Genomic DNA, 241,540 nt, shown 5'->3' on the forward strand with positions numbered 1-241,540 from the left:
TGCTTTTAAGAGCTCATGTGATTATATTGTATTCATATAGATAATCCAGGAATATTCTTTATGGTTCTTAACCTCCATCACATCTACAAAGTCCCTTTTGCAACATAAGGTGACATATTCACAGGATCCAGGGATAAGGATGAGGACATCTTTGGGGGATCATTCTGCCAGTGACAGCCAGCTTGTTGACAACTGCTTCCAGGTATCTCAGTCCCTCCCAATTCAACGTGTCCACATTATGGCTCTTCTAGTGTTCTTTCTCCTAGTGAAGAAAATCATCTACCCATCTCAAAAGCCAAAGGCTTCAAAGTCACTCTTCAAGTCTTTCCCCTTCTGACTTTCTACACCCTATGCATTGCCAAGTTCTCTGATTTTTACCTTCCAAATTTCACACATGTTTATCTGTCCACGTTCTCCCCTTCCACCAATCTTATCCACTTTTCACTAGTGTTTTTGACTTTTAATAAGTAACAGATGTGATTATAAGTGTAACATATCTCTAAAACATTGAGAAGTGTGCCTGACACTTAGTTAGCTTTCAGTAAGTGTTAGCTACTATATTGCTGTTGTCGTCAAGTTTCAGATAGCACAAAATTTCTTAACAATGCCCGTGAGACCCTATGTGGTTGGGTCCCTCGTTCTCTTTCAAACTTTATCTGGCAGTGGCCCCCCTTGCTCTCTCTGCTCCAGCCAAGCTCATCTTTCTCTAGATTCCTTTATTCCTCTGTTCTTCCTCCCACTCTGTTTTTTTTTTTTTTTTTTTAATTGAGAGAGAGAGTGTGCATGCACATAAGCAGGAGAGGGGTAGAGAGAGAGGGAGAGAGAGAGAGAATCCCAAGCAGGCACCTCCACACTCATTGTAGAGCCTGATGCAGGGTTTGACTGTGAGATCATGACCTGAGATGAAATCAATAGTCAGACGCTTAACTGACCAAGCCACCCAGGTGCCGCACCCCACCCCCAGCCCCCTGATCTTTGTCTGGATTTTATTTCTCTTTCCTCTCCTTCACCGGCCAGTTCTCATCCTCTTCAAATCTGAATGTAAGTGCCATTTTCTCCGAGACCCACCCCCCGCAACTTCTTCTTAGCTCTCATAGTGTGGTGCACGGCCGCTAGTCAGAGTTGCAATTTTATATTTGTGTAATTATTTGATTTATGACATTCTCCCTCACCAGACTGGAAATTTATCAATTAGCTCTAACATCCAGCACAGTAGCCTGGCATGAACTAGATGCCCAGTAAATATGTGTTGACTAAATGTAAATTTTTGTAGAATCCAAAAACATGGCTGAAGATCGATCATCTGGTCTCACATCCTTTTCTCACGCAGAAATAGGTGAAGACCACTAAAATGTCCTGGTCATTTTGGCCAATTATTAGAGGGATTATATTTTGGCTTCTTAGACTGTTTGCTAGAGTTAGTGGTCTGATTTCCTATAAGTCTGATTTACAGATACTATGTTAGTTTTGTAGGCTGGTCATTGTAGATAATGGGTTGTTTTTCCAGTTGCTACCGACATGGGTCAGAGCTCTATTATTGTGTGTGGTCTGGCCATTGTCTATTTGTGGATTCTGTCTCTTGCTCATACAAGAAAGGGGATGTAGGAATATTAAGAGACTTGCCCAAGCCCACCCAGCTTGTAAAGAACATCTATCTAGTAATTTGTACCTTATCTACCACCTCATTGCACTCATGCAGAAGGCTGTCTCAGCCTGTGCTGGAAATGAAATTTCTGTCCTATAATGTAAGGATCAAGGGCTGAGAGTTATTTTCACTATTGTTAAGGAGACTGAGGAAACACGACAAAACAAGAAGTTTTGAGTGGAGGCTGATAATATGGCATTTAGTCCTACCGTTATAAAAATCTGCACATCTTGGGGTGCCTGGGTGGCTCAGTCGGTTAAGCGTCCGACTTCAGCTCATGTCACGATCCTGCGGTCCGCGAGTTCGAGCCCTGCGTCGGGCTCTGGGCTGATGGCTCAGAGCCTGGAGCCTGCTTCCGATTCTGTGTCTCCCTCTCTCTCTGCCCCTCCCCCGTTCATGCTGTGTCTCTCTCTGTCTCAAAAATAAATAAACGTTAAAAAAAAATTAAAAATAAATAAAAATAAAAAAAAATAAATCTGCACATCTTGCCTTGACAAGTGAGTTAGCTTCCATTTTCCCTCGGTGTGGCAGGAGGGTGAAGACCAATTCATTTAAGCACAATTTTCCTTAGGCATTTAAGACTTGAGCTGGCTGACGCACCGGGCAGCATTGAACATATATGCCTCTGATGAAGGCAACGGTGTCAGGCATGGAAATGGAGAACTGCAATTTGTGGACCTAGAAAAGGATCATTTTTAGCTTCGGGGTATTTCTCAAGGAAGCTCTTGTCTGGAATTAGGCTGACTGAAAGCTGAGTGTATCAAAAATCTCAGTCCCTGTGATTATTATCAGAACACAAGTGGCTTCTCAGGAGCCTTGGGGAGCAGGGCCTCTCTGGGAGCTGCGTTGCTGGATGCTGGATGCATCTGTGGTCAGTGTTGTTGAGCCTGCGGAAGGCAAAGGCATGCTGGGAAGAATCCCACTGGGACCCATGGAGCTCTCTTTAAGAGCTTGCCAGAGACAGGGTCAGGCCACTGACGGTAGCCTGGTCTGGCTTGTACTAAGGCTTAATGAAAATAAAATTCTTCCAAAACTTGAAGGATCTTCATTAAAAAAAATAAATAAAGAAATGACACCTGGGTGGTTCAGTCGATTAAGCATCTGACTTTGGCTCAGGTTACGATCTCACGATCTGTGAGTTCAAGCCCTGCGTCAGGCTCTGTGCTGACAGCTCAGAGCCTGGAGCCTGCTTCAGATTCTGTGTCTCCCTCTCCCTCTGCCCCGTCTCCCATCTGCTCTGCCTCTCTCTTTCTCAAAAATAAATAAACATTGGGGCGCCTGGGTGGCGCAGTCGGTTAAGCGTCCGACTTCAGCCAGGTCACGATCTCGCGGTCCGTGAGTTCGAGCCCCGCGTCAGGCTCTGGGCTGATGGCTCGGAGCCTGGAGACTGTTTCCGATTCTGTGTCTCCCTCCCCCGTTCATGCTCTGTCTCTCTCTGTCCCAAAAATAAATAAAAAACGTTGAAAAAAAAATTAAAAAATAAATAAATAAATAAATAGACATTAAAAATATAAATAAATAAATGTCCTTTTGAATCGTATTTTAAATTATAACCTAACTCATATACAAATAATAATATAAACACATAATATATAAAGTTATAATAAAATTTAAAAATAAATACTTTAAATAACATTATCAAATAAGCTATTCATAGATTTAAAGGAACTGTGTCTTTAAAAGGAGTTTTCCAGTGTAAAGAAAGAATTTGATAATATTGCAGTGGGTTAATCTGCAGCAGTTTTGCAGGGTAACAAAGAGAACAAAGGATAAAAAGAACCAAATGCTACTTTGCATGATAATGTGCTCACAGACTCCTAGACAGGTGGGGGTAAATACTGTTTTTTAAAACCATTTATTATGGAAAATTTTCAAAAGAGTACATTCTTTGGAATATTTTATGGCAAATCTCAGAAATGGTGTCTTCTCACTTGTAAATATTTCATCAGCCTTCTTTACCAGGTGAAAACTTTGAAAACAAAAAATACCGTGAGTACACTAAAAAAAATCAACAATTCCTTAACATCATCTAGACCTCAGTCTACGTTGAAACCTTAGATGGTCTCAAAATTGTCATTGTTTGGGTTGCTTTGTTCAAATCATGGACCAAACAGGATCTACATATCGCCTTTCGTTGACATGTCAGCAGGCCCTTTTGAATGAAAGAACACATTTTCTTAGAGTTGGTTGACATCAGGGATGGAAATCCAAATTCCTGTGAGTCAGGCAGGTAATTATAAATGAGTGAAATGGGTTTTAAAAAAACATATTCTTGGGGTGCCTGGGTGGCTCAGTTGGTTAAGCGTCCGACTTCAGCTCAGGTCATGATCTCACGGTCTGTGAGTTCGAGCCCCACATCGGGCTCTGTACTGACAGCTCGGAGCCTGGAGCCTGCTTTGGATTCTGTGTCTCCCTCTCTCTGCTCTTCCTCCATTCATGCTCTGTCTCTCTCTGTCTCAAAAATAAATAAAACATTAAAAAAAATTTTTTAAAAACATATTCTTTCATTACAGACACACTTTGCATACTGAACGTCTAGGACTGTACTTCACTTCCAAAGAACTACGAACTCCCCAGTCTGCCTCCCCATCTTGTTTGGTGATGGGGTTCAGGAATTCTACCCCCCACATAAGTCACCCTGGTACACGGAATCTTTTAAGCTGAAGGAATTTGAGAAAATAGCAAAAGCAAAGTCATTCTGACCTTCTCCTCGCTCTTCTCCCCCGAAATAGGTCCATTCTCATGTGAAAGGTGCCATCCGTATACCGGAGGAAAGGAGCATCTAATTTCTGAAGACGGAGGGACTCAAAAAGAATACTAATGAAAAGGACTTGCTAAGTTTCCACCTGTTCCCTACACTCTCATACTCTAGAACCTACCCTATTTCTGCACGACTGCCCTCTCTTAATTAAACCTAGTTGAAAAGTACACAAATCTGTTTCTTCAGGTTCTTATTTCCTTGTAAAAGTTCTTGAGTCATGTAAAACTTATATGAAATATACTTGTACGCTTTTTTTCTTGTCAATCTGTCTTTGCCAGTTTGATTTTCAGACCCAGCCAGGGACCCTAAGAGGAGTGAAGAAACTTCTCTTTTTCCTCCCCTACATTGGTCTATTTTTGCTTTTGGTAGAGAGGTGGGTACAAGATTTATCTCATTCTCCTGGTAGCTCTATAAATAATTAAAAATCCACCATCAGCAGAAGATAACTGACAATTGGTCTTTGCCTTGTCTGGGGACAGTATGGGTGTTTGGACCATCTGTGACCAAGGGGAGAGCAACTAAGTGGGCAGCTGTATTCATGGCCAGGGCCATGGCTATCAGTAATCCTGGCTCTGAGTGGCCTGGTCTTTCTGGACTTTCGGAGAAGCTAGAAACCCAGATATTTGGGGGAAGCCTCCTGAGTTAAAATGCTGGTCACTGATTGAAATGGAAAGCAATACAGACATGCCCGGTCATCATCTTTCGGCAGGGCTTCTCATCAGTTTCTCTGTGCCTGCTTCAGGAAAATGAATTTTACCAGAGTAAATCCCCAAATGGATTACCGGGTTGTCTTTGAGTCGTTGCCATCAACCTAATCAGGCCGAATGAAATACATTTCCAGTCTTTCTCAGCCCTTGCTAGAGCAGTCAGTTGCTTCCTGACCAGAGTACAGCCACCTACTTATTTCAGCTTAAAGAATGCAGCTACTTCTACTCTTCATGAACGTATGCAAACAAAAATGTCTTTTTGCATATTTAAATCCATCAAGGTATTAATTAAAATCATATAAACTCGGTGTTTTGGTATCCTTATATTCACATTGTGAACAGACATATATTTGGACTTAGTATCCTTGCTGAAAACGCTCAGGTTGCAGAAAGCTGTCACCGATCTGACATGTATCGAAATGCCGTGAAAACCCTCAATTCATACTTCTCTGATTTGATGTATCTTGTGATCTGGGGGGAATGAGGTAAAGTTTGTATCTGAGCTCCTTGTGGGGGAAAGGGATGATTGTGGAACAAGATGTCTCTGTAGGATAAGTTATGTTCATACATCATGGAAGCACTCTCTTACCCAGGAGTGTGCTAACTATAAATCACTTCATGTATGCACTTAATGCAGCATTTGGCTAGCCAAGCCCAAGTTATTGTTTTTTCTTGAAAATGATAACGCTTCATTTCCTTACAAAGAAAGGAAGAAAGAAAGAAGGGAGGAAGGAAGGAAGGAAGGAAGGAAAGAAAAGAAAAGAAAAAAAGAAAGAAAGAGAGTATAGAGCAAACACAGACTGCACACTACTTCTCCAAAATAAAATTCACTGCAAGAAGCATGGATTCTCTGGTCTGTGTTGTTAAAAGATAAACAGAGGCATACTAAACATTTTTAGAATTTATTTGAACAGAAATGTGCTGGAATGGGGCAGGGCCAAACTGAAAGTGATTATCCGTCCCTGGAAGGAGCCAGGGGAAAGACTTATACAGAGAGAAAGTGCGCAAGCAAAGTAAGGAAATTGTCTAAAAGCTCAAAGCTTGGCTGGCTGTCTGTGATTGGTTGCCTTTAGTGTTTTGATTTTGTAACCTGGCGGCCTTTACAGGCTTAGATTTTGGTTTGCTTACCGTAAGGCTACCATCATGGCATTGCAGCCACCTCAGTCAAACGGCCTCCTAGTTTAATTAATTTAACATTGTCTACTTTGCACTTTGGGATTTGACTTCTGCTGTATCTGATAGAGGATGCAACCCCAGGTTGCACGATAGAGGATGCAACCCCAGCCACCCACACTAAGAGCATCTCAGCCGGCCTCAGGCTCACACCGGTGGCAGTAGCTGCAATCCCTGTTGGAGGTAGCCCCTCCGCTGCTCCCCAAACTTCCGGGAGGAGAAAAGTTGCAAGGAGAAGGGTTGATGCAGAATCAGTCACCCACATTTCTCTAGCTGAGTACTTATTGGCAGGTGGAATCTCTGGCATGCCTGCCAGGTTGAAAATGGTGCTTCTGAGTGGCTCAAAGTGAAATTCCTGCAGCATGGCCCTGCTCCCTTTCTGTGTATGATGTTCCCCCAGACAAGGGCCACATACCTGCTTCTTGAGGGCATCAGATAGTTGTCCCAAAGCCGTGCCTGTGCCAGGTGGCTCCCTTCCCTTGGCCTGACCTCCCAACCCTCCTTCTTTTGCGTTGCAGAGGAGCAAGGCTTCCCAAGCTGGGTGCTTCCTCTCCTCTTACACCTTTCCTTTGCCAGGACTCCCACCCCCTTCCGTGTGTGTGATAGTCTTCCCGCCTCAAGGAAAGCCCAGAAACCTGAACAGGTCCTGCCTGCATCTTGCAAATTCTGCTGCTTTAAGCGCTTGCAGGAATTTACAGGCGTGCTTCTCAGCTCAGGAGACTGGTGAGATCTGTAACCACACCTATGCATGGAATTCGTGTGTTTGGTTTTCTCACCTTGTAATACAGAAGTTTCTTCTCTCTAACCCTTGCTCCTCAAAGTGTGTCCATAAAGGAGCGGTACTGGCTAACCTTGGAGCTTGTTGGAAATGCCCAGTGTCAAACTCTACCCAGATCTACCCAATCAGAGCTGTCATTTCCCCAAGATCCCAGGTGGTTCAAATGCACACTGAAGTTCAAGGAACTTCACTCTAAATAGCCAGAGGAGGCTGTGGTCCTGATGATGGGGCAGACAGGCAGAACTCCCATGCCTGCAGCCTTTAAAGAAGCTGCCCTTCCTCCCCCGTTGCTGAATTGCACTTCAACAAGTGCAATCTCAAGACGGCCATGGACTTCAGAGCTTAAGAATCCAGGCCCAGGTTGGGGTGTGGGCTTGTTAGGCGGACAAGAACAGACTTCAGTGCTCTCATGCTGACACTTTCCTTTGGATTAGTTCACAATCCCCAAATGACTCTAAAACTGACCTTGACCTAGCAAACATTTAATTCTGACAAGCACTCGTGTTTGGCCCTCACTTTGTCTGTAGCACACCCTTCAAGCGATCTGGGTTCCATGAGAGCTATTTTACAATTCTGTGCAGTGTCAGTGACTGATAGAGAAGCAAACTGCATCCTGTAAATTGAAAAGGTTCAATTTACCCCCACCCCCACCGTGGAAAATTAGCTTTGCCTCAATTTGCATATTAGTATCAATACACCTGATCTATAAATTCGTTCTTCAGATTCTCTTTTGAACAGCCTGTAAGATTTGCCTCCCTCATGCGTTAAATAAAATCTTTAACCATGGGTCCTTTTTCTTTTACCTGTAGAAGAGTCATGATTTTCTCCGTTTTGAAAATTGTCTTTTAATGGCAAGTACCGTTCTTCTGTTGTTCTAGTTTATGGTGGGGTTTCTCAACCTCCGCACTATTGACAGTTTGAGCTGGGTCACTCCTTGCCGATAGCAGCACCCTGGCCTCTACCCACCAGATGCTCATAGTATCTCCCTCCCCGCCGAATCATGGAAGCTAAAACTGTCCCCTGACATTGTTAAATGTCCCCTAGGGGGCAAAACCACCCCCTACTCACACCCCAAATTGTGAGCCGCTGGTTTACAGTGAATAAAAAAGACGACATGTCGTTATCACTATTGAACGGACAGATATTCTCTCGATATTTTCCTAAGTGTAGGAGAAACAAGGAAATCTGCTGGGAATATCACGTTTCAGAAATTATGAAAGGTCATGGGAGCTTTGGGAAAAACAAACATCACTGAAATCCAAAACAGAAGCCAAGAGATTTTTTTTTTTTTTTTTTTTTTGGCAGAAGGCCTTTGGTTTAAGGGAGGTTTCAGCACCCTGAGGTCCTGAGGAACCAGCCGGGGGAGATCACCAGCTGCCAACAGAAGGTGAGTGTTTGCTTTGGGCTTCTGTGGAGTTAGAGACCCATTGTCTGAGGTTGGTGCCCGGTTACTGAGCTGTTCTTAGCCTAGGAGGCCCCCCTGAACAATAGGTCACTTTAACAGTCATGTTCACGCACTTGTTCATTCACTCGCTCCTTGACCCCTGTCATGGGCCAGGAGCAGTTCCTGGCTGAAGGGAGGGAGGTAGAGATGCCAAGATACTTCCTCACCCTCTCGGGAGCATTCGGTCTACAGGCAGAATAGCAATGTGGCCTCACAGCCACGAAAGTAGCTTCTATTTAGAGAAGGCTCTGTGCTCATTGTAGACACCCTCTTTCATAATGTTCATAATGACCCTTGGAAGCACGAATGTGGTAGTACAACGCTGTTGTCAAAATCACTCGGCCATTAACGGAAGGGTTTATTTCTGGGCTCTCTGTTCTAGTCTACTGGTCTATATGGCTGTCCTTATGCCAGTGGCACAGTTTTGATTACTGTGGCTTTGTGGTAAGTTTTCAAATCAGGAGGCACGAGTCCTCCAACTTTGTGCTTCTTTTTCAGTACTGGTTTTCTAGGTCCCTTGCAATTCCATAGGAATTTTATTTTATTTTAAAGTTTTCAAGTGTATTTATTTATTTTGAGAGCGAGACAGAGAGCATGCATGTACGTGGGGGAGAGGCAGAGAGAGAACCACCGAATAAACAAGGCGACAATCCCAAGCAGTGGGGTTTAAACTCACGAACTGTGAGATCATGACCTGAGCCAAAATCAAGAGTCAGACTCTTCACCCACTGAGCCACCCAGGCGCCCCGTCCATATGAAGTTGAGAATGAATGTCACTGCTGGATTCAATGGCACACTTCCTACAGCACTTTCTAGTGTTCAAAAGGACAGCTTGTTTTCCACGCGTTGCTTTCTCTCTACTAAATCATCTGACCAACAGTCTATGTCATTGCTTTTGATTTTCCACCCTTGTGATTAACAGAGAACTTTCACATTCCCTGAAGATTATATCATACCACTTCGATTGAGAATTACTGTCTTCTGTGTATTTCCAGAACCTAGAAGGTTGTTGTTGACTTATTTCTTTTATTCCTATCTTAACAACATTTTTTTCTGATTTTAACTAAAACATCATATGATAATAATGAATATGCTTTTAAAGTGACATCCCCTTGGCCCTGACTCAGTGATACAGTAATTCTCTGGCCCTCCCCTGTTCAGAATGGCTGATCTATAGGGACAAGACAGACCCCATTGTGGACGGCGGTTCCTGTCGGAAGGTTCTTCCTGGTGCTCAGCCATCTAAGGGCTGTGCACTAGAATCAGAGTGTTTGGCTTCCTCAGATAAGAGCTACCTGTGAGGTACTTTCTAAGCCACATGTTGGCTGTCCAGAGACCACTCCAAGTGGAAGGCTGTCCAGAGCCCCAACAAAGATTCCCTCTTGACAAATTCTAATCAGACTCCTCTGAGCTCTTTCTCAGCTAGGCCTCTGAGCTGACTTTTGGGCTTCTGTGTTTGTCTCCACATTATCTAGTTTTAGCAAGAATCCTGGTAAGTCTGATAAATCCAGATAAGTCCTGATAAGTTTAGGAAAATTCCCCCACCCTTGATATCTGATCACGTTTGACGTCTGACCCGATTCTTTATCCCTCGCCATCCCCCGGGTGACGTCTGATCATGCTGGCCTGTTTAGCCAGAATCACCCCTTTTCTCTGACGTTTCTTCTTCGTAATTTCCACCCACTGACCCTGCCCACCCCCTCACCCTACCCTGCTCCTTGGCTATACCCACCTTTTCCTTGTACTTAGAGTTGAGCTCAACCTCCCCCCGACTACAAACCCCCACTGCAGTGGTCCTTACATCAGCATAGATCCCTGAACAAAGTCTGCCTGGCCATTCTTTTTTTTTTTTCTTTTTTTTTTTTTTTTTTAATTTTTTTTAATGTTTATTTATTTTTGACAGAGAGAGAGAGAGGCAGACACAGAATCTGAAGCAGGCTCCAGGCTCTGAGCTGTCAGCACAGAGCCCGACTCGGGGCTCGAACTCACAAACCGTGAGATCATGACCTGAGCCACAATCAGATGCTTAACAGACTGAGCCACCCAGGCATGCCTGCCTGGCCATTCTTTAACAAGTGCCACGAATAATTTCTTAACAGAGTCTCTTCATGAGGAAGTGAGGGAGGCATTTCCCTCCGGTCTCAGCATCAGGAGAAGTTGTGCTTTTTGTGACTATCTGGTTTGCTTATCTTCTGGAAGAAACCGCTATCTTGCAATACAGAGATTTTTTTTCCTGCACCCGGTGTACAAAGCTAGATGGCACACATTTCTCTGTGCTATTCCCATCCTGGTTTTATTATTTATATGCTCAGTGCTTTTGTGACCTCACTTCCCTTAAATATTTACCTACCTTGAAATGCTATATTTCAAGATATTCAAGTATTTTTTTTGTAAGCTGCCTCAAACTTTTATGGAACATAGTTCATGTAAATACATCTTTTTAAAAATAGATTGTAGTGTCATCCTTGATGAAACTTGCCCTCACTGTTGCCCCTCGAGCCACACCAAACCCACCCAAACCTGCATTGGTTTGAAGGGTGGCCCCATGTCAATTCTAAATTTTCTGGGATGAATCTTAGTAATAAAACTTTTAATATATAAATAAGGAAAGCTGAACTTTGAAAAATAATCTTATATTGGTCTGCTTGTCAGAAGTTGATAGACTTTTTTATTAAAAAAAATTTGTTTTAATGTTTATTTATTTTTGAAAGTGAGAGAATGAGCAGGGAGGGGCAGAGAGAGGGAGAGAGGGAGATACAGAATCAGAAGCAGGCTCCAGGCTCTGAGCTGTCAGCACAGAGCCCCATGTGGGGCTCGAACTTACAAACTGTGAGATCATGACCTAAACCGAAGTCGGTCGCTCAACCAACTGAGCCACCCAGACACCCCTTCATAGAGAGACTTATTAAGTATATTAAGTATTTCTAACCGTTTAAGTGCATAAGTGGCCTCCCCTCCCCAACCCAAACAAGTTTAAACACTGAATTAGTTAATACTACTGGGCCTGCCTTTCATTTCCACAGAATGCTGTTTGTTTGGAGAGAATCTTGGAGCATCTGAGCTCCTACAACACAAAGTGAAAACAAAGCATTCTTGAGCCCATCAGTGTTTTAAAAAAGAATAAAACAACCAAACACAATTGTGGTCTTTGGCTAACTTTCTAGAGAGAAGAAAACAAGCCATCTGCTGGTAACAGGCTGCTTTGGGGACGGCTGATCATAGGGCCGAATGAAACATTCATAGTAATTAGTGGCAGCCCGAGAATAGAAACTTCAGCAGTGCTTTTCCTGTTGCTGTGGTGACGTCGCCCCCCACCCCCCCGCCAGGCAGCCCACCCCTCCCCTTCCAAGGCGCTCAGCACTTTCCGTGGCCTTCCATCTGGTGTGCGTCCTTGTTGAGTGCAGTGAAATTAAATTGACTGCTCATTTGTCACCCCACAGTAGTGTGTGTGTGTGTGTGTGTGTGTGTGTGTGTGTGTTGGGGTGTGGGAAGGAGGAGGACGTGGATTGGCAGGAATGGGGGCAGGGAAGCCTGTCCCCTGTGCTTAGCAAGAGGGACAAGAGAGCAGCTGGCACATCAGCCCAGATCACTAGACAGGTGCTGTCATGGGGCCCAGACCTTACCGGCAGCCGACAGCCCCCCAGGGTGATGATGAACGAGAGCTGGCCTGGGGACAAGGAGGAGCGGGACTCAGACCCTCGAGTTACCAAGACGTCCTTCAGATTGGCCCTCTGCTTCTAAGTTGTTGTGTTATTTCCAGAGGTTCTTTAAGAAGTTGTGAAGTGTCAGACATTCTTGTTGCCCTGCTAAAAATCTAAGCATTCGGCCAGGAAGTCTGGTTTGCCCCAGAGTATAAAGTAGATGGTGAAGTGGAAATTGGGCTGCTTATTATTTTCCTTAAGGTCTTGTTCATTTTGGAGCTAGGTGTTAAAGACATTGACATGAGTGTCAATATTGTGCATTGATGCTGAGGGCGTCATCCCTCCCCAGGTCTCCAGGGGCTACAAATCCAGGAAACTGCTTAGGATATAGCTTCCCATCATGGCACCAGAATCACAGTGACAGTGCCTGGTCGTGCTCGCGAGAAATGTGAGCTGAATTTGGGAGAGAGTATGGTTTCCTGTGTCCTAAGATCTACAGGTTCTGGATGTCTTATTCCCTTAAAAAAATCTCCCCTATATTATGTTGCCCCTTGGACTACAGTGTTCACGGAATGGATGGAGTTGATGCCACTTGCCTGGGCTGCTCAGTGAGGAGATTTCCCAGGGTCACTGGGGGGCGGCTGAGCCATCAGAGGGAGAGACTGCTAGCAGAGAACACGCTTTCAAGGTGCCCCTGGCCTTCTCCATTGGAATCACAGCCTCAGGGTCTGTCCGTTAGGCTACTGGTATCTTCCTTGCTGAGTTTTTGTGATGTTCACAGCCAGGTTTGGGGGTTACTGCACATGATGCGTTCATGTTTATTTTAATACTTCCGTGTTTGGGAGCCAGACGCTGCCATTCATCGTGCATACTTAGCTCTCAGGACACATTTCTACTGCGACATTTTATTTTTATTTTTTTTAACGTTTATTTCTTTTTGAGACAGAGAGAGACAGAGCATGAGCGGGGAAGGGGCAGAGAGAGAGCGAGACACAGAATCTGAAACAGGCTCCAGGCTCTGAGTTGTCAGCACAGAGCCTGATGCGGGGCTCGAACTCACGGACCGTGAGATCATGACCTGAGCCGAAGTCGGACGCTCAACCGACTGAGCCACCCAGGGGCCCCTCTACTGTGACATTTTAGAACAGAACCTTGCTGGGGTTGATAATCTCTGCATAGGTTGGGTACAGTCCTGTCAAGGGAATCATTTGGGGCAGCAATTCTGGATCATAGACTGTTAGAGCTGGAGTCTCTTAAAGGTCAACTAATTGTACTTGGCAGAAAGGTACACTCGGGTCAGGGAGCTGCTCTTAGTGGCAGAGCTGGGATTGGGGTCTGGGTGGTACACCCCCTCCCTCTGTAGTCTAATTTTTTTTAAAGTTTATTTATTTATTTTGAGAGAGAGAGAGAGAGAGAGAGAGAGAGAGAGAGAGAATCCCAATCGACTTGGGGCCCTAACCCACAAACTGGGAGATCATGATCTGGGCCAAAGTCAGATGCTTAACCAACTGAGCCACCCAGGTGCCCCTGTAGTCTAATTTCATCAGAGATGAACAGAGATGAACTTTGCACAAGTACAAAGTTATAAAGAGAGGAAATGTAGCAATTTCTGGCCTAGTTAGAAAGATGAGACACAGGATTATGTCCCAACTGGGGATGTTCTAGGGCTGTGGGAGGCATGTGCGAGATTGTGTGGTGCCCCCTGGACCTGTCTGGACCCTATTCTCTGCCCACCTTTGCTAGCTGTGTTTCTAGAAAAATTATTGGAACTCTCGGACTTTCATTTTCCCAGCTGTAAATTGGGATTAAGAACACCTTCTTTGGAGGGTTGTTGTCGACATTTGAAGAGATAATGCAGAGAAGGTCTGGGCACACTGCCCAGCGCAGAGTAAAGGCACATTTTTATTAGTTATTCTCATGAGTCAAGCTAATCTCCGTAGCTCCTTCCTGCCTGGCTCTTCACTCACTCATTTCTCAGACCTTAAGCTTCTCCTTCAGGCTTTTGGTAAATAGACGGTACATCTCTCCCTGCCAGGCAGCTGTTCAGGTTCCAATGGCAGATGGCCAGCGTCTCATGCCATTAACATCTGACAATCTTTGTGAATAGAAGTGGCTTAGGTCTGTCTGGACCGGCATGACCCAGAGCACCAGACTCATGGTTTCTGTTGGCAGTTCCTGGCTCCACAGGGGCGGGTCCAGCCTCACTCCCCAGGGACGGAGGCAGGCTCAAGAAGGCAGGGAGCCAATACGAGTCCCTGGAGCCTGGTTCTCTAAACTGCCTGCCAGTCTTTCTGGAGACCTTAAGCCTGCTTGTCTTTATCTTTCAGGATAAATTCATCCAACAAATGTTCTTAGGACTATGCTCAGTGCCAAAGACACAAAAGTGAGTAAGACAGAGTTCTTATCTTTCAGTTGCCCGTGGACTAATGAGCTGGATGCCCAGACCGCATGACGGGGGGCGAACAATCAGCCTTGGAAATTTAGTGGTGTTATCGTAGAGAGAAAGGTAGCACCTGACACCTTTTCAGGGCTAACTCCTGTTCTAGCAACTGTTCCTAGAAGGTCTAGGTTCTTGAGTCTTCACTAACATCGCTATAACGTAGGTACATTATTCTTACTTTGCAGATGAAGAAGCTAAGCCTGGAGAGGTTAGCAACCTGGTCAATGTCATCCAGCCCGGCCGTGTGCAGTGGGGACTGGAGTTTATACACTACAACAGACGTACGAAACCAATGCTGCTCTGTCATCTGTGCCTGAGTTTGTCTAGTACTGGATGAGCTTCCCACTGATTGCAGCACCGACTCAAATGTGTTCCTCCACCTCTTCCAGCACTTAGCCATTTGAAACAGTAATTTGAAGTTCAACTCCTTATCTGGGCTCTTTTCTTCACCCTTCTCCTCCTTCCACAGATGCCTCTGTATCCAAGGAACAGCTCACCTTTCCTCCTGGCGTGCTGTTCTCCACTGGCTCCCGCTGGCCAAGAAGTGAGTTGGCCTGATATTTTGGCAATGGTCTTGGGTCTCTGCTCCGGTGCAGGTGGTCCTGATTCTTTGGTAGCTGCGCAGACCCTGACGTTGATGTGTCTGTAGCTGATCTGATTTAAGATCTGGTTTCTTAGCACGATCAAAGCCTAAGGTCTATACAACTCTCTCTACCCTCCATCTTGAATCCTTCATCTCGTCTCCTCCCCTCCTCCCCAGCCAACTTTTGCCCACCTCAGCTTTGGCTGGTGCTGTGGGTCTTCTTCGTCTCAGCGGTGACCCGATCCAACTCTACAAGCAGTGATTGTCCTGCTCTCCTGCTCCCTGGTCAGCCCATCTTCACCTGGATGCCAATGGCTCTCAACCAGCATCTCCCTGTAAGGCCCCCCAGAGGCCACCTGGGACCATCTGGACCCCAAACTGTCTTGTTTGAGTCAGCCAAGGCTGGCTATTGATCTGTATGCAGACTGTTTGGAATTTAGAAAACCCTTTCTCTCTCCACAAGTCTGAATTGTTCGACTATCTCCCTACAGACTCCGGAAAGTCAGCGTTGAGGCTCGATGTAGATCAAGAACTTCTTTGTTCCAGGCAGCCCCCACTCTTCACCTTAGTTGAGTGAAAACCCTCATGGCTGAACTTGAAGGGTGGAAAGTCTACAGGGGGAACAAAGCAGCATGGTGAGGAGGGAGACAAACATTAGAAGACATGTCAGAGAGATAATTACCCCCTAACACACAGCAGAGGCAGGATTTTGATCCTGTCTTCATGTGTCCTGATGCCAATCTTTATGCATGAGTGTCATGGGCACATAGAGGAGGGGCCCTAATTGCCTGGCTGGGGCTGGGGCTGGGGTAGCTGGGGGCAGGCTTTAGAAAAGGTGACTTCTAGCTTAGTCTTGAAGATCAAGGGTTACGCTTCTCAGTTACGCGTGCCATGGTGTTAGGGACAAAAGAGACAGCATGGGGAGTGGAACGTGGGGACACACAATAGTCTGTGAGACTGCCTATATTCATTCATTCATTCAGTAAGTGGTTTTTGAGCAGAGGATGGCATTGGTATGACAGCTGAAAATCTAATGAGTTTTCTTCTCCCCATTCTTGGGGCTGCTGGGCAACCCTGTAGATGGTGGTACCATGCTGGCTATGAAAAGCACAGGAGATTGGAGGTGGCAGGGGAGATGGTTACTTCTGAGTAGATAAGCTGAGTTTGCCCAACTAGGGCAAATGCCCACACGTGCCATTTCTGGTGGAATTGGTCTGAATCGGTGTTTCGGTTATCCCTTGCTGGCTGACAACCCACCCCCACAACTCAGTGGTTTAAAACAACCGCTATTTTATTCCTTTCTTGATAAGGTATTGATACCACCTTTCTTGACTGACTTAGCTGGGTGGTCCTTCTGCTCCTTGTGATGTCAGCTGGGGCTGCAGTCAACCAAGGTCAGGATCGAGCTGTTTAGTCCACAGGCAACTCAAGGGAATTGCTGCTGTTACAACCGCAGCTGGATCTTTAAACTGCTAACCAAAGCTAAGGAATGAATATTCTCCAATGCAAATGAGCATGCCACGTGGTGACTGTGGGCGGGGACCCTCCTCAAGATCTTGGAGAGAGACTGCACCTGACTACTTGTAACGCTTTACAGTGCTCATCACTGAATATTTAATTCTTGGAGGAGAAAGAAAAACTTTTCATGTTTAGTTACTACTCTGTCATTAAAGTTCTATCATCCACCTAGGTTTTGTGCTTTCTAGGGTTTTAGAGTCATCCGTCACGATGTATTGGAACATTTAGTAGCATAGGTCGAAAGGAAGACGGGCTTCAGATTATTAAAGACATTTCATTATTAATATAATTGTTTCTTTGAGGGTTTGTGATAAGAGCAGTTCCACATATTTCCCATGGTAAGAATAAAAATGAAACGAGCTATGTGAAAATACTTTGCCTGCTGTCATTATCACTAACAATCACTCAATAAATAAGCGACCACGTCCTGGGTAGATTTCGTCTTCACTTGTATGTTTCTTACATCGTGTTTTGGTCCCTGAATCACATTTTCTTGGTCGTTGGGGAGATCCATTGGCCCGTTTGAAGTTGTATTGGTTTCTGGAAATTGGCGATGTTTCTAAATACAAATACCAAACAGACGGCCTTTGAATTGCTCAAAGATTCAGGATTGATGCCGGCCGTTTCCTTGCTATACTGCCTCACATTATTCATCTGTAAGATGTGAATCAAAATCTGTGCTTCGAAGAGTAGTTGCAAGGCATAAGTGAACTGTGTACAAAAGCACTTAACAAATGTATATAGCCTTGAACGATTGCACCATCTCACTAGTTACTATTATTATCCCTCAAAATATCCCAGGGTGTAGTATTATCAGTCTTATTGTCTATACTCTAGACCTCTTCAAATTTTCAAGAGATACCAGGAAATGTATTCTTAACCCTGAGATTTATTAAGCACAGCTTTATTTCCCCATTTTATGACAATACAGATATATTATTTCAGTTATTGCTAACTTACAAAGATGTTGTTCAATTACACGTATCTTGGCCTAAGTCGAGCACACATCAGTATGTCACATATGTGCTGTTTGTAAAATAGTTGTCAGCTACAAACACAGCTACAAACTTCGTCCTGTACGTCGAAGTTAGCAATGAGAGGATGCTGTTGTCACAGGTAACTGGACTCTGAAAATAAATACGTGTTCAGATGCTTACTTTTAAATAGGAAGCACTCCTCTTGTGATGACATTGGCTCACAGTAGTTTATTTCTGTTACGTAAATGCCAGGCAGATTATTGTCCTTGAAGAATGTAAGGGCTAGTGACTTCATCAGCACAGAAACTAGTCTTCCCATTAAATGCCAGATATGGTCTCAAGTCCTGGTTGCCAATTCAACTTTTTGATTTAAATTTTTAAAAATTTCCATGTTCTTTTGATACACAGTATAAGTAATGATACAAAATTCAGAAGGTTCTAAAGGGTATAAAAGGAAACATCCCCCTGCTTCCCTGTCTTCCAGCCATCCTGGCCCCTTCCTTGGAGGCAAATAATATGAATTTCCTTTCTTTTGTGCACTCCATAGACACTATTGAGCATGTATCTATAGCTATCTCTCTTTTTGCCCCTGAATTGTGTCTCCACCTCCCACCCCCTATTTCAAATGTTGAACTGCTAATCCCCAGTATCTCAGAATGTGACTATATTTGGAGATAAGGCCTTTAAAGAGGTGATTAGGGGGAAATGAGGTCACGTGGGTGGGCCCTAATCCTAACTGACTAATAAGAGATTAGGACCCAGATGCACACAGAGAGAAGACCAGGTGAAGACCGAGGGAGAGCTACAAACAATGGGGAGAGGTTCAGAAGAAACCAACCCTTCCAAGACTCTAATCTCGGATTCCTAGCTTGCAGAACTGTGAGAAAAGTTTCTCTTGTTTAAACCACCCAGTGTGGTATTCCTTACAGCGATCCTGGCAAATGAACACGCCCCTTCCTTTTACAAACTGCTAGCACGCAATGCCCAGTTTACTGCACCTTTTCACTTACTGTATTGTAAAGAAGTACATAAAGGCTCCCTACTTCACTTTACCGTATCAATATATGGATTCTTTTTATTGCATGGGTTTGCCATAACTTATCTGACCACTCTCCTGCTGACAAGCGTTGAGATTATTTCCCATATTTGCTATTAAAAACTACACTGTAAATAAATCGATAATCTTGTACAGAAATAAGTGCACACATGGACAAGTATATCCAGACAATCAATTTCTAGAGGGGCCTGGGTGGCTCAGTCGGTTAAGTGTCTGGCTCTTGATTTCAGCTCAGGTCAGGATCTCACGATTCTTGAGATCGAGCCCCGCATCGGGCTCCACTCTGACAGTGTGCAGCCTGCTTGGGATTCTGTCTCTCCCTCTTTCTCTTCCGCTGGTTTGTGCTCAGGCCTGCGCATGCTCTCTTTCTCTCTCAAAAGAAATAATAAGTAAACATTTTATAAAATTTCTAGAAGTGATATTGAGACAGGAAAACTGAAAAGATCATATGAAAGACTTTTTTTTGCTTATGGTCTTGTTAGGACCTATACTCCAGCCCCCCCCCCCCCCCGGCCCCGCCCACATATGCCTTAGAGAACAGATAATGTATGTCCTCCTTGTAAAGGTCAAGGAGTCAGTGATTTCTTTGGAGTCTTCCAGCACAATAGATAACATCTGAGGAGTGACTGAGCAGGTAGGTCATCATGAGCATTTTCCAAGACCACAGACTCACCAAGAGCCCTAGCTCCAGGGCATGAATGACTCATGGAAGACACTTAAACCCGTCTTTGTTCCTGGATGCCTGGGAAGACAGTGCATCAGGCTACTGTCCTCAATAGAAACCCCAGGCCCCAAGCAAAGACAGAACTCTCTCTTCTTTCCTTTCTGAGCCTCCCAGACTCTCTCTCTCTCTGTATCTGCACTCTCTGTTTTCAATAAACTCTTCTCTCACTTCCTCTCAGGTTGCATTTGATTTCTATTTTGCACGAAGTCTAGGACCCTCCCCGCTGGTCTTGCGGGACCCCTCTGGGTCCTCAGGCCCTGCCAGCCTGCATCAGTATCACTGGGCTTAAGGGCATGTGCAGCAAAAGTTTTACAGTCACAGACAGATTGCCCTTCCTGGAAATTATACAGATTTATGCGTCTACTAGAAGGACCAAGAGTATTTTGCTCTCCACTCTTTCCACACGGTCTGTTTCCAACCTTTTGATCTTTACCAATCTGGTAGCAAAAAATCCTGTTTGGGGGAGTATCATCTTGCATTTCTGTCATTATAAGTGATGTTGAACATCTTCTCATAAATTTAAAGAACATTTGTATTTCATTTTTTGGTTAAGCTTCTTTTCTTACAAGGTTTTTTTGTGTGGTGGATATTCTTGATTTATTAGAAAAATTAGTCATTTTCAGTGACATAAGTGGCAAACATTTCCCTGGTTTGCATTGGCCTTCTTCTATTGCTTCTGAGGAGGCCATGTAGGAAAATTGTTTTCATGTAATTAGATTTAATATTTCCTTTTTTAAAGGTACAATGACTTCTGACTCCCACTACACAGGCCAAACTTTGTAGGTAAGGGCACCACCGGCCACAAGACTGCCCTCACTTCAGACACCAGCCTCAAGTTCAGGCTCCCCAGGACCACTGGGCTGCAGTTCTGGCCAAGGGGCTGCAAGTTTGGGAGTTCTCGCTACCCCTGTAGTTCCAATAATTCACCAGAACGCCTCACAGAAGGCAGGAAAGTGCTATCCAGTTTTATAATTTCAATTTTATTATAGCAACAAGGATACAAATCAGAACCAGCCCCCTGCCCCTCAAAAGACACCTAGGGTGAAGTCTGGGAGGGTCCCAAATGCAAAGCTTCTGGTGCCCTCTTTCTGTGGAGTCAGGATGTATCACCCTCCTGGCATATTAATGTGTGATAATACACAGAATATTGGCAAGTATGGATGCTCAATTGAGTGTTGATGTCCAGAATTCTTTTTCTTCTTTTTTTTTCTTTTTTTTAGACTTTATTTATTTATTTTGAGAAAGAGAGAAGGTGTGAGCAGGCGAGGGGCAGAGAGAGAGAGAGAGGGAGAGAGGGAGAGAGAGAATCCAAGGAAGATGGATGTGGGCTCCATCTTATGAACCTCAAGATCATGACCTGAACTGAAACCAAGAGTTGGGTGCTTAGCTGACTGAGCCAACCAGGGCATCCTGAGGTCCGCAATTTTTAATTGGAATTTCACTATTAATTGAATCATTGGCCACTTGATTGAATCATTGGCCACTTGAAATTCAATCTCCAGCACACCTGTCCCTTTCAGGGAGGTTGGGTTGATATCACGTGGCTCAAGGCCCCAGCCCTCTAATCACTGACTGATCTTCCTATGTGACCAGCCCCCTTCTGAGTCATGTCCTTACCATAAATCCTCAGGTCCACCGTGAATAAGGGATATTATCACCCAGAAAACTCTGAGGATGTAGAGCTTACTTCCCAGAACCAGAGACAAAGACCAACTAAATTCCTCATTACCCAGAATCCAGATTCCGGATTTGGTATCATAGGTAGAAAGTTCTTCCCTTTGTAAAGAATATTACAAAGACAAATTGCCCCAAGATTTTCACTACAACCTGAGTGATTCTATTTTTTTTCCAAAATGTATTTTTGATTCATCTTATCCTAGTTGATAGGATAAAGATTTAACTTATTTTTTTCCTAGACAGTTGTCTCAAATTCATTGACTAAACTATTTTTCCTCCACAGATTAAAATATCAACCTTATAATATACCAAAGTCCTATATGTATCTAAACCTATTTCTTAATTTCTTAGTGTGTTCCATTGATCTGTTTTTTTATGTGTTCATATGACACAGTTTTTAATTATTATAGTTTTGTAATTTATTATTTCAAATTAATATTAATAGTAAATTTTGTAAACTTCTAAAGAAAATTCTTTCAGAAGTAGATTTAAAATGAAATACCAATTAGAGGTAAGACACGGATATAGCTATCAGATAAGTAGCCGGCGTCCTACTGATTGGGTTATGAGCCATTTAGCAACTTAGTGGAGGAATTGCTTCCAATGAATTCAGTTACTTTTTATGCCAGATTTGAAGTTTACTCACAAAAATGTGTGCCATACATTTTTCTTTTATGAGAAGTTATTCAGAATAATATGCACAATTTTCACTGCATTGCAAAGAGGCCAGTTAACCAAAGCTCCTGCTCTCCTCCAGTGCATCAGGAACATTCTAGGTATCTGGCTTTCTCAATGGCCAGTTGATGAATGAGTTGAGTACACACTTTCCTCAATGCTTGTTGCCTCCTGTCCATCTTGACCCCTGGGTGAAGTCTCCCTCTTGCTCATCTTCTGACCAAGGTGAGTGTAAGTCAGCCAGTCCAGCTCAGGTCCAGTGTTGGCAGAATCTAGTTCTTTGGTCATCGACCCTGGTATTTTCATCTTCAAACTGGACTTAACCTTCAGACTAGGCAAAGAAAAGCTGGGGAATAGACCACATATTTGTCTTTCATAGATAAAAATGCAGCTTTGTGAGCTTGTCTGTGAACGGTGCATGAATTTCAGAACCTGCTTCCGTACCGTCATCTAAAAGGATGAGCTTTAAGAGGTCCCAGTAATGGTGTCAAAATGCCTGCCTTATCCTATTTTTCATCTTATTTAGTTTTTATATCCATCAAGATTTAAAGGCATGAAATGTGTTCTTCAAGAGAAAACTATGGGAGTCTTATTCATGTGTATAAATGTATTTATCTCAGATGAGGATCAGATTCATCCACTGGTGATCACCGCGTGCTGGAGATGGAAGGGACAACAGATAACAGAGGACCTCAGGCTTCAAAAAGCCTGCGACTGACTAGGGGAGACAAATGGGGGTTAGCTCTTTAGCTTATAGTTTTTATGGGAAACACTGAGTTAGCAGAACTCAGGCTGTAAAGTGAACCCATAAACATTTGATGGTTTTATTTCTCACTCTGTCCAGGAAGGATTTGAAGTGGTTTAAGAGTTGTATTGACATAAAAAAAACAAAACAAAACAAAACAAAAAATTCGAGTAAAGTAGTATATTCACAAATAAACAATAAAATGTTATACATTAAATTAGCAATAACAAATATTGTACATTTGAACACAGGATCCTTCTCCCCTGCAATCTGAAGATAGAGTTTTCCTAGGAAACCTTTCCTAAGCCAAAATGGTGTAAAGCAAAGAAGCAATTACCATTAATTTATAGGGAAAAAGTTGTGAGTGTTTCTAGGCCTCTCTTAGGCTTTTCTGATTCCTTAGCACGCATCTTGCTAAGGAGTGCACAAAGGGAAAATCCAGGTAAAGCGCAGAAGCTCACAGACTTCAAAGCTATGAGGGCTGGATGCTGAGATGCTCCGTGTCTTTTCCCGGGGAAGGAGCCTGGTGGCACCAGCCTTGCTGCTGGGGGTTTGCTCTGCCTCTGTCATGGCTCCTTGTGAAACAAATGCTGAATGCTATTTTTGCTTTCTGCCTGTTTTATTTTTATTTTTCTTGTAAAAGCAGAAAATCTTTTGCGATTTCTTTCAGTTAGTGAAAACAGGTGCCAAAGTAGATCTTTTGCAAAAGCCAAGTGGCATAACATGAATTTTTGAAAGGCAGGGGACACCTGTATCTGTTTCACGGTGGCAGAATGATTCATTAAAAATGAAGCCTTTTTGTGAGCTCAGGCAGAGCAAAGATAGATAACAGATGTGCCTTAGAAACTTGAAAGGTATAATGCAGAACAAATGCAAAAGAGAAAAGTTGGGTGGGGGTGGATATTATTGTAGCGTCGCCAGTGGTCCCTCTTCTGGGCTCAGGACTAGTCTTCGAGGACCTGGAAACAGCAGTTACCTCACCGATGGGTCCCTTTCTGGACATTGCCCTCCACCAGAGAGGACTACTTCCCCTGAGATTATGCCTCCCCCTACCCCCGGGAAGTGGCTTGTGGTCAGTGACTGGCTGATGCGGAGATACACGCGTCCCACCTCCTTGTCTCCGGTTTGGGTGGACTCCGGAGGGCTGTCCTGACTCCCCTGGGGACAGGCTGAAGGCTGCAGCTTCCAAGGCGCTGATGGTCAGCTTTTCTTCCAGCCCCAAGTCCCGCCTTCCTAGCTTCTGGAAATTAGCTAGGACAGGGAGAAAGATCCTGCCCCAAGGAATTGCCCAGGGCTCAAGGCAGGACCAGGAGACCCATTATCAGAGGATGCAACGGGGACAGTTGATGAGCCAGCTGTGGATCCTGGAGTCCTGCCATGGAGAGTGTGGTAGGCAGAGTTCCAGGATTGCCACCTCTCAACCGCAGCCCCTGGGGGACTTGCCTCTTCTCCCACTTATTTAAACACCTATCTAGGAACTGCTGTGTTGGCATTCGGCAGATGTAATTAAGTTTCCAGATCGGTTGGTGTCAAGATAGAGAGATTATCTGAAGGCCAGGATGCTATCTTATCACATGAACCCTTTAAAAGCAGAGAGTTTTTTTTCCATTGGGTTACAGAAGAGCAAGGCAGAAATTTGAAGCATAGGAAGGATTTAATGTGCCCTTGCTGGCTCAAAGATGGAGAGACATCTGTGGCAAGGACTTGGGTGACATCTAGATGCTGGGACCCCCTCCCAGCTAACAGCCACCAAAGAAGCCAGGACCTTGGTCCCACAACCATAAGGACTTGAATTCGGCCAATAACAAGAATGAGCTTGGAAGTGAATTTGCCCTAGAGCCTCCAGACAGGAGCTTTGCCTGGCCAGGACTTTGATTCCAGCCTTACCTTGAGCAGGGGACCAGCCATGCCATTCAGGACTTTTGACATGTAGATCTGTGAGCTAATGAGTGTTGCTTTAAGCAACCGAGTGTGGCAGCTTGTTATGTATGGAGCAACAGAAAACTAATACAGAGAGACAATGCAACGGGAGGGTCTCAGGATAGGCTCCTCCCCACTGACACTAAACTGCATTTAAGTGGGTGCATTTGGTGGCATTGGCTCCTGGGAGAAAGGGGGGCAGGGGCGGTTCGCTGAATATGACTAGCCCTGCACTCAGGAAAAAAGGGAACAGGAGGCCTTAATGGACTTTGGGGGGGAAAAAACCAACCTCACTGGGTTTGATTAAATTTATCTGAGACTAGATTGAGCTTGCAAAAAGAGACAGAATAAAGACTCAAGTTAAAAATTGTGTGAGATCTAAAACCATAAAAGTCTCCAAGAAAACATAAGCACTAGTCTCTTGGACATCAGCCTTAGCAACATATTTATGGATCTGTCTTCTCAGGCAAGGGGAACGAAAGCAAAATTAGACTAGTGAGACTACACCAAAATAAAAAGATGTAGCACAGCAAAGGAAATTGTCAACAAAACAAAAAGGCAACCTATGAAGTGGGAGAAGATATTTGCAAGTGATATACCTGACACGGGGTTGATATCCAAAATATATAAAGAACTTGTACAACTCAAGACCGAAAGAACAAACACGCTGATTTAAAAATGGGCAGAGGATACGAATAGACATTTTTCCAAAGAAAACATCCAGATGGCCAGCAGACACATGAAAAGATGCTCAATGCCGGTAATCATCAGGGAAGTGCAAATCAAAACCACAGTATCACCTTACTGCTGTCAGAATGGCTAGTATCAGAAAGACAAGAAGTAATAAGTGTCGGCGAGGACGTGGAGAAGGGGAATCCTGGTGCCACATTGGTGGGAATGCAAGTTGGTGCAGCCACTGTGGGAATCAGGATAGAGGTTACTCAACAAATCAGAAATACAATATGATCTAATAATTCCACGACTGGGTATTTATCCAAAGAAAAAGAAAATACTGATATGAAAAGATATACACAGCCCTCTGTTTATTGCAGCATCGTTTAAATAACTAAGACGAGGAAGCAACACAAGCGTCCATTGATAGATAAATGGATAAAGAAGATGTGGTATCTACACGATGGAATATTATGCATCCATAAAAAGAATAAGATCTTGCCATTTGCAACCACATGGATGGACCTAGGGGGGTATTAAGCTAAATGAAAGAAGCCAGAGAGAGAAAGACAAATACCGTATGATTTCCCTTATATGTGGAATCTAAAAAACAAAACAAATGAAGAAACAAACAAAAAACCCAAACCGACACTTAAATGCAGAGAACGAACTGGTGGTTGTCGCGGTGGGGGAGTAGGGAACGGGTGAAATAGATCAAGGGGAGAGGCACAAACTTCCAGTTACAAAATAAGTAAGTCATGGAGATGAAAAGTACAGCCTAGGGAATATAGTCAATACAATTGTAATAACATTGTATGGTGACAGATGGTGACTGCACTTATCATGGTGAATACTAACGTATAGAATTATCAAATCACTACGTTGTACACCTCAAACTAATATAACACTGTATGTCAACCATACTTCAATAATAAATAAATAATAGAATAATAATAATTAGTAAAATGAAGTTACATTTTTATACTTCTGAGTCTATGATATGTGAAAATTTATACTCACTGCTATTTGCATTTGGTTGTTCAAAGTGTTTAAGACTTTCCTTACCCTGCAGTTTCCACGGGGCAATGATACACTTATCTTGTGTTGTTGTAATCTATTCACATGCTAAGAAGCATTTTCCCTGCTCCTGGATCTTCACTGAAATAGGGATTAGAAGACTTTAAAAGAAACATCTACCAATTGCAACATATAGACTTTATATGGATCCTGATTCAAACAGACTTTAAGGAAAAACTTATAGGATAATGGGGGAATTGGAACCCTGGTTGAATAGTTTATAATGTCAAGAAAAATTATTGTTAATTTTCAAAGATGTAATAATGGATATATACATACATGGATACATCCACACATAATGAAAGATTTATGGGTGAAACGATATAATGTCTGGGATTTGCTTCTAAATAATCTGGTGTGGGGCTGGGGGATTGCTAGGTTCATAGAACACACAAGTTTTGTCATGGATTGAATTTGGGGTGATGGGTTTGTTACATTTGTTCATTATGGCAAAATACTTACTCTTTTTTATTTTGTGTATTTGAAACTTTTCATTAAAAAGAGGGGTGCCTAGGTGGCTCAGTCGGTTAAGCGTCTGACTTCAGCTCAGGTCATGATCTCACAGTCCATGAGGTCGATCCCCGCGTCGGGCTCTGTGCTGCCGGCTCAGAGCCTGGCGCCTGCTTCGGATTCTGTGTCCCCCTCTCTCTCTGCCCCTCCCCCCACTCATGCTCTGTCTCAAAAATAAATAAAAACATTAAAAAAAAATTTTTTAGAGAAAAGAAGCCTGGCATGCCTGTGTGGCTCAGTCACTTAAGTGCCTGACTTCCGCTCAGTTCATAACTTTTTGGTTCATGAGTTCCAGCACTGTCTACTGTCTCTACTGTCAGCACGGAGTCCACTTTGGATCCTCTGTCTCCCTCGCTTGCTGCCGTTCCCCTGCTTGTGCGCTCTCTCTCTCTCTCTCTCTGTCTCAAAAATAAATATGAAAACATAAAAAAGAAAAAAAGGAAAAGAAAAGAAGCCAGTTTGGTTCCATTCTGGTTTTGATGACTTATGTGGCAGGGAGGCCACGCCCTGCTGGGTTACAGGGCTCCTGAGAGGGCTACCTCTTTGCCACGCAGGAGCTGTTCCAGGTACAAGAAGCCTTTCCCTCGCTCCCTTCATTCCTCTCAAGGCTTCTTGGCAGAAGTCCTACTGCTCTTCCATTTCATGCTTCTCCTAATTATTCCCAACAAAGAGAAACTTGAAATTCACATATGCTGCCACCGAACATCTTGTTGCTGAAAGGGCATACAGAAATAGCCCAAAGAGCAGAGTCTGTGGCAGAGAAAGCATCTGGGGAAAGATTTCTGCCTTGTTTTTCCTTAAAATAAGGTTATTTAGCATAGGTCTCAGAAAAACATAGTGAGCCACATTTCATTTTTCTGTTAATTGCATTTGAGCTGAGAACAGAAGTAAAAAAACATTTTCTTCGTTGCCTTTTTTTTAACAAGAAATTTATTCAAACAACAAGTTGCATACCTTGAAGGGAAATTATCTAGGAATTCTTTTAGAGTAATTTATCTCTACTTAACGTCAGGTGTCCCCACACATAACAGCTATATACAAAAAAAGTTGTAAAATTATCCTTGGTTGTATAATGATAAATGAAAAACATTAAAATTCTCCAGTTGAACAGTGAAATGAAAAGATGCTCAATACCAGTAATCATCAGGGAAATGCAAATCAAAACCACAATACAACCCTACTGTTATCACCTAAAAGAAGAATTTTTATTTTATTTTATTTGTTGTTGTTGTTGTTGTTGTTGCTAAAGAGTGAAAGCAAAATAACTTACTGGAATACAAATATAAGAGCCGAATGGGCATTCCACGAAGGGAGAAAGGGTGTATTTTCAGAGAGGCAGTATTTTTCTCCATTCCACGTCCACTTGATGTCAATCAAAACATATCATTGTCCATTTATTTGAAAATAACGACAGCAACAAAAGCCAGTATGCTTGTGCACGTACACTAATTACTTTATGAACAATAAAAGAATGGGGAGAGGGGAAATGAAAGAACAGAGAAAACGATACCGTATGCTACAAGTCAGGATGTGGTGGAACCAGATTGCAATTTTCTAACTGAGAATGTCTTCCTTCTTAGTCTGGAGGAACAGAGTTCTGGAGTGAAGTAGCAGATTCCCTTTTTGTTAGACACCTCCTATCTGCTGCCGGAACACATCAATTGTATCTTCCTCATCCATGTCCAACTGTGCAGGTGTGTCTGTTTTAATGGATCGGCTGCCCATCAAATTAGAATCTCATCCACCTCATTGACAAACCCTGTCATTCACAATAGGCTTTCAACAGTTCACTAAGTAGTGTATGCCTCTTAATCTTACACTGTGTCACAGAAAGATCCTTGCCTGCCACCTTCAAATGAATGATCATGGTTCTTGGTCTTGACTCATTCCTTGGGTTCTTCATTGGTCACGGTGAGCCCCAGGGTCTCCTCAGCTGCTCCTTCACAAAGAAGGTACCAGGCTGGCACTGAACAAGCACATAGCAGCCCCAGGAGCAGCAGGAGGAAGAGGGAGCAGCGGTCAAAAAACATATTCTGAAATAAAAAAATTAGTCTCTTGGAAGTGTAAATTTAATTTGTTAGAATCTACTAGACCAGGGTAGGGGAAGATCTTTATTATGGGAATTACTTCCAGTTGATTAATTGTGAAATAGCTGAGACTGAGCTGGAGAAGTCTGAAACTCACAGGTAACTGACATACTTGTGTAAGATAAAGGTCTTAGCAGGGAAGGGCTTCTCAACACAGCCAAAAGAGCAAGGAATGTTCCTTTACAGCAGCATTAAAAGAATAAAAGACTTGGGAATGAATTTAACAAAACAAAATGTCTACTTGGAAAACTACAAAACATTGTTGAAAGAAATTAAGGAAGATCTAAATAAATGAGAAGATATCTCAGGTTCAAGGATCAGAGGACTTAATATTCTGTCAAGATGTCAGCACTCCCCGAAATGATCCACAGAGTCATTCACTGCTATCCCCATCAAAATTTCAGTTGGGTTCTTTGCAGATATTCACAAAATGATCCTGAAAATCACATGGAAACACAAGGGACTCAGAAGAGCCAAAATATTCTTGAAAAAGAAGAACAAAATTAGAGGACTCACTTCTCGAAACAAAAACTGATTTTAAAGCTACAGTGATCAAGACAATGTGTTCCCAGCATAAAGACAGACATATAGTTCAAAGGAATAGGATTCAGGGTCCAGAAATAAACCTTCACATTGCAGTTAATTGATTTTCTTTTTTTTCTTTCTTTTTTTTTTTTTTTTTTTTTTTTTGCAGTTAATTGATTTTCAATAGGGTCCAAGGCCATTCAGTGGAGAAAAGAATAGTCTTTTCAATAAATGGTTCTTGTATAACCAGGTAAAAGAATGAAATTAGATGATCTACCATACCCTGTATACAAAAATTAACTCCAAATGGGTCAAGAACCTAATTTAAAACTGTAACAGTCTTTAGAAAACACACAGATGTAAATCCTTGTGATTTTGGATTAGGTAATGATTTTTTAAGACATGACACCTGAAGCATAAGCAACTGAAGAAAACATCGACAAATTGAGCTTTATCAAAATTAAAAAAATTTGTGATTCAAAGAACACCATCAAGAGAAGTAAAAAAAAAAAAAAAGGACAACCTATAGAATGGGAGAAAATATTTGTAAATCATATATCTGACAAAGGATTGATACCTAGAATATATAAAACACTGTTACCACTCAACAATAAGAAGATATATAACCCAATCGAAACACAGGTGTAGGATCAGAGAAGACATTCTCCAAAGAAGATATGCAAGTGACCAACATGCACATGAAAAGATGTTTCAACACAATTAGCCATCAGGGAAATGCAACTCAAAACCACAATGTGATACACTTCACACTACGATAGCTATCATCACAAAGACAGATAATAAAAAGTGGTGGCAAAGATACGGAGAATTAGGACCCACCAATATTGCTGATGGGAATGTAAAATAATGCAGTTCCTATAGAAAATAGGTTGGCAGTTCCTCAAATGCTCAAACGTAGAGTCATCACATGGCCTTGCAGTTCTACTCCTACGTATATACCCAAGAGAAATGAAAACATATGTCTACACAAAAACTTATACGTGAACGTTCGTAGTAGCCTGGAGGCTAGGTGACCGCTGATGAGATGGCTGTGTCAAGGGGCAGGCTACTGGTTGACAGCTCAGCTGGGTCCGGGGTCCTGAGAACTTGAGTCCGTGTTCATGAACTCCTCCATGGGCTGTTCTCCTTCCCCAAGCCATGATGACTGGACTTGAAGAAGGAGAGGGAACATCCCAAGACACAAGCAGTAAAAGCTGCCAGCTTCTTAGGGCCTGAGTCTAGAAACTGGTACCATTACCTCTGTTGCATTTTATTGGTTGAGCAGTCACAGAACCTAGATTCAAGAGGAGGGGACATTGACCTCAACTCTTGATGAAAAGTGTGTTAAAATTTTGATGACATGTTTTATAACTGCCTCACCCCATAGTAATTTCCAGAGCTGGGATGTGACTCCAGGAATGTCTGAATCAGAGAGTTCAAAGTCTTAAAAATTCTGATTTACATTTCAAATAGGAAGGTGAGAGACTCTGGCATGGAAGAGCGGGAAAGCTATTTAAAATATTTTTAGTTGGGGGTGGCTGGCTGGCTCAGTTGGAGGAGCATGTGAATCTCGATCTTTAGGTCATGAGTTCCAGCCCCATGTTGGGTGTAGAGATTACTTAGATGAAATAAAACTTAAAAGCAATAAAATATTTTTAGTTGGTTTTAGGAGGGATGTTGTTGCTGCTGTATTACCCTGTTCATAATCATGACCATTTTGAATAAAATTATTGGCAATATTTATGGCAAATTTCAGGATGTCATTTTAACGCTGAATTTCTGAAAGGGGGAAGGTCACTTATATTAGAGACGAGGCGATGAAAAGAACAAACAGAAGAAGGGCTTGTTTCCCTTTTAGCAACAGATCTGAAGACAGGACTTGCCATGAACAGAAAGAGCTCTGTCTATACTTTGGTTTTGAAGGAGAAGAAAAGTCCCTTTATAGTGGGCATGTCTTAACTCAACACCACGTTTCTCAGCTGGGCTTTAATCCTAGGGCTACAATCAAACCATTCAAAACCCTATCATTATACCTGACAGATGGGGCATGTGCCAGCATGATTCAGACCTGGTAGGACATCAAAATGGGAAGTCAGGGCTTTGTTCAATTGTTGGTTTTAAGATGCAAATAGAATCCAGCCCCTTTCCTATTTTATTCTGCCATTGTTCCTCAAAGTTTTTCCCCAGAGGATAGAGAAATTCCAGCCATTGCCCTCATTTGCTTTGGGGATGTTGGGTTTTAATACCACTACAGATGAAGATTTGCATAAATCACAGCTGCTAAAGGCTGACTTAAGTGAATAGACATTGTAAATAGGATCTTGATGCCTGGATAATATGAGGTGCTTGGGAGGGAAGCTAACATAACAATATGTGGTATTGGAGCATCATTACTAAAACAATGCACTTGAGTAGGTCCAGGGATAGTTATTTTCTTGTGGTACTCATCAGCAAGGAGAAAATAGTCATTTTTGCTAACCACTGAGTTTATTTCTCAGAGTAAGACATCCTTACTGGGATTCCCAACGGCTGCTATCCTGGGCCACACTGGGATGAGCTTACATGCAGCTAGGCATAGATGATATCTGCCAGGACGCTGCCTCTGGGGTCCTGGTTCTCGGACCAGTCCACTGAAAGGGCTTTGTGACGATAATTCACAGGAGCAGACTACAGTCTTGGAAGAAGGACAACAGCTTAAATAGACAGTTCTACTAAAGGAACAGGCAAGAAAGCTGCTTCCTGGGCTGACTTTCTGAGAGCTGCCTCCTTAGGACTAGGAAGGAAGAGGACTCTGGCATTGGATGGCATGGTCAGAGGGCCCAGAGAAAAGTTGTTTCTTTCTGCTGTGTCCTGCCCTGAGTGCTCAGGGACCTACCAACAACATTCCCAGAATCTTTGCCTGGCGGGGCTGATAAGCCATTTGCTGCTGCTTTGCAGAGGCTGGAACCCTTCCGTCCCTAATGGACCAGAAGCCATTAGCAAGATCGATCGGTGGCCAGGATGCTGCTCTAGACCCTCCCTGGGTGATTTATGATCTCGGTGCTGAGATAGGAGCATTGATGGACTGTCTTCCCAAGATGTGGTCCACTCTGCCCTAGAATTCTTTCAACACAAGCCTTTAATCAGGAGCATAGACCCCCACGGTTTGAAGAATTATTAAAAGTTGGGCAGAATTTGAGGTTGACAATTCGACATCAGTGATGGTCTGAGGCTGCATACTTGGAAAGGCAACTGAAAGGGTTAAGAGAAAAAGGCTGGTGGGATGGGAGCCATTGGAAGAACAAAGTTTTGGTTGAGTGGCTCAGCTCTGGGTAAAGACAGCATCACGAGTAAAGGTTTAAAGCCCCTGTGAATCTCATCTCCTCTCTGTGGCCTTTGCCTTCTCCACTTCTTCCAGCTGAGTCACCTCCAGTCAACCCTGTGGACTTTCTGAACCAAACTGGACAGAGAGCACTGTATCAGCAACTTTACCCCACCTGCAGGGGATTTAGGGGATCAGAGATTTCCTTGGGGTGCTGGTGGCAGGGGGCTATTGACTACAAAGTACCAATTCTTTTTCAAAAAATCCTTGTGGTGGGGCGCCTGGTTGGCTCAGTCGGTTGAGTGTCCGACTTCGGCTCAGGACATGATCTCTCAGTTTGAGCCTCATATCGGGTTCCCTACTGTCAGCCTGTCAGCTCAGAGCCCACTTTGGATCCTCTGTCCCCCTCCCTTTCCCCCTCTGCCACTTACCCATGTGCTCTCTCTCTCTCAAAAAATAAATAAAACATTTAAAAAAATCCTTGTGGTGACAATACCTAACATAAAGTTTACTGTTTTTATTAACCATTTTTAAGTGTGCAGTTCAGTGATATTTCAAAAAATTTTATTTATTTATTTATTTATTTATTTAGAGGGGCAGAAAGAGAGAGGGAGAGAGACGATTTCCAGCCCAGGCCCAAGCCCAACGTGGGGCTCGATCTCACAAACTGTGAGATCATGACCTGAGTCGAAATCAAGAGTCAGAGGCTTAACTCATTGAGCCACTCAGGTGCCCCTCAGTGGAATTAAGGTCACACACATTATTGTACATCCCTCTCTACAAATTTTCCATCTTCCCAAACTTTGAACCCATGGAACAGTAACTCCCCACTTACCTTCTCCCTCCAGGCCTTTGCAAGGACCAGTCTACTTTCTGTATCTATGAATATGACTACTCTGCGTGCCTCATGTAGATGGAGTCATATAATATTTGACCTTTTTATGACTTGCTTGCTTCACTTAGCATCAAGGTTCATCGTGTTGTAGCATTGTCAGAATTTCCCACCTCGTGAAGGCTGAATAATATTCTATTGTGTGTCTACACCACATTTTGTTTATCCGTTCATCTACTGATGGACATTCAGGTTGTTTCCACCTTACGGATTGGGAATAATGCTGCTATGAACATGTATGCACAAATATCTTGCGTCCCTGTTTTCAACTCTCTTGGGTATACACCCAAAAGTGGAATTCATGAATCGTATGAGAATCCTATGTTTAATATTTTGAGGGTTTGTGGGGCACCTGGGTGGCTCAGTCGGTTAAGCTTCCGACTACAGCTCCGGTCATGATCTCGTGACCCGTGAGTTCGAGCCCCGTGTCCGGCTCTGTGCTGTCAGTTCAGAGTCTGGAGCCTGCTTTGGATTCTGTCTCCCTCTCTCTCTGCCCCTTCCCCACTCACTCTCTGTCTCTATCAAAAAATTAATAAATGGTAAAAAAAAATATTTTGAGGGTTTGTTATACTGTTTTCTACAGCAGCAATGCAACAAGTTTCTAATTTCTCCACATCCTTGTTAACACTTGTTATTTTCTGTTTTTTCCCCCCTTAATGGTAGCCTTTCTAATGGGTGTGAAGTGGTATCTCATTGTGGTTTTGATTTGCATTTCCCTAATGACTCGTCATGTTGAGCATCATTTCATGTGTGTATCTTCTTTGGAGACCTATGTCTATGTAAGTCTTTTGCCCATTTTTTAAATTGGGTTTTTGTCGTTCTTGTTTTTGTTGTTGTTGTTGTTGTTTTGTCTTTGAGCTGCAGGAGTTCTTTATAGATGCTGGATATTAGTCCTTTAAGAGACAGATGATTCACAAATATTTTCTCCCATTCTGCAAGCCGCCTTCCACTTTGTTGAAAATGTCCTTTGTTGCACACAGTTTTAAAATTTTGGTGAGGTCTAACTTGTCTATTATTTCTTTTGTTGCCTGTACTTCTGGTATCATACCCAAGAAATCATTGCCAAGTCCAATGTAATGAAAGTTTCCTCTATATTTTCCTCTAAAAGTTTAATATTTTTAGCTCTTTTGTTTAGGTCTTTGATCCATTTTCAATTATCTTTTTTTATATAGTATAAGGAAAAGGGTCCGATTTCATTCCTTTGCATGTAAATATCCAGTTTTCCCAACCCTATTTGTTGAAAAGACTATCTTTTCCCCATTGAATGGCAGTGCCCATTCTTTTCTGACTTTGGGAGATTCTGCTCGCCCAAACCTTTCAGATTCCATGTAGGTCTAGGTAGAGTTAAGTGTCCCTGTCACAAGTCTGACTGTGCATTTAACCTTTGGGATCTGCCGTCCACTCCTTGCATTCATAGGAATCAAACGTAGACTGGAATTAAACAAGATTTAGGTTATCTGGTTAGTACATATGGTAACATTAGCGTGCAGTCCAATTTAGCCTTGAAAATCTTTGTATCGCCCTAAAATTACATTGAATGACACACCTCAGTAAGTCAATCACAGCTGGTTTCCCCTTCTGTGTTAGAACAGACTGCTTTTTGACAGTGGGTGGGATTTGAGCATCAGATGCAGTTGATTGGCCTGCATTTAGGGACATTTTTAATGAAAATTATGAATCTATACCAATAAAATCGCATCCACAATATCTAGATGCTCACAAGGGGCACCCAAGCATAGAGATTATCCACAGGAACAGGAACACAGAGATTTGTCCACACAAAGCCCTCACTTCCCACTCACTGCTCCTTCCAAGGAACATGTCAACTGGGTGAGGTGTGCTGCTGGGACTAATGCATTGTGCTTTCTCTTACTCTCTGCATATTGCAAAAGGTTTAACTTGCATAAGTTAAAAGGCATATTGTATGGCTCCTCTATGGGCCACAGACAGCTGGGCATCTAGCTTGTTTGTGGGTTCCAAAATCACTCCTCGTCTACCTTCATCTTGCTCCTCTTTGCACTTCATTGACTGGGAGTACCTTGGCCTTCTGACTTCAGTGTGGCTTTGGCCTTGGCTCCACTCCTGGATTAAAACGTCTCCTTGTGATTTGGCTTCTGGATGGCTGAAACTCCTTGGTTCTTGGGTTGTTGTTTGTTGAAGGTTGGTTGGCTTTCGAATCAACTTCTCAAATTGGACTGCTAGACTGCGGGGTTCAGGTTCACAACTGAAGGGCCTGCCCTTCTTCTATCCCTATGTGTCCTAGGCCACTGCCCAATGACGGCTTTTTTACTCATCCCCTTCTCTCCAGTGGAGAGAGAGAGAGAGAGATCAGACATTGAGGGGTCCCAGTCTTCCGGAATCTCTTTCCCAGACTGGCCCTGGCTGCAGCTTGGAATCTCTGGGCTGGGGCTGGGCTCTTCTTTCCCTGGGACATCCTAGACCTTGCTGAGGGAGGAAGGAAACTTTTCGTACCACTTCTGAAATATCATCTGGGAGCTAGGTGGTCGCTGTGGACCTTGGAGCCACAACAGGGTCACTCTTCTCTGGACACTCTATCACTCTGAGTTTCTGAAAAATGTCTTGTCAATTCCAATCTCCTTTTACTCTTGACTTATCTCAACGTGCTCACTAGTTAACGGTCACTGTTAGCTTACTAGGGTAGACTCTCTGGTCTTGCACCTAGGATGTGATTGGCCTTCCCAGTGCTGGCCACTGTCTTGAGGTTCTTTGGGTTGACTGCCTCGTTCTTCTGCTCACACCGAGGGGGACATCTTCCATGGTGCTCTCACCACTGGTTTATAGTAGGAAACCAAACAGAACAAACCAAATCCTAACAATATTTTCCACACTGAGGGGCCATGGCTACTCCTACCAATGCCAAGAAACTGGACCTTCCATCCCAGATATGTCCACTTCCAGAGCTGGTGGGGAAGCCAAAGATATAGCAGACTGAACCAGAAGCTCCCACTCACCATGGTGTGAATAGAATTGGGACACCTATGGTCCTTGCCCATCTCCAGCATCCATAGACTTTCTGATAGAGTTTTTGAGCAGCCCAATAAGTGCCATTCCTTGAACACCTCCATGCACCTTCTCTGTGCTTTAACTATACAATGGACAGACAATGGCTCATTTTCACAACCCTTGGAGGGAAGGCATTAAAATCTCTGATTTGTGGTCAATCGAAACGGAGATCTGGATGGCTCAAGCAGCTTGCCCAGAGGCACATGACCGGTGACTGGTAAACTCTGTACTGCCTGATTCCAAACCTCTAATTTTTAACACTTCACCACACAGGTGACCATCAAAATGCTGAAGTAGCTAAATCTCATCTTTGCTCCTTTCAGCTTTCCCTCCTCCTCCTATGCTCCATCGTGAAGCCACAATTCACTACAGTCCCTCATTTGGTCCTGGGGTCTCAGGTGGAATCCTGAACTACAGTTCATTCCCTGATTTTTCTCCTCATTCTGAAATAATTGGCCCTGGGGTCATCCCGGTAGGTATGGTGTTGGATAATTCATCATGCAAAAAGGTTGCAATATTAATAGGGGAGAGTGGCTCCATCTGTCTTCCTGTTCATCGTATGTTTGCACTTTAACAGAACTCTAGCTCAGAGGACCATTGGTAGGAATTCGAGGCATTGCAACAATCCTGGAATGGAAAACATTTTTGGATAAGCCTTGTTGGTATCCTGCAAATCTCAACACAACAGAAGCCCAAGAACACAGGGGACCACAACATTGACTGTCCCTTGGTGGGGAGGGGAAAGACTTCACCTCCTTCCTGACTCCCTCTTCGTAAGTGCTGTGATGAGACGGAAGGGCTTTGTGGCCAGCACTCTAAGCACTTTGATGGGATGTATGAGGTCAGAGACTTTGAAATCACCGTCAAGGAACCAGACAGCAAGGCAGGCGATAAAGCAGTAGGGGATCAGCCTGGAGCAGACAGAGAGGGTTTAAATCCAAGATCTGCCATTTGCCCCATTACCCACTCTGGGCCTTAGTTTCCTAAGACAGGGATAACAACACTTAACTCAGAGGTCTGCAAGGACTAAAGGAGTGCTCCATATGATTAGTTATGTACGTCCTGGGAGAACAGCCGGCAAATGACATCTCAAGAAATGCAAAACATGGGGCGCCTGGCAGTCTCCGTCGGTTGAGCGACTCTTGATTTCGACTCAGGTCCTGATGCCAAGGTTGTGGGATCAAGCCCTGTGTCGGGCTCAGCACTGAGCGTCGAGCCTGCTTGAGATTCTTTCTGTCTCTCCCCCTCTCCCCTTCCTCCCCTCAGGCTCTCTCTTTCTCTTAAAAACAAAAAAATAAAATTAAAAAAATTAAGAAGTGCAAAACACCACTGAATTGTACACTTAAAAGGGGTTAAGATGATATATTTTATGTTATGTATATGCTATGGACTGAACAGTTGAGACCCCCAAATTCTTATGTTTAAAGAATTCACTGATCCCCAGCGTGAAGGTATTTGGAGGTGGGGCCTTTGGGAGGCAATTAGGTCATGAGGGTGTTGACCTCATGGTGGGATTAGCACCCTTAGAAGAAGAGACAGGAGACAGCTTGCACCCTCCCTGCTCTTTACCACACAAACACACAGCAAGAAGACAGCCATCTGCAAACCAGCCAGAGAGCCTCACTAGACAATGGCACTTCCAGACCTTGGCCTTAGACTTCCCAGCCTCCAGAATGTGAGAAATAAACGTGGATCGCGTAAGCCACCCAGTCTGTGGCGTATTTGTATAGCAGCCCAAGCTGACTAAGACAGTATATTCGAACCATAATTTTTAAAGAGCGCAAAATGACACGGCACTGATCCACTCGCGCCCTTTCTGCATTCTTCCCAGATTAAGATAATTCCCTGGGGGTGACACCTGACTCCTTCCCTCCTTCCCTCACATTTTAGCCAAATGTCACAGTGTTGGGGGTACAGGCCTGGACCTCCTCGTTTGGAGAAGTGATTTGGGACTCGCTCAGTCTGGACCTCGTTCTTTACCCTATCACATGAAGGCCCAAAGTGGGAGTTCTGATGTAGACCATAGCAGAGTTGATGCAAAGAATGAGAAGAATCCCTCTGTGGTCACTTTGACGGGGGAGCAGCCTGGGCCTGCCCAAAGACCCAGACTGAGAGAATCCGTCAGCCAGTTTCCATCACTGGGCCACGTGGATTGGCATATGGCAGCCGGCAGAGAGCCCTTCAGGGCCAGCAGGCTCTCCCTCACCAGTGGCTCTGGTCTCACTTGCTTCCTGGCAAAGAATGGATATAAGCTGTAGCAGGATATGGGCCCAGAGGCTACCGGACAGGTGATCCTGACGGAGTCTCAACAGATGAGTCACCTCCCAAGTCTCAAAGAAGGAAAACGGATTTGCAAAGAAAGAATGTAGACGACATCTTCTCCTGATGGAGGGAGACCCTCCCTGAGAGCACAGAACCTCGGAGCTGGACTCCTCGTTGAAGTCAGGAGCTCTCTCCTTGTTGAAGTAGCTGGAAGGCACAGAGGGGATGGGAGGAGGCAGAGAGCTAGCAAGAAAGAGCGACAGGCCTTCAAGGGCGCTCAGTGATTTTGTGAACAACCTGGCAGGGGGCAGGAAACAAGCACAGAAAGTCCAAAACAGCCCTGGCGTGGGGAGGTCCCCAGGCGGGTGTGACTGCAGTCAAGGGGGACTTCCATTCCCACCCGCAGGGGACTCTTTGAGATGCTATTTGCAACATGCAGCGACACGCATGAATCTCAAAAACATAATGTTGAATGGAAGAAGCTGGACAAAAGGTATGACTCCATTTGCCTGAAGTCCAAAGAGACAACCAAATCTCGGGTGGTGGAAAAATGAGCAGTTATATTCTGGCAAAGGACAGGGGCTGCTGATGGTGGGTGGCTGGAAGGGGAAGCAGGGAACATTCTGGGGTGATGGTTTTCTCTCTGGATTGGGTGGTGGTTACCGGGTTAAAAAAAAAAAAACTCAGTGAACAGTACACTTAAAATCTATGCATTTTACTGACTTAAATTACCCCCCAATAAAATGAACTAATAAACACATACAATTATGTCCAAGTGTACAAAGCCTTATGCTAGGTGGTCTGTAGGCCACAGACGTAAGTCCAATGAGAACCTGCCCTAAGGAAGCAGAGCAGATAGTAGTATAGATCAGACAAAAGACATAGTCAAAAGTCAGAGAACAAGAAACCCAGTGATGATGTCCTTAGAGGGGCAGGTACAAAGGGACACCAGAGGCTAGAGGGAACAGGATGCCTTCTGGCTGGAAGAACTGCTTCGGGCTTCATAGAGGAGGCAGCATTTGAGCTGGACTTTGAAGGGGTTGGACAAGAACCTTCCAGGTAGAATTTGGTTGAGGCGCAGATCATGAGAAGGGAGCAGTGGAAGGAAAGGCTAGAAACAGGTGGGATCCCTCTCCACAGGGTCTTGAATGTCAGGAGGAAGAGTCTGGGTTTACTAGCAGGCAGTTGAGGGGCTTCAAGCGGGAACGTGGTACTGGTGTAATATACAGGTTAGACCCAGGGAGGGGAAAGGGGAGTCTTCAGAGTGAGACCTGGTCCATAACCATCTGGTGTCTGCTCCCCGACGAGCGACCCACGACCTGCAGCACCAGCAGGTGCTGTCCATCCTGAGTGTGTCAGAAGGGCAGACGGCTGGGTGGATTCCACGTAGGGAATCAGAATCTGCATTTTAACAAGTTTCCTGGGTCCTGGGGGGGGGGGGGGGTTCCGCATGCACATCAACATTTAAAAAACACTGGTCTATAGATTAGATAATGGAATAGTGGTCTTGTGTGGGGGCAGGGGGTTCTGAATCGGTCCTTTGTTGCCTGAAATCCTGAGCACAAAGGGGGAATGTACATAGAGGATGTATCTTACTCTGTTGCCTGAGGGGACTGGAAGGGCGTTGATTTCTGGAGCCTGAGGGAGAGCAAAGCAAACTCAGGGTAAGGCAGGGGGAAAAAATCCAGACCATAAGTGCCCTTGCTTCTCCAGTTCACACTGGCATCTTACAGCAAAAGCCTCTGTGGGTTAGAAATGGTGGAATCAATATTCTCGACTGCAGAGAGTGGAAGCCGGGATTACTCCATTTGAATAATTTATTACCCCCTAGCATTAGGAGTTGAAGACTTGCCAACTACCAAGTTCTTTAAAAGGTCACGGTCCCTTTCTATCCTTTTCTTCCTGCCCTTTCAGGCTAGCCCTCCGTATGCTTTGCCAGACCTTGTCAGGATGATTCTAGTTTTTTTGTTTTTTGGGTTTTTTTTTAATAGCTACTTTGTCCATGGTGAATTTTTTCTGTTTAAAAGAGCTGACTTTTGAGAAGGGCTCTGTTTGGGTCTGAGCACAGTGAGTATCTGGTAAATGAAGGCTACTGTTGCTGTCATCTCCTGTGTTTATCTAAACTCATCCTGTCCTATGGCTCATGTGCTTTAGTCCCTGTCCTTGTCCCCTGGCCTACCCAAGACTTGTATCTTGCCTGGCTCATTTAACAATTTCCCCATCGGTTTATATCATGAAATATTTGGAAACAAATACAAGTTGAAGGGATTTTAAAGTAACCACTCGTCCACCAGACCACCTAGACTTTGCTATGAATATTTGCTACCTTTGTTTTATTCCGTATTTATCTGCTTACCCATCCCCCTTTCCATCCATGAACACATTTACCTTTTTGGATGCATTTCTGTTTGTTGTTGTTGTTGTTTTTTCTTTTGAGCTAAAGTTAAACCGTGTTCAAATCTTGAAGGTTTTCACTTCTTGAGTTTTGGTGATTGCCTAAATCTGTGTAAGCTAAGCTCCTACCTACCAAGGGACCAGAACTTTTGCCCTTTCCCGGTTGGTTTCCAGCTCCTCCCTCACCAGAGGCACCATTGATCTGATCTTTTTCTATCATAAGGTACTTTTATTTCTGACAGATACTTTTCTTTTTTATGTTTATGGTTTTTTGTTGGTTTTTTTTTTGTCTATTGTGGAATATCCAATAAATAGAATCATACAATATGTGCACGAGTGCATGCTCTTTTTTGGTCTGGCTTCTCTCACTTAGAACGATGTTTTTGAGCTTCATCTGCTTTGTTTTGTCTATCGGTCATTTGTTCATTTTTGTCACTGAGGAGTATCACACTATGTGACCATATTGCAATTTGCGTATATATCTCCATATTGACGGACACCTGGGAGTCCCCGGTGTTAGTTATTACAAATACGAGCATTCTTTTGGAAGTCTTTTTGTGGACGTATGTTTCATTTCACTTGGATAAATGCCTAGAATAGAATTGCCGAGCCATAGGGTAGGTGTATGTTTTCGTGTCACATGAATCTGCCAGATATCACAATTACACCCCCCCCCCTCCCAACAATATACGAGCTCTAGTTGCTATACTGTTGGGGCTGGCATTTTTTAATTTTAGCCAGTGACTGAGTAGTGATATCTTGTGGTTTTCATTATTCGTGTCTCCCCGATGATTAATGGTCTTGAGAGACTGTTTTCATGTGTTTACTGGCCATTTGTGAAACTTTTTTGTAAAATATCTAATCGCATCCTTTGACCTTTTAAAAATTGGGTTGTCTCTTTATTATTGAGTGGTAAGAGTTCTTTACATATCCCAGATACTAGTCTTTAGGTTTATGACAATTTTATCTGAGCCTGTGACTTCCCTACTCATTTTCTGAACGGTTACTTAATAAACAAAAGTTTTTAATTTTGGTGAAGTCAAATTTCTTGATTTTTTTTCTCTTATTTTGTTTTAAAGTGTTTTCTGTTTCCTGCCTAAGGAATGTTTCCCTACTCTCAAAGTCATAAAGATGTATGCTTTCCCTTAAAAGATTTATTACATTTGCATTAACTTTTACATTTAAGATTATGGCCCCTTCTGAGTAACATTTTCTGTATAATGGGGGGCAGGTATTGAGGTTTATTTTTTCCATTTACTTCTGCATCGTTTATTGAAATGGGTCTCCCTTCTCTATTGTATTGTTTTGGAAGCTTTGTGGAAAATCAAATAAACTTTTGCTTCTGGCCAAGATGGTGTAATGGGGATGATGTTTATCATTGGGCCATAAAACACTAGAAGCCTGGACAAAATCTATGAAATAATGGCTTTGACACTGGACCACAGGCAGCCCAGGAAGGTCATCCCTGGGAGAGGGGAGACCAGTGAAGTGCATTCTGCCATGGCTGCGGCTGACTGACCAGAGAGTTTCCAAGCTGGAGAGGGGGGGAACCCCCCCCCCCCCCCCACTGGGCCTCGTGGTCTCTCTCAGTTCAGGGTTCAGGGAGATGAAGACAGCTAAAATTGCCAAGGCAGAATGCCAGAGAGGGGAAGGAGGAGATCCACTTCTGTCCAGCTGTGAGTGAGGGGTGGGAGCCGGTGGGCACAGTCAGTAGGTTGTTTCTCTGATTACCTTTGGGACACCATCGTGCATTCTCACTCTCTGCCTCAGTGGGTTGCTGTTACCTTGTGTCTCATGCGGGCCCTGTGGGGTCAGAGGGTTTCCTCCACCTACTTCATTGGTTCCCACATGTCCGCCACAGAGGGGACCTCTCTCCACGCTTGTGCCCCCTTCCAGAAGACGGCTGTGGCTTGTTCCTCTGTGTTAGACTAGATGGGGGTTCTCAGTCCTTCGGGTCCTTCCTCGGTGTTAGGCAGGGTCTCTTCCCTGGCCCCAACCCTCCTCATGATGCCTTGGCTTTCTTGTGCTGCCTGTTGTCCAACGTCAAAACCATTATTTCACAGATTTTTGTCCAGGTTTCTAGTGGTTTATGGCCCAATGGTAAATCTGGTCCCTGTTACACCATCTTGGCCAGAAGCAAAAGTTCATTTGATTTTCTACAAAGATTCCAAAGCAATACAATAGAAAGAGCTTGCATGAGAATACAGACCACTCTCCCTTGGGTCTGGGGCTTCTGGTTACTCTAAACTGTGATGTTTGGACCGCATTTAAGAATTTGTTAACATTTGGGGCACCTGGGTGGCTCAGTTGAGTGGCTCGGTAACTCTTGATTTTACCTCAGGTCTTGATCTCAGGGTCGTGAGTTCAAGTCCTGTGCTGGGCTCCACGCTGGGCAGGAAGCCTACTTAAGAAAATTTTTTGTTGTTGGTAACATGTGAGTCATTTTCTTCCTACTCGCTTCTCATGGCAGCCATGTGCCCCTTAATCTCTACCAAAGGCGAATCAGCTGTGTGTCCCATCTTTTCTCAGCTTGTCACCCTTCAAAATGATGTTCACTTCCTTGTCTGGTGGCTCCAGCTCTTCAACGGGTTTTAGAGTATTCGGCTTTTTCTTGTCGTTAGGGTGGAAGTCACCCTCTCTCGCTAAGCGAAGAGGTGCTCTGCCTCATTCATTTTAACAAACATTTGTTGGGTGCCTTGCTTGCCGGGCTCTGCACATGCAGAGGAGGTAAAACACGGTCTTGGCCATCAGCTAGCTTCACGTCTAGAGCATCAGTCTAGTGCCTCAGCCGCAGCCATGGCAGGACGCGCAACAGGACGTGTTCATTGCCGGTATGCACAGAAGTCGCGGAAACGGAGAGGAGCCAGCACCCTGGCCTGTCGGGGCAGCCCTGGAAAGTTAAGCTGGTGCCAATGTCTCGTCGCACAGAAGAGCAGTGATTTTCTGGTGGACAGAGAAGATGGGGACATCTTGGGCAGAGAATCACCACACCTATAGTCATGGTGGGAGGTCCGACCATGGCTGTCCTCATGGGTCCTGACCCCGATTTCCAAATTTGCTGCTGATAACCCAGTGATCTCGATTTTCTACCAGACAACCACCTGGTGCAATCATAAGCCTAGGCAAGTGGGCTCCCACTGTCCTGTCCCAGCACCGTTATAAACACACTCATGGGCTATGCGGTCCCTGTGCCTTCCTCATAAACCCCACCAGACCAGGAGTCCTTCAAGGGCAGTGACGGTTTTCACATCTCTGTGTTCCTGGCATCCAGTCGTGCCTGGCTTGGGTTGAGCTCAAAAAGTGCTAGATGAGCTAAAATCAAGTAGTGTTCCTGTTTGCCCCGGCAGCGGTCAGACCACCCTCTGGCTCCCGGGTCTGAACTGTACTCTTGCCAAAACATGTCTGGGAGATGAACATACAGATTCTGGAGTCTGTTTATTTATTTCCAATTGAAGAGAGGGGACCATCTTGTTTCAGGCTGTCACTCCCTCCTGGAATTTGCAAGTCTGGTCTTTTCTAAATGTTAACTTTTAGGGAGCTAAATTATTCATCCATGCCTCTAAGCCACTGACATTTTGATTGCTGCATTCCCTGTTTAAATTTTGAATGATCTCAGATTCTATTTGCGCCCGTCTCGGCATAGTGAGAACGGCAAGAGGAAGGGAAGGAATCGCTTGCCCTGCAACACCGGCTCCAACCGTAATTCGACAGAGCAAGTTAAGTTCCGCTTAAACCCAGGAAACAAGGAAGGCATCTGTTTTCAAATGTGACATTCTTTCCCATGGGACATGTTTGCCAGCGTGTTTCATTCCTGCCTTTTGCTTTCGACTGTCTCCTTCCCTCTTCCCAGCAGGACCATGTCGTATTTCCCCAGAACACAGCTCAGTCTTGGGCACGTGGGATGAAAGGATGCTTTGAAACATACAACACGAAAGATTTTCTAGCTCGTAGTGAATTTTGGAAGAGTTAGGGTACTCGGGGGGAAAAGTAAAGAATAGTTTCCATACATGAGCCATTCAGTAATTGCTCAGAAGTTTAAGATAAGTAAAACCGCCCCGAACTGTAGTCGGACTTACATTCATAGCTTTGGTGATGCAGCTGAGGCAGAAATGAAATCTGGGCAGTAGGAAGGGAAAGCTGAGAAGTGGCTTCTGGGAAGTCAGGGTGAAGCTGGTTCTTGAAGGCTGAGTCAATGCTGCTCGGGGAAGGCCTCCCAGCGGAAAACCAGCACATGCCAGGGCACTGTGTTACCTACAGTCTCAGGTTCCATCCCAGCAATAGTCACTAAATACCTATTTTCTTCATATCTCCCATTTTAGGTACGCTGTATTTTTCCTTGTGTTTTAAAATGAAACTACCCTACCACCTATAAGCTGAGTTCTTTCCGGATGATAAGTTCATGTTCTTGTCCCTTCTCTATTTAGTCTCTCCATCTTATTTCTATTTCATTCTTATTCCTTTTGTGATTTGGCTTCACATCCCTTCCCATAGTCCACCTGAAGTCCTCTTTCCCCTCTTGGGTCCTACGGCCACCCCTCCTGTCCCCTCCTGTCTGCAGGTGTGCAGCGAGCCAATGATTGGCAGTCTCCTTCTGAAGATGGACGTGGCTAAGTCTGGAGTAATCAGCAAATAATTGCACAAAGCTCTGCTTATATTTTCATTGCTACTATCCATTTAACAAATGTTTGTTGAATACCTACTATTGAGGCAGACGTATGAACAGAAATCCTCATATGTCTTGTCAAATCATAGGTGATATGAACTATTAGATAAGACAGAAAGCACTATATGGCCCCAAAGGGCTTCCCCCATTTAGGGAGCTCATGGAACGCTTAACAAGAATGGTGATCTGGGGCAGATAAGGAGGGGGTCTCAGGCTTGGAGGGGTCTGAAGGTCATCCAATTTGGATAGCCCTTTAACCAAAAATAATTTTTTTAAGTTAATTTATTTATTTTGACAGAGAGAGAGCGAGCGAGTGAGAGAGCAAGCAAGCGAGCAGGAAAGGGGCAGAGACAGAAGGAGAGAGAAGGAGAGAGAGAGAGAGAGAGAGAGAGAGAGAGAGAGAGAGAGAGAGAATCCCAAGCAAGCTCCATGTTGTCAGCGCTGAGCCCGATGTGGGGCTTAAATTCACAAACCATGAGATCATGACCTGAGCCAAAACCAAGAGTTGGATGCTAAACTAACTGAGCCACCGAGGTGCCCCTAACCAAAAATATTTCAATTCTATACTTTTACAGAAACAAGAAATGCCCATGTGAACACACTGCTAGAACCCCTCCCATGGTCTTAGTAGAGGACCATGTGAATGCCAGTCCTGAAGCTTAAATCTCATCGGCTTCACAATAAATCTGCTAATGGAGTTGATGTTTGAGTTGGGTTTTGAAGGTTGTCTAGGAGTTTGCCAGATAAAGAAAGAAGGCAGTAACCCACCTGGCAAAGCGATTAGTATTTGCAAGGGCCAAAGATGTGAAAATGATGTTTATCACAGCATTAATTACATAGGGTGGAGTGAATGGGGAATGACATCCAAGAAATCGCACTGGGGTCAGATGGAAGACGACCCTGATGTACTGAGGAGTTTTGATTATACCCTGTATCATACACTTAACAGAATTTTACCTGAAAGAATAATATGACCATATCTGTTTTTTCAGACAACAATAGCTTATCACTGGAAGTGCTTAAAACCTTTGATGCTTTTGGGATCATGTAGTTACTGAGTCTGGAATTATGATACTAAGGTTTCAATGAACAAATTAGAGCTACCTGTTTTCATATGAATAGATCCTGAAATCATACAATGAAGTGGATAAAGCAAGGTGCAGAACATTGGAACCGTATGTTATCATTTATGTAAAAAATACATAAATCCTACAGAACCACACGGCATTCTGTTTATGGATGCACACACGAGAGGCTCTCAGGACTCTAACCATATTTCCCCAAGGAGCAGTGACTCTATATTGGCTAATTAAGGGTTCATGGCAACTTTGTAGAGCATAACTACTACCAATAATGAGAATCAATGTAATTTGTGTAATAGGTAAATGTTAACAAATGTTAACCATCCATTTTGGATACTGTATACATGAGTATTGTTCTGTTATTCTTGGTTATTGCCTATACTTTGCTCAAAAAGAGAAGAAACAATTTGTAGTGTAAACCCAGGGAAATTTAAGAATCTTTCTTCCCTGTTACGATGTTAGCTTGATAATACGCACGTCTAATTCTAGCATTAAAAAAATAAAAAGGAAGGGGCGGGGACTTCCTAACCAAGGTTTTCAAGGGAGAAGACCGCTAAGGTAACCTTTAGCACCACATAAACATCGCAAGGCTTGGGGCGCCTGGGTGGCTCAGTCGGTTAAGCGTCCGACTTCGGCTCAGGTCACGACCTCGCGGTATGCGAGTTCGAGCCCCGCGTCGGGCTCTGTGCTGACCGCTCAGAGCCTGGAGCCTGTTTCAGATTCTGTGTCTCCCTCTCTCTCTGCCCCTCCCCCGTTCATGCTCTGTCTCTGTCTCAAAAATAAATAAACGTTAAAAAAAAAAAATTAAAACAAAAACATCGCAAGGCTTTTTCTCGACCTCTGCATTAGTCTCAGTTGCACCTGGGCTTCACTCACTTTCGAATCTGTTTCGATTTGCATGAGGCCATTTGAGCATTCTGATCCATCTCAGTTGGCCAAACCTCACCTGTTGGTCTTTTTAACCCCAACACTGAACCGACAAGAGCCGCGTGGTGAGAGGGGGGCGAAGGCCCAGCTGGAGGAAGAGAGAAGCCAGTCAGAGTGAGGCTCCTGCCTAGAGCAGCATCCAAGGCCTGGCCTTTGGAGTCCACAGGGCAGCCGGACACAGAAGCAGTCCCTGCACACCTCCGATGGTTGCATTTTAAGTATCTGTTTTATACGGAAGCCAGGAGGCTTGCTTTTCATCTTCATAGGAAAGAGAAAGTGGTTCTGTCTTTCTCTTTCCACATCAGCGATTCTTTCTATTTGGTAAAGAATATAGGGTGTGAGTCCTGGTCCATTTGGCTATTTTGGCAACGGATATGCACTGTTAACTCTTGAGCCTGTTTTCAGTCTATTAAAGCAACACAGCAGACATAAAACTTCCTTATTTTTTTTTCTTGTTTTCTATATTTTTCCCTAGACTCTTTTCAATCTTCAAAATAAGTGAGCTGCCTGTTAAGCTGGGCAGTTTACCAAAATGTTGCTCCAAGACAGAACGAGTGTTTGTCGTTTTCCTAATGCTGCGTCAGGGAGGGCTTTGTGGGAAAGAGGACGTATTTGGTTATCTGCTGGGATCCAGTGAGTGTTTGGGATTTGCTCACTCCACTTCTATTTGTCGTTTTCCATGTCTCCAGTACTACAGGGGATCAAGAGGGAGCTAGCAGAAAAGGTTCCTGATTCCTTAATGTGCATGCACATCTGGTGAGATAGTTAGATGAAATAATTATAGAATAAACCGAAGCCAATCGTGCATGTGTCTGCAAGGTCTGCCATGCAGCTAAGACTTCGCCAGTGGACTCAGAATCTTCCTCTCCACCTAACTCCTTCATCCAGCCGGCGTGTCCTTATCTTCTACATTGTTAATGGTCCATCCAATAGATAAGCTTTATGCTCCCTTCCTTCAGTAGGTCAATGGCCTTCGCTTTGACTGCTTTTCCACGACTTATTCCTGGGCTCATGTTCTTCATTGCGTTATTGCCCGAAAGCGTTCCATCTCTGAGATCTTAAGCTTCAGTGTTTTGCTTAGGCCATTTGCAGAGACTGCTACAAAGCCTTCATTGCCACTAAAGGGGGCAAGCTGTTCAGAATAGAGTCTATATTAATATTCTTCTTAAAGAATGTTTGTTTATTTTTGAGAGAGAGAGAGACAGAGCATGAGCAGGGGAGGGGCAGAAAGAGGGACACAGAATCCGAAGCGGGCTCCAGGCTCCGAGCTGTCAGCACAGAGCCCGATGCGGGGCTCAAACTCACCAACCGTGAGATTATGACCTGAGCCAAAGTCAGATCCTTAACCGACTGAGCCACCCAGTCTCCCCTAAAGCCTCGATTTTCTAGTCTCCCTTCCAACTAGGTATGGTAATATAAGTAGTACTAGTCTGATGGGATGTAAGCAGAAGCTGTATTTGCAATTCTTGCAAACTGTCCACATAGGAAGGGGGCAGTTCATTCTTTATTCCTTCTTCCTTCTGGCTGGGTGGAACAAGACTGTGATAACTAGGGCCTGAGCAGCCATTTTGGACCATGAGTTAGAAGCTATCATTGAGGTTGAGGGTGACAGAGCTATGTTATCGCGGCAACTTGGTTTCCTTATGACTGTGGACACCAGCCCTGCATTGCCTATGTTTCCAAGGGAGAGAAATAAGTCTCAGTCTTTTTAAGGCGCTGCCCTTTTTGGTCTTCTGTCCCTCACAGGCAAATCTCAGTCCTAATATTTATAGCTCTCTTTTCCCCATTATGTTTGCATCTCAATCTCATCGAGACCTCAGTCCTGTTTATTCTAGATTCTCTCCTGATCTTAGCGCCCTCGCTTTCCATGCTCTGTCTCCAGCCCATGCAAGATACTCCATGAAATGGCTCAGAGTGGTGTGGTGACCTATCAATCCTCCGGATATAAAGAAATTGATCCCCTCTTCTTGTGGCTGTGCAATGAAGGATCTGTTCGTAGATCAGATTCCAGAGGAAAGCACTGCTCCTTTCACAGCGGCAGCTACAGCCCAGAGGACGACCATGTTACCAAGACCACTGATCCTGCAGGGGGAGCAAAGGCACAAGCAGAACACCAGGCTGTGTGCTGCTTTGTAGACGGCATTGAACAGAGCCTGCAGAAGGACGCATGCCCGTTCCAGGAGACCAGTGGAGGCAGATGATTTATGTAGCTGTGAACTCAGAAGACTCCGGAGTCTGAGAGCGGCAGTCCAGACAGGGAGGCGCTGCAGAGAATGAGGTGGGACCAGACCCTGCCCCGGTCACACTGGTTAGAAGATGCCACCACCACCTTAACGAGAGGGAGGCTGTGATCCGCAGCCACAATTTATGACTCCAATATGGATGCTATGTTGGAATACTTCCTCATTTAGATGCGAGTTCAGTCAGTCTCAAGAAATCCTTTTGCTATCTTCCTGGAGCTCTGAATTCAAGCACCTAGCTAGATATTTTTTATATGGAAAAAAATGAATTCGAAGGGCCTTATCTGAGTCGAGAGTCTCTTCCCCAAAGCAGACTACACCGAGACCACGATGTCTTGATGGGGTTCACCTTTGTTTGCATTTGCTACTCCCAGGGTAGAGACCCAGCCTCCTGTGCGCTCAGCACCGTAGAACCCTCCACGGCACTGACGTGGAATTATGCCTTTGTCTTCCACTGGACTCAGGGGCTCCTTGAACACACAATCACATAATAGTAACTCAGTCGACTGGATTTATTGGAAGGCAAGACTGTACACGGGGCCTGTAAGGTGAATGCACAATACAATTCCAGGGGTAGTTTAGTAGCAGCATGTGATCAGAGGTCGGAGGGGAGGTTGGACTATGGGTGGCCTTGTGGTCCACGTAGAATTGTGTTATGCCAAATAGAATAGCGCACTGGGCCCACGTGCCACGTATTCACAGCTCTCTCTCCTGCACTTCATGCATATGAGAAAGAACAAGTAGTATGAAATAGCGGGGCTCCTCCCCCAGGAGATCCTGCTGTACAGCCCATGACAGGAGATGCCCTGGAAGGAGGAGAAAGGTTTGCCCTAGCTGCTTCGTGTAGGGTAGCCATTTGGCCCAGAGCTGTGCCCCGCCGAGAGATGGGCTGGCCCACTCAGGAGGAAATTGTGGCTTTAGGGTGATAAGATCTTTGGGGGACTTCATAGGTCAGGGATAACTGCTAATGCCTAGGTGGGGGTTACCAAATGGCTCTTCCTTGTTGGAGTGTGGATCTATTATCAGACAGGCCTTTCCAGAAAACATCTTCCCATGAGCTCTACCAGTGGTCTTTTGTTACCCATACAGCTTCCCCACTACCATTTTCCCCTTCTTTTTCCTGCAAAATCATCTCTTATTCTGAGCCGGGAGGATGTACTGGGGACCTCTGAATAACCACTGCCTGAGCATGAACAAGAGCATAGAGTGATTAGAGGAGGGACAGATGGGCAGGGGGACAGGGAGACGACTGAACAAACAGGAAGGAATTGATGGTGATAATAACGGAGTTAAACCAGGATTTGAGGCAGAGGCGTAGAACATCCCTGTATCATCTGGTCTGGCTGGTGGATAGGCACCTAATTATCAAAATCCAACCGTAGCTTAAAACACAGTCGGGATGTAAAGCACACCCTGGTCTGAGTCCTGCTCATTTGTTACCCAGAGCCTGTAAACGCTTCGTGAGGGCATAACTGGTACAATTAAGACAACAATAGACATTGGAGAGTAAGGATCAGTGTGTATATTTCCTGGAAGATATTGAGAAATGGCTTATTCGCGTGGGTCACCTATTTTTGACAAAATGCCATCTTAAGAAGCACACTTCTCGACAAATGTCAGCCCTTGGCCTCAGGCCACCTCCGACACTGGTGTGCCTCTGTCCTCAATCACCCTCGGTGTCTGGTGCAAGGGCTGGGGTTGAAACCAGCCTTGTTTGCAACTGTGCGTTTGCCAGCATTTTCAAATGGCACAGCAATGAATCTCAATATGTGTTGAAACTGTAGCAAATGCTTGGCTGGGCAGTTTCTCTATGTGATAGGTCTGGTGACAAAGCTGTCGGCTCCGTGAGGGCAGGAACCCAGTCTGGTCCGTCTCCTACCATGTGTCCAGCCCCTGCAGAGTGCCCAACACTTGGTAGAGATCAGATGTTTGCTGAGTGACTGAACGAAAGGCACCACTGTGCGGCGTCTGGGGTGAGACTCGTCTTTTCAGGACTAAAGGGATCTGTTCATAAGGTCTCTGGGTGCGGATTCCTCATATATCACCCGTGGGGCTTAATCAGTCTCATTTGAAGGTGACCACAGAGGGTCGATGTTCTCATGTCCTCTGTGATGTCATTGCTGAGCCACCAGCAGGGCGTCCCTTGTGCCTCAGGACACTCGAGCCTGTTCCTGTCCTAATATGCTATCCTGAATGTATGTGCTTGTCTATGGGCTCCTTCCCTTGAGGCAGGAATCAGGTTTTTTTCGACTCCTGTACAGAGTCTAGCAGAGTAGCCTTTAGGGGTGGGTACTCACTATGTGTTTGCTGAGTGAATGGGCAAATGGACCCAAACCTCACTGCTGCACTTCACAGATGGCCCCCAAATGGTGCCTGGTAGGACACGGATTACTAATGATGTGCTTCTGCAGATATTTGGAAATGCTACCAGAAGGCTTCTGCACTGAGCAGGGGGCAGAGGGTGAATCGTGCAGAAGGAGCACGCGTGGGCTGCTGGCTGCGAGCAGGGGCTCTGGGTCAGATGATCCAGGATCTGGCCGCTGGTTCCACAACTATCGGCTGTAAGTGAGACTCAGTTTCCTCATCTATCTGAGGATTGTTGTATTAAATGAGACAATCCCTGATTGAGTGCTCAGTAAAAGATTGCTACCGTGTTTGTATTAATTATAATTCATGGACATATCAGGCCCAGCCAATAATTGTAGGGGCTTAGGTGGAGAGGAACACAAACTGGCCAGTTTATTGGAGGCAAGGGGGAGACGTGAGGGGTCTGCGACCTCCCCATTCCACTCACCCCTGCCTGCTTCCCCTGCCATGGCTCAGGATCTGCTCGGCCCATGGTGCGCAGGGACCTCTAAGAGGCGCCCAGGGACCAGATAACAGCCAAGTGATCACAAGACTTGCATGAGGGAGTGTTGTAGAAAGGTCTGAGAAAGAATGACCAGTGGGAAACAGGCACTATACTCAAGGCGCCGAAATCATAAATGTATTACCGGAACGACATGTCGCAAAGCACTTTGTGACACCATGAATCTGTCTGCAAACCACAGCTATTAGCATTACAACGTGCTTATTATTGGGCCGCGTGTGCGTTTCCGCTAGGCAGCAGGTCTTTCCGGTTACATGGGTTTGGCCATATACCTTAAATGTCAATGCATTTATTTGTATTTATTAATATTTATTTATTATTCTTTACATGTCTCCCCCCTCCACCCCCAACCCCCCCAAAAAAAAATTGGAAATGAGAGTGTTGGATCCAACAAGCATTGGAAGGTCTGCCGATTTGTTCAGGGCACTGTGACGCCCTGTGACAAGGAAGAGCTCCCCTGACTTCTTGGGCTCACAAACCAGCGGGCTCGTGAAGCCACGTTGCCTTAATGCAGGATTCCCAGAAACAGATCCCTCTGGCTTTCATCTCACTGCAAGCAGTAGAGCAAAATTAGGCTGCAGGAAGCTGGAAGTATAAACCAGCTTTCCTTGGCCAGCGCACGGCCACCTGTTGGCCTGCGCCACCTGCCCGGGAAACACGTGGGGTGCGCTCCTGCCCCGGGGGGAAGCACAGCAGCTCATTCTAAATGCAGAAGAGGTAGGGTTCCAGCCTCCAAGGCACATGCCCCATCCGCTCTATCTCTCACCTGGAGCAGTGACTTAGAACCCATTTTACATTTAGTTGAAATGCCAGAGTCATGTGCTCACCAGATGCCGCTACTGATGCTCCCCAGTGACGTCTATGAGGTGTTGCTAGGCAACTAGGCGGCGCCCTGTGCATCCCCCAGCCGCTCACCAGCGTCACCCTCCTTCCTGCAGCCCCTGCTGGCGCCACAGCCCACAGGTGTCGCCTTGACCGCAGAGGAGGAAGCACTTTGCTGCCCATCTGTCTCTGAGGCGGCGAGTTAATGTTGGATCCAGCCTCCAAAGTGGCCACTGGCTGCTTTATAGGACATCAGCACCTTGAGTATAGTGTCCCAAATTTCATTAAAAAAAAAAAAAAAGGGTCACTCGGTTCTGGCTCCTCCCCTAAGTGGGTCAGGGTAAATTTAGATAAGATCTTTAGTGGCTCTGAGAATTCAATTCAATTTGAACTTGACCTTTGAGGACACAGTGTTCTCAGCGGGAAGATGTTCCTGCCTTGTTATTTTGGGGTTTTGCTTTTAACCAGCGCGGCCTGGGAATGACTTCCTTCAGAATGGAGGTGTAGCCAACAAGGCAAGAGGTGACTGGAGAGATCCCCTTTTGTGGCGGAGGCAAAGGTGGCTTTTCATACCCAGAAATCCTTTCCGCTTTCTCAGGGCAACAAAATTGCCAGGACAAATGGCCCTACAGCCCTGCAGCCCCATAGCCCATAAGGGTGAATTCTGCTTTCGCAAAACTGTAGAGGAGCGACTTTGGGGCTTCGTTCGAGCTGAATGGGACTAGGTAGATTCTTGAAACTGTTTTCCTGCCGCACAGCAATGAAAAGTCAAGTGTTCGTATCTAAATAAAGGGGCATGGGGATAATAGAGATGAGAGGAGGTGGGCTAAACACCCCTATCTCCCCCTCCCAGGCACACCCCCCGACAACCCTGGTGCTGCCCTGACCCAAGTCATGGTTTTGGCTCTTGCTCGCACGGCAGGTGGGAGGTGGGAGGGCACCTGGGGCAGTGCACTGGTCCCTCCCTAGGGATGAACACATTTTAAGTAAACAAAGTAAATCCGTGGTCATATCTGAGGGTCCTGTGTGCCCCGTCTGGTTCGCGGTTCTATACTTTCCCTTCAAAGTATTACATTCCAAGATGTGGAATTGCCCTGGGCAATTTCCCTGCCTTCTCCATAATCCATGAAGCGAATATAATAAATAATGTGTCCCCAGTGCCCGAGTTCATCCTCCTGTGTAAGGAGTTATGTGAAGGTTTAACAGGCCATGATCCCTGTAGAAAGGGTACCATATTAATAAAAGAAACAGTCGTGAGTAACTAACCATTATTTTTTGTGATCACACTGAGAAAAGGACTCTGGCCAAATGGGTCAACTGAGGCTCTGTTGCAATCTTTTTAAATTTTATTTTACTTGTTCACTTTTAAAGTTTTATTTATTTGAGAGAGACAGAGATAGTGTAAGTGGAGGAGGGGCAGAGAGAGGGAGGGAGAGACGCCCAAGCAGGCTCTGAGCTGCCAGTACAGAGCCGGATGTGGGGCTCGAATTCACAAAACCATGAGATCATGACCTGAGCCGAAACCAAGAGTTGGACGCTCAACTGACTGAGCCCCCAGGCGCCCCTGTGTTACAATCTTGAAAAGACATGAAGTCAGTGAAATTCAAGATATGATTTAGTCTCTTACGCTCCAGGGCAGAAGCCGGTGAGTTGGGCCCAGGTCCGCTGGACAACCTAAATGTGTCGCATAGCAGGGCCGCTTCAACATGGCGGCCGGCCCCATGTGCTCGGCCAGGGCCGGGTGGTGAATGGAGTGGCCTGAGGCAGCTGCAAGCAGCTGGACACTAAAGCCTTGGGGTGGGCCAAGCTTTGCCAATTATTACTGTGTGATCTTGAGGCAACCAGTGACTTTCTGATCCTTGGTGTCCTTCAACTATCAGATTAGGACGATAACCTGATTTACAGGATTATCGAGAGAATTAAATGAGACGATACTCACTTGCATTTCTCAAGCAGTTACTGTAGGACAGACACAGTGCCAACTCACTGTCTCCATCCTCACAGTCACTTTATGAGGTAACTGCGGTTATTCCCGCTTTTCCGAATGGGAACTCGGAACTCCAGAGAGGGTAAGGATCATGCCCGTAGCTGCACGGTGTGGTAGAGACAGGACTTATGCCACATCTGGCTGACTACACCTCAGGCTCTTAAATTTGGTTAATACCGTGGCTCCCAAACTGTGCAGTAAAATAGAATTAATTCTGATGGGGATTAATTCTTTAAAATCCTAGACTACGTCAGAAAGTAATCAGAAAGTCTCGGGTGAGAAGGCGGCGTTGTTTTGCTTTTTGATTGTTTTTAAGCCCCAGAGGATTCTAGTGTGCAATAACTTTTGGGAGCCACTAGGTTAAGAAATTCTCTACTGGTCGTTCTCAATCCTGGCTGCACAGAACCACGAGGGAAATATCTAAAATACTGACGGGAGTCACGGGACAGACACCCACGGGAGTCTGATTTATTTGGTCTGGAGAAGGGCTGTAAGTTACTCTGGGTGATTCTCAAATGCAGCTGGGTAGAGACTGTATGCTAAGTTATAGGGAAAGCACCCTCAGAAAATGGTTGCGTTCTTCAATTCTTTATCACATGAAGGTTTCCTAAGGATGCTCTTAAGTTCTCTTCCAACCTGTACTTGTAATTCCCTAGGAAAATCACTATTCACCTCTGTCTCAGCCTGCTGGCTCAAGGGACGAACTCCAACTCTATTTCCCCAACAGCAAGTCCACCTAGGAAGGAGCCAAGGAGCAGGAAAAGGCATCGCTGGACTATTTAACCCTTTATACATGTACTCAATTCATTCAGTAATAAGCACAGTTCTGCCTTTATCTACCCTCTCAGCTAAAGGCACGGGACATAGCTTTCATCCTCAAGTCCAAGAATTCAAGAAGAAAAATAATAACTGTTGGGGCGCCTGGGTGGCTCAGTCGGTCAAGCGTCTGACGTCGGCTCAGGTCATGATCTTACAGTTCGTGCGTTCGAGCCCCGCGTCGGGCTCTGTGCTCGCAGCTCAGAGCCTGGAGCCTGCTTTGGATTCTGTGTCTCCCTCTCTCTCTGTCCCTCCCCTGTGTGCACTCTCTCTCAAAAATAAATAAACATTAAAGAAGAAAAAAAGAAAAAGAAAAAGAAAAAGAACCGTTTCCATGACTTTAAATTCTCTTATGTCTTTTTTAACATGGAAGTAGCCCTTCTATGTGCTGTGAAAATTTCATCTTCTGTTTGGATCTCTTCGTATTATTTGTACACGCATTAACGTTTTCTCGGACAGTTATTCCATCCAGGAAGGGCTAAGGGATGCTGCATTAACAAACAACTCCCAAATCTCAATGGCTTAACACCACGAGGACTTAGTTGTCCCTCATGCTACATATTAAAGGTGGGCTTGTGTGTGACTCAGGGGCCCAGATGGATGATCACGTGCTTTCGCAACTGCCAAGGACCAAGGTGAGTGGTGTACTGGCTCTTCAAACTCCTAGCAGGAAGTGACCCCTATTGCTTTTTATTCACAATTCACTGGCAGAGACCACACCCAACTTTGACGGGGGTGGGAAGAGTGATTTTTATTATGTGCTCAGGAGGACACGGAATATTCATGAAGAGCTCTCATGACTAACACAACCACACTCACATCTACCTCAGTTTTTAGTAGCAATACCTTGCGGGCACTGCCCGGGCGTCTAGCTCACAAGTCAACAGGCACGGACCCAAGACAAGACAGGGTAGATGAGGCTGCTGCCATCGCTCGAATGCCCTGAGAGTCTTCTAGTGAACCGGAGTTAAAGTGACTCCTTCTACAAGACGCCATAGAAGACGGAAGGCTGGGGGAGCCCTTATTCTGAGAGCACCACATGGGGTGGACGGCCGCGTCCTGAGGGTCGGGATGGATGAACTCCTTTTCTCCCTTTGGTTTTCTTTCCAGTGAAGTTTAGCATGGTATCGCATTAGATAAAAACACCAGTTCAATACGCAAGAGTCATTGAAAATAATTTTGAATCTATCTTGGAAAACCCCAAAGGAACATGCACGCGTAACCTTGACAGTACTTAAAGTTCTTCTCACTCTCTTCCCTTTCCTCACCTTTTCTACCTGGAGAAACCTTATGGATATTTGAAGACTCTTAGCGAAGGGATGGGGAGGTGGTCCTCCTAGGCCATCCCCCCCCCATCCCCCCCAGGCAGAATTAATTCCTTTTAGGTGCTCATTCTACACGTACACATGCTATTACAACCCTTATATTGTGTTAGAATGTGACGTTTATACAGTCATCTTATTTCACAAAACCTAGTGCCAGGCACTATTCCAAGTGCTGAACAATCATTATCTTGTTTACTCCTCATAACTTACCTAGTAGGTGATTACTGCTATTCTTTTTTTTTCTCATAGGAAGAAACAGGCTCAGAGGGCACAGGTAACTTTCCCGAGGGTGTCTGGTTAGAAGGTAATGGAGGAGGATTTGAGCCAAGGAAACTGGATGCCCTTGACCTGGTCATGAACCTCTTGGGAGCATGTATGTCACATTTATGCTTGTATTCCAGCAGGCCTAGCCCAGTCCTGGGTCATTAAGACTGTTTTTGTATTTTTTAATGTTTACTTTATTTTTGAGAGAGTGTGCGAGCAGGCGGCAGAGAGATGGGGGGCAGAGGATCTGAAGCAGGCTCCGTGCTGACAGCAGCGAGCCTGATGCAGGGCTTGAACTCACCAACTGCGAGATCATGACCTGTGCCAAAATTGGATGCTAAACCGACTGAGCCCCCCAGGTGCCCCCTTAAGACTGTTTTTTATTATTATTTTTTAACTTTAAAAGATGTTTTTATTTTCGAGACAGAGAGACACAGAGCATGAGTGGGAGAGGGGCAGAGAGAGAGGGAGACATTGAATCTGAAGCAGGCTCCAGACTCTGAGCTGTCAGCACAGAGCCCAACACGGGGCTCAAACTCACGGACCGTGAGATCATGACCTGAGCTGAAGTCGGATGCTTAACCGTCTGAGCCTCCCAAGCGCCCCAAGACTGTTTTTTAAATGAACGAGCATAATATTCAAACTTGTTGATGGACCATAACTTATTAGCCTGTTTCCAAATTTCACTGTATAATTTGTGCTGCCATGAAATGTATTTTACAAATTACATTGATTTCATTGAGGTTATCGGGGGGGTCAATGCACCGAGGTGAAATGACTCAGGAAGTATAAACAGTTTTATAGGTAATTGTTTATTGCTTAATCATTCTCCAGAAATTTGGAAACTAGAATTTATAATTCCACCAGCTGTTTTTAGATGCGCCTATTTCATCAGCATATCGGATGAAATCAGACCTTTGTTTTTCTTTTAATCGTTTCAAAGTGTATTTATAGGGGACCAATGTGGGCCGTGGTTGATGAGTGATGAATTGTTCCAGGATTACCATAGGGATTATGAAGCTTGGACTCCTGGAGCCATGCTGAAGTGTATTAGCTCTCTGGGAAGTTACAGAAGCTTCTGTCATTGGAATGGAGTGGCTTCTTTCAATCTAATGGATGGAATTTGGCCTAGGAAAAACGAAGTTGGCTCGCTTTGTGTTCCTATCCCTTCCTTGTATTTTAGAAAGAGAGCATGTAAGTAGGGGAGAGGGGTGGAGGGAGGGAGAGAGAGAATCTTAAGCAGGATCCATGCTCAGTGTAGAGCCCAAAGCAGGGCTCAATCCCACTGCCCTGGGATCATGACCTGAGCCAAAATCCAAAGTCGGAGGCTCCACAGACTGAGCCACCCAGCCACCCTCTAGCCCATTCTCTTAGATTAGGTTGTTCAGCACCTGTAACTGCCTCCCCAGCCCTCCCCTCCCATCCCCATGTCTGGGGTCCTCAGTTGTCTCTCTACAGAGCCGAGCCACTTTTATTCATTGACAAATGATCGATAATAGCTCAGAAGTGCCAACTTCCTTCTGAAGGATCAGAACTTAAAAACAAAACCAATGCAACCAAATGGGAATATGAAACTTGCTGTGTGATTCTGCGCCCTGAAGGGATGGGAACCGAGAGGGAAGACCGGTTCTTCTGGTTCTCCCTGGCCCAAGGCCATTGGCAGGCCTGCTGGCCCAGCCCGAGAGGCAGCAGAATACACATGGGCCTCCTTCGGTTTTTATCTGAACAACTGGGGTATATCCTGGAGTCTGGCAGTGGGGCCCTGCAGAATCCTCAGCAGCAGATTCTAAAGCCCAGTTCTTGACGAGCAGCATACGGTGATCGCCATGGTGGAATCGCTAATAATAACAGAAGCAGAATAACCGGCCAAACCACTATCTAGGCCTCTCTGGGTCAACACAACTGCCTTTTACCAGGAAGCCTTCCAGCCTTGCCCTGTTTTTATCCTTACGTCACAGTAACCTTCTAAAAAGTAACTCTTCTGCTTTAATATCTTCCAATGGATTTTTTCCCCCCACCTAGTGGAAAATCTTAACCCTTTCCGGTGGACCACAGGGCCTCTCCCAGGCTCCCTGGTCTCTCCCTCTTGTTTTGGCCACAAGGGCCGCCTTTCGCTTCCTGCAACACACCGGGTCCATGCCCACTCCTTATCCCAACTTTGCACCGGCCCCTCTGCCCGGCTGACAGCCCGACAGCTGCTTCTTGCTCGGGCCTCTGCTCAAATGGTATCACCCCTTTACGGATGTAAAGGAATGGAACTTTCCATTACGTTCCATCACACTCACACCTGCGGGTTCACATCACTGGAACAGCAGCTCTGCACAAGGAGACACCTGTCTTCTTCTGCTCACATCTGGCGTTCGCAACTCCGAGCAGAATATCTTGCACACGGAGCACCTTGATCCTTACAGGCCTGGGAAGTAGGTGTTATTGTTGCTCTTCTTCAAATGAGTCTTCGAGAGACGGCCCAAGGTTGCGCTGCTTTAAGTGTTCAAACCAAAATTCAAATCCAGGCTTTTTTCACTCCCAGGGCCATCCTGATTCTAGTGACCCAGGATGTAGCAAAGACTCAGCGCCCTCAGATTCACTCAAACAGCCAACCAGCTCGCTTATGACACTCAGCCTGACTTCTTGCTAAACTGGTTTCCAGTGCCCATGGCATTCAAGGAAAGACATGGAAAGGACCAAATGCAGATCGAAGGAAAGCAAGATGAGCAGAATGTGTACGGGTGGCCTCGTGCAACAATTACGCTTGAAAGTTAAAGGCGCCCACGTGCCTCCATTACGTAAGTTGACTGATTCGAGTCTTAATTATTCACGGACTCTGTCCTTTTGGCAACCGGGGAATGCTTCAGGTTGCTTCGAATGACCAAACCGTTTCCTTTTAGAAATAGGCATGTTAGCATCAGCTGATAGGAGTGAATAAACAACATGTGGTCCATCCATACAATGTGCAATACAATGGAACAGTGTCCGAGTGTGAAACGAATGAAGGCCTGATAACACCCTACAGTGTGTATGCAGCTCAGGAACACTATGCTGAGTGAAAGGAGCAGGACAGAAAGGGCCACATGTTGCGTGATTCCATTTACATGAAAGATCCTCGACAGGCAAGTCCAGAGAGACTGAGAACAGATTCGTGGGTGCCAAGGGCTGGGGGCCCTGACTGCCAAATGCCTATTGCCTTTCTGGGGGGCTCCAAATGTTCTGGGATTAGACCATGCGGGTGGCTGCACAACACTGTGTACTGAGTGTCACCGAATCGTATACTCCAGAACGGTTAAAATGGTAGATTTTGTGTTAGGTGTATTTTACAATTTAAAAATAATCCATGAGTTAGAAAGTGATAAGCTGTACTTCCCAACTACTTTTTGAGCAAAAGAAATATGCTGAACTCTGGCAAGTTTAATTCAAAAGAGGCCGAAACACAAATGTACTAAATAAAAATTAGCATTGTGGAAAGCACAGGTCTTCTTGTTAAAAGCCCAGGTCGAGGGCAACTTGATGAGAAGTAGCTAGGCTGGTCGTGACCCCGTGGGCAGGGCATGCTCAGTGTGTGAGGGCTGCTCGCTGGGCTCCAGGAATCTGCTTCTGGCTCTTTCCTCAGGACATAAAAGCAAATGGCACATTGAGGATGGCTCCTGGAGACATAAACGGACACTTCCTGCGGGCCGGCCCCTGATGCTACCTGCTCTCCTTTCAGAGCCCAGCATTACCCACTTAGCTGCCTCCACAATCATTTGGACAGGAGCATAGAACAGGATTTCATCTGCTTACTGTCTTGCCTTCGCAGGAGCTGGCGCGGTTCCGCAACAAACGGACTCAAGAATCCATACGCGCAACTATTAGAGAATCGGATGGTCGGAGAAGTTCCAAACTGGCTTTCAAGGCACTGGCACCTCAAGGCTCTGGATTGTGACTGCACTTGACGCTTTGCTTACTCCGGGGTCGGCTTGCAGCCCCTTAAGCGTGTCATCGCCCTAGTCAGATGTAGTTATTACACCACTTCACAGCTCTGCTCCCACTGTTCATCCACCCAACAACCTCTCCTGCCTTCACGCTGAAATCCTGCCCTTCCTCGAGGTCCAACTCAAGCCCTACTTTACTTAGGATTTACACCATAGCATTTAAATTTTTTTTTCTTTTTTTTATGTTTATTTATTTTTGAGAAAAAGAGAGAGAGAGAGTGAGGGAGGGGTAGAAAGAGAAGGGGATAGAGGATCTCAAGTGGGCTCTACACTGACAGCAGAGAGCCGGATGCGGATCTCGAACTCATGAACTGTGAGATCGTGACTTGGGTTGAAGTCGGAAGCTCAACCAACTGAGCCACCCAGGCGCCCCTATACCACAGCATTTTAGCATTTTGGTGCAATGCTTTGGAATTTTATCTCCTCCAACCAGATAGCACGTTCTCTGTGATGACCAGACCTCTCCTTTTAACTCTGGGCTGCCCTGCGGTCGTATACAGCCTTCACTGTCTGCTAGGCACCTTCCCCTCTATCCTGCTAACCCCCTGGTTCTCCTTTGCTGGGTAAATGTGTCACCGATTGGCTCAGGGCAACACGTGTGAGTTTCAGGAGACATAGATTTGTCATTCCTGGGGCTTTTTGCTGGAGCTACCGGGAAGAGATCTTCTTTCTCCAGGAGTTGGGAAACTCTTCCGGGGGAGTCGCCGGGGACCCTTGCAGCTGGCTCTTGGGGTAAAGCCGTACAGAGGGGAGCAGAGCCAGGAGACAGAGCAGACCCCTGATGGCACCATTGGAGGCTCTGGCTTGTGACTGCACCCAATGCTAGCTAGCACTTTCCCAGCTATGAGTACCAACAACTCCCCCTCTTCCTGCTGGGTGGTTGCTTCCAACTGGAGAAATGCTAATGCACCTTCCAGCATTTACTGTGGGCACAGGGTAGGCACGAAAGCCATATTTGTTTGCAGCCGAATATTTTTTGCATTGAAATGGTTATTGTGGTAAAATACACATAACATTCGCCATTTTGATCCCTTGAAGCGTAGAGCTCAGTGGCACTAAGGACATTCATATTGTTGTGCAACCATCACCACGATCTGTTTCTGGAACTTCATCTTCCCAAACAGAAACTGTACCCATGAAACACTAAGTCCCTGTTCTTTCCTCTCCCCAACCCCTGGTAACCTTTATTTTACTTTTGGTAATGTTACTATGTAATGTGATTACTTCAGGTATTTCATATAAGGGGAGTCATACACTATTTATTACTTTTGTGACTGGCTTATTTCCCTTCACGGCCTTGAGATTCGCGCATGTGGCAGGAGGCATGTGCCACAGTTTCCTTCCTTTCTAAGGCTGAACAGTAGCCCAGTGTATGTGTAGACCACATCTTGTTTACCATTCATTCACCGATTTGGCATTCCGGCTGTTTTCCACCGTTTGGCTTTGTGGATAATGCTGCTATGACAGGGGAGGACAGATATCCGTTCAGGTCCCAGCTTTCAGTTCTTCTGGGCCTACGGCCACAACTGCGGGATCGTAGATCATCTTGCTGAACTTCAGGAACCGCCGTTTTCCACAGTGGCTGCACCATTCTGTATCCCCAGCAATACTGCACCAGGGTTCCAGCGTCCCCACGTCCTCACCAACAGTTGGTATTTTCCATTCGGGGGGAAAATATTTAGCTTAAAGATGGAACTTTGGTCACATGGGAACACAACTTACTCTGTTGGCCAGTCTAGAGAACAGCACCGCCGGGTCAACGGAACACCGAGGCCAGAAGCTTCGGCCTGACGTAGTTCTTACCCTCTTTGGAAGCATCGCATCACCACCTTGCAGACCCCTAGTGGGTCGCACACTGACAGGCTGGGCTACATCTCATGAGGCAACATCATCCTGGTGATTCGCCACGCCCGCTTTCTCAAGCTGGGGAGAGGCAGAGAGGCCGGGCACCTTCCGGCTTGTGGGTAAGTTTCCTCACACCCGCCACCATATTTTCAACAAGAACGAAGGTGCCTTTCATCAACCTCAGGGCACTCTTACGGGGAACAGGGAAGATGCGGCGTGTCACGCACGTGCCGTGTGTCCCCAGGGAGATGTGCTGGCCGCTGTTGCCTTTTTTACATGACCTCCCCTCCCCCTCCTTCCCCTGGCTCCGGAAAGCTGTCAGCTTGAGCCCTTAGGAAGGGATGGAGGGCACGTGAAACACGAGGTCCCGGAACAGGCTGCCATCTTGTAAAGGCTTTATTTGCACTTCATCATTGTCTCACACAGACTCCGAGGCACGATCCTTTGATCCAGTTTGGTACCCTTTTCGTAGTGCTTTTCCTTAAACAAGAAAATTTGGGGCAAACACTGTATACTGCCAGTTCATCTTTAACAATAATTTAAAAATGCCACTGCCGTTGTGTCTCAATGCAAGAGGACAACGATAAAAGTACAGTATGAGGGATTCACAACGTGTTACGGTGGGACAGAGGACTCACACTTATGCGATGGTTGAGACCACACAGCAGTGTATGTACATGCACCCCAGTGCTTCGAACCCAAAGACGTGCAAGTCGAGTAGAGTATGTGGATTATACAGCGAATTCGGTAAGCCCAGCTGAGGACTCTGTACCTTTGCAAAAATGCTGACGTGTACCCCCTCCTGTAGAGAGGATATCTGTCTCGTCGACTGGCTTCATGGCTTTTTCACTACAAAAAGTTCACTGAATCACACAGTCTGAAGCATTTCAAAAATTCTTAAAAAACAAGAACACTGACAAAACAATATTAACTTAAAACACTCTAATTCAACGTGGAAAGAAACCAAACCGAAATGTAACAGTGCAAATTTAACAGAGAGGCAGTCAGTATTGAGAGCAAGGGTGTTCAGAATCTCTTAAAATGTACACCTTTAAAACTTTTATTTTTTAAATTTATTTATATCTTCCCTAGCTTTTTTTGTTTGTTTGTTTAATATACTGTGTGTAAAAAAGATGGAGACAAAAATAGTTTTCTGAGCTATGAAAAAAATTAAGTTATTACAGGCACGTTTACGGTTTCGTTCTAGAAACATCTCAGGTTCACAGGTTGGACATTCAGCAGCTGTGTGTGTTTTAAGAAACATTCTTTGACCTTGGGAAAGCTGGATCCCTCCTTGTGGGCGGAGCTTGGTTGATGACGACGGTGTGGTTACGCAAATCGCGGGGAATCAGTCCCCAATAACCCATGCAAACTTGCACTCTCGTCACAGGTATGACTTCTCCCCGGGCGGCTCCTCTTCTCCGAGCTCCTCCAAGGAGGCTGGGTCTCCGGGTGACTGAGCCGCTGAGGCAGTGGGGGAATGTGAGGCCCAACGGGACGGAGGGCGACGGTTTGCTGGTCTCTCGGGCCTGGAGAAGCAGGGTTCTAGGGATGGAGCTAGTGCGGAACAAGGTAGTTCCTTCAAAGCCGAGAAAGAAAAAGACACGGTTACTCGGGCTGACAACGCCTTGCTGGGACGACTCTCCCCACACACTTCTCAACAGACTCGGGTTAAATGCAATGGACCAGGGGTAACTTCAAAATGTTCTAGCGTGCTGGGAGAGAATAACTTTAAATGGCAAGTGAAAAGTTCAACACGGATGATCAATGACACAGTAATGAGAACATACCAAATTATGATCAAAATATGGCGACGCCATGAGATGGGTATGTTTGTGCAGCATCTTCAGAATTGGGCTGGAGCCTCTGCAGGGTGGGGAAAGCCACAGGCCACCTGGTCATATCCTGACCCAGCTGACCCCATCGTTTTGGACCCCCCGAATGATCTATTAGCCACAGTGACCTGGCCCTAAGAGGCCAGCCTCCCTGTGCTTTGGTCTGTTGGAGGCCCATGAAGAGACAGATGATTTATCCAGCTATGTTAACAACGAGACTCACCTCGACGTGAACTCTGCTAGTGTTTATTCCCAATAGACTGGCAGTGGGTTCAACAAACCCCCATGGCAAAAAAGGCTGCGGGCAGAAATTTTAACTTCGGTCTAGTTGTCTCTAATGGCTGTTCCTTGCTGCAGCACTTAAAAAAGTGGCATCAGAGCGTGCTTGTGCTTCTGTCACAGGCATCCTACGCCCTCGGAGAACAGATCCTGCAGGACACGCCCAACCATGGTGCAAACCCCCTATACCACTTCTTCTCCAGGGCTGCTCTTCCTTTTCTGGTGTTAACGAACGTGGAGCTACTTGTCCCTAGTCTGCAGGACAGGAGACACGGGTGCCCAAACTTGGAACATGCTGGCGCACGGAAAGGCGGTGGCGGTGTGCAGAGACAGTGAGTCCCACAGGGCGGAACCCGTCCGCCCCCGTGACACTCACATAAGAAAAAGCTGAGATGGCAAACCACTGCGATGAAGAATGACAGAGATCACAGACTCTCAGAGCCGGTCAGGAAAGGCGTCGGAGGAGTGACAGAGATGCGACAAGCAAGGGCAGAGGCCAGGATGAGGAAGGTTAATCCGCGGAGCAGGGGAGTGACAGTGGGGAAGAGACTGGTGGGCGATGTGGATGGGCGACGTGAGGAGGAGGGGGAGCACCGGCCTGGTGCTTCTGGAAGAGCGATGGCGTGAGGTGGTCCCTGCCTCCCTGTGGGCTCGGCAGAAAATGGCGTTAACCTTGGAGACCACTCCTAGACGTTTCCTGCCTCTTTGTGACCGCACGTGTTATAGGACAGGATGGGGAAGCCTTGATTAGCAAAGCACTGTGCTGATGGGAGCCATGACAACCAGAAAGACCTCGCCCACGAAACGGCCTGAAATAGCTGAAATGCAAACTAGGCAGGGTGAGCTGTCCTCACCTCACCTCAGCCCTGTGCACGGGGGTGGGGGTGGGGGGATGCATGGCTTGGGAGATCTGCCACTGATTTGTCTTTTGGTGTCTCTGCTCCCCGCATTATAAGAGTTGGGTGTGGGAGTGTGTGTTGCGTACTGTTTGCACTGTGTGTGTTGTTTAGCGTCTAAGCGTATTGGGTATGTATGCTGTATGTGCGGCATCGTGTTGTGTAGGCGTGTTGTGTTGTACTGCTGTATATGCGTGCACATTGTGTATGTGTGTGTTGTACGTGTATGGACGTATGCTGTGTATATGTGCATCGTGTGGCATCTTGTATACAGGAGCGTCGTGTGCTGTGTATGGGTAGGAGTGTGTTGGGTGTGTTACACGTGGGGGCAGCGTTGGGTGTGTTACACGTGTTGAATCCTGGTGTGGCTGCTGCTATAGGGTTCTTCCAACACCCCTGCAGCCTGGAGGGCTTTTTATTAGACGGCGTGACACGACTTCTTCACTAGCATCTGGTTGCAAGCCCCTACAGGAAGAAACGTGTGACCACGAGTTCAGGGGAATGAACTTTGTCTTTCGTAACACGCTAGCACATGCAAGCAAACGATCCTGTCCTTCTCAGGGAGGCCCCTGCCACGGGCGATGTGACCTTTTATCTTTGGAGCATGCTTTTAGTCTTGGAGGGGGCCAGCTGCACTTTTGGATTTAGCAGTCCGAGCGCTCGAGTGGCCCTGAAGGCAACTCTGTGAGACTGTACTTTGGAGCAAGTGATGCTTTTGTTGTTGAGTCATCCGACAAATATTAATTGAGCGCTTACTATGTCACTTACGGTGACCACCCGGAAGGACAAGATACGTTTGGATTTATTCCTTCTGAGGTGGTTGTAGAAAAACAGGGAAACGCCCCATCGCGTTATGGTCACCCCTCGTTTTGGCATCTGGTGGTGTATGTGTGCCTGCAAAATACCAGCGAGCAGATGCAGGCCGACTGGGAAAATACGTGGCTCACAGACCCCCGCAGGCTAGGCCTCTGTGACGGAGACAGTGCCCTCTCCAGCCAGGATCCCTGTACCCCTGGAAGCATACTGGCTGCAAACTGCACAGGACAGTGGAAATCTCAGCAGCATCCCTGCAACCGTCGGGCACAGTGAGCAGTCGGCACTCGTGAGCAAATGGGAAGGTCTACGCCTGTCAGTCTGTCCCTGAAGATGAACGCCAGGCCAGCGCAGGCGGTGGGCTCTACGGACAGGGAAGATCTACCTGGCATGATCTGGCCTTGCTTCTGAGTGTCAGATACCAACCCCGAGTTACACAAGTGACCTTTCCAGACGGTGTGCAGCGAAGGTAGAAAGCACTTACGGCGTGAGGCAGGCAGGGCTAGAGTCCCCAGGGGGCAGTTAGTAAGACAGTTTGGTTCTGGACGGAACAGACAGAGAAAAGAAAAGAAAAGCAAGTGGGTTGGAAAGTATTTTTTAAAAAAAGAAGAACAGTAAAGGTTTCAAGTCAACAAGCCCAGTGGCAGTTCCAGGGACGGCTACGAGGAGACACGCGAGGGCTGCAGAAGCGGACAGGTGCACGCCCGGTTACGCACGTCTCGCTCTGCATGGGTCTAGTCGGTCCAGAGCGCAGAGGGACGCTCACCATGGAACAGCAACAGACCTCTCCCTCCTTTCTGCTCTTCCCTGATTTGCCCTTCCGCATTTCAGACACCCGTCGGTGTGCCGAGAGAGAGAAATCACACGACTGCTGTATTCGAAACAGAGCATTAACGGCTGTTTGTTTTAGTCACAATGATCACGTGACCGCTGCTCACACTGAAGATTTCCTCTGGTATGTTCCACTAGACACGGGAGGGAAGAACAGCACTGCATTTCCAGATTATTCTTTTCCTTCACAGAGAATGCTTCTCTGCAAGGTAGAACTGGAGCCATGGCTTCAAGGGAAAAAGAGGACAAATAGAGGCGCCTGGGTGGCTCAGTCGGTTGGGCGTCCGACTTCGGCTCAGGTCATGATCTAACAGCTCTAACGTCAGACTCTGTGCTGACAGCTTAGAGCCTGGAGCCTGCTTTGGATTCTGTGTCTCCCTCTCTCTTTGCCCCTCCCCTGCTCATGCTCTGTCTGTCTCTCCTTCTCTCCCAAAAGATAAATCAACATTAAAAAAATTGTTTAAAAAATCAATAAAAAAAGAGGGAAAACAGAGACATGGGGTGGAAGCAAGAAAAGACAGGGAGATTTCCCATCATGCCTCCGGCCGGGGAAGCCCACATCCTCCCCCTCCCTTGTGCAGGCGTCTGAGGGAACATTCAGGGAAGGGTCCACAGAGCGGGGTGCTCAGGGCAGGCTGGCAATCAGCATTAGTCCTGGTGATTTGGAAATGAAAGCCCGGAACTACTTACTACATAAAGGGGTTTCAATGGGCCGAATACAGTAAGTCAATTCAGACAAGGACTAATTCCACTGGAATCTAGAACACGCAAAATTCCAACCGAAAAGGGAAAAGAGCCTGCAAACATTTAATCTCTGCCAGTGAGTGTTCCACACAGGTTCTGAATCCCCAAAAATGTGCTGTGCTCCCTACCAATTGGCCAATCACCTGTTTGCAGCAAGCTCAGCCAGGGAGAAGAAAATCTAAATGGGAACTTTATATACGACCAGAGGGGCAAGGGGCGGGCATAGCTCTGTGCTGATAAAACCATTTTCATGCCTTAGAACTGTGATTTACCCATGAAGCAGTTGTCCTTCTATTATCATAGACGGCTTGGAGCATTCACTGCAACTCAGAGCCCTTTTTGGTTCTTAAAAATTAATTTCTAGTTACTAATATTACTGGGCACTGCAGACATATCCAGTTAATGCTCTGGGACAGAGCCTAATTTCAACTGATTCCTCCAGAGCCCTAAGAAGGTAGGACATTCCCACAAATAAACTCTCTGCAGTAGTGAGTCAGAGTCACTTACCTGAGGGCCCTGGAAGGATGGGGGTTAACAGAAGCCCGCAGCAGACACAATTTGTCACCCGAGAACACTCAACCATGGTATTTGTTCTTGTCAATACTATCAACTACCAATACAACAACTATCACAGAGCCTCATATGTTTGAAACATGGCCGATATGCTATCAATATTGAGTTGAATGAAAGACATTGCCATTTCTGTAGGTCGCTGGCAATTTGACATGGTTTGACCTACCTCAGATTTAAACTCTGCATTCTGGGTTGAATACTCCTTGGTGGGTTAGACTGGGAACCATCCTTCTCCCCCAGAGGGAAATGGGGGGCGGTAGACGATACAGGAGATACACCTGCCCCTTCTCCTCGCCTGGGAAGCCAGGGCTGCCTGGGCTATGGCAGCAGAGCAGTGGGGTAGCCCAGGGAGCGTATTTCTCTCCCCTCGGACCCATGCCGTCTGCAGGGGCTGCCTTGCTTGGAGAATGGGTATGGGTATCTGGATTGCACGCTGTGGAGTCCGTCCATCCAGGCTGGTGGTGAGTGAGCCTCACCCTCAAGTCTGCACGTGGGCTCACTGGCCGAACAGTGTCTCACTGAGGGTGGAGAGCACGTGCTTCCTCACGGCATGAGGCTGGCACCCTCACCCTTCCAGTCCCAACATCACCGTCAGGTTTTGTTTTGTTTTGCTCATTCTTGAAGTGGAAACGAGGCGGAAATGAGGATTGTTTTTTTTTTAACGTGATTTGGTATGGACATACTATATGTGAACACGCATCGGAACAAAATTCAGGGGTGCCTGGGTGGCTCAGTGAGTGTCTGACTCTTGATTTTGGCTCAGGTCATGATCTCACAATTTGGGAGTTTGCGCCCCACGTCGGGCTCTGCGCTGAGCGTGAAGCCTGCTTGGGATTCTCTCTCCCTCCGCCCCTCTCCCGCCAGTGAGATAAATAAATAAATAATATTTTGAGATAATCAAAATAAATAAAATAAACTTAAGTAAAAAAGAACAAAACTCAGGGGCATCTGGGTGGCTCAGTAGGATAAGTATCCGGCTTCAGTTCAGGTCATGATCTCGCAGTTTGTGGGCTCAAGCCCTGCGTCGGGCTCTGTGCCGACAGCAGAGTCTGGAGCCTGCTTTGGATTCTGTGTCTCCCCCTCTCTCTGCCCCTCCCATGCTTGTGCTCTGTCTCTCTCTCTCTCAAAAATAAATAAACATTAAAAAAATGTTTTAAAAAAGAACAAAATTCAAGGTCGACTGATTGGGGAGTGTTAAGGGAGATGTAATAATAATCGCGTAATAGTAACAGCTGACATTATGTGTGGTCATATATAACATGATGATAATAAGTGAGGCAAAGGGGAACAGTAACAATCACATTGTCTGAAGACAGGATTTTGATCATATCTGTCTGTCTCACCTGGTTACTGCTAGAGAGATTCATGGTTGCAGAGGGTACGGAATTTGGGGGGACACAGAGGACTGCTATTCTGTACTGAAGCCAGCACTGGAACCCAGACATTCTCATACGTTCCTGCCGAAGGACGTTCTAGCATCCACGCCACCACACCCTCTCTGGCACACTTCTTGTGTTACCGTGGCTAAAGATCTGGATGGAGCACACACTTCACACACACACACATTTCTAGGACACAAATTCACAGAGAAAGAGGGCGAATTATAACCCTCCCCCTCCCCCCCCCCCCCCCCGCTCCACCCCGTGAAAAGCCCAGATGGACAGATGAGCATCCATCACTTAGACCAGGTGAGAGAACCTGAATCAAACCCTGAGCTGTGTCTTTAAGAGAAGTTCATTTTACTGTCCTCAGAAGATCGCTGAGGACAATAATAAGAACTTTTCTTTAGAAGTGGCTCGGGGCCTGTGTTTCTGCCTATTCCAGTCTCCCATAAACTCTGTATCTTGCGAGCTCACAAGAGCCTGTTATGGACAAAGATTCTTGAAGTCAGATGACCTAGCACAATCCCCGGTTTACATGTGTTTTCCTGACATTTAAACAGAAGAGCTAGTAGGGTGAGGGTTGGAATACTCAGCCTCATTACCTCGATGGACCCTGGTTCAGCTTTGACCGTGTCTCCCATGTGGCTGTCACTGTTAAGACCTGGGGGCCCATGGGGGGCCTGTCTCCTCTCCTCCTTTAAGGCATGCTCCAACAGCTTCTTGTGGAGGATCCGGGCTACGTTCTCGGTGAGTGTGTAGCCAGGGGGAGCGGATAAGTCCTGCCTCAAGGGCGTGCCCTCTCCCCCGTCCTCCCTCCACGTCTCTGAGCCAGCCCCGATGGGGCTCGGGGACCGTCCCCGGGAATCGGGGCCGGTGTCCTGGCCTGGGCCCAGCTCTGGCCGAGGTTCTGCTGAGCGAGACCGACTGCCGGCCCGGGTCCCCTTCTGGAAGGGGTCCTGCACCACGGGGCTGTGGTCGATGATGTTGAAGAGGCTGGAGAGGCCATCGTTGATGGCAGTGTGCACGGGGCTCTCCCTTGTAGTGGTGGAGCGGGCCCAGGCTGACCCGCTGCACCCTTTCTGGGCCAGCCCTAGGGAGGTCCTGCTATTTGGCTGCTCAGCTTTGGGGAGGGGCTTCCTCTGCAGCTTGGGAGACCCGTACTTGGGGGAACAGCATGTGCGTTCGAACTTAGCCTGCACCTTCTCGATGGCAGGGGCCACCTGCCTGCTCCTAAGGCCGCGGGAAGGAGATGACGCGGGCGTGGCACCACCCCCCGCCTTTGGCGTGAGACACTTGTGGGGGCTGCTGGTGATGGCGCTGCCACGCAGGGCTTCGGTCTGCAGGCCGATGTTGATGGTCTGGACGGTCTGTGTCCCTGTCGTCCGGGACCCGTTGGTCTGGCAGGCCATGTCCTTGAGAGGAGGCTTGGGGGGACCAGAGCATATGGCGTTCCTGACGGAGAAGGCCACCTCCTTCATGTCATCACTCATGTTCTTGGACATCTGTAGGCCGTGCAGGGGGGACGCAAAACCCAGGGGGGCGCAGAGGGCACTCTCGAGGGGGCGCAGCCCTCCCTCCACGTAGTCTCGGGGGTGTCTGGAGGGGGCGCAAGGCCACCTGCTAAGCACATGTTCTGAGGGGCCTCCCTTTGAGTCTCCAGTGCCCCCCCTGGCTCTGCTTGTGGGAAACGGGCCCTCGGGCTCCGAGCGGCCCTTGCCCTCGCCGCCTGCCACCGTGATGCTGTCCATCCTCCGGACCGCGGGTGGGCTATGCAGCACCCGCAGCCCGGCCTGCTCGGTGCACACGTGGCTCCTCAGAGGCTGCTTCCGGCAGTGCTCGGGGCTGGTCATGGTGTCCGTGGTCATGGTGACGCTTGTGGTGAGGTACCAGGAGGAGTCGGGGAAAGACTCGGCGCCGGCCTCGTCCCCTGCCCGCCCCCCCTCGGTCCTGTCTGCCCAGGGCTCCGGGGGCCTCTCGTCCCAGCTCTTGCTGTTGAACTCCTCGATGTACTTCAGGTCGTCAGGAGACAGGGGCGGGGTGACGTCCTCCTTGCTGCCAGCAGCCGGCAGGCCCTTCTCCGGCAGGAAGGGAGAGACGTCCATCAGACGCTGGAATTCAGACATGGAGGACACGGACACAGCCCTGGGAAAAGTGGGAGAGAAGAGGGCGTCAGCTGACCCGCCATCCCCTGACCCCGCGCGACAGGCGACACGCGCGTCCTGTCCACCAGACAGGTGCCTGTTGTGCGTCAGTCTCCACCACCCGAACGACTGGGACACCTTCTAGCTGCTCTCCTGAGCTGCCCCCTGCGGATGTTTAACGGACTCTTCGTGGCTCTGGAGTTGTTCCGGAAGCCTTGTGTTAGTCAGAATTTAATACAGGCGACCCTCAAATACTATGGGAACAAGTGGGAGGCTGGGCTCCGGGGAAGTCAGAGCTAAGCTCCAAAGCCACTTTGGAATGGTTTCATTTTGGCCTGTGGATGCTCCACAGGAAGAGGGAAACCTGGCTGATGAGTGCCTTCAATTCCTAACCTACCAGGAGTTTCCAGAATTCTAGGCATTGTGGCAGGTGCTCGTGGTAGGACAGGAACACAGCCCCATCCTGATCCCACACCAGCTAATGGCATACGGGCAGGGGGTGGACACCACAACATCAGAGCTATAATCCCAAGTCCCGCTCACCCACCGGCCTCATCCTCTACTGGATGTGCTTCTTGGGAAGCACGGGGGACCCTGCAACAACACGGAGGTTAGGGGATCCGGCCCTCACGCAGTCAACATCCCACATATAACTTTGGACTTTCCCAAAACCTAAGTACTGATAGCCTACTGTCGAACGGAAGCCTTCTCGATAAACAGTCGATTAACGCATATTTTGTGTATGTATTAAAGGCTGTATTCTTATAATAAAGGAAACTAGAGAAGAGAAGATGGTATTAAGAAAACCATGAGGGGGCGCCTGGGTGGTTCAGTCGGTTAAGCGTCTGACTTCAGCTCAGGTCACGATCTCAGGTCTGTGAGTTCGAGCCTGCATTGGGCTCTGTGCTGGCAGCTCCGAGCCTGGAGCTTCAGATTCTGTGTTTCCCTCTCTCTGCCCCACCCCCGCTCATGCCTCTGTCTCTCTCTCTTTCTCTCAAAAGTAAATAAACTTAAAAAAAAGAGAAAAGAAAACCACGAGGAAGAGAAAATACATTTACAGTAGTATACTGTCTTTACTGGAAAAAATCCACAACTAAGGGGAGCCGTGTAGTTCAATCCGTGTTGTTCAAGGCTCAACTGTACCAAGCATAATCTGCAGAGGCCAAACGGAAGATGTGGAAGGAAGCAGGGAAGTGGAAGGTGGGACAGATGTGCACATAATTTGCAAATACCACTTCAAACAGAAATTCCATCTGGTCCTGTCCAAATCCACCAACAGGGTTCAGTTGTCCCTTCCCCGTCTGCTCCCTCCGTTAGGGCCAAGCCTGCTTTTTGTTCTTGCTCCCTCCCGTATTCCTGGACAAGAGGAAGACTCCCTCGGACACACAGACACACGCCAGGAGGGTAAAGACAGGTGAGTTAAAGGAACAGCCAGTTTGGGATAAGTGCGGCCTGATCGATGTGGATTTGGATGTAGATGCCTCAATATATCAGTGCTTTCGTTCTGTATATTTCTATTTGGTATGAATTTACCGACCGCCACCTGTATGCCCGGGCAGGCCCTGTATGAGGTGCTGGGGATTCCAAAATGCTAAGACAGGAGGTTGCTAGAGTGCTCAGGCAGCTTGTCAACCCCCTACCCCCACCCCCCAGGGCAAAGAAGTGGTGTCCAGGAAGGAGGCTTGGGACTGGCTGTGCCTGCCAGCTCAGGCCTGGACCCCCTGGTCGGAAATCCCTCCTGATGGGGTAGAGGGGAGGGAAGAAGTGTGCAGACTCACTGCCTCTGCAGCTAGACCACTTTCTCATGGGACATACTCATATCTGCACACCACGAACAGAAGTTTAAATCCCTAGGGTTCTAGACCAGCACAGGTGCTGCCCAACGGGTCCCAGGTGGAGAGTATGTGGGCCACCCCACTGCAAAATCCATGCATGATGGTGAGGCCAGAGTTGGGGTCTATGTACCACAAGGACTGGCCCACAGAACATGTAAAGCTCTGGGTGGCTTTGCCCTCACCCTGGGGTCACATGCTCTTGGGGTCGCCACCCTGGGGTAAAAGAGCAGGCTACAAATGATAGCAGTAGGTCTTCTACCTTGTTATTTCTCACTAGACACAAAAGTGGGTGGTATTTTTTGTGTGTGAGAAATCATCTATAAACTCTCCCATGGCCCTGTGAATAACAGAAAGCTGGCTATAACTAGCATTGAAACTAAAAAGAAACAAGAGGGGATGGGTTGATTTATCACTAGGGGTATTAAGCTTTCTGGTAAGTGTGACTTCCCTCTTCTTGCCTCCGGCCAAGTCAAGGAGCTGCTGAATTAATAATGAGCTTTAGAACGCTTCTCACTGCCGGCCGGAAGTACTCTATAGGCACTGAAACCCCAATCCTTTCTGCGTTTCTCGGACATGGCTTGTCTAGCCCCCAATTTCTGCCCATAAGGGAACTACTCTCAGAGTTAAGTCAGTGGCACTTGTGTGGGGACTTTGTGCCTCAAGGGTTTGGATGGATATCGTGGAACAGAGGTGATGTGGCTGGAGAAAGGGGCCGCACCAGCCTTAGCAGAGGGCAAGGTGAAGCAGATATAAAGCCAGAACACATCTGGAATACACTCCAGTGTGTGAAGGCACACAGAACAAAGTATGGAGGGAAGACACGAAACCGCTAGAAGCAAGAGGGAAAAGGGGAGGACGGGGAGGACACATGGACTTTCTTACCTTGGACATTTTGATGTGTAAGTTTTAATAATATTTCTGGTGTTGTGCTATTTAAGTTTTAATTTTAAGGTTAACTTTTTCAAGTATGCATGACTTTTGAAATTAACAACAGCAATTGAGATAAAAAGTAAGAGGGGAGCCTGGCTGGCTCAGTAGGAAGAGCATGCGACTCTTGATCTCGGGGTCACGAGTTCAAGCCCCATGTTGGGTGTAGAGATGACTAAAAAAAAAAATAAACTTTTAGGGGCACCTACGTGGCTCAGTCGGTTAAGCATCCGACTTCAGCTCAGGTCATGATCTCACGGTCTGTGCGTTCAAGCCCTGTGTTGGGCTCTGTGCTGACAGCTCAGAGCCTGGAGCCTGCTTGGGATTCCGTGTCTCCTTGTCTCTCTGCACCCCGTCCCTACCCCCCACCCCATGCTCTCTTCCTCTCTGAAAAATGAATAAACCTTAAAAAATTTTTTAAAAAAACACTTAAAAAATAAGATAAAATCTAAGAGCTCCTGGGCAGGGAGGAGCTCTGTGAAGGTAGCTGAACTTTGTGACTCTTAAGTCTGTGCCAGGCATTGCTTTCCGTGTAGTAACACATTTAAGCTGTAAAGAAATTGAAACACCTCCTGTTTACAGATGAGGAAACTGAGGCACAAGGCAGTTACCTAACGCACCCCAAGGCACAGAGCCAGTGAGAGGCAGGAGTGCATGTGAAACCAGGCTCTCACTCTCGAATGCGGCCCTGGACTGTCCGAGAATGACCGGACGAGACAGAGCCTGAAGGACAGAAAGGCACCTCCGTGGTCTTGGATGGTTTGGGATGAACTGATACAGGGCAAAATGCGAAGGAGGCAATAATTCATGGACTCGAAGTTTACAGGAAAACCAGGGATGAGGATATCTGGAAACTGAGAACTGCCCTGGGGAGAAGTTTCCTGTGGTGGAAATAGCATGTATTCATCTATAAAGAAAAAGCGCGTGTGTGGGGCTGGGGGCGGGGGCTGTGTACGGGAAATCTTTGTACTTTCCGCACAGTTGTGTATTTTTAATGTTTAAAAATAAACAAATTTTGCTTGGATGTGTTGTTTCAGATACATCCTACCACCTGTATGACCTAAAATATATCATAACTAACGTCACCAACATCACTTACTTTGTATTTACTTCAAAGTTCACTGTTGGGAAATATCTTTTTTCTTTTTTCTTTTTTTAAGTAGGCTCCACCCCCAGCAAAGAGCCCAATAATGAGGGGCCTGAACTCATGACCCTGAGATCAAGACCTGAGCTGAGATCAAGTGTTGGACGCTTAACCAACTGAGCCACCCAGGCGCCCCAACGGCCAGGAAGTATCTTAATAAATCCTCCTGGGAGAGCTTTAAATGCACGGTATATAAAATGTCTCACAGCACATCAAGAGGGAGGCTTTCCAGACTAAATGACAAGAGAGGGGTTTCTGTGGACTTTTCCAAACCCACTGAACACAACATTCCTTTCTATACACAACACACACCTGTAACCGTTCTCACCATGACACTAATGCCCACACAAGTACAGCATGTCTCTGGCTTTTCCGTGGTGAATGATAGAAAAGAACCATATTGATGAAATCAATAATAATAAAGCCACTAGTTATTCAGAAGTCTTACTTTAAGTCATTTTGAAGACCGTGTTATCACGACTGCAGTGACAAGAGAGAGTTTTAAGACCAAGAGGTTTTCATTCCAGTAGCCTAACTACTGTTTTCATCAAGCTTACTTACCTTTGAAGATTTCCCTTGTGATTTTCTTCTTCCTATAAAGAAGAAATAAGATCGTCTGAATCAGTTAATACTGGCTGCCCAGGCACCTTCGATGTGCTAAATTTCGGTCAGGAGAGCTACTGCCCCCCAGCCCTTCGAGGTACGACAATAAAACCAGAACCCACAGGGTGATGAGGGATTGGAGCTCCTGCAGTCCAGGGAGGAGCCCGCGTGTGTGAGAAAAACTGGCTTTAAACTTCACCGTGAAGGAAGTGGCTCTTCTGCGCTTCCTCAAAGGACTTCTAACTACGTAAATTTCAAAGCTGGCTTTTGTAATGACCTGAATACATCTGAATGTGTGTGTGTGTGTGTGTGTGTGTGTGTGTGTGTGTGTGTGAGAGAGAGAGAGAGAGAGAGAGAGAGAGAGAGGAGGAGGTGGGCGAAGGGAAGATCGGGCCCCAAGAGAGGAAGTTAGGAGACTGATGTCCCTTGGGCTAAGCCTCACTGTAGAAGTTGATGCAACCTCCTTAGGCGTGAGCACTTTCTTGATTGTGAGCATGGCCATTCGGAATGAGAGGTGAACTTACAACGACTCCCACTTTGTACCCATCAATGTGGGGCCACGGTCACTCTGGAGCTGGGACAGGGCAGGCTCCTGACCCTGGTCTGCTTTCTCTCTGCTGTGCGGCTGCACTGTGGGGGTTGCTGATAGATCAAACAGGGTGGCATATTGGTGATGTCATGCCACCTGGCTACATACCGCTGAGAAGATACTTGACCTCACAGACACCTGACTCAAGTGTGACTGACCCACATTTCAACACTACTTGACGAGAACTCTTTGAAGTCTGTTAAGTGTTTGGGACAGGTTCAATGACAGGTACAGCAACTCTTAAACTGACCCACGAGTACTAATTCCTAAAATCAAACCCGGTTTTAAAACCTAGGTTTTGAAAAGGGGTAACCAGAAAAACCTGATGCTGCACCGGGGAAATTTCAGCCCAGTGCTTACCTCATAGATTTGCTGATCTAATTGACGCATGGCTTCTAAGTGTTGGATTTTTCTTCCCCTTTGCACAGAGCAAGAATTTATAGTATGTCATTGTTTAGTGACACTCACTAGTTCCCAACGTGAGTGCTTTCTTTAGAACAGATTTTACTGCTACCAGCAAGTTTAGAATCAGAAGGCTGCTATGATTTAAAGAGAGGCTGAAGACCTATAGTTCCCAGATTGAACTGTCTCCTCCTGTGTTTCACTGGACCTGCTCACGTGGGAGACCGTTCATTCACAGAGGACACAGTCCTGCACATTCAAACCCGAGACGCGGTGGCAGAGTGCACCTGAACACAGCACATGCTAGGAGCCTGGGGTCAGGATTACCAAGCCAAGCTCTTGGTATTGTGAACGTTTCCTGTGTACTCAACCCAGAGGCTGCGATGTGCAAAGCCTTTGAGCCTGCAGACCCCACGGCCAGGTTTCCTGACAACCCCCGGGGTCCTGCAGCAGTTAACCGGACCCCAAATCCCAAGCCGACCTGGGGGAGGCAGTTCCTGAACTCCCGCTGGGGCCCGCGGGCCGGAGGCTCCTCTGGCTCGTCATCCAGGGACAAGGCGTCCAAGTAGAGATTTTCCCGTGCTGAACACCTGTCCGATTCCTTCAGCTTGGACAGCGGCCGGTCTTCAAATGGGGTAGAGTCTGTGTCTGCGCAGGGCCACATCCCCAAGGGGCGGGGCATACGGGGGCTTCCCGGGTGGGCAAAGGGGCGGATGTTGCCTTCTTTTGGATCACAGAGGAAGCTGCCACTTCTCCGGGGGCTGTTTTCTTTCTGCAACTTGAGCGTTTTAAAAATGAAAGCAGTTAGCCTCACCTTTCCCTCTGTTGCTCTCCCTAAGACCACTGCTTCTCCCCAGTTTGGAATTACATTTGGGGCCACTGGAAAGACTATGAGAAGTATATGTTCTTAAAGGTCTGACCTTAATTCCAAAAGTAACACGATATTACAGATGCTTTTATTTAAAAAAAAAAATCACAATTTTATCCGGACTGGAAAATCTGCATTAACTATACACACAAGCCAACTCCTTCTGACGAGAATATATATATTCCTATGTGTAACTTGGAGTACTGGATATAACTTGGCGAACTGCTCACAGGAAATTATACATTTATTTAAAAAATTGAACACTGTTAAGTGACATATTTAGAACTCCCTTTATACCTTCAGAACTTAAGGAACACTCAATGGAAAACCATCAGTGGCAGCAAATTTCTGAGGGTGAATTTGATTTTCCTAACCAGCAGGTTTCCTAATTATAATACTGTCATTTAGGATGGGTCCCCTATGTAACCTAAGTGATCGAACTGGGTTGTAACCACTGGGTGTCAAAAGTAACTTCCACTTTGCTTGAGAGGGTTAAAGCTTAGCTATAAAGTCGATTAAAGATCAGATCTGACTGAAAACAAGAAAAATATGCCACATACTTTAGAGCCATCCTTTTTTTTTTTTTTTTTTTTTGCCTGACTTGAGAAACTCGGGAACCCCTGGAGTTAGGGAGGTCTGAGTTGGAGCCATTGTCCTGTGCCTTGCTGGTTTCCTCAGCTCAGTGTCGTCATCTGTAAAATGGGGACAGCACGGCTTCCTGCTGTGGAGGGGCCACAAGAAAGGCGAGCCCACCAGGGGCCAGGCCCATTGGGCAACTCAATGCTTGTCAGCAAGATGACCACCACTGACCTTGCTCGGGCCTGGGTGCACTGATACACGTCTTGCCTATTTACGGCATTAGAACTAACAACCTGGAGCCACTTAGGAAGGGAGTCAATGTGAACTCACAGTGACAGGCAGAGAAATGGTGTGCAGAAATGGTGCTCACTCCCTGGAGAAGCCCTAATGGACGGCTCCCCCCTGGACTCTCTGGAGCTTTCCTCACCGCCTTCCTTCCAAAACAGGTAGAGAAAGCGTAACTGAGGCCTGAGGATATTTCCACCTACACGTCTCCACCGGGGTCTTTACTGGGTGACCTGCTCACACGCTCTTACCACGTTGGCTGCTGTTCTGAACAAGAAAACTATCTGAAGGGCGAAAGTGACATTTGGATTTTCCAAAGAAGGAAGATTTCCAGTCCTCAAGTAGGGTGCCAAGAAGTTCCAAAACTCCCTTGGAAGCATTAAATTTTTTTTTTTTTTTTAACAGCCCATTTCACCAGCTACACCTCTGGGTCCTCACTGAAGCCTTCATCCATGAGCAGGAGGTATGTGTGGCTTCTGCATCGTCAGGAACAAAGTCAACGTTTGAGAATGGGGACAAGGGGACTCTTCCTCATTTTTAGTAATTTCTGAGGCGGTGGATTATCTTCAGTTTCTGAGAAAGATGGAGATGCAAGTAGCCAGAGCTTAAATGTTAAGAGTCTGACGCCGGGTCACAGCTGAATTAGCCAACAAGCCAATCGCTCTGGGTTTCAGCTACGCCCCTGTGCTCTCAACCCTAAGACACAATTCTTCTCAGTTCTCTTAAAGATGCTAATGTTTTCTTTAAAAACAAAAAACAAAAACAAAAAAACCCCAAAACCCAAAAACAAAAAAAAACCCAAAACCAAAAAACAAACAAACAAACAAACAAAACAACAAAAAAGGAAAGCTTTTTTTTATTCATCTAACGCATGTCAGCGCAATTGAGTTTCAACACGTGATCATCCCTAAGCTATTCTGGGTGAGAATTAAAACACAAGAATCACATTCGAAGCTGTAAATGTGCTCCGCGGGTGTGTGTGAAGGGGAGGAAAGAATGACTAAGGAGGAGAGCTCTGAACCAGCACATTCTAACTCAGCAAAGTGGGAATTCAAAAATAAACCCAGGCGGCCAGAAGCAATGTATACTAAAGCTGGGAAGTGTTAGGTTTCCTAAAAATGAACTGGAATGGGTTTAGCTGGAGGTATCTGCTGTAAGATGCCTCTGGGGTGTTGTAATAGAATAATGGGTCCTTAAAAGGATCGGGTTTCCTAGGAGAGTCATTTCAAACGAGCCATCAGCACCTACTGTACTTAGAATCCTGCAGCAGGACAACTTTTAGTGCAAATAAAAAACGGAAAAGCTTTGCATTTCAAGTAATACAGGAAACAATAAACCTTCAAAGGTGTCACCTTACCCAAACGGTCAAAGGAAAAAAAAGGTCACTTTGTGAGCAGGTTTTAAAAGAATGGCCTTTCAGGGCGTAGAAGCGGCTGATTTAAGGAAGTTACTGGAAGGAGAACGGAACGACACAGGGTCCTTCTTTTAGGTCTTTAGTACAGCGGCGGGTCCTATATCATCTGCGTGTTAACTGGGAACTTAATTCTAAGGAGAAATGTAGTGTGACTCCATAAAAGTTAACTATCACCCAGTCAAATCTGGACCGGGACAAGAGACGTTGATAAGATAGATGATATGTGTTATATGACCTTAACCACATTCCCACAGTCATCCATCATATAAAATGCCTCATGTGGCACAGAAATTATGTCGGAATTTAACGACACCGGACGAGTATGAAGCATGTGTTCTGAAAGTGGAAAATGGATTTAGTGTCACTTCCTTCACCAACTGTGTTAGGGTGATCACAGTCAAGGTTACGTGGCTCACCAAGTAGTCAAATGTCAAGAGCATACGTTATGAAGAATGTTCACTTCTATTTCTTGTGTATCTATGGAATGCGGGGCTAAAAATTCAATGAATGATAAACAAAACTTCCACACATACACACACTTCAGTCACTTTCCTCTTTTACGGAGAATGCCTATAACTGCTTTATCTAATTTTCAGGATTGGGTACCAAGGTTTATAAAATTGTCTTTTAAAATGCTGACTATTTGTGGGAAAAGGCCAGATTTATTTTTGAAAGCCACAACCGCATATCTGAAGCATCATTCACTGGCAACAAATCCTCTTCTAAAAACAGCAGTGAGATCATTGTACAAAGCCGGTGGGAGCCACCACACAGATTTCAGGAACAGATGACTGCCTGGAACCCATGTGTCTTGAATCCATTACGTTCAGAGACGTTAACCTTGAGGACTGAAGTTCTGAGGCTGTCGGCTTGGTAGGACTGCTGCGGTCCCGACACGGAATACGGACATGAGTCGGAAATGGGGTTCAGCAAGCACATGCCCGCTTTTATCTTTCAAAATACAGTTTCTTAACATGGGGCACCTGCACTTCTCTGGTCACGAACTCTTCAAAAGCTCAATATCATCAGATGTCTTACTATATTTTCCCTCACTAGGAATTCTTCCTTCCCCCAAGTAAAACCCTAACAGCTTGTTTAAATGATAGTCAGGGTGTGACTTCTAAAAAGCAGCAATGCAAAGACCAAGGAGCCCATAGCTCACAGCCAAAGGGGACCCCAGAGGGGCCATGGCAGGGATCCTGACGGCCTTACTGTGGTACAGGTGGGACACAGTGAGTGCTCCTGGAGGGAAGGCCAAGAGGGAACCTCTCCGGTAACAAGGTGCCTGGAGTTACGGAGATCCTGGTTAGCTGAAGCTGGATGTGATAAATCAATGACCGTTTTGCAAGAATACATGCTATTTTTGCTCTTGCCACTTCTACCTAACAGCTGATCCATTCAGCAGAGCACAGGCGCACAGGGGATTTAATGCAGAAGATTCTTCTCAAACGATGCATTTCTAGGCCAAACAGGAAGTGGTCACCTTTCCTTTGATAGAATTTGGGGAATTTTGAAAGGAGCCACATCAGATATCAGTATGGTGGCTCGGTTGTGTGAGTAATCAGATCTGGGAGGAACTGTTGCTCCTTTTTATCTGCACTGTGCTTTCTTCTCCACGCTTTTTAAAAATTTTTTTTAAAATATTTTTATTTATTTTTGAGATAGAGAGAGACAGAGTGCAAGTGGGGGAGCGACAGAGAGAGAGGGAGACACAGAATCCGTAGCAGGCTCCAGGCCCTGAGCTATCAGCACAGAGCCCGACTCGGGGGCTGAACCCACAAACCATGAGATAATGACCTGAGCCGAAGTCAGGTGCTCAACCGACTGAGCCACCAAGGTGCCCCTCTTCTCAACGCTTTCTGAGCCAGGGGCTCCTGGCTTTTTTTTTTTCTTTTTTTAGCTCGTTCACCTTCTCTCTCTCCCAGACAGTATACAGAAACTAACCCTGGCCATTGCACCTGCATAACACAGGTACCACATCTTGGAATGATAGAGCACAGTTTTCAAAAGGCTCCCACATAAATGCCAGCAGTATGGGTATTTGTAATAGAGTAATGTTATTTTTCCTGAACTTGGTTTCCTATTGATTAATACGTTTCCTTGAGGCTTCATAAATTTATAAGTGTGCCTGGCTGGAATAAATAAAAAAATACACATACGCTATGTAAAACTCCATCCAGGGAAGAATTCCAAGCCTTCATCAGTTTAATGAGAAAATTTAATTTGTGCATCACTCAGGCATGACCCCAACTATGCAAACCATCCTAAGTCTGACGCAATGTAGACATATTTTCTATTATCTGGAAGGTAGAAAAACAACTCCCCATCCCCCGCTGAATTCATCTGGGTGTTGGAATCATTTGTTTAGCTGAAGGCAATGAACTACCAGCTCCCTCTCCGACTACGGTCCTACCTAATCACAGCTCAGCAAGATCCACAGCAGGTGCAAACAGCCTGATTTCCAACTTGATTCAGCAATTTCTTTCCTAATGGACAGCAATTCCATTCAAGTTGGAGCCGTGACTGTGACCACATCTTTAGTGGCCAACTTCAAAGGTAGTTTGCATCTTGCAGGAATCACCTAATAAGACCTGAAATAACCTCATCTTTCAAGTTCAGTCTTTAACTTCTTTTAAAATGCCACCCCCCCCCCCCAAGCCCTGACCACAGACCTCCCACACGTATACACACAAGGAAGTTACCCACAAGCTTTGCAATGAGATCTGTGTACTAGCAGGGCCCGGTCTGGATCTCCCACACTAGAAATTCTGCTATTTTTTCCTCTTCCTTTGGAAGCCCGTGGAACATCCTGATGTAGTAAGGACCTCGCAGTAGGCTCATCTATTTTTTCCCCTAAGTGCTCCGATTTCCAGGTCAGTTTAGTTGTCTGTACCCTCTTCCCTGTTCGTGCTCCCTTACCTGTTCTATTCTCCACAAGAGCTCCTTCTTCTGCCGCTCCCACTCCTGCCGGTCTCGGTCTAGACGGTCGAGAAGCTCCACCTTCTCCCGGTTCCAGTTCTTCTCGCTGTGATGGATCTGCCAGCGCAGGTCCATAACCAGGCCGTGACTGTCGGCGAGGAGCTTCTGGTGCGTCTCCCTCTCCTTCTTGAAGGCCCCTTTGCTGTCGGCGGGAGAGCCTGGTTCTCCCAAGTTCTTCTCTGTCTTCTCTTCCAGCTGGGAAGGAGAAAAGACTTAGACCTTAATCCCTGGCCAGTCTTGTATTAACAGGTGAAGAACATCTCAGCACGTTTGCATATTGTCCCTGGAGACATGTTTCAGCCCAGATCTGACCAGTCTCGTGGAAAAAACAATTTTCAGTTTTAAAGTCCTAGTTAGGAGCATTGGACAGAGTCACACGGAATGTAAAGCAGTGAGTCCGTTTAGCTTCCTCTCATCTGCTTCTCAGCTCCACTTCCTGACTCGGTTACCACCCTATCTTGTCTTCCTTCTGCAGAGTTCCTGGAGGGCAGGTACGTGTCCCTAAGTCCTCGGCCCCTGTATGGACACTGGTGATGGAGTAGCAGTGGGACCTACCAGTTCACAATAAATATCCGTTAAACAGCCATGAGATTAAATACCAAAAACAAACAGTCAAAGAAACTTCCATCTAGAGGCGCCTGGGTGGCTCAGTCGGTTGAGCGTCCGGCTTCGGCTCGGGTCATGATCTCGCGGTTCGTGGGTTAGAGCCCCGCATCAGGCTCTGTGCTGACAGCTCGGAGCCTGGAGCCTGTTTCGGATTCTGTGTCTCCCTCCCTCTCTGCCCCTCCCCCTGCTCGCACTATCTCACTCCCTCAAACTAAATGAACATTAAAAAAAAAAAACCAAAAAACAAAAAAACAAACTTCCATCTAGACATATCATATTCAGACTGCTCAACACCAAACAGGAAACCTTGGAGGCAGACAGAAAAACATACCACACCCAGAGGTACACAGACACGAATGACAGCTGACCTCTCCTCTGAAACTATTTGAGTCAGAGGATGATGGAACAACATCTTTAAAGGACTGAAGGGGGAAAGGGTCAACCTCGACAGACTTCAATGCTCAGCAACAATATCTTTCAAAACTAAGGCAAAGATGCTTTTTAAACAAATTAAAATAAAAAAAAATCATTGCCAGCAGACCTGTATTTCAAGAAATGATAGAGGAAGTTTTCAGGCAGAAGGATTACGATACTAAGAGACACTCTTACTTATACACACAAAAAATGAAGAACACTGGAAATGACAGAAGTACAAATAAAAACTCACGTTTCCCCTATTTAAAAACATTTTTTAAATGTTTATTTTTGAGAGAGAGACAGAGAGAGAGAGAGAGAGAGAGAGAGAGAGCACGAGTGGAGGAGGGGCAGAAAGAGAGGGAGACAGAATCTGAAGCAGGCTCCATGCTGTCAGTGCAAAGCCCACGAACCGTGAGATCATGACCCGAGCCGAAGTCGGATGCTCAACCGACTGAGCCACCCAGGTGCTCCCAAACTCATGTTCCCCTTTTTAAAAATTTATTTATTTATTTATTTATTTATTTATCTATCTATCTATCTATTTATTTATTTTTGAGAGACAGAGAGAGAGAGAGACCGAGCACAAGTGGGGTAGGGGCAGAGAGAGGATGAGACACAGAATTCCAAGCAGGCTCCAGGCTCCGAGCTGTCAGCACAGAGCCCGACGCGGGGCTCGAACTCACAAACTGTGAGATCATGACCTGAGCTGAAGTCGGACGCTTAACCTACTGAGCCACCCAGGCGCCCCTTAATTGCTTTAAAGTATTACTGAGTGCCTAAAGCAAAAACAGTTGCAACGTGATGTGTGTTTACAGAACGTGTAGAAGTAAACTGGGGCAACAACAGCAGAGGACAGGAGGAAGGAACTGGAAGTTTACTGTTGCTGCAGAACATGATACATTTTAGCAAAAGATTAGTGAATGTTTTCCCCATTCCAGTTCGACAGACCCCCGGATTTTATGGATGGAACCATGTTACTCTATTCAATTCTACTGGGCTTCTAATCCATCCTCCTCCTTGAAGTCGGGACAATCTTTGGCAAAGGTAAATCCAAAATGCTTTACTTCCGTGATACAGTCTGGATTTCTGTTTCAATCTTTTGCACATTCTTCCTCTCCCTCATAACCTGACTAGGTGCGGCTCCTCAGATGTACTATGCTCCTTTCTTCACTGTGCCTTTTTTTGTCTGAAACATCCTTTCTCTCTTTTCCCATGTACCCACTCTTATTCATCTTCCGAGACTCATGCTAAGCAGCAGCACTTTCATGAACACCCCCTCCCTGAAACCTCAGGCTGAGGTGTGGGCTCTGCATCCCTCCCCCCCCCCCCCCCGGCAGCACTGCATATAGGCCTCATGGGACACTTATCACACTATTACAAATTGCCACCCTTGTCTGGGTCTCCCACTGCACTGACAGCCCCTTCAAGAAACATCTTATTTGATGGCATCTAGAACAAGGTCTGAGTTGGGAGTTAAGTGAAGGAATCACAGACTTGGGCATTGACACCACATGGCCTTCACGGAGAGAAAATACTTAACTTTTGATAGAATTCACTTGTTTTGCTTTTAAGTAGAAGAGAGTAAAGATGGGGGGATTATAAGTGAACCATCCTCGGCCTGCATTCACTGCTTCCTGGGCTGCAAATGTGTCAGAAACTTCTTCAACGATTTGGGCGGAAGATGAATCTTTACCTAGTACCGCCTTGCTTCTAGGTTTGAAGTCCTATTTTTATTTCTCAGTGTTATTGACTTTTCTAGAGGCTTTATGTGTAGCACACGTGTGGGTGGATGCCAGGTTTCTCTAAAACAAAGATGAAATATTTTGAAATTGGCTCATCTCAAAGATTAGGCCTCCTTTCTTTAGCTACACCTACACTTACATCTTTGAAAATATTTAGCTTTCTCCCCCACAAACATATTTTAAAATAGGCTTAAAGAGCATCCTTACTCATTTTTCCTCCACTGCGGACGCTTCAGGCTGTGCACTCAGATAAACCAGAGCATCTAGTAAGAATCTCCTACCGGGCAGGTAGACAGGATTCATAACTGGGTCAGCAGCTCCGCCAGCCTGGCCTGGTGCTTTGGTTTTGCTATGCTTTGCTGCTTCCTCTGCAGAGAAGGCTGTGTCTCTGCTCTACCTAGGGCTATGAACCTGATAGCGATGCTCCCTTGGGCCAGCTGGCAATGCATTTGAACTTGTGGGTACCAGGGAAGCTGTTTGCTTTTGACATGACAGGTCCTTTCATCTCTTATCAAGGCCATTTGGAAGATGTCTCCATTCTGGGAAAATTTCTTTGTCTTTCATGACTTGGCCAATTCATATAAAATTTTAATTAGTTTAAGATTTGCCTCAAAATAGGGCCTAGAAAGTAGATTATCAAAGATGCACAGATTTCCTCCCATGATGATCAAGGGGCTGGAAGAGATCTGGAGAAACAACCTGAGCGAGCAGACCCTGGGCAGGAGGTGACATTGCTTTTAAGGATTTCCAGGGAGAAAACACTTAAGAAAAGAATGTTTCTGGAGAAGTCTGACCTTAACAACCATGGCCCTGGTCTAAAATCTCCAAAGAGTCTCTGCTCTGTTGGGAGGGTGCAGGCAGGACCCTGTTCTCTGAGCACTGAAGGCTCCATGATCTGAGACCCGACACTTCCTCTGGGCCTCCATTTCCTCCAGGGGAGATAAGGACACGGAAACTGATCAGACCTCCAGGGCACGTAGTGGAAGGTCTACAAGCTCTTTTCAGTATTTGGAGAAATCTAAAGGAATGCACATGTTTTCCTTTTCCAGAGATAACTAAGCCACAATCTGCATTTTCTTTGTTCCTGTCTGAACTGTGTCAGCGTGTTCTGATCACCACTTCATGCTGGGCCATCCTTCGATGGGGCTAAGTACCGCCTCGTTCAGTGCAGAATGGGAAAATAAATGCTACTGGCCAAAGGCGTTCAGTGGAGACTGTGTTTCCTTCTCGGGAGAGGGACTGGGAAGGGGGACGAAGGTGTCTCGGCAAGGCCGGGAATTTAAAAAAAAACTTTTTTTAATGTTTATTTTTGAGAGACAGAGAGAGACAGAGCGTGAGCAGGGAAGGGCAGCGAGAGGGGGAGACACAGAATCTGAAGCAGGCTCCAGGCTACCAGCTGTCAGCACAGAACCCACAAACTGCAAGATCATGACCTGAGTTGAAGTTGTACGCTTAACGGATTGAACCACCCAGGCGCCCCAAGGCTGGGAATTTTAAGGAGAGAGAGTGAGCGACCGAGCGAGCTTGCAGCTGTTCCAGGCTTTCGCCTCGGAGTCGATGATCTCTTTGGACAAGGACCACCCTGGATCCGAGGTACTGTGCCTTCTCCCCACCTGGCCCAGACAACGGAGGCCCCACAGTTGGGGCAGGGGAGACCCCGCGGGCAGGTACCTGTTCCAGGCGGCACTTGAGCGCCGCCCACTGCACGTCCCAGGCGGCCTTGTCGCTGGCGTACTGCTGCTGCAGCCGCCGCCGCGCATGCTCGTCCTCCCGCAGCTCTGCGTGCAGGTCCTCCAGCAGGGTCTTGAGCGCACCAAACAGCTGCTGGTTTTCCACCACCTGCAGGGGGGAACATGGAGTCGGGTCTGCCAGTTCGTGCCAGGGTTTTCTTTAGGTCCGAAGAGGAGGGGAGCCTAGCATCAACGGGGTGCCGGGCTGTGTCCAAGGGGCTGTTGCGGTGGGCGTATGCAGAGCAGTTGCGAAGTCTGCACGGTTAGTGGGACGCAGCCAGGGGGTCCCCCTGCTGCCGGCTGTCAGGCTCCTGGGGCTAAGACTCCTAAGGGCCTGTCGGAATAGGAGGGAGGCTGGCACTCAGGCTGGTCCTCCAGGCCCAGAAGCAGAAGGGAGGAAGCTGCAGGAGGCCACGGGGAACCCGGGGCTGCGAGGACGCTACATGTGACTTCAGACGTCCAAAGCTGTGACTGGGGATGCAGATCTAGCAAGATCTGAACACTCACCAACATATTCTGTCATTTTAATACCAGCCACTGAACCAGAAGGGAATAAAAAATAGGCTCTGTGTCTCTTATAAGCACAGCGTGGTCATACTGTGTGGCTTGTATGGATCAGTATGGCCATGTGGGGAAGGGCATGCTGAGCTTTCATAAACAAAGCCAAAAGTGAACGCTTAACTTGTTCGTGAAGGCTTCCTCATGGTCCTCTGAGATAGAATCACTGTGCCCCTCCTTTCTGCTGCACCAACAGCATGAATAACCATGGCACCTACTGGTTTTCTCCTGCCGCTCCTACTCACTCCACCGCCACGGTAAAGTACAGGGGTGGCGGGCGGGAGACAAAACCTTACCCACTCCTGATTTCCAGTGTTTCACACAGTGCTCAGCCTGTGGGAAGTACGCAAACAGGTCTCATAAATGAAAGTGGGATTTTTATCCCTAATCTGCTTACACCTAACTTAGAGATTTTATATTTTCTAAAATCCACCCTGCCCTTTGAAGGCACATTTCAAAACCATGCTGGCTATCCTAGTACATTTTGGCACGGACACTATACCAGAAAGGTTTGTCTAAGTGCATTAAATCCTGAATCAATTATGGTACCTGGATAATAAAAGCCCCATGAGCTCCTCTCTTCCAGTTGGGCAGAAAACACTAAGTGCATCATGAGCTTCCAGACTGTCTCCGGGCAATCTTGTTTGGTGCATTTATGAGGCAGGTAGAATTAAAGCTCTCTCAGTTCTGTCTGGATGCAGACCATCTCGACTTTGGGAACACAGGACCCCTTATTCTCAGAGCAAATCCCCCCTGCTTGATAAACCTCTCATGCCAAGGGCAGCAGGACGCTCACTACTCCCAGCTCTCCTGCATCACGTGGAGAGTCGGTCGTGATTCTAAAACTAGTTAATCCCCTAAACACATGTGCACATAGATAAAAATGGTCAGCCACATTTGGGAAGAATTTAAGATACTTTGGCTATATGTTTGGATTTAAATGAAGTTGAGTTAGAAAAGAGAAACTCCTGGGGTTCCTGGGTGGCTCAGTCGGTTATGTCTCTGACTTGGGCTCAGGTCATGATCTCGCGGGTTGTGAGTTTGAGCCCCGCATCCGGCTCTGTGCTGACAGCTCAGAGCCTGGAGCCTTCTTTGGATTGTCTCCCTCTCTCTCTGCCCCTCCCCCGCGCGCTCTCTCTCTCTCTCTCTCTCTCTCTCACTCTCTCTCAAAAGTAAAATAAAAACATTTAAAAAAAAGAAAAGAGAAACTCCTTAACATTAGCAAATTTATTGCTGAAAACTCCCCAGTTTTCCCTGTAAGTTGTCTGAAGTTATATGTGGTAGACTTTCAATTGGGTGGAAAGGCCTATTTGTTACCGTTTATTGGTCTTTCATTATTCTCTCTTTGAACACCAGTTTTTACTTTAGTAGCCCTGAGACTGAAGCCATGAAGGGTACACAGTTCAGTTAACATTTTCAAGATTCAGCCACTAGAGAACCTTCTAAAAATCCTACACATTCCTTCCAACCACCTGAATGTAAGAAAATTACCACTATACTCAGCGAGCTGCTCAGGATATATGTACAACTATAATAAATAACTATAATAAATCAACCTGACACCAAAAGTACTTAAAAATTATGTAAGCACAGGTGAGTGAGAAGAGGTATTGTGATTTTTTTGTTTCAGAAATACACATCCTTCTGAGTACAGAATTTGTTTGAAAAAATGTATTTATATTTTATGGTAGATTCGTTTGGGATTTTCATCTTTGGATTTTAAATTTAAAAAATATATACATTACTACTTTTGGGCTCCTGGGTGGCTCAGTCAGTTGAGTGTCTGACTCTTGATTTTAGCTCAGGTCATGATCCCAGGGTCATGGGATCGAGCTCCACATGGAACCCCACACTCAGCATGGAGCCTGCTTGGGATTCTCTCTCTGTCTCTTTCTCGCTTTCTTTCTGCCCCTCTCCTTTACTCATGGCTTGCTCACTCTCTCTCAAAAAAACAATCACTGTTTTTTAAGTCTAAGCATTTTAAGCATAACCTAATGGTAAGAGGTTTGATCCAGTCTGAGTAGTCATCTCATGCTCGTGGAAGAAAAAGCAGAAAACTATATAATCAATTCTTGTATGTAATGGATAGCTCCCTACAAACCCCACTTTGTGAATGTAGCCAGCCTGTAGGGTTCTTAGCCCCACACTAAATGCCTCTGACAACATGAGGACCGGAACTTTGTGGTCCTCGAAAGCAGGTCACATTAATAGTCCTTTTGCAGACTAAAATTTTGGTTCCTCTAGAAATAAGTACTTGCTGCCATTAGCAAATATCAGATTAAATAAAATTAAGCCTTAATGTTTTCATGCACATTTGGGTCAGAGTGATCAACATAATGTGCTGTTATACCAGTAGAATATTAATCATCATGGCAGGAGTTCAAAAACTGCTTTGGGATGAAGGTGGCCAAAGGGAGCAGGAGAGTCCACAGAATCAATGTCATTGATACTCGTTATTATAATCACCCAGGAGCAGCATGTGATATGGCAAGAGGCCAGACTAGCTCTCGGCCATTGGTGCACAACGCCAACGATTGATGTCCAAGAAAAAACTTCTCAAGACCCAGATGGGCCTGATGCTTATCAACTTTTCACAACAAAAACAAACAAAAACCCCAAGCCCCAAACCCAGTAATGAAGAGTAATTCTAATTGCTTCTAATGGGTCAGAGGGTGTGCTAAGATCAGGTATGCTGATCATTCACCTGCATGATGTTGTTACCTGCTTCTTGCATCAGTGCTGGGTGCATACCGTCACGTTCCCTGTTACAGACGAGGAACCAGAACACGCAGCAACTAAGGAACTGCCAGGCTCTCTCTGCTAGGAAGTGCAGAACACAGACTGCAATCCAGGTCTGTCCCACCCAAGGCTGGACAAACCGAGCCAAGATATTTAAATTCTGACATTATATTCTACCCAGGTTTTTGTTGTTGTTTTGTTTTGTTTTGAAACGTTGCCTAAGAGAGCCACTTAATCTCTAGGAGCGATTTCCATCCTCCATATCAAAGGTAATAATATTAGTGAGCCATCCTGAAAGAATGCTTTAAAGTTACTTGTGTTACTTTTTCTTCCCGCGGTGGCCCTTGCTGGGCAATGTTTTGGGTAAAAAGATGATCCTAATCAGGTTAAGAATGGAATCAAGATTCTCTGGTTCGTTTAGAGGTCTTTGGGTGAAAGTCTTCCTGGATACAGACTTTTCGGAAACTTCTGTGCCAGGGGCCCAATTATGCAACCTTTTAGCTTATATATCTGTTAAGCATAGGTCAATTTCAATGAAAAAGGCCAACGTTTCAATCTCTTTAAGATCAGCTTGTTGGCTTTCTTACAAAAAAGCAGGAATAAAATGGCTCCACCATTTCCTTTTCCTTAGGCTAAGGGCATTTGAACCCTTCCAAGTTCATCTCTTTTGGGCAAGCCTTACAATAATTCCAAAATTGGGATCAGGAGCTGGACTGTGCTATAAAGTGTTAAACTTTATACCAGGTTCAAGGTTGGGCTTCAGCTAATTAAGGCTGCCACCCAAATATACAATAAGCATTAATGGAAAGTGAAGAGGAAGTTTCTGAGAAAGGTAACACACCAAGATATTTGTGATGCAATGCCAGCTATTTGATAAAATCGTTCCTGCGTAAGATTTCTAAGATATGTGTTTCATAATTCTGTGAAAGAGCTAAGCTACCATCAACCACTTTGCCTGTATCAGAGCCATTAATGCTGGAGATGAGTGTAATCTAACACTGGAACAGATACATTGTTCTGTTCTGTTGACCTGCTGCTAAGGGCCCACCCACAGAATGCCAGATGGCCTCTACTTCCTATTCATTTAGGCTAGTAGACACAGGCAGGGAGTTCTAGAATGCTGTGGTAGCTGCCCTTGACCCCCAACACAGGGAGGCATAGGTCCTATTTCGTAATTACAAAGAGGGACACCTCATACACTATTCAATAAAGTAACCCCTCTACCGGCAAGAGTCCCAAGACAAGTCCTTTACTGTGCGATCAGACAGAAAGGATACATTTACACATCCAACAACATTTTACTATTAATAAGCCATTTGTCGTTCTTACTTCCGTTGTTCCATTTGGATTATTTTTAAGATTCTTTTCTAAAACTACCATCCTCCCACAGATGAAAGAGAAGGCGTCACTGACGACCGGCCACGAAAACATAATCTCTGATGGAGGGTTACAGAGATGAGAAATTCATGTTTGTACAAAAAAGTCGTTTGTCCTTTGGTTGAGAATATGCAGCTGATCCGGGCCACGTGGGCTCTGTGCTGCAGGTCACTGTAATTTTCAGAGAGGTTCCCAAGAATAAACGTGGGTTTGTGAAGGAATTGATGGACATGTAATCAGTAAGTTATAAACCCAGAGTTACCAGCCAAAGGCTTCAAAGAAACCGGGGCAGGTCTGATGGACATCAAGTGGCCAGATGGGAAGAAATCACTTAGTAGCGAGGTTTAGGGTTTGTTGCACACGTAGAAGAGTATGTCATAAACTGCTGACCATGGATGGCTAACACTGGGGGGGGGGGGGGGGGATGGGGACTGAGAGAGTCCTTTCCTGAGTATCCTTCAGCATTTGTGGCTCTTCCCCTCCTGCATCTGTGCTATTTGCACAGTAACAGAAACAAACAAAAACACACAGCAAACATGAATTATGTTTCATAATTATAAGCTCTGGTCTGGTTCTTTTTTTTTTTTTTTTTAATGTATTTACTCTTGAGAGAGAGCAAGCAAGTAGGGGGAGGGGCAGAGAGAGAGGGGGACAGAGGATCCGAAGCAGGCCCTGCACAGACAGCAGAGAGCCCAACATGGGGCTCGAACCCACGAACCATGAGATCATGACCTGAGCTGAAGGCAGATGTTTAACCCACGGAGCCACCCAGGTGCCCCGAGTCTGGTTCTTTTTATAGAGTTGCTTATCTCCTAGGTGAGGTTATATAGTTGCAAAGTCCACAGAATAAACCATGGTACAACATACAAAATTAGGCTCAAGAGGAGAGCTTCCTTATTAAAAAAAAAAGGGGTGGGGGGGGGCGTCTGGGTGGCTCAATTGGTTGTGCGTCCGACTTCGGCTCAGGTCATGATCTTGTAGTTTGTGAGTTCAAGTCCCGCGTTGGGCTCTGTGCTGACAGCTTGGAGCCTGGAGCCTGCTTCAGATTCTGTGTCTCCCTCTCTCTCTGCCCCTCCCCCGCTTGTGCTCTGTCTCTCTCTGTATCTCAAAAATGAATAAATGTGAAAAAAAAAAAAGAGCAGATCACAGTTCTGACATACAAGCCCTGTCTGGCAAAGGTGCTCTTTCGGAAAGTTCCTGCATCTTGGGCAAAACAGAAAAGTGGGTACCCACGTGAGTCGAAGTCTGGGAGGCCCAGGGAGCCAAAGGCACTGACTTTTACCTAGGATGGCTCTTGAAGGCCCTAAGCTCCAAATGAGTCCTGCACTAGTGAGTGACAAAGGTCCAGGGGGACAGATTCTACTTGGTCCTAAAGCTGGGTCCCAAGGGAGGCTCTTAAGTGACCAGCTGTGGTTGGAGACTAACATGAAACATAATTTCATCAGATCCTGCTCTGAGTTTTAAATCAGGTTCTCTATATTTATACTCAGATGCTTTTTTTTAAAATTTTTTTTTTAACGTTTATTTATTTTTGAGACAGAGACAGAGCACGAACGGGGGAGGGGCAGAGAGAGAGGGAGACACAGAATCGGAAGCAGGCTCCAGGCTCCGAGCCATCAGCCCAGAGCCTGACGCGGGGCTCGAACTCACGGACCGCGAGATCGTGACCTGAGCTGAAGTCGGAGTCTTAACTGACTGAGCCACCCAGGTGCCCCGATGCTTTTTTTTTTTTTTTTTAAGTTTGTTTATTTTGAGAGAGAGAGAGAGAGGCAAGGAAGGGCAGAGAGAGAGAATCCCAAGCAGGCTCTGCACTGTCAGCACATGAACTCATGAACCGTGCGCGAGATCATGACCCGAGCCGAAGTCAAGAGTCGGATGGTCAACCAACTGAGCTACCCAGACGCCCCTATACTTAGATGTTTTAATAAAGAATATTATGCCACATCCCTGGAAGAAAAAGTGACTTCTCTTTGAATAAATTAATCCGAGTCACAGGCGATTACCTATTAGAACCACACAATTCTGGCACTGTTAATCCCCTTGCATTAAAAATCTTGATTTTGGGGATTACTAGTAGATATACAACACATATGAAGCCTTAGGTCTCTAAAGCTTAACATAGTGGCAAGCTTCCTGGAACTAGGTGAGAGCTATCCAATAAGCTCTTGCATGTTTTCCAGTTCTTCCAGAAGACCAGGTGAGCTAAAAGTGCTTTCTGTTGTCGAGGGCAATCGGGTTCCTGCCACTAGATCACTAGTCGTGTGACTAAAGATCAGTTAACAGGGAACATTCACACAGCTGAGTATTTTCCAACATGATAATTAAAAACATTTTTTTAACGTTTATTTATTTTATTTTTGAGAGACAGACACAGAGTGCGAGAGGGAGATGGGCACAGAGAGAGGGAGACACAGAATCTGAAGCAGGCTCCAGGCTCTAAGCTGTCAGCACAGAGCCTGACACGGGGCTCAAGCTCATGAACACTGAGATCATGACCCGAGCTGAAGTCAGCCGCTTAACCGACTGAGCCACCCAGGCGCCCCAACCTGGTAATTTTTTATGAATTATTCCCAAAGTTGACTCGATACATTTTACCTCTTTGGACATGATGCATTTTGCCATTTACTGCGTGCAGCTGTGAGAATATTCACTACGACCCAGAGCGAAGACCGAGGCCTGGGAAATTGCCTTCCTTGGGAATATAGCCTTGGGAAAGGAGTCAGGCCACGCTCCCCGTTCTGATTATCACCTTGGCAGGATCTCAGGGTTTCTGCAAAGGGCGCGGCTCTCTGAGACACGTGTTCTTTTTCTTGCAGGCAGGCTGTCCAGCTAATACCCATGCCACGAAAGGGAGGCAGATCCGCTAACTGAGAATGTTCACTCCCAGGCAATCAGCTGTCGTACAGTAGAGCTCATTAATCTTCTGTCCTCGGATGGACGGCATTGTGCACTTAACTGCTATGGACAGACGGGTCCATTAAAGGCAGTCCTGATTCTGCCCGTCGGCACCCTACCCCGCAGGCCCCCCGTGTGCTTCTAGCGCAAACTGTACAAAGTGATTAGCTCTTGCAAGGGGAAGAGCTAGGAAATCAGCTTGGGAAGGACGAGGCAAAGCGAGATGACACTGAAGTACACTGAACGTGAGGTTCCAGCTGAGTGACTCTGCATTATTTCCCACCCCAAGGGTAAAATTTTCCATGAGAATTGTTTCGAAAACCAGATGTGTTACATTTTTTTCCCTTTTCCTAAGCATTTGGATGCACGCGTGGGAAACACCCAACGCGCGATCTCAGATGCGGCAGGTTTATGGCGAAGTAGTAATCAACAGATGTATTTGGGCTAATCACAGATACTTTGTAGAACGGACTGACAACATCTCTTTTAAAAATAATACAAGTGGTAGGTTTTAAAGGATTATTCGCAAAGGAGTATTTTATTTTCTAACCAAATCAATTGCTGGAAAAACTCACTCCATGAGCTAAAATCTCCCCAGGGACACTGGCATAACGACAAACTTCCTAATAATTGTAATTAAACGTTCATCTGAAAGTATAATCTCTTTCTCGAGTCATAGTGTTCAGGGAAAATGAAGGACGGATGGGTGTGCATAGAAAACAGCTCTTCAGTTGTGAAAATCTGATTTGACTGTGGAGAGAAAGCCGACGCAGGGAAACACACATATCCCTCAGGACTGTGCTTAGACATCACTCCTTTTCCTCACTTGGATTTGAGCCAAAGATCTGATGCCAGCCGTCTCCCACTTGACCCCTCTGTGGCTCTGGGCTGAGGGAGGAGCCGCAGCTGTGGAGTCCAGTGCACAGGGAGTGCCCACAAATGTCAGCGGCTGAGTGGTGACAGCCACACCCGGGGTAACTGCTGTGCTCTGGGTCCACCCGTCCCTGCCCCTCACCCCAGAGCCAGGGGTCCAGGGTGTGGGGCTTTGGGTTCTGCCCTGCAGAACTGTCAAAGAAGCAACACGGGGTCAGAAAGGACTCAGTCCAGAAAGCCTGGGGGCAAAAAACCTTTAACGCTGGATGCCTCCTAGGGTCTCAACACTCTAAACCCAACACACGTGCTGTTTTGTACAGAAGCGTGAAAAATCTGGGTGGCAGGAACACTACCTTTTGGTTTATTAAGCAGGGGCTACCTGCTTCATAATTAACAGACGTGGCATTTGGCAATATTTAATAATTATTTCACATTATACACTGAAATCCCACCTCACTTTAATGTGCTTTCATTTTTTTTTTTAACTCATTTATTTATTTTGACAGAGAGAAAGAGAAAGCATGAGCAGGGGAGGGCAGAGAGAGAGGGAGAGAGAGAGAGAGAATCCCAAGCAGGCTCCCCATTGTCAGTGCAGAGCCTGATGTGGGGCTTTATCTCACAAACTGCGAGATCATGACCTGAGCTGAAATCGAGAGTCAGATGCTTCAACGACTGAGCCACCCAGGCGTCCGTCCCCATGCTTTCATTTTTTTAAGTCTCATCAAATATTTTTATTTCAAGTGGCCCAAAAGGAACTTAAAACACTTTATACATGTTTAGGATTAAAAAAAATACTTTCTCTTTCCTCCTTATGCATCATGTTGCCATATGAGTGATGTTTCTGATGCCTATTCAGCTAAACCTCAACAAAAAAAGCCCTGTACATTCTGGCCACGAGGAGGGCGCTGCACTCCTGTGGCCAGTACCGTCTTCCCAGGAAGTACTGTCTCTTCCTGGGAAGAATGGTCAACCTCTGTAAAGCCACAGATCACTCTACACACAGCTCAACATTTCCCCCTTTCTCCTTCTCAGGGACGTTTGCTGACCTCTGCAACTGATCTGATCCTACTATGCTCCTTGTGTATACATGTAAGCCTAACAAACTAATGGGCTGACCCTGAAATAAAAGACTTAATGATACAATTTCTAGCACAAATGCAGCTACCAGGCAATCACAGGCAGCCAGAGGAGTTTCCTGCTCCCTGGAACACCAGCACATAAAAAAAGATGACACAGACATAGACTGGCAGTCTCCTCTCCCACATGTGGGTAGAATGAGGGGCTGGGACCTCGGCACCCACCTGCTTGTGGAGCTGCCCCCCATGCGCAGGCTGCAGCCGCGATCCGTGGTCGCCAATCTGCACAGGGGAGTGTGGAGAATGCTCTCCCATCGAAAAGCCGCAGCCTGGACCATTGTCGTCCCGGTCTGGGCTGTCCCCCTTCGGGTCCCCTTGCTCTCCAAGCTCACCGAGCCTGGGGAGGGTCTCTGGATGCTCACTCTGAAAACAGCAGGAGACAATAATCACAGCTCCACCCAAATCCTTTGCTGTGCAGCCTGGTTTTTATTGTTTGAGGATAATTCTCCACTTTATGGCTTATCAAATCTTGACTTCTTAGCCTTTTCCCAAATGTGCTCATTTAGCCCATTTCATGAACTCACTGGCCACCTTCTTCATTTATTTATTTATTTTTTAAATGTTTATGTATTTATTTTTGAGGGGGGGGGGTGGGGCAGAGAGAGAGGGAGACAGAGAATCCCTAATAGGCTGTCAGCACAGAGCCGGATGCAGGGCTCAAACCCACAAACCATGAGATCATGACCTGGGCTGGATGCTCAACTGAGCCACCCGGGTGCCCCAACCCTCTTCCTTTGAACAGCACATAACGGGTGCCCAGTTGGTCAGCAAAGATTGGAAATTTTACTGTAAGTTATTTTGGCAATGACAAATTCTATGATTTATAAATGATTATTCATTAAAGTTATGGTTTTACAAACTAGAGGAGAAACTCCAAAGGACTGATGAGAAGGAGACTTTACAACTACTTCTAGGTTTTGCTTAATGATGGTTTTCTCAGTCATGGCTCTTTGGAAGCAGGTTGAATTGATTTTGGAAGACTTTCTTCCCTCCTGGAGGAGAGAGAATCCAAGTATCTTCCCCTTCCTAGGATGACTGCAAACTATATACACTGCTCACTAAAGTAAAAGCAGACAAAAAGTTCCTGGGAGTCTAAAGGAAACTGACACTTATGATGCCTTGAAGCCCCTGACACAGGAGTCACGGGTGCGGATGCTCAGAACCTCAGTGGTCCCAGCCCTGCACGCATCAGAAGGCAAGGCTGGAAGGAGTCTGCAGAGCTCGAGGTCACACTGGCTTAATCAATAAGATCAATCAGAAAGGAAGTGTCTCTGTCCTTGTTCTGGGATGAATCCAGGAATATGGAGGCACAGGAGGGAACAGGCACGTGCACAGATTCTGAGGGCAGCAAAAATCTGGCCCATCTGGAGCTTATAAAATGGCATTGGCAGAACGGGCTCTAGCATTTAGGAACAAAAACCAAACGGAAAGAAGAGAGAAAGATTTAGAGCTAGGTTGGACAAACCAGCAAGGCGGAACGAGAGATGGGAAGGGACTCCAGGTGACAATGTCCATGAATCCATAGATGAGCGGCAAAAGAAATGGCAGCAAAACTGTGCTGCACGATGGAGTCATAGACCAGGACTCTGAAAACAAGGTCAAGGGGTGCCTGGGTGGCTCAGTTGGTTAAGCGTCCGACTTCCACTCAGGTCATGATCTCGCGGTTTGTGAGTTTGAGCGCCGCATCAGGCTCTATGCTGACAGCTCAGAGCCTGGAGCCGCCTTCGGATTCTGTGTCTCCCTCTCTCTGCCCTTCCCCACTCATGCTGTCTCTATTTTATTAAAAAAACAAAAAAACAAAAACGAGGTCAAAGGACAGCACGGGATTCTTGGTCTAACGTATAACTCGACAACCTGTTGCATTTCCATGGCCTGCGTTGGACTTGATAAAATAACGCGAAATGGCAGAGTGTGACTCTGTATGTAGAAGGCAGAGGGACAGCAGTGCCTGGGGGGCAAGAACAAAACGGACGCAAATAAAACAAACGCTCTGGGCAGAGGTACCTCCGTGAAATCCTCGCCTTCCTCCTCCATCTGTTTCCCTTGCCGCCAGAGCTTCAACAGCCACCTGAGTTTGACGTAGAAAAGGAAAATGTTCTGCTTCAAGGAACGGAGCTCCTGCTGCATCAGATTTCTCTCATCACTCCAGGTTCGCTCATGGAGAGTGTTTTGCAAAGCCAGGCTGTGCATTTCTAGCTCTTTCCACCTCAAGGCGTAGAGGTGCTCCTCCTCCATCTTGAATGGAAAAAAGGAGAGAGTGTGACAGTGGCTCTTCCCACCTGCCACCCAAGCCAAACCAAAAGTCTTTGCAAACTGCCGTTCAATCCTTACCATGTTGCACCTGGGACGTGAAACACGGAAACTCCCTGAGACATGTACTAGTTATAAAAACCTCAAGGGTTTTCCGATTCAGAAGCAAACCCTATTTCAAAGTAAGGGGTTATAATCGATTTTCATTGTCAAGTCTCTCGGGGTGTTTTTAGTGGTCTCTAAACTTCAGGAAAATGGTTTTTCAGATGTACTACCTGCAGCTGATTTCCATGCAGATTCCATGTGCCCTCTGGATGTGGGCTTGCACACAAAGGCACGCTGGGATTGTAAAGGGGGAGTAGGTGGAGATCCTTCCCCTTGGCTTCCTGAGCCTTCTGGTGTGCACACCCCCAGCAGAAGGTGGAGATCGCCAAGCTGACGGAGAGGCCCGCAGAGAGCAGGTGGGCGAGGCAGGTCGGGGAGCAGGGATTTCTCTAGATGTGAGGTCCTCTGCTGCATACAGTGGTGGGCAAACAAGAATCTGACAACCTACTGCCACATTTAGGACTTCACGTTCCTATCAGTTATGAGTGACCCTTAGGGAAAGAAAGCATTGCTGAAAAGGAAGTGTTTCCCTTTGCTATGCTAAGTTCCTGCTTTTCAGCATGGGTACAGGCACGTTACAAGCAATAAACCATCATTATGTCGATAATGACTAAGCCAAGGGGTGTGAATAAAATCTTATTGCACAGATTGGGGCACAAGAATAATATCAATAGTAGCTAAAGTGATAGACGGGATGAAAGCTTTCTGTTCCACAGTCCGAAAAACAAGCGTTAGGATGTCAGCCTTGTTTTGAGCTGTCCTCTCCCGCTTTAACACGCCCCCTGGGCCAAAGATCAAGGCAGTGAGTTTTGTTTTGTCTCACTTTCCTAAAGTGCTAGATTCGTGTGCAGAAACCATGGGGATGCAACAATGGCTGCCTGAGGTCCACGCCTATGTGTCCCATGTGCTTAAAGCCACTGAAGAGAAGCAGCTCTGGGAAGGTCCTGGGTCTGCGCACAGACTTGCGTGGCCAGTTGTTGTACCGGATCTTTTTTGCACTTCAAGCTGCGATAACACAAAATAGTGGTGATTTAATTCACCACCTTGGCAGCCTCAGACTCCTCCCAAGGGTTCTCTGCCCCGTGGGCACAAGAGCAGGACAGAGCGGGGAGAGGGGCAGCCTCCCACACTGGACATTCACCGTTTGCAGTGTTATCTCAGGCCATCGACCGACTGGGGAGGCTTCAGCACCCTGGGCCGCAAAGCGAAGCTAACTCGGGATGTGCAGAGCACCTAGCTCAGGGCAGGTATGCCAGAGGTTCTAGAGTGTTAGTCAATGGAGGCCGGGGAGGGCGGGGGGTGGGCGATTGGGGGTGGGGCTGTTCTGTCCGCTATTCTGCAGCCTCCTGTCAACGTTCCTTCCCAGACTCTGACTTCCCCAAACGTCCTGGCTGCCTCCGCCTGTCCCATGACGCCAAGCACTTCTCAAGTCTCAGGGTCGGTCCTCTGCCCTCAGGACACGTTAGGAAAAACTGTCCCTTTCCCTCTGAACAAGCCTGGATGACCTCTCACCCCCTCCAAGCTGCAACACACTCCTCTACCCTGAATCCAACCACGAGGCACACCCGGGGCCCTGCCATTTTGCATCTCCAGGATGGACTCACTTCTCAAACATGATTTTTGGTGCAGTTAAAAAAAAAAAAAAAAGGGAAAGTAAGTTATTTAGGAAATAAGTGCCCGTGTCTGCTAATCCTTTCTCTTAGCAACTCTGGTAACAGATTTAACAGATAAAGGATGATTAGCCAGGTTATTCTAAAATAGAAGAGTTAATGAGGCCGCAGCTCAATTAATGGCAGGTTTTTGAAGACAACCGTTTAGGGTGAGCTGCTAAAGTTTCTACCAGAAAGCTTACCACATCGAGAAAGCTTACAAATCTGCGGGACAACAAAAGTTATGGACACACTTTTCATGTCCAGATGCATGAAGGCCCTTATTTGATTTTTCTTTGCTGGCCATGGCTGCAGGAAAAGGTAGATTCGATGTTCGGAAGAACTTCCCGCAGACCACAGCGTAAATACAGTCAAAGCACGTTCTAGAAGAGAAAGGCAGACAGTTCTCTTTAGGAGACGTCTGAGGGGCCGCTCAGTGGAGGATCCTCCAGCCCCGTGAGTCCAGGAGCCTGTGCATGACAGCTTTCTCTCAAATACATCCTGCCATCTGCCTCCAGGGGCTGTGCAGTCAGAGACCTGGTTGTGCTGAAATCGCGTTACATATTTACCTTACGAATCCTGTCTGTAAATTTCTCTGTCTCCTCTTGATGCAGTCTGGCCGCCTGTGCAAGCTGACCCTGCAGCTCTTCTAGCGATACACTCTGTTCAGGTAAAACAGGGGGGCCCCTGAGCTGATCGGTGGGATAAAGGAAGGGGTTTAGTGGACGCGAGGACTCTGCCTGACGTGAAGACGCAGGACAGACATCTGCACAAACTGGGGACACACACGGAGCGACACAGCACGTGCGGGCGCTGCAGCAGGGGAGTGAGTCTGGGACAGCTCCCCCAAGATCCTGCCCTGGGCTCTTGTGTCGTCTGTGACGGAAGCCTGGACGCCCTCATCTCTCTCCTGGGAGACAGGTGCGTCGCGGTGCCTGTGACCCGAACTTCGACCACCATGGTACCCACCAACCAGGCTGAGACCCAATTAGTCTCTGCTACCACAGCAGGTTTTCAAAATGCCGGGGCGGTCAGAGCTGGCAACTCTGATCGAGTCAAACGTGACCACCTCACACGAGTCGGTCTCTGAGATTCACTGCCCAGGTTCGTTCTAAGCTGCATAATTAATTTGCTCATACGCTTTCTTAGTAGAGATTTTCGTGCTCAGTCCAGAATGCCTTTTTCTTTCCTGGGCAGCGGTAGGCTGGATGCTCAGGATAACTGGGGTGGGGGTGCCCAGAAACACTGTCTCAGCCTTTTCAGTTGCACACAGTGCCTACAAGGAACTGCACCAAGTTCTGCTTATTACATTTTAGGTTAAAAATAGTCAAAGGAATCTTTTTTTTTCATGCTTCTCATTGGTAATGTCTACCTACTGGTACAGCCTATCTTTTGTGTCCAAATGGCAACGATAGAGAAATCAAAGCTACTATTTTTGAAAGAAACGGTATTTTTTTTTTTAGAGATGGAAACAGTTACATTAAAATCAGTGGGGGGGGGGGGGGGTTAGCTATGATCTTGTATTAACCTGGGTTGACCATGTGCCTCCAGATGGTGTGTGTGTGTGCGGAAGCCAGCAACAGAACATAAACTTTCCTTTCCTTGGGGATTCCTAGGCCACCGGGTGACAATCAGTTCAAAGCCTAATCTTGGTGAGGCTGGCTCTCATTATGGTTATGTGAGGAAGACTTCATGCTGGTCGATAAGCTTCCCTCTGCCAGCAGGCAGATGTCTGTCCAGTTGAGCCCTACACAATGTGCAGCCCTTTGGAGGCCTGGTTCATTGCTTTCTCTGCCTGTGTTGGACCCAAGGCCCTGTGTCCTGTCCCCATGCAGCTATTAAAACCCAAGGCTCTGGCTTACCAATCAATTCTGGCAACTATCCCCCTAACAAGCTCACCCAAAAGCCAGAGACTGCTCTAATGTTCTCTTCCGAAATCAGTTCCACCCCTTGAAGATTTCCCCAAATTTCTTGGGAATTCAGCTACATATTTAAAACGGCATTTTATTCTTTATGCAGCACTTAAAAAATTTTCTTTTAATGTTTATTTAAAACTCTCTTGAGAGACAAAGAGAGAGAGGCAGAGCATGAGTGAGTGAGGAGCAGAGAGAGAGGGAGACACAGAATCTGAGCAGGCTCCAAGCTGTCAGCACAGAGCCTGACGTGGGGCTCAAACTCACAAACCGTGAGACCATGACCTGAGCCGAAGTTGGACGCTTAACTGACTGAGCCACCCAGGCGCCCCTACTTTATGCAGCACTTTATTCAACAAATATTTACTGAGCACCTACAGTGCTTGGCAGTGTACTGGGGATTTAGGAGTAAATAAAGCTGCCCCAAATCTCTGCCCTCATGGGGTATCCCTTCTGACGGTTTAGGGATTTTGCACAGGAGTGCTTTCAGGTGACCCAGGCTACTCTCCTCCCAGCTTTACTTTTCAGTTACTCATTAGTCTATACATTTAAAATGTAAAAATCCTTCATGTTTTGATACATCTAATACTAGCCCGAAGCTCAATATTATTAGATGTTGAAACAGGCATCCTAATCAACCCTTTTAAGAAAATCAAGTATCTGTTAATTTAGTTTCTATAGTATTAAACCAAACTAGTTAGTTTGGTTTTAATCTTAATAAGTCATGTACAGGGGCGCCTGGGTGGCTCAGTTGGTTAAGTGTCCGACTTGAGCTCAAGTCATGATCTCACCATTCCCGAGTTTGAGCCCTGCGTTGGTCTCTGTGCTGACCGCTCAGAGCCTGGAGCCTGTTTTGGATTCTGTGTCTCCCTCTCTGTCTCTGCCCCTCCCCACTCGTGCTCTGTCTCTCTCTCTCAAAAATAAATAAACATTCAAACGAATTTTAATAAATAATGTACATAAACTTTTTTTTGTTTATTTATTTATTTTTTAGAGAGAGAGAGAGAGAGAGAGAGAGTAGGGGAGGGGCAGAGAGAGAATCCCAAGCAAGTTCTACACTGTCAGCACAGAGTCCGATGTGGGGTTCGAACTCATGAACTGTGCACTTATGACCTGAGCCGAAATCAAGAGTCAGACGCTTAACCAACTGAGCCACCCAGTTGCCCCTACACTGTTTTTATTTCAAACAAATATATGAGCCTCATACTTCAGCATTGTTTGACTAAAAATGTGTCCCTCTGTTGGAGCCACATCTTTGAAGCGTCACAGAAAAGGACCCGTGATGTCCTACGACATTGTTTCTCTGGGGCATCTGATTTACCTACAGTGGCTCTGTGTCATCTGTGGAGTATGGTCAACAACGGAAACTCAGTCCTCTTCGTCTATTAGAAGTTTTATTTTTCTTTACTGTCCGTTTTTGTGCATGGAATCTTAAAACTCCTCCTGACAGCTAACTGTTCCTAGCTGGGATGCTGTCACTCCAAATTACAAAAAACAAAGTACAAACATGCTCTGGTCAAAGTTTCGGTCCAGAATTATTCTACCGTCACACGACTGCATCCAGCCACATACATTTGGAGGAAGTGTTCACATAACACCTAGACCTCTAGACAGACTCTCTTCCACCTCTACCACGAGGACTTCATTTTCTGGTGAGTTCCATTTTGTTCTGGCCAGTTTTGTTACTGCTTCTTCCAGAAGCCATAGATGAAGTCAGCACATGTGTGCATATACTTGGCATAAGACCCCATGTCATTTTATCCATTGTGGCTGGTATTTCACAGCTGGGGCATAAGGGGTCACAAATGCTTCATGTGTGTCGTTGACTAAGGGATCAAAGGAGGAGTTGGGGAAGAGAGCCCTTTGAGATTCCTGCTCTAGAAACTCAATCCTCTGGGCCATGGGCTTGGTTTCATTTATATCTGAAATGTGACCAGTGCCCATGCTCGGCCACTTCTCATTCAGAACTATTTTTAAGGCGCCCCACACATTCCGAGCTGCATATCCTATACGTTGTTCTCTCTTAACAAGTGGGACTCTCTCAGCAGGGTTGTCGGGAGCCACAGGGAGCAAAGTCAGGGGACAAATCTGGTGCACAGTGGGAGAACAGAGCTAACATGTACTGAGATGAATAGGTACGAGGAATATCTGTCCTTCTGAGCTGTGAATTTTGGTGTGCCTCATGAATGGGTTAGTGGGTATTAGTGGGTTCTGGCTTCAGCTTTCTCTGCCTGTGATCGTTTTAAGAGTGCTGGGTGTGGATGTTCCCGTCCCCTCCTAAGATTAGAGTGTGCACCATCTGCGAGGCAGGCCTTCTATTTGTTGTCACCTAGTGACAGACTCGTCATGTCCCAAAATGCAACAGTGTGAGAATATAGCTTTTCTTTTTCTCCTTCTTGGGGTTACTGCTGCTGCCGGTGGTAGTTCTGGTAGTAGGTGGTTCAACCCGGCCCAAATACCCACATCTGCCAAAATAAGAATGCATCTTCTCTTCTCTAACCCCAAATATGAAAATCTACAAGGCAAATAACATGGAAGTCATTTCACAAATGGAGCTTGAGGAATGGATCCATTTTTAAAAAAACTTCAGCTTAAACACAGAAAGTTTCTGCCCCCGACCCCCTGCCTTTTTTAAGCTATTGATAGCAGGTATCCGATCAGCTCCCCACCCCCAAAGAGCTAAAGGAAATTCATGCAAGTATAGTAGTAATCGGCTTGCACAGAAGGTAATTTCAAAGGCGACGTAAGAGGAAGTGAGACAACTCCTCGAGGCACGCCGGCCTCAGTCTCGGCCTCGTTCTAGACAGAAGTGTCTGGGTTCGCCTTTTCTGCACTTATGGGGGCATTGTGCACTGTCACACTGACGGCCTGCATGAGTCTTCACCGGGAGATGCTTCTGGGTGGGTCGGGCTGCCCTGCTCACGGACAGGAGCTCTGTGTACCGTTTCACGACAGCCTCACGGGAAAGAGGTTGCAGGCCACGGATCGGGGGATGTTTTCATTAGAAGGCTTTTAAGAGTTCTACGTCTAGCATTGTCCACTGTACAATTCTTTAGCCCAGTGTCATATTCGAAGACCAAACTAAGCAGTCTGTTGGGGTGACATCCACCCCAGGGACACAGCAGCTCTCTCAAGACCCCGACTCTACAGACAGTCTATGTTGGGTTCCTCTCATAAAAGGAAAAATGACAGAGCTATCAAAGTGGTCATAGAATAGGTTTTATCTTTTAAAAAAATACTTTAAAATATAGTGTGTTTGCACATATATAACTGAACCTTCCGTCTGAAATGCCTTAGGGAATAGTCAGAACAAAGGATGCTCAAGTCCCGATTAATACTATTCCCCCTTCTAGGAAATGATGCTGCCTGGGCCTTGCCTTTCACGATGAGCTTTTTCCCTTTGTCATCAAAATTTATAAAATGAAAGGAAACTGGACAGATGTGTAAAGGAGGAAACATACCATGCATGGCAAGAGAACTAGGTGTGCAGTCACTCACCCCAGCGATCTGGGTTTCAGAACATCCTCCACAGGAGATGGAGCTCTTCTGAGCAGCACCCCCCACCCCCCACGTCAGGGTGGGGAGAGGGCTGAACCAGGCCTGAGGAGTCCCTTCGGGACCCGCCCCGCCTCGAGCACCAAATACCCGGGGACTTCCTGGCAAGCCACCTCACTCTCAGACCTCGATTTTCTCACGCTCAGAATGAGGCCCTTAGCCTGAAGATCCGACATTCCCTCCCGAGCTCTATCGTGCAGGGATCCTAAGTCACCACGTGGCACCAGCTAACTCTGCGAATCTATCGCTCACGGAGGTTTATTTTCGCACAACACTCAGTTTGATTCAACACAGTATTTTCCTCTCCCCGAAGTTGCTGGTTTCCAAAGCTACACAATGCCGTGTGTGTGTATGGCAGGCAATGGGGAAGCTTCTCGACGCCCCGGCATTAAGCAACATTTCCTCAGAGTTTAACTAAGCAAGGCGGCATGTGACGTGCCTTGAATGTTAAACGAGGAGGAAGCTGCAGTTATCCTCAAACAGCGATCAGAGAGCGCGGGGCTGCCTTGTTTAGCCGGAGCTATGCTGGTACAGCATCAGGAAGCAGCCAGTAAAAAATCTGCGCTCTGGGGGGGCAGAGGACACTGGAACCACAGCTAGGGCAGCTGTGACACCGCTTCCCACCTGGCCATCTTCAGTGGCAGGGCATATTTCCCTCTTTATCCATAGCCACACTTTACATTTCCAGAGCGTCCAGCGCTTTTCGGGGTACTTTCTCAATAGCTCATCAGCTCTGAGAATCTACGAGTAATCACGTGAGTCAGGGGGAACAGTATTTCTCCTCCCATTTCACAGATGAGAAAACAAGAGGCTGAGACTTGCTTGAGAAAGAGCTAGTAACGGACAAAGCTGGGCTTGAGCCCAGGGATCCTGACGCCCGTGCCAGACTGGATTCCAGCACAGCGTGACCTCCCTGTTAGAAAGAGCTAGTGGTACAGTGTTAGCTGCGGACTAGGAAATGTGTCTTCCTGAGGGTTCGTTCCATCCTGGAGAGGAATCATTCAGTTCTTTTGAAATGTACACAATTGTGAGGTTGCTACTGCCCAAGCAAAGCAGCATTCTCAGATAAAGACCCTGTGTGGGGCACAGGCCGATCAAAGGGGCTTACCGCGAAAGTTGCAGAGTTATAAGACACAACAATCACTAAATCTGTATTTGGGGAAACCCCCAACTAGGTGGTGTTTGCTTTCACTTTTGGTATAAAACCTAGGGACATCTTACCTGCAAGTTTGGAATGAAACACACTAGAAATGATATGCTGCGATATATGCCCAACTCCAGGCCCAAGGACAGTGTCCAGAAAACGTTTTCTAAATTACAGATGCTCGTTCTTCCAGCCAGGAAGGCCCGGGGTACCTGTGATCGTCTGTGGAGGCTCCGCACAGCACACTGGGCTCCTGCTTGCTTTCTGGGAGTTTGGCCCTGACGTGTGCTCGGCCCTCAGCATGCGGGCTGCCTCCTTGTCACGGCTCTGTGTGACTCATCGTTACATTCTTCCCTTTGGGGCAAGGACCTGGATGCTACCTTCTCGGACAAGCTGGGCCTCTGCCAAATAATATAAGGATGGTGGGACTACACAGGATAGTTCCGAAAACTGTTTTTGTTTTCATGGAAGCCTTTCAAGGGCAGTTTAAATGTGTTACCGTACGCCCAAATCAATGAGGGTAGGGATGTGACATACTCTTACAGGACAGGGGAAAAGCCCAGACCAGAGATACGTGAGCTCAGCTCTGGGTAAGCCAGCAGCCCCGTGTGCCGACCTGTGATGTCAGGACCCGCAGCTACCCAAGGCGCTGGCTGCAAGCTGAGCTCAAGGGCACAGGTGCTGCTCTACCCCAAGTGCCTCTGTGAGCATCCCTTCGTAGTCAAATGCCTGACTCTTTTGCTGAGTGAGCTTCAGTGTGCTTCCAGGAGTGAGTCCCCTGTCTTTGTCACCTCTGCTGTTTGGGAGCCACCGGGATGTCTTAGAGCTGAGCAGTAACATCCCTGCTGGGGCTGGGAAATGAAGCCTCTTCAGCTAGACCTTTCCTAACGTGGAGCAGGATGCTCTATTCCTGCAATCACCCACCCTAGACCAGCAGTACCGGAGCCAGCGAGTCATTCCTCGGGGACACCTGTCTCTCTGTCCTGGGTGGAATTACTTGGCAGGAAGAGCTTTCACCAACAGGACGGCTGACAACTGTTTCGCGCGATGGAGCTTCTAGGGTGTCTGGGAGCTTTGTTGACAAGAGGTTACCAGGGCAACAGAGCCTGCTGAAGAGCCCCCAGGCCGGGAGCACACTCCCTGCTTCTGCTCACCGGCTGGAGCACTGTCACCAGAAACTACAGGACAGGCCACATGAGACACAGGGAAGGACAGTTTCCTCCACACCAGCAAACACAGTGCTTGGTTTTCATGCCTGCTTTTTCTAGTGTTTGACACAAAGCTATGGAACACTCACCAATCAGTCTCCTATGTTTTGCTAAAGCTCCCGGCGCCCGTGGGCAGGACGATGGCCGTCGGACCCGGGTGCTGGCAGTCCGCTGGCATTCACCCTGTGCAGACCCTTGTCTTCCATTTGCATGCAATGGTTTGAGTACCCGGGAGTCCTGCCTCGTTCCATCTCAGCCCACCACATCCCCTAAGGGCCTTGGACCCAGGGAGGAAACATCACACAGCCAGCCACACAGCAAAAGGAGGGGCGGGAGGGCAGGGGGTGCTGACCTCTAGACTGAAGTAGCTCTGGCCTGCCTGCTGGCAGCTCCCAGCGTCCCCATCAGCCCGGCGGTGCAGCTGTTCCGGCTCTTCCCCGCGTTCCTGACCCGGCTGCCACTCCGGCTGACCTCTCAGTTTGGACTGTTAGGTGCATGGGAGGGATTTGGTTTGCTTTGGTTTGGTTTTGAATTTTAAATAAACAACAAAGGGGAAGGGCGTGGTGGTGGGGGGGGGTAGGGACTGGGGCTCGAGAAAACGAAAGTGGGCAAGGCAGACAACTGAAACCACCACCAGACGAGGAAAAGCATGAACAGACACAGCGCCGTACAAGAGTGACGAGGACAGAGCCAAAATGGGGATGCGCAAGACGATGGGTGAGAGATCTGGAAAGCAAAAAGAGAAACAGAGGGGGGAAGAAGGCAGAACACTGGTTATGAGGCGCATGCAATGGGGATGCGTGAATCAGACTGAACTGCAAGCACACACCCACGAAGGATACGGAAACAAGGCTCCTCCTTCCTCGCTTGTGGTCGAGCAGCAAAAGCCATAATCCAGGAGGCAGCTGGGTCATGCACCCAAGGGCGATGCATAGGAAAGCAGTCCTTGGAAGGCCACTCCACTCCGCCATACCCTCGGCTCACGGAGGGCAGCGACTTTCTCCATCAGAGCCATCCTTCTCCCGGGGGCCGACTCCTCTCCCCACTCTGGCTCATCTTCCAGCAGGAGCCGCTGGGCCTGGCTGCCTAGGGCTTTGCAGAACTGTACTGTGTCCCTCCAGCAATCAACCCAAGCAGGGATGCAAACGCTCCTGAGCGAGTCTGCTAAGTATCCTGACTGTGAAATGAGTTTGTACTTTGTTTTTAAACTCCTCTGCTTCTTCATCGGGACAGCCGGTCGTTTGAGACACCAAAAAAAAAGGAGAAAGGACGGACTGCGTCGATCCCTATCGCTTCCATTGGGGTGAGCCTTGTGTCATGAGGGAGGGCCTCTAAGCCAAGAGCAGCGGCGCAGTTTAAAAAAGAAAAAAAAAAAGAGCGGAAAAAGGAAAAAGAAACAAGGAAATCAAAGAAAACTCAAAAAAAAAAAAAAAAAAAAAAAAAAAAAGAAAAGAAACCCAGCCAATAGAAAGGATTTGGTTGACACTTGAGGCTTTAGTACAATGCAGGTTTGAAATCATAACCAAGCAGCCGTGAGCAGAATGAGTTCAAGTGCAGCAATGCCAGCGAGAAGGAGGAAGAGCAAAACGGAGCAGGGAGGCAGAGCCAGGAGCCCCCTTACCTGCAGGTCCGGGACCAGCTCCTTGCCCAGGTTCCCGACGGGGGAGTCCCGGGATACAGAGGTCACAGTGGAGAGAAAGCTGGAAGACTCCGTGAGGTGGGGCAGCGGGGACAGGCCCTCCAGGCGCTCCCTCAGGCCGTCCCCGATCCGGTTCACCTGCTCCAGGAAGGCCTGCAGCTCCTTCCTGAAAGCCTTCATCCTCGAGTTGATGGTCCCCAGCAGCGGGGGCTCCTTCTTGCCCCCCTCGCCCGTCTCCCCTGCCCCCTGGACGCCAGACCCCGGCGAGGCCTCGCCACCGCCCTGCGGCCCCACGTCGTCCCCGAAGCCGGCGGTGTCTGTGATGAGGCGCTCCACGGTCCGCTCGAGGCGCTCGGCCTCGTGCTTTATGCTCGCCAGGCACTCGGTGTCCTCCCTGGCCCTCAGGAGCTCGGCTGGACACGGATCGCTCGCCTCCGACGGCTTCCCGCTGCCAAAGCCCGACGTCTTCTCGCACATGTCCTCTGAGTCGCTCTCGCCGCCGATAGGGCCTTCCCGTTTGGGCTGGGGCTGGCGGCCTTCCTCCCCGTCGCTCTCCTTCTTGCCCTGGTCGCTGTCCGCGTCACTGTCCCGGGGGCTTGGGGCACGCAGGCCCAGGTGGGCGGCCAGGTCGTAGCGCTGCACGTTGGACAGGAGCACCCGGTTCTCATACTGCAGTTTCAGCACCTTCCCGCTCAGCTCGTTGATCTGCAGCCGGGCTGACTTCAGCTCCTCCTGCAGAGGTGCCCCGCTGCCCACGCCCTTGCCCGTGCCGTCCGCCAGCCACCCGGGCTCCGGCCGGGGCTCAAACTTGACCTTGCTCAGCTCATGGGTCAGCTGCCGGTTGTGGTCTTCGATCTCGGATATGGACCTCCGGAGCAGCTCCGCTTCCTCCTGCACAAACTGCAGGTGCCGGCGGAGCTCCGTCGAGGACTCCAGGGAGTCGCCGAAGGGTGAGGTAGGAATGCTTGGGGCGTGGTCCCGGCCCGCACCCTCTCGCTCATACTGGACCCGCAGGTCCTCCATTTCTGCTTTGAGGCCTCGGTTCTCCACCTCCAGCTCCACGATCTTGCGGCCTAAGATGTTGGCTTCTTCCTCAACCAACTTGAGTCGCAGCTTCAGCTCGGCCTCCCTGGTGCTGGGCGGCCCGCCCGCTTCCCCCGTGGGGAGAGGGCTGTCCACGTCACCGTAGACGGCCTTGTACTTCTGGAGCTCCTGTTCCAGCTCGTCCTTCTCCCTCCCCAGCTTGGCCATCTTTTTACGCATCAGGGAGCCTTCCTCTTTGGCAAACTGAAGCTGGCACTTCAAATCGGCACTGTCATCCTGCCAGGAGAGAACAGCCCGAGAGAAGGGTTATTTGAAAATACCAAATGTTCGTGTTTTCGATGATTTCCCTTGCACCTCGCCCCCGACGCGCACACAAACACAAAACAACCATCTTTCTGTCAGTGCGTCGAGTTACAGGTAGAAGGAGCCGACAAAGCCGAGGTGAGCCCAGGCCTTCACGTAGGGGACACCGCAAAGGCCTTCGGTCTGTTGCTTTCTCACAGAAACCAAAGAAACCAAACGATTCGTTTGGGGGGAAACATGCACATGGAATCCATCACACAGGTGATGAGTGAAGAGGGCAGAAAACGGAATGAAACCCAGGGTCTGTTAGCAGCACAAAGGTTCGTCCTTATTTTGTGGGTCTAATTCGACTAATCGCGAGCACCGGTGAGAGAGGCCAGAACCCCTCACTAAGCCCGGTGTAGCAGACAGGCTTCGGTAGCTACTTCCACGTGTCGCCACTCACTTCCTCCACAGTGTGGACCTCCCTCATCTATGGTGGCCAGCAATCCACAGATATTACCAGGACAGAGAGGTCCTAGTCAGAGCCCCACTTTCTATGGATTTGCTGAGACCCTGAGACGTGGCAATTCAGCTCTACTCCTGCCCTCGTCTCCCCACCCCCAGCATATCACAAGGATGACAGAAGGATGACAACACAGGATGATAGGCAGGAGGCGGTTTGGGAAGTCGAGGTGTGGAGCAAGTACCACGTGGTTAGGATGAATTGTGGTTGCAGACCTAACACCTGGGTTACTCACAACCTTTCACCAGGCAAGGGCAACGTCAGAACTTTTGTTCTGTTCCGCTCCCTTCACTTGCTGTAGCACAGCAGGAAATTAAACTCAGAAACCCAAGGGTGGAGTTAAGTGTTCCAAAACTAGAGAAGTGGTTCTCACTGGTAGAAGATTCTGGAGGGTCCCTGAAGCAGACTCTCTGCTGCTCAAAGCCCTCACTGTGTGGTTGAGGTCCAGAAGGCACGTTTTGAACCATTTGGAAAGTTGATTGTGCCTTCTCAATGCAGATCTCAATGCCTCGGAACTACATGAGCTCTGATACAGGCCTGCACAAATGTTTTACTAGGCACGTCCAGCGAATGGGAAAAATGACCAATTTCATGAATCATTCCCGTTTGGCTACCAGAAGTTTCAAAAGACTGCCGTGGGGGCAAAGACTTCAGCAAAGGCTTCCCCATCACGCTGAGAGTCTCAACAACATGCTCCATGGTAGCCATACTCCATCCGCCCCAGGGGAGGGAGAGTCATCAAACCAATCTCTAGAACACGTCAACCCTCTTGGGGAGAACGAACTTTTAGATCATTGTTTTGTGCTCAAATCGTATAGTGGAGTTAGATGCAGCTTTCACACTCCTTCTCTGCCATGTTCTTGCCACACGCTCACCCTTGGGCAGTAAGATACAGAAATAGCCACATTGGTGCCTCCTGTCTTCCTTTTACCCTGCCTAGATCCCTCCTCCTGCACCCCAAGATCATGGAAGGAAAAAAAAAAAAAACCCTGATGAGACAGGGAAGACTCAGGAAAAATCTAAGGCCAATCTGTGAGCCAGTGCCATATGGAGAGCAGGCCCTGGTGCTACCTGGGTGCCTTTGGAGGGACAGGCTCTCACTGCCACCCTTTGAGCAAAGGGTAAATCAGTCCTGCCAGAAGTGGGTTCCGCTTCTGCCCCTTCTGTCCATGACACCATGGGCTGATCACAGAGCCCTGGTGAAATCTGTCTCCTTATGCCTAAAGCAAGATCCTCACTCAATGACAAGGTCACTGTGAAGGTCAAACGGGATAACGTACTGCACAAATTGTACATGGTAAATCTCCACAGTAGCACCCTGAAATTACCTCTCCTCTTTGTCTGAAGAGTAATTAATATTGGAAAAAGGGGTCAGTAACTCTGGCTTTTGTCTTCTTTGTGCATTAGGAGAATAATACAAATGTCACTGACAGGAGAGTACGGTATTTGTGCTCTAAGAACCCAATACACTAAGGATTTGGTTTGGTTTTGGTCAAGCAGACATAAAAAGGGTTTTTGTGACCAACTGGTAATAAAGCTGTCTGCCCACTCATACTGAGCAAAATGGATTATCATCACTGCTGGGGTAACAAGAGATCTATTTTAAAGGGCCTACATAGAACACATAGGCTGTAAAAGACATTGTTTTTAATTCTAATACTAAGGATAAAAGCATGCTTATTTGTGGATTCATTCATTCTTTCAGTGAATATTGAGAATCTACCCTGCACCAGAAACGGGCATGTTACTTTTAAATGACCCCAGCTTCTTAAAACTTTTGAAAGCAGATCAAAAGCACCCTTTCCATTATTTGATAAACATAGATTTGCAAGAAATCTATGCATCCAAATACACAGAGAGGTCTCTGCTGTTCACATGAAGGAATGGAGCTTTAATACGCAAACGCACATACCAGTGGAGACAGATGGTCAACGCTTTGTAAATGGTTTAGTTTGGGAGTGAAAGCCTAGGATAGGAAGGTATCGCAGTGCCCTCAGCCCCAGCATTAACTTGGTAGCCGGTGTGTGTCCTTTGTCCTTAAATGATCCCGTCTCCACCTTGAACCAGAGAAATTCACCTTTTGTGCCTGAAAGCGGCAGCTGATATCATGGAAGAGAGTGTCACCAGCCTCAGGGAACCCCACCATCTGCCCACCTTGAGCCTGGGCAGACCCAAGCAGGGGCAAGACCCCCTGCTGTGACCCATGCCCTGACGCCACTTCCGTGGAAACCTGCAGCTGGTGAGGCCTCGGTGCGGTGGAGGCCAGGCCTGAAACGTGGGGATAAGGGGCAAGGTGACCTGCACAGCTCAGGAAGTTTTTGTCTCAGACCAAAATCTGAAAGTCTCACGTGATCTTCCCTGAGGGTCTTCCCCCAAAAGTTGAACTGAGAAACTGAGGAAAGGGGTAGGATCTCTGAGAGGCGCACGCAACCCGGGTCTTCCCCAAGGGTTCGGAAATGCTCAACTCTAAATGCTTAGTGTAGAAAGTCCCAAAGAGCCTTCTCATCACCTCGATTTCTGGAAACCTTAAACCTCACACCTCCTTTCCCCTGCCCACCATGACCCACAAATCTGACTGAAACCAAAACCATTCCCCTCCTTCTTCTTGAACCTAGACCCCAGTCAGTTAAAGAAGAAGATTCTATGACATACCCTAAGGAGGGTCTGATTGGTAGATTACCTGATTGATAAAGTATCAAAAAAAAAATCTTCTTGTTCCTTAAAGACAGAAACTACACACACACACACACACACACACACACACACACAGACACACACACCCCAGGAATTCTAACACGATTAAAGCATGCTGCCATTTCTACCCAACGCCCATGCACTACCAGGCCTGCGACCGATGCCAAAGCAGTTTTCCAAAGAAAGACAATCTCTGAAGCCAAGGGAGTGTGTGTATTTAGCAAAAGGGTCAGACTTGCTCCCTCGGGTCCAGGCGGCTGGAGCTAGGCGCTGCGCCTGCCGGTTCCCATTGAGCGGGGGAGGGGGAAGCAGGGAGCCGGGCTTCACCTCTTCTGGGGGCACGGAGCCACTCCTTCTCATAAGATGGGGAATCACAGCCTCAGCTAGAGCAGCAGGAGGCTGGGTCCCCCCATCTTATCTTGTAACCATATACTTTCTAAGACTCTGCCAGCATTCTGGGGGAGGGGTCTAGGCTGAATCCTAAGCTGAAGGATATCAAGCTCTGGTTTCAAGAGATCATCAGATAGCTCCAGGAACGCAGTATGAGAGCAGAAGGTCCAGTCACGCTTTCCACACGACACAGGTCCTGTGGCAGGCAGAGAAGGCAAGCACGGGACGGAGGGGAAGACACACACGGGACCACCACCACCACCAGCAGCAGCAGCAGCTGGAAAGGCCTTGTCAAGCAACAAAAATATATCGCTCTGGGTATATATTCTTTGGCTTGCAAGTCTGACGTCTAGCCAGCACCCCAAGCGCTGACTACTCACGTTCCTACCTTGTGCCGGGGTGCCGGTTTCCTTTGAGTTTTGGCTGCAGACCTGCAGTTTCCAAGGCGCTCGGTTCCACCGCTCTGCTGGACAGAAACTCCTCTCTCAATGGTACCGCGGGCGGAGGGGGAACGTAACGCATTCCCGGTGCCCGGAATATTTCTGAGACACTCCTGAGAGGCAGTGACGGCCGTTCACAGCCTGGGTTACCCACAGGTGAAGGCAGTGCTATGTTCCGTAGCAGGGAAGCTGTTACCCTTTGAAGGGAGATCTTCCCTGCTCAAGAGCCAGGGAGCTGAAGCACACTCAAGGCCCGGGACACTCCAAGCCCCCAGCACAGGGACTGCAGATTTTACTTTCCCTGTTACTAGTGGATGCCAAAGTGAGGTCAGGGGAGGAGAGAGGGCAGGAGAGAAAGGTTAATCTTCGGCATTCCTGCTGTTCACACGGCCCAGTCCTCTGTGAAGGACATTCTGGGCATCAGTGAGTTTGGATAATGGCAAAACCAAAGCGGATCAAGAGTGGAGTTCACGGGGCAGGTCAACGGAGCTCTCAGTTACCCGGACTTCTTGAGTCTCTCTAATTACTACTTGCTCCGATCACTCGGGGAGCTGATGCCCCACGAATGCCTTTGTTCTCTCCAACACCTCATACTAGAGGCATTTCTTTTTTTCAAAAAAAGAAGGGAGGAATCCAGTAAAGCCTGTGTTGGGAAGCGCTCAGAAAATTCTGCAGAACACAAACCGTGTACAAAGAAAGGGCTACGTTTTTACCGTCTTCTGGCGAGAACATCTCACTTTCAGTAAGGACAGTTTAAGATACTGTTCAGCTTACCCGTTAAACAACAACAACAAACAAAAAAGCCAATGTTCAAAACAATGCCTTATGAATGAACGAGCCAACACCTCACTAGCTGACCTATTTTACTGTGTGAATGATTGACGGCCAAAATACGTTTTACCAGTTGTGGATGCTGCCAGAGAGCCCTGAATTACACAAAATTATGTTTTGCACAGAGCCAGTCTGTTCTTGTCTTTCTTGAAGAAGTCACCAGCTTATCAGTGTGAGAAACAAAAAAGGAGGAGTTGGTGGTTTAGAATGAACATTTTCACCCCACGGAGGTTTTGAGCAAGTCCAAATTTGTTGGCAGGTAACGTTTCTTTGAATATTTTAAAGGCAGTGTTCTCACGCTTTTGAGACCATTCAAAATGAGGTGACAGCCCCTCGAGGAGGTGTAACATTAGAATGATACTTCTGCTTACCTGGTTCAAGGTTTTCTTTTCTTTGTACGTTTCCCGGCTGCCTCTTCTTTTCAGGGAACTCTGAAATAGATCCAAGGGACATTCTGTTACGGGGAGGTCACGTGCAGGAGCTGGACTAGGCACACGCCGTCCCCACTGGTAGGGGACACACACAATGGATGGAGGTCCTTTTTTTCCCACGGGAATCAAGGAACCACTCAGAGTCAATGTTTATTTATTTGTTTTTTAAATCTTTATTTATTTTTGAGAGAGAGTGCAAGCAGGGGAGGGGCAGAGAGAGAGGGAGACAGAATCTGAAGCAGGCTCCAGGCTTTATTTATTTTTGTAAATCTTTATTTATTTTTGAGAGACAGAGAGAGAGAGAGAGAGTGCGAGGCAAAGAGAAAGTGCAAGCAGGAGAGGGGCAGAGAGAGGGGGAGACAGAATCCGAAGCAGGCTCCAGGCTCTGAGCTGACAGCACAGAGCCCTACGTGGGGCTCGAACTCACAGACAGTGAACTCATGACCTGAGCCGAAGTCGGAGGCTTAACCGACGGATTCGCCCAGGCGCCCCTCAGAGTCACTGTTTAAATGCTGTAGAAGAAGCCTGGCAAGGTCTCTGAACCCTAATGATTGTGTTTGGAATATTCTTCAATTATTCAGTTTAATGAAAAGGAAGGGTGGTTTGGACGATTTGTAACAGTGGGAAGAAGAGAGGAGAGAGGTAGGTAGTTTGGGAAATAGACACAAGGTATTTCTGGAGCTGCCCTGCCTTCCTAATTAGGCTTTATTGGGGCTAATATCAAAGTCAAACGCTGTTTCCTGAGTGCCTAAGGGTAAATGGCCAGATAACAAAGTGGTAGGAAGGAAGAGAAGGGTGGTGCAGGTTTATGGAGAACACCTAATCTAGGATGCAACAGTCTTCAGCCACAGCCCCCTCCAATTCATGACTAACCCTACATCTTTAAGGTCTTGTAAGGCCATAACTCATTCATGTGAAGTGGCCTTGGCCGTGTCCTTCAGTGGGCTGGGTCCCTGCCTAGTTTCACATACAATGCAGTATACCTATGCCTGCTTTCGGCAAGAAATGTGTCTGAAATACTAAAATAAAGTATGAATACCGCAAGGACTGGTGGGAAGAGCCAGAAACATCCTAGGGGGAGATAGAGGGATGTGAAACCTGAAAAGATTAATGGAATCCTGAGACAAGCCAGGAGAAGGCAGTTTGGAAAGCTAAAGACTTGGGGGCTTTCATTCAGACCCTGGTAAGCCTGAGACTGGGAAGGAGTCTCCCTGCCCTCCTTGAGGCGTGGACCTGGATGCTTGGAACATCTGGGAGTTCATCTCAAGGGTGCTCAGAGCCTCTTTGCTTCATTCCTTTGCTGCAACCCACCTGCCAAAATAGCCTAGGAAGGAGGCTCTCACACAAGTCACTTACATCACAGTCAGACCTACGGTAATGAACTCAGTTCTGTTTGCATTCAAAGTGCCCTCACTCACAGATGGCCAGGCAGTGCCCTTCACTGGATGAAATTTATCAAACAATTAAAATTCCAGCCCCTTAGCCTCTTAGGAGGCCGGAGGCCAGAGGCCTAAAGGGGAAAAAAAAAAAAAAAAAAAAAAAGGTAATTGAGAGAAGGGTGAGAAAGTTACAGAATCAGCAGGGAGTGTGGGCACTCCCTGGTCAACCAAGGCGGATGTGTGGAAGCTTATTTCTAAATCCCTGCTGCAGAAGCAGCTTAACTTCCTTTAGCCTTTTTGGTAAAGGCAGGGTCAAACTACAAAGAGAACCAGCTTTCTCCAACAGGCTATGTGAAGCCCATCTTAGGGCTTGAGATTTACCACCCATAGTATGTAGGCTTTCCAAGATTCTTCATGCTGAAGTGAAGAGTTTCTTTGATTTGAATGAGCTGAGCGAGATGAACACTTCTGGCGATTTACTACAGAGGAGAGTTCCAATAAAGAAGCAGGGAGAGAAACCATTCCCAAAGGTTCAATTTCTGGGATCTAATTCCAGGACCGAGGTCAGCGCGGTGAGCCCGTGGCTCTTCGAGTCACCCTGTACCACATCACCTTCTCCCTATGAGTGCAAAGCACATTCTGCACACAATGAAAGAAAAGTATCTGGAGGTGAGATGAAAGCTAGAAGTGGAGACAGAATAATTATGGTGTTGCATTTCGGCGGGGGAGGAAGGAGCACCTTCTGTGTGAGCACTTCCGCTGGGAGGCAGCCAGTGGGGAGTCTGGACACAGATTCCTCCTGCCAGCCTGATGGGTCTTTCCCCTCGCTGAGCCCTGAGTACAACTACCCGAGTCCCGTGATCCTTCTAGAGAATCATGGAACAGTTGGGGGGGCATGGGATCCCCAACACAGATCCCAGTTAAAGGGAGAACTACAATGAAAAACAATGCAAAGATTAAAATTAACCAGAAATTGGCAGGACCTAGATGAAAGAAACCATACAATTTTGGTGACAGATGTAAAGGAATGCTTGATGCTGATGAGAAGACCCTATTTTATAGAGATGTCACATTTCTCCCACATCATTGTTTAGTACGATGGCATTTTAACCAAATTCCTCTCTTTCCATATATATACTGTAATGTGTATGAAAATATAATATACAAACATATATACACGAAAAGTATGAGTGTGTGTGTATATACACACGCATATGCACACACACACATATTCACACACACAAACACTACTGTGTATACGTGAAGGAGGTAAGAGTGGGAAAAGACTTGATAAAATGACTCAAAAATTCATCTAGAACAGGGGTTGGCAATCTAAAGCCCTCGGGATAAATCAACCCACAGTGTGTTTTGTAAATGAGTTTCACTGGAGCACAGCCTTGCTTATTACCTCTTCTCCTGCTTTGCGCTACAAAAGCAGAGCTGAGTAGCAGTGACAAACCATATGGCCTGCAGAACCTGCAACATTTACTATCTGGCCCTTTTCAGAGAGTTTGCTGACCTCTGACCTAGAAAAATACATTGGTGAAAACAGCCAAGAACACCGAAAAGAAGAATAACGACAGTAAGTTTGCACCCTCAGATGTAGAAATACAATATAACGGTTTGGAGCTGGTACCAAAAGTCAGATGAACAAAACAAAACAGCTCAGAGCAAAACAGCTCAGAAATAAAGTTGAGAGTATATGAGATTTTGGAAATTGATACAAGTAGCATTTTATTAATGTTTATTTTATCTTTTGAGAGAGAGACAGGGCACAAGTGGGGGAGGAGCAGAGGGAGAGGGAGACCCAGAATCCGAAGCAGGCTCCAGGCTGTGAGCTGTCAGCACACAGCCCCATGCAGGCCTTGAACCCATGAACAATGTGATCGTGACCTGAGCCAAAGTCGGATGCTCAACCGCTCAACCGACTGAGCCACCCAGGCGCCCAGATACGGGTAGCATTTTAAAAGTGGGTGAAAGAACAGGCTATTTAGTATATGTTGGAGGAACAACTGGCTAACATGGGGAAAAATCAACACCATGTATCAAAAAAAATTTCAGATGAGTTAAATATCTAGATGTACGAATTCATAAAGGAACTAGGAAGAAAAGAGATGAATTTCTGTTTGTTTTGGGAGTATATCCTTTATACACAAAAGCCAAAACATCCAAGGGAAAGACTGAGTGGATTGGTAAGATATAAAATGTTTATATATCAAAAGAAGCCATTTACAGTATTAAAAAGCAAGTGGCAAAATGGGGGGAAAAAGATGTTTCTAGCACAAGGCAGACAAAAGACAATATTTTGTAAGAATGGAAAACCACTTTAATTAAAAAATAAGTGGCCAACAAACACATGATTACTAGCAATTGAAATAAAGTACCATTTTTTTTCACGTAGAGGCTTACAGACCAAAAGACGTATGACCACCCCCCCCCCCCCACAGTGTTAGCAAGGGTCCACAGAGGAAGGCACTTCATCCAGATCGGTGAAAGTGGGGACTCCCCAGCATGTCAGGCGGGCAACTCAGCCTGGTAAATGGACACACTGTGACCCAGGGATTCCACCTCTGAAAGTGACTAAGTGACGAAGTCCTGATGACTAAGTCCCTCGCTCACCCAGCATGAATCCAGTACCTACTATGTTGCCTTGTCTGGGCAGCAGGGTAACAAGACTTTTTTTTTCCTTAAGTTTATTTATTTTGAGAGAGGGAGACAGACAGGGAGAGAGCTCAAGGGAGGAGCAGAGAGAGAGAGAATCCCAAGTAGGCTCTGCACAAACAGTGCAGAGCCTGACGCAGGGCTTGAATCCACAAACCATGAGATCATGACCTGAGCCTAAATCAAGAGTTGGACGCTTAACCAACTGAGCCACCCAGGTGCCCCACAAGTGTTTGTTTTTAAGGAGCTTACATGAGAGTGTGAGGAGTCAGACGATAAGAAAGTAAACAAGAACAAAACAATTTCTAAGGAAATTGGTCTAAGGAAACATGCAGAGATACGTGGGAAGGTTTATGGGTAAGAACGCTTATCGCACTACCTTTGAAAACAGCAAATGAATGCTGCGGAGGGTATTAAAATGATGTTTTTGAAGAAAAAGAGGAAACACGATACATTAAAAGAAAAAATGCAGGTTACAAACAGCATGTATTTTGTGATTTCAATTTACATCTAATAAAATATAAATATACGTATGTATTACATAAGTATGTTAGAAGAGCAGACCGGAGAAGCATATATCTCATGTTAATAGCATTCATCGTCAGGTGACAGAATTCTGAGGGATACTAATTTTCTTTTCTTGTGGCTTTTTATAGTCTCCAAATTACTTATGGTGAGTATTATTTCCTTCATAATTAACAAGAAAAACCCAGGAAATTATTAAAGAGGTCAGAAAAAAGAGGCTGTCACCGATCTCTTATGTAGGATTACAGTGGTGCCTCATCAGAAGTTATTTGCCAGCTTCCTGGATCTCTTTTTGTATGCTGACATTTGTTTTTTATTAGCCTGATGTTTCAGGTATAACACACACACACACACACACACACACACACACACGTGTATAACCTGTGTGTACATTGGCTAAAAAGACCAGGAAACCTCCTGAGGAGTCAGGGAACTGGTCAGGCACCCCACTGCACTGCAGGTTACTGGCATATGGCTCCCTCACAAGCTGTCATGCAGTCACCAGGCCCCCGGCCTGGGGTACAGTGTCCTCCTGGGCTCACTGCTGTGAGTCTCAACCAGGGCTAAGAGCTAAGTGCTTTGTATATTGGCCAAGAGACCCTAGGTATAGAATGATATCTGTGGACATTATTCATGGCCAGTGCATTCCTCTAGATGACTCAGAGATCCAGTGGAAAATCTCTTCCAAGAAACCATAAGGAAAAGAGGAAAATGTTGCCCATCAAATAAACTGAGCCCAGAATGGGGGACTTGCCTGCTGATTCATTCTACTCTTTCCTTTTAGTCTGGCCAACTGCCAGCAAATCAACTCTCAATTCCTACTGAAAAGGAAAAAAATCTGAGTTTCTAACTCCAAATTGAATTCCATCTAAGCCTGATGCATTTGCTGAGTATTGAAAATGATTAAATAAAATATGAAGTTAGGCAACTGCTTAATGCTTCCTATTTTAAGTTAGCCAGTTTCTTCCAGGCAATTTTGGAAAAAAAGAACAAGCTCTCAATTGCTAAAATGTTTCAGAGACAGACTTTGGGCTTAAAATTTAGATTGGTAACAAAAGGAGACAAAAATTCGGATGCTGTGAATTTTGACCGAGGATGGGAAAGAGGGGACAGATGAAGGCAGCTGACTTTAAGAATTCTTACAGATCCTTCATTATTTAGAAGGTTGTCTGGGTTTTTTGGGCTGATTTACAGCACGCATGGTTTTAAAATCAGAATAAGATGGGGCGCCTGGGTGGCTCAGTCGGTTGAGCGGCCGACTTCAGCTCAGGTCATGATCTCGTGGTCAGTGAGTTCGAGCCCCGCGTCGGGCTCTGTGCTGACAGCTCAGAGCCTGGATCCTGTTTCAGATTCTGTGTCTCCCTCTCTCTGACCCTCCCCCGTTCATGCTCTGTCTGTCTCTGTCTCAAAAATAAATAAACGTTAAAAAAAATTAAAAAAAAATCAGAATAAGAAAATGAAGATGCATACACCTTATTTCTTTTCCGGAGGAAGTTACCAGGATTCTTTCACCCACATTAAAGTCCTCATTTAAGTGTTAGGAGATGGGAAAGATGAGTTACTAGCTTCTCCTTTGGCCAGAAGCACCAGGTCCGCGCTGGTGGATACTTTTTTACTTTTCCTACTCTCCACTTGCCCCTTAGACGGCCCCCCACCCCGCGACTCCCACCTCAGGGAGACTGGCTCCTGTCACACCATGGAACCACGGTACTCAGCCGAAGTCTGTGGCACCACCCTTACACTGCAGGGCCCTGGAAACACAGCTCCCCTGCCTTCACAGCCCCCTTGGCCACAACTGGAAGGAAACCCTTCCTCCTTGGCTCTCTTTGGAAGAATAATGGTGATATTAACAATTACCGTTTGTTAGGCATATGCTCATGTCAAAGGCAATGCTAAACTCTTTTCTTTCAGCATCTGATGTAAGCTCATCCTCACGAAAGCCTTGAGAGGATACACGGTTATCACTGATTAACAGAGGAGAAAACACAGTCAGAAGTTAGGTGATGTTTCAAGGTGCCCCAAACTCAGAGATGGGGCTCCAACCTGGCCCTGAGTCCACCCGCCTCGTTCACAGTCACGGCACTGAGACCCTAGGAGCTGCCTTCTGGGCCTCTGACAGCTCAATCTCCCAATTTGTGCTGCTTTCCTTTCTGTTTTCTTGAGATTTTTGAGCCCCAAACTGCTGACTCTTCTCGCACAAAGCGTCTTCTCTCCCTTTTTAGCAAAAGAGCACAAAGAACTATTACCGGAATGGTTGCAAATTGCTATGCTCACGAGGTACTTCATGGCCATGAAATATGTGTTGGCACTGGTAATTTCTGAGGATCTGAGGCTGCAGACGGCATGGGTCCTTATATGGAAAAGGCAGAAACTATTATCAGAGGACAAAATACCACAAAGTAAATGAGGAGAAGAGGAAAATATATTGAGATGCTTTGGCCGAAGAGAAATCCAGCCATTAAAGTCAGAGCTGGTTGGGATCCCCGCACCCAAGGGGAGGAGGAGGAAGGCCAAGGGGACAACAGCCCAGCCACAGGCCACACCGTCCAGGCTACGAGGCCCACCTGGGAGGGACAGAGACCGCCCGCACACCCAGGCTACCAAACGCACTTTCTCCTGGGGAGAGAAAGTGGCAACACAGATGACAGGCTGCTGCTGTTGCACGTTTGGGACACGGGACACGCATTTGCTTTGCAAATACGATGCATTTTACACCTTAGAGACATTTATCTTGAGTCCTGGTAATGGGAAAATTGTGGCTAAAACATACAACACAGTAGTCGCAGCCAAACACCACAAAATAAAAAGGGAAGAAGATAATGCAACAGTGTACATTATCATTAACATGTAAACCGAAAAATGGAAAATCATGGCCAGCGTAAGACCAAGATTGATGCCTGCACAAGAAATAAAGTGTCCTTCCCCCAAATTATAGGAATCCTGACTTACAGTGAGCACATACACCTAGGCACTCAGCAACACAACCAAACAAGACATGAAATACCGAATTGGAATCTACATTTCAGAAGCTTCTACCGACTCACTTAGTAGGTGACCAATAAGTGGCTCTTGGGCACTCATAACAGTTGAAAATCTATAAAAATGTATGTTGTTTGCCAATCAGAACCGAAGATAAGGTTTGCGTCTTATAAATACTAATCTGTTCCCGGCTCCCACTGGTCTGGAAAAAATATACTTAGTCCACTGAGAGAGGCAAATTATTTCCCAGTTTAACAAAAGAATACAAAAAGTGAGAAGTACTTCGGGGCGCCTGGGTGGCGCAGTCGGTTAAGCGTCCGACTTCAGCCAGGTCACGATCTCGCGGTCCGTGAGTTCGAGCCCCGCGTCAGGCTCTGGGCTGATGGCTCGGAGCCTGGAGCCTGTTTCCGATTCTGTGTCTCCCTCTCTCTGCCCCTCCCCCGTTCATGCTCTGTCTCTCTCTGTCCCAAAAATAAATAAAAAAACGTTGAAAAAAAAAAAAATTTAAAAAAAAAAAAAAAAAGTGAGAAGTACTTTGAAAAACAAAACAAAGCCAGGGTGCCTGGCTGGTTTGGCCTGTAGAGCATGTGACTCTTGATCTTGGGGTCCTAAGTGTGAGCCCCACACTGAGGCTCATAAAGCTTTCATAGAGCTTACTTAATAAAAAAGGCCAAAAAATAAATACATATATACAAATCAATGATAATGTTGCCCCTTTTTGGAGAATATTAATCACTCATTTTTCTTCAGGAGCATGTAACATAAGAAAATATTTAGGACTTTGTTTATCTTTCAAACAAAAGAGCACATGAATAAAGTTCTGAGTTACTTGTGATACTATTTCCTAATCATCAGCCATAAAACCCTTTGGATCTTCTAAATGGACTCTGAGTATTGTTCTAATAATAAAGTGTGCGATTATACTATTAAAATTTAGGCACACATTTGTCAAAATTCAGTGACTATAAACTTAAGATCTGTGCATTTCAATACACATAAATTACTGCAAAGTATAAGTAAAAATTAAGTTCTAGTTAACGATGTACATTTAAGGAAAGTGAATTGGTGCCTCCATTTTCAAATATGTAAAAAAAAAAAAATAAGAGGGCTTAACAGATTAAATCGATGGGTAAACAGATATAGGATAAATCAAATATAGTAAAATGTTAATACAGAATTTACATGGTGAGTATACAGGCGTTCACTACAAAATTGTTGAAGCTTTACTATATGTTTGAAAATTTTCATAGTGTTGGAAAGAAAAAAGCATTCTGCGCATAAATTTCCAATTTTACTGAAAACAAGTTAATATGATATTGGCTAGCCATGAAAAATTATGGTCACTAAAAATTTTTCATGACGTGAGAAATGTTTCATAAAATGCTAATGGAGCTGCAGGATAAAAAAACATAAATTTAATATCTCACCACGATTACTTTTGTTTTTGACATATTTAGAAGCAAATACACCAAAATGCTAATAGGTCTTAGCAATGGGCAGCAGCGTCATGGGTGACTTCGTGTTTTTCCTTACAGATTTTTTTTATTTCCCTGTAACATTCAAAATTCATATATATTATGTTTTTCAAATCAGAAAAGTTATATTTTAAGGATAAGAGAACTGACCCATAATACAAACACAAATCGGAAAAGTTATATTTTAAGGATAAGAGAATTGACCCCTAATACAAACACACCCACTAAACCTGTGTTTGGCTGGGCTCCCCCTTCGGATGTACCTTTGGCCCTCAAGTGAGAAAGAAAAGAAATTAAGCTAAGGGATTAGCTCCCAGGCAGGATTAGCTGTGTCCTGCTGGAGATCATCAAGTAGATTTTCACACAGAGGACAAAGGAGGGCCTAATGGACATCTGGGGACAGCAAATGGATCTGAGATTCTAATCACCTTCCCCAGCTGAAGGCTTCCTCTTGGAGAGGCTCCCCGACCAGGCGGAGGCTGACCTGCTGACCCACGTCTGTCCTGGAGCCTTGTTATCTGAGGAGCTCGGCTCCGTTAATCATCCGCCAAAGGCTCTGAAATCTCAAAAGCATCCCTGGGCTGGCATTCTGCACGAAGCCAATCATGTCCCGTTGGTTAAATCATCTGCAATTCTCATCTCCAAACCAGAGCAATTTGGATTTCCACCTCTAACATCAAGGCACGGTCTTGAGTGACTTAAGGGGAGAGTGGAGATGCCTGCCCCACAATTTCATGACTTCTATAGAGCCGAAGCTCTCTCCGTTCCCTGTTAGCCTGCACCACCATTCAGGGGACTGCAGAAGATTCAGTCAGGCGACAGTAAGTGAGCTGCAGGGTGGGGGCAGGATGCCACTTGCCCTTGCAGCAGGAGAAATCCCTAGGGCCCCAGGAGCTCTGGGGACACTGTTGGAAGGGGCAGGCCAGCCCTGCTTTCTGAGGTGGGCCAGCCAGTGAGCACACGGAAAGAAACACGCTTCCAACAGAATGTAATCTGGGAGGAACGTCAGCAGGAATACTGGCCCTGGGCTAAGGACTGGCACAGAGCAGAGCAGAGGGCAGGCCCTGGGCAGCACAGCCCTGGGTTCAGGTGAGTCACGCTTTCATCATCTGTGGTGCTGTCATCTGTAGACACACGGGAAAGAAGCTTGACGCCCAAACCATGGGTATTTCTGCTAGCATATCACGTGGATGAGACAGAACACCTGCAAAGGCCCCGCTTCAGTCCACCGGGCCCCAGGCTCTGACAGGGACGGTGGCTGTGTCACAGAGCCCGAGGACAGAAGTGTCCTTTATGTGGACTCGTAACAGCAGTTTGTTCAGATGGCTCCTCCCGGGGCCGTATATAAATCCATTTGCACAGTCAAGCCAGATCCTAATGGCTTCTGAGTCGACAGAGGACAAGAGGGTTACTCAGGAAGCACCGTCTGCCTGCAAGCTTGTCCTGCCTCCTGCTCTGAGGCAGCTGCAGGGCCACTGCCCGCTGGGGACATCACTCATCTCTGACAAGCCTGAGGGCCTGCTCCTGACCCCCGCCTGTCCCGGGATAAGAGCAGATCTCCCTGGTCTCTCCAACCTTCAGATCCTCTGATTTCTCCCGTTCAGCAAAATCACTCCCACCGACAGCAGCCTGGGCTGGGAAGAGCGTGGAGGAGGAAGGGACACCACATGTGCCCACAGCACATGCCCACAGCACATGCCCACCTTACTGCTCACACTCTCCAGGATGGACAGCAGGAATGGTGGTACCTCACTTCCCAGAGGAAAGTGATGCTGGCAAAGGCTACCTGATGCGTCCAAGGCTGTAGGGCGAGGAGGCTACGCCTCACTTTGGGGTGTTCTCTCTGAAGCGCACCGATGAGGCCACTGACGGCTCAGCGACTTGGGGCTTTGCCCCAAAGCCATCTGTTCAGATGTCTCTGGCCCTCTGGGGGCACCACAGCAGGTTCGTGCACTTGGTGTCGCAGCACCAAGTTTCCATCCACCTGACGCCTCCAAACCTTCTGCAGGTTTCCAGAAGGAAAGCCGCGGTGAAGCGCCGGCCCCTCTACTCCCGCCTTCTGTGCTTCTGCCTTGGCTCAGGGACACATGCTTGACCAATGCTGCACATCTACCTGGGGCGCCACGGCGCTTCAGAAAACCAGTTGGCGTCCACAGGAAGACCAAGTAGCCTGCAAATGGGAAAATGCTGGTGGAAAGGCCTTTTCTCATCCCAGCGGACGTCCACTAACTTTTTCTGTGTGCCACACAGCTCACGCTTCTGCAGGGCTTTGGTCACACATCTCCCTACTCCACCATTTCACCCTGACTCTCCTTGTAGAGATTTTATGTCTTCCTTTTATCGCCTGGAGTACTCGCACCTGAGAGATCTCAGAGTTGAGTGTGCAATTTCAACTGGTTTTAAAAAGCTTTCATAGTTTGGCTTTAAGAGAAACTTCGAGGGGTGCCTGGGTAGCTCAGTCTGTTAAGCAATGGACTTTGGCTCAGGTCATGATCTCACAGCTTGTGGGTTTGAGCCCCTCATCGGGTTCTGTGCTGGCAGCTCAGAGCCTGGAGCCTGCTTCGGATTCTGTGTCTCCCTCTCTCTCTGCCCCTCCCCTGCTTGGGCTCTCTCTCTCTCAAAAATAAATAAACATTAAAACATTTAAAAAAAATAAGAGAAACTTTGAAAATTCGAATAAGACTTTTGTGTTCCAAAACTGGTCCACACCTTCGTGAATTTTTAGTTTTCTAGCAAGCATGTGAAAACACATATGTTATGTGTGTAAAAGGAAAGGTGAGTTAAGCATGGGCATTCATGGACAAATCTAGGTGCATCACTCATAGACTGTGACCCTATACTCGTCTCTTGAGCTCTTGGTACCTCAACTTCCCTATTTAAAAGCGGTATTAATATTAATACCTATTTTATATAAAGGTTTCTCATAAGGACTACGTGAAACAACATGCTTAATAAGTAACAACCATGAAAAACAAACATTAGCTAAACCCCTATGATTCTTTTCTTGACCAATATTTTCAATTGCTAATCATCTTTTTTTTCCCCCAGAGTAGAGAGTAAAAGCCATTATTACTCACTCCAGCTTTCTTCTGTCTGCAGGAGCAAGCCAATGTTCGCAAAACTGTCTTTTTCACTTTACATGAGAAATGTGCTTGAAGTGTGAACTTTTTCAACTGTGTGCTTTCTGTATATTCTTTTTTTGCATGTGTAATGGAAATTGGATATCTTAGAACTTTAAATTCTATCACAGGTCACATAAAATCTGTTGTGAAATGTCTTGCTATTGTCTGTTACCAAGTCACAGAGGAAATTTTAACTGAAAAAGAAATTCTCTCTGGGGGCGCCTGGGTGGCTCAGGTGGTTCAGCATCCAACTCTTGATTTAGGCTCAGGTGATGATCCCAGGGCTGTGGGATCGAGCCCCATGTCAGGCTCCGTGCTGAACTGAGTATGGTGCCTGCTTAAGATTCTCTCTCTCTCTAAAGTAGAAGAAGGAGTAGGAGAAGAAGAAGAAGAAGAAGAAGAAGAAGAAGAAGAAGAGGGAGAGGAAGATGAAGAGGAAGAGGAAGAGGAAGAAGAAGAAGAAGAAGGGGAGAAATTCTCTCTCCCATGGAGTGGACGTTACTTCTATCATTTCAGGGAGGTGAGTAGGTCAGATTTTCCACAATGCACTTACGCACGCCAAGAGACACTGGCAAAGGTACATAGGATGAGTCAAACCACGAGGAGAAAAATGAGGACACCTGCTCTCCCTCACCGTCAGATCCTATCAGAGACTCCGTCTCAAAGGGAGGCCTCCTTTTTGTTGACTGACAAGGTTTTTCACTGACATATTAACACAAAGTGAATAAAAAGGTTGAGGGAGATCAGCTGAGCCGAGGGACAAGTGACAGCACGAAGCAGGGGACAGGGAAGTAAAGAGAAAAAGGATTATGAAAGCTCCACCACACGACAGCTTCTGTCTTTGGTTTCAGACGGAAACCGAGAAGCACCTAGAGTGTGAAATAAAATGTTCTGGAAAGACCTCCTTCTTGGTCATGGCATCAGCCAGATAGATGCGCAAATACAGAAATCTCATCTGGATATAAACAGACATCCAGTTGGGAAAAAATGAGAAAAGAGAGATTATGCACTTTCCAGGCCCTTAGGGCAGGTCGGACCCCCGTGTCCTGCTCTGGCCCCATGTGGGAGTCCTGCTGGCCTGCTGCCTGTCTGTGCTGCGAGGGGCCCTCCCCCTGGTGTGGTTCTTTTCTTGGACGCTGTCTCCCTCCTTCTTATTTCTAACCCCCCGATAATGTCTGGGTTTTGGTTCTCTGTTTTCTTCCACAAAACTGAAAACGGACACAAGGCCTGGTCACAAGATCTCCTTCACTCTGGGCAGATATTGTACATGTTGTTAAAAATTGGGACGTTTTGAATAGGCCTAATTGTGGACTCACATTCTAGGGTAGAGATGTTCTTCGTGCAGTTAGCAGGTTATTTCAGGCTACATAAAATGTAGAAGGCCCTAGCTACAAAAAAATAATTAAGAATAACACTGATAAGGAGGAGAAAGTATACACGGAGACTGAATTCTAAGGGAGCACAGGAGCAGTGACAGCGGTGACAGGCGGGCGTAGACACAGCCTGTAAAGCCCCGCGGTGGGACAGGCTTTCTGTGCACATCCCGCTTAACCTCCTGTGTCATCTGTTTTATGCACGGTCATCTCCACTTCTCACCTGTCTTGAGAGCCTCAGACCTTGTGTCTGTTACTCATGCATAAGTGGTGATACCAAGTGGTATCCTTCTGCCATACCCTGTACCCCATCTGCTGATACCTTCTCATTCCTCCATCTCGCCTGCCAGTATTGCTCTAGTCTTCGTCCCTGCGGGGGGTTCGGGCAGCCCCCTTATCTGTCAAGAACAGAAGCTGCGCGTTTTCATCCACCCCTCTTCTCTCCTTACCCCACAACTGTAACATCCCATCCATTGCACATAATCTCTGATATTTGTCCTTCTCTCCTGCAGCTAAGAGAAGACTAGATCACCTTGGCCATTCTGTAGGCAGTCTCCTTGGTGGTGATGCCCCCCTCTTAAGCCACGCTCAACTAGTTAGAAATGTTTTCTTGGGCTGGGGGGCACGGCAGTATTTCCATCTTGTTTACACTTGTGCATTTGCCAGGTGGCTGCCTCGGGGGAGGGGACCACATGCTTTGTGTCTGCAGCCACCACAGGCACGAGGGCAGATCTAACTACCAACATTACACAACACAGCACCAGAGATGCTGTTCAGGCAGCAAATGGGCGTCATTCACTGATGTGGCCTTACCCTTTCTCTTTGAACATCTCAGCCTACAGACAGGTACCTTTTAAAAACACTAATTATCACGGATGCAAACGGATATTTGCACAGTAATGCTTACTGCATCATTATTCCCAACGGCCAAGAGATGCAAACAATCCAGGAGCTGAATGGATAAACAAAATATGCTATGATTCCACCATGGAATATTAATCAGCCACAAAAAGGAAGGACATTTGTGTGATACGTGGATGAGTCTTGGAAACAGGGTCGGTGAAATAAGCCAGATGAAAGAAAAAGGAAAAATATTGCGTGATTCCACTTATATGGGATCCCTAGATTATAGGCAAATTCGTAGACAGAAAGCAGAATAAAGGTTACCAGGGGCTCGGTGAGGAGGGAACGAGGAGTTACGGCTTAATGGATGCAGAGTTTCCGTTTGGGATGATGGAAAGTTCTGGAAATAATGGTGACAGTTGTATAACATTGCGAATGTCTCTAATGGCACAATTATACACTTAATAAGAATAAAAATGGTAAATTTTACATTATGTATATTTCAGCACAGTAAACATATATGTATCTGTACCTAAAATGGTCTAAGAGCCATTAACGAAGCACTCCAAATAAACCTCTATGGATTGTTATAGCTTATACTTCGGATGTCACTATAAGATCCCATGATTTATCTCACTTTCCATGTGTACAATACTATAGATTCTCCCTCTCCTTTTATGGCCAAGAAGCTAAGATTCACTAGTACTGTTTTTAATCTGTAAAACACACATTCAGATGGATTCAAACTGTTTATAAATGTTTTGAAGGGAGCTTTTAAACAGTGACCAAAGCTTTAGCCAGTTGTTTTCTCAAGAGGCCTTGCTTTTTTTTTTTTTTTTTTAGCAATGGCACATTTAAAAACTTTATTATATCACCAAAGGTAATTTTTCCTCTATTGGCATTTTAAGTCCATACGTTTTAACCAACTACTACATCCATGTTCGCTTCATAAGAAATACAGGACTTAATTTCTCTGCAATCACAACTTATTTGTGGGGGGAAAAAATCTAAAATTTACCAGAATATTTGGATTTTTTTTTTTTCATAGAGATAGAAAATCTTAAAACTTGTTGGAAGCGATGCAGGAGTACCTTCCACAATACGTTATGTCTGTTTTCTGCATATACACTCAGAAAAACATTGCTTCTTGTGGAAACGTGGGAGGAAAAAGGAACGGAAGGAGAAAGCCGTTGGAAAGACTGGAGGTAAGACCAAGGGATGAGACCAGGGAAAAGGGCAAGCATTATGTTCTGTTCCTAGATAAGAGTTCTAGCTGAACGGTTTCCTCATCAGCCCCTGTGTCAACTGAGAGGTCAGGACCCTGACACTTGCTTTCCGGTGGGTCAGCAGGGCAACAAAACACCCCGCAAAGGATTGCCAACCACCGCATCAGGTTAGCAGACATGCTGCTTGATTCTGTATCTAACAACTTGTTCCAAGATAGCCAAACACCTTCTATTCGAGATCTGTCCTCCTCACAACACCTCAGTGGGGTCGGTGGTCTTATGTGCATTTTGTAGGTGAGGGAGAGAAAGTAATTCACCTGCCCCCACAGGTGGGACTTGAACCCAGTCTCTCCACAGAGCTGAGCTGCCTCTCTGCTGAGGGGGCTCGGGAGGGGAGGGGTCGGAGCCCCTGGCAGGCAGCTCCCCTCCCTGCTGACTGTGCTCACATTCCAGGTGGACTTGTGAGGTTGGCCCACGTCCCAGAAGAGAATGTGACAAAAAATAGTGCTGTGCCTGTGATAGTTTGGGGGCCCCAAAGGGGGCGAGGTGGGGGCTAAGCACCCTTTGCCCCACCAGAGTCGCTTCACGTTTATCTGTTCTTCATCATGGGAGCCGAGCTGGCCTCTGAGGACTCAGGGCCCCTACAAGCTCAAGCCCTTCAGGGCCCCCTACAGAAGCTAGAACCCCAAAGACCTTCCTGTCAATCGGGACACCCACAGCTCCCCACTGTGTCTCCCACTGTGCCCTCCTCATGCCAGGGCACCCCGCAAGACCCGGCTCTAGTGTTCTCTGGGTTACTGGTGGGCACAGAAAACCTATTAGAATAACAGTTTGTCATTTATGGACACTACTCTCCTCTAGAAATTTAGGCCAGTTACCAGCTTCTCTAAACACCCTGGCTTTGAGAGGACAGCCTTCTTTTAAGGATCTCACCACGGTGTTCTGCTTTTTAAACTTCCTGCCTTTCCAGGAAACCGCTTCCACATTGTGACAGATGAGAACCTCTCAACTCGCCCCCCCCCCCCCATTCAGAAGGGTCGCAGAGGGTCCTGGGGGTGGGGGAAGCGGTCTCATATGCACTAAGGGCACAGAAAGAACCCATCCTCCTGTGCGTTCTTGGCTGCATGGAAGAAATCATAAGCGACTCGTGAACCTCAGGGAGTGTGTGTTCCAGCAATCCGTGGGGTCAACAGTATTCTTTCAGAATTCCTCCTCTGTGCCGCCAGAGACCAGAGACGGCCTGTGCATGGGGACAAGTAACGAGCTCCAGGAAGGATCCGGAAAACATCACAATTTTTTTTCTGCCTGGAGGAGAAGCAGCATTGTCTTTTAGCCCTTTTACCACACAGATGAGCTTTACAGAGCGGGCGCTCAGCAGCCTGTCAGGAGGAGTTTAAAAGCACTCGACGTAATATGTGCGTGTGATCTACTTAAGTCTTTCCACTCAAAGGCAATTCTCCTCCCAGACGGATCACAAATGCAGAATTACAAAACAGTAACAGCGCCCCTTAATACACTCTCCAGACCTCTCGACCTTTTATTCTTCTGTTCCTCCGTTATTACTATCCTGGACTGGTATTCTGGAGGAGGCATTTCAACTGTATTTCACTGCCTGCAGTAAGTGGAGAAAAAGAGGAATCTACAATGTTGGTATATTCAGCCCTCTTCGTCTCGGTTTTGAAAACCCTGCATCTGGTTTCCCGGGCTATCAGCACAATCTGCAATAATTGTTTCGTCCCTTTGCATCACTTAAGATTATCTACCTGCTATGTGATCACAAACACCTAATAACCAAGAATTTACAATTCATGCAGGTCCCTGGCTCCCGAGAGGTGAAAGCGTGCCCAATACAAAATAGGCATCAACAATTTGCAGAAAAACTTCCACTGCGCAAAGTAACCCAATCGTAGCTCAAGTAAGGCCGGACTTCTACAGATTTAGCAAGTCTTAGGAGTTTAACTAGCATCTTAAGGCAGAGTGCCAAGCTCATCACAGATGAGATTAATCAACCTGAAAAACGTATCCACTGTCTTTATCCCAAATCATACAGATGAAGAAAAAACCCAGGTGATGGGCACCGCTGTAATCCGCAGAAAAAAGAAAACGTCACGTGAAATTATCTTCACCTAGAAAATGTGAAGTGAGCCATGGTTAGGTAACTGGGAAAATCTCTCTGGTGTTTTCTGGCATCACTCTTGAGGGAAGGCTTAGCAGAGTGGGTGCCACCATGCAAATTATGAGTCACCATTGAAAAGACTTCCTTTTACCTTTCTTGGATGAAAAGCTGACAAACCAGTCTTTACACCCTTGTTTAGCCAATTCCATAGTTATAAAACCAGTTAAAAAAAGAACATCTCTATCAAACGAACAGGTGCATTTTATTAATAACACTAAAACCATAAAAGTAGAAAATGACAGTATTTAATACAACAAAAACACATTCCTTTTAAAGAACTATGGCACTTTATCAGACTGCCTATATTAGAAGACAGTATTCCACTGAGCTATTGTGATATATAAGAAGTCTATATTTGATCTTCATTGGCATTTGGTCTTTCTTGGAATTTCCTAAGTGATTAGAGCAATGAAGATGGTCTTGACATTCATAATAAACCCCTGTCAACCTGAGTTGGTGTTAATGAGGTGACTTTTGGAAAGCTCCTAGATCACCTAAGGATGGGGGCCGATCACTAGAAGAACCACCTAGATAATCGGAGAACTTTTGGTCCCATACCCAGCCCTTCAGGAAGGAGAGAGGGCTGGAGATGGCCAGTGATGGAATCAACCACGCCTACATAATGAAGCCTCTGTCAAAACACAAAAGGATGGGGTTTGGAAGGCTTCCACGTGGGTGAACATGCGGACAGAGCATGGATGCTCCTCGTCCGCCCATGTACCTCACCATTCATAAAGTATGTGTGATCTAGTAAGTAAGAGATTTCCCTGAGTTCTGTGAGCCGCTCTGGCAAACTAATCACACCTAAGGAGGTCGTCGGTGGAAGCTCTGCTCTATTGAGGGATGGTCACAAGCACAGGTGGCAACTTGGACTCGCAACTGGCGTCTAAAGGGGGCAGAGGGCAGTCTCGTGGGACCGTAGGACCGGATGTGTTCTCCAGGTAGACAGTCGGAGCTGAGTCAGTTGCTTGGTGGTATGGGAAAAAAAAACCCACATGTCCGAACTGGTATCAGAATCAGAGCCTCACAAACCGCTTCAAAAATGCCAACAACCTCTTTTTACTCGATGTGCATCTCCAAACATACCTCTGTGTTCTGCAATGTTTCCTGGGTTGGAACCTGAAGGCTTAACTGTTTCCTGTCACACGTCCTCGGGACTTCGAAGATCCTCCATGGGCAGTACTGCACTTCACCTGTTCCCAGGTGTCCCTGTTCCCTGGCCTTCTCTAGGTTTGTTACTGACCTGTATTTCCTGTGAATCACTTGCTACAAAGTCTACTGGGGGTTTTACTGGTCACTGGGACACACATCTTTACTCTTACGGTGCCCGTTGGCTATTTGGGCATCCTCAGGGAGAGAGTCCCGGGGACATGGAAGGTTTCCAGGGACATAAAACTTTCCCTGTAGAAGGGAAAACTTCAAACAATAAATAAGTGGAGTTAACCATTATGGGTGATCATGAGGTTCTAGACTCCCGGAAGTTTGGAGTCTAGTAGGAGAGCACGGAGAGGGCCCACAGGCCTCAGGAGTGGGAAAGCTAGCATTTCTAATTCGCAGTTACTCTTTTAGAAAACATATCGTACTTGTCCTGCCTTCTTAAATGAAACTTACAGAATACAGGTCAACCTTGTCCTCCTATCTGGGGCTCCGTTACCAACTTTTGTGGGGACCCTGCCGTGGGTTCTCTGGCTGACTATACCCTAAGGCCAACACCATCTCCTCAATTATTAGGGCGTCAGTGGAGCCTTTCCTTCACCCCGCTCCAGCCTGTCCCTGCAGGTGTCAAATCAGCTGGGGGCTGGGGTACTGACCTCGGCCATTTTAAGCAGTGGGAAATCCAGCTAATATCAGGACGAAGGGCTCCAAGAGGAGACCTTGCCACTAAATGTATCCCTTGGCATTCCAACAGCTCCTTTGGGGCTTCAGGGCCTTTCCTTTTCTTTCTTTTTTTTTTTTTTTTTAAAGCACTCTGGGATTTGTGACCATGTTCCAGATGTGTAAAGCTGACAGCATCTGAATTTCAGATAAAGAAATTCTCACCATTCACAGTTTATCTTTTCTCCCTCTCCTGTTGTCTCTGAATGTTTCTTTTCTCCAAAAAGTTTGCCTTTGTCCTTCTGTATTGCTGACCGTCTACAGAATGAGAACCTCAATCTCTTGCCGTTGATACATAGAATTCTTTTTCATGGCGAGTTACAGCTGAAATCTCAGTGTTCCCTAATGGAACTGTGACAAGGGCCAGAAGTCACCAAACTGCCTTACGACCTCCCAAAAGCCTGGTGACCCTATAAAAGGGACCACAGCACTCAGGTGCTAAAGCCTGAGCATCCCACCCCCCGGGACAGAGCTGTCTGCTCTCGCTCCTTGCCTGCTCATTTCTAATTCTGAATACAAGTCTAACAGAACAGATGAAAAGAGTCATATTTGTGTGAGGTTTTATGAGTTGTGTATGACCTCTACCTCAAGCCCTGTTCCACGCACAACTCCCTGTGAGCGCACTTTCTCTGGACTTTAGAGGACTGTCTTCTCTGCAGAAGTGGTAGTGTGTCTTTCAAAGGTGTCTTAGGCATTAAAAATAGTCATGACCCATCACAAAATAGGTCAGGTCATCCTGGGGGCCCCAGAGAGATGTCCTGGAATTCTAAGCAGCCATGTTGGCGTCAGGAGGATTTTCTGGGACAGAGCTGGTCCCAGGAAAAGTGAGGAGAAGGGCAGGACGTGCCCATCAAACGTCCTTGGTGGAAACGAAGCCTTGCTCAGCTGCAACTCTCCCATCAAGGGTAACAATCGCATGCGCTGCAAGCATCAGGGCTGCAGAAATTTCTTGGCCACCACCCACCGCTTCCTAAATTTGAGCTTGATAAGCAAGGTAATCAAGGACTGTAGACCAGTTTTTCTGGCCCATGTGATACTTTTCATCTCAAATAAATCCTGGTTTACAAAACAACAATAATGACAAAAACCAAAGCCCCAGGAGCACTTGCAATGCTGGGTTGGGGTCAGAAGGATCAGAGGCCTGAGTCTGGGCCCTTGTTGTGTGACGTCAGGCAAGTCCCTTGGCATTCCCGAGCCACGCCCTCCCGCGGGTAGGCCAGTTAGCTTTAAGACAGCATGAAGGTGAGTGAGGAGTGGCCTATGGTGCGGGAGCATCTAGTGTTGCTCAAATGTGCTGTATCCTTCTCCAGCAACCTCCACATAAAGCTACCTAGGGCCTCTAAAGTAATGTTTTCAGTGACTTTCAAGTGAAGTGCTTCCCTCCCCAGTAGGAGCAAACGGTGAACTGGTTACTCAAAGCCAAGGGAGGGAGATTTTTTGCTACTGTCATGTGGAAAGGACCAAAGAGCTGGGGCAGAATTAGGGAGAGTTGGGTTTTTATTTTTCACATGAGCTCCCCCTGCAAGCTTTTTTCTTCCCACCAAAAAAGCCCGAAAAACGAAACCCCATTTCCGTAAATACTCCTACGCTTGGCACATCAGAGGGACGGAAGCAGAGAGAAATGAAGAAAAAGGGAGCATGGAAGATATAGAGACCCGGCGGGGAGGGGGAGGCAATATCCAGTAGCGGGCATCTTGCAGAACTACACGCACCTGTGTTATAGCAGTTGGCAAGGGTAGCGGCTGCGGCTACAGGAATACATACCAAGGAAGGAATATGTAACCATTCTCGATTAAAAATGTTACAAAATGATTTGGTTTACTTTTCCCTCTGACATCATTGGTATTTTATTATTGAGCACTTGATAGATTTACTTCGATTGTTCCAGGTAAGCCTGTCTCATTATTCTAGTAGGTTACGAAGCCAAGGGCAAGGCCTGAGTCATCTACTGCCTCCATATTCCCAACAGCACCTGGTGGAATGTTACACACGCAGGAGACATTTTATAGGTGACTGTTTAAAAATAAGAGAGAAAGGAAGTGGGGGAGACTTTTTTTTTTCAAATAGTTGCTTCTCGTGGTCTGTAGGAATAGCAATAGAATTTTCAGACAGTTTGAAAGAAGAATTCCTATATATTTTAAGTTTTAAAAATATATAGGCAAATCAAAGGCTGTGAAATGGTTCTTTCTTAAACAGATGCAGATTTTAAAACTCCTCTCAGATTTCACCTGTAACAAACATCACGATGCTTAGGTGTTTATATCATTAGGAGACCGTCTCCACGGGTCTCTCACATTTCCACACTTCTTGCTGGATGTACCAAGGACGCAAGGCTTGGACCAGTCCTTACCTGGACCGTTTCCCAGGACTGTGCTTGCAGGAAGCAACCTCGAAGGATGAAGTTGCATCTTTCTCTGCAACAAAGAGGTGTGCTTACCGCTGCTATGAAAGTGCCCCCCCCGCACCCCGCTCAGTGTTCCCCAGCTGCAACACAAGCCCACTGTGTGCACAGCATCTATCTGGGCCCTCTGGGTCCTGCCCCTTGCACTTGAGGGCAAGGGGGGGCTGGGCCGCTGATGCTGCCTGATGCAGCCTAAGAAAGTCCTCTCTGACACAGGAGTCTCGTGTCTTCCATCAGTATCCCTGGAACAGGAACAGGCCAGCTTAGCTACTTGTAACTTTGGTAAAAGCAAAATGCAGATCTGTCAGTATCTTATTTCAAATAATGTTGGAGTGTCTCCAGTTGACTTTACAGTTGAATAAAGGAAAACTGGGTTAGAAGGCCACAGGTTTATAACGATGGAATTTAGCATCTGATACATATACAGATATTTAGTATGTGATACATATACACATAGGTATTTTTTTTAATGTTTACTTATTTTTGAGAAAGAGAGAGAGAGAGAGAGAGCGAGAGAGACAGAGCGTGAGTGGGGGGAGAGCATAAAGAGAGGGAGACACACAATCCAAGGCAGGCTCCAGGCTCTGAGCTGTCAGCACAGAGCCCGACACAGGGCTCGAACCCACAGACTATGAGATCATGATCCGAGCTGAAGTCAGGCGCTAAACGGACTGCGCCACCCAGGCGCCCCTAGTATCCGATATTTTTTAAAGTGATTTTAATATTTTGTAGAAACTGTCCGGCCTACCTTGGGTTCTGCTACATCCGGTTCTGGTGTGTGCACAGAAACTCCTGTCTGGGACATGCACATCTACCCAGCGAGGCATCCTTGCCTGACCAGGTGCATCTGGCTTATCTGACTCGACTTTCATCTCTTCTTGAGCCCCCCCCCCCCCCCCCCCCCCCCCCGCCATGGCAATGCTGAAGGCAAATGGTTTTGTAACCATTTTACTGTTTGGGTCAACAGTAAAAACTGAAGTGCAACCAGCCTCTGCCTCTGGCCTGGGACCACCCTTCCTCCCCGTAGCAGTAGGTCAGGATGGCCATGTTGGGTATGGCGATGCTACATACCTTTGGCTGCTTGCCATCTATGTTCTAAGACCTCCCACATCCTGGTCGTCTATGGCCCAGCTTATCCCTCACTCACGGTATACTGAGCACTGCACGAAGCCCAGCACCACCTCACCTCCTCCCTCTTGGAGGTCAGGGGCTATGTGCTTCCTCAAATAGCCTACATGCCCAGCAAGAGGGTGCCTGCACCCCAGCAGCACTTTCACAACACTTGATCGGTGAGTGGATCAACTTGTCATCCTTTCTACATCTCTACATTGGCGACACTGTTCCTCAATATGCCGTTGGGTTTAAAAAGTGGGAAAGCAGCAAGTAAGATTTTTAAACAGTTAGCCCAAGAAACTCAGAAGTGCACTGTGTGTGTGACATAAAAACGACAGCACATCTGAGACTGGAAACATCCCCACTCTTTGCTCAATTTGCTACTCTGGGTGCTTTCCTTGGAGACAGAGAGCCGGATCTGAAAATTTCCTCTGAATCAAAGGTGGGAAAATAAGTACCAGTTGCTAAAGTAAGCCATAAAACTTAAAAACTGATTTTCTATTTCAAAGCTATCAACTATCAGCTCTCTTTCAGTATTATGCAACTAGAACGTGAAAGCTTAAATGTTAGAAAAGTTTAACCAACTCTACAAAGCTACCATTCAGTACTTCTCATACGCAAGTGATCTTTATGAAGCCATGATATTTACACATCTTGCTCAGAATGAAAGTACAGACAGTCCCCGACTTATGATGGCTTGACTTAACGACTTTTCAACTTCATGATGGTGAGGAAGCGCTATGCCTTTGGTAGGAACTGTACTTTGAATTTGCAATGTGTGTCTTTTCCTGGGCTAGCGATGTGGGATGATCTTCTCCTGTGTGCTGGGCGGTGGCAGTAACACAGTGCCTGGTCAGCCACGCGGTCATGAGAGTGAATGACCAGCACGCAGCCATTGTTGGTCACTTCCAGCATAGTATTCAACCAATTACATGGCATGCTCAATACTTGTTATAAAATTGGCTTTGTGTTAGATGACTTTGCCCAATGGTAGACTCGTATAAGTGTCCTGAGCGCATACAAGGTGGGCTGGGCTACATTGTGACATTTAGTAGGTTGGGTGTATTAAATGCATTCGCAATTTATGATATTTTCACCTTATGATGGGTTTATTAGGACACAGCACATCGTACGTGTAGAAAATACTGGAGGATGTTTAATTTTATCTCGCTCTCCAACTCAACCCTGACCTCAGCGTCTTTTCCCAAAGCAGCCCCCTCCTCTCTGTCGACAAGATGTCCCAGAGATTCAAAGCACCGGAATCCTCTCAAGCTCTCCCCTTCCCTTCCTTTTGGTCTTACAGGTTCATTCACAAGCCTCCTGTGAAGACACCTCCACTTTTATCATTCCTCCTCATCTTCAGCTTCACCACCCTCACAGCCAATTGACCCAGGTCAGTGAAACGATTTTCCAAAGAGAATCCCACTGACTCCGTCTGTCCCAACTCAAAGCATTTCTAATCTAATACAGTCTCAACATGACAACGACTAAAAAAAAAAAAAAAAAAAAAAGGTTATTTTTCATTGTGACGTCTCCCTCTTCTAGAAAAGCTGACGGCTCTCTTGAGCCAGCAGCCAACCTCACTTGTGCTGCGCCTCCCCCGTATCTCACCCCAACACCTACCCCAGCCTGCTGTGGATCTATGGGATTCAGAACAATGAGAAACTTTGTCCTTGACTGCTTAGGGGCATGTAGCAAAACCCCCAAGAACAAAAAGCAATTGTTTTTTACTGTTCATTTATCGGAAGGAAGCATCAAAAACAGCATCGCGGTGAGAAAACATGATGCAAAATTTAAGCTACCTCGCTACAAACCAACATCAACCTATTCTGGAAGGACTGGGATGGCCAACTTTTGAGACAGCCCAGAACAGCAGCAACAGCATTACCAGTATCCCCAGAAGCACAGATAAAATATCACGTGACACTCTTGGGTGGCCACTGAAAGAGGCATGTTTAACGTCTCTGCACACAAAACTCAAAACAGAGAAGCAAGCAGCTGGTAGAACACCCCTCTGGAGCCTCCTTTTGACAAAACACACACAAGCTACGGCCAAACATGTCAAAAATTCCTTACAAACATTCAAGTCCAAGTGCAGAGTCAGCAGCAGCTTGAGCCTTACAACCTTTTTGTTGCACAAATATTCTCTTCTCCAGAGAATCCAGACACACACAACCCATGAGCTGAGAAACAGGCACTTGGAGCATGAAAACGCTCAATCACACGTCCACACCCGCTTGACCTGCTCTGGGTCTGGTGCACGGAGCATCTGCATAGCCAGCCCTCCCAGAGCCCGGAGGGACGGCGTGGGGACCCTCAGGGCAGACCTGGCCAGGGCGCCCGCTGTGCAGTGATGCGGCACCCCTCCCCGCCCCCGACAGCTGTTTCCCACGACTTTCTCCCGCTCCACGTCTCATATGTCAACATACAAAGAGAAGGTTGCAGGCCTCAACCCCAGCAAAGCCACAGGTGACTACCTTGTGGCTCCCCAAAATAAGTGAAGTTTTACAGGTAAGTCGCTTCACTGTAATGAAGATAAAGGACTTTAATTAGCCAAGAACCTCTCAAGTCAGACGGGTAATCTGATTATAGCTGCAATGCATTCCGAAGGCATGTTAATAATCTCTTACCGACTCCTCCCACGCCTAGAAAAAATGTTGTCAAACCTTTCGCAGAGCAGTGTCCTCTGGATTCATTCATTTGGGGTCCAAGTTCGTAACCCCATGGAAGAGCTGGTGGCACTGTAGAGCCCCCCCCTGTCCTCCATGTGATTAGAGGACAGACACTCCCTTCCTCACCCAGCCAGCCAGCCGGAAGATGAGTACATGCGGCCCCCCGCACTGGGTGCCCAGCCCCTCGCCAGGGCCACAAAGAGCGGCAGGTGGGACCCCGCCTGGGAGGAGGGCATGCTCCAGGTCTGGGCTTGCTCCAGGCCGGTCTGGCTTTGGCAGTCAGATGCACAGCCAAACAGCTGACAACAGCTTTAATATTCCCTATAGATTACCAGAAACAGATTCAAAATGTATTTTTGTGTCAGCAAATCTTTACTTCATTCAAACATCAGAACAGGCTGAAGAGGTAGGGACCAATGTCTCTATTTTATAGCTGCCAACGCTGAATTTCAAACAGTCAAGCAACCTGCCCAAGTCACATAGTTATGAAGTGACGGAGGAGGATCCGATGTCTGAATGGCGCTCGACTCGGGCTCCACAGCACCACATGCTGAGTTCTAGCGGAAGACATCGTTCCCATGGGTATTTAGCAGGTGGCAAAAGCCTTTACTGGCTCACAGACCTGTCGCCATGGCACCTGCCTTGGCCCAGGCTGCTCTGCCCATTTAGATCACTGCAAACAGTATCCGGACCACCCTCTCTCTTCCTGCGTCACTCCGCTGCCAGTTATCTTCCAAAGATATGGTTCTGATAGTATCATGCCCCTTAGGAAGTCCTCCTGTGGCGCCCCACTGCCTTCAGAATAACATCCTACACTCTGAGCCCAGACAATAGATTCATGTGGTCTGTCCTTGGCCAGCTTGTCCTGTCCAGTCTCACCTCTGGCCACTCTGTATGCCACTCCTTTGTGGTCTCACGTGATCTGACTCTCCACTTCTCCTTCCAGTGCTTCCTTACTGTGATGTGACTTAATTACTGGTAGGGGCTGCAGCCTGGACCACTGCATTTGGCACATCAGCTCTTTGTGCTATGGCACATCAGCTATCTTCTCATGGCTCTTCAATGCCTTTATGAAGTAAGTTTGGAGATGCTGCACGGGAAAGAACGTCCCAGAAATGGAAAACGCTGCTGGATGATCAAAAGCTCCACCTTTTGCTGCTGCCAAATAAATAAGGTAAGTGGCCAAATATCTCAGAAGGTCATCTGAGGCAAGTCCAGGGTCGCCATTTATAACAGGACTAAAAGTAGAGATGAAGCATGACATTGTGAGGGTGGCATCACATGCTACTGGGGCTAACAGAGGACACTTTGCTTGTCCTTGCGCGTGAGAAAGTGCTTTGAAGGAACTAAACAGTCCCTGAGAAGGAGCTATGATCACCTATGACGTCTGGCCGTAAGATGCAAGGATCTATGTCGATCCCGGTTTACGAACCATTTGGCTTCCCTCATCACCAAAAGTCTTGCACTGAGTACAGTGATTCCATCCCAAAGACAGTAGTGACTGACCCTGAACTGATGTAAAAAGAATAAAATTCTGGAGGTTCCTGGGGGGCTCAGTCAGTTAAGCATCCGACTCTTGGTTTCAGCGCAGGTCGTGATCTCATGGTTCAGGGAATCAAGCCCCACATAGGGCTCCGTGCTGACAGTGTGGAGCCTGCTTGGGATTCTCTGTCTCCCTCTCCCTGTGTCCAACCTCTGCTCGTGCTCTCTCTCAAAATAAATTAAAAAAAAATTTTTTTTAATCTGAAGAATCTATACCAGTATATCAGTAAACTTCCCTAGTTCTAACAGAAATATATGTTATATATATTATATATTTTCATATATCTTATATGTTTATCAAAACACATGTATGAAAGGCATAGATCTCATGCGTTAGCATCTGAAAATGTGAACTAGCTCTATCGTTCTGTAGCTCTGAATTTTTATTCATCCTCAGTTATAAAGTAAGTTTCCATCAGCGATTTTCGTCTTCTTTCTCTTGCTTATGTTTGGTTTCATCAAGCTTGTTAAGATTTTTGTTTAATATTTTCTCCATTTGGGGGTTTAGTTTATTCATTATACGTATTGTACCCAAGTCATAAAATATGTCACTAACTGTCAATAAAAAGCAACCGGAAACCATGGGGAATCTTAAGGGACTTGAGTAGAAATGTTTATAGTTCCAAAAAAATTATGTTCTATCAACTTACTGTGTCTGAGCCAACAGCTAATCTGCTGGTGATGCCAAGAAGGTCCTGCGCTCTCAGCTGGGAGGAAGAGGAGCTGTGACCTGCCTGCTTGGGGGTGCCATGCCAAGGGACCTCGCCCTCCACAGGTCCTCACCCTCGACTGGCTGGTCTCGGCCGCTCCGCTTTCGTTTGCACGCAGCTAGGAATTCATGCATGCGTGCATAGCAAATACTCATTAGAGTTTCACTATGTGTTAAATAACACCCAGTGTGATAGAGGCAAAAATGAATAAGACAGCACCTGCCTTCAAGGAGCTTAGGGTCCAGCAGAGATGTTGAGACCAATGCCCAAAGAAGAACAAAACAGGGCAGAATGTGATGAGTGCTCACATTCTGAGAGCACTCGCTTCCAGCTGGGATCCAGGAGCCTCCTCCGGTAGGGACTGGAGGGGAGAAGGCCCCACAGAGATAGCCAAATACACGAGCTGCAGTCCTGGAGGAGACGCGTGCAGGGGGTGTGTGACACACGTGATGGAGTGTGGTCACAAGGGCTCTTGGGAAGAGGGTGGGAGACAAGGGTGGAAAAATCTTGGGCCAAGGGGGCCGGCCTAATGCCAGGCTAAGAAGTTTACTTCACTTGCCAGAAAGCAAGTCCTCAGTGACTTGGGAGCTTGGAGGTGACTACTGTGGGAACCGTTTAGGAAGACCCACACAGCAGCTTTGTGCAGAACCGAGTGGAGGGGCGGGAGGAAGGCAGGGCCCATCACGGGACAATTTAATAGTTTGGGCGTGAGGCTCAAACAATGGAGCAAAAGGGGCAGAACCGGGGACGCTGGGGTTCTGAGGGTTTTGCTTTGGGAACTGTAGACCAGGGGTACCACCGGCATGATACGGAAGTGAGGAAGGGGGGCTGGCGTGTGGATGATGTCCAACCGGCTCTCCCGGCAACCTGAGGGAGGCCCCTCTCTCTCTCAGCAGAACCTTGGGAGAGGAACATGAGGGAGAGGCGGTGAGGAGCAGAGGCCCAGGACAGTGCTGCTCTCTCCAGGAGCAATTTATGGGAAAAATACAATAAAATGAATTATTAAAAAAAAAGAAACAGAAAATGCAAGCCCTGTGGTTCCGTGCCTAGATGTCACGGCAGTGTGGAATTCCTACAAGGATTTCTAAGGGCTTGCTCTCAATTTCTGTGCCTGTTCCAGTGTTGTGAATTGAACGGTGTCTCCCAAGAAGATATGTTGAAGCCCTAATCCCTACTGCCGGTGAGTGTGTCCTTATTTAGAAATAGGGTCTTTATAGGTACCATCAAGCTTCATCTGGAATAGGGTGGGCCTTAGTACAACACTGCTGTCCTCATCAGAAGAGAAGAGACAGAGACAGACGCACAGAGGGAAGGGTCCCTGGTAACGTCAGAGGCAGAGATTGCGGTGTGGTAGCCGTAAGCCCAGAAATGCCCAAGAACACGAGAAGTGAAGAGGGAGACAGGGAATGGATTCTCCTCTAGAGCCTGAAGAGAGAGTGTGGTCCTGCCAACACCTTGATGTAACACTTCTAGACTCCAGGTCTGTGAGAGAATCCATTTCTGGTTTTTAAGCTGTCCAATTTATGGCGCTTGGTGATGGCAGCCCAGGGAAACCTGGAAGTACCTGGGTGGACTGGCCGGCACCGGAGACCTGCTGGGGAAGGTCTGGGGCTCTGGGCCTCGTCACTCCAGAAGGCTGGCCGTCCTCCCAGACTCCCACTGGAAAGAGCCAGGCCATTATGGGTGCTCGGGAACAATGGGCTTCGTGATTGCAAATGCGCCCCGAGTCACAAGGCCCAGTGTTAGTGGAAAGAAAGAAACAAGCAAGTCCACATCCCAAAGCTAAATCTTAAACAGGCTCCCCTGTTCATTCAGCTTTTGTCTCCTTTCTCTGAAAGCAGAAAAATATCCTTGTTTGCATTTACAGTAAGTCTCATTAGGACAGACTTTTCCCATGGGAAGCCCAAAGAAGTCAGCCCAATTAAAAAAAAAAATCCCATTGAAGGTACATTGCATTCTCAGGTCTTTATTCATTACTATTGGATACAATGAGATAATTATCTGTGTACTCATCCCACGTCAATAACCTGCACTTATCACTTCAGGGGCTCTGGGTTTGGCCACAGGGAAGATTCCACTCTTCGGTGAGTGAGCAAGTGCAGGGAACCTTCCCACTGGGTCTGCAGATCCCTAAGGTGTGGACACCTTGAGAAAAAGCTTCTTTCATGAGAAGGAAAACCAACGAATTTATTCCCAACCTTATTTTCCCTCCAATCAGGACAAGGAATCGTGTGGGAAGGCACCTGCTTTAACATGTCCAGGTTTTTCTGGATTGAAATTGCGTGTGATCCCCCTTCCCGCCCCCCACCCCCGAATAACAACGCCGTGTATATATCCAAGGCAGTCCACACATGTCACCTCCAGTCCTCACCATAACGTGGCTAGGTATGGCCTGGTCATTCACCTGGCGTGAATGACCCCAATTAGAGAAGAAAATGTCAACCTCCCAGAAAAACATCATCTCCACTGGGGACATGGGGAGGAAGAGGTCAAGAAAACACCTGCCAATGGGTGAAACAGATAAAAAGGAGAGTAGACCGATCATGAGGAGTACTGAGTAACGTGTAGAACTGCTGAATCACTATATTGTACATTCGGAACTAATACAATACCCTATGTTAATTGTACCTCAATTAAAAAACAAAAAACAAAAAAACACCTGTCAGGTGGGAAAACCAATGCTGTGACCCCCTAAGTTCCACACAGTGTGTTGTTCCATTACTTGTGACACACTTGCTGACCCCCTGTCTTTATTTCTTCAGAACACAGACACGTAGAAGTATTTAATACAAGATAGTGCTGCCAGATCTGATCCTGAGAGGGCTACCAGTTTCCTCCAGACAGAACTCTTCTGACTAACAGGGCCATAGGGGACACTAGTCTTTTGCAACCTGTAAATGTGTGAAATGCTCCCCCCACCATGGCAGCGGTTCTCAGGGAGGGGCAGAAAAGTCCGAGTCTGCCGAACTGTTTGTTCACAAGCATCCACACGCATCCACACCTGTTCAGGATTCATTGATCAGAATGGGAATGTGTGCAGTTGGCCTAACTCCCTGATGACTCTGGGACACGTCCCACTCTAAGTCGAGACTGACTACCCTAAGAAACAACCCAACAAAAGATGCTGGAACAACGTGTTACCCATGAGGGGTAAGGGGAGGCGGGGGGGGGGGGGGGCTGTGTGTGGGGAGGACGGAAAAGGCTCCCTCATTCACACCCTACCATACAAGATAAATCCCATTTGGGTCAAAAGCTTAATTGCGAACATTGGCAAACCTATAAAATTATATGAAAATATGTTCATGACCATGACCTACCTGGTACCATGAACAAAAAGACTGATAAGTTTAGCCACATTAAAATGTAAACATCTGTTCAAGAGACATTAACTACACGATGTGGTGAGCATTGCGTAATGTACAGAATTGTTGAATTGACATGTTGTATGCCTGAAATTAATATAATGTTGAATGGTAGCTATATATACTTCAATTAAAAAAAAAGATGAAAAAAAATTGAAAAAGATGCACCACAAAACAGAAGAAGACATCTTGCAGCGTCTGCAAACTAAAGCCCCAAGAATTTCACCTCATTCAGAAGACTGGAAAAAATTTTAAGTCTGACCGTAAAAGAGTTGGCACGGATATAGAACAAACAAAATTCTCATAAGCTGCTAGTTACACATAAGTTGTTACAATCACTTTGCTAAACCATTTGGCATAACCTGGTAAAACTAAACTCATGCAGAGGACCTGAACAGACATTTGTCCCAAAAAGAGATGCAAATGGCCAATAGGCACATGGAAAGATGCTCAACATCACCCGCCACTAGGGAAATGCAAGTCAAAACCACAAGGAGACACCTCTTCACCCGTTAGGATGGACGCTATACAAAAATTACACAATAACAAGTGTTGGTAAGGACGCCTAGAAATTGGAACTCTTGTGCATTGCTGATGGGTAAAATGGTGCAGCCACTGTGGAGAAAAGAACAGTAGATCCTCAAAACATTAAAAATAGAATTGCCATGTGATCCAGAAATCCACAGAAGTGAAAGTGGGCCTTGAATAGACACCTGTACACCCATGTTCACAGCATTATTCACAGCCAAGAAGTGGAAGCAATCCGAGTGTCTGATGGATGAATGGATAAACAGAATGTAACATATACATACAGTGGGATGTTTTTCAGCCTTAACAAGGAATAAAATTCTGATACATGATAGAACATGGATGAACCTTGAGGACATCATGCTAAGTGAAATAAGCCAGGTATGAAAGGACAAATTCCGTATGATCCCACATGTATGAGAGACCTAGAGTAGTCAAATTCATAAAGACAGACAGAAGAATGGTGGTTACCAGGGGCTGGGAGGAGGCAAAATGGGGAGTCACCGTTTGACGGACACAGAGTTTCAGTTTCGCAAGATGAAAAATGTTTTGAAGATGGATGGTGGTGATGGCTGTGCAATGTGAGTGAATTTAATGCCACTGAACTGCGCACCTAAAAACAGTTTCAGTGACAAATTTTGTGTATATGTTACCAAAAGTTTTAAAAATGAAAAAACCAAACTGGGGGCGCCTGGGTAGCTCAGTCAGTTAAGCGCAGACTTCAGCTCAGGTCACGATCTCGCCGTTCACGAGTTCGAGCCCGGCATCAGGCTCTGTGCTGACAGCTCGGAGCCTGGATCCTGCTTCAGATTCTGTATCTCTTTCTCTCTGCCCCTCCCCGCTCACGCTCTGTCTCTCTCTGTCTCTCAAAAACTAATAAATGTTAAAAAATTAAAAAACAGCAAATTGAACACGTGCACACCTTATAGCCCAGCACACCTACTCCTAAGAATACTTAGTAGAGAAGTTACAGTGCGTGGGAACCAGGGCACAGAGAGGCATGTGCACAGAAACATGGCTTTGTAATAAAAACAACCTGGAAGCAACCAAACAACCAAAAAGGCAAAGAGAAGAGATCCTCACAATGGAATGACGGAAAGCAGTAACAATGCGTGCACTCCGGCTACACACATGAGCACAGCTGACTATCAAAAGAGTATGTCAAGTGACATCGTATGTCACAGAAGAAGATCTACAGGGCTACTTCACTCCTTTGCTTATTCAAAATAAGCAAAATTACATGACACACATGTTTGGGACACATACGCAGTCGGCAAAATACAAAGAAAAGCAAGGAAAAAATCAACACAATTCATGATGATGTTGAGGCAACGGTGGGAGATAGTCGTACGTGGATTTTCAAACCCACTGGTAATGTTCTATTGCCTAAGATGGGCATTCTTCTTGCCATTCTGCTTTAAATTGGACATATGTTTCAAATTTACATATAAAAAGGTTAGAACGTATAAATACACTTATGTACATATCCATAAAAATACATTGTTTTTATATATAATGTACATGCTTCAAATACGTTATGTTTATATATAACGTAGTTCATAATTGTTTCAAAAATCATCTAAAAAATTAAGATCAATGTTTATAACTGAGAGGCTCCAAGTCTCAAACCCTCTCAAATATTAGGAGGCAGGAAGGATTCATTCCTCTTATCCTTCATGTGCAGCCCGGGCCGGTGCCCAAGGGTCACAATATCAGCGGAGACCCCCAGAGACAACTGCTGGGCAATCTCAGTGCCCCCAGACTTCCCATGCACAGGCTTCTCATTGCCATCAGAACAAGAAATCATGGGGCTGGGTTGGGGGATGAGGAACTCTTACCGATGGATCCTCGCAACAGATGGAAGGAACAGAAAACAACACGGGGGTGCCCTGGCCTTTAACAAAGGGGGCCTGGAGCTATTCACAAAACCTGACAGATATCACGCCATGGTTCAAATGGGACATAGACATATTAGAATTCATACACTCCAACCAAAGTATCCAGACTTGTTAAAGGAAAAAATAAACCAGAAAGAAGGAATGTGTCAAAGACTAAAAGATACAGAAATATGGGATTCAGCCCTAAGCAGTGAGTGGCAGGAGCCAGAACAAGGAATGGAAACCAGGAGAACTATTTATCTCAGAATTTCCACATAAATCTTCTGGTGTGTTTGAACTGGGTTAATTCGCAATAAAAATCAGGCTCTAAGAGGATGAAAAAAAATATATGTAGAGTGTCCCTGAGAGAAGAAAATCAGGAGCTACCAAAGTTAAAAGAGCTTGCAAATACCAACGATACTTCAGTCAAAAAGGAACTTCTGGAAAAAGTATTATTGCCTGTGTCACTGGAGGAAAATGTGAGCTAGCAGAATGGTATAATGGAAAAAGAATACCAGACAGGAAACCAGAGATCTGATAGGCAACTACCCACACCCAGAACATGGCAGAAAAAGTACTAATCTAACAACTCTGGGTATGAGTCCCAGCTCTGCCACTTGCTAGCTATGTGGTGTAGGGCAGGTCTGGTAGCCACTCTGAACTTCAGTTTTCTTATTATAGTGGGAACACAAAAATGCCCACTTCGATGCCTATGTCATCTAAGATTAGACAAGAACTTGGGAGCATTTAATACCCAGGGGTACAGAATAAATGCTATGCCCCAAGCCTCAGTTTCCCAAGTATGCAACTACAAGAAAGAAGAAATGAGCTCTAATCTCATGGGCTCTATAATTTTGTTTCTCTACTGTGGTAGGCAGAATAATTCTCCTCCTCCCCCCAAATGTCCACTTCCTTACTCCATGGGATCTGTGACTGTCTGATGCCGTATGGCAGAAGGTAATTAAGGCTGCTAATCAGCTGACTTTAAAATAGGAAGATTATCCTGAATTATCCAGGTGGGCCCAGTGTAATCAGAGGGACCTTAAAAATGGAAAAGGGAGGCAGGAGAGAGAATCAGAGATGATCTCATCCCGCCATTGCTGGATTTGAAGATGGAAGAAGAGGGTTTAGGCCAAGCAAGGCGGATGCGCCCAGAAGCTAAGAAAGGCAAGGAAACGGATTCTCTCTTCACGCCTCTAGGAAGCAATGTAGCCCTACAAAATCTTCACTTTTTGCCAGCCAGGCTAAACTTCTGACTTATGAACTACAGTGCTGGGAGGTAATGAATTTGCATTGTTTTTAAGTCACTCAGTTTGGGGTAATTTGCTACCTCAGCCATAGGAAACTGATAACACCTGTCTGTGATACTGTCTGACCTGTGCTTGGGACTGGACCTATATGGTGCTGAGCAGGAGAGAACCATGCAGGAAGAGGAAAAGGAAAGCACTCTAAAACACTAACACACTAGTAATGTAATACGTGATTACATTTATCAATCCATTTATATGCGTTATAAAATTTTTTTTTTTTTTTTCAACGTTTTTAATTTTATTTTTGGGACAGAGAGAGACAGAGCGTGAACGGGGGAGGGGCAGAGAGAGAGGGAGACACAGAATCGGAAACAGGCTCCAGGCTCCGAGCCATCAGCCCAGAGCCTGACGCGGGGCTCGAACTCACGGACCGCGAGATCGTGACCTGGCTGAAGTCGGACGCTTAACCGACTGCGCCACCCAGGCGCCCCTGCGTTATAAAATTTGCATGTGAATATATACATATATGTGGAGATTTATTTATTTATTTATTGACAGAGAAAGAATGCGAGCGGGGAGAAGGGGGAAGGGGGCAGAGAGAGACAGAGACAGAGACAGAGAATCTTAAGCAGGCTCTACACTCAGCATAGAGCCCGACTCGGGGCTCAATCCCACAACCCTGGGACCATGACCTGAGCCGAAATCAAGAGTCGGATGCTCAACCGACTGAGCCACCCGGGCACCCCTGGATATATTTTTAAAAATCTGTTTAAATTTTACTAAACTGCCAGAATGGTGTTCTGTCCTGAAAAACAGGAAGATATCACTGCATCAAGGTTAGAGGATCTCCTCCAGCTTCTCCACCCTGGGCTTTTCCAGCTCCAGGCTCTACCCAAAGCAGTTCAAAGTAACTCATTCAAATCTCCCAGGTGGTTTTAAGTTCATAAGATGATGTGCTCTTGATTGTGATAAGTACAAAAATAATACGAATAATTTTTATTACCAACCACAAAGGAAATGTCTGAGGCACACAGGGGAATGAGTTGCATATGCATCTTGAAAATCCACAGCATTATCACTGCTATACTTGTTCCCTGCAAAGTCAAGGTTTTGTGAGCTTTGCTAAGGGAAACTGCATAAATTATGGGCTCCTCGAGTGTGTTATTATATGCTCCACGTTTTCTGTTTGAAAAATAAGGAATTCAGAAATACTAAATGTGAGTATGTGTAGATATTCAGACTTTGCTTTAAAATACTCAATATAAAGGGGGCGCCTGGGTGGCTCAGTTGGTCAAGCATCCGACTTCAGCTCAGGTCATGATCCCGTGGTTCGTGGGCTTGAGCCCCTCGTTGGGCTCTGTGCTGACAGCTCAGAGCCTGGAGCCTGCTTCGGATTCTGTGTCTCCCTCTTTCTCTGCCCCTCCCCCACGCACACTCTGTCTCTCTATGTCAAAAATAAACAAACATTTAAAAAAATTAAAAAAAAAATAAACTACTCAATATAAAGGAAGGGAGGATAAAACAAAAGGAGGAATAGATAAAATAAGGCAACATGTTGATAATGGTTGAAACTGGGTGAGGACTATTTGGAGGTTCGTTACACCTTTCTCTCAAATGCTTTCTATGTTTGAAACTCTCTATAATTAAAGACAATTTAAATCAGGTATGCTTCCTACCTGCCAACATACTCCCACAAAACTGGGGCTGTGTGTCCCGTGAGAAGTGGCTTTTTGCTGCTCTAGTAGCCCAGGTGTGGTCCTTTCCTTTCCTGCTAAGAGAGCCCCTGAGAAGACAGGCTGCAGCTCTGGGGGGCCAGGCTGAACTGGGAGAAATGAAAGCAGCTGGAATGGGGACAAGGGTCAAGGGAAGGAGGCCCTTCTTAAAGACACAGCTTTACTGGTGTCCACCAGCTTTCGCTGAGACCTAAGCCTTCCCGACACGGTGTGGCTGGGCCACGGGAACTTGGGCCCAGGCTTCCAGCTGCCTCAAGCCAGCTTGTTCCAAGGGCCATTTAACTCTCCATTAACTTGATTTGATGAGCTCCTGGAAGGCCACCAAGTGCACTGAGAAATAAACTCCCGAACAGCAAGCACATCAAAATTTACCGCATCCATTAACTGATATGTGAGTCTGTACTGCTTGGCACAAAAGCAAATCATTGCTGTTTTCTGATTTCCCCTCACGTCCACCCTGCTTTGTGTGTGCATTTCTATTTAGCTGTTATTCTATTTATTTTTCCCATCCGCTGATTTTTTTTTCCATAATCTTTTTTTAGTTATGCCTGTTGCTATCACGTCCATATACTGGTCACAGCCCTGATCAACATTTCAAGGCAAAAATCCTCCGACCCACAAACCATCCACTCGTCCCACTTCAAAAGGTTCACAAAACCGAGTATCTTCATGCATAAGGCCAGAGCAGTTGACTGGGACTCAAGGAAAGTCCTGACCATGTCACTTAATCATTCTGGGCCTTGGCACTGTCCTGTGCAGAAGGAGATAATCTAGGGTGCTTAGTGAAGAGAACACTGCATCTGTGGGGAGAAGACACAGAGACACAAGATCCGTCTTGATGCTCAGGTTTTAACTCGACTCACCAACTATAAGGGAAACAACTGTCCCAGGTGTCACCCTGGTGCTATGGATACAACAACGAAGACCACAGTCCCTGCCTGATGAAGCTTAGGGCCCAGCAGCTATGTGGCTTTTTAAATAAATGATCTAAAATGAAGTTCTTTAATCTCCTTGGGCTTGGGGGCATCTGTCCAACGGGGGATAAAACAATCAAACAGCTTGCTGCAAGAGCTATCAAGTGCAAATAAAACCAAAGCATGAGGGGCGCCTGGGTGGCTCAGTTGGTTGAGCGTCCCACTTCGACTCAGGTCATGATCTCGCAGTCCGGGAGTTCCAGCCCCGCGTCGGGCTCTGTGCTGACAGCTCGGAGCCTGGAGCCTGCTTCGGATTCTCTGTCTCCCTCTCTCTCTGCCCCTCCCCCGCTCATGCTCTGTCTCTCTCACTTTCAAAAATGAATAAATGTTAAAAAAAAAAAAAAAAGTTAAATAAATAAATAAAACGAAAGTATGAATGAAGTACCAGCCCGAAATGGCCGTTACCTTATTTCTCTAGGATTTCTCATACCTGAGCCAGTTCCTGCTTCCCAGAATGCAGATGCGTAAGAGAACTCTAAAGATTGGGCTGTGGTTTGTGGAAGAACCACCTCCATAAAGAGAAGTGAGTAAAAAGACCAACGTACAACTATTTCTTTCCTAACCAACTGCTAAGACAGTTTTGCTTCCAAACTCACTCAGCAGAATGGGCTCTAGGAGACATTAACATGTTTCCCAAGTTGTTTCCAACGGTTTTACAACTGGGAGAAAGGAAATGTGACGCTCATCTCTTTACAATCATAGATATTTGCAGCAACCCTATGTACGGCCCTTGAACGTGCACACAGACCTCCCTCCCTCTGACGGGAGACTTGGGGTCAGACGGTGCTGTGATGCTCTCCCTGACCCGGTCAGTTCCTGAATTACTCTGACCTCTCTGAATAGAAGACAGATGCTGATGTTGGTCTCTGGAAAATGTATCTTAATAACATGGAGAAAACATCCCGTCTAGGATAAGATGTCTTATAATCACCATAGATACACACAGGGATTTCTAAGGGAAAGTCATTCATGACTCCGGCTCAATACCTTTCTGCCGCTGCCTCTCCCCCGCCGCGCATGAACGCATGCGCACACCCCAATCTTGCTGGAGGACGTGCTTCCGGCTGGAGCAGACCCCGCTTGCCCCTTACTGTTGTCCCAACGCTTTAGCTCCCACATTTCAGTACTTTTTTTTTTAATGTTTATTTATTTCTGAAAGAGCTCACGTGAGCAGGGGAGGGGCAGAGAGGGGGGGGGAGGGGACAGAGGATCCGAAATGGGCTCTGAGCTGATAGCAGTGAGCTGGAGGCGGGTCTTGAACTCACCATCCATGAGACCGTGACCGGAACCAAGCCGGGCACTCAACCGACTGAGCCACCCAGGTGCCCCCAGGGTATGTTTTTTGGATGAACACATAACATACACTGAAACACACCATTCCAGACTTCAAGGATGTCTTCTTGGAGCTGAGTAGGCTCTCACTTTAATCTAGCGTCTGCTGCTAAAGGTTCTATGTGTGGTTTCTCACTCCATCGGGCGTGGTTTGCTGATGTGTTATAGAGCCATTCCGGGTAGAAGTTAGCCCAAAAGGACTCTGCGAGTCCCCCTTCCGACTGCCAAAGCATTGTGTTTCTACCTTGTACACGGAACAGGTCTGTCTAACCAGACTTTAAAAGGCAGTTCTTGGGCAAAACTGTGTATTGTGTGGAAGGATAGGAGGGCAATCTCAAAAGAAAGAGCTCTGCTTCCTATTCTGAAAGCAAAAGAAATGCCATATCTTTGTTCTCTGCAAATCCTATGAGGTCAACTAGACCTTCACAGTCTTCCCCAAGGTCGTTTTCTAATTATTTGTGTTCATTGGCCAACATTTCTCAAAATATTAAAGACCACCACCTCAAAAAAACCATGCTATAAACCCAAAAGGATCCACATTAAGAGTACAAAAAGACTATAAAAAAATAATTTTGCAGGAGAAGACAAAATATTCCCTTCCTTGCTCTTTCTGTGAGTTTCCTACTATATGTAAATGGGGACAAAAACACATCTGTGATACCTATAACTTAACTAGAATAACTTAACTAGAGTGACAATACTGCCTTACAGCAGGTAGTGCATAAAACTATCTTTTAGAACCTAAACCAAGGGTGCCTGGGTGGCTCAGTTAGTTAAGGGTCCAACTGCGGCTCAGGTCATGATCTCGTGGTTTGTGAGTTCGAGCCCTGCATCAGGCTCTGTGCTGACAGCTCAGAGCCTGGAGCCTGTTTCCGATTCTGTGTCTCCCTCTCTCTCTCCTCCTGGCTCGCGCTCTATGTGTCTCTCTCTCAAAAATAAATATTAAACAAAAAAAGAAAGAAAGAAACTAAACTAATCAACTCAGAGCAGAGGCAGAATATGGGCCCCCAAGCTTCTCAATCAGATGGCTGCCAGAAAGGAGTCCTCTAGTATGGAAATGAGAGACCAGGCAAGACATATTTGGAGGGAAATGCCATTAAGCCATGACATCATTGACTAAACTGTTACTTCTTGAATAATACTGAGAGAGAAATGAGAAAAGTGAGAAATGTGTTTTTTAGACTGGATGCACTTCAGTAAGAGTTACATGATGGCTGTCTCAGAGAGCCTGTGTTTAGTGGATACAGATTTTAACTTCTAAAAGCTCTGACTGAAGTCTTTTGCTATAGGTCTGTGCACCATCATGGGGGCCGGACAGACAATGCCAAGCTACTGGACCCGGACATCAGGCAAATACACCTTGAACCAGGCAGGCTGTGCCATTACACTCGAGTGATCCTAACCATAAGAAATGAGGAAAGTGCACTAATGTCCCAAGAGGGATTTACATTGAGACTCCTCATAGTAACACTGCAGCAGTAACAAGAAAATCTTAAAAGGAACCAGAGGGAGAAGTCATATTACTGACAGGGAATAACAATAGGCTAACAGTTACCAATAGACACCCAAAAATAGATACCAAAAAATAATGGAATTTTACCTATAGAAGTACTGAGACAAGATCAACTGTTAACCTAAGATTCTCTACCAAAATAAATTATTATTTCAGAATAGAGGCAAAATAATGCTATTAAAAAAAATTTTTTTTTAACGTTTATTTATTTTTGAGAAAGCAAGACAGAGCGCGAACGAGGGAGGGGCAGAGAGAGAGGGAGACACAGAATCCAAGGCAGGCTCCAGGCTCTGAGCTGTCAGCACGGAGCCCGATGCGGGGCTTGAACTCACGAACCATGACCTGAGCTGTTGTTGGACACTTAACCAGCTGAGCCACCCAGGCACCCCCCCTTTTTTTTTAGAAATACAAAGGTTTCTCTTAGAAATGATCTACTTATGCTTGGTGAAATAACACTAAAAGATGCATTCTAGCAAGAGGGAAACAGAACCCAGAAAGCAACTCAAGTTGGTAAATGTAGATCTAAATGGTGAATCAATATCAGTACTTAAAAGAAAAACAAATGGAAATTTAAGACTGGGGGTGGGAGGGTGGGGAGAGTGACCCTAAATGTCAGCAAGTCACGATGTCAGAAGGAACTTCTCTCCTTTAGGAGAACGGTAAATACACTTTAAGAATGTTTAGGGGTGCCTGGGTGGCTCAGTCAGTTGAGCGTCCAACTTCAGCTCAAGTCACGATCTCACAGTTCGTGAGTTCAAGCCCCGCGTCGGGTTCTGTGCTGATAGCTCGGAGCCTAGAGTCTGCTTCAGATTCTGTGTCTCCCTCTCTCTCTGCCCCTCCACCACTCATGCTCTGTCTCTCTGTCTCAAAAATAAATAAACATTAACAAATTAAAAACGTTCATTACAATTTCCAAGGCAATCAGTAAAGGAACAGAGAAAAGATGTAACTTCCAAACCCACAGAGGGAATGAAAAACAAGTCCAAGGTTTTTGACAGAAAGCAGGAAGGTGTTAAAAAAAAAAGTAAAAACATGGTAGCAGGAAATGTGAAACAGGACAGTAGAATTAAGTCCAGCTATAAGTACAATCACAATACTCTAAATGGAATAAATGCACCTCATTAAAACAACAGACACAGTTGTTGAAAACATGACTTGGAAAAGCTGAAAACGAGAGAAAATTACACCAGCGAAAAATACCTAAAAGAAAGCTGATGTAGCAATACTGATATCACACAAATTGGAATATAAAGCAAAGGCATGAGCAGGGATGAATAATATATTTCATAATAGGAAAAGAACAATCTACCAAGTCATAATAGTCATGAATTTTTATGCATCTAATAATAAAGCAGAGACCACTTCCCCCAAACAAAGTCACCTTCTTTATTTTACTTAAATGGCCCCCAAAAGCAACAGACAAGAAAGCCAGCCCACTGGTCAGAGGGCCCCCCACTGGTCGGATGGGCCATGTCCCGGATTTAGCAGCAGTTTCTAACCTGCAGGTGGTGATGGAGCCCTGAGTGGTCCCGATTCTCGGGCAGTTCTCAAGGCATCAAGGGCCGTTTTCCTCCTCAGTGTGTTCCTCAGTGTGTTACGGGACTCAAATCCAATCAATTTCTTCAGAGCTTAGAGGATGACGAAGGGGATTCAAATTCAGGGAGACACCCCCAAGGCCAGCTGCCCTGAGTTAGGCACCTGGGTGGTGTCTTCAATGACTTCTGCTCAATTCACCTGCTGTCAATTAAGTTCTGAAGACAGCTCCCCTGTCAGCCAGCTCAGGCCACCAGGGCCATCACATCTGCCTCACGCTGCCGGGCACCTTTCTTTGTCCATGCTCCAGAAGCCGTCTAAATCAGCCGCAGTCTTTTTTTTTTTTTTAAGTTTATTTATTTATTTTGAGGGGGGAGGGGCAGAGAGAGAGAGAGAGAGAGAGAGAGAGAGAGAGAATCCCAAGCAGGCTTTTTGCTGTCAGTGCAGAGCCTGACATGGGGCTCAAACCCATGAACCGTGAGATCATGATCTGAGCCAAAGTCAGATGCTTAACCAACCGAGCCATCCAGGTGCCCCCTAAACCTGCCGCAGTCTTTAAATACAGGCAGAAATGACATTACTATAGGCCCCTTCTTACTGCTTTCTTGAAACATAACCTTAAAACTCATTAACTTTAAACTTCCCTGTTTAAACTCTTTACTACTGAATGTCAAAACAGAGCCTAGTACAAGAACTAAACAAAACTCTTTATAATGAATGCCAACTACCTTACTAAGTTTAGTTTCATCTCTTTGTTGTTTTTAAGAAAGTAAAGGAGAAACTTTTGTGTGAACGTCTGGCTTCCCAAGACTTTTCTGCCTTGCTGGAGAGAATATGAAGGGCAGTATTCAGTACAGGTCATAGGACTATTCTAAAAAGGTGCTAAAAGAAAGTCTTCCTTGGGGCACCTGGGCGGCTCAGTCGGTTAAGTGTCCAACTTTGGCTCAGGTCATGATCTCACCGTTCGTGGGTTCAAGCCCCGCATCGGGCTCTCTGCTGACAGCTTAGAGCCTGGAGCCTACTTCAAATTCTGTGTCTCCCTCTCTCTCTGCTCCTCCCCCGCTCATCCTCTGTCTCTCTCTCTCTGTCCTTCAAAAAAAAAAAAGAAAAAAAAATTTTTTTAAAGAAAGAAAGTCTTCCTTAGTCTTACAGGAATGTTTTAAAATCCCCCTTCATGTTTCTTTAGGTACCTAACTCAAGTGGAAAGTAATTTGGGCACGAGACATAATAGTGCTTATCCAAGGGAATTAAAAAATATATACGTGGGGGCGCCTGGGTGGCTCAGTCGGTCTGACTTCAGCTCAGGTCATGAACTCGCGGTTCGTGAGTTCAAGCCCCGCGTCGGCTCTGTGCTGACAGCTCAGAGCCTGGAGCCTTCTTCGGAGAGAGCCTGTCTCTCTCTCTCTGTTCCTCTCCTACTTGCACTCTCTTCCTCTCTCAAAAATAAATAAAGATAAAAAAATTTTTAAAAATATGTACCTTCCATATTCTACTGATTTTAAGATACACATTTTAGCATTTCAACATCTCTGAACTCAGGTTGCATGCTTTGATCTATGGCATGCAATGTCTTAATTTAAGTGGCAGCATGTTTTATTTGCTTTTAATGTTACACGTTTTCATCAATGACGGTGGCATGTGGTTTGTCAATGGAAATGGCTATTCCCAGACTGATTCTGTGACACAGGGTTAAAAAGTGAGGTGGATTCCATCCTTTATCTTCTTTATTTCTTTATTTTGCATGTACAGAGCCTTAATATATAACAGTGGGCATGTTTCTGCGTTTCCCACACAAGCCCCCACTTCTCTTCTGGAAAGGGAAAGGCGTTTTGATTAAAAAAAAAAAGAAAAAGTATTTGCTCTGTCCCTTATAAAGTCAATGTTACCCTTTGGTGTGAGGTCGGGTCTGCCATTTACAAGTTGTGTGACCTTGTAAATTACTTAACAAGTAATTTACTTAAAACATCACAAGTTACTTAACATCACTGAGGCTCCATTTTCCCCAGTGAAAATGGGTCTGCCCCGCCCACGCACAGTTCGCACAGTTCACCGGTTAAGGTCAGAAGGAGGTAAGGTTCTCGGAGCACCGAGCGCTCTGTCTGGCACCCAGGCAACCCAGGGCTGGGAGAGGTCCTCTCATCTGTCCTGTTGCAGAGGCTCTATACGCCAGCTTCTCCCCACTGCCTGAAGCAGAGTGAGCTCCCCGGGGCTAGCAAACCCCCCGTCACCTCTTCCTGCCATCTCCTGCCAACATGTTCTAACACCCGCCAGGGCAGGTGAATAAAACAAAATCCCAGCACTGAAGTGGCTTGGTTTCAGAGGCCCAGGCGAGGCTCAGAGGCTGATGGGAGGCCGGCAGGAGGAAGGGAGAGAGAAACTGAGATAGGAACACAGCCGCATTCTGATGAGGGCTGCAGTCCCAGCGCCGCCCTGGAGTAACAGAGCCACATGCAATCAGCACAACCTGAGGCACTCAAAAGGGGTGCTCTCTGGGTGAGTGAAAGGGGAACACGATAGAAGAGGGGAAAAAGCCACACCGGGGGTGGCGAGAGGGGCAGGTTAAAACAAACCGCAGACAGACTAAGGCCACGGTCACGCACGCGCTAGAATCTGGCCTCCGACCTGTTTTAGGAAAACTGTAATTAATGGACAGGAAGCCACACGGTCACTGCCCTTTACAACTTCTGCGGTCACAAACATACAGCGTGAGGCTGTGAGTTGGCTACCTCACTAGAGCAATTACACGCTGTAGCTCAACTGTCCGGGGCCCCAGGTTTGATGGAAAGAGGTCGCTGCAAGGCCTCATCTTCTCAAAATGCCTCTTCTGGAAAGCTCTTACTTTACCCTTCTGAACCTTCCAACCCGCAGCACCTCTCCTCTGTGGGAAATAATTAGCCGTGATTACGGAGATGCTTCAGACACACCATGGTAATGACCACGGCGGATCTCAAAATCACCCGGGAAATTTTAAAAAACACGGATGCCTGGGTCTCACTCCCAGAGGTGGTGATGTAACTGGCCTGGGTGTCGCCTGGGCATCAGGATTCTTAAAAGCCCCCCAGGGATTCTGCTGTGCAGCCAGGGTGGGGCGTCACGGGGATAAAGAGTTCGGCCTCTGCACACACTGGTGAAAGGGACCTTTCACTACCTAATAAAAGCAGTGGTGCAAGACGTACCTTGTCAGAACCTGCCCTGAGCACTGCTGCTCTCTAATCCTCCTGCAAAGAAAAGACCCACATGTCTACATGATCATTTCAAAGGGCACCTCTGAAGAGGTCTTGCAAGCAGTAGAGAGCAAAGGCAGATATGCAATGCCCACCTCCGACCCTTCTCTTCACAGAGTTAGAAAACACAGGCCAGCCCGCCCTCCAGAAAACAGAGGAGTTCACCGAGCTCTGGACTTCTAGGACTTGAAGCCAGATAGAGGAAGAAGAGAGACAAGAGAGCTTTCCTAAGGTGCTAGAACAAAACTTGTACAGCCCGCTCCCAATCCTGCCGAACAAATCCTTCTTTTAGGGGAAAGCACCTGATACTGTGGTAATGGCCAAATGTATCCACATCATGATTACTCACCGGGGTCAATCACAACTCTTCCTCTGAAGCTCCCGGGGAGGAGGCGGGAGGGGGGAGTTGGAGGGAGAGGTGTCTTGCTTAGTTTTTCATTTGCTTATCTCTCTAGGTAGTGCTCCACTGGGGGAGATTTTGGCCCCCCTCCTAAGGGCATTTGGCAATGCCCGTAGACATTGTCACAAATGGGGGAGGGGCTGTTCCTTGCATCTAGTAGAGAGAGGCCAGGAATGCTGTGAATCATCTTGCAATGCACAGGCCAGTGCCCCACTACAAAGAATTACCCGACCCAGAATGTCCATAGTACTGAGGCTTAAGAAACCCGAGTGATTTCAATGTGTGGGCCTTCTACGATGGTTGTTTGACATCTGGGTTGCATCACTTAGGTGACCCCATGAGTAATCTCGCTTAAAAATAAATCCAAACCCAAACCAAAAATCTTAACACAAGGAAACCCTGGGAAACAAACATAAAACTCCCAGCGTTGCTTCAAAATCGAAAAGCAAAAGAGTGGCCTGGCCCAGCCCCTACATGGGATGGGTTAGCCAGTGGGAAAACTGTCTTCAGTTGACAAAAGAGAACCTTCCGCAAATAGGAGTATTTAAAGCTCTTGATCGTCAAAAGTGTTTTAAACACACACATTAGACCAAAACAGAAAGGCGACTGTTGCATACAATGACATCATCTTTAAATCCTACTTTTCTTATATTTACAAATATAATAAATGGAAGATTCTCAGAAATTATTTTGTTTCACTCATTTGTGAGAAAAGTTGTTATTAAGGCCCATGAATAAACACAGGCCATCAAGCATTTGGGAGCCTCTTCACATCCCTACTGTGTGGTCACTGAACCAACCACAGAGAAATGCCCGGTGCCCTGACGCCCCACCACTGGCTTCCCCGAACTGCCCTCCTGCTCACTCCACACCTCTGGCCAGAGAGACGAATCCGTGTGTGATGGGACAAGGGTCTACTCCAACTCTTCAGAATCAAGTACATGGGGGTGCCTGGGTGGCTCAGTCTGTTAAAGTCTCTGACTCTTGATTTCGGCTCAGGTCATGATCTCACGGTCATGGGATTGAGCCTCACATCAGGCTATTCACTGGGCATGAAGCCTGCTGAGGATTTTCTCTCTCTCTCCCTCTGTCCCTCTCCCCCAGTCGTTCTCTCTCAGAGAGAAAGAGAGAAAAGGAATAAACACAAATATGCTTGATATAAATAAACATTGCTTTGCCTGGGCAATCAGCTCCCATCAGCATCCAAAAGTGAACAGCAACCAAACTCAACTGCCAACCACCTGATGAACGCACCCCCGTTTTCTCCATGCCCTCCTTCTAGTACAATTACTGTGGGTCATGGGAAAGAGCACCTGCGACGTTGGGGAAAAAATGAGAACCCAACCATCCCAAATGAATGTTCTTTCAGTAAAAGGATGAACCAACCTGCACAAATAAACCATGAGGAAAAGTGCCCTGGGAATGGTTAGGGTCTCTCCTTTCTCTGAGGCTCATCAGAGGTCAGACGATGAGGTCAGAAATTCAAACACCGCTTGATCAATTGCTCAATAGCAAGACATCCTGTATGCTTGTGTAACGATACAGAAGTATACCTTGGTGTCTTTTCAATGCTGAGTAATTTTTGATTCCTAGGGGGAAGAATGAAAACTGCTTATCTGGCTCATAATCATAGCACTCAACATATGATGACTCTCACTTGAGTCAGAGAAACACCCAGAAAGTACACTCAGGAAATAGATAATACCATGCAGGATTTCTAAGCACTCCTATTTCTCTGACTTTGACTCTGCATTTGAAGACAAGTTACCTAAATTGTATCGCATCAGTGACATGGCTTCTAGCATATGTCTGACAGACTGAAGTATCAAATGTAAATTTTGAAAAGAGAAGTATTTTTTTATTTACTCCCAAAGCACACTTGATGCATTTAACATTCTAGTGAAGTCTAAAACAGAAATATGTGCTCTGTCTATATTTTGATTACTTTTGAAGACAAGCAATGTGAACACAGTGTCTATTTCACTGCAATTCACAAGTTCCAGCCTACTGTTCACACAGCAGCGGGCAGCGTGTTTCAGCGGCACACCCCGCATTATAAAAGAGTCCCGTATGCCAAGAAAGGTTCTATTGAGGGTAGGGGAGAAATAGCTGGGTCTCAGATCTCTGGGGGAAGTGACTGTGGCCTGCAGACCAAAGGCTGCTCACGCAGACAGCATCGCTGCTTCTGATATGGCCATCCCAAAGGGGCCATCCTCTGCCTGAAAGACCATCTGAGCATTGCCCACAGTGCCTGTGGGTGACAATGCTGCAGTAACAGCTACAGAAGAGCCCACCCAGCTCACAGGGGACAGCTGGGTGTGGCAGGACCCCAGTGGTGGACACCCTGAGCCTGTCTGAATACACAGGAAGCTAACCAACAGAAGCTTTCCTCATCACTAACCAGACAGGGTGATATCATGACCCACACACAGTCACTGTCAAAATACTTGACCTAGAGTGCAATTACTGGTTTGTATTAACTATCCTGAAGTAATCATTTACAGACTCAGAAATTCCTCACCAGGAGATCTACTAATATGGTGTGGCTCTTTCTCAAGGAGAAATAGAGATGATGAAACTTTCACTCATTCAACAAATATTTACTGAATGCTTGATAAGGGTCGGGATGTGCAGACACACATATGTATCCCATAAGGCAGAGATGTAGGTGTTCTGAAATGCCACTGAGGGACCCAACGAGACTCTCAAACTGCTAGCTGGGGCAGACATTGTACAGGGAAAGCACTTTCAAGATCTATACCGCTATGTAATCAAGGCTTTATTAGCAGAGATCAGTGGGACAGAACAGAGAACCCAGAAACAGACCTACACAGATATGTCCAACTGAGTTTTGACAAGGTGCAAAGTAATTCAGTGGAGGAAAAATAACCTTTTCAACAAATGGTGCTGGGCAATTAGACATCATAGGCACAAAAATGAGCTTCACATAAGTTTCATGCCATATCCCAAGTGAATTCAAAATGGGGCTATGGATTTAAATTTAAATGTAAAACATAAAACCATAAAACATTCCAAAAGCTAGGAGAAAATATTCAAAACCTAGGGCTAGGCAAAGAGCATTTAGAATTGATACCATAAAAGGAAATATTTATAAATTGAACTTCATCAAAATTAAAAACGTATGCCAGGAGGGAGAAAGACCCCACTGAATGGATAAAAGGCTCAGAGTGAGAGAATATTTGCAGACCATATCTAAAATACAGAACAAACTCTGAAAACTCAACACCAGTCTAAAAAAGGAACAGTAAAATAAACAAGCAATCCAATTAGAAAATGGGCAAAAAAACATAAAGAGACTTTTCACCAAAGAGGAAATACAGATGGCAAAGGTCACGTAAAACTATGTCCAACATCATCAGCCATTAGGGAAATGCACATTAAAACCACAACGAAGGGCGTGCCTGGCAGGCTCAGTCGGAAGACTGTGGGAATCTTGATCTTGGGATTCTAAGTTTGAGCCCCACATTGGGTGTACAGAAGACTTAAAAATAAAATCTTAAAAATAATAATAATAAAATAAAACCACCATGAGAGATCACCTATCAGAATGACTAAAGTAAAAAACAGTGACAACACCAAACGCGGGTGGGGATGACAAGAAACTGGAGAACTCATTCATTGCTGGTGGCAATGTTAGATGGGACAAACCCTCCGGAAAACAGTTTGGCACTTTCTTAAGAAAACGAAATATGCGGGACACCTGGGGGGCTCAGTCAATTAAGCCTCTGACTTCTCAGCTCATGATCTCACGGTTCATGTGTTCGAGCCCTGAAATCAAGTTCTCTGCTGTCAGCACAGAACCCACTTCAGATCCTCTGCCTCCCTCCTCTCTGCCCCTCTCCCACTCTTACACACTCTCTCTCTGAAAAATAAACATTAAAAAAAAGCAAAGGAAATATGCAAATACTGTACAACCCAGGAAATGAGCCCCCTCAGGCAATTATTCCAGAGAAATGAAGACTTATGTTCCCACAAAAACCTGCACACAAATGTTCACGATAATTTTATTCACAAAAGCCCCAAACGAGAAACAACCTAGGTGTCCTGCATCTAGCAAACGGGTAAATGCCAGAACACCTTCATATACTACCAGGCAGTGAAAGGGCACCAACAAAGGCCATGTGCAACAACCCGGATGAACCTTTGGAGAACACTGCAGAGTGAGAAAAGCCAGTCCCAAGAGGTTAATCACCAAACGATTCCATGTATGTAACAGTCTTGAAATGACAAAATTTTGGAAAGGGAGAACACAGCAGCTGCTAGGGATGACAGATGGGGGTGGGGACAGGAGAGAAGTGGGCGTGGCCCTAAATGGTCAAGGTGAGGGATCCTTGTGATGGAACTGTTCCACAGCTTGACTGAATCAGTATCGCCATCCTGGTTATGATACTAGACTAGACTTTACCACTGGAGAAAACTGGGTAAAGGATACACGGGACCCCTCTGCATTATTTCTTATAACTGCATGCGAACCTACAAGTCTCCAAACTAAAAGTTCAATTAAAAAAAAAAATACTATACTAGGGGAGCCTGGGTGGCTCAGTCAGTTAAGCATCCGACTTCAGCTCAGGTCATGATCTCACGGTTCATGAGTTCGAGCCCCTCGATGGGCTCTGTGCTGACAGCTTGGAGTCTGGAGCCCGCTTCAGATTCTGTGTCTCCCTCTCTCTCTCTGCCCCTCCCCCACTCATGCTCTGTCTGTCTGTCTCTCTCTCTCAAAAATAAATAAACATTAAAAAAAAATACCATACTGGGAGTGCCTGAGTGGCTCAGTTGGTTAAGCATCCAACTTTGGCTCAGGTCATGGTCTCATCATGTGGTTTCAAGCCCCATGGCGGGTTATGTACTGACAGCTCAGAGCCTTCGAGCCTGATTCGGATTCTGTCTCTCCTTCACTCTCTGCCTCTCCCCTGCTCACACTCTGTCTGTCTGTTTCTCCCTCTCTCTCAAAAATAAACAAGTATTAAAAAAATTTTTTAAATACTATACTAAGACCTATATGAACTATGTTTCCAATTCCATATGAAAAATGAGCTCTACCTCTGGGAGTTAGCATGACAGAAACTTTCTCCCTCTGCTTTTCAAACTTTCTCTAGCAACCGTGTGATGGTTTGATCATATGAGAATGTTCAGAGGTCAGGAGTGTTGCAGGAGGCTTCAAGGAGGAGATGGCATTTCTGGGGGCTCTTAAAGATCGGGCAGCATTTCAACAGGGAGAAGAGGCATCCTGGCACAGTCCTGGGGGAAGAATGGCAGGCACCTCCAAGCTGGATGGGAGGGGGAGGGGCCTGGGGGGCTCCCATGGGAGCAAGTGGTAGGGCAGGTTGGGAGGCCTGCGCTCACTCTCTTCAAAGACAAGTTCTGCTCTCCTTCTTCCTATAATTTTCTCAGCAGAGATGAAAGAAGCAGCTTCATAAATACTTCTAAAAGTAGAAATTAATTTTATACAGAAGCCTTAATGGGTCAAAGAAAGACACGGGTGCCCTTCCTCACCAACCCACCAGAGCGGCTTTCCTCCAGCAGCTTCCCCTGAAGACCCCGGTCAAGCTGGCCCCACAAGCGCTCGCCTCCCACTCCGACCTGGGGAGCCGCCTCTTCCTTCTGGGGCTGTAGAGAAGGGAGGAGGCGGGTCTAGAGCTGAGGAAAGTGGGAGCGGAAAAGAGTTGCTGGGAGTCGGGGAGACCTGGGGTAGCCACCATTCATAACCCACCCAGACCTCGGTTTCCTCGTGTAGGTGATAGGAAGGCTGGCCCACTCATCTCCGGGATTCTTCTGGCTCCGACATTCAGTAGGCCTGAGGTCCCCAGGCCTGGCTCTGGCCACGCGTGCCTTCACACCTGATCACAAGAGAGCCGTCAAATTCAGTCACTCCTTCCACCGCCCTTCCTTTGCCCTTGCCACCATTTTCTTTTCCTCCAACGTAACAGCCACACCACGTGGAAGTAAGACAGTCCTCTGCCATAAAACTTAACAAACTAACTTAACCTAAGAAATGAAAGCATTTCGAAAACTCAAACCTGGGCAAGCCCCACCTCCCCGCCGGCCCCTCCAGCACAGCGCACCAGCAAGAAGCAGCAAACGAGCCTGCCCCGTGCACGTCCTGAGGTCTGCCAAGGCCCAAACGAGACCACGCCCAAGGAAGAGAGCGTAAGGACCGCTGTCAAGTGGGTCCTTCTAGAAGATCTTAAGATGAGCCCTTCTTAATTTGGACAAGAAATGGCTCCAAGTGACCGTGAGTGGCCAGAAGAGACTGTAACGGGCTCTCCCTCTGCCTTTCCAGCAAGTGTGCGAAATCAGCCATTAGCACGATTTGTGGTTGTTGAACGGAACACACACACCCTCTTTCTTCCCAGACACCAAAACTGTTCCATTTACAGCTTAAGCACTCACAATTATTTATGCCACATCTTCCTGCAGCTGCTGCCCTGTTCCTAATCCTCCCCAGCCTCTGAACTCTGGATTTCCCAGCCCGGTGTTTTACTCCCTTGGTTGACATGGCTCTATTCTAATCCCATCCCTGCCTCCTGGTCTCATCAGAATGTGCAAACGACCATTTCCCTCCAGACTCCCGTGCAGACATTGCATGTATGAGTACACGCACACACACAGGTACATACATTTGCACATGTGCATATGCACGCACGCACACACACACACACACACACACACACACCAGACTCTACTCATGCTTTAGTGTTTGGGAAGAAGACTTAACCAGACACCCTGATTCTTCCCGCTCCCGCCATCATCCCATCTCACCTCATTATTAACTTAACAGGCCAGCTAACTGGGATATCATTCAGGGCACTGCAGTTCTCCCCGCCTCCTATTCTCCAGTTAGAGTCACCCTGCCCCCTTAACTCATGAAACCAGCAAATGGAACCAGATGCTACTTTTTTCCTTCTGAGGTGTCTTGGAGAGCCTGCCAAGCTAACACACAGAATGCCTGCCTGTATCCCACGCCCTGCCGGCCCTGCCGTCCACTGCTGACGGGGCCGGGAGCGAGGCCCTGACTGACTGCACAGCAGCTGCCAACAACTTGGTCAGTGTCCAAGGAGAGGCCCTGGCATGGGGACTCTGCCCAAAGATGCTTTACACTGGCTCACTTAAGCATATCTTTTTCTTATAAGGAGGACCATAAAGTCTGGAAACACAGATAATGTTTTATTAAACTATAGTGTAATAGCAATAAACCATTTATTATGTTTGTACACCAATGTTTCCAGACTTTTCAGCTGCCTGATAGTTTGAATGTGATGACACACAGAGAAAACTCCTCGCCCACTGGTTGAGAAGAAAGCAGAAAGACTGACTGAGTCTTTTCAGGCTGCTGTAACACAAATATTACGGACTGGGTGGCTTAAAGAACAAATCCTTATCTCTGATCCAATTCTGATGGCTGGGTAACCTAAGACTATGGTGCTGGTATGATAGGAAAGGATAGGATAAAATAGAGAGGGAAAGGTTAGGATCCGAGGTCCCTGGGTGGGGAAAAACACGTATTTTGGAACAATGCTGGGAACTTCTGACCACAGCAAAGTCCCTTGGGTGTAAGGTTACTCTTAAGACTGTAATCATGGGGCGCCTGGGTGGTGCAGTCGGTTAAGTGTCCGACTTCAGCCAGGTCACGATCTCGCGGTCCGTGAGTTCGAGCCCCGCATCAGGCTCTGGGCTGATGGCTCGGAGCCTGGAGCCTGTTTCCGATTCTGTGTCTCCCTCTCTCTGCTCCTCCCCCGTTCATGCTCTGTCTCTCTCTCTCTCTGTCCCAAAAATAAATAAAAAACGTTGGAAAAAAAAAAAAAAAAGACTGAAATCACCTACCTCCCTCCCCTCAGGTTCCCCTCAGTAATTTGACTAAAGACCTAACTAAAAATAAGAAGTAGACCATAAAGTGTATGACCCACAAGGAAAGGCAGGCATGGCCATAGACTACCCCTCCTAACAATGGAAATGAGCCAATCAGGAATGGATAACCCTGCACCTGGAGCCATCAAGCCAAAAAGGGTGGAACTTGAGAAGGAACAAGGGGGAAGCAGGGTGGGGACCAGAACCTTATAAAACAAAGTCCCTTGCCTGTAGTCTGCTGGCATTCACTTTCGAATGTCCCCTCTCTGTAAAGAGAGCTCTCCTACTATTCTTCCTTTCTAATCTTCTACTCTAATAAACTTTTGCCTGCTGCTCATTTTGTGTCCACCTCTTCATTCTTCGAAGTGGTGAGACAACGAACCCTAGGTATTGAGGTAAAAAATCCTACAACGCTGGCAGATTGGGGTCTAGTGAGAACCCACTTCCTGGTTCACAGCCAGCCATCTTCTCACTGTGTCCTCATGTGTAGAAGAGGCAAGGGAACTCTGGGATATCTTAGATAAGGGTACTGATCTCATCTACAAGGGCTCCAACCTTCATAAATCAGTCACCTCCCAAAGGATTCACCTCCTCATTCCATCTTATTGGGAATTAGGATTTAACATATAAATTGGCAGGGGCGTGGGGACAAAAACATTCAGTCCCTGTCAGATACCTACAGAGAATACAGTAAGTAGAAGCCATGATGTAGCTGAATCCATGAGAAAAAAAAAAAAAAAAAGAAAACCAGGGCAAATGGGAACTGATGAGTAGCAAGGTGGAAGGAAATGAACCAAGAGGCGGGGACAAAAGTGCTGAGTCATTGAGTCATGAACTGGAAGACCACTGGGGTTACTTGTGGCACTTGAGAGCTGCTACTGGAAAGCTTCCGCTGAACCCTGAAGGATCACATCCTGTTTTGGCAACATAGCACACTGAACTATCACGAGCCCTTCCCCCCCAAAACAGCTAGAAATGCTAAAGAAAACATAAAAAGCAGAAATTTATAGACAGTTGACTCACATATACACAAAAGGAAAATTCCCTAGTGTCAGAAATGCATAAGGGATTAGGGGGTGGAGGGCAGGAGGGACTGATGGAAGTTATCACACCCAGAAATGAGCCCTCAAAGCCAAGGGTGTAAGAAGATTCTTCAATTAATGTGCCCAGACAACCCACTGAAGTAAACTAAAAATCACTCAGTGAGGGTGAGAGCAATAAGCTTCTGCTTAGGACACTGGGTGGTGAAAAAAATAATCTCCTTTTAAGTATAAAAATCTTTAGATGTCTGCCACATACAAGTCTGATATCCATTTGATACAACGCATTTGGCACACAAGTCCACAAGTCCCAAATTAACAATTATATTTGGACCAATAATACTACTGAGGCATCGGGAAAAGACTAATGCATTGGAAAGCATGTCAACAAACTTCAGGGAATTCCCACTAAGAAGAGCTCATAAAAAAAAAAAATCCACTTTAGGGGTGCCTGGGTGGCTTAGTTGGTTAAGCCTCTGACTTCAGTGCAGGACATGATCTCACAGTTTGTGGGTTTGAGCCCTGCGTTGGGCTCTGTGCTGACAGCTCAGAGCCTGGAGCCTGCTTCTGATTCTGTGTCTCCCTCTCTCTCTGCTCCTCCCATGCTCATGCTCTGTCTCTCTCTCTGTCTCTCAATAACAAAATAAAACGTTAAAAAAAAAATCCACTTTAAAGAGAGAAGTAGATCTGACAAACACAGGGATTAGTAACATCAAGAATTTAAGACAATGGAACAAACTGAAAGAGGCTATGACTTTAAAATGTTTCAAAATTTAAAGAAGAAATAAGAGAAGATGAGGAAAAAAGAAATTTATGAAACAGAACAAGCTAAATTTTAAAAATACTAATAATGAAAAGGAGACTCACTGAAATGAAAACTTAGTAGATGATGGGTCACCTGGGTGGCTCAGTCGGTTAAGCATCCGACTTTGGCTCAAGTCATGATTTCACTGTTGGTGAGTTCCAGCCCAGTGTTGGGCTCTGTGGTGACAGCTTGGAGCCTGGAGCCTGCTTCAGATTCTGTGTCTCCCTCTCTCTCTGCCCCTTCCCCACTCGTGCTCTGTCTCTGTCTCTCATAAATGAATAAAAAACATTAAAAAATTTTTTAAAAACTTAGTGGATTAATAAAACAAATTATTTTGTAAAGAAGATAATTTGTAACTTGACAAGAAATGAAAAAATTATTCAAAATATAGCACAGAGAAGTAAGAAGATCTAAAAAAACAAACAAGGACAGTTAGGCAAGATGGAATATAGAATAAGAATGATCAACAGAAGTTCCCACATGAGACTAACAGGAATTCTGGAAGTAATATAGAGAACAAAGAAGAAACACTATTGAAAATTATTCAAAGACAGAACTTTCCAGATTTCATTAAAGACATAAACAGACTGATAATGAGTATTTCATAAAATATAAAAATAAATCTAGATACATCTGATTGAAACTACAGAACACCAAACATAAAAAGAAAAGCATAAAAGTAACCAGGAAGTAAAGACAGACCATCTACAAAAATGAGAATTATCTGACAGCAGCCCTCTTGATAGCAAAATAGAGCCAGAAGATAATGAAAATACTATCTTCAAAGTGTTAAAATCCTATGCCTGACTAAATATCTTTCAAGGCTGGGGATGACATAAAAAAATTTTTAGAAGATACCATTAACCGAAAGAAAACTACTCAAGGATATGTTAATAGATCAATAAGAAGAAAAGTGAACTCAGAAGGAAGGAAGGAAGGAAGGAAGGAAGGAAGGAAGGAAGGAAGGAAGGAGTAACACTCAAAAAGCAATGATGACACAGTGGAAAATGTGTAAATAAATCTAAATAAGGATTAACTACTACATTAGCCAACTTATGGGGAAATGGTTTCAAAAAGATGAAACTATAATGATACTATAATAATAGTATGAAATATAGGAGTTGATTGAGTTGAAGCTTTTATTTAAAAAAAAAAATTTTTTTTAACGTTTTATTTATTTTTGAGACAGAGAGAGACAGAGCATGAATGGAGGAGGGGCAGAGAGAGAGGGAGACACAGAATCGGAAGCAGGCTCCAGGCTCTGAGCCATCAGCCCAGAGCCCGATGCGGGGCTCAAACTCATGGACCGCGAGATCGTGACCTGAGCGGAAGTCGGACGCTTAACCGACTGAGCCACCCAGGTGCCCCGAGTTGAAGCTTTTCTAAGATGCCTACATTATTCAGGAGAAGAATGGAGGTAATGATTAGTTTTAGATGTTAAGTCAAACATGCATGTTAAATATGTAAGAGTAATTATTCAAATAATACAATGTACAAATTCTTAAGCAAGAGACATGAGAATTAAAAAAAAAATCAATCAATCAAAATCAACATTAAAAAAACAGAAAAAACAAAAAAAGGCATGGAGTTTAAGAGCATAAGATACAGTGATAAAAATAAATTCAAACACATCAGTGACCACAATAAATGTAAATGGATTAAATTCACATTTTTAAAGAAGATATTATCAGATTACATTTTTAAAAAGACAGCTATAGACCATTCACAAGAAATACATCTAAATCATAATGCCATAGAAAAATAGAAACTAATGGAAATCACCAAAAAGCTGTACTAGGCAAATACTGACCAAAAAAAATATGGTATACATGATAAAAGCAAAGTAGTCTTTATAATAAAAAAATAAAGGAATACATTAGAATAAAGAGATCATTATCAAATGATAAAGGGAACAATTCATCATCAAAAACAGTTCTAAATTTATGCATTTATATTCAAAATATGCAAGCAAAATTTGACAGATTACAAGAAGAAAACTTAAATACAAAATTCTAACAGGTGATTTTAACATACTTTTTATCCTAAATAGATATATTTAGCAGACAAAACTGTAAAGGATATAAAATTTTTGAACAACGCAATTAACAAACCATCTAATAAAATTTTTCCAAATTGCAGCAATCCACTAATGGACTGTAAATTAAACTTGTAACCACCATTTAAAAAACAGAACTGAATAGAATTGAAAGTATCAAAATGGATCCCATATGGCAAAGATAAGCATTATTTTGTGAAACCTTTATGTTTGTGTTTTTGAATGATGATACAAAATGTACTACTTGCTGTGAGTTATAAAGTTTGAGTCTTCAAGCTAATGGATTTAAAGTCTTTGCCCCAAAATTGGAGCTTACCCTTTCCTCTCAAGCACTCGAGACCTATTCACAAAATCTGAACCGTTTACTAGGCACAAAAGAAATCGCAACCAAACCCAGAGAATCAATATCATATCCTGAATGGTACTGAAAGATGTCCCATGAGAGCAATCTGACTGCTAGGTAGTTCTCTGTGGCTTCATTCAACAATCCCTAGGGTGGATGACTAAAAGAGGCAAAGGCAGTCCAAAGATACAAACTTCCAGTTATAAAATAAATAAGTTATGGGATGTATTGTCCTGCAGAATGACCATAGTTAACAATACTGCATATTTGAAAATTGCTAAGAGAGTAGATCTTGGAAGTTCTCATCACAGGAAAAAAAATTTTATACATGTGTTTAGTAATGAATGTTATCACCAGTTATTTTGGTGATCACTTTGTAATATACACAAATATTGAACCATCATGTTATATACCTGAAACTAATGTCATGTTTTAGGTCAATAAACCTATACCTTATACCTCAGGTATACCTTATACCTTATACCTTGGGTATACCTTATACCTTATACCCAATAAACTTATACCTCAATAAGAAAAAAAAAATCCTCATTGCCTGGAATGATCTAGAACATGTCCCTGTCCCTTGCAAGTGCCAACTAACTTGGCCAGTTATTACTGTGTCTAACATATAATAACATATAACAAGTATTCAAAAATTTTTGGTAGAATGAAATACTGTTCAGAGGAAGCACTTGGGCAATCTTTAAGAAGCTGAAACCAAGCTAAGATTAACTACTTTCAGCCTGTTGAGATGTTCCACCATAGAGTTGAGTACTAGAAGAAATATACTCTCCAAAAAGGCAAAAATGTTTCGGGCTTGAACAAGTGGAGGAGTATATGGGTGTTGGGTGCACAGACCATGATGTGAATAAGCACAAGGAAGCAGGAGAGCAAACTAGCTAACCAGAAGGGGCAATTCCTCATGGTTTCACATTGCCAACCCTCTTTTTTTTTCAATATATGAAATTTATTGTCAAATTGGTTTCCATACAACACCCAGTGCTCATCCCAAAAGGTGCCCTCCTCAATACCCATCACCCACCCTCCCCTCCCTCCCACCCCCCATCAACCCTCAGTTTGTTCTCAGTTTTGCCAACCCTCTTTAATCATCTTATCTATCAATGGAGAGAGTGACTTTTCTAGGACCCACTCTGTTAGTTCAAAAGGGACCAAAGGGCACAGATTCTTCTCACCATGCTCTGCTGCCTTTTATTTCACTCCAGGGTTTACAGCAGTGGAGTGGGAAAACCAGCTGAGAGACAGGGATGGTCCCCAGCAGGAAGGGTCCTCTGTGTCACGCTAAAGAGTCACACTGTCAGATTTAAGGGAATGTAGAAGATAAAACAGAGAAGGGAGAAACTGAAGTACCTGCCTTTAATGTGTTGATTGCATAGGGTCAGCCCTCAAACAGTCACTTGAGAGAAGACCAAAGCATGGATAGAACAGAGGGTCTAAAAATTTCCCTAAGACAGCAAAAGCAGAACAGCAGAGCCTGAAGCACAAAACAGGTGATCTCAATGTGCGCAGTAAGAGAGGTTTAAGGAGAAGTGCCATTGCTTAAGCCCGAGTGACTAACAGGACGGTGGCACCGTTAGTACAAATGGGAAAGATGGAGGAGATTCACGTGGGGATGAGGGTGGCAAGTCTGTTTCTGGATACTCTGAGTTTGAAGTGCGAGGAGAAATCCATCATGGGGAAGTCCCCCAGGCATCTGAAAAGGCAGTCTGAAGCTTTAGAGAGAAGCCTCAGCAGCAGCCCCAGAGCAGAAGGGGCACAGAGATGAGCTATTTCATTGTTCTCTGAGGTTGAGGGAGGCGGGGGCGGGGGGAGGACACAGTCCTCTGCAACTACTTCTGTCACGTAGGGATGCGTGAAACGCACGAACTCTCCTTGCTTTTTCCAGAATGTGATTTATCCATTTACGAAATTTCGGAGGTGAGATTTACTCACCTCCGATGAGGAAAATAGTATCCTCGCTGGGGAGCAAAGCTCATGGCGTATTCTTTTCTGGCATCGGTAAAAAGAACCCATTCCTGGAGACCACAGCTGGCACTTTGCAGTACATACCTCCTCTACCACCTCTGAACCTTGGATCGCCTGGTCCCATCGTTCACCACCTCCAGTACAGTCTTCCGCACCTACCCTCCTCAGACTCCTGTCAGTTCGTACAGTTCGTTTAGAAGCCTGGTGGAAATATGCAGTCGTACCAGGCTGACTGCACCTTGGAGGTAAAATACTGATGGCATTCCAATCGAGCAATCTCTGTGAGTAATTTTAACCCACAGTGGAAGGGACAGGCTGGCCCTGTCACCTCCTCTGCATACATCCAGCCTGAGCCAACATCACGGTCTCTGAAGATCCTTGCCTCACCCTTGCCTGGCTTTGAACGTCAGCAATCATTTCTTCTCCCTCAGGAGCTATTTGTGACCTGATGCCAAGTCCTAGGCAAATCCACTGACGTGTGCAAGAGCAGCTTTGTTTGTTTTAAATATATTTATTTCCTCATTTATGGGTATATGTAACTTATATACTTATAGGTAAGCAGACACACATGTAAAATTTATAAAATATATTCCTAAGATATTTTCTATACCCTCAAGGTAAGGCTCAAACTGGAAATTTTGGGAAAAGAAACCATTATGGCAAACCTTCCGGCAAACTTAGGTCAAAGGAGAAAGAAAGGGGGTGCCTGGGTGACTCAGTCAGCTGAGCATCTGCCTCTTGGACTCTCGATTTCAGCTCAGGTCATTATCTCATGGTTTGTGGGATCAAGTCCGTCATCAGGCTCTGCACCGACAGCGTGGAGTTTGCTTGGGATTCTCTCTCTCTCTCTCTCTCTCTCTCTCTCTGTCCCCTTCTACCCCTCCGCTGCTCACATGTGCACTCTCTCTCAAAAATAAATAAACTTGAAAAAAAAGAAAAAGTAGAAAGAAAGAAGTAAATTACTAGTAGAGGTAAAAAGACCCACAAGGAGAGGAGAAATTCCCCCAGTCACAGGGGTAAGTGTATGTGAAAGTTAAGAAGCAAGGGTTACCCATGAAGAAAGAACATTCTCAGACTCTACCTCCTCCGCTGTGAAGCTCACTGTGTCCCTAGGCAAGCTGTGGTCACCACAGCTCCACGTTCTTGTCCTTCATTCACTCCCCCACCCTGTGATTCCCTGATGCCACCACCGCCTAAGTTCCAGGCACTGTTCTAGGCACAGGGACCCCACAGTGAACTACCCAGACAAATCCTCTTCCCACACAGCTCAAGTTCTGGAGGCACATTAGTGAAGGCAACAAAGAAATAAAACCCGTGGCATTTTCAGACAAGTGCTGACAACATACAAGTAATTGACCAAAATCCATAATGTGTCAGATGGGAAGACGGATCAGGACGGCCAGGGTGGAGGCAGGGGCAACTTGAATATGCAAGTGTGGAGGGGAAGGTGGCTGAGGTGAGATGTCAGCAGAGACCTCAAGGTGAGGGACTGAGTCCCAGGGGTATGGATCTCTGGAAAAAGAATGTTGGCTACCATCCCTCACTCCCAGACTCAAGGAACAGCAGGGCACCTGACTGGCTGTGAGGGGATGGGGGTGGGGAAGTAGAAATATCCACATGTCAAGTTGAACCGTAAACATCTCGGTAACAGAGGCTGTGCTGCCATAATCCTAGCTGCATCCCCAGGGCCTGGTATAGAGACTGAATTAAGTGTGGGCAGATGCATGGCTGGATGGATGAGGAATGATTTTGTGGACTTCCTTATAATGGAAGCCAACAACAAAACAGGATTTGCAGTACTGTATGCAAAGGAAATACACACACACACACACACACACACACACACACACACTCATTTTCTAGATCGCTGTGCGAGAATACATTCACTCCCTAAAATAAAAAGAAAAGAAAAACCTATATTTAAATCATATTGGCTGAATAATAGCTATAGGGGGCATACGCCTATTATCTGTTTACATAGGTTTAATAGAGAACCATAACATATTTTCCAGCTGATTGGAAAAGAAGACTCAAGAAAAAAGCTACTGCTTAATTTTGTATTCTAGTAATAATATACTCCATTTGGGCCCATAAGAGGAATTAATGGCCAGCTCATCTGAATGGAAATTATAAAAAAAAAAAATAGCTTTAGACCACGGTTCACCAAGTCTTTTCTGTAGCGGGCCAGACAGCAAATATTTCAGGCTTTGCAAACAACATACTGTCTTTGTCACAGTCTTCCCTGCTTTGTTGAGTTTATTTTTGTGTGGTTGTTGTTGTTTTATAAGGCTATGAAAAATGTAAAAACCATTCTTAGTTTCTGGGCCATACTAATAAACCATAGTTCACCAAATGGGACACCTGGAGTCCCAAAACCCCCAACAGTTAAACCCAAGAAAGAAATCCCCATACATTTTGGGATTACCTCTTTCAGTCTCTCCAGCTCATTTTGGAGGGCCTGCTTGGATATTTCCACTTCAATCATCTGCTGTCGGAGACTTTCGTTTTCATCTTCAGCTTTCGCACGCTTTTCCTCCACGGTTTCAAGTTCGTGGTGCAATCTAACAGATACATCTTTGGCTACCTGTATCAACCAACAGAGATAGTCATCAGAACGGGAAGCTTTCTGCGTGCTAAAGGCACATTCGAACAACTTTTGAGGCAGAATCATTAAGTGATATGATATCACAGTAAAGGGCAAAGACCCTGGCAATATTAACAAGGAGGAGGTATTAGTTTCAAACATGAAATCCACATTATGAGCAAGGATACAACCTTTTCGTCTGGATTAAAAGGCTACTGTGAATAGCCCTACCTCCTTACAGAGTATCACCAAGAATGCCAGTTCTGCCCAGGCACACATGCTTTAATGATAAATTAGAAACAATAATAACAATAACAATAATCAACCAACCAACCAATCAATCAATAGTTCTGTTCCCTAAGATAATACTAAACCCACCTGCTTTAAAAAAAAAAAAATCAAAATAATCCTGTAAAATGATACGGTCAAGTTTTAAATTGTCTACAGTAGTAAAATATCTGAATGTTAGAAGCAGTTAAACATTTTTAACCTTCTAAAAGGAAACAAGGAAAGATTTTGCAAAAGAAATATAAATCACCCTTACATCCCACTGAATGACATTTTGCTAGGGGTTTATAGATTTGATAGAATTACAAAGATTCTTTTCCTGTTATCATAATGAAAGGCGAAATGAGATTTCATAAGTGCTCCCATAATGAGGAGGACATTATGCATTATTCACCTCTTGATAAATGATTTGATAATCACGGCACAGGAGAAGCCACGCTACCCATGGAGAGAGCAAATGGTAGAAAGTCTGGAATTTCTTCACCTCATTCCCACTTCTGCCAGTGCTTCTCAAAAACACCTTAGACAATTAGCTTTAGACGATTAGTTATGATCCTCTCTCTCCTTCGGTGAAATCAAACCTCTACACCTGGGTTATGGTCATTTCAGGTTCTGCATTCTAGAAACTTAAGTAACAATAAAAATGTTAAGTGATTATAGTCAACCTTTATGAGTGGCCTTTGACCATCACTGAATTGATAATCAATAGATTTTTTAAATATTCCAAATTTTAAGAAGGCGTTTCTGTATAATTCTACACAACTGTCAGGCTAAGTGGCGGATATCAATTCTTTCATTTTTTTTTTTTAATTGTAGATCCCTTACTATGACTTCTTTCCCTTACGTTTTGAGATTCCAGTTCATATGGCAGGTTTAAATCTTGGCCTGTCAAAGCCATATGACTACACATACCCTATAAGCCATAAGGGGAAGGAAGAATGTTTATGCTGGAATCTGTTGAGAGAGCAACACCACCGGAACATCAGGACCCTGTGTGAGTGGGGCTGAGGGCTGCAGTCTCAGATCTGTGATCCCGCCCCTCCCCTACCCTTGCAGCCCTTTCTGGGAATAAGCCGCCCTTCGACCCTGATCAGCTCACTCACCTTTAAATCCTGCTCCAGACTCCGGATGAGCTCGCCATCCACCTGACCAGTCTCAGCCACTTTCAGACTCTTCTGCTCTGCTTTCCTGAGGCGGTACTGCAGGATTCGGCAGTTTTTATTAGCACGGTCCAGCTCTCGCCGAAGCTCCTGCAGCTGGTAAACATCTTCCTCTAGGTAACTGTCTCTCATCTCTTCCATCTCAGCACGGAGTTCGTCCAATTCATCCTACACAAGCCAGATGGAGTTGACTCATAAGCCACCAGAAAAAGGATGGTGTCTCCTGCGTCCCCTGCTCAGCAATACTAAATATTAACCACCTGTACACTCACCCACCGGCTTATGGCCACACCTGTGTGACAGGACCTCTGGAAATGGTCACACAAGACAATATCCTCAGATGTCTATTCAAATCTCATGGATCCAGAAGCTAAAAACCAGGATGGATTATTCACTGCAGACTGCCAGCCTTTATTCCCCTCCTCATATTTTCTTACATAATCAGAATCATAAATGAAATCGGCTCTGCAGATAACTAAACCTTTAGATTCACACCAAACATTGACCTAAACTTGTATGTTTAAGACACAATCTAGGTGTCAAGAGGAGTTGGACAGAGCCCGCCTTCAAAGGACATAAACTTTAGTGGGGTCGTAAAACGGAAATGCCCTGGAATTATAACATACCTGCAAATGTCTCTAAAAACTCTGTACCACCATACAAATCTCAGCACTGACTATGTGACTCAATTTCAAAGATACAACCTTTTGCATGATGTCAAATACACGCTGGGGTGGTGTTTTTCCATCCACCTGGGCTTTATTTCCTATCTCCACTTGATTCTGGCACCAGCATGAAGACGCCAGGACGTTCAGGACCTTCAGCATGAAGGTTCAGGAGAAACCCAGGAGTGGTTTCTGGCCCTCCTCTTTCCCTCCCATTCCACAGTCATTCCCGTGCTCTCAGTCCAACACAGCCACAAACCTGCAGGGCGCTCTCTTACCTGTGATGGCTGCACACCACTGCTAGTCCCTGCCTTCATCCCTCCCAAGGGAGCAGCTGCACACATAGACAAGTTGTGCGGGGCTCCCTGCCTCCCCTTTAGCCCATTCTCCACCCGGAGTTATCCTCTACTATGGAACTCAGACCATACCCCTCAAAGCCCCCAGGGGGATTCCCGCTGTGCTGAGAAATGTCCTCCCCAAGGCCTCTGAGCTGCCTCCTTCTTCCCTGCCACACTGCTGGTCTCATAGGGCCAGGACTCCTGGCCCTCTCTGTTCCTCCCCAGCTTTTACAGAGCTCACTATCACATAAGCCAGAAGGTGCACACACAGTGCCTTCCCTGACCACCCATCCCCACCAGGTCTCTAATCCCTTGCCTTCCCTATTTTCTCTCCATCCCTTACCACCACTGGCTAAAAGTTATTTGTGCTTCTTCCTATTCCTGTCTGTCGCCCATACTGAAATGTAAGCTCTGAAATGTAACAGACCCCTTGTGTGTCTGTTCCTCTGCATTCACAGCGCCCAGAGTAGTGTGAGCCACGCAGCAGGCCTTCAATAAGTATTTGTGGGAAGAACACACATAAACATCGGTCAATACCTACAAAGACCAAATCATAAAGATGACCAAAATCTAACTTAAATGCACCCTTGCGTCGTTCCAGTCTTGTAACCGAATCATGAAAAATTTTTCCCAGACCCACAGATGTAGCTGCAATATGCGAGACAGAAATTCTATTGAAATATTACAAAAGATTTTAACGAGGAGTAATGTGGAGGGTGGGAGATTAAGAAAAACATTCTAGGAATTTTCTTGATTAGTTTGGTAACTGATGGTTTAAATGCCTCCAGACTAGGATACACTCAGTCCTTCCCATTTGTTTTGTTCAATTAACACTGAGGGTCAAGGAAAAAAACTCTCCGTGACACAGACACCTTAAGTTGTCAGGTCTTGTCCTACTATTCAGTTTGTTTCTGGATTCTCTCTACCCTCGCTAATCCTGCATTTGTTCTTAAAAGCACAGATTTACTTATAATAAAGAACAAGAGTTTCCCAACATCAAAGCCTCAGGTAGACAAGAAATTGACCAGAAGGGAATCTCCTGAAGAGTAATTTATCCTGGAAAAGATCAAGTGTAAGTGTAACAAATAAATTGGGAATCTGTATGGAAAAACACAAATTGGCACAGACGGGGTAAAGACAGCTGTCCAGGCAACCTCGATCATACGAAGCCGTCTACTGGAAGGAGCACAGGTGCGGTATCTCATACCCACAAACCTCAGTCTGTAGATTCTCCCTAATCTGCCCACACTACCCTAACTAAGACAATGACTTACTCAACTGACTATGACTCCAAATGGAGCTTGTCTGAATGGGCTACCAAGAAGAACGGATGTTAAAGAAGAAAGCTTTGCCACTTCCCAGTGGTCACATGAATAAAATGTCTTTTCTTCTCTGCTTCTGAGTGTTCTTACAAAATTTCTATAGCAACAGTCACAACCCCACTAAAAACATAGGATGCTCTAGTGTGCCTTAAAAAAGGTAAATATTAACATTGAAAATGTTGTGAAGTATAAGTTTTTTTTTTTTTTTTTATGTTCTTTTTTCCTTCATGGAGATCTCTTCCCGTAAGTCTCGTTCCTCGTCAGAAAATTTGCTGGGACTAGGAGCTCATGGACCAAGCATGGAAGCCAGTCAGTTGATCTACATATATGAACGGAATGGACAGGCTGGGCTCCTCGGGGAACTGGAGAACACAGGTCTTTCGGGAAGGTCCTTGCCAACCTCTAGCAAAGAAGAAGTTGGCAGACTGACGCCCAATCCCTACGCTGAGGCTGTGATGCCGCTGTGTGGGAGCCTTGCCCTTGACCCGACCCATGCTAGGGGAGACCAACTGCAGACTGCAAGCTTTAAAACAGGCCTTATGGATGTCAATCTTCTAGTAAAGATTAGGTGACTGGTCCTGAATCTTCAAAATCAAGGTCAAGTTTTCCTCAGGTTTCACCATGTATATGATAAATCTGACTTTCAGAAAGAGCCTATTCTCCACACTTGTGTCTGAGTACAGTTAAAAGGACATTGTTTCATTGGGTAACTAGTAAAAAAACAGTTCAATATAAGCAATAATCACAACATGTATATGCATGCATACAAATATTCAGTAACTGTGGCCATTCTGTTCATGGAAGGAAGTGTCTGTGATCATGTTTCCTTCTAGAAAGCTTATGTATAAAAGCCAAAGTCATTAATGCCTGGAATTACCTGTTACTCAAACAAAAGTGTTCAAAGTGTGATACAGCCATAAGAAAACATAAGATACAACTTCCAGGGATAAAAATGTTCTCTAGTCTTCAAATTTTGTACCGGGGGGGACCCTCATCGACCCTAATATCAAATGCTGGATGTCACATAGATGTGTAAACAACCACTACAAGCTAAAACAAACAAACAAACAAACAGTATTTAGGGGCTAGATGAACCCACACCTCCAAATCATTCATTACTCCAGATGTAAACAGCTAACATTTTTTGGCATAAATAATCACCAACATTAGTTGCACTGAAAAGAAAATTAGGGAGAGACCATAATTGCATGTATTTGAATCATTGCTTTTATAACTCATATGTTATCTAAATAAATATTTGTAGAACATAAGACATCCTTTTTTCAGTATTTTCCCTTCATTACTAAACCTGCCAGGAACATATTACCCCATTTCATAGACAAGGAGAGCAAACTCATGCTGGTAAATCTGTCCAAAGCCTCATAGCTAACAAATAGAAGCTAGACTGAAAGCCCACGTGCTCTTTCCAGTAAATACTATAAATTATTTGCAACAACCGGGACAAATGGAACAATAATATGCTTTAAGTCATACTTTAAAAAACCTGCCATAGATGTGAAATAATAAAGCAAGCTAACACTTTTAGATCTTGACAATTATCAATGTGTGAGTATATCCATTATCTCAATTGGTCCTCAAAAAAAAAAAAGAAAGAAAAAAACACTGCAATGTGCAGCAAAGATATTAATACTCCCATTTTAAAAATGAGGAAATTGAGATTCTAAACATTTAAATGGCTTTTCAACACTAGTCTATTGTAGAGATGGGACCAAGGCCAGTGTTTCAACTCTTTTCATAGCGCCTTGAAAAAAAAGCAGTTTTCAGGTTCAGTGAAAAGAAGTTACAAGAAAAGCAAATTATAAACCATGTAAGCTGGCAGCAGACATTTGAAAAGCAAAAACTGTGATTATTCAGATTAGGGTCATGATGGATAGTGATTTTCAAGCTACCATTACATTAATTTTCTGACAGCATGCCCTAATTTAGAATACATTGTATTACAGAACCTTAAAAATGTCTGCCATTTAAATATTTAAGAAAACCAAATCAAGCAGAACATATAATGTTTCTGGCAAATATAATTTAGACAGAGTAAGTAAAAGTAGAAAATTGCTGTTGTTTTTTTTTATATACAGAAACTAAGAAAAAACTTGCCCTTAATCAAGTTTTATATTGAATTAACATCAGGTCTGTTGCATACCTCACTAAAAAGCTAATTTACTTTTAATTAAATCTATTTTTCAAATTTCATATATCAAATGGAATCTTGAAGTCAAGCAAAGCTCCCCAACTACTCCCCTTTGCCTGCAGATAACAGATCGAGCCTTATTATATACATCAAATTAGAGAAATAATGAGGCACCATGTGTGCACTAGAGTAAACCAAGATTAAATGACACACATTTCAATGAAAACAGTTTTACCCACAAATAAAAACTAAAAACACAGTGGATACTGAATGCACCAATGAAAACAGTTTTACCCACAAATAAAAACTAAAAACACAGTGGATACTGAATGTACCGTATCTGAACTTAAGGGATGCAAACTCTTGATCATACTGATAGTTTTATTCAAATAATAACCTCCTTTAAGCAACCCGAAATCAATAACTAGTTCTACATTAATATTTTAATAACGTTTCTTTAAACAGACCCAATTTGTCGAGGGGGAGCAGTCGTCTGGCTACTGTTGAAATAATTCCATCTTCTGGGATTTGCAGACAGAAACTATTGTCTGTTGTAATATACAAATAATCCACCTCATTTCCCTCTGGACAATGAAAATGTTCTCTGCACAGTCCCAGCTGTAGCTAAGAAGGCACAGGGGCCGCTACCATTGTTTACCAAGTGACAGTTCACCCAGCAGCTGATGGGCTCTGTTTGTCCTGGTCTACATTATCTTGCCACCTAAGATTATTACAGCCGCTCTTTCGCAGGCTGAATAAAGAATGGGCGTGGAAAGGGGAATGTCAGGAAAGAATAGGAACACTGTCCACTTTAACCCTTCCAAAAGAAAGGGAGAGGAGGAGCTCAACACTTTAGCTGTTCAGAACTGTGTTATTCTTGCCTGTGAGTGTCTCCCTTCTGGGCCATGCCGAGCACCTGGAATCCAAGCAGCCCAATTTAACAAAACCATTTCAGAGCTTGAAACTCAAAAGACTACTTCCGGTAAGAAACAGGCTGGTAAGTCTGGATCAGGGGTGATACACTGTAACCTATAAAATAAAAAATGACCTTACCAATCATCTCCTTTAGGGAATCACTCCTTTCAAAGGATTGGATGTTGCTTGCCCTGGTAGCTAGCAGTGACTTCTGTTTTAACCAGAAATAATTCTTAGGGAATAACAGAGAAAGCAGGGCAAAAATAAGCAACCCTTCCCCCCAGCCCCACCTGCATCCATCCTGCAGGGAACTGGCACTTTTGGAGAACACTATTTGGGCACATGCGGAGGGGACATTGTGAGCCCATCACCAGTAATTCCAAAAGCGTTTTGGGGGGCACCTGGGTGGCTCAGTCGGTTAACGGTCCAACTTTGGCTCAGGTCCTGATCTCACGGTTCCTGGGTTCAAGTCCTGCCTCCGGCTCTGTGCTGACAGCTCAGAGCCTAGAGCCTGTTTCAGATTCTGTGTCTCCCTTTCTCTCTGCCCCTCCCCCGCTCGCAGTCTGTCTGTCTGTCTCTCTCTCTCTCAAAAATAAACTTTTAAAAAATTTAAAAAAAAAGAAAAACATTTTCAAAATAGGTCAATAAATTCAACTGATTAAATTCTCCTGAAAACCCTGTGGAAACAGAGAACATAATTAGTATGTTCACAATGAGCACTAAGGCTGGTCCGATTATCTCAGAGCACTTGGGCAAAACACGGCGGTGGCAGGCAGGTGGGCAGGCAGGAACACACCAGCCGCGTTTTGTGGATGCTCTCAGCACCGAGAAACATGCCTGGGTTCAGTCTGAAAAAGGAGCAAAGGCCTTTGGACAACCGAGTTCAACCGCTCACCTGAATTTCTGAAGACTTCTAAATATATCTAAGTTCATCGGGAGTAAAGGGACAAGACTGCTTTCCTGCCTGTGTTTTCACGCAAAAAGCCAGCCACCTGGATTGAGTAGTTGTGCATTTTTCATTTAGTCAACTTGGTGCCCTCTGATGAAGAAGAGATAGCAGGGCCAGGGACGCCCCAAGCAGCTCCACACTGCACAACCGAAGGTATGTACTTCTCTGTTGACATCTATTTAAAAAAATACAGCAGAGTGGCTAAAAACCAAGAGAATTCCACTTGAAGGTCTCCATCAGTAAGATATCCGCCTATGGTTTCGCAGGCCTGATGATTCTGCTTGATTACCCTTTGGTCATGCTAGCTCAGGAAGTGTGACAGTCTTGTGCAGTAATGGTGACAGAACTGACTTGGGAAAGAATGTGGCACTTATCATGGTCACAGTCCTCCAGGATATACCAACGTAAAGTGCCCGGGCCAAGTCTCTTCTTGGTAGGTAACGTTTGAATAGAAGAATGCTCTGTCTAATCACAAAAGCTCTGTATCACATTCTCTAAGAAAGCAGATCAAGGATGCACATTGATCTACTGTGAGAAAAAAAGCAACCAAAGCAACCAAAGGTAAGTTTCAATTTAGAAACTTGCCCTGTGCCAAGGCAAGCCTCCTGCCTCTGCCTCCTGAGGTCACTTGTGCTCACAGCCCCATTGTGCACAAGTGGGCACGCTCACTGACCTCTAGAGAAGTCTGCCAGGATTGCTGTGTTTTCTCCCAAATTGAACTATTGTAACTTAGCTTCTGGATAACGAAACACATAACTCACACGTATATTTGTGAGCATACTTCTGGTTTCCCAGCCTCTTTCAGAGCTCCTCTACCTCCTGCCCTCTCCTGCCGACAGGGGAAAGACTGGGAGATGCACTCAGGCAGAGTAAACGGTTGGCCGTGACACTTTCTCCACAGGAAACAGCAACTGAACATTTCCCACAAATTAAACACTGTCAGTGGGATTTATATGACCATCTGTACACTGGCTAGTGGAGAGGGGTTCATTATGGCCCTTTTGCCTAAAATGAAAAGAGGCCCCCTAGGAAAGCTAAACATTGGGAACATTTCAAGCTAATAAAACAACTCAAAAGCAAGCAGTATACGCTGAGAAAAGCAGGCTTGCTGGGAACAGGGATGCAGCCTGGTGCAGTGAAAACAGCAAAGGCTCTGGGGGCGGCGGAAATAGAAGCTGTACCTCCTAGCTGGATGGCCTTGGGCTGGTCATTTAAGTTTTCCGGGTTCTCAGCATCCTTGTCTGTGAAACTGGGGTTATGACAAATATAACAACAATTATACCCTATGTTGTTGTGAAGAATCACTGAAATATCAAATATACCACATCAGACTCCAGGGTCAGACACCTATTTCATTCACAGAGGCTCTACCCACGTGAAAAGATAAAGCAAATAAACAGTCACCTCAGAATGAACTCTAAAATGACTGTTGCCTACCTGAAGATCAAAGATGCGATGAGAAACATGTTTTACGAAACCCTCAATTTTCTGTCGCTTAGCAGGTCGTGATTTGGATAAACACCATTTAATCAGAAACACTGGGGGTCTGGGATCATGCTGAGAGCTGGAGCTATAACTGAACAAGGTAATCTTTCTGGCCCTTAGGGAGTTTACATTTGCTGAAGGTTTACAAAAGCGGCGATTTCAAAATGGAGTCACATATGCTATCACTGCCCTTTCTCTTCAGCACCTTTGAAAATCGTTCTGTTGGGGCGCCTGGGTGGCTTGGTCGGTTAAGCGTCCGACTTCAGCTCAGGTCATGATCTCACGGTCCGTGAGTTCGAGCCCCGCGTCAGGCTCTGTGCTGACAGCTCAGAGCCTGGAGCCTGTTTCAGATTCTGTGTCTCCCTCTCTCTCTGCCCCTCCCCTGCTCATGCTCTGTCTCTCTCTGTCTCAAAAATAAATAAACGTTAAAAAAAAAAAAAAAAGAAAATCGTTCTGTTGTCTATTATGTAAGAGTGGGTGACACAGGCAAATGTACTACTTAAAACATCTTACTCCCAACTCCCAATCTGGTCTCACCTCTCCTCTGCCTCACTGCCACATCTTTGCAGACAAAACAACGGCTGGGCTCTTTTGGGGAGAGCAGCTCCTGATAAGAAGTTTAGATTCAGAATACTATTCTGTCAGCAGTCTGAACTTCACACTTAACCACCTTAAAAGGGCATGCCCTTGGTCCCACTGGCCAAAGCCTGGGCCTCATCTGGATACATTCAGTGTTTGCTGAGAAAAAGTACAAGTCACATCACCCAGATGAAGGAGGGACATCCACTGGTTTGGGAGATATATGTTATCATCTTAACAGAAACGTGAAAAGATTGGTACCGCTGTAGTTATTCACTAACTTGAGCACTACAATAAATTAAAACAGTTGCCCCCCGTACTACCCCCCTTATTTTCTCTCAAGTCACTTCAACTGTCTTGAACCCCCTTCCCCCAACACTGTAAGCCCTCTGTTCTGCAGGACCAACCTGACCTCCTCTTGGGAGAAAAGATGGAAGTGAGATCGAGTGCCCCAAAGCTAACAAGACCAAAAGGCCATTGCTAGCTAGCAGGCCCTTAGGAAAAATCCTCAGAGGTAGGGGGGCAGAGGTTGGCAATTCCCTCAAAAGTGCTGGAGTGCTGGGGGAAATCAAGCAGTCTCTCCTGACACAAAACACCAGCTTGTGGACGCCTACAAAGGACAGGCAGGCCAAACCTGCCAACTCCTTGTCCCTTGACACAGGCCACCCTCATGGGGCCCCTGAACTTAAGGTGTATCACCGAAACACTGGGAGCACCCCCCTCCGAGAAAATAGAGGGGGTCTCACGTTCTGTAAACGCAGGAAAAGCATCTGGCACATCCGCAGCCTGGCCCACTGCAGGCTCCAGAACCTACACGCACCTGCCCTAGGCCGGGACCAGAGCTCCTTGGCTAGGGGTAGCCAGATCCCACAGGTGAGGGTGTGCATGTTTGGGCCCCACGGAGGGTCGGCTGTGTATCCAAAATGTGATTCTGGCCACCTCTCTCCCGGCACATCAACAGAGGCAAAGACGTCAGCAGGAAGAAGCAAGACTTCAAGAAACAAGAAAAGCTAAGTGGGGTGGAAACAAGAAAAGCTAAGTGGGGTGGGAACCCGCCCGGACCCACAGGTCTTGCTGCTCCTTCCAGAAGTTTTAGCTTAAGTTTCCAATGCCCAGTGTGTGCGGGGGCAGAAGAGAGAACGGGCTTGTCAGGACCGGGCAGGCAGGGCTCGCGGGTCCCCGCCCGCACCCAGACCTTTCGGGGTGGCCTCCGGGACACCCGCGGCGGAGCCGGCTGCTCACCTTGAGATAGTCGTTCTCCGAGCGCAACTCCTCGATCTCCCGCAGCAGCTCCTCCTCCACCGCGGCCGCCGGGATCAGTCGGGTCTGCTCGCCAAGACCGGGGTCCTTGGGGATCCCGGGGACCGTTCGCTCGAACGGCGCGCGTCCCCCGGCATCCTCCGCCACAGCAGTTCCCAGGGACCCCGCGGGGACCCCGCCCGGGCTGCTCCGACCCCCGAGGCAGGCGCCGGCGGCGGGAGGCGCGGCAAGGAGCGCGGGGGGCTCGGGGCTGCCGGGCGGCGCCCCCCGAGCCGCGGGGCTCGTCGTAGGGGCTCCTCGCAGCGGTTCCCGGTCGCTGGAGCCCGTGCCAGACTCGGCGTCGCTGCTGGCGGCGGGGAGCAGGCGCTGCTCGTCGGACAGGGGTTCGGAGGGGCAGTCGGAGAGGTCGGAGCTGCTGTCCGTGTGGCTGATGCGCGAGCCTGGAGCCGGGGAGCCGGCCGCGGAGGTCACGGCGAGGATCACGGCGGGGATCGGGGCGGCGGGGACCGGCGGCCCGGCGGCACGGGCGGGGGGCGCCCCGGAGCCGCGTTTGGCTTTGCGGCCCTTGGCAGCGGCGGACAGCGGCTCGGTCCCGGGCGGCGGCGGCGGCCTCCCTGCCCGGGGCAGCAGCTCCCCGGGCGCCGTGCGCGCCACCCTCCTGGGGCCCGGAGCGGCCTTGGCGCCGCCCGCTGCCCTGGCCCCGGCTCCCGGCGGCGGCTTGTCCTTCGCGCCAGGGGCGCCGCCGCTGCGCCGAGAGAGGCGGCCGGGCGCGGCCAGGGTTCCTGGCGAGGGCGGCGCTTTGCCCGCGAGGCTGGGCGAGCGTGGGGCGGCGGGCGCCTGGGCTCGGCCCGAGGAGGGGGCGGCCAGGGCCGGGCCGGACGCCGGGGTCCGGCCGTGCAGATCCTTGAGGAAGGGTCTGGCGGGCGAGGGCGCGCGGTGCAACCGCCTACGCTCGGCCAGCGGGTGGAGGTGATGGTGGCGGTGGTGCTGGCCGGGCGGCAGCGGCTTCGCCTCCGGGGTGCCGCCGCCCGCGAGGCCGTTCAGCGTCTCCATGGCCGGGTCCCGGGCCGCGAGCAGCAGCTCGGGCGGCAAATGCTCCGGGCGGCGGCGGCGGCGTGCAGCCTCCCCGCGCGCCCGCTCATCACTGTCCCCAGCCCCGCCCGGTCTGCGCCCCGCGCTCTCGCGCCGCCGCCGTTCCCCGCGCACCCCTGGCCCCCAGGATCCCAGCGGGGCTGGCGGCCGCCGTCGTCCCGCTCTCCCCTCGCTGAGGTCACTGCCGCTCGAGTTCACCCGGCACAACGGCGCGGCGGCTCCCCGCCGCTCGCATCCCTAGTCGCTGCGCTCCGGGCTCGCGGGTCCGCACACCCGCACTAGTCCGCTGGCGGCGCGCTCCCCGCTCCCGCGTCGGGTTCCCCGCCCACGGCCGCCCAGCTCCCCGCAGCGCCCGCCAGCTCGGGTGGGGAGGAACTGCACGCGCGCTCCCCCGCCTCCCGGCGCCCTGCGCCCAGCCACCGCGTGCGCATGTCCCTCCTCCCGCCAGCCGGCGGCGGGGGTGGGGGCTGGAGGGCAGGGGGGCGGGGCCTGAGCTCCGCGGGCTCGCGCGCCCGACGCGGCCCCCAGCGTTCTTCGCCCTGGGACCCTCCTTGCTTTTTGAGGCTCCGAGGACAGTGCCGAGAGCTGGGGAGGGAAGGAAGTAGCAAGGGTGAAGTGGGGTGGCAGAGAGGCGGACACTGGCCACTTGCGGGAGACTGGATGTCCGGGAGACGTGAGTGGCCCCCTGGGTGGTGTGTGCAGTGGGGTCCCAGCCCCCCCTCTGTTGTTGACCAACGGCCCCCACGGGCCCCTCCATCCAACCCTTGCCTCCTAGGTTCTCCTAGTTCCGTCCCCGCTGTCTTCTCACATCTGTGCGCGTAGTCCCCACACTCCTCTAAGGACTGTTGGTACCCTATGCAGCTATCGCGTCAAAGCGGGCACCGTGCTCTACAGTTGGCACCCCCTGTGGCCTCCGGAGCTCGGAGAAGGAGGAGCTGCCGTAGAAATAGGAGAAGCAGCTCGCCAAGCTTGGGGTCAGAAAGGGAACTCACATTTATAGTTCCGGCCGCGAGCCAGGCGCTGTTAGACACTCCATAGGCATTGTTTTATTTAATCCTCACAACAAGCCCGAATTGGAATTACTGTCTTCTTTAAGGATGAGGTCACGGGAGCAGGGAGGTGAAGTCGGTGCTTTAGCCAGTCCATGGCCGGGTCGGGATTCACACAAAGTCTGTAGAATTCTCAGTCCTACCACCGGTTGAGTACCGGTTCTGTCCCTTGGGAGTCTAACGTGGGCCACCCACCCTTTCGAGCCTCAGTCCCCTTGCCTGTATAATTAGAAAATACCGCTACATAAGCGTGATGAGGATTAAATCAGCAGATGTGAGAAACGCTATGCAAACTGTAAAGTGCTTTTCAAATATCCTTGAGTCCAGTTTTTGTCCCAGGCGTTGGGTGTTGAGTGCTACTCAAAGGAGTAAGGCCCAGCCCCTTGTCTAGACTTGGCTTTGCCAGGAGGCAAAGGAATAGTCAAGAATTACAAGTTGCTGCGGAGAGCATTTGCCCCCCACCCCTTCCCCAACCCTGCCTGGGAAGATTGGAGTTTTCCCACAAGGATGGGCTGTCGTTGGGTGGGTGCCGGGGATTTGCAGAGCAGGGGCTGTAGGTGAGATATCAGTGGAGGGCTGGTGGGACCATATACCCTGTGGATAATATCCTAAAGGCTGGGGCAGCCTTTGGAGGATGGTGAATATGGCTGATCTTATTTGCCTGGAAAGATCCCAGCGGTGGCAGCAGGGAGGAGACGGAGAGCCCATGAGCGGGAACAGTCAGTGGCTGTGGCAACAAACACAGTAGTGGTAGGGGTAGAGAAACGGGGATAGACTTGGGAGGATACAAGGAAAACTAGGCTCCAAAGTCTATGATCTTAACCACAAATTACCCTACTTAGCCGCCTCCTTCAAAAAAGGCAGGAGAAAGTGCTTTTTTAAAAAATCACTGTAAGTCAGGAGAGTCATACGCCCAGAAGACAGCCTGTCGGCTTCTCCTTAGATGCCGGCAGTGATGCTGGGCCACGTTCTGTGGCCGAGCTCTGAGGGCACCGAAATGCTGACCTCTCTGCTGCTGTTCATGTTTTTTGAGCCATTTACCTGGCAAGTCCTCTGAATGTGTGACAGCACACACAGAGTATAATCTGTACTGAATCTCCTTTGACGCAATGTCTGCTAAGACCACAGCCGTATTTCATGGAGTATTTGAAGAAGAAAAGAGACTGCAGAAAGCAGCGGGAGGTGCCCAGGCCCGGCACCCAGGGATAGCCAGCTCTCCCCTAGAGGGCGCTCCAACTCTCCCCTTCGGGTGACTGGCCGTTAATCAGAAACTGGCTGTCGGTCCGGGAGCACAACCTACTGTGTAATTCAGGGGCCAGGACCTTCACTTAGAACTTCCTCCAGAGACCCAGAAGTCTCCAATACCCTACATTTCCGAAGAATTGTGCCCAGGACCCCTAGCCCAAGCTCCTCATACCGTATGTAATCACGCAAAAGGCCACCGTAAAATGTTCCAGTAAGTTAGTGTTCCAAAAGTTTTAGCCAGATGACCGTACTATTTGTACCAGCTTCCCTTTTCCTCAGATAAGAAGTCAAGCAAAATTCATACCCTGAATTATTAGCCTGGCAATTGTTTCTGCTGGCCCTTGGCAAGAAGGCATTCAATAATGCTTTCTTTTGCCAATATTCAGTACGTTACAGGTATAAAAAAGATATCCTCTTGCATGAATAGATGTTTTTAAAGTCATGTGATTTAAAAAGAAAAATTTTTTGTTCCATCAAGTAAGTCTAAAGGTGTTAGGGGGTTACTATTTAAAGAAGCCATAAGAGTGCTCGCTTCGGCAGCACATATACTAAAGAAGCCATAAGGTGCTGTATTCTGGAAAACAACAACAAAATCCCACGTGGGGATGTCTGTTTGGATCCGTCAGCTCTCAGACCCAGTCCTCGCCCTTCCCTGCCTGCTCTGTACAGGGGAGGGAACAACTGATGAGGTTGGTTTTCCAGGTTCCTGGGGTTGCCGACTGGGCGCGGCCCGCAGAGACTGGAGTGTAACAGCAAGGGAGAAACCAGGGTTATCACCTTCTCTCTCTGCCTCCAGTGGCTTCTTCAGAGTGGCCTGGTCTCCTTTGTGCACTGGCTGACTGGGTTTCTCTCAGCTTTCACTGGATGCCCCATGGCTTCTGGTAACTTCGCCACCGCCTGTTGCCTCTCAGTCAAGGGTGCTGGTGGTTTCCTGTGGTTGCAGATCTCTGGGTTCCTTCACTGTTCCCGGTTGGGCTCTCGACTCCTCCCCCTTTCTGTAATCAGTTCCCTGCATTATAAACCCTGTGTTATAAATACTTGCACTCTCTAGATACTTGCGCTCTCTACCAAGGTTCTGATTTTCTCATTCTTTTGCAGAGGCCTACTGCATGCAGCATCGTTGGTGTTGTACGTAATTTGGTATGACTGTATCCATTGTCAAGGAGCAGTGTGGGATAGTGACAAGAGCTGAGGCTTCCACACCAGGGAAATCTGGGTCCAGATGCTGCCTAAGGCATTAGCACTCTCTGTGCCCTTGGGTAAGGAAGGTATTATTATCACTCTCATCATCACCATTATCATTTAATACCAGTGGAATAATCAATACTCTTTAAAATGTGAGCAAACCAAACTTGGAGCAAAACTTAGAAAATCTAGTATCGCCACAGTTATATAAAGAGATACGAATATTTTTAAACCTTGTTTGACTCATAGTGGGAATAAAATGACGTGGGACTACGCTTCCTTTACTGCTCTGGATGCACAGGCAGAATTATATGCAGAATTTCTGTACCCTCAAAACCTTGTCCAAACCTAGGGACATCCTTTTCCAGTGTTTTCCCCCTTATTTTAATACAAAAGTGCATTTAGAATATGAAATCATTCTTTGCTTAAATCATCAGAAACAATCCTCTTTGAAAACAGTGGAAAAGCCGACTCTTGATTTCAGCTCAGGTCAAGATCTCGCACTTTTTGAGTTTGAGCCCTATGTCAGCCTCTGACAGCACAGACACAGCTTGGGATTCTCTCTCTCCCTCTCTCTCTCTCTCTCTCTCTCTCTCTCTGTCTCTCTCTCACTCATGTGTGAGCTCTCTCTCTCTCTCTCTCTCAAAATAAATAAATAGACATTTTTAAAAATGCAGATTCTATGGCCACATGCTCCGGAGATGTGATTTCAAAGGTGTGGAGTGGAGCCCTGGAATCTGTATGTTTAACAAATACCTTTGATGCAGGTAACTGTCTGACCACATCCTAGAAACCCTGTGTTGGTATTTCTAGCACAGCTCTGGGTGTCATATGCTCATCATTTGCATTTCCTCCTGTTCCTTTTTGAAACTCCTTCCAATGCTGAGTGTGAAGTTCCAGATGACAGACGTGGAAAGACCAAGATAGAGATGTACTCTAAATCTGAACTGGAGACAACGTCCCACCAAAGTGCTGTCCAGGGGCCAGTCTTGTGGGGAAGGAGGCAAATCTCCCTCTCCTCTGAGAGCTAGAGGAAGGACACACATGAGGGTAGAAGGCAGGGCCTTTTGCCCTTGACCAGTGGTTCTCAATGAGTGTAGAAGCACCTTTAGGGGCATTCTGGCGTACTTTTTCTTATCTTGACAGTTGGGTTGCGGGGCACTTGTGGAATTTAGGGGAGGGGTCAGGGATGCTGAATGTCACAGTATGCCCTTGAGAAGAATTGTTCCACATACTGTCCAACTTCCAAAAGCCCTTCTGAAACATTCACGTCGGTTAAAAAAACAAAAACAAACCTGTCACTATCTGAGCCTAGAATGTGACTGTCCTAGTCCATTTGGGCAGCTATCACAGAATACCATTGATTGGGTGGCTTGTAAACAACAGAAATTTATTTCTCACAGTCCTGGAGGCTGGAAGACTGAGCTCAGGGTGCCTGTGTGGCCAAGTTCGGGTGCAAGCTCTCCCTGACTACAGACGGCCATCTTCTCGTGTCCTCACATGGGGTCACGTGTCTGGTGTTCTCACAAGGCCAACCCGTCTGGGGTCTCTTTTGTAATAGTACTAATTCCATTCATGAAGCCTCTACCGAACTGAGCTAACCACTCCTGAATGTCCCACCTCCTGAGACCTTCACATGAATTTGGGGCTGAGAGAGACACAAACATTGGTCGATAGCACAGTTTTACACATAAATGCAATGCTTCCACATATAAAGCAGAATTTTTAGCGTTCCCATATGTACTGGATTTTTTTTTCAAATTTTAAATGTTTATTATTTATTTTTGAGAGAGAGACAGAGCACAAGCAGGGGAGGGTTAGAGAAAGAGAGGGAGACACAGAATGAGAAGCAGGCTCCAGGCTCCAAGCTCTCAGCACAGAGCCCAACGCAAGGCTCGAACTCACAAACCGGGAGATCGTGACCTGAGCCAAAGTCGGACGCCCAACCAACTGAGCCACCCAGGCACCCCTATGCTGGATTTTTAAAAAAGGAATGAAGCTACAATAGAAGTCATGACTGACTTAACTTTTAGATTTACAATGACTTCTTCGTCTTCATTCTGTCATTGATGGCAGCACCACTCAAGGTACATGAGTCATCACCATAACCCACCTGTATTTGTGTTTTAGCAAATTGCTTCTACGTGTAGAATCTAACTACCTCATTATATGTATTTTCTAGTATTTGTACCTAAGCCTTATATATATGTTGAAATACATATTATTTTGTGGAGCCTGCTTGGAGTTCTCTCTCCCTCTCTCTGCCTCTCTCTCTCTCTCTCTCTCTCTCTCTCAAAAACAAATAAACATTTAAAATTAAAATATGTTTAGTGGAGTGATACGCATATAATGATTCTCATGGGGGGGGGGGGTTGTGCACTGACAGAGTTGAGATCCACTGTTCCTATACGGAAACAGGTAAGATGTGTTGGGGGGTGCCCCCTAGTGGTCGGTGTTGTGACGGCATCCCTCCCCCAGCAAGGAGAAAATGAGAGTCTGGAAACGTTGGTAATTCTAAGACTTCCTTTCATTAAATGAGGCAGTGTTCCCTTATAAAAGCTTTTCACATGTTTGTTAAACTTACAATTAAAAATTTGGGCTTCCTTCTTCTGGCAACATAACTGCTAAAATATTTTTAAAAAATTTTTTAATGTTTATTTATTTTTGAGAGAGAGAGAGAGAGAGAGAGAGAGAGAGAGAGATGCTAGTGGGGGTGGGGCAGAGAGAGACAGAGACACTGAATCTGAAGCAGGCTCCAGGCTCTGAGCTGTCAACACAGAGCCTGACACGGGACCCGAACTCACAAGCAGTGAGATCATGACCTGAGCCGAAGTCGGATGCTCAACCGACTGAGCCACCCAGGCGCCCCCCAAAATATTTTTAATTATTGTTTAAAATTATTTTGAGATTCTAAGCTTCACACACATGGAAAATACACTGTTAAATAAGGGAAACTAATCAAAATTCTCTACCTCTCCTCATCAGCAGCATGTATACTCTGAAAAACTCAGGGAAATTAATATGTTATGTTTGTCTCCCTTGGTTTAGAACATTCCAGATTTCACTATGTAGCTTCTGAAATGTACAGCATGTGTGTGTTTGCTTTTGTAGTAATTCACTATTATTTACATCTCTACTTACACAGTTACTACCTTTCAAAACAGAAATGGGGATGTGAAATAGAAGATGCCAGAAACCACTTTATCTCACTGATTGGCTTTCCCAACCACAGTGCTCTTCTTTCCATATAAAATAAGAGTTGTTTACATGGAAAGCAAAAATAGCACAATGGATTTATAGAGGGCTCCATAGCACATCGTACTTAGAAGTTTCCTGATTAATTCAGGAAATACAACACTACGAAAGTTCACACGTATGAATACATTTTGATTACTATTTCTATGTAAACTTACTGTCAAGAGAATTTCACCCATGAGGCGATATAACAATGTAAGCTCTGTACCTGATCACAATGATTTGTTCTTTTACCTTGGACAAAATAGTTCAGTCTTCCTGGACCTTTGAGGCCTTATCTGTAAAATTAGAGAGTTGAACTTAAATAAGGTTTAATGAATGTCCCAGCTTCATGAATCTGGAGGTTGAGGTGAATTTGCCCATGCTATTTTAATTATCAACATGGGATTATCTATAGCAAATTGTAGGCCACCTCTGTTCATTCTCAAACAAAATGTACCACCCAATATAAACCAATTTTAATAGGAGAACAGTATAATGAAAAAGGTTCATATGATGGAATAAATATGACAAATGTTAGTCATGCGTATTCTTGATTACCCTATCGGAGCAGACTATTGAGAGTTAATCATGTTTTTTAAGTGGCCTTCGGTATTGCTTAGAGTAAGTCCGTTTCACACTTGCCTCTTTAAATACTGCTCACGGGATCTAAGAATTTGAAAAGCAGGTAAGAGGCATTGGAGAGCATCGCCATCCTGTCCTTTTGTTAGTCCCTAGTTAGGAACCCCCAGGACAGGGACCACTGGTTGTTATTCTGAAGCAGTCCTCCAGTCCGTAATTAGGAAGATCGTAATCAGACCATAGAATATTTGAGAATGAAGGGGCACCGTTAATAATTACATGAGACAACAAGCATGCACTGGACCTGAACAGGCAGCTCAGGCCATAAGGTCACTCTATGACTAATGCACATTCCTCAAGGTAAGAATGTCTCCTGATTGGAGCAGACTGACTCATTCATGTCCACCTACGCTAAGAAGACATGAACTCTTTTTGTTTTGTTTAACTCTTTTAAATATAATCGGCTAGAAGACTGTTGAAGAATCTCCATAGCCTGCTCATACACTCAGTCATTTATACACACATCCATTCAAAGATTATTCATTGAACACCTTCGAAAATGCCAGGCTATATACAGGTATTGGGAATAGCAGTGATGAAAAGAATGGCATCTGCCATGATGAGGCTCATAATCTCATATGGAGATTATTAGAAGAGAAAACCTGTCCCTGACATCTGGACCTGGCTTCCACTATCACCCAGGCCTCCCTGTTCCCTGGGATCTGGCCCAGATCTCAAAACCAGGCCATGGTATTCTCCCATTAAACATAAACAGTGTCACAGAGGCTCAGCATCAGACAAGGCCACTCTGGGATCGTATGGGTCAAGACCAAAACAAGAGCACTCCCCCAGTAGTCCCGTGTGAACAAAGACAAAACACGACCACTTTCTAAACCACTCAAATGCTCAAATATCCCTCTCTGATCCCTAATTTGAATGACTGCTGCTTCTTACCAATTGTAGCTTCAGCCTTGCTCCATTGTCCCTCCTTCTATAAGATTTATTAAGATACCCATTCAGAAATAGCCCACTTCCTGACATCATCCAATCAACAGCAAAGTCCCACTTCACTACACCCTCCCCCAAATCACCCGAGACCAAATCTGGGTTTTCTTTCACACCCTCCTACTGAAGGCTCCTGGGTTGTCCTTTCTCCCTCACTGCCATGAGCAATAAACCGGACTTACTCAGCCACAAGGTGTTGCCCCTGGTGAACGGATAATTATGATGGCCAGCATAAGGCAAAGAATCAAGCTGAAATGGTATATAGTATTCACTCTGTGTTTCACAAATCTATGACTATGTGAAACATAACCTTCGTGCTTTAATGTGTCTTGTTTGTCCTTGAAAAGGACTATATAAATATTGAAAAATCATTATCTATTTAAAGACAAGTCTCTGAGCACCTCAACCTCCTTAATAGCTGCCCAGATCAAAACCTACAGTGGAGATGATGCTGAATAGACAATCTTTAACTACAAAAATTGCTTTTGTTCTTTTTTTTTTTTTAATGTGTATTTATTTTGAGAGAGACAGAGTGCAAGCAGAGGAGGGGCAGAGAGAGAGGGAGACACAGAGTCCGAAGCAGGATTCAGGCTTCGAGCTGTCAGCACAGAGCCTGATGCGGGGCTCGAACCCACATGCCATGATATCATGACCTGGGCTGAAGCTGGATGCTTAACCAACTGAACCATCCAGGGAACCCCCCACCTTTTTTTTTTTGAAAGAGAGAGAGGACACAAGTGAGCAAGGGGCAGAGACACAGAGAGAGAGAAAGAAGCAGGGCTTACCAGAAACGGGGCTCGAGCTCACCTGATGTGGGACTCAAATTCACAAACTGTGAGATCATGACCTGAGCCAAAGTCAGATGCTTAACAACTGAGCCACCCAGGCACCCAAATTACTTTTGTTCTACAGTGACATGAGTATCTTAATTTTTCCACCAACATAATGTCATTTCATAATCTATGATGCAGCATTCAGTGATTTCATGAACCCATTCTTTTCTGCCATGCAGCCTAATTTGTTTACTTATTTCTGTTTTCTCTGTAGGGTGCTTCTCAAGTATAATCAAGGAGTTTGGAAATTTACCAAGTAATGAAAAATGAAATAATCATAGAAGCATAGAATGAGGAGATAAATAAAATAAAAATTCATTGCCTAGTCAGTATTTCAAAGGAATGAAATACAGTATTTGAAGGTTTTCATTGTCTTTGTCCTGAAAAAGATAAGCGAGATAGAATGGAATGGGCTATCTTTAAAACTACAACGGCAAATTCTCTGGGAGAGCGTTGCCTATGCTGAAGGCCGTGTATCCAAAAATGCCACAGAACAGATTCTGATCTGGGCAAAGGGTTCTCTTTCAGCTCTATAGATGTATTCTTGGCTGTCGTCCACGGAGTGTAACCTTCTCAAGTACAGAGCCATTGGGCAATACAGAAATCCGCACACAGTGGGCAGGTAGTGTATCTCTGCCTATTACCTAACTAATAGAACTCACCACTGGAGCAAGTAGGTGTCAAGAAGGAAGACAGCTAAGAACTTACAGAACTGGAGAAGTGCAGGAGCTCCCATCATTACTACGGCTTTCCTTCTGGTCTTTATTCTTCAAGAAGACAAAAATAGCATCTTTGTTGTTGTCTGGTATCTTGAATATTCCACATGCTGAGAAACATTCTGCACGGATCATGATTTTATTTAATCATAAATGTTGCCTTTCTTTTTCTTTCCTTGCTCCCACTCTTCAAAGGCTCTACAGATGCATCATCAAGGTCAAGGGCATTGCTACTTGTAACTTAGAACAACATAGCATTGTCGTCTGTTTAAATCCCTCTTCAGGGATGATACCCTCCCATCTATTCATTCTGCAAGATTCTAGAATCTTAGACAACATTCTATCAAGTAGAACCTTCTGGATTTCATTTTGGCCTTATTCACTGAAAATTATGGAGCCCAAAGCTTTCGTTTATACTGCTTCTATATATACCTCCAGGGCAAGAAAATGGATGAGAAGAATGGTTATCTTATAGCTTTTCAAACAGAAACTCATTACAATCTCAGTTAATGAAGCATGGAGAAATCAAAATCAAAGCATCAGTATTTACTACCTCCTAGATGCCTGGAACTTTTCAAAGTGAATTACAGAGCAGATTCACACCCTTTAAAGAATTTGTAAATTCAGAAACAGCTGGGAGCAGGTGAGTATTTCTGCAAAATTTGAGAGGTGTGGATCTATGACCAAGGAAGCAAGGACTGTGGCATCCCCAGAAGCTTTCCTTTTGAATCAGGAGCTGCTTTGACCAGGACTTGCGTGGTATAGTGTTCGCAGAAGCACGGATGGCCAAGGACCTCTATCCTATTATTTACCCTTATTACTTCCTGGTGTTGGCACTTCCGCACAAAATGTTGACGCGTGACATCAAAGGCGAAGAGGAGATCCGCAATCCCTAGTTCCTTCCCTGCTCCTCCTAAGCTGAGGGAAGCGAGCGTGGGGAAAACGTGCAAATATCAAGGAGCAAAATCAAAACAGCCAAGTTCATTTGGGGCGGCGTACGTGATTCAAAGCGCGGTGAACATCCGCGGCGAGGTCTCGCCGCATTACTTCTATGAGAAGGCACGATGCAGTAGCTGGGAGCTGGGGCTCTGGTGCTAGACCCCAGCGTGGCCAACTTGTATCCTTGGGTAAGTTACCCGTTCTCTCCATGCCCCTGTTTTCTTATAAAATGGTGGTAATAATGGTGCCTAACTCATAGGGCTGTTGGGAGGATTGCAACCAGTAACAAAACAAGTAGTACGGCGAGTATTAAATACTGTTAATACATACAGACAGAATCATATTATTCAGCACCCCCGCAAGACCTGAATCAAGATCAGCTATTGCTAGGGGGGAGGGGGGGGGGGGGATGAAGGTTTGAAGCAATGTATCATGAATTCAAGATACCAGCACCTCTGAGTGCATGCCCTCCAACCAGCTTTGTGTTGGTAATTTAGCTTCCTGTATAAATCCGCTAAGAATGTGCTTGAAAAATATAAACAGGTATTCCAGTTTGCAAATAAATAAATATATATATATATATATATATATATATATATATACAAGAAAAAAAAACATGCAGAGGGAAGTAATTACGTCTGGCAAGGCTTGATGGTGGAGGCAGAAAATGAGGCTTCTGGCATGGATCAATGGGCCCTTGGTATGTGTGTTCTCTTGGTTTTACAGATGGAGAAACCGAGCAGCAAGGGAAAGGGGTACTTCAGCAAATGCCACCACACTGTTTAGGGGCGGAGGCAGGCTTTGCACTCAGAAGTGCTCTGTCAGTGCACAGCCACCGCCACGCCTTGAGCTCCCTCGCGGCATAAACAGCTGCCTTCCCCGCAGGTGGGGTGACCCGGGCGTGTCAGGCATCCATCGGAGCTGCTGTGGACCTTTCCGAGGGGTGACAGGGAGCTGACTTCACAAGATGCACAGAGGACAGATCTGCTAGAGAGACAACTGGAAGGGAAGAACTAAGGGTCGTCAGGCCGATGATACGATATCGCATCTGCTTTCTGGGTTTAGAAAGCCAGGAGCATTTCTGGAATTTCCATTCATGAGTGAGATGATGGTGGAGGGAGAGTTTTATATGTAGCAGGAATCAGAGGCCTTTGGGAGCGCGTGGAGTGCATACAGGAGAGATGAGTTCTGCTCAAATGAATTCTGTAGAAGTTAGAAATTGAAAAGGTGGGGAAACAGCCTATCCCTGTATGGTGATCTAAGGAAGGGCTGACCTTAAGAACCTGAAAAAAATTGGCTCTTTTTCTTCTTTTATGTTGATTTACTTTCGAGACAGAGAGAGAGAGAGAGAGAGAGAGGGGGGGGGGAGCGGGGAAGGAGCAGAGAGAGAGGGAGACACAGAATCCGAAGCAGGCTGCAGGCTCCAGACTCTGAGCTATCAGCAAAGAGCCCAACGCGGGGCTTGAACCCACGAACCGCGAGATCATGACCTGAGCCGAGGTCAGACACTTAACTGACTGAGCCAACGAGGCGCCCCCCCACCCCCAAATTGGCTGTCTTTAGGTCCCTTCAGAAACTTAAATGTGGCCCCGTGAGAATGTCATTTGAGAGGAGCAAAGGAAGAAGCAATTAGATTCTTTGAGACTTGGGCAAACAGCCCATTAAGGCACGAGGGAAATGACTTGTGATTTTCCAGTGTCCATTTGACAACACCGCTGGGTTTGGAGTTGTTGCCCGTCGTGCTACACGGTGGAAGAAACAACGGACAAGCGCCAGCCCACCAAGAATGCTCTTGGGTTGCATGTGCTTGCTATAGGATGAATAAGAAGCATGCATTTGGTCCATGCCTTCAAAACCTGTAAATATCTCAGTCTCAAACGTTTATTTGAGCACAGAGACAATGTGGTCAGATCCAATCCTGACTTAACGAAATGCCTTGCAAGAGCCCTTAATACTAGTAATAGCATCCGAGATGTGAAAATCACATCTTCGGGGTGCATGAGGTTTTCGATGATTTTCCATGCGTGTGTGGAATTGACTTAGCTTCTTGGGTCACAGATTTGGATGTTTTTAGCTCCTTGTCTCCCATAGCATTTTTCCCACATTAATGACTAGGGAGACAGTTGCCACAATCCCATCCCCCTGTTTGTCTGCTTTGGAGGACATTGATTTTCACTGGAAAATAAAATGAATGAAAAAGAATGGCCAGGAGCGTGTCCCTGAAACTCTGCTTGGAAGGCACCTTCAGAAGACAGAGGAGCGAGCAGATGCTTGCAAGAAGAGAAGCCCCTCGTCCGTGCCGCTTTCCTGATCCTTTAAATTGGTTCTGGGCTCCAGAATGTTTGTCTTCTTCTCTTTCTGCTTCCCCAAAGCAGAAGCCAATCAATTCAGAGTATGTGCTCCTTGAACAAGTTCAATATGCCAGGCACAGCCGCCACCCATCTCCTTCATGGTGCCACTAGTTCAGCCCTGACCTCCACCCTGCACACTGTCCAAGCTGTCTGAGGTCCTCTAGGTCATGACGATCCTCATTTCCTATCATTGCAGGCTCGGCCGGCTTCAGGACACAGCACAGGAGCGGAATGCTGAACCAGGGCTTGTGGCATATGAATTGCAACATTTCCATATTTTTCCTGCACAAACAGCCGGGACCAGATTGTATACACATTTCAGGGTAAGTCTGAGAGATGCCCTGCTAATCACTAAGAAATTTCTTGAATAAAGGAGGAATGAATCTATTCATTCATTCATTCATTCATTCATTCATCCAATACTTTTGCTGTACTAAAGTATAAGTACTCCTCTCCAAACATGTAAACGTGAATGTTTCCTTTTTTGATTTTGGAAAAGTAAGGACGGAGAATATCCCACATCGATTGCTGCTAGATACGCTGTAAATCTCCCATGGGGGGGACCATGGAAAAGAAAATCGTAAAAATATTTGCTCCTGATTCACAATATTAATAAAAGCTTTGTTGCTATTTAGACAGCCTGGGAATGGAATGAAATATAAAAATCTTGATAAGAGTGAATTTGGTTGGGAACTAAATAGAAGACTTTATCTATCTATCTATCTATCTATCTATCTATCTATTTATTTATTCATTTATTCAGTAGGCTAAACACCCAATGCTGGGCTTGAACTTACTACCCTCAGATTAAGAGTCACATGTACCAGTGACTGAGCCAGCCAGGCGCCCCGAAGGCTAATTCAAATTGTAGAGAACTTACAGTTATTTTTACTGAAAGAATCAGGACACCCAACCTTGCTCTGCCCCTGGTAAGCAAAGAATGACCTGCAAATGTCCCGCTTTGGGACCAGACTGACCTCGGCTGAGATCTCAGCAGACCACAGGGGATCTTGCTAGCTGAGCGAATCCGGGAAAATTGTGACTGAACTTCTCTCTATGTAGCTTCCATTGTCCGCCAACAGCAGGACAATCATAGCGATAAAATACTCCCCCAAGGGCTGTTGGGAGGGTTAAATGAGATATTGTACGCCAAACCTTTTGTACATTCCAAACACACAGACAAGTTCCAATTAATTAGCCGTGTGACCTTCTGGGAAGTCACTTAACCTCACTGGTTTCAATTCTCTCCAATTCTAAATTCTCTTTCCAAACAGCCTCCTTGGATTGTAGAGAATTGTAATTAGCATATCCGGCACCCGCCTAATTTGTGCCAGCTCCCGCTATCACTGCAATTATACTGTTTATATGTAAATGGCACCTCAAGTCCCTGAATGGTGCCAGTGCACTTAGCTAAGAAAACAGTGTCTAATCTTATTGACACGCCTCCTTTCCTTAGCAAATCTTTGTTCGCTGGGAACTCAAAGGTACACTTCTGAGCAGCCCCAAGGAACTGACAAGGTTGAAAAAACTGCAGTATGAATTCTCGAGATTTTTTCTTTGGTTGAGCGATGGGAACAGAAATGACCCTACACATGCATAGTACCCACCTTCCTTTAAAGGTGTTATCTCGACGCTAATTCTGTTTGGATGGACTGTTGCAATTAGCTCTGACAGCCACTTGAAGCATTTTTTTTTAAATTTTTTAATTTTTTTTAAATTTTTTTGAAGCATTTTTAAACTGAGAGGAAATTTTAACTGCCCGAAATCACATCAAGATGTGTGTTTATGTGTGTGTGGGGTGGGGCAGGGGGGGTAGGATGGAGAACACGAGCATGCGTCCAACAGAAATCTGTATAGTCGGAAGGTTTGACTGAATGAGTCTTAGAATCTGCTGGTTGACTCCATTTCCCACCCAAACATCTGAGTCAGCCCTAGTTAAGGCTCATTCATTTAGCACATAAATTTTGCCAAACACAGAGAACACAAAAATGACTAATCATTGCTTTGGGCCTCAAAGAGTCTCATTAAGGAGCCAATATACAAGCAAGGATGATGTATTAGGATGTTAGGGAAGATGGGTGCTGCCATGGGGCGCAAAGGAAAGAATAAACAACTTCCCACTGATGAAGGTGGGAGGGGGCTGGTGAGGAATAGTCTAGAGAGGAGGCGACCATTTTTGTCTTTTCCAACTTTGTGTTCCCCCAATTATTAAGGTTTCTTCTCTGCTCCTCCTTCTAAAGAAAGATGCTAGCTCTTGCCATCTGTCAAGTCTAAGGCCTCCTGTTTGGGGACATGACATTGTCCCCAAACTAAATGTGTCAGTGGGAGAGCTGCATGGCTAATAACTGCAAGCAAAGCAGAGTTTTGCTGACTTGTTTGGGCATGTTCCCTGGAAGGGGAGACTCAGCAGGGCCTATTTGTCAACCTCCTCCTGAGTGGGGAAGCCAGGGCTCACCAGCAGCTTGGGGTTCCTATGGGTCATATTCCCGAAGCCCCCCCCCCCCCCCACCCCAGTTTATGGTATAAACAGTGGGTGGACTTTTCACGGGGTCCACCCAGTAAAATTTCAAAGCCCTTGTCTTTAGGATAATTTATTCATTGGAATGAGGCCACTGTGTGCCAAGAAGAATATGGAAAGGTGCTTAGAGTCTCTGCTTAGAGTCTCTCCATTCCCATACAACCCAACCCAGAAGTGGTTCTTGAAAGTATCCAACAACCATCTTTATGAGCTTCAGAGTCCCCGGGGCAGTCGTTCTTCAATTTCCCATGTGTCAGCATCACCTGGCCCCTACCCCCAAGAGTTTCCTATTCAATAGGTCTGGGTTGAACTTGAGAACTTGAATTTCTAGCAAGTTCCCAGGTGAGACCACATTTTGACCACCACTGCCTCAGAATAATGATTGATTGTTTCCTGCTAAAGCAAGCTTTTCAGACAATTTAAGTATAAGATTTAGTGCAATCTTGCATGGTTAGATAAGATTAGACCAGATGTAATAAGAAAAGGGTGTTTGTTGAGGTGCCTGGGTGGCTCAGTCAGTTGAGCATTTGACTTCGGCTCAGGTCATGATCTCACAGTTCGTGAGTCTGAGCCCCGCATCAGGCTCTGTGCTGACAGCTCAGAGCCTGGAGCCTGCTTTGGATTCTGTGTCCCCCTCTCTCTCTGCCTTTCCCCTGCTTACGTTCTGTCTCATTCCCAAAAACAAATAAACATTTTAAAAGATTCAAAAAAAAAGAAAAAGATGTTTGATTAAAGATCACCTTTGTCTTGGGGCGTCTGGGTGGCCCAGTCAGTTAAGCAACCGTCTTTGGTTCTGGTCATGAGCTCGTGGTTCATGAGTTCAAGCCCGGAATCAGGCTCTGCTCTGACAGTGTAGAGCCTGCTTGGGCTTCTCTGTCTGCCTCTCCCCTCCTCCCTCTCTCTCTCTCTCAAAACAAATAACTAAACTTAAAGAAAAAAGATCACCTTTGTCTCACTTGGCTGAGTGGGTGGGTGACAGGTTTCCCAGAAGCATTCTTCATTAAAGTTTATCATGAAATTGTTTTATTTTTTTAAATGTTTATTTATTTATTTTGAGAGAAAGAGTGCACAAGCAGGGAAGGGACAGAGAGAGAGGGAGAGAGAGAATCCCAAGTAGGCTCCATGCTGTCGGCACAGAGCCGATGTAGGGCTTGATCCCCTGGACCATGAGATCATGACCTTAGCCTAAATCAAGGGTCGGATGCTTAACCAGCTAAACCACCCAGGGGCCCTTAATTTTGTTTTTTAATCAAGAATGCTAATTTCTTTCCAGAAGAAGATTGGGAATTATATCATACAGACTTAGATTCCCAGACTGGGTTAAGCCCATATATTCTTTTACACCAGGAACACAAGGCAAAACCTCCTTACATAAATAGAAGGTAGCTTTACTGAGGATTCAATCTCCTCCCTCAGGTCTCTAAGAAAGGAAATGGCATCACACCACATTGCACTAGAAAATCAGAGTTCCTGCCATCTACACAGCAGTAGAGTTCCTTGTCTGCCCTTCTCTCTGCAAGCCATCTGTCTTGGCTCACTTGTAGTTTTCTCTGCGTCTGGCTTTAGTCTGTCATAGCTTGAACTACGACCACATATGGCATTGCAGCTCTGTTCCCATAGCTAACCGACTCCTTTTGCTCCTCCTTGTGTTCCAGAACTCCCCTGAGAGAAAGAACTGACTAACCCAGCTTGAGCCAGGGATCTCACCAGACCCAGTGGGGGTTGGGGAAATGCTGCCAGCTCCAGGGCCAATGGCCCAGCGTCCTCGACGGGAAGGGGAGTCTGGGTAGGGAGGCAACGATGGGTGCGTGCAAGTGAACCATATACATCCTACCTCGAAGCTTTGCATACGTGGCACTCCACGCATAAAGCATCCGGCTAGACACTCAGTAAAGAGTAGTTTCTTTTCTACCTCATTGTTCTTCTGGAAAATTCATCAGGAGTTCAGAGAATGAGGTAGAAGATTCTGGTTAGCTGTACCACGTCTAGCAGGAAAGCATAGGGGGGATGGTCTTCTGAACCCTTGCTCCCCCCACCCCCCACCCCCTTACTGGCTGCACAACTAGTGTTATTTCAGGGCTCGGTCATGTTCTCAGTCCCGGGGCTCCACAGGAGAGGCAAAATCTTCAGGTCTGCTAGCTCAGGACACCAGGGAATAGTCACACACCTCTCTTTCTTCACACTTCAGGAAAGTGTGACCATTTGTCAGAGGCTTTCTTTTCGCAGCAAAGGTGACAGAAAAATTATGGGCGTTGTTAAAAAACAAAATTCAACTGAGTAAATGTGAGGATGTAGTTTGCTTTATTCGATGATTCACGAATCGGCAGCATCCCATCTTCGCAAGTAGGAAGGAGAGCTGAGGAGTTAAACAAAATGGAACCTTTTAGAGGTAGGAGGGGGCAGGGACAAGCAAGTCATAAGCAAAGGAAAGGATTGTTTCAGGCCAGGTCTCCTTCCTTTAAGGTCTATCGGGCAGATGACCTCACTAGTACTGGTCAAGTAATTCCAGGCTTATTGGTTTAAATTCCACTCCTGGGAGAGGCTGAAAATGTAATTAGGATAGGTGTTATGTCTGGCTTCACTGGCATGGGGCTCAGCACAAGTGACTCCATTTTGGACCTCTTGTTTCTTTTCTTAACAATGTGTGAGATTGTACCTTAATCTGAAGTGTCTAAACCATATGCTTAACCATTATCCAAAGGTTTGAATAAATATGTGGATTTAATAGCATATATTATTTTTTGCTAATTTATGGGGGGGGGGGGAACCCTTTCATAATCCCAACAGAGACCATGGCTCTTAATATTAGCATTAAGGGTTTATAAAAAATGTAATAGTTAATTCAAGTCCCTGTTTGGGCATGTTCAATTCAAGGAGATTTCTTACCTTTTCTCTAGTCCCCTCCGCTCCTTCTTTCTTTTGTTATTTATTTATTTATTTATTTATTTATTTATTTATTATTTGAGAGAAAGAGTGAGAGAGCACAAGTGGGGGGAGAGGGCAGAGAGAGAGAGAGAGAGAGAGAAAGAGAGAACCCCAAGTAGGCTTCATGCTCAATGAGGAACCTGACACGGGGCTCCATCCCATGACCCTGGGATCATGACTTGAGCTGAAATCAAGAGTCGGACAGTCAACTGAGTCACCCAGGCTCCCCTTTTGTTTTATTTTAAATTTAACTTTTACCAGTATCTCTAGGACTTCCTGTCGGTAGAAGCCGTGTTTTTCCTGGTAGAGTTTTGACCCGTCATGACCTTAACACCAAAAGGCAAGGCGGCAATCCAGTGCCACAGTAAAAGGTCCCTCGGGACATCCTTGTCCCACTGTGGTGCTTGCAGCAGTCACTGCCGTAAGACAGCGGCCAGGGGCACGGACAGCACCCTGGGAGCTCCTGTGTTCACAGTGTACCTCTGGTCTGTTCACCAAGGCAGGGGGCAGGCTCTGTGGGAAGAGTCACCCAGGTCTATTTTAATTGCAAAGTAGTCGCATTTCTTTCTGTATTGCAGTAAACTGTATATTAGTTTAGCAAGGATCATTTCCTGAAGGTACAAAAAATTCTTTTTTCTCAGATTTTGTCGCTTCCGAGCAAACTACTCTTCCTTGCCACATGTCAAATCGACCATTGACTAACCAGGCACCATAAGAACATACTGACATTATTTCCTTTGGGAATTCTGTCGTTTTCAATCATTTTCGTGTTGGTGGGAAAGAAAATATTGAAAGCATATTTCATTGTATTTACCCTTTATTAGAGGGTTTCCCATATTCACAACCAGTAATTCCTCAAAGAACTTAGACACAGAAACCACCAAATGAAAAGTTCAAAATAAAAAGTAGCCCTTTCTTCTTCAGGTTGGCTATAATTTTTCAGATTGCTCAGCCAAATTATGGAAAATCATATTTTATCCAGTAGTTATAATGAACCTCTGTGCTCCCGCAGCAATCTCTTCATTTATCTTCTCATATATTTTAGGAAGAAAAGCTTTTATCCAGCATTCTTCCCTTCCGTGTTTTGTTTGGTTTTCCTGCTTTGAACTGGATCTGAAAACGTCTTCTTAATTTGAAAATAATCTTTTCTTTGGAACTACACAGCCGAGGTTCTCAAAGCTTAATGTGCATCAGAATCACCCAGAGGGCTTGGGGGCGCCTGGGTGGCTCAGTCAGTAGAGTATCCGACTTGGACTCAGGTCATGATCCTGCAGTCCGTGAGTTCGAGCCCTGTGTCAGGCTCTGTGCTGACAGCTCAGAGCCTGGAGCCTGCTTCAGATTCTGTGTCTCCTTCTCTCTCTGCCCCTCCCCCACTCATGCTCTGTCTCTATCAAAAAATGAATAAACATAAAAAAAATTTTTTTAAATAATAAAAATTAGGGAAGTCAATATTATATTCAAAATCTTTGTCACTTTTTTTCTACAGTTCAACAAGAGTGTTTGTAGACTATTGAAAGGTGGATTTATATATAAGACTTATTTCCCATTGAAGATATCAGATTGGAGTCTTCTGATGAAGACATCAGATTCGAACTGACAGCGCAGAGCCCGACACAGGGTTCGAACTCACGGACCGCAAGATCATGACCTGAGCCGAAGTCGGATGCCCAATCTACTGAGCCACTCAGGCACCCCGACCTCCCTACCTTTTAAAGATGAAAGAGAGGTTTAATTACCCCTAAACCTTTCTACAAGCCCCCTCATCCCTATGCAATTTACTTTTCATGTCTTGCTATATTCCACTTATTTATTTTTATTTATTTATTTAAATGTCTATTTATTTATACTTCCCACTTATTTATTTTTTATTTATTTATTTAAGTGTTTATTTATTTTGAGAGACAGAGAGAGTGCGCGAGCAGGGAGAGGGACAGAGAGAGAGGAGAGAGAAACCCAAGCCGGCTCCATGCTATCAGCACAGAGCCTGATGTGGGGCTCGATCCCACCAACTGCGAGATCATGACCTGAGCTGAAACCGAGAGTCAGACGCTTAACCAAATGAGCCACCTAGGCACCCCCACCCCCCACTTACTTATAAATACAAGCTCAGCCACCAGGTAAGGAGTCCTCTTTTCCAAACATAGAAATTCCTGAAGAAAAGGGGAAGAATTAGCTACTGTGTCCCACTGACTTTGCCATTTAGGGCCATGTAACTCTGGGTGCAAATTTCAAGGGATAATGAAAACTATAGCTTTCCAGAATTGAAATACTTTTTGTAATTGAAATACTTTTGTACTGGGAAAACGGCAATTGTACAAATGAAGGATAAACAAAATCTCCTAAGTGAAATATTTTCTTCACCAAATGAAGTTTAGTCAACTACTAATTTAAGGCAACATTTCACATCCTCTTGTATATCAGCTAGAAAAACTGATAGCACCCATAATTTTCATTTATAAATGCAAAAATGCAGCCCTGTTTTCTCAAACTTATTAAAGTTGATAACTTTATCACTAATACCTTCTGGATTAAAACTGTAACCATCCAGGGGCACCTGGATGGCTCAGTCGGTTGAGCGTCCGACTTCGGCTCAGGTCATGATCTCACAGCTCGTGAGTTCGAGACCCACGTTGGGCTCTGTGCTGACAGCTCAGAGCCTGGAGCCTGCTTCGGATTCTGTGTCTGCCTCTCTCTCTGCCCCTAACCTCCTCGCATTCTGTCTCCGTCTTTCTCAAAAATAAATAAACATTAAAAAAAAAAAAAACTGTAACCATCCAAACACAGGACAATTAAGTAACCAGAGAATATTTAGACCAGAAATAGGAGACAACAGTGTGAACGAGGTAATCTTTTTCTACCATGAATTACAAACATACAGAATGAAAGTTGAAGAATATGTAAGGAAAATGGCTTTATTTAGTTTGATTAGACAAAAAAAAAAATCTTAATTTGTTTTTAAATTAAAAACGGAGAACACCAATTCTCCACAGAGATTCGTTTCCATTTCAGCATAATAAAGAAAACGTCTCTTTCTCTAGAGGGAAGAATGGCGGTTTGCCAACAGCTACTGACACTGGGGTCCAGCTAAGGTCGCGGTTCTTCAACTGTGATGTGGGTGCCCTATGTGTTCTGCATCCTGGATCCCCACCTGTAGCCCTCATGGGACTTGGGGGGTGAGGGAACCGATTCCAACAAGAAGCTCCCGCTGTATGCTGGGTCTGGAGAAATACACTAAGTCCAAGAAATGGGTGCCGTCTTTTTGGCCAAGACGACGGAAGGGTGACAAGTCCCCACACCCCTTCTGTGCCACTGTTTAAGAACTGTATGCCTGCTCATGACTCCATTGTGAAGCCCCTTTTGATTTATTTCGCCAACTTTCTATATTTTATGTTTGTAGCAATTCTTTATACACTGTGTATATAAGACCTCTGCCATTTAAATGTGATGCCATATGGTCGTGTTTGGAGGTACACAAGCAGAAATATTATTTTAGAGTATGGTATTTAGAGACAAAAGGACACAGATCATAAGTGTACATCTTTTTTTTTTAAGTTTATTTATTTTCAGAGAGAGAGAGAGAGAGAATCCCAAGCAGGCTCCCTGCCGCTGGCACAGAGCCCATTGTGGGGCTTGAACCCACAAACTGTGAGATCATGACCTGAGCCGAAATCAAGAGTTGGATGCGCAGCGCCCACTGTGGGGCTTGAACCCACAAACTGTGAGATCATGACCTGAGCCGAAATCAAGAGTTGGACCCTTAACCAACTGAGCCACCCAAACACCCCCTTAAGTGTACATCTTGACAAATATCACAAAGTGAATATGTCCAAGTACTGTCCAAGAAATAGACCATTAGTAGCGCCTCAGAGGCCTGCTCAAGCCCCCACAACCTACAGGCGGCCCCTCTCCTGACTCCTAATGCCACAGGTTAGGTGGACCTGTTTTGAACTTTATATACATGGAACCAGTCAGTGTGTTTCCTTTTGTATCTTGTTCATTTTGTTCATGTTATTGTTTGTAAGTTTCCTATAACACACTGTTCTATGTGGTTCTATTTCATTCACTCTCATTGCTACATGGAATTCCATTTTAGGACTGCCACCACTTAATTATTTATTCCACTGTTTGTGGTCACTTCCATTGTTTACATTTGGGACTATAAAGAACAACACTGCTGTGAACGTTCTTTGATGCACATGTTATATGCAATTCTGTTGGCTGTAATTTTAGGAGATAATGCAGAATAGGTTCTACAATGGCTGTACCAGATTATATTGCTACCAGAGCGTATGAGTGTTTCTGTCCCTCCCACACACGGCACGGTTCTTCCATTTCAACTTCAAAACCAGCCTAAGTTCCAATAATCACACACAGGTCCACATAGAGTACATGCATCATTTAAACTTCGCATGGAACTTACTGCTCTGTCTCCATCTCTGTAGGATCAGTGTAATCAGTATTTGTTTTAAAATACTTAAATTCTGGGGCACCTGGGTGGCTCAGTTGATTGAGCTTCTGACTTCGATTCAGGTCATGATCTCTCAGTTCATGGGTTTGAGCCCCACAACCGGCTCTGTGCTGACAGCTCGCAACCAGGAGCCTGCTTCAGAGAGCCTCGCTCTCGTTCTGCCTCTCCCCCGTTTGTGCTCTGTCTCTGTCTCTCAAAAATGAATAAACGTCTAAAAATATTTAAATTCCTAGGTTTGGAAGGATAGATGTCATTGACATGTCCCATTCTATAGGGTCGTTGTTTCAAATGATTAGGTCGTGGACTCCTTTGAGAATAAACCTTAAGTCCTTCTCCTCTCTAAAATGTATTTATGCACAAATGCCCAGAAACTTCTACCTGAACTTCTGAAGAGACTCACACCCTCAGAAGCCCTTCAGTTCCTGACCTCCAGATCAAGGATTCCCTTATAAAGCACTGACATTAGCCGAGTAACCGCTCTCAAGAGATCTTCCGCTTCTTACTTCCTGCCTTTTCATTTCCCTCCTTTTCTTCCAGTGGAGCAAAGTTCCAACTTCCTACTTTGAAGGCGTCACACCTCATTTCAAAGAGACCAGGGACCGCCTCATGCATGCTCACTGGCCTGGGGAGTGGGAAGGCCTCTTGCCAACAATCTCTTTATTATTGTCTCCTCTTCACCAGCCTGCTGCCTGTGGCTCCCTCGGGTGGCGTCAACTCACACACATCCACCGTGCCCGAGTCCGACTCCACACCCTGCTGCTGGCTGTCTCTCTTTCTCATCTCCAGTCTCCAAGAAGGAAACATTCTTCCCCAATTTCCACATTTCCGGGGGGAAAATAGATCCAATCTGTCAAGTGGTGCCAAGCCCCATGCATCCCCGATCATTAGAGCCACCCGGAACTCTGATGGCTGGCCCCATCCCAGTCAAGTTATATCAAGGTCTTGGGACAGAGGCCAGGCATCAGTATATCTTCCAGGTTTCTTTGGGTAATCCTGATGTTCAGAGAAGGTTGAGAACCAGTTGTAGAGGCTAAGGGCTGTGGACAGACAAACGATATAAGAAATGTTTCACCCAAATGTATAGAAGAACCATTTTGATGTGCAAAGTATGAGGGAATGAAAATGCTCCTGAGAAACCTAGAGAAGATTTGTCTGCAGCAGTCCATTAAATTCGGAACACTTGGAGCGATGAGGTCTCCACATGCTGTCCAGGCTCCCCTTTGCCCAAGAACAGAGACAAAAACTGAGGTCTTTACCCTCCCACTGGCTTACTGGGTTTTTTTTTTTTTTTAATTATTATTTTTTTTATGTTTATCTTTGAGAGAGACAGACAGAGCACCAGCAGGGGCGGGGCAGAGAGAGAGCAAGACACAGAGTCCAAAGCGGGCTCCAGGCTCTGAGCTGTCAGCACAGAGCCCGATGTGGGGCTCGAACTCACAAACTGCGAGATCATGACCTGAACTGAAGTTGGACACTTAGGCACCCCTATTGTTCTGTCTTTTCAAAAATTAAATTCTTAGCGTTAACGTTTTTGTTGTTAAAATAACCCATACTCAACAAAGAGCAACTTTTTGAGTACGCATTACTCACATAATTTAAAATAGGGGGTTGCCCAGGGCAGCTCAGTCAGTTGAGCCACGGACTCTTGATCTCAGCTTAGGTCTTCATCTCGGGGTCTTGAATTCAAGCCCCGTATTGGAGTGAAGCCTACTTAAATAAATTGATAATAACAAATTAAAAGAGTTGCTGAAAGAAATGCTATTGTTAAATGTAGTCCCTTCGACTTTTTCTCTGTTCATGTGATTCCTGCATTTTTGGTCAAGCGTCGTCATTATTACACTATATTAACTGAACTTTCTGCCTTTTTCCTTAAATTCTAACGTAAGTGGCTTTTCTGGCTATTATATAATGTAACTTGAAAATATATAATCTCGCATTTATTTTTTAGCATTATTTAAAAATATTCTCTCAAAAAACCCAAAATTAAAAAGAAACCAATACGATAAAATAAAACAAATTTTTTTTTAATTTTTTCAACATTTATTCATGTTTGAGAGACAGAGAGAGACAGAACACAAGCAGGGGAGGCGCAGAGAGAGAGGGAGACACAGACCTGAAGCAGGCTCCAGGCTCCGAGCTGTCAGCGCAGAGCCCGACGTGGGGCTCGAACCCACCAAAACATTCTTTCTTTACTAGGAAGCCACAGAGGAGACCCTTTCCCTCCATGTATGAAGTCTCTGTTCGGAACCACAGATAACAAGACTATGGGGTTGATTTGAATCTGAAAAGCTTTTGCTCTCTTACTTTCTCAGTATCTCACTTTTTTATTTTCTTTCTTTTCCCCCATTTTCTTAAGTTATAGGACTGGGCTGCAGTAGGGCACCTGCTTCTCATTGGCTTGTACCTTTGGACAATGTACTAACCCTGTCGGTGCCATCATACCCGGGGCACCCGGGTGGCTCAGTCAGTTAAGTGACTCTTGATCGTGGCTCAGGTCACGATCACACAGTCCGTGAGTTCGAGCCCTGTTTTGGGCTCTGCACTGACAGCTCGGAGCCTACTTGGAAGCTCTTTCTCTGCTCCTACCCCACGCATGCTCTCTCTCTCTCAAAGTAAGTAAATAAACTTAAAGTAAATGAGGATAACAGCGGTACTTACCTCTTTGCCATTTACGTGTTTCTTTGCTTTAACAAGCAAGTATTTTGCATGCAGGATAAGCCAGATACTGTTGTAGACACTTTACAAATACTAACACATTAAATAACAGGGTTGTGAAGATTATACGAATAAAGTCACAGCGTAGCACATGAGCCAAGAGCATCAGTATCCTCTCTCTGCTCATCCATTTCTTTCCTCTGGATTTTTGTTCATTTTAGAAGTATCTGCTAGAGGGGCGCCTGAGTGGCTCAGTCGGTTGGGCGGCCGACTTCGGCTCAGGTCATGATCTCATGGCTCGTGAGTTCGAGCCCCGCATCTGTGCTGACAGCTCAGGGCCTAAAGCCTGCTTCGGATTCTGTGTCTCCCTCCCCTCAGCTCCTCCCTTGCTCACACTCTGTCTCTCTTTCAAAATAAATAAAGATTTAAAAAAAAAAGAAAGAAAGAAGAAGTATCCCTGCTAGGGGAAAGCAGAGGGAGACAAGCCAGCCTCCTGGTTGAGCAAAAGCTTTGAAGGATGTGGAGGAGTTTTCCATCTAAGGCAACAGGAAGAGAAGGCAGGATTGCAGGAGGCGGCATGGCCCCAAGTTTCAGGAGTGGTGAGGAAGCCAGTGTGATGGAGAGTCCAGGAGATGAGATCAGAGATGAGCGTATTTGCGGGAATGGGAAAGTTTACGGAGACTGGAAGCTGGCCTCTGATGGCCAAGGAGAATCTCGGGTTCCAATCAAGCTTCCTTTATCTAGGACATTTCTTTTTAAAAATAAAAAACAGGGGCGCCTGGGTGGCTCAGTCGGTTAAGCGGCTGACTTCGGCTCAGGTCATGATCTCGCGGTCCGTGAGTTCGAGCCCCGCGTCGGGCTCTGTGCTGACAGCTCAGAGCCTGGAGCCTGTTTTGGATTCTGTGTCTCCCCTTCTCTTAACCTCCCCCGTTCACGCTCTGTCTCTCTCTGTCTCAAAAATAAATAAACGTTAAAAAATAAAAATAAAAAAAACAAAAACAAAAACAAAAACAAAAGAGCTTTGTAGAAATATAACCCACATGCGAAGAATTCAGCCATCTAAAGTATATCATTTAAGCGTCTTCAAGCACATTACAGAGTTGTGCACCCAATGCCACAACCTTACACTGAGAACACTTTCATCGTCCCCAAAGGGAGCCTCATACTATCCGCACTATTTCCCTAGTCTCCACCCTCCCTCCCAGCCTCCGGGAGCCACTAATCTACCTTCTGTCTCTACGGATTTGCCTACTGTGGACGTTTCCTATGAAAGGGATCACACAGCATATAGGTCTTTTGTGGCTGGCTTCTTTCTTCTTTCACTTGGTGGAATGTTTTCAAGGCTTATCCATGGATACTGCCTGTATTTCTTTTATGGCCGAATAATATTCCTTTGTAAGAGTAGATAATATTTTGTTTATCTGTTTCTCGGTTGGTGGACATTTGGGTTGTTTCCGGTTGGGGGCTGTTATGAATAACACTGCTGTGAACATCCATGTACAGTTTTTATGTGGACGTGTTTTCATTTCTCTTGGGTATATATCCAAGAGAGTAGAATCGCTGGGTCAAAGGGTAACTCTGTGTTTAACCCTTTGAGGAGCTGCCCAACTTTTTTCCAAGCCACAGCACCATTGAACTACCATTTAACTCACAGCCACCATCCTTTTGTGAGGGTTCCAATCTCTCCACATCCTTGTTAACACTTGGGTATTGTGTGTCTTTTTGATAACAGCCATCCATATCGGTGTGAGATGGCTTTTCATTGTGGTTTTCATTTGCATTTCCTTCATGACTAATGATGCTGAGCACTTTTTCATCTGTTTGTTGGTCATTTGTATGTTTTCTTTGGATAAATGTCTATTCAACTCCTCCGCCCATTATAAATTGGGCTATTTGTCTTTTCATTGTTGAATTCTAAGGGTTCTTTACATATACTGGATATAAATATTTTTTCAGATATGATTTGCAAATATTTTGATACAGATAGACTTCATTTTATGGATTTTTTCACTTCCCTGATGGCACTGTTTTTTTTATATTAATACAATTTATTGTCAGATTGGTTTCCATACAACACCTAGTGCTCATCCCAACAGGTACCCTCCTCAATGCCTTGATGGCATTGTTTATAGCACAATTTCTTAAATTTTGATGATGTCTAAAATTACCTATTTTTTTTTATCTTGTTGTTTATGCTTTTGGTGTCATATCTGAAGCCATTACTAAAGGTCATGAAAATTTTACTCCTAAGTCCTATTCTAAGAGTTTGTGGTTTTAGCTCTTAGATTTAGGTCTGTGATCCATTCTGAGTTAATTTTTGTGCCTGGTGTAAGGTAGGGGGTCCGGAAAATTCTGGATATCCCATCAAAAATCAAGGACTTGAGTATTTATTGCTAAATGAAAAATGCGGGCGCCTGGGTGGCTCAGTCAGTTAAGCATCTGACTTTGGCTCAGGTCATGAACTCACGGGTCATGATTTCACGGTTCGTGAGTTTGAGCCCCACATCAGGCTCTGGGCTGACAACTCAGAGCCTGGAATTCTGTGTCTCCCCCTCTCTCTGCTCCTCCCCTGCTCACGCTCTCTCTCTCTCAAAAGTAAAATTAAAAAAAAAAAAATCTTAATGAAAAATGCTGTAGATTTTTGACCACTGTACTTAGATTTCAGTGCGAGAACTCGGGCTCATTATCTTTGAGACAGGTAATAAAAAATAAATTACTGCTGTTCATAGGAAAAACAAAATACAACCCTCATCTCTCCATTTACTAATTATTTTCTATTTTTCCGTCTTTAGTTCTCTCTTTCTCTCTCCAAATCCTTTCCTTTTCTTTTTCCCCTTTCTTTCCCACTCCTTTATTGTGTTGTGATATTATAAGCACGTTCAAATATTAAGGAACACACACACATACACACACACACACACACCCTTTGTATAAAAGGGAAAACTACATAAGATCCATCACATAGATAAGAATGATTTTATAAGTTCACTGCAGATTCAAATATTGTAGTCTCCAAATCACTCATGTTTGCTTTATTCCCCTCAGCAACGCTTGGCCCTTGAGGAAGAGTTGATCTCAATGACCTCATAGTGGCACCCACTGAAGCAGCAAGAGTGGGGTAGGGGAGACCACTGACTACTGGGTGGGCATGAGGCAGGTCCCATCTCTGAGCTACGTACACGAGGGGGCACAGTGGGGTGACGAAGATAAGATCTTGACCCACAGGAAGCTCTGTTTTCTCATCTACTGCTTTGCGTCAGCAAACGTAGATGCATAATCTCACCTTATCTGTGACACAGACTGCACCGTGGATCCTTCACCACCCCGGCCACCTTCCTGACTCTTAGATGAACAGGTGCAGTTAGAATGAAGGCAGGTCCCCCTCAGAGGCTTGTGGGGCCTCACGTGGCCATTTGCGTAGCCCCTAGCCTCTGTCCTCTGCTTGCCCAGCACACCTGGCTCATTCCTGCTCCAAAGTGCATCCCAAAATCTGTCCCCAGAGGCGTTCTCGGAGCACGCTACCTGAGACACCTCCTTCACTTTGCCCTCACTGTTTTTCCTATGCCCAACCACCTTGGCTTTTCCTCATGCTTCTTGGTACCTCTTGGGTTTGCTCTCGCTTCCGGAAGCTCAGCCCATGAGACATGGACCCCCGGCTGCCTCCACAGAGCACCACCCACATCGGAGCTCAGTTGGGCACTGGGCTCTTGCAATCCTTAACTCGTTAGTTGTTGCCCTGGGCATGAGACATACATATTAGCCTCCCTTTGGACCAGTATGAAACATCTTCTCCCTGCATTCGCGCTGCCCTTGGCCTTGAAACCAGGCAGTGCTCACGAGGGGACACTCAGAGGTGGAAGGAGGCAGCAGTTGTTCCTCCAGGGGACAGAGTGGGAACTGGTATTGGGTAAGGGCCAGACTGGCAGACCAAGCCTGGAATCCAGCACCTGCCGTCCAGAGTTTTGTGCCTCGCACGCCCCCAGTGTTCTGGGCAGAACCTCTCACACCGGCGGCAAGTGCATGGAGTCTGGTGGCAGGGCGCTGAGGGTCTTGGAGCCAGGCCCCACCCTTGCCCAGTAACCATTGGCTCTGGGGCGGAACAAACCACAAGACCTGTGTGTCTGTGGGTCCCCATGTCTAAAATCAGAATACAAAAAAAAAAGTGCCTGTCTCTCAGGCTGTTGCAAGAATTAAGTCATTTCATACACAGGATGTGCTTAGCATAGCACCTAGTAGCTAAAGGTGTTAGTTAGCTGTTGTTATCACACAAAGCCAAGCGGGAGGAAGGCTGGGCGGGGAACTAGGGGTAGAAAGAGAATGCGTGCAGCTTCCCTGCTCTGCTGCGCCCACCCTGGGACCCCGCACTTTGCATACAGCTGGCGCACAGACTCTCTCCACAGAAGCCCCGGAGCCAACTGGCACACAACAGGGCAGAGAAAGGAGCCGCTGTTGCCAAAGCCACAGAATAAAGACTTAGCCTGCTGTCAAGTGCCGAGGGATTCCTTTTGTCCAGGCACACTCTCCCCCGCCCCCTTTCAAATAAACATGAATAAACGGGGTATCTGAGGCCTTTGTCCTCCTCTCAATCCCTCCCGAGCTCAATGCTAACCTGCAGGCTCTTGGGGACCTTGGTGCAAAGAAAGGTGGTCGAAGTTAGAAACCACCGGGCCCCGCACGGTTACAATTCAGAGCACATTATTATTACTTTTAAATCATTTTCAAAACAAAAACGCTTTACCTTTTTTTTTTTTTTTTTTTAAAGAAATGGGCACGTGTTTACACAGCTTAACCAGGCTCCCCACAGAGGCAGCAGGGGCAGATCTGTCGGCTCCCGTGGGCTCCGTGGGCTCTGTGGGCTCCGTCCTCGGGATGTCAGGTGGGCGGTACAGGGCCCCAGCATCTCCTCGTTCACCCCCATTGGATTAACTCTCTGTCCCCAGGGGCGAGGTCACCCGGAGCCCAGCTGCAAATGCAAATGTGTAATGAGAAAGGGTGCAGTCTTCAGTCTCCATCAGCCCGTGTGTGCCAGTTTCCTAGGTGACAGGCGCTGCTGTTTTCCAGGGTAAGTTCTCAGGGAGGGGAAGGAAGTAAAAATTGGTAAAAATGAACTTGACCAAGGAATTAACCCTTTTAACTAATAAAGCCTGACCTCCAGCAATCACTAGGAATTGTGGACCCTATTTTAACACTTTCTACCTCCCCTGATCCTTCTTCCAGTCAATACCATCCATTGCAGTGATGGTTGTTCACCGATTTATTATTCGCTTTGTATTAATAGGTTAAAAAAAAAAAAAGCACGACTGCAATTTGTGTTTTTACAAACGAGTTACATTCGCTTTCTGTGTAGTGATTAATGCTAAACGGCCAAGTTACAATAGGACAATGAGGCTGGTATGAGCGTCAAGACTTCTCTTTCTCTGTCTCAGAATTGTAAAGAAGTAATGATTCTTCCATAGCCCTGGAAGGTTCTGGCTTAAATGCATCTATGTATCCATCCGTGCACCTACACAGAAATACCACAGCCAAATACAATTATATGGCTTGCCTGCTTTCCTTCCTTCCTTCCTCCCTCCCTTCCTTCTTTCCTCCTTCCTACCTGCCTTCCTTCCTTCTTTCCCTTTCTTCCTCCTCTCTCCCACTTTCCCTGTCTCTTTTTTTTTCTTGCCAGATATATTTATCATCAGCAAACATTTATTGAATGTTTGCTGTGCGTCAGACATGCATTTTGCAAAGAATAGATGTGCCCTGCCCTCAAGTACTCAACAGTCCAGCTGGGGACACAGGCACCAGAAGTCATTATGACCCATGTCAAGCAGTTTCACCAGCCTGTGGAGTCAAGAAAATCACAATTCCCAATTCCTGTTCTTGCCCCCACCTCCACCCAGAGCCCAGCTGGGGCTCCCCACGGTGTTTCCTCCCCTCCGCTCCCGTGTGGCTGACAGCTGAAGCAGGCTAAAGGAACAAATAAACGAATGAATGAAAACATAAATATGGTCTAGCCGCATAGGTCTTGCTATAAGTGTGAAGGTGCTCCTGAAAACTCTCTCGATTCATTTGAGATCACATGTTTTAAAATACAGAGAGGGAGCTTACTATTTAAAGCAATCTGATAGTGAGCCATTTTGCAAAGCAAGGAAATTACCATCATTTTGTAATGACTCCGATTAACCAACTTTATTTCGTTCGGATTTTCACATACGCCTTTTTCTTCGAGTACACCGTTCGCATGGTACCCACCAGAATCCTCCAGGAAGCCATGTAGAATCTGAGCCAGGCAAGAGCCAAGGTCAGAGAGCCCCACTTGGGTGTGCCACAGATCCCTGTCAAGGCTCCTCTTTCCAGAAGCTGGTCCAGCCTGTGCAGCACAGGGGGTAGGAGGGACGCTTAGGAGTATTCACAGCCCAGCTTGGGGCTCTTGTTCCAGCCCCGGCAAAATCACTGTTATTCCTCTTTTGATGCTTTACAGTCATCTTTGAAGAGCCTCCAAATGGCCAATAATAAATCCTTGGAAGCCAAGGACCTACCCCGGGCTCCTGTGAGGAGAGGCCGCTGGGCCTGCAAGGTGGTGGTGGGGGGGCAGATGCAGAGGAAGGTGAGGGGGAGCCAAGGAGGATTTGTGAGGGCAGCTGGACGGCAAGAACGGATCCAGCCTGTTCTGCAGGCTTGGCTGCCTCTCAGGGCACCGGCCCTTCCCTGTGGCACCAAATGGGGGAAGTGTGAACAGTCCCAGCCAGGATCCATCTCACGACCTCTACACAGACGCTTTACCCTCCTCACAATCTTACAGATGGGAGGAGATAGAGGCTGCAGGAAGCCCACTGACTTTTCCAGATTCATGGTTAGTCAGGCGGGCAAGCTTAAAGCTAAAATCAAAATCTGTTCGAGTTCAGGCAAGGCCTTTTCTTAGTTACAGTCAGTAGACGTTGTGAGCTGAGCTGGCTTTTTGGTCCCCAGACAGGCAAGCTACGTCACCGGCCATCCTGTCTCCAGCCGCTACTTCTTTCGTTTACAGCCTGTGAGGAAACGGCATCTCTGTTTAAGCATGGTTATTAATATCGGCATCATTCTAGCTCAGTCACAGGAGGCGAAGAATAAGCCCTTTTTTTGCTTCGCGATCTGTAAGTGCCCAGACAACCCGTCGGATCAATAGGGATTTTTATCTTAAGGTCAGACTGGCGGCTGCTGGCGGCTGAGGCCACACAGGACCAGCCCAGTGTGGCTGCCTCCTCCCCCAGCTCCCTGTCCCTGGGCGTTGTCGGGCCTGGTGATATTGACATCTTTTGTTACAAAGTGGTTTATAAATGATTGTGGATCCGTCCCTGCTGTGTTCCAGCTAGTTTACAAAGAAGCATTTGAGAGAGAAATTCCACGCTGCTAGGAACCCTTCCCTATGTCTACAGTGTCAGGGCGGCAAGATGTTGAACACGCAGTAAAAACTGTCTCTGCAAATGAGACAACATCTGACCAGATTTCACCCCTCCAGTGTCTCAGAGTGCTTCTCCTCTCCCTGCCCCCCTGCAACCCCCCAACCATCCCCCTGCCTGCCAAATCCCGTAAGAAGACACCCAGGCCAAGTGGACACCGTCATTTCAGCTTCTGTTCCGGACTTTTGAATGTATCTACTCTGAGGACAGAGCGAAGGCTGGTTTCCCTGCGAGGGAAATGCCAAGAACGTTCGGGGAGGGAGGGGGGCTCACCCGGGCAGGAGCTTCACCCTCACAAGTAACCGCCAGGACAAGCGAGCACAGAGAGCGGGCAGGATCCTGCCGGGACTTGTAGGGACCGACTGGGGTTGTTTCCCCGTAGTGCTGAGCGAGGGTCTGCTGGCTGGGCCTGCGCGCACGGCCTCGGCGGAGCACACCCCGAACTAGCTGACTCGGCAGGTTGCTAGTTGCCATGGCAACCCGACAGCCTCCCGGACACCGGCAGGGTGGGGTTCTGCCCGGCAGCTGCTAAGCTCGCGCAGGGCGGGGTGGGGGTGGCGCCCTGGGCTCCGCCGTTCCAGAAAGAGCTTCAAGTGTATGTGGGACTGACGGCATGTTTTCCCCCTCATGAACAGAAAAAATCATAAAACGGTGGCGAAGGAGATCCTACAAACGGCAGAGAGAAGCACCATGACACCTGTAAGGGGCCAGCTGCTGGGCATTAAAAGCGAAGGCGTAGAATAGTGAGAAGACAGTATCAGGGTGGAGATTAAAATCCTACCCAAGGAGAATAGGCCAAGAAAAAAAGCAACAACCTGCATCTTTTGAACCAAGGGAGAAAGTACAGGAAAGAGGCTGAGGCAGCTCCCTCAGCCCGCGGCCTGGGGCAGTGAGGGAGGGGCTGGGAGCGACCTTGGCAATGACAAAGCACGGCTTGTGTTAGAGACCGAATAGCGGCCACCGCCCTCAGCCGGGAGCACACCGAGAGTTTTATATCAGCGCCGGCAGATGGCTAGAGATTTTGCACTGCCTTGAATTTTAAAGTATTTCTTCGTATGAAATCAGACCTCCCTTGTAATGCGAAAATGGATTTAATTTAAGTGGCAGTTTCAAGCAGTCATCACAAATTATACCAGGCACAAAATGCAAAAAGAGTGTCAGGATGGTTTTGAGCAGGAACGCTCTATTGTTAGGTTAGCCAAACCAGCAGATGCTCATGGCTTTTGTCAAATCTGATCTCCCGGTGACCACTCTTATCCACGGGTGAGACCTAAACCATTCCGGGACAGGGGGTGGGGGGCAGTGGGGGTGAGTAGTTGGCTCTCAGTGTTGAAGTAAGAGGACTCAAAGAACAGCCTGCCAGGAGTTGCAGACATGGGATTAAAGCCTGAATCGGGGTCACCCCTGAGATCGTCTTCCTGACTATCTCAACAGGCTAACCTGGAAAAGTCCTAACTCTTGGTCAACAATGGCCAGTATTTGCTTTATAAATTCGTCTGGGGCGCCGGATGTCTCAGTCCGTTAAGCATCTGACTTCGGCTCAGGTCATGATCTCGAGGTTCATAAGTTTGAGCCCCACATTAGGCTCTGTGCTGGAGGTGTGGAGCCTGTTTGGGATTCTACCCCGCGCCCCCCCCACCCCATGCCCCTTCCTCACTTGTGGTCTCTCTCAAAATAAATAAACTTAAAAATATTAAAAAATATAAATTCATCTGAATGAACCTAAGTGTTATTGTTTCCAAAACAGTGAAACAATGCTAAGACTGTATTTAGTACCAGGTTGGGCTCACTTTTTTTTTTTTTTAAAGTTTATTTATTTTTGAGAGAGAGGGAGGTAGAAGGAGGGAGACGGAGAATCCCAAGCACCCTCTGAGCTGTCAGCGTAGAGCCCGACACGGGGCTCAAACTCATGAACCGTGAGATCATGACCTGAGCTGAAATCGAGAGTCAGACACTTAACCGACTGAGCCATCCAGGCGCCTGGACAATCCCCCAACTTCTAAGAGGCCAGGAGAGAACTACCTTTCTCTCCTCACCTCCTGTTTCCTCTTTTGTTTACCTCGCAATGGCCTCGCCAAGCACTGTCCCTGCCTGACCCCAATTGCCAAGAAAAAAACCAGAGGAGAGTTACTATCCTCACATCCTAAACCTAATTATTACCTAGTGCCATCACATAGCAAGAGAAATCATGCTGTATTTCCAAGTGGCCTAAGTTAGAGCATATCTCTCCAAGGTATTCTTGCCAAGGTTACATACTCAAAATCTCCCTCTTTTTTTTCTTCTTCTCGGAAAAGTTTATATACTTCCAGCCTCTTCGTTACTCATGCTGTACCTGACATTGTTGTGTCCTCTTTAAAATCCTTTCCCCGTCTGCAGGGGCTATGCCACCTTGTGGCAACAGGCCCCCTGGCTATCCCTTGCATGCTTCTTGAATTCCTTACCCATCACCCCCTTGCTGTAACCCTCCCTTTTCCTCCACTGCTTCTGCAGTATATGCCCACAGCCAGAAGTCACAGTCTGAGTGTGGTCCGGGGCCCCAATTTACAAAGCAAACGCCAAGTCAGTTTGGAGAATAAAATCGTGTTTTTTTGTTTTGTCTTCCTTAAATGACCTAGATAAAAAGAATACAAGAAAGTTTACCGAAAGAATTATCTTTAAAACTATATTATACTCTATCTCTAACACCTCTTTATGCATAAAAGTGTTCAGCTTTGGATTTAGGAAAATTCCCCTGAATTCAAATTGAATTTATTAGGTCTGTTCAAATTACTGTTAAAATGTAGGGCATAATTTTAAAGATATACTTTCCCTTTCTAAATTATTCCATATATTCACATTATGCCTTTTATATATGGTAGAAAGCATCAAAGTAACAAAGACTCTAATTTAGAAATAATGGTACTATTTGGAAATGTTAACCAGCAGGGTGGTTTTTTTTGTTTTGTTTTGTTTTTTATCATTAGTCCTCTGGCTCCTCCTAATGGACAGTTTTCATTATTGCAGAAGCACTTCAGAGATTATCCAGGACCCCTAAGATATTTCATTGTTTTATAGTCCAAGTAGTTTCCCTAGGGGTTTGAGGTGGCTTAATTAATTGCACACTCTAATACAGTCAAAACAAAAAAAAGAGAAATTCCGGCTTACAATGTATTCTACAACATCCCTTCACTAAAGGTAATAATGGATTCCACAAGAGATTTCCTAACGTTGTTCCAACGTTAGTCGAAGATATGACTCAAGCACAGGGAAGATAGTTCTGGGAGTCAAGACAATGGGTTTCTTTACTCAGCTCTCCTATGAGCTGTTTTGACCTGGGGAGTAATACAAAAGAAAGGAATAGAGAGGGTGACTTTAGAACTATGTGTCACAGATTTTTGATAAAGTTGAGCAGCAGATATTTGAGGCTTGTGTTCAATCTCAGCAGCTTGGAGTGTGGGTAATTTGTGGAGCTGGTTAAGAGCAATCCATATGTTTTAAAAGCACCAACAGATGGTAGGGCTGCCTTCATTTTTGGTGCAAAATAAAAAGCCTAATGAAAACGCTAGACTGAATGGATGGCCATCCAACATCATTCTTGGTAATCGATTTATGCGCAATCACTAAATACTTGTGTTGACTTTTCTGAATAGGCCGTGGTAAGGTATTTTCGGATCAGTCATGGGGGAGATGGGGAAGGAAGTGACTTTTCCTCTTCTGTTTTCTTCTAGAATATTTGTAGTTTCAAATGTCACATTTAGGGCTGTGATCTATTTTGAGTTAATTTTTGTATAGGGCGAGAGGAATAGATTGAGGTTCATTTTTTGCATGTGGATATCTATTCCAGCACCATTAATTAAAAACGCCCTAGCCTTTCCATTGAATTGCCTCTACATTTGTTGAGAATCAGTTCACCGTATATGTGGGTCTATTTCTTGACTTAATTCTGTTCCATTCATCTCTATGCCTATCCTTTCTTCTCGGCCATGTCTTGATTACTGTAAATGTATAGTTAAGTCTTGAAATCAGAGTGTGCGTTTTCTAACTTTGTTTTTCTCCAAAATCACTTTGATTAGTCCAGTTCTTTTGATTTTACCTATGAAGTTTAGAATTAGCTTGTTGATTTCTAAAAAACAAAACAAAACAAAGCAAAAAAAAAACAAAACTCCTGTAAGGATTTTAATTAGATTGGTGTCCAATCTATAGATAAGTTTGGGGAGAGTGGACATCTTAACAGTATTGAGACTTCTAATCCATAAAAACAGTAATCTCCCCATTTATTTAGATCTTTTTTCTTCAGTCAAGATTTTGCAGTTTTCAATTTACAGATCTTGTACATATTTTGTTAGAATTGTGCCTAAGAATTTCTCGGCTTTTTTTCAGGAGGGGTGCTCTGTAAGTGGTATTATAAAATTCAATCTCAAAATGTTTATTGCTAGCATATAAAAATACAGGTGATTTTTATATATTGACCTTGTATCTTGTGACCTAGCTAAAGTCTATTATTAGTTCTAAAAACTTTGTTGTAGATTCTCTCTCAATTTTTATGTAAACAACCATGCCGTCTGTGACTAGAGACAATTTTATTTCCTTTTGTTACTTTTTCTTGCTTTATTGCAGGCTAGTACCTCAAATATGATACTCATTAAAGAACAAACATCCTTGCCTTGTCCCTAATTTTAGAGGAAAAGCAGTCAATGCTTCACCGTGAAGTATGATGAAAAAAACCAAACTCTGTTGGTTGGTTTTTTTATACGTGACCTTTAGCAAGTTGAGAAAGTTCCCTATTTCCTCTGAATGAGATTTGGCAGTTTGTGTTTTCAAGAGATTTGTTCATTTTATTTGTTACATTTATAGGCATAGAATAGTTTATGGTGTTTCATTATTCTTCTTTTAATGACTTTAGTGTCTGTAATGATGTCTCCTTTTTCAGTATGGATAACTTGTTTCTTCTCTCTGTATTTCTTGATGAGTTTGGCTGGAGGTTTATCAATTTTGTTGATCTTTTCAAAGATAGGTTCCCCCCTCCCATTTCTTTAAAGTTTTTACCATGATAAAATATATATAAATTTACCTTTTTTAACCACTTTTAAGTGTACAGTTCAGTGGCCTCAAGTACATTCACATTGCTCAGCAGTCATAACCACCATCCAATTCCGGAACATTTTCACCCTCCCCAACTGAAACCCTGTACCCATTAAACACTAACTCTCCCCTTACCCCAGAACCTGGTAGCTGTCATTCTAATTTCTGTCTCTATGAATTTGACTACTCTAGGTACTTCATATAAATGGAATCATATAATATTTGTCCCTTGTTACTAGCTTATTTCACTTGGCACAACATTTTCAAAGTTCATCTATGTTGTAACACATGTCAGAATTTCCTTCCTTTTTAAGGTTGAATTAACATTCCATTTTATATATATACTACAGACCATGTTTTGATTATTCCTTCCTCCATCAGTGGGCACTGGGTGGGTTACTTCTATCTTTTGACTATTTTCTATAATACTGCTAGAAACATGGATGTGCAAATATCTGCTTTCGCCTCTTTGGGCATAAATCCAGAAGTAGAATTGTTGGATCGTATGGTAATTCCATATTTCACATTTTGAGGAATCACCATACCACTTCCCAGAGGCTGCACCAATTTACATTCCCACTAGCAGTGCGTAAAACTGGCAGTTTCTCCACATCCTTGCCAACGTTTGTTATTTGGGTTTTTTGATGATTGCCATTTTAGTGGGTGGAAGTGATATCTGATTGTCGGTTTGTGTTGCATTTGCCTGATAACTTTTTTTTGGTCCATTTTTAACTTGGATCGTTTATTTTTTGTTGTTGAGTTGTATGGATACAGTTTTTGGTTGATTGACCTTTTTCCTATTATTTTTATGATTGTGATTTCATTGATTTATGCTTCATCATTTGCTTACTCTTCTTGCCTTGAGTTTAATTTGCTTTCCCCCTCACTCCTAGTTTCTTAAAAACTTAGATCAGCTATCCAAGACCTTTTCTTTTCTAATATAAGCCCTTAATGATTTAAATTTTCTTCTGTGTACTACCTTAGCTACCTTCTGCGAATTTTGATATGCTGTATTTGCATTTTTGTTCAATTTAAAATGTTTTTAAACTTCCCTTTTGACTCCTTTGTGACATGTGAGTTGTTTAAAAGTGTATTGTTCTAACTAGAGATTTTACAGATATTTTCTGTTATTGTTCTAATTTAATTCAGTTATGGTCAGAGAACATATTGCATATGATTTCCTTTATTTTATTTTTTTAATGTTTTTTTTTTAAATTTATTCTTGAGAGAGAGACAGGAGACAGAACATGAGCAGGGGTGGGACAGAACAAGAAAGGGACACAGAATCCAAAGCAGGCTCCAGGCTCTGAGCTGTCAGCACAGAGCCCGACACGGGGCTCGCACTCACAAATGTGAGATCATGACCTGAGCCAAAGTTGGACACTTCACTGAGTGAGACATCCAGGAGCCCCAGTATATGATTTCCTTTAAAAAACATTTTTTAAGTTTATTTATTCGATTATTTAAGTAATCTCTACACCCAATGTGGGGCTTGAACTCACGACCTCAAGAAATCAGGAGTTGCATTCTCTTCTGACAGCCAGCCAGGCATCCCTGATTTCCTTTCTTTTAAACTTGCTGAAGTTTGTTTTATTTGAATGATGTGTTTTTGAAAAGAATATATATTCTGTTCTTGGATGGAGTTCAAGTAGGTCAAGTTGTTGTTGAGGTCTTTGGTAGCCTCCCTGATTTTCTGTCTGCTTGTTCTGTTGATTACAGAGAAAGGAGCATTGACATCTCCAACTACAGTTGTGGATCTGTTTTTGTTTTGTTTTGTTTTCTCCTTTCAGTTTCCAATTTTCCACTTTCTCTCCAGCTGCTTTTGGGGAGGGGTGCTTTTCCTGTATTCTCCCCCCACCCCCATCCTCTCCCCACACGCAAAAGCGGCTCCCTGCCCTCCATGGCTTCTCTCTCCCCAGGTTCACCTCTCCACGCCAGGTACCTGCTGAATTCTGTGGTTCAGGCTGTGTAGATTGTTGTGCTAATCCTCAGATCAGTTTTCTAGGTGTGCAGGATGGTTTAGTGTTGGTCTGGCTGTATGCAATGGACACAAGACCCACAAAAAACTTCCATGCTGTTCCGCCATCTTGGCTCCTCCCCCCTTTCTCCTTTCGGTTTGATCAATTTTGGGGTCATGTATTTTGAAGCTCTGCTGTTGGGTGCATACAGATTGAAGGTTGTTGTCTTCTGGTGAATTAATTCCTTCATCATTACATAATGCTCCTCTTTTTTCCTGGTGATATTTCTTGTTCTGAAATCTACTTTTTCTGATATTAATATAACCAATCCAGCTTTCTTTTGATTAGTGTTTTCATGACATACCTTTTTTTTTTTTCTTACCATCTTGACTTCTGAATTACTTAAAGTGGATTTGCTGTAGACAGCATATAGTTAGATCTTGCTTTTTTATATAACAATTTTTATCTTTTAGTGTGTAGATTTAAACTGTTTGTAATTAATGCAACTATGAATATGGTTGGAATAAATTCACAATCTTGCTAGTTGTGTTCTGTTTATGTTTGCTTTTTAAAATTTTTATTTATTTATTTTGGGGTGGAGGGGCAGAAAGCGAGGGAGACAGAATCCTAAGCAGACTCTGAGCCACCAGCACAGAGCCAGACATGGAGCTCAAACGCAAAAACCATGAGATCATGACCTGAGCCAAAATCAAGAGTTGGAAGCTGAACCAATTGAGCCACACAGGTGCCCCTATGTTTGCTTTTAAAAGATATTTAGGGGGGTGCCTGGGTGGCTCAGTCGGTTAAGCGTCCGACTTCAGCTCAGGTCACGATCTCGCGGTCTGTGAGTTCGAGCCCCGCGTCGGGCTCTGGGCTGATGGCTCAGAGCCTGGAGCCTGCTTCCGATTCTGTGTCTCCCTCTCTCTCTGCCCCTCCCCCATTCATGCTCTGTCTCTCTCTGTCTCAAAAATAAATAAAAATGTTATAAAAATAAATAAATAAAAATAAATAAATAAAAGATATTTAGGGGTGCGTGGATGGCTCAGTCGGTTGAGCGTCCAACTTTGGCTCAGGTCATGATCTCAAGGTTTATGAGCTTGAGCCCCACATTGGGCTCTGTGTTGACAGCTCAGAGCCTGGAGCCTGCTTCGGATTCTGTGTCTCCCTCTCTCTCTGCCCTTCCCCTGCTCGTTCTCTTCTCTCTCTGTTTCTCAAAACTAAATAAATGTTAAAACAAGTTTTTAAAAAATAAAAAATTAAAAGATATTTAAAAGCCGTGCTTGTGATGTAATCACACTAGTGATTTTTAGGAAACTATGACTGTAAGAACACAAACTTTTTGGGCCATCTTCCCCTTGGAAGGAAGTCAATTGCTCATTGAATAGTTAATACAAATAGATAAGGAACATGTTACTATATATTTAACCCAAAGGGTTACTAAATCTTTTCAAAGACTGTGAGAGAAGACAGCAAGGAGTCTAAAGACTTAGGGCTTGGTCTCAGCTCTACACCCTTGTTAGTTGTGCAGGTCTGGACAAGTTCCTCATCTCCTCGATGCTCAAATGGATGAAAGAATACTACCAGTGATCAGAGCTTTCTCTGAATCCTGGGTAGAGTTGGGAAAAACAAATCTCTCTACTTGGGGAAAATACTCAGATGGGATTTCTGAATGTGTTTGGATGATGAAAGGGAATTTAATAAATAATCGTAGTCAAGTTGAGAATACATTTTTTAAGACCGAGAATAATTAGAATATACATACAAATCAGTGACTGTTATAGGAATGCAAATGAGAAACTATGAGGCTTCAAATAATGCAGGCTGGAGAGAAGAGTCAGTTCAATGGGACTTGAATATCAATTGGATACAGAGGATGGAAAAGGGAGAGGTCTAGGGTCACTTTCAAGTTTCAGATTCGAGAAATTCGGGAGACAGTGGTTCTTTCACTGAGATACAGAATACAGGAGGACAGGTTAGAGGTGCTGGCTCGCAAATAGAAGGTGATACCAGTTTTAAATTAGCGTCAGTTGAATTCGAGGGGTCTGTGGCAGACCAGGGTGGAGATGTCAGTAGGTAGCCTGGTTCACGCATCTGCGGCTGGTCTAGCCCAGACCTACAGACTTGGAAGCCATCAGCATCCACGTGGGGGTTGGAGCCATTGGCACAGGTGAGCGTATACACTGAAAAGCGGGCTGAGGACGGAACCCTGGGATATTTGTGCGGATGCTTTCAGCTGTTAGTAAAATCCCAACTCAAAGTGGTATAAAGCACTATCATCTTACATGGCAAGATGACACAGTTAACTCAGTGGCTCTAAAACATGGATTCTCAGGGCGCCTAGGTGGCTCAGTCGGTTAAGCGTCCAACTTCGGCTCGGGTCATGATCTTGCTGTCCGTGAGTTCGAGCCCCGCATCGGGCTCTGTGCTGACCGCTCAGAGCCTGGAGCCTGTTTCAGATTCTGTGTCTCCCTCTCTCTCTGACCCTCCCCCGTTCATGCTCGGTCTCTCTCTGTCTCAAAAATAAATAAACGTTAAAAAAATATATATATATATAAATAAAAAAATTAAAAAATCATGGATTCTTTCCATTTGTCTCATCTGCCTTCTTTCTCCGATATCTTGACTGGCCTTTAGGGAGAATTTCGTTACGGGTCCAAGATGGCCGCCACCAGTTCCCAGCATCCCTGAGGACGACCAATTGCAGAGGCACCAGAACATCGGTGTGTGGGTCTCTTTTTAAGAATAAAAGCCTTTCTAGACTTGAACTTCATGGATTTGAACTCGTCTGTTGGCCTTAGTCCCATGCCCATCCCACTCACTAGGCAAAGGGATGGAGTTACGGTGGGTGTGCACCAGTTAAGATTCACCCCCATGGCTGCTCCTGGTAGCACGTGGTCATTTGATGCTTGGACAAAATGAAAGAAGTGAAGAAATGACTGTTGGATAGAGGCCCCAAACCTGCCACTCCCTGGGAGTAGAACACCTTTAGCCGAGGAATATGCTCAGAAGTATTCTGAGGACACTGATGTTAAGGGCCACAAAAGCCAAGAAAGAAGAGATTCTGGAAAGGTAACAGGATAATAATAATGATTAAAAATTAACCGGTGAAATTGGAATACGATGTGTAGTTTAGTTAATGGTGTCGTGCTAATGTCAAAGTCCCGGTTTTGATAATTGTGCTATAGTTACAGAAGATGCTATCATCAGGGGAAACCAGGGAAAGGGTACATAATGACTCAGTGCTATTTTTGCAATTTTCTGTCTAAAATTATTAAAAAATAAAGGCTTTATTTTTATTTTAATTTTTTTTAAGTTTATTTATTTTGAGATAGGCAGAGACAGTGTGAGTGGGGGCAGGACAGAGAGAGAGTGAGACAGAGAATCCCAAGCAGAGAATTCCCAAAGAATCCCAAGAGTTTGATGCCAGGCTCGAACTCACGAAACTGTGAGCTCGTGACCTGAGCCAAAACTAAGAGTCTGACGCTCAACCCACTGAGTCACCCAGGTGGCCCCCAAATAAAAGGTTTTAAAAAGCTACAACAGGGGTTCGGATTCTGTGTCTCCCTCTCTCTCTGCCCCTCCCCCACTCATGCTCGGCCTCTCTTGCTCTCAAAAATAAATAAAACATTTAAAAAAAATTTTTCTTTTCTTTTTTTTTTTTTTTTAAATAAAGCTGTCACAGGGGTGCCTGGGTGGCTCAGTCTTGTTCAGTACCCTACGCTTGGTTTTGGCTCAGGTCATGATCTCACAGTTTTGTGAGTTCGAGCCTTGTGTCAGGATTCTCTGTCTCCCTCTCTCTCCATCCTATCCCCACTAGCACTGTCTCTGCCTCTCTCAAAATAAATAAACTCAAAAAAAAAAAAAAAAAGTTACAACAGTAATAGGGCCAGGATTATTATAGGAAATTTACGGATACACACTCACGTACTCCTCATAACAACCCTCTGAGGTCGCTAGTACCTCATAAATCCCCATTTCTCAGATGAGGAAACTGAGGCACACAGAAGCTAAGCGATCTGCTAAAAGATTGCCAGCTGGCAGGCAGTCTGGCCAAAATTCAAACCCACCCAACCCAGTTTTGGAGACATGTTCCTCACCACCATGCCACACTGTTGCTCGGGAGGCAGTCCCACTGTCAGAGCGACCTAGGAACTGTGTTACAACACGGGGTCCCAACCCAAGAGGCTCTCAGTGCTCAGTGCTCTAGAGACATCCGCCATGTTGAGGGCTGTCCACTGGGTTTAGTACAAGCGGGTTGCTGGTGACGTTTGCTGGAGAGCCGTGTGGTAGTGACCTGTGAGGTGAACCCGAGACGTCAGAGCAGAGAGAGCGAAGGTGACGGGGTCCCACAAGAGGAGCTGGAGAGGTGAGGGCTCTGGCTGGGGACAGGGGAGCGCTGTCCCAACAGGCAGATCTGAACTGACTTAGGTCCAGGGGACACACTAGCCACAAGGGAAGGCTGGAACCCACAGGAAAAGAGGACACTGGGTGGTGGACGGGACTCGCCTTCTGTGCACACCCGGGAAACACATCTCCCTAGAGCCTGGGGTTCTGTGTGGAAGGAGGAAGCCCTCCGAGGGGGAGGACTGCCCGAGGTGGCCGAGAGGCACCTCTGTCGCAGCCTGGCTGAAGTCAGACAGCCCAGTGCCAACTGGGCCCGGGTTGTCTCTGCTCTCGTTTTCTTTCTAAACCTTTTCCGGCCTTACTTTCACGACGCCCCTCCAGATACCCAAGTGCCTTCCCGCTCGCAGCTTAGTTCAAGGCAAGATCTAATACCCAGTTCGTTGTACTTGTCGAATGACAGACTACACTAGTTTGGAGGGAAATCCAAACTAGCAAGTTTCGTGTATTAAAACTGTGCTTTGAATTATGGAATGAACAGCTGTTTCTCGGAGTTAAAGGGCATCCCAACAATTTAGGGTAGAGATCCTTAATGGGTTGAGGGCCCCTGACCTAACGGTGGGCTTAACGAGCTGACCGGAAGGGGAAAACTGAGGAGGCTGGAGGGCTGAGACGCACGGAGACCAGTCTTCCCAGGGGAGCTTCAGAACTAGCATCCTTATCGGTCTTCAAAAACCAAAACCAAAACCAAAACCCACATTCTCCTCTGATACAATGAAATGTACTTGAGTCATAAGCATTTATTGAACTGTATTTGGACCAGCATCGGAAAGATGTGATTTTTTTTTTTTTTTCTTAAAGAAATCTGGTCAAATCTAGGGATTCTGCTGCTAACTCTTGCCCACTAAGATTTAAACACCCAGGGCCTGCACTCCGTCAGGGGCGGGATGCAGCTCTCATGGCTTTTGGGAGCACCTGCTGTCTTTGCTGGGTATGCACCCTGAGGAACCTTCCACCCCCCTGGACATGGGCGTTGAGTGTTTTCCGCCAATGGCAGATGAACCGGGGCCGTCTACCCTCTTGGTTTGTCAAACGGTTGATTTAAGCCAAAGGAACAGAGCTGGCTGCTCTACAAATGGATCCGAGTCATCAGCTTACCCTCGCTAAAAACACGAAGGCAGCTTTTCAGAACTCTTGTCAGTAGCAATTGTAAACTTATTGGAATGAGACATGCTTTATATGCGTGCAGACAGTTCCACTACATTTCCAGTAATTACCTTCTATCATGAGAACAGGCTTGAGGAAACATTTACAAGGAGCGGCCAAGGAGCTGTTGGAATCACCAGCAGGGCTATGTCGTCTTTTTCCAGAGCTTCCCCGGGGTTTCTGAATATACTGCCTGGCCACCAGGCCACAGTCGGCTCATTCTCGAGGGCCGGGGAGGAATACGCCCTTACCTCCCCCCACCTTCCTCCACACTGACCCCGGCTTCTCTTTCCTCTGCTTCCCTAGGAGTCTGTTCGTTGTTTAACGGTGGAGGCTCTGCCCTGAACTCCAGCTAGTCGTCTGTCTCTTGTACTTGAACTCAAGGGTGAGGACTGTCCCATCCTCCAGACCACCCAAGCACAGGGCCACACATGTTGCGACCACGCAATGCATTTCAACTCTGCTGGTGACACCATTGCAACTAAGTAACAGGCCACGTATCATATCCTGACCACCCTGCACTGCAATTTGTGGGTCCAGTTACAACACTCAGATGATAAATAATCCATTAAGTACTTTTGCTTTCTCTCTCCCCCATAATGCAAGTCACTCTTGGGGGAAAAAAACCCAAACTAACGTGAGGTATTCTGTTTTATAGCTAGAGGCAAGCTGGGCTAGCTCTTGTTAAGTCATCAACTAATACTACCCCTCAATTTTAATACTCAAATTTAAACCATTAAACAAAACCCACCTGCCAATGTGAAAGAAGCACAACGAGGGAGGAGGCAGAAAAAAGGAAGTGATGAGGATTTTCACACACAGAATAACCGCGTCGTTCTCCCGCTGCATTCGAAGTAATTCACTCACTGTCAATTCTCCACGAAGCAGGCAAAATCTGACCCTGTTTAATACCTAGTCCGCAGACTGGAAGCAGGATTTCGTGGCCTTACCAAAATCTACAGATCTTGGGGCTGTAGGTGATTTTTATTTGGCCTTTTGTGACTTTATTCTTTTCCGTTTATATGGACCACTGAAAATTCATTTTACACCAGTCTCTCTATTCATCTTGGGTTCTGAGACTCGAAGGAGCGCTCGCCTAGGACAATGAGCTATAAAAACATAATGCATTATTTATAGATGTCTTTTAAAAGGAAAGTTCCCTTTAAAAATCACGAAAGGGGTGCCTGGGTGGCTCAGTCGGTTAAGCGTCTGACTTTGGCTGAGGTCATGATCTCGAGGTTTGTGGGTTCGAGCCCCATGTCAGGCTCTGTGCTGACAGCTCGGAGCCTGGAGCCTGCTTCATATTCTGTGTCTCCCTCCCTCTCTGCCCCTCTCCCACTCACGCTCTGTCTCTCTCTCAAAAATAAATAAACATTAAAAAAAGTTTAAAAAACATCAAGAGATACTGAGTTTCAGTTTCTCACATGATGGACCATCATGTGGGCAAGACTGGCCCCTAGTTAAGAGATCTGCTCACAAAATTGACATTGAATAACCAACCCTTAAAAAATTGTGGAGCATTATAGTATAGGACACTTCTAGAAGTCCTAGTCTAAAATCCTACTTATTAGAGAAAAGCCTTAAAAGCATACTGAAAAACTAGAGAAAATTTAATGAAAGGCAAGAGCTACCAACCACACTGAGACACCTTGCGAAGTCCTGCCTTTAACCTCCAAACTATCTTAGTGAACAAGAAAGGCACTTTTGTGGATATGTAACAGCGGACAGGCACGGATGCGGGAGCTAAGATTTAGTTGTAAACATAATAGGCCACAGATCACTGAAGAAGCCACAAATGCCCGTGGCAAACACATTTTTTTTCTCTTAAACTCATCTTTGAGCACGTTTCCTGAGACCC

At 45.9% G+C, this 241,540-nt stretch overlaps 1 protein-coding gene, 1 long non-coding RNA gene and 1 pseudogene across 7 annotated transcripts; 1 reads left to right on the forward strand and 2 right to left on the reverse strand.

Annotated features, from left to right (window-relative positions):
• Positions 1 to 28,132: 28,132 nt before the first annotated feature.
• Positions 28,133 to 28,754, reverse strand: LOC132664973 (small ubiquitin-related modifier 2 pseudogene; annotated as a pseudogene).
• Positions 28,755 to 58,995: 30,241 nt separating this feature from the next.
• Positions 58,996 to 194,342, reverse strand: MTCL1 (microtubule crosslinking factor 1). 6 transcript variants are annotated; one of them, XM_060613272.3, is made up of 16 exons: positions 192,878 to 194,342; positions 183,177 to 183,401; positions 181,627 to 181,785; positions 119,251 to 119,310; positions 112,655 to 113,992; positions 111,386 to 111,517; positions 103,783 to 103,905; positions 101,214 to 101,444; positions 99,375 to 99,572; positions 89,573 to 89,740; positions 85,077 to 85,331; positions 79,493 to 79,789; positions 77,979 to 78,010; positions 71,973 to 73,512; positions 68,325 to 68,381; positions 65,482 to 65,596 (listed from the first exon to the last, which is right to left on the reverse strand). In XM_060613272.3, the coding sequence occupies exons 1-15, from the start codon at positions 193,946 to 193,948 to the stop codon at positions 68,343 to 68,345; spliced, it is 5,868 nt and encodes a 1,955-aa protein (XP_060469255.3). In that variant the 5' UTR covers positions 193,949 to 194,342; the 3' UTR covers positions 65,482 to 65,596; positions 68,325 to 68,342. The 6 variants fall into 6 exon arrangements, with proteins under 6 accessions (XP_078291543.2, XP_060469250.3, XP_078291544.2 ...); XM_078435417.2 differs by lacking the exon at positions 68,325 to 68,381 and having other exon boundaries at positions 58,996 to 65,596; positions 103,783 to 103,875; positions 192,878 to 194,341; XM_060613267.3 differs by lacking the exon at positions 68,325 to 68,381 and having other exon boundaries at positions 58,996 to 65,596; positions 192,878 to 194,341.
• Positions 194,343 to 203,831: 9,489 nt separating this feature from the next.
• On the forward strand, positions 203,832 to 218,367 carry LOC132665773 (uncharacterized). The gene is made up of 3 exons (XR_009604268.3): positions 203,832 to 204,963; positions 207,323 to 207,449; positions 214,056 to 218,367. It is a non-coding gene; the product is annotated as an uncharacterized LOC132665773 (long non-coding RNA).
• The last annotated feature ends 23,173 nt before the right edge of the window (positions 218,368 to 241,540 follow it).

This window comes from Panthera onca, chromosome D3 (genome assembly GCF_046562875.1).
Source record: "Panthera onca isolate mPanOnc1 chromosome D3, mPanOnc1 haplotype 2, whole genome shotgun sequence".
NCBI classification, from domain to species: domain Eukaryota; kingdom Metazoa; phylum Chordata; class Mammalia; order Carnivora; family Felidae; genus Panthera; species Panthera onca.

Bases quoted from the DNA above. Each gene is read 5' to 3' on its own strand.
- MTCL1 (XM_060613267.3), bottom strand. From the start codon at position 193,948: ATGGAGACGCTGAACGGCCTCGCGGGCGGCGGCACCCCGGAGGCGAAG. The intron at 111,518-112,654 runs GTAAGGGGGCTC...TGCACCTAACAG, and splicing joins AGCTGGTCCCGGACCTGCAG to TCCAAACTGAGAGGTCAGCC. The intron at 101,445-103,782 runs GTAAATATGTAA...TTTCCATTCAAG, and splicing joins TTACAGACAGGATTCGTAAG to ATGGAGGAGGAGCACCTCTA.